We start from the raw sequence: 288358 nt of genomic DNA, 5'->3' as shown, positions 1-288358 counted from the left end.
GTCTCGTTTCTGGCGGGCCAGAACCTCGTCGTAGGAAGTCTCTTTCATGAAGAGCCAGAAAAAGAGGAACATGAGAGCGATGACCAGCGACGGTGCCAGGATGAGCAGGTACTGTGAGTCAGCCATGTCCAGCGCCATTCTTGAAGAACGCAATAAAGAGCATAAGGACAGAAGTGAGCACAAATATTCAGCAGGATGCGTGACAATAGAGCCACTTGACCAATGCAAACTACAAAGAATCAAAATTGTATATATGGACCAATTTCAAGGTCTTTCAGTAATATCACACAAGCAAGAGTGCTGTTTTCCCAAATATCAGCACATTAGCATGATCGCAAATGTGTCGATTTGTGTTGACAACAGTTGTAAATACTGAGAGAGTTATTTTGGACATAATACTGTCTGTTTTTGCTCTATATGAACAATGAGTCCAAGAAAAAGCCAGAGCAAAACTATTGTGCGCTTCAGAGCAACACACATTCACTTTGTTTCTTCGCCAGTTTTAAATGAACACTATGCAGTGTTATTTTACACTTTAATTATGCCATTTCTGTACCTGAATACTACCAACCTTATTTTATTTGTAACTTTTTTTTATTTTATTTATCTATGCTTGTAATTTGTGTATTTGTTCTTATTTTTAACTGGCTATTCACTTGTCATTAATCGTGTTTTATCTTTCCAGTAGTTTTTATACTTAGTTTAAGTAATAAATGGAAAGCAAAATTATGTTGAAATATTTTTCTTGTTGATCCAAAAAACGATCTGATCCGTGACTCAAAAACTGTAATATGATCAGAACCGTGAGGTTTATGACCCGTAGAACCACTAATCAAAATGTTACGTCTTATCGATATCGCACAGCCCTATTTGCAACCGCATTACATCTGGCAGCTACAAAACCAGAAACATAGCTGCTAACAGTATGCCAACAAATTCATGTACAAGGCAACATGGCGTCCTTTTTCATGCAGCTACTAGATAACTCTGTGGATATTATATTTGCTTTTATGGTGTCTAATTCAAAGCAACATACCTACAGTTAAACCACATCAGATTACCGGAATTAATCGGGATCAATCTCATTATAATCTTAAATAACACAAGATAAAGTTTTGCATTGTGTTCTGTTATCAGACTATATTGTTACCACAGCCATTTGTACTTTCACCAGGTGCTGTTTAAAGGCAGTGCACATTGCCTCAGGCAAAACTAAATCATCACACCTTGGCACACTTATTCAGCAAATTGCATAAGATGTTCTAATACGGCCAACCCTGGAACGCTGCCGCCTCTGTGGTTCACTTCTACGTGCTCCATGTCTTTGGCTCGTCCGCTTCACCTCCACCCTCTCACAGTGGTATGATCCAATTAGTATGTGTGCTGAGGGCTGCAATCTGGGTTTACTTATTGACACCAAGCTAAATACCTTTCAGCGGGTGACACTCACTCCCTCACACTCACTTTTTTTTCCAGAGACTGTATACAAGTAATATGATCACTGAGCCAAATAATAAAGCCTAAAATGGCACTATTAAAAAATGCATTTGTTTGTTGAACACATGATACTGAGGAGCTATGCAAACCCAAAGCGGTCATTCAAGACACCCTTCGCTAACTCAATTGACATCCTAAACTCAAGTGGAGAGGAGCTTTGCAAGGAACAAAAATATCCAGCCGGGAACATGTCACACGCTGAGTGGTCGCAGATCTGAAAACAGCACAACTCCCCTGTCAGTGCTAATCTATCCAAAGCATAGCAATTAAAGGCCTTAGTGTGGCCTGAGAAAAAAATATTTTCAGGATCAATGTCAGTCATGCGTTTGGTTGATATAAAAGCCAAAGTATATAAAAATGTTTTTTTATAATATTCAGTGTCATTTTAATATTGATAAACTTTTTGTTAATATTTTGAATTCGATTTTATTTTTATATTTTCAGTTTTTATTTTAATTTTAGATAAAGTTTCAGTAATTTTGTTGTTTTTCTAATTTGGATTCATTTTTTTTTATATGTCCATACAGTTTTATTAAGTTTTTATTTTATTTTAGTACTTCAACAGAAACTACACAAAATGAAAAATTATGCACTGGGAACTAGCTGAATTTTTTAAGATAATGTTTTGTTTTTTTTAAGAAATAAAAATTTTTGGTTTCAGTTTAAGTTTTAGTTCAAGGGATGGTTCACTCGAAAATAAATATTCGGTCATTAATTACTCACCCTCATGTCATTCCAAACCTGTAAGTCCTTTTTTTGTGTGCAAAGAAAACAAAAATAATGACTTTTCAACAATTTCTTCTTTAGATGTCACAGACTATTATACTATAATTTTTTTTTTACTTTCTGGGCCTTGAATGTTTCAGTTACATTTCTATGCAGGGCCAGCCCAGAAAGCTCTCGGATTTAAAAAAAAATATCTTAATTTGTGTTCTGAAGATGAACGAAGGTCTTCTGGTTTTGAACGACATGAGGGTGGGTAATTAATGACAGAATATTTATTTATCCCTTTAACAATTTGATGATAACAAAAAAACCTGAGTCTGACAGAACAAAACCGTTTACTACCAAAGAAAAAGAGAGAGAAAAAATCTATATCTCGTCTGATGTTTAATTAGGACGAGGAAACAAGAAAAGACAGGCTCTTGATGGAAGGCGTAAGTGGACATTTGGTTGAGTGCTTTCGTACAAAATGCGAAGCAAACAGAAACAGGGCCCTGTTGTGCTGGATGACACGCCTGGCTGAGTTCTGCCTTCGGGACAGTGAGGAAAACCAGTGACAAGAAGCACCAGGTCCTGAAAAGACCGTTTTGCTCTGTCTGACTGGAGTCTGTTTGGTTCAATGTGTCTGAGAAATTCACTGTGTTGGGAATATGGATAAGCCAATTACATTAGGAATACATTTAGGAGCAGCATTCTACTGCAATTTCCCAGGAGCCCTTAAAGAGACCATCAGTCTAACATTTTCCATTTTCCGGTCACATCTCACAACGTTACTTAACCAAAAGACACTATTTCCAAGAAAGATGCATATGAACTCTTAATTTATAGTATGTCATGTTCTTAACAAGCGATTAGTCCCTTGACGGCCTGAGATAGAACCAGGGTGGAAATGGAATGCATGTGTGTGCACATTTATGAAATATTTTGTCTAATCTGATGTCAGAAAAAAAAAGTGTACTGCTATCAGCTCATCTTAAAACATTTTGCCATGTTTAAATTCTTTCCACAGCATTTCTCAGGTTTTCCATTAAAAATGAATGCATTTAACTAAATAAATGGTAATAGATAAGTGGTCTGAGCTCATTTTTTTCCTGATATAAATTTATTTATTAAAGGTACAGGTTGTTGGACCTGCCACTAGAGGGCGCACTACCAAAACAATAACAATCACATGGTTTGATGACGCTGAGGAGGAGTGTGGAATGATGGGATTTGTTGTCTTCTACCCAACCACTGATGTAAACAATTACCACTTGTTCAACAAATATATACACTCATGTACATTCAAACACAATAATTGGGCATACATAGCAAACGTGAGTTCAACGATATTTGCGCGAGTAGATTACATATAAAGTCAATGCAAAGACGCGATCAGACGATGGATCAGACGCGTCTTCGCGGGGGTCTATAGACGTAATGCCCCGCGTTTGGTGTGTATGCCCCATAATACTAATCTCGTTGCTCGTTATAATAGCATACGTCTTCTGTAAAGATACGAATCAAAACAATTCACCTGTCGAGTTAAACAAGCGATATCTGCATCTCTTTCTAGTTGAAGTAGGTCAGGAAGCGCTGTCCATCTAGAAAATGCAACACCGATACTGATCCTCGCTCTTTCTCTCCTCTTGTCCCAAATTCTTCTTGGGTCATTTGGTTGGCCCATACGCTTACATTTACGGGAGCTGTCCTTGTCGACAGAACCAGCGGCAGACGGTAAACACTAATTATGTTCCAAAAATAAGTAACACAATCCACCATTAAACATGCAAGAAATAGTAAATAAGGAACTGCTTGGAGTAACAGTGTCCACGACACTGTTACTGCCTTTACAGACGTAGAAACCACATGACAACAAAGTCGAAATAACATTATTGACAGGCGACTGCACTGCCCCGTGTCACTGTTTAGAATGGGAATTTCCTCATGATTTACAAGTAGTTGAAAACAGAGATATTGTTAGTAATCAGCTGGACAAAATATAGAACACTTGCCTAGTGGTTTTTTGATATTTTACTGCAAATATCTTACAAATTGTACCTTTAATAATTGTTATTGATCATAGAGTCCACCAATAAGTGGTACCATGTGGTAAGTACCCAATAGGGTTTTTATTAAAAAGTAAATTATTAATAACAAACCATTCATAACTCATGTTTTATTGCTGTAATCTAATAAACATGTATTAATTGTTTGTCATTAAAAAACAATGTATTCCATAACCGACAGTGTTGAGGGTAATGCATTACAAGTAACGCGAGTTCCGTAATCAGATTACTTTTTTCAAGTAACTAGTAAAGTAATGCATTACTTTTTAATTTACAAGAAAATATGAGTTATTTTTTCAAAAAAGTAACGCTAGTTACCGTGTGTCTCCTGTCCCCATATTGGGAGAAAATCGGAAGTACAGAGGCATTATGTGCGCTGTGTGAACATGAATTAAAATCAATGAATTAAAACCGTGAAATGGAAACTCAGATTATGATGCAAACCTGCAATACTTAAGTCACATAACACAAATGTATCTAATCCCATTTTATTAATTATTGTCTGTGCTGCTGACCTCTGATGATCCAGTTCCATACTAATAAGCAAAAATGACTAGATAAACTAACATTTGTGATTCATAGTTTTGTTTTTTATTGCTGAAGAGTGTTGAACCTTTTTCTCCTGTGTTCTACTCTACAGACGTGAATTTACTTTTCCTTCAGCCTGAGGTTTATTCGTTATTCTTTTTGGTGTGAAAGGGCTTTTATATTTGCTTCTTATGAACTTCTTATATTAAAAACAATCACACCCTGCTCATATTTATAAAGTAGCGCGAAAGTAATGCAAAAGTAACATAACACATTACTTTCCATAGAAAGTAACTAAGTAACGTTACTTTAAAGAGTAACACAATATTATAATATATTAGTAACTAACTTTTTCAGACACTTAAATTAGTTTTGTTCATAAAAAGATAATGCAGATTCTTTTGGGCCCTTGTATTAAAATCTATACTAAGTATTAAAAAGTTATCATTTAATATAAAATCATATCTGCTTACACAAAACAGCTCCAAACAAAAAGATTGAGTAAGAAGCCACTGGCTCCTAGAAGAAAAAAAAAACTTCCAAACTTCCAAATTCTTTAAGTGCCACAGAATAAACGTCTTTTTCTTACATATTAACATTTCAATCATACTGTCATGTGTTTGTCTCTCATCTTTTCTTGATTATCAACTAGTTATCAATGCCTTAGTCAGTAAAAATTTTGATGTAAATGTATAATAATTATATATATATATTCAAATATAATACTTGTGTGAAAACACTTATGTGAAAGCATTCTGGACTATTGCAAATGCAGAAAAGGAATTCTGAAAACATACAAGACGGGACAAGCAGCTGTTGAGGTGTAAACTAAACCTGTGGATTGCCCTTACTTGCATATTCCCTGTTAAATAAGTGGAAACACATTTCTTAAGCTTCACGTGTGTTCGATTCACACAGCCCTGTGCAGAGAGAACAAAGTGTAGATGGGTGTGGTGCGCTCACTTGCTCTAAACTGCGTCTAGTTTTCTTTGCCCTGCTAAGAGGAAATGAAAAAAACAAAGATGTGAATCACTTAAAAGTAGTGTGTCTGTAAACACTGCCACAGGAAGTCTTTAGCTCTGGCAAATCTATTGCTTTATGTAGCTGGTGCCAAGCACAATGGACCGATCTGCTGAACAACACTATGCATGGCTAGTTTCAGAATACCATACTACTATACTCTTTCTATTTCAGTAGGATGCAAAGTATAGGAACTGTTTGCATGCACGAAATACCCATCTGATCTGTATTTTCTGAATATGTGTGTACAAGACAGCTTACTGCAATGTAATCAACCATCTCCAATAGGATAAATAAACCAGATGCAATGTCAACCCTTATTTTTAATATGTTTTTAATATGTTTAGTGCAGTCAAATTATTAATTGCAATTAATAGCACCCAAAATAAGTTTGTTTACATAATGTGTGTGTGTGTACTGTTTATATTACGTATATAAAAAAATCGACATGTTTGACAGCACTAATCTTGTTAATTTCAATTTATTAATCATTTAATTTTGTGAAATAAAATTGAATGAATAAATTCATAAAACATTTAATTTAGAAAATATATTAAAATATTATGTTTAAAATATTAAACAATGCAGAATTTAAATGTATCAAAATCGGATTATTTTCCAAGACGTTAACCGAATTTCACTTGCTAAATTAAAAATGCTGTGACATTTCATACAACAGTGCACACTAAATGTTTATTATTACACTTTGCAAACAGTTTCATATTCATGCATATGCATATTCCACTCCAAACAGCCAATCATTCCCATGATTGACTACTATTCATATGCATCTTGAGCCCCTGAACTAGGAAATGAAAATAACTAGATCCAGTTTTAAACCATAATTTGTACAGAACAGTTCAGAACAATCAAACGTTCCCTCAGAACCATGGAGGATAAAGACAGGAAAGCCTTACTTTGTGTTCAAGTTGTGTTGCAAGTTTCAACCCAAGAGGCACGGGAAGTGAAAATGAAGTCATCTACTTGTCTTAATTACGTAAACTTCTCTGTGTTTATTTAAATAGCTACACACTACTCAGAACAATGGTTCACACAAAGAGAGGAAAATAAGGGCACATATTGGTGCAAAGGCTGCACGGTGTGAAAAGGAAAGCTCCACACCAATACAAACAAAACTTAGAGACTTCACAAAATGCCTCAACACAATTTTCTGCAATAACACTTTCTACTGAATGAAAGTTTTGGGACCGGACATGTCCTTTCCTTTTATTAAAAAGCCAATATGTTTGAATTTACATCAAACATGAAGACCATGATTAGGTATTTTAAAAAACTCTTACACCATGTTTACACCAGACGCAACAGTTGTCTTGTTGCGCAACGCCGTGCCACAACAGTTAAAGTCATAGAAAAATGTATTAAATGTGTTCCTGTAGCTCAAGTGGTAGAGCATTGCCTTAGCAAGTGCAAGGTTGGGGGTTCGAATGCCAGAGAGCACATGTTAGGAGACAATTGTTAGCCTTAATTCAATGTAAGTCACTTTGGAAAAGAGTGTCTGCTAAATGCATAAATTTTATTTAATTTTAAATTTTAATTTAAATGTGTCAGTATGTCATAAATAGAGCGAGGCAATCAGGGATTGTGTCGTGCCACATCCAGTGTACACAGGATCATTGATTATAATGATTTCTATCATATTTTCTTGCGCCGCTCGTGTCCAGTGTAGACACTGTGTTAGTTCATGATAGCTCATTAAATAACACAGTTGCAACTTTAGATTTTAACAACAGGTTTCTAAATACTGCAATTACCACAGATTAATAAATGTTTAGAATAATTTTTTATTGGCAGTTTGTTAACTAATGTTAACTAATGAAGCCCTAATGTAAAGTGTGACCAAACAAAGAATCAAAACACTTTAACAATATCTAGGGCATGTTGTAGCCTAGATTAAAATGTATAAAAGCATCAGTCCAAAAATATGTCATGATGAGGAAAAAAACATATATAAATCGCACTGGACTATAAGTCGCATTCATTTAGAACCAAGAACCAAGAGAAAACATTACCGTCTACAGCCACGAGAGGGCGCTCTATGTCTACAGTGTAGACTACAGGAGCACTGAGCAGCATAGAGCGCCCTCTGGCGGCTGTAGACTGTAATGTTTTCTCTTGGTTCATTTCTCTCGGTTCATGTCAAATTAATTTTGATAAATAAGTCACACCTGACTATAAGTCGCAGGACCAGCCAAGCTATGAAAAAAAGTGTGACTTATAGTCCGGAAAACATTTTCCACATACTGTACATTATTGTTCCACCGCTATGCCCCGCCTTCCTGATTTTTTACAAAGCTCATCAGTCTGAAAAGCGAGGTGTGCTCTAAATGACCAGCTATCCAGTTCTTTGTGATTATTAAAATAGTTGTCAACTAATTTAGTCATCGATTAGTTGCTAAACAACTTTTATTTGCCGATAGCGGCTCATTTTGTGCATATTTTAAATCTGCGATGACCAAAGTCTGGCAGTAATGAGCCACTGCAGGTTTTATTCAGCCAGTACAACAGGAGAAGTAGCGAATAGCCAATAGCTGGCCTCGTTTTTTGTCACGTGCTTCCCAAACTGCGTCTGCAGCATTCAGCGAGATGGAGACAGACGGCAGTGGAGTAAGCTTGAGAAAGAAAAAGAAAGAAAAAGAAAAAAGCGGAAGATAAAACTAATCGAACTAAGTCATCCAAAGTGTGGGAGAACTTTACTTTGAGCCTTCAAAAAAGGAGAGTAACCTGTAAACTCTGCACTACTGAACTGTTTAAGACTTTTATTTTTGCAGATTCTCCAGTACAATGTTGTTGTTTGCAAATGTTTAGTCGTAAAAGCTAAAAACATTGCTTTTTAACAGTTAACATTTAAAGATTTACAAACATGTTCTGTGATCAGTTTGTCGTTTACCAGTTCATAATTCAGTCTTGCAGCCTAATTATGACTGAATGAGAGAGGTAAATGTTTAAATGTATTTGAAAGGCACTTTTTTTCTAAGTATTCCCTGCTCTTTTTCACACAGCAGGTTTTTTGTGTGTCAATTTTTTTTTTCTCTGGACAACCTTCTAATGGATTTTACTTTAAAATGTGAGTTCCATTCAGGTTTCATGCCATTGGCACTTTATTCGAAGGTTTATTTACAATTTCACAGCATAAGCTATAAAGCTGTTTCCCAGGTATAAGTTGTGTGTTTACAGGAAAAAAATAATAAAATGCAATGTACTGCAAATTTATTCTGTTTTATTCTTATTCTTCGTGAATAAGATTCCTTAATAAGCTTTGTTCGGGATGTTAAACTACTTTAGGAGCCCTAAGGACTGCCATGGTGAAAACATTATTTGAAATCTTGTTAAATTTGCTAGAGTATGGGTCAGTGTTTTGATTGCAGAAGAGTTTGACAAATAAACACATAATAAAACAAAACTCCGGGTATATTTTTGATGAGTATATGACAATGCAAAATGGTTAAAATCTCAAAGTCTATGTTGAATGATAAAGACCCTTTGTTAATAATTTAATTGGAAAAAATGGGCAAAACTAAAATATAAGTACATAAAGATTAATCGATTAATCGTAAAAATAATCGACAGATTAATCGATTATCAAAATAATCTTTAGTTGCACCCCTAGTGCTAGAAATATTACTATTGTTTAGTAGAATGTATGCGATACGGCTACTACGGTTGAAAAAATTAAGAAATAAATCACAAAAAAAATTATTTTAATAGTAAATCCCCTTTATTTAACAAAATAAAATGTGTTTAAATTTAATTCATTAAAATAAATTAAATTTGGGTGAAACTTGTTTACCATTTTTCATAATTATTATATTTATAGAAAAAAAAAAAAAAAACAATTGTAGAAAAACAATTGTAAATAAGTATAAAAAATGGCTTTGGTTTTTTATTTTTAGTGATAGTGTTTTTTTTTTAATTATTAGTATATGTGGCGAGTGGGGCGGGGCCGAGAGGCGTGGGAACGAGGAGTGAGGCCAGGTGTAGTGATTGGAGATGAGCTACACCTGAGCCCCACCGCTAGTATCGAGTCCCACGTAGGAGATGGAAGGATATAAAACTGGAGTGACGACCGTGAAGGACGAGAGAGGACCAGGCCTGGGACATTATTTTAATGTGTGTGCTTTTTATTTATGCGCACCAGTCGACCGTGAGGGGCTGGTGCGCCGTTTTGTATTTATTTTGGATATTAAAATGAGTTTTGATTGTGCGCCGGTTCCCGCCTCCTTCTTCCCAATGAGTAAGAAGTTCATATCGTTAGAGTGGTGCCGAAACCCGGGAGAAGGAGGGACGCGCTGCTGAAGATCCCTCGCCGCTGTGGTGAATCCGCGGTGCCCTCGAGCTGGCGAGGTATGTGCCGCCATGGACGCTCGAGGCGGTGGGCTGGAGCGAGTTGCCGGGGACGGGCGAGCTCGCTGCCGACCGCCCACGACAAGGAGGGGCGGCTGCCGTCCGTGAGGGAGCGGAGGAGTCGGCGCCGTTCGCCAGGGGGCCGGAGCCTGCCGCCTCCGTGACGGAATCCGGAGGGGCAGGGAACGGGGGACTCCTGCCGCTGCCCAAAATCGGAGGAGCCGTCGCCGTCCACCGGGCGGCGGAGGAGTGTCGTGCCGTCCGCCGAGGGCCGTCCAGTGCCACCGCCGGGCACCGCGGAGGAGATCACCCAGCCGGTGGAGGGCCGAGCAGCAGTGCGTCTGGAACCTGATTTTTTTTTTTTTTTTCCTCTCTCCCCTCTCTCGTCCCTGTCGCTCCTCCTTCCATCTCCTTTTCTCTCGCCTCGTCTGTCCTACCCCCAGGTTCCCGCAGGTCCCCGTGAGCGGTCTCCCCCGGAGGGAAGGGGGGGGGGGGGGAGTAGAGCGCAGTCTCGAGGGTACCCCCCGGCCTGCGAGGGGCGATGGGGGTATGTGGGGAGTGGGGCGGGGCCGAGAGGCGTGGGAACGAGGAGTGAGGCCAGGTGTAGTGATTGGAGATGAGCTACACCTGAGCCCCACCCCTCGTTCCCACGCCTCTCGGCCCCGCCCCACTCGCCACAGTATATTTTTGTGTTTTGCTTTGGTACCAAAATTGGTACTGAGAACCATGGATTTTCACTTGTATCGGTACCGAATACTGAAACTTTGGTACCATGACAGCACTATTACAGACTGTGAGTCAAAACAGCTGGCATTGTAGTCTACTCTCCCTGATTCAGGAAAAAGTCCTCGTCCTCCGTAAAATGACATACGAATATTTGGCTTGAACTGCTCTGGAACAGTGTTTTAAATACAACTTAACCACTGACTTCTAGTGGTTTCTTCTTTTGGGAAAACCAAACTAAGTAGTTTCGCTTTCACAACAAAACAGTGCTTCCATGACACGGGGGCAGCAACAGCGAGAATAAAAGTTACTTCTTTCTTTGTTTGAACATTTGGGTGGTGTTATGCAAATCTTCCAACACAGTGATGTAGACATGTGGGGCGTGTTTTAACGAGGCATTTTAGGAAAGCATGGACGAGTCTCAACTTTTATAAAGAATATCTCTTTGGGTTTGAGACTTTAGTCTTTACAACTTTAGGGATCTTATTCGGTTCACGAACAGCTTGTAACACTCCAAAGAGAAACAATATGGATTACATTTATTGTAAAATATGAATACATGTCATTCCAAGCGCTTCATGTGAGTGGGTGGATGCTAAAGAGCATGCAATTTAATTGTTTCTCTAATTTGTGGCGATTTCTTTGCAGAATCATGGGTGATGTTATTTTTACCAGGAGTTCCACTTTTAAACTATTATTTACGAAATAATCTTAAATAATGCAGCCTGATGGTTTCAACAAAAGCATATACCATCAATTAACACCCTTGGAGCTCACAGCAGGTCTGTCCTTAAAGGTTTAGGTAAATTAATGCCAAAAACTATTTCTCAGGGAGAAAATGACCACCATTTTTACTTCCAGAAACCTGAATGTTGCACTCTAAATACCAGCCATCGACATTTTAGATTTATTTTCACATTAGAAATTACTGTCTATTTTAAATATACCTGCAAAGAAGAAGTAGTTAACCTTTAGAAGTGTGCTAGACAACAGACATGGATTAAAAGCCACAACACTGATTCCATGAGGTCCTTAAATAAGACCTGGAGACATGTGTCCTGCCATGAAAGCTTTCGCCCATTTCTTTGAATGACACGCCAGTGCGCATGCGCAAACTTAAAGCGACTATTAAAAGACACCCAACTACAACTGACAGATAATCCTTCCGTTTGCTACATCAAGAGAAATGTGGCTAGTTAAGACAGAACTGGCTCTAATGTCAGCGATAAGCGTCTGCATGAAAACTCAAGTCTAAACAACAAAATGCATTTTTATTTTACATTGTGACGTTGATTTTTACACCAACAGGTTTACAATAAAGCGCATACCTTTACGACAGGATAACAATGGGTTAGGACAAGGAACAAAGTCCTTATTGAATGACTGTCGCTCACCGAGATGAGTGCATGACAGTCGGGATTTAAAGTAGGTCGAGATGTTTAATAAGGACCTGACTGTCACTTCAGTGTCACCACATGTGACTGACCGACTAACCAGCAGCAGAACACACCGTGTGCTGGAGAGCCGAGACAAGCATGTTTCTCAACCTGACAGCGAAAGGAGATGAACATATCACAGCAAGAAAACGACAACGCGAGGGGTCAGCTCTATCTGTATCACCAGCTTAGCTTTAGCTTTAAAGAGAGAGGCGTGGACTGATCGGACATCATCATAACCGCGTACAAAGCAGCACATCTCCACTCGTGTGTTCTCGGTCTACCGACGGCCTGGGTCTCGGGTCTGTATCATTGAGGTCCAATTAAAAGGCTGGTTGTGTTCTGGGGGCATGGCATGGAGAGGATCAGCGGAGCAGACAGTGCTAGGCCCCGTGTGATCCGCTCCATCCACTCACGCTTCACTTCACTGACTCGGTCTGGATATACAGCGGGACAGAGCCGCCGCTTCACGTACCTGCGGTGGTGTCCTCGCTATTACTGTTATTGTCGGGGTGTAAAGGGGTTCCTGAAGTGGACGCGCTGTGGACTGCGGCTCCGGCCCGGTTGTAGGCGGCACGTCGACTTGTTTCGCTCTTGCAGGGTCAGCTCAAGTGTGGGCTGAAGAAGCGCTCAGAGAGAGAGAGAGAGGAAGACGGAACTCTGACGGGGAGACCGGGGATGACGAGCCGCGGAACTCTCGCGAGAAGTGGAGCGTGGGATTTCAGAGCTCAGAAGAACAGCACGGCGCTTCATGAGTTGATTTTACACACTAGTTTTGTTACCCTGTAAATGCTGAGATATTAAATATTAGTAAATTCAAAATGTATGAATTAATTGGATCTTTAGACAAAATATAAAAGAGAAGAGAAAATGAAATGAAATTTTTTATAGCTTGTAATGTAAATCAATGAGATTTTATGTATTAACAAACTACTGAAATAAAATGCATGGAAGTATCATTAATGTATACTAAAATGCAAATGAATACTGAATATTTCTTCCCAATACTATGTCTTAGTAAGATTACAACAAAATATTTTTTTTATTATTATTACTACTGTACTAGTAATTTGGGGCATACACTGCTGAGAGATGTACAAATACACGTTCCTCATATATTACATTTTAACCTGATAAATATAATTCATAAGATAAAGTTAAGTTGCTTCAGTCTAGTAAATGTTCATATTGCACTATTGATAACAGTATAAAGGTCAGTATTTTGTTAACTTTATAAAAATCACTACAGATTTCACAGAATAAAGAAGCATGCAACAAGACCGGAATGTGGACATTTTTATAATTATACTAAAAGGCCTTTTACTAGATAAAAAAAAGCATGAACTATCAGCCAGATGAAAGAAGGTATGTAGTAGATTAGATTATGTTGGTAATTTAGAGGCCTCAGAAATCCACCTATCAAAGAAGGCTTAAGTACAGATATGAATCTACTCTAAAAATAAAAGAGTCTCACTGGCCTAGCAAGACTGACAGCTGCTAGTATTACTGATACTGACAGAACACATTCTGACTCAAGCAAAATATAACACATGATTCGAACTTAGTAGTAAAAGTTGGGATGTGTTCTTGACTTCAGACCTTGAGTTTGTATGTCTCAGCTTGTCTGCGAGTCTTCCAGATAGACTGCGTTAGACATGAAGGATTATTGATGACCGTTCTGCAGGCTACATTTACTGCATCAAGCAGCAGTCTGTGTAAGAGACTCATAGAATCATTGACTCAAAAAACCTTGATCCATGAATGAAACAAATTAAGTCCGTGTCAGTTCTAAACAAATGATTTGTGTGATCGATTCACCGCTTCTCTCATAACTTGTGTTGTTCTTAAATTAATCCGTGTTCTTAACCAGTTGGTTGGGTGAAATGATTCAATGAAATATTGTTGTTCCTAATATCAGCACGTCTGTGATTACCTGCAGCCAAGTCATTAATCTGGCAATATTTGGAACATCAGCACTCTTTCTTATTTGTGTGCGGTTTCTTATACAATCCACAAATAAAAAACAACTCAAACTCTTGTAGACTAATACATGTGCAGCAGCCGGCTGATTGTGAGACACTGGTGCAATGAATGAACCACAGTGAAACTTACCATCCCATATGTTTATTTAAATAACAGTTTATAACACCTCAAAAGTGGAAGACATGCACCTCATATGGTTTTGGTCTCACTTGAGACTAAACAAACAATAAATGATGATCTGTGAAAATAAGTTACTTTTATAAATAAATAAGTAAACACTTAGATTTGTATATGGTCTTGTGTATCTCCCTAGCTTTGTTCAACAAGTCTATTTTGTCAGTTTTTCTCAAACAGGTAAAATCCATCCCTTAAATTCCAGCCCCACCGTCCCGTTCCTTATTCCTCATTCTCTACCGACTCTGTAGCACTTTGAAGTTCAGCCTCATACTGTCTCTTCAACCCCTTCAGGTATTGGCGAAGGCTCTCTGGATCCAGCCGTGAGTTACGGGCCGTCTGCAGCAGTCTGGTGGCTAGACGATAGACTGCCCTCTGTCTGACCGTGTCAGGATCACTGTAATGCTTGGCCTTTGGACAACACAATGAAGACACAGGGTCAGAAACCTTGTAGGCTGTCTGTATCTGATTTTTCTCCTGTACCTCTAAAATATATTATTCACTAGTCATTAACATCCAAGAAGAAACATACCCACAACTTTTGGTTGATTTTAGCTGCGACAGTTTTAGCTTCCTCAGTAATGTCTGATGGGAAATTGGTCATCTCCGCTGCTCTTATACCTAACCAAACAGCTTCACTTGTTAAACACATTAAACAAAAGCACTGTAGTTTAGGAAAACTTGAACTCATCTTAACCCCACCATAGTTGCGCTCGTCTGATTGGCCTCGACTGAGCTGGTATGTGTAGACGACCCTGTCCCTGCCATCTTCAGTGCGGACGTGCTGAACCTGCATGTGCTGGTTCTCCACATTGGGGTAAAGGGTTTGCAGCTGGCAGAGCTCGAGGAAGTGTGTGGCAAAGAGTGTGAAGGCCTACAGCACAGAGTTTGGTTAGCTTCTTATAAAAATACTGCTAGTATGGAAATTAGAATGACATATCAATTATGTTTGTTTTTCATATCTCTCGTTATTGTATCATACATATACTCGTAAATACAGCACCTTAAGATTGATGAGGAATTCACAGACACTGTGGCAGATGCCAATGCCTTCCTCGGGACTGGTGCCTCGCCCCAGCTCATCAATAATGATGAGTGACTTGGCGCTTGCATTGTGGATGATGTAAGAAACCTAGGAGTACAGTTGAGCATTTCAATGAGAAAATACTATTTTTTGATCAAGTACTTGATCTTTCTTTATATATCTCTATATGAACGCTGTATGAAAAGTATCCAACTATTTCATATGAAAAATACAGATATTTATCGAAGAATACAAGATACAAGAAACACTGTACTCAGTCCCATTCAAAGGTGATTTTAGTTTTGGGAAAAGCCAAGAGGGCACATAGGGGGATGAGTCACCTGGGTGATTAGATGTTTCCCCAAAAAATTATGCATGAGATGGGACAGATAGGCAGATACATTGTTGTCATGAAGCCACTAATCACCAATACAAATTTTAAGACATGACACTGCATTTTCAAGTTTCGTTAATCAAATATACAAAAAAATTTCTCCCACAGGGTCTCAAACGGACCTCTTTCATCTCAACCATAAATGTGGAGGAGTTGGTCTCAAAGTCATCGTCTACTCCTATTCTGGTGAATATCTGATCTGCAATTCGAACAGAGGCATACTCCGCTGGCAGAAAGGACCCTGGGACAAAGAAGACTTTTAAAAATAAGTTTGTCTTGATCCCACAGGACTAGAAGACACAGCTGGTGCTAAACCATGCACAAAAAGACAAGCATATTAATGCAAGATCCTAGAACCAACCCCAAACATGCTTATTACCCACAACCACTTACTGCATATAAGCAGTGTTTGCAAGTGTGGAAATTACTATGTAGTGACCAAACAGTGAAACAAATTTACATAAAAGCAACTCTGTGTACCTATCTGAGCCATTATCTGGCAGAGGGCCACTTGTTTAAGGTAGGTGGACTTGCCACTCATGTTGGGGCCTGTTATGATCACAAAATTGCTTCCCTCAGAGATGTAGATGTCGTTAGAGATTTGTTGTTGCCCAGAAATGCGTTCCAGGATTGGGTGCCGACCCTGCTTTATTGCCAACGTATCAGTGAATTCAGGACGCACTGTAGGAAACAAATCATTTTATTTGATTATACTTTTAGATTACTACAGGGAACTTGAGGCATTAAAGGGTTAGTTCACCCAAAAATGAAAATTAGCCCATAAATGACTCACCTTGAAGTCATTCTAGGTGTATATGACTTTCTTCTTTCATACAAATTCAGTTGGAGTTATTTTAAAAATTGTTTTTCTTCTTTCATACAAAAAATACCCATATTCAAAACATAATGACTTTAATCTAGCTTTCACTAACTGTTGTAAAACGGAAGCAGTTCTGGGGGAATAACGTATGAGCTCAGTGTCGGTGAGTCTGGTGAAAACCAACATTTGTTAACAGGAGCAAAGGAAGCAAAGGAAAACCAGTCTCCTCTTGGTTTATATCGAAATCCTCCGAAATTCTTCTTTACAAATCCTTGTTTTGTACTAGTTAGAGACCATTGTTTTGTTTTGATCTCTCCGCTGTGTTTCTGCGTGCATCACTTCGGAGCGGCACATGCGCAAACCTGACCTCATACGTCATTCCCCCAGAGCTTTGTTTTACAACAGTGAGCGCAAGCTAGATTGAAGTGATTATAAAGTTTTGAATATGGATATTATTCTTACAAAAATGCATTGATTCGCTACAGAAGGCCTTTGTTCGCCCCCCGGAGCCATGTGAGAGACTTTTTTATTGGAAGTGCTTTTTATTAAACTTCAAGGACCGATGCAGCGCAAAACCCGCTGAGTGGCATTAAACAGCCTGAAAATAAACTCCAACTGAATTCGGATGAAAGAACTTTAATTTATGGCTTAATTTACATTTTTGAGTGAACTAACCCTTTAAGATTTGTATGGCTTAATATAATGCAAATTATTTATTTTAATGAAATATGTAGTAGAAAACACACAAATTTTTTTTATTTAAAAACATGGAACATTTGAAGAATCCACCTCGTCTTATATATTGCACTGTGGGGATGGCATTATTTTGAAGACATTAAATAGTGAGCAAAAAGCCATCCATTTAGCTTTTTGTTGTCGACAAACAAAAAGAAAAGAAAAGTGATGCAAGTCTTTTCTAGTGATAAGAAAAGGAGAAAAGAAGAAGATGCTTGTGGATGCCTGTTCTCTCCACTTCAGCCCTGATGCCATTGAGGCTTTTAGTAGACCACAGCTACAGAAAGAGCTTACAAACGGCAGAGAAAAGAAATGCTAGATACCATCCTACCATGACACAGCAGGATTTTCCCAGCGCAGATTACACTCTATGTCCTTGGGTGTTTATACTCCTTGAGGGGGAAAATTGATGCTATGGCATTTGGTTTAAACCTATGGTTACATCCATCTTATCAGTATTTTATTTTCTGAGTTTTGTATTCCAAGTTGGGTTGTGGTAAATATAGCAACAGGTAGCTCACAGAGTGCAACCATTTTACATCATCGAAATAATGGTTTTTATTTATTTATTATACATCTTTCATGAGTTTTCTGCTATATTATTCAGTAGAATATATATAATAAAATATTATTATTTACGGTATATTAAGCCATACAAGTCTTAATACCCAGGGTTCCCTTTTAATAATAAAAAGAAATCAGTGCTATCAATAGCTAAAAGCAGGAAAAAATGTATTTGCTCACATAAATGTAATAACATACATTATGCTTATCTGGTTCTTAAAGATTACCGTAATCTGAGACCGTGCAAGCGTGAGCCAAAGAAAGCAGCATGTCCAGCATAGACACAGCATCGGACAGTTTGTACAGGCAGTGGATGTGTTCACAGACATCACTCAGTAACCTCGACACCACCCTGCAGTTTACGGAAATACCATCTATGAACAAAATGCTGCATTTTTTTCCTCATCAAGTCAAACTTATTTTGATCTGCTATATACTCACACATAAGACATGTGGAAAATGTCTTTCAAAGCCTCCTCACTGTGGTCATTCATTTTCATGAGGTCTACAGTGGTGAACCCATAGTTGTTCTTATGTCTGGTCACCTTTAGTGTTTAGAATCAAACCACTAGCAAACACTTGATACCAACCATTTAATAATAAATAACACTTTATTAATAATAAACATCTGGCTTACATGAACATATATGATGCATTTAATATACGTTACATTATCACACTTATGAAGACGTTCAGTAAAGTTTTAAAAGGTCATTTCTATCACTCACTTTGATGAACTCCTCTGGTAACTTTCCCCCAGGTAAGACCCCACCCTCCAGCTTCATTTGAATAAAGAAGCCACGTGTGTTGCTGAAACTTGTCCGGAGGGGTAGGCTGTACTTCTCTCCAAGCTGAGCCACCAATCCTGATCAGCAATAGCACAACACATCAATAATGCTGACGTTCATGACAAAACATATAAATAGGATGGAATGTGGAAAGATACGATTATTAACTGATTTAAGTGACTGTGGCATGTCATTTAAACATACAGTGCACACATGTTTGAACACATTTACAATGCCTATTTGAGATTCAGAAACTTTTTGTTAAATTATGAAATTTAAATGAACATTATAAATGAATCTCAAAAACAAAATGTAATAATAAAGCTGTTTTTAACTCCTGTAATGGTAAGGGATCATATATTGTAGTGGTGTGGTTAGGGAATATGAACTGGTGATTCACAATTCACACTCTACTGAAGTTAAAGCTGCAGTTCATAACTTTTTTTTTGTTAAAATCATCCAAAATTAATATTTGAGCAAGTACATAACCAGCCAGTTCAAATAATTTCTTAATATTAAATAAGAGTGGTATGACAATTATAGATTAGAATTTACAGAAATTTAAATCTACTCGCTTATACACACACTATACTCATAGTCAGGCAATGCTGATGTTGTTAACATTAACAATTTGAGAGTAAAGAATAACAATAGGGCTGTCACGATAACAAATTTAGCTGGACAATAAATTGTCCAAGAAATCGCGATAAACGATAATATTGTCGTTCTAAGACCAGTCTCAACTAATATAATGATAATGGAATAATATCGCAGGTACACCTTTTCAAAGATCAATAAACTTTTATTTTATTTTATGGCAGATTCAGAGCAAGAAATACCAACATGTTGACTTCGTGTGGCTTAAAATTAATTAATTTTGTATGTTAAATTATGTTTATATGCCAGTTAGGGATGCTTATTTTGACCGTTTGACCTTTAACCAAAAGTAAACATTTTGACAGATGAAGGGGGCGTTCACATATCACGTCTTTTTTTTGTGCTCAAAGTTGTTATTTCAAATGCGGTATGCGTGCTCATAATGGAAGCGACACGCTAGCAAAACGCTCGTTTTTTCCAGGCACGTCCGCACCATGCATGCGGTGTGTGTGTGAACTCACTGGGGGCGTTGAGACAACGCAACACGCCTATAGACATATTTAGCTGAGCAAGCCAAATTAAGCGAGCGAAAAGTAGGCCCATTTTGAAAGAAAGGGCAATGAAGTTACTTGCAAAATATGCTACACGGTATTAAAATAAAGCAGTATTGCAAGTACAATGCAATATCACTTGCAACGCAAACATCCACAAGCAAATGAAAGGCGCTTCCCAAAGCTGGTCACTCTAGCGACTCTAGTGAGACGTTATCTCTTTATTCCCGGGACATATGTGCCATCGGAGAAGGTGTTTTCTACCGCGGGCTGTCTACAGGCTGCGCTCCAGACTAACCCCACATCATGACAGGTTAAATTTTTTTAAATAAAAATTGAAAAAAGAAATTATTGCGGCTGAAAAAATTGTTTATTTAATTAATTTAATTAATTGATTTATCAACTATTGCGACAGGCTAAATAACTTTAATAATAATGTGCATGATTTGATGTCATATGAGCTAATTTATATTAAATCACCATTGGTAGTGCTATTTATTGTAATGCTTTTTACCCTCAGTTGTTTAGAACAAACGTGACTTGTTACTTATTTGTTCACATGACAATATCCGGTGAAAATGCTTATTTTTGGTCATATATTCCAAGACGTAGTCTAGAATCTGTGACTGCAGAGTACAATATCCACACCAGTGTAGTGACTGACTGCCACACGTAACATACTCCTCAAAACATTAGATCAATCTGCGCCGGGGCTGTGGCGCCGCACAACCCACACAAGGAAGATAATTCCTCAAACAGCTGCAATTGCAGGTTTTCAAACAGAGATGGCGACAAAGAGGCAAAACTTACAGACTGCAGCTTTAAGGAACTCACCTGCTATGTCATCTACCACTTCTGTGTAGGCTCGCCTCGCAATATCCAAAAATTCACTGACATTGGGTCGCACAGCATAGCACTTCTGCGTGCGCATGGTCAAGCTGCCTTTCATGTAGCTGGTGTCATCATTAATCAGTGATTTGATTTGATCCAGAATGCTGTTGAACCTAAACCAACACAAATGAGAAAAACATTAAAAATGAAATAGTAGTTTCTACTGGGCTGCATGCTAGAACTCTACTCTAATTAAACCTTCAAATGCATATATAAAATGCTGATTGATCTCGACACACATGTGGGGCTCACAGAACCTCCTCTATGCTATTGCTTTATACACAACACATTATCTACTCTTATGAAAGGACAGGCTCATATTAAATGTAAAAAAAAAAATGGCCAGTTCAAGATATCAGCACATATGCAAATATAGTTCACTAAAATGTATTACCTGCTGTCATCAAGTGAGGTGTAATATGCTTCCAACAAGGCTGTTTTGGAATGTGACAGCATCGCCTAATCAGGGAAAATATACTTAAACGTGGCATAATTACATATGCAACTGAGCATTTTAATAGGCCTTCTCAACCAAATCAGAAAAAATACACTCAGTATACAATCATGCCATTTACAGATTTACATAATTACAGGTGTTGACTTTACACTGAGTTGAGAGGACTACTGCTCTTATTGATATCTGAAAGCATTAAAATATAGGTCAAAATATGGGCACTGCAATTCTTTGGAAATCTGCTGAGCTTTCCACAGACATGTTCAGTACAGGCCTGAATGACTTTGTGTCTTACAGTACTATTAGAAAGTTTTTTTTTTTTTTTTAAAGCATAGGCACAAGTTACCTTCAATGATGGGACGAGTTCCAGAGTATGCTTCAGCTGAATTACTTGCATTATTTTTGCTTCAGCCACTGGTATCTACAAGATAAAACCATAAAAAAGATAAACTCTGCTAATTACAGTAACTGCTAAACTGAATCTAACAATGGTGGCTACGTCATTTAAAAGATGGAAATCTTGAATTTACAAGACAAAAAGCTCTCTTGCTGAAGGATTTCCTAAAAAAGTACTGACATGCTAATTTAAACTGAATTTTAGTGAAAATGTTGTACAATTAATTACCCACCAAATCGTTCTGAATAAGAAAGCAACATTATTTGGGTCAATACTTAAATATGTACTTGGTAAATATGCTTGTTATGCATACCGTCTCTTGCTTTGGGACCTGAATAAGAGCAGACAGCAGATCATCTATATCCAGGAAGTGTGCAATGGCTGTGAATTAAAGCACAACATCACTAAAGTCCTGCCATGGTGTGGTACCAGCCAAACATTTAGGCATCTGATGAATATTAATATATTATAATTATGTGTGCAGTTCCATGTTGTTTTTATCCAGGAGATTCAAAGCTTTTGAAATCACCAACAAATTACTCATTAACAAGTAAGGCCTGTTTCATACATAAACAGCAATAAGCTGTGCATATTTTTTTAGCATCCATATGGACAAATTACAGTATTCGCTGTAACGTTTGATAACCTGTTTTTTGTGAGTTTTGTTATTTGTTATGGTTTTCAACTAACAAATAATAATAAACAAATAAAAATTTGACAGAATGCAACTCTTTAGGGTTTGGGTTCTGATATGTGTAATTAAACTAATAACTGCAAGTAGATGTGGCATTCCTCCTCATGTAAATTATATTTCACTAAGTTTAAATTAATATCTCCTGGTAACAATGGCTTTTACAAATGCAAACTCTCAATACAATAACCTAGAAAAAAGTTTTTACTACACTATATAGAGAAACCGTTATCCAGTAACACAGTCAGTGTGAAATCACAATTTTAGTTAACTACTTATGCATATGGTGCAGTACAGACCTAAAAAAAAACAACAACACATATAATCACAAACAAAAAGAGCCTCAAACAATAGGGTGAAACAGGGAGAAAAACAACCTGAAACAATATTCCCTAAAACTGATATATATGAAATGTAGTGTGATTACCATTCTTCAGACCAAAGAAGAGCTCCTCATTTTGCAGCAGCTCCTGTAATTGGATCAAAGATAAGATTATTTGATTAATGACAAAACAACAGAATCAAAAAAGCAGACAGATAACAGGTAATCCCCTGTATGGTGTCCAGGCGTGAGTTGATAGTGACCACATCCAGCAGGGGCTCAAGAATATTAGAGCGTAACCGTCGCTCCCCACCAGCAGTCTTAGTGTAGTTCAAGACCCCAAACAGAGTGTTTTTACTTCTGCATACAACAGCATATAGTTACTGACATTCAAATTATGAGTATAGTCAATGTAGTTCATAATTACAACATACTGTATGACAAAGACACAGCTTTCTATGCACATCTAACCACTAACTCTCAATAGAAATCTGTGTGCTTTTGAACTTTCCATGGTAAGTACTTAAATATGATAGTGTGTGAAACTTGGGATAGGACATTTGTAGGATGTGGATGACATGTGTTCGAAATCTTTGTGGAGCTTTCAGTTCACATAAATATGTGCAGGTCAACATAAAACTGCAGAAGAGTAATGTCCTCTAACCTGTGATCTCTGTGGTTCACTACTAGCTCCAGGTTGCTTGCTGATATTGCATCAATCATGGCTGTCTGCTCACTGCCGGTGAAGATCACTTTCAGTGACTTAGGAGCATATATTGAGTTCTGAACAAACTCAAAGTATTTTAGTAGTGCAGATGCAGAAGCCAGGCAGTAGTATCTACAGACAAAGAGGTTTCATTTGATGCGGTTTAATCAAATCTATACATGTATTACACAGACTAATTACACATTATTGCATTCATAAAAACACATTCATATCAGTCATCTGAAACAGGCAAATAATTCACACTGACACAATGAAAGGTCACCCCTGAGATCATGTTTATTTTGAGAATTTTTATGAGGACATGTAGGAGGAGTTCATATACTACTACTACTAATTTGACTTGTACATCCAGAATAAAAACAAACACCTGAAAAAGAGCCCAGGGAATCCACTACTCACTTGGTTTGCACCTCCATCAGGACAGTGCAGAACTCAGGGACACAGAGCTGCTGTATGTACTCCAGGCCCTTCTTCTCATTGAAGTACTTCCTCAGAACTGCAGTGAATGTGACTGACTGCACACACAGCAAAAGCAAATATACAGCACTCAGTGGAAAGAAACTGCAGTAATTCTGAGGTAAATCAGATGAAGGTGTGTGCACAATCTCTAACAACAGTTTTCATTTTAAGTCACCCAGCCCTGATTTATAGACAGGATAGATGCAGTAAACTTGTACGGTACTGGGAAAGTCTCTGTGATGAGGGTGTAGAGTTTGGTTCCTTGTCCTCTCACACTAGCAGTGTCTGGCATCAGAATCTCCAGAGGCATCAGGTTATGAAGCTTGGTAATAACCTGTAATAAAATTAAGCATCATTTTGAATGTGTTAGTTTTACAAAGAGTGTCGTCCTCTACTGCATGATACTGTCTCTGGGTAAAAACATATTTTCTTCACTTTGAGAGCAAATTCAATAGCAATACAATTATAAAAAATTAAGCAATGACTTTACATAAAGACCAATAAAAATCTATGTTCTTGGTTACGATACAGTCATTTTAAAATCTTTTTTTCTGGCATGGTGCACTGTGTGAAAGAGCAAAGCATTTTAATAAACTTTATTTTAAAACAGTCCAAACATACTATTTGTATGTTATGGGGGATCGGTGGCAGGTCACATCACATATTAACTGGCATATTTATGACATCTCATTAGGTTTGTCAGTATGTACCTTTTATAAGAAAAAGAAGCAGCTAAATGGGTCTAAAAGTTGCTTAATATAGTGCCACTGTCACGCTCTTGTGTGTGAGGAGCGGGAGCTGATGGCAGGGGGGCAGTGGGTATTTGTGACGGTCGATATGTCGATAAATCAACATATGGGAAACACTGTAACACTGTTTAATATAGTGAAAAATGTATAAGCACAGTTTTGTTGTTTTAAACTCAATTAAACATTACTGTCAACATTTTTAACAGGTTTCATCTTTTAACAGGTTTCATCTTCATCTCCTACATCATCTACCATACCCTTGATCCTACAAAAGACAAGCGGTTCGAAGAATTGATGGATTTTTACCTTGGCATAAGTTCCAGTGTCTGCAAACTGTGAGAGAACCAGCTCTGGGCATCTCACATTGATACTGGCCATGCCGATCTCCCCCCGAGCTAAACCACGTCCCTCCACCACAGCCACAATCACAGAGGCCGCATGAGACGCAGACGCAGATGAAGACGTTGTCACTATGTTAAAAGTTGTACAAGGAGTTATCAGATTTAAGATTTAATCAGGACTACAGAAAGAGGGTGAGTTAGCTGTATACTGTTGAGGTCTCTCTGAGGGGTTCGTCCATGCAGTGAGAGTGCAGGCGTCGCTCTCAGATGTGGAGTGCTGGAGCTCCAGGAGTGGACAGATGAACCCACAGAAGAGCTGATCCTGTCTGCTCTTCCACTGATGTTTATCAGGCGCTGGGCTAAGGACAAAGCACAGGACTAGTCCATTGATATGGGTTTTTCACCCATATATCTTGTGTTTCCTACTGGATTTTGTGAGGAAATGTCTTCCAAAAGAAAATACTGTACATTTGAACAAAAATTGTAAAAAGTTAAATTAATTAATCTGGTTTTGAAAGCAAAATTAAGACATTATTTTTCAGTCAATACAAATAAGTTTTATTCTGTTCAGTTTGGTTACTGAAAAGGGGTTGGACCTTTTTTGGAAACCAAATAGAAAAATAATAAAAATGATTTGCAAAGTCCCTGGACTCAAACATCTTTTTAAAAAGTTCAATTATTTCAGTAATTCAACTCAAATTGTGAAATTGTGTCTTAAATAAATTCAATGCACACAGACTGAACTAGTTTAAGTCTGGTTCTTTTAATTGTGAAGATTTAGGCCACCAAAAAACCCACCAATTCACTCTCAACAAATTACAATACTTATTGAGACCAATAAAAAAAATAAAAGATAAACATTATTAGTGAATTGTTGGCTTTTATGGCCTAAAATGCACTAGTGGCCTCAGACTTAAAACCCCTGGTCCCAACTGTTTTGCATAAATATTTCTGATATAATACAATTTAATGTTAACAAAAGTGATGTTCACAAATTGCTTAAATTAATTTGTTTGCTGAATAATACTCACTTCTAATTAGAAAAATTAAACAAACAGGAAAATGTTAATTATCTGTTGATAAAGCTGCTGTTAGAAAACTTTTGTTAAAGAACCAAATCAGGTTTAGTTATCATGCTTCATTTCTTTTGATCTAGATTTTACCCATTTATTTCAAGTGTTATAGTTTTCAGTTTCTCTGTCACCTCCGGTCGGTGTGGTGTCTGTGAACACAGCTGTCAGAGCAGCAGTATCAGTCGCAGTGCTTGATCCTGGACACACACTGTTCCTGACATCATCTGATCTGTGTGAAGTCAGCAGGCCAGAAGACGACGGAGGATCCTGTGGTCTACGGGTTACATGGCTGTAGCTGATCAGGTTGTGTGGGGTTAAAGTGCTGCTGCTTGGCCCGGCCTCAGAGCTCGAACCCGGGGTCACCTCTTCAGTGCTGCTATAAAACATCGGTCTGCTTTCACAGAGCTTCAAAAAACAACAAGAGAAACCCTTCAATAAGTACTGTCAAAATAAACCAAATGTGCTAAAGGAATAGTAAATTACTACTGCTTAATATTTCTCCAAATAATAAATTCCTAAGCATAAACTTATAACAACAACAAAAAAAGGTGCAAGACATTATACAGTATACAGTATATATAACTTACAGTATAATACACGTTTTTCACAACATACACATTTTTCACTGAGGTACATAATTTAGGCATTTAACTTCTATCTTACAGGTTAATCTAAAATATCTTAAAATCCTGAAATATCATTATCATACTCCTAAAATAGTAATGTAGTCGAGTTAGAGCTGAAATTATTAGTTTCCGGTCAATATTGGCTTTTGTGCCATCTAGTGATGTAGATAAGTTACTGTAGCACATAAACATTAGGACAGCAAATTCGACTCCTTTACGTCAAAATATACTTTGTTTACTTTATATTTGAAGGGTAAGAACATGTATATTTATTTATAGTATTTTTAGGAGCACGTTAAGTCAAAGCCTCAAAGCCTTTTTTTTTTTTTTACCTGGTAATCATTTACCTCGAATAAACTCATCATTTTTGAACACTTCTATTTGTTCAGTAGTACATTTGATTATTTAACCATTTTTAAAACATTTAAATGTTTTATATACACTGGTAAAAAAGAACATTTACTCACCACAGAAACAATCAAAATCTTGACACAAAATAAACAGTCGACTCTGGCGTTTGATTTTCGCGCCAATATCAGCTTCACTTTTATCCTCGCGTGGTAAAACTGGTAACGTAACTACATATTATGATCGTGGTTCTTTCTTTCCATTTTTTTTTTTTTTTTTACAAAATATTTAAACATGATCAATAAACAATTAAAAAAATATATTGTTAAAGATGTTATGAAGTTATACGATTTATTTACAATAGGAGTAAAATGTCGCTCTAAAATAGTATTTTAAAATATAGTAGGCTATGCTACTCAATACAGTTTAAGGTAATACAAAAAAAAAAAAAAAAAAAATACATTTCATTGTTGTTATTTCACATGTTGTGTCCTCCAAAAAGGCAGAGTTCACACGATCCTGTCCCTGATTACATTAAATTAATGCATTTAGCAGACGATTTTATCCAAAGTGACTTACAGTGCATTCAGGCTATAATTTTTACCTATCAAGATTAGGTTAGATACATGTCAAGAAGGAAGACCAATTATTAACAGTACACTGGCTTGTCTGGAATGCAATTGAGACACTGTGGTTTATTCTTTTCCTATGATTTATTATTTGATTGTAAGAAGAAGCTCAATCACACTATAAATTTATCCTGCTTTATTATAAATTATATCCAGACTGAATCTACAGTTTGGAGTCAGCGTGGATGGCAATAAATGGATCCTTGTCGGTGTTGCTGATGCTGAAGGTGGCGCGTCCATCAGATCCCACAGACACCAGTTTTCCTGTGCAACTGCCCCCACTCTTATCTCCAGAGATCACGTCACAATATGTACCCATGGGCAGACCAGTGTTCAGCATCACATTCAGAGCCCTGGGACATTCATTAAATACAGTTATGAAGTGGTTATCAGCCAATTTGGATAATAACATTCATTATTCAGTGTTGCAAGTTTCTCACCAATCATCATTGTTGATGACAATGAATCCTTTGCTGCCACGGCTGAAGGCGATCTGATTATTACTGTTGTCCCACCAGTTGGAGAGGGGCTGGCCATTGACCACATTACGGAAAATCACCATATTTCTGTGGTGGGGAATAAAGCGAGTGAACAGCTGGGATTTGAATGACTTTAGGAAGATGTGACCCACACACAGTCACACAGACACCCACCTGATCTGGTACCATCTGTGCTCACATACCCAGTTGTTCCCACAGGTAGAGTCTGGGTTGATGGGGACTGGTTTAGTGGATCCACTGGCATTGCTTGGAGGGCCCACCCAGTCATTCTGATCCTGGGTTTTATTTCACCAATTCATTATTTGTTCAGGTTTTCTGAACACTTAGCACACTCATGGCACATATTAAGAGACTTTCTTTAGTCCCATTGTGCATTATTGTAGAAAAATCATTTTACAGAACATTAAATGGAGCGACAAATTTAGTCAGAAAAGAAATCAGAAATAGGGTTTTTTTTAAAAAAATTATATAAATGTGGCAACAGTGAGTAAAAAGCACACAGTAATGATTAACTCACTTATGGTTAATGCTTGTTCAAAATAATAATAAAAAAAAACTGTTGACTTCAATAGATTAAACTTATTTAGTAAATATACTGTCATTAAAATTTTCATAAAAAAAAACAACAACATTAATAAGAGTAAAGAATCTGAACGCTTCCTACAGTGCTTGGAGATCCCATAATAATTTAATATGGATTACATTAACAAATTATGTCTTTAGATCATATTTTCAAGTCTTCATTATAAATGTGGTGATTCTCTCCAAGTGTCATGCCAGGTGAAATGAGGAGCATACAAAAGGAGATTAATTCAAACAGCATTTAACGATCCACATGAGGGTAAAACCACAAAAGGTAGACAAGAGTCACATGAAGCACATCACATACATCAACACCAGACGAGAGACTACTGAACTGCCGCTAGAACTAAAATAGGGGTGCTAATGAAGGACAGACAGGTCAGGAGGATCAACCTAATGAGCACACAGGGGAACTGGCTAACAATCCAAAACTGGGTCACACAGAGCACATAGAAAATGATAACTAAACAGTAGTGGTGGGAGAAAAGCTCGATGCATCGATGCATCGCGATTCGTTATCTAACGATCCAGAATCGATTCTCAAAAATTCAGAATCGATTCTGTGTTCAATTCAAATGCCAGCGCTGTCAAGACTCACGTGACCAAACAAAAAAGACGTTGATGGACGACCGTTCATATGCTGGTGAATTAGCTTCGTTTAAAATAAAATGGACAAACTACGACCTGCACCACCTCATTTAAAATCGGATGTGTGGCAACATTTTGGATTTTCTGAAGACACCGAAGGTGTCGTTGATAAAAGCCATACTGTGTGCAAAGTCTGTAGCGCCAAATTCAAATATTTCGGCAACACGACTAACATGAAGAAACATATTACGCGGTTCCACTCAGAGCTGGAGAAACAGCATTCTCTTCCAATCACGAACACTCCCGGTTACATTCAAAGGACCCTGGATCAAGTAGCAAAGCTTCCACCGAATTCTGAAAAGGCAAAACGAATTACCCGATCAGTGGCGGGTTTTATTGCCAAAGATCTGCGCCCGTACTCCGTTGAGGAAAACCAAGGATTTCGCACGATGTTACAGGTACTTGAGCCACGATACACTTTGCCCTCGCGTCGTTATTTTAGTGAGACGGCTGTCCCCGCACTCTACAGTGAGTGTAAAGATCACATCTTAGAATCCCTAAGTAATACGGACAGAGTGGCAATAACATGCGATGCATGGACATCAATTACAACAGAATCGTATGTCACTATTACGGCACACTACATTACAGATGAGTGGAAGCTTGCAGCTTGTGTTCTGCAAACGCGTGCTATGAGCGAAAGTCACACAGGGGCGAATATTGCTGAACTACTGCACAATGTTTCAGACGAATGGAAAATTCGGAACAAAGACTTGGTTTTGGTGAGTGACAATGCCTCTAACATGGCTGTTGCAGCACAGCTCGGCAAGTTTTCACATGTGAGATGTTATGCGCACACACTGAATTTGGCTTCCCAACGAGCGCTGAAGTTGCCGTCTGTGTCAAGGTTGTTAGGGAGAGTGAGGCGGATCGCGACTTTTTTCCACCGCAGCGCAATTGCAAATCATCAGTTGAAGGAGAAGCAAAAACAACTAAATCTTCCGTCTCACAAACTGAAATCAGACGTCATCACTAGATGGAACAGCGCATATGAGATGCTTGAAAGATTTCTTGAACAACAGCCGGCTGTCTGTGCTGCGTTACTATCACAGGAGGTGAGAAAAGGAGCGGCTGAAATCTTCACTCTCACGGAATCCGATATTTCATGCAGTGAGGATGTGATAACTGCTCTTAAGCCTATGAAAGATGCCACACTTCTGATGTCAGAGGAGAGCAGCCCCACTGCGTGTTTAATTGCCCCATTGCATGCTAAACTGATCCAGGACATGAAAGAAAACACTGAGGAAAAATCAGTGATGATCAGGGAGATAAAGAGGGTCATATGTGAGGACCTCAGCAAAAGGTACAACACTGACCAGGAGACTAGCCTTCTTAACAAATGTGCTTCTCTCGACCCACGCTTTAAGGCACTGCCTTTTCTTTCCAAAGAAAAGAGAGAGGAAACTTACAAAACAGTGATCACTGAAGCTTCATCATTACAAGAGGTAATTATTTTATCATCATTGACTAAATGTTTTAGCATGTGACATTAGAGTGCAATATTACGGTCTCAATATTATTAAGGCTTATTTGTGTGATGATTTCATGTCTTTAATTAAATTAATCTCTAATTTCTTTAAATATTTAAATATTTATCAGTGTGTAAATAATAATGTATACTGTGACTTACATTACCCCATTGAATTACTGGAAGAGTTATTTTTTATCTACACTCTGTTTATTTTAATTTCTTTTAATTGCTTAAAAGCAGGAAGTGCATGTCAATCTAGAAGACAGCACTGTGAAAGAAGCCAACATCTCAGTGAGCCCACAGCCTGAAGTCACAGAGTTGCAGGATGACTGTCCTACTACTTCAAAAGGAAGAGCTTCATCTCTGCTTCACAATCTGCTGGGGAAGACCTTCTCTGATGCTTCAGATACACCATATCATCAGTCACCCTCTGCCTTGGTTGAAGAGGAGATGACCAGGTATTGCAGTACCCCACCACTCCCTCTAACAGAGGACCCCCTCAACTGGTGGCATGTCAACAAGGTGTCATTTCCTGTGCTCTCCAAAATGGCAAAGAGATATTTATGCATTCCAGCAACCAGTGTGTCTGCAGAGAGGGTCTTCTCCACTGCAGGTGATATTGTGACAGCACAGCGAAGCACACTTACTTCTGAACATGTGGACCAACTGCTGTTCCTACACAAAAACTTAGTATTATAGTATTATATAAGATAAACTATGGTAGGCCAGCCTAGATGTTGAATATTTAAGTTTGTATTTAATTTGTTCCCTGACATTTTTCTTCTGCATTAGCCTGTTTTAAAGATTTTTTTTTTGTGTGGCTCTAGACATTTTTTGTTAAAATGTTCAAAATAAACTGAAAAATTGTCACACTTTTGTTTTGTCACACAAATTGAGTGTGTTTGAGTGTGCAAATTGATTACACAGTGTGTGTATTGATCACACAATTTTTTTTTGTCACATAAATTGTCATACAAATTGAGAACTGTTTATTCTTAATGATTGTTCATTGCAATTGTATGGCTTACCATTCATTCAGAGTTTGTTAATCCTGAAAATAACTTTGTTAATAAATTAAAAGTATTGAAAAAGAAATATTCATAATCCTTTTTAATTTGGCAATACTGTCAAACAGATATTCTAACTATATACAAAAAGCATAGTAACTCCAATTTTGGTTAAAATAAAAAGTTTAGAGTATTTTTTGCACAGCAGGATAATTAATTAAGAATCGTTTTGGGAATCGGATCGTTCCTCCCAGAATCGGAATCGGATCGAATCGTTAAGTGCCTTAAGATTCCCACCTCTACAAAACAGCCATGGGTGGGAGATGCCCAACTTTAATTCTATCGACCATTTGAACTCATTTGGAGGGCCCATCCAGTCATGGAAGTCTGCCATCTAGGATCACGTCAATTGTGCCTTTAGCTCCAAAAACAGGGGTGCATTTTACCCAAAGTAGCATACTTTTACACATTCTTCCTCCAAAACAAACAAAGACTATCTTGAACAAAACTGAATATTAACAAGAAAGTTGGCCCAAAATATATTTGGGAATTAACTTAATGTTTCTATAACATTAACAAACAGATTCACGTTTCACATCAAGGATCAGCCAAATTTCCACCTACAACTATTGAAGTGAAAGCATGGATGTATAGGACAGTGCTGCAGTGTGGTTCTGTGCCATCTAGTCGTTTAGGTTAAAATAAAATCAAAATCAAATGCAACTTTCACCCCACTGTGCCTTTAAGCCATCTATTCAATTGAATATGAAGTTTTAACCAGACTTTTAAATGTAATTGCTAATTTATGTGAAAGTTTACCTTTCCATTCACAAAATGACGATCCCAGCGGTAGCTAGACATGACTATGGTCACACCGTATGGATGAGCCAACATAAGTCCTGTAGCGATCTTATAAAACCTGCAAAATTCACAATGTAAAACATACCGCTCACATTAGGAATAGTCGTAGTTCTTCAGCAAAATATATTTTACCTTGAGTCCCAGAATGTCAGAACAGAAGCTCCACCAGCGCCGTGTCCTCTCTGATTATCATGATTGTCCACAAACACCACAGCTCTATCAGAAGGCATGAAACCCCAGCCCTCTCCCCAGTTCCTGAGACAAAAAAATGGTTTACAACTCTTTCAATAGGTCTTACAAGCCAAAACATTGCAGAGCATGATTTTAAGTACAAATGCAGATTAAAACAAACATATGTACAATAACATATGGCTACTCAATGCTACATTTGACCTATCAGAATCAAGATAGTGGTGTCAATAGAAGTTACTTGAGATAGCTTAGCTTTTCTTTGTCCCATTTACGAATGACAGTGCCCAGTTTCGCACTGTGCTTGAATTCTGTCACCCTTCCAAGTTCAAAATATTCACTGACTTTAATGGGCTCCCCACCCAAGTCGATCACCTGAAAAAGGCATCAGTGTTAATGTTTTTAACAACCATTTTAAAGTAACTCTGGTCTTGATGCGATGCCGATACCTCTTGATAAATGAAGGGCTTGGTGCCTGGAGAAAACCAAGTGGTATTGAGGGTCTTGAGTCTGCTGTAGATGTTAGAAAGATCACCGGGCCACATGTGCTTACAGGCATCGACCCTGAATCCAGCCACACCCAGGTCAATCAGTTTGTTCAGATATTCAGCGACTTTTCCTCTAACATAGTCCTTCTCCAGGGCCAAATCCAGGAGACTCACCAAGCGACAATTCCTGACCTGTCAGCACCAAATCACAGAATCACAGATCACATCGTTTACACAGAGGAGTTAAAAACGCTGCTGCGAACAAGAACCTGGAAAATATCATTGTAGTTTTCAATCTCTTCTTTGGCGGTTTTGCATTTGGCATCATTGAAGTCCCACGATGAGTAGGGAACAGAGGGGAAGTCCTCCTTGTTGGCATTGAAGTATGATCCACAGCTGGAGTGAGTGCCCTCTCCACCAGAGGCTGCACACATGTGATTAATCACTGCATCCGCATATATGTTCACCTACATCACGGCACAGTAACACAAAGGGAAATGCTGCATTGTTATCAATAGCATTAAAACATCGTCTTTTGACTGTTTTTGAGGTATGATACTATGAGCCTTAGTTTTGTATTACCCCAACATTGTTACAGCGTGTGATCATGTCCTTCAGCTCTTCCTCTGTTCCTGATCTGGAGCACAAGTTGTAGCCAATCGGCTGATACCTCTGCCACCAAGGATGCCAAGGATTGGACACTACAATATTCTCACCGGGGGGAGAGATCTGTAAAATTAAACACCACAACAAACTGTTATTTTATAGGTTTTTACATTTTTATAATCTTTTATAATTCAAAGCCTTCTGTATACATATCTAATCTGAAAGCTCAGGAAGGTTCCAAACATCACATTTAACATTAGGCTACTTAAAAATAGTGCAGGCGAATTTGTGCTGGATTCGAGAAGCATTGTAAACATACCTGAACTCCTCCGTAGCCATTTGGTGCCAGGTATCGCTCACATTCTTCAGCTATATCTGCCCACCGCCACTCAAACAGATGAACTATGGAGGTCCTGTTATGTTTAGTGTTTGGGTTGTACTGGGCAAAACACAGCCCAACAAGTGCAGCCACAATCAGGAGCTTCATTGTGCCTTTGCCTAGAGAGTGATTTCAGTGTCACAAACACAATGCATGACTTGTGTTGTTCTTCCCATGACCTAGTTTCTCACATATTTCTGATTATGTTCATTAGTTCCAGGTGTCTTGTTAATTCTTTGCTTAGTCCCATCATTTAAGCACTGTGTGTTTCCATATTCAGAGTTCTCTAGATGAGAAAATTAACATGGAAACAACATATTAAGAAAATAAGGGGGAAAGAAACTCCAAGAAAATTAGCAACCTTTTGAGATGTTTAGTAGGAAAATACCTGGGTGCAACTAACAATGTTAAACATATATCAGGCTATCATGAGAGCCTAATTTGATAATGGATGTGTAGATTATATGTCTGCTGCAGACAGTCACCATAAGAAGCTGGATGTGGAACAGGCACAAGCATTAAGAACGTGTAGTGGAGTTTTTAAAACATGCCCAATAGCGGCAATACAAGTAGAAACAGGAGAGATGCCTTTATGCATAAGGAGATTTAAAATTATGTTAACCAATTGGATTCATTTAGAAATACATAGTAGTTTTCATCATACAAAAACATTTTACAGGAGTATTGGGAACACAGTAAACATACAGGTGCATCTCAATAAATTAGAATGTCGAGGAAAAGTTCATTTATTTCAGTAATTAAACTCAAATTGTGAAACTTGTGTATTAAATAAATTCAGTGCACACAGACTGAAGTAGTTTAAGTCTTTGGTTATTTTAATTGTGATGAATTTGGCTCACATTTAACAATGTGAGGCCTTCAGCTCATCTGCATTTCTTGGTCTCTTGTTTCTCATCTTCCTCTTGACAATACTCCATAGATTCTCTCTGGGGTTCAGATCTGGTGAGTTTTCTGGCCAGTCAAGCACACCAACGCCATGGCCATTTAACAAACTTTTGGTGCTTTCCTGCTGGAAAATGAAATCAGCATCTTCAAAAAGCTGGTCAGCAGAAGGAAGCATGAAGTGCTTCAAAATGTCTGTGTAAACGGGTGCAGTGACTTTGGTTTTCAAAAAAACACAACAGACCAACACCAGCAGATGACATTGCACCCCGCATCATCACAGACTGTGGAAACTTAACACTGGACTTCAAACAACTTGGGCTATGAGCTTCTCCTCCCTTCCTCCAGACTCTAGGACCTTGGTTTCCAAATGAAATACAAAACTTGCTCTCATCTTAAAAGAGGACTTTGGACCACTGGGAACAGTCCAGTTCTTCTTCTCCTTAGCCCAGGTAAGACGCCTCTGACGTTTTCTGTGGTTCAGGTGTGGCTTAACAAGAGAAATACGACATCTGTAGCCGAATTCCACACACACACACACATATATATATGTATATATATATATATATATATATATATATATATATATATATATATATATATATACCAGTTGCCCAAATGTTTGTGTAATAAATTTTATGTTGAATCAAATAAAATATTTCTTAAGGTACAATTTGTAATGATACTTTCCCATTTAACACAAAAGTAGCTGTTTAAAAATCTTTTGTGGGTATTTTCAGTCAAACTGATGTTGCAATTAATTGCGATTAATTGGATTAATGAATCGAAACATCATGTAATTAACTAGATTAAAAAATTTAATCGACTAATATATGTAATATATGCATGCATAGATGTAGATATTGATATATAATTAAAGAAACGCGATATCATTTTAGTGTATTAAAAGCAACGATAAATGCATTCATCCTGATAGTTTTTCTTCAATAGTGAAATCGTATTTTCTTTAATAAGCACATTTCAGTGATCGTATGGTAATGCAGTTAATCTGCCACTTACAAATAATTTTACATTCTGCAAAATATATTTCAAAAGTCAGCTAAATTCTTTCATAATTTACGTGGTAACGTTACTCCAATCTATTTAAGAACAAATGTCAATGCTCTGGTTCAATACCAACAAACAGAAATACAACTACGACCATTTTTTCTTGTTTTGTATGGAGATAAACAGAATTGTTTGGCATCTCACGTGTAACAGGTTCGCGCGGAATCTTCCCCAAGCAGTCGGTGTTCAGCACGGAGAGCTTTGCGCGCGACTCACTTCCGTTTCCAGTAATTTCTACGAGCAGCAAAACCGGAGGCAGCGCTCGAGAGGCTTCCAGAAGCGAGAGTTCACGCGTGGCGGACACACTTCTGTCACAACCCACAGCTTCGTCCACTGAGAGCAGGATACCTGTATTAAACCACTATGGCGAAGTGGGGAGAAGGAGACCCTCGCTGGATCGTGGAGGAGAGAGCGGATGCTACAAATGTCAACAACTGGCACTGGTGAGATTCACCGGCTCGAGCCTTGATGCTAGCATGCTAAAGCACACCCGCCTCTGACCCGATCTGGCCTCTTTAAACCTGTTGTTTAATGGAGACCTGACCGAAGAAAATACAATAAGGACAAGGGGACAGCTCGCTGCGACCTAGATGGCTCAAGTTGTTATTGTTGTTTTGGGGATTATTTTATCTATAAAGTGAAATGGTGGAGTCTGGCTAGTGGTCCGTTAGCATCGTCACAAGTTTATCCATGCCATGCGTTCACAGCATCTTCCATGAGACTGCTATCTTGTCGATATGTTTCTATCAGTTGACGAAAATCTCGTTTTTGTTCGTTTATTACTTATGTTGTCAGCTCTTGTTGTCGTCGGCAGACAGTTTTCATCGTGTCCGCTGTTCGTTGTGTGTCAGCTTCAGCAGCGGAAAGACATTGAATATTACTGAGGAAGAGATACTCTCGGTTATCTTGGAGCTAATTACATGATAAAGTGTGGTAAATTTGAATATAATTAGGTTAACGCTGTTTTTTTAAACCTAATTATATCAGGTGAATAATATAATGAGTGAAGGAACACAAAGCTGAAGCATTTCAACCACTATATATGTGTTTGACAGCATCTCCATCCATAAGTGAAAAGGGTTTTTAGTTGTCAACAAGTACTTTAGAATCTAGTTTCAACTATGACCTCATCAAGAAACCTCATTCAGCAAGACAAGCTATGGTTTGCCAAGAACAGTTCTCAGGGTTGACTCATGGGAAACCTAGAAATAAAGACAATAAATAATACTTTTTTGGATACAAGCCTGGAAAAGTATTTTTTCCTTTGCTAAATTTCACGAATAAGGTATTGATCATACAGTTTCCCAATCGAATTGTATTCTAATATCAGGGTATTTATGTAATCGTGTAGACATTTATATATTAATTATTATAGTTTAATAATAACTTTGGCGATCTATATAGAATTTATCATTTATACAGTTGACATTGTTGCATCATCACAAAAGTTCAGCATTTGCATGTTTTTTTAAGTCTTGAAAATTAAAAAATTGTAGTAATTTTAAACCATTTAATCATAAGCTTTATTATTTATTTATTTGACAACTATTCTGTTGTAATTATTTTTCTTATTTTGCTTGTAATTTGTTCTGATTTTATTACTGAATGTCATTGATCTTTATATTTTATAATAGTTAGACTTATATTTTTGCTGCGATGTCAAATATACATCTAAAGCTTTGGTGTCGTAACAATCTTTTAGTAGAATACAGGGTTATATGGGTCTATTTTTTATTTTTTTGCAGAGTAAATGTCAATTTTGTTTGGGCAAGTACAAACCACTTGGGCCAGAAGAAAAATCCTTAGTGTTGAATTTAGCAAATAAAATGGAGTAATATCAATGCATATATATGCCTTGTGTTCTTAGGACTGAGAGGGACGCCACAAACTGGTCATCAGAGAAGCTGAAGGAGCTTCTCATGGGGTTGCAGGTGGAGAGTGAAGAAGGCAAGTGTGAGATCACAGAGGTCAGCAAGCTGGAGGGAGAAGCATCCATCAATAACCGCAAAGGAAAGCTTATATTCTTCTATGAGTGGAATCTGAAGGCCGACTGGAGAGGTGAGGAAAGAGACTGGATCAGTAGATTAATATGGCCAGTTTAATGTTTAACTGTATCGGTTTTTTACTTTTGGTGAATTTATAAACTATTTGCATGATTTGGGCTGTCTGTTTGTATAGGGACATCAAAATCAGGCATCAAATACAAGGGGAATATTGAAGTTCCAAACCTTTCGGATGAAAATGACATGGACGACCTTGACGTAAGTCAAACAAAACATTTTTTGTATTTTTACATACTGTAACATCACCAGACTAAGACTTTAAAAGCCTTAAAAGGATTTAAAATGAGACAAAACAACTAAAAATCAAGATTTTGATTTTTTTTTTTTACATTTATTTTAACTGTTATTTCCAAATTTTTGGAAACTTGGATATATGAGGAAGCCTCATATTAAAAGTTATTTTTTTCTACACCTGGATAATTCTTGTATTATTAACATCTTACAACTTCATGAGTATTTTTATAACAAATATATGTGTCTAATTATGCTAAACTCTAAAATATTTGTCAGGTAGAAATTCTGAATAGTTTTCTTTAAATCCTTGCCCAGTAAATCACACAGAACTTGGAAAGTCATGGGACCTTTAAAAAAAATCTTGGCTTGGAGCCAAAAAAAAAGGTTAAGAAGCACCAATCTAAAATATCTAAAATGGATGTAATTTGTTTGTTGATGTATTCAGTAGTTGTGTTGAGCATGTTTACTACTATGTGAGTGATGTTGAGTATTTTTTCGGGGTCACTCGCAGATCAGCGTGAGTCTGTGTAAAGATGAGCCCGAGACGGAGCTGCTTTCACTCATGAGGAGCGAGGGAGTCAAAAAGATCCGCACGGCGCTGGCCAGTTACGTGGACTTCCTCAAAACAGGTAAGGCTCACTGAGACGCCAAAACCAGCACCATGCATATGAGTTTTATAAACATTGCTCCTACTGCATTGTCATGATCTGTTTATCTGTTATTATCTGTTGTAGAGTTCACACAGGGCATGATCCTGCCAACAGCCAATGGTGTAACGAAACAGCAGACAGCGCAAGCACTAACCAAGTCAAACAAAACTCAGGTGAGCTAGAAATTATACTTCTAAATGCTACCATGAATAAATCGATTTGTTTTTGTATCCTGTGTCCCAAATAATAGGGTATTTGAATATTGACACATGGATGAGTTTGTTTCAAATACATCATATCAAAGCATGAAGCATCTACAAACAAGTGATGTCCGACCTTTTCTCTTAATGTCATAATGTTTAAATTTACTAGGCATGTAGCGATTCACGATTTTGATTTCACAATCAAAACTGAACAACGTCTGAACCAGTGTTGTGTACTCGAGACTCGGACTCGGTCTTGGACTCGGTCTCGAGACCGTATTTTAATGGTCTCGGTCTTGTCATGGACTCGTGTGCATTTTGACTCGGTATTGACTCGGACTCGAACATATTAGGAATCGGACTTATGCCCGAGTCCACTCGAGTCCCAATCAAAATATTTCATGATTATTACTGTATTGTTAATGTTTATTTGAATTTATGTTAAATTGAAATTGATTGACACATCCAATGACTGGTGATTTTCTTTTGACGTGAGACGTTAAGCCAGCGACACACTGGATGTGTGGCGCAAGCGTCTCAGCTGCGTGGCGTGTCTGTTTTTAATTCGGCTCCCATGTTAACAGGTTAGATCTTGCAGACTGCCTGCGTGAGACGCGCGGAAAACCCGTGCATGCTAGAAATAGAACCGACGCATATTTTTAACGTGACACGCGTGCATGTTGGAAGCGTTTCCAGGCAAAATATACTAGGAAGATATGTCATTTTGTACACAAATACATATTAATTCATGACATTTTGATATTTGAAAGTCTATAGGTTGGCATAAATTCAGATATAAATGTAATTTAGAAAATAAATTAATAATGATCGATTTTCAAATATTGCACCTGTCAAACATACTCTATTTTGTCCTATCAGTAGGTGTGTAAAAAAAAAAAAAAAAGTTGATATTGTTGTCATGAAGACAAGAGCCTGGTTTTTCGGATGCCTCCCTCTATGTCACCTACAGCCGCAGCAGCGCGCCAAGCGCCGCATGCAGGCACGCTTCTGGTGTGTAAAGACAGAAAACGCGAAGCAGCCACCACGCTTCTGGCACGCAGCAGAGATGCCACGCAGCCAGTGTGTCACCGGCCTTAAGTTACCCTCCTGCCATCCGCATGTAGTGATCCCGCTTTCCAGAAAGCCACAATGCTACATTATTTCTCTCAACTGTGTTATTTTTTACAAAGTAGGACAAAATGGTCACAGAAAAAAAAAAAAAAATCGTTTAATTAAATTATATAATGAATACAAACACAGACTTACTGTCTCAACACTAAACATCCCCCCCCCAAAAAAAATGTCTGACAGAATGCATTGAACTTATATGGCATTTCATCCAGCTTTCTTCCCCTGGCACATACACACTTTTGGATGAAATTTTCCTGGACAGTCAGTCGGCTCTTGTGTGTATGCCCTCCGTAACTAAAAAAAACTTAGACTAGTGTGTATTTTACCCTTAAAACGCACCATCCAGGGAAATTAGCATTAGATTATCCGATGCTGTTACAGAAAGTGATAAAATGGTAACTGTTGTCAGTCTCCGCTTCCTCTGCACCAGTAGAGAGAGTTTTTAGTCTGGGTGGATTGATCATGAGACCACATCATGCTTGGTTGGGTAGCAGGATGGTCTCCTCACTTATTTTTTTGAAAAGTAGTTGTAATACTACAGTTGCCCATCTGTAATCTTCACAACATCTAAAGTGAACATAATCCAAGCCATTGTAAGGATATTAGCAGTCATTAGTTAAGCTTCAAGGTTAAAAGTTATGTAAAAGCTGTTACAGTTGAACATTTACAGGTATAGTGGTACAGTTATGTTACTTGTACTAGAAGTGTTATGTAGAATTACAATATAGAGTCATACAGTAATGTTACTTGTACTAGAAAGGTTATATGGATGTGTATAGTGGTACAACGATGTTATGTGAAAATGAGCACTTAATATTGACAAGTAACAATTCATAATACTAATAAAATTAACTTTACACCACATACTATGTGGCCCTTTTACCCTTTATTGTTTCCACCTAACATTTTACATACTCTTGAAGATTTCTATAGGTCTTGTCTGAGACCCAATCTCTCTGGTCTCGGTCTTGACTCGGACTCGACCCTTTCTGAACTCGGTCTTGACTCGGACTCGACCCTTTCTGAACTCGGTCTTGACTCGGACTCGACCCTCTCTGGACTCGATCTGGACTCGGACTCGAATGAGCTGGTCTCGACTACAACACTGGTCTGAACAAAATAGCAGATGAACTGAATGAGATGAAAATTCACGCTCTGCCAGCAGGGGGCGATTATGAGCAGCTGGGTTACCGCTGTAAATTCAGAGGCAAGATGAAAAAAAAAATCATGTAAACTTTCCAGCTTCTATATCATGGTTGGCTTGGATCTGCACTAAATAGTGGAATGCAGAATCTTATTTAGTCAACTAGCTAGCGTGTAACATGTTCAGCTCTTCACAGCAACCCTGTTAAATCTGGTCACCATAATATATGCTTTGTCAAATTTTTCAGTGGAGTTTGATGTATCATAACAGATCTGCTCTGATGAGGTGATTAAACCGTTGTGATTCCTCAAAACATCTGAACGAATGATCTACTCTGCAAGTAACATGCAGTTTTATTTTCAACCACAGATGGTGATAGAGAGGCCAAAGTCCTGCAAGCAGCTTCAGTTTAAACTTATTATTTGTTTGTGTTTTCAGATTGGCTCCTGTAGTGCTGCTCCTCCTCCTCCCAACACAGGGGTAAAAATCCCCACCTGCAAGTTCTCATTAAAAGAAACCTTCCTGACCTCACCAGAAGACCTTTACAGGGTCTTTCTCAATCAGGAGGTGAGTTTTGCCGCTGACAGCCACTGACTCCCTGGGCTTTTATTATTTAACAAGCAGATCATTTCTCATTAGCGATTGCATTTGTTTGAGAGGAATGCCAAATTGTGTGTTACAGATGGTGCAGGCTTTCACACGCAGCAGTGCTTTGGTTGAGGCTGAAAAGGGTGGAAAGTTTCGTCTGCTGGATGGAAACGTGAACGGAGAGTTCCAGGAGCTGGTGAGACTTCGGATTCAAATCACATAAAGCATGATGACCGGAGACACTGTCCTTTAAATCAGCTAAAAATACATTCAGTGATGATTTAGAGCGATGACTGAATTATAATTTGATTTTTGAAGCCATGTGCTGTGGGTTTGACAGGTTCCTGAGCAGAAGATAGTCATGAAGTGGAGGTTCAACTCATGGCCTTGTGGTAAGAGAAATTTGCTCACCCTGCAGACAGTTGAGTGACCACACTGGCCTTTGCAAGTTTCCCAATCAGATACATTTGTTCAGTGTGTATTATATCGACATTGTTTGCTCTAAATGTAATCATATTTAAATTGTAATAATATTTCACAATATTACTGTTTTTAGTGTATTTTTGATCAAATAAATGAACCCTGAAGGCTGTTTCACACTGAGCTAGGTGAATCACCGACGAACTGTGCTTTCATACCGAGTGTGAAACCATTGTTTGCTTTCTGCTAATTCACACCTACACAATAGGTGGCACAAACCAATAATGCCTTTTTTTCTCTGATATGTTTCTCATATATGTATTTAACTTCATCTGCTGCTCAATAAACAGCACTAAATTAAGATAAATTGAAATAAATAAACTGAAACTGACCAGAAATACAAAATATCTATAATGCTTACCAAAATATAATTACAGGTAACAACACGGGATGAAAAAAAAATCTCTTGCTGCTTCACGCCGCGTTCAGTGTAAAAACGTTGCCCCTATAATGGGTAATGAAAGGTTCATATTTTGGTTTTGGGAGTCCCCAACAACAGGTTGACATGATGCATGCAAGGGCAAAAAAAACAGTTTCATTTTCTTATAATAAGCATTTATTTTTATCTTATGTGCTCAACGACTCCCAAACGATTCGATCAGCGATATATTTTCCAAACGGCTCCTTTGTGTGACGCTAATATCCAGTGATTGGTCCGATTTGTCTCATTTTCATTTCATCTTGTCTGTAACGACTGATAAAGCAGCGATTGTGAGCTCAGTGCTGCTTTGTGTAAAAAAAATTATTAGCATTTTCATTCGGATCAAAAGACAAACAATTGGGGAGGCAATATGCTAATGTTTCATGTTGACGACAACATTGAAGGATCTTGGGATTCGCTTTAAAAACGACTAGATTCAATGATTCAGAGTCAACTCTTTCTTTTAAGAGACAATAACTTTATACATGGTGCACTTTCAGATGTATAACTTTTCAGGATGTTTTCATTCACTTGAAAGGTAATTTTAAAAAATCCACAATAGGGGCACTTTAAACCTAAATCTCTTAGACCAGAAACCTTTAAATGGTAGTACAGTTCACTATATGGCAGAAGAATAATAAATAATTTTAAATAAAAATATTTTTTGATGCATACGCCATTATAAATATTGTATTTACCAGCTCTCTCTTACTGTCTGACAGCTGACTTTGAGAAACATCTAGCTGATCATCTCTGCTCATTGTTTACCGTCACTGTCTTGTCCTTTTTATTTCAGAGCACTATGCGATGGTGACATTGACTTTCACAGACAAAGGTAATGAGACGGAGTTAAAGATCGAGTGTCGGGCGGTTCCTGAGAGTGAAGAGGAACGAACACGAGACGGCTGGCAGAGGTACTACTGCCACGCCATTAAACAGACTTTTGGCTACGGCGCACGACTCTACTGAGCCCAGGATGTAGCAGCCTCCGGTTTTGGCTTTTAAACATTGTTTTTTTATTTTTGTTCCTTTTGCTCCACCTACAAAAGAGAGGATCAGAATGTGACTCTACTGAACAGCAGGCATCACATTGCTCCATTATCACGTTCCTTTATTAAATGATTTTGTTTACAGTGAATAAAAAGATGGAAAAATCAGAAATGCAAGAGATGAAAAGACGAGTGCTAAATAGGAGACCTTGGTCATATGAAATCTGTGTATGTGTGTAATATAGTGTACTTATTTTAGCATGGTAGCTCTGTCGGCACTCCTGTCCTGTTCTGTGAAAGACTCACGGGGTTGAACGGTGCTTTTTAGGCACTGGGTGGTTTTTCATTCATTAAGAGGCTTTCCTTTGGATCTTCTTGAAGATGATTTGGAGAGAGAACAATAAAGAGATATTTCGGACCATTTAATTCATGTTTCTTTCTGGTGGAAATGGAGTGATTTATATACATTTTTGTCATCACATCTAATAGTATTACAAACATACGTGACTTTTACTCATAGCCATTTATATTCACCAAAACAGTTGCAAGCCGCAGAAAGCCTGTTTCTTTTGTCTCAAACAGACTGTATTACAAAGAAAATCACGTAGATTGGACAACGGGTTATTTTTAGATGACTGCTTTTCTATTTGCTTTATATCACTGTAAGTACTGTGTTTCAGCCTTTACAGGGTTTGCCCAGTTTAAGCTGCTTAAATGTTTGAAAAGGGAACCACAGACCAATTTTAAGTCACTCAGAAGAAAATGTTGGTTGTTTTGCCCCAATTTACGATCCAGAAAAAGTTTTTAGGCCTGTTTGAGTTTTATTTATTTTCTTGTATATTTCCTGCATTACACTTTGTGACCAGACGAAGAGCATAATTTACTTAAAATAAAAGTACCTTTGAAACATCATCCTCATATTTTTATTCAAACATTATTTTGCATTGCTCTATAATAGATATTTGGTTATTTTAAACATTTATTTACTGCATCTTGTAATATATCACAGGACTTAGGTTAGGAATAGAAAATGCATATTTATACAATATTGACACCTTAATAGAATATTTACAATAAAAAACAACTGACCTTGTCATACTATAGAACCCTGTAACCTAATGTGGATAATATTTACCTTTATAAATATTTTATAAATCACATATGTCTCAGCTTAGAAAATCATGTTACATTATAAACATAAGCGTTCAGACTACAGATGTAATTACGAATCCAACTGAAAGAAAAATAGTGGAGCTGCTCATAATCACAAAATCCCGTATATAATAATTTTTTTCCTTATCAGAATGTAAAACTCCCTGGAAAACTTGAAAACAAAAATTATATAATTATTTTCATGGTCAATATAATACCACAACAGAGCAATTTCACTAATTAAAAATTAAATGTTTATGTCAGATGCTAAGAATAACAATTACACCCCCCTCCCAAAATATGCTGGGTCTTCATAATTAACACTGCAGTTTTCAGCAAAAGATTGTTCGCTGTTGTCAAACTTAAATAAGGATAAAAGTGTAAAATTACAATTTGCATAACACTGGATTGATGTATTTATAATAGGTTAGTTTTACGCATGAATAAATCAACACAAATCTCACCTTTTCAAAAGCCAGGTCAAGGTGAATGAGTTTCCAAGCAGATGAACAGCTCAGACTCCTGAAAAAGAAATGTACATAAAGAACATAGACAATTAAAAAAATGCAAATATCCCTAATCAAGTTCCTTCTGTCATTAAAAATCAATCACAGTAACTCACACTGGATGAATCACTGACTAGATCATTGGGGCTTTCTGGGACAGCTCCTCCATCTCCAGTGACCTGGCTTTGATAGACACGCTTTGCCACTGTTTCCTAAAGGAGGATCATTTGATCACAATGATGGTGGCTTACAAAGAAAACACTGTATCTGTTTTCATCTACTGTACCTTAGTTTTGCACTCTGATGCTGATGCTGATCCTGATCTGCCAAATCCTTCAGGAAGTCAAACAACTCTGAATGAATGCACTTTCCTACAAAGATCATGTATAATGAAGTACAATAAAACAACAGAAATAGATGGAAAATCACAAACTCACAAAACGGTAGATGATGCATATGAATAGTTATGTTAAATTTAAGACGAGGATGCCTATTTTGAACCTCACATGTGATTTATGGACATCACTCTGCTGTTCCTGGACTGGGTTATTTTACAGGTCATGCTACGAAGAGATCTGAGGTAAGATACGTTGATATTTGGCTGATATCAGTCTGAACTAAGGTTAAAATAAGCAATGTGATTGCTGCTTTACTGATTTGAGCCAATCACAGCGTTCTAAAAAAAATAAGAACTCATGAGTCGTTAAAATAAAAGAATCGAAGAGTCAGAGTCGACTCTCGAGTCCACTCTTCTATTTAAGTATAATGATATATATATATATATATATATATATATATATATATATATATATATATATATATATATATAGTGCTAAATCTGGTTTCTTTCTTTCATTTGCTAAAACCCGTAACGAGTTTTTATACGCTTGATAAGAATCAACTCGCAAATGACTCTTGACTATGAATGACTCCACCAGAATTCACTGGGTGTTTTGAAGGATACATATGATGACTAGCACCGCTGTAGCGATTCGTCCAACCTCTTCATTTTTTTTCATTATTTTCTAGATGGGTCCCTGGCCATGAGGCAAAGAGGGCATTGTGAACTCTTAAACAAGCGTATTCGGCTTACATTTTGAGTAATTTTACACTTTGGAGTGCGGAGCGCCATTTGTTTACCTTTCACAGGAAGTATTGAATGAGAAGTGAATGAAAGAACAAAGGGGTGGAGCTCCGCAAAGGTGACGCCCCTGTCACGTGCGGCGTGAGATTTGTAAACATTGCGCTAACGTTTGTTTGAAATCCACGTGTTCATTTTATTACTGAATTGCGTGTTCCAGATTCTGCAGGGTAATTTTATTTAGTGTTTCAAATGAAACTAAATATACAAGAAGAAATGTTTGCAATTAGATGGAAAACGCGCTTATGTTAATATTTTATTTCAGTTGTTAAGGTTTTTCGTTGATATACCCCTGTTTGAGACTGTGACCTGCTGGTTAGAAGTATCTGCAAAAAAGGGTTTTGAGTGAATTTTAGCAGATTCCAAATACTAGTTAGTTGTTAGTTGTTTTATGTATTGCAGTTCCATTTTAAATTATATATATATATATATATATATATATATATATATATATATATATATATATATATATATATATATATATATATATATTTTTTTTTTTTTTTTTTTTTTTTTTTTTTTTTTCTTCAGTAAGTCATTTTGTTCTTGACTGGTGCAAACTGAGGACAGGACCCTTGCATCTTGTTTTACTTTCATAACATTTTTAGTATATTCACACAATTATCATTTTGTTGAAGACAGTTCAGTGCAGTCTGCTGTCTTTCCAGTGCACGACACATGAGGGCAGTCAAACAACATCATTCATTCGTGATGTTTTTTTTTTCGCTTTGTCAATGGATTGTTTACATTCCTAAACATTGAAAACCTGAGAAAGTTATATGGCATAAGATCTGAGAGGTTCTCGGAGCGTAGACATTAGAAAAAGTAGTTCCTCATTGTTACCATATAACTTTGATTACGCTTGCAGTTTATTTTTACCATTCACATGACAACACCAGTAATGCCCAATGACATCAGCCTCTCCGAGGTTACACTTAGTCATTTGATACAGAATTAACCACTAACACCACTTTTAGATGCTTTTAGCAGCATTATACAGATGATCATATCCAGCTGATTGAAGGTCAAATTAAATTATAAAATTAAAATGAAATAAAATTACAGAAGAAAATATTGGGCATACTTTGTAATAATTTTTTTTTTTAAATCTACAGGGTGAATGAGATTAGAGTACCGTTTATCAATGAATATTCAGGTACCTATGTTGATAATGTGTGCACTCTCCTCTCCAAGGACAAATGTTGTGTATGAATGCTAAATAATTCTAAATAGGCTAATCTAAATAAAATCTAAATAATTAAATGAATCTGCAACGTGTATTTATCTATTTATTTATTTGCATTTACCAATATGTTTTCCTTAGAGAATAGACACATTATCAATGCAGTTACACCTATAAGGTTGATTAAATAATCAGGTAATTAAAAAAATATTTAGTTGTAGCTGTATTGAGAATGTGTGCTTTCTCCAAGCAAAACTGTTTGGAACACTGTGGCAAACAAACAAACAAACAGACAGGTATTTTATATTAAAATTATCATGTGTCTAAAATAATTCAGCTGTAGTTGTATTTAGAATGGCAACCAAAACAGTTTGGTAAATTGTGGCATGCAAGAAAACAAACAAATAAATAGTACACGTTCTTGGCATCTATAAGGTCGAAAAAATTATATATATATATATATATATAGTTTATTTTGCGGTAAAGTTTTGTCTTATGAAAACCAATCAATAATTTCTCATCTGTAATTTATAAACTGTAATTTTAAAATGTGTTCGTGAAGTGTTTGTGAAGTTCAAGTTCAGAATGTAAGCGCAGACGAAGGACTAGTTTTCTGCAGTCTGTGGCAGTGCACTGAGAAAGCCTCCAAAAGAAGAGTGAACCGAAGTCTGGCGGACGGACAAGTCTGCCCGCTGCGGTCTGGTAGTCCTGTGTGCGGATGAATACCACGAGTGAGTGAGTGAGTGAGAGAATGAGAGCGAGAGAGAGCAAGAGACAGAGAGAGAGAGCCATAATGACTGTTACTATCCCCACAGTGTAATTCACTTCTCGGCGCACACACAGAGATCAGCGTTCGCCAGAGGACTTATGCAGGGAATTTTAACCCCCTGTACTCAAACTCACAATAACCTACTTTTAATCACCATATTTTAATAATGTGTCAACACCACAGCCCGCAGTAGGAGGAAGTTTGCTAGTTGTCCGTGGACATTTCTCGCACTTTTCGCGGGACTATGGCGGTGGAGCTGGTGGGGAAGCGCTGCCTGTGCGTGAGCGCCGGAGAGCGGCTGGAGCTCGCGGGGATCTCGCGCTGGAGCTGGAGAGCCGGGGTCATCCGCGCGCGCGACCCGCACGCGCTAACGGTAACACTGACCTCACGACCATTACTCAGGAAATCTGACGTGTGCTTTTGACCCTTTTCAGGTTGATATAACTTCTAAAAAGTCATTTTCGCTTCTTTGTCAGAAAAAAAGTTTTGCGGAACTAACGTTACTGATATGACAGGGAAAGTTGTTTTGAAAGCTGGTAACACTAGGTTTGTTTCTGTCAGTTGTTTAGTCAACAGACATTCAGGCTGCTTTTACTACGAGTCGAAGGCTGGGCGTGTTACTATGAAGGAGAGAGAAAAAAACAACAACTGTTTGTGTGTGTGTGTGTGGTCATAGCTCAGCGGGACTCACTCAGACTAATCAGCTGTTGTGAGACAGTTTACTGCGCCGCTGCTGTAATGACTCCAGCACAGCTCTGAGACTGCTTCATCACGAGGTGTCTGCTTTTATATACACATCCCTTTTATCTTTGTATATTGATATTTATTTCAATTACAGCGTTACTGCGAAATAACTAATGAATAACTAGTATGTACCTATCCGAGAATGTGTGTGTAATTAACTATTAGTAATACAACACTGAACTGACTTGAACTACATAATGACACTAGAGCTGTTTTACTGCAAAATCTGAATTGTCTCCATGGTTGAGTTTCAGCAATCGATTCTGCTGTTTCCCTGTTTATCAGAATAAACATTTTACCTTTTGGGTTACAATGGATTGTCCCTCGAGCAGTACCCTTAAAAGGTCATATCTTTTCGCCCCTAATAGGGACATATTAGTACCTTAACCATAAGAGTACCCTTAAGGTACTGATAAGACTCTATTAGGGGTAAAAAGGTAAAAAAAATGTCCTTTTAAGGGTACTGCTCAAGGGGCTTTTGTACCCCAAAAGGTACAATTCTGGCCCCTTATTTTTCTGTGTGTTTGAAGCTACTGAGACATGATCTGTATTGTATAAACTGCTATAGAAATGCAGATGACTTGACATATGCAATATGACATCATGTGATATGTGTTACTAGCATTTGTTAGCTTTTCCGATGTGTATCTACATTCAGGATTCCCAAGGTCAGGGAAAATCAAGAAAACAGGATTTTGAAATAATAATTCCCTGGAAAAGTAACATGATTAAGGTTACACTTCAATTTAATGTGTCGTTGTTAAGGTGTAACTATACATTTGAGTACTGACTGAGTAATATTAATTAACAATATCAAATTATAAGGTTCAGATCAGGTTTAGGGTTAGTTGCATGTAATTATGCATAACTTACTGTTATTTCTGGAGTAAGTACACGTAACGTGTAGCAAGGTCAATGTAAAATAGTGCTACCTATATAGATCCATTTTTTATGAAGTGTCTTTAACTGTACTAACATTTATTAATAATTTGACCTAATGCACTTATTGTGTACAATGCGTGTAATTATATAAAAATATCTGCATGCAATTAAACATGCAATTAATTTCTGTAGTGTATCCATTATGTATGAATCCAAGTGTGTGTGTGTGTGTGTGTATATGTATACACACACTCAAGTTGCTTATTAAACTCTATGAAATGCTTTTAAAATACATAAAGCCATCACAAACGACTGGAAAAACCATGGATGTACATTAGCGAAAAGCTGTGGGAACCCTGCATGTTACTAAATGCACTAAATGCATGTTGACTTCAGTAAAGCCATTACAGTTTATTCATTTGAATCTTTGCTGGCACCCTGCGCACCACAGTAGACATATTTGCATTTTTACAACTGTGAAGTTAATTATGAGGGTCAAAGGCACACTTTCCTCCTACACTAGACCTCAGCGAAAGAGCAGATAACCCTCTGAGGATTTTCGTTGACATTTACAGTGTAAATCAAATGTACAGTATGGATTCCACTAGGGTTGCAAAAAATTGAGAATTGTGTTGTTTTTATGTAGAAACTTTGCTCTGTTATCTGGCAAGTGCCCTGTGTTTAATTCATTCTCTCTGACAGTTTGTGTGCATTGATAGTTTAGTCATGCTGTCATATGCTTCCAGCAGTGTATGTGTGTAAAAGACAGCGTGAAAGAAAGCATTCATAGTTGTTGCTCAGATCATATGGGGTTTGATTGTTTGGCAAAGGCTTGCATTCATGTGCGTGCATATCTGTCATTCATTTTCCCAATACAGGTGCAGGATTGCTTGTATATATGTAGGGTGTGTGTGTGTTTGTCTAACAAGCTCTTTTTGGTTGTAAACTTGCACCAACAGGATTTACTCACTGTATGAGAGTTTGTTCACCCTCTGTGAGGTCAATTATTTTAGATAAAACTGTAATCTTATTATATAGTACTGTATTTATTTGGATTGTTTCCTCAGTTTAGATATGCTGTGAAAAAAGTCTCTCTGGTGGTTGTAGTATTATTTTTTGGTTCGTTTTTTTTTTTCAGAACATCTGCTGGTTTTCTCTCCTGGTATATTTAAGTGTTTCATGAGATTTTAAGTGCATGTGTGTTAGTGTGTGTTTGTCTTTGGGGACTCATGTCTTTTATGCCATTGGCTAGATGACGTCCCTGTGGCAACAGCAGCTTAGCCGTGTGACTGACAGCTTTCCCTGGGTTACAACCTCCTGCCGTGTGACACACACACACACACACACACACACACACACACACACACACACACACACTAATGCTTCTCATCTCCTTCACAACCTGTTGTTTTACTGTGCTGTAGTCTCAGGGGCTTACCACAAACACTGATTTGCTTGAATTTCCAAATATCTGTTCGGACCTGACAGCTTGAGATATGCACTGTTTTTAGTTTTAAAGCGACAGGAAATCATGAAATGAAATGATACAAAACTGCTGTTTTCTTATCTTTGTGTGATGATATAGTATGTACTATAAAACAGATGGTTGCGGTCCTGGATGCTGATGGGTGAATATGGCAGACCAGCTGTACTACATTACACACTTACACAAATATTAACAGCTACACTACCAGAAAAAAAGGTATTAAAGCTGTCACTGGGATTGTATCCTTTCAAAAGGTACACGTTTGTCCATATTGGTACCTTAAATGTACATATTTATTACTTCCTAAAGTGTACATATTAATACCTAAAAGGTATACTTTTAATTTTTTTTGAAAAGATACCGCCGCAGAGACACATTTTATACCTTTATTCTGACTGTATGAATTAAATGTGATGGGAAAAGTATCTGTTTCGAAACACAAATTAAGGTATTTTAACGAAACATAAGATATTTCTTTACATCCATTAAAAGTCCAGGCAACCAAAACTTTGATGCTTCAGAAAGTACAAAAAGATATCATTGGAAGTAATCCATGTGGATAGAGCAGTTGAATCCAAATCTTGTAAACAGACACAGTCCCTTAATATGATAAGCAGATTTAATTGAGCTCTTTTGTTCTCAGGTTTTATTGTGTTTCAAAGATAAAGTCTTATCGATTTGGACTAACAGTTTTGTTGGGTGGGGAAATTCCTGATGACACAATTAAAACATTTTTGTGAAATGTACATAAATATCATTGCATTCATTCACACACAACACATATTCAAATTAAAATACTTCTGACCCTTAGAACAATTTCGCATGAACTGACATCTATTTTTAGAAAAAAAGTAAGAGAGCACCTAAACAAAACTGTCTCTTGGGCGTAAGCAGATCTTAGGAAATGATATCATACAAGTTCATACATATTAGCCACCAATTCGCCAAAATGTAGAATAGTTTTGAATTACCATGATTGTTTTAATGTAACCAAATGTATTTAGTTTCAATCAGTCATGTCAAATGATATTGTCCCTTATGAAGTTGAGTAAAGAATCTTAAAATATGATTGTTGTAATATTGCAATGCTGCACACCATATCTTTAGGCATGACCATATTCACAGTGTAGCTTCTTGAACTCTTGTTAACCATCTTTATTACAGTCTAACCCTCTAAAGAAGTGTCAAACACATATTTGATGGAGGGTTTATTTGTGCAGACAGTGTTTCTGTTTGGATCGCACAAGTGTGCATGTTGCAGTGATATCATTCGTCTGATGCAGACATTTATTAATTTCAGCTGCGTGTGTTTTATCGACTCGCTCTGATAGCGCTCTAATTCTGTTCTGCACTGCATTAACTAAAGCCAGATGTCTCTGCTTGGCCTCGTCTCTGTCTTGTCATTTTCTGTGGTTGTGTGTGTTTGCACTGTGCTCTATTTAAGCACTCCTCCCCGTCCGTGCATGTGCTGGCACTGAGGACCGGATTCCAGTTCTCTGCACGTGTGTTTGCCGGTCTACACTCACACACACACAGACACAGAAATATGCTTCTGCAGTGTCAGAGACAAGGGTTGAATTTCATCAGTTCATGTAGAGAGAAGTAAAACATTTTTTTAAAATGTCTCTCTCTCTCTCTTTCTCTCTCTAATACCTTTTTGATGTAAGTTGTAAATTCTTGTTTACATGTTTATGTGACCCTCTCAATCAGTTAGTCTGCAAAATGTGTCTGTTGATGTGCTTTATATTCATCTTTCTTTTCATTTGACCTTTGACCTCTGGCAGATGGTTTGAAGCTTTGCCAGGGAAGCAATGTGTGATTCTGCAGACCAGACAGATTTTGTGTGTGTGTGTGTGTGTGTGTGCTGTAGCTTATCTCCTGAAATAAGTAAGAAGTCCAGCTCAGGCTGTGTGATTGTAGATTTAAGCCCTACTGAGACACACACACACACACACACACATGTTTGTTTTTGTGAAAAGTGGGGACATCCCATAGGTGTAATGGTTTTTATACTGTACAAACTGTATATTCTATCGCCCTTCACCAACCCTACCCCTAACCCTAACCCTCACAGGAAACTTTGTGCATTTTTACTTTCTCAAAAAAAACCTCATTCTGTATGATTTATAAGTGTTTTGAAAAATGTCTGATGATGCATTACTTGCATAGATGTGTCTCTGTGTGTGTGTGTGTGTGTGTGTGTTTGAAAGAGAATCTCATATTAGTCCTGCAGAACTCCTTGAAATCCTCTCTGTCTTTTGATTTAACAGCCCTGGGGAGTTCGGTGGCAGGGTGTGTGGTTGTTTCGGATGTTTGTGTAACCGTGCTCATCTCTTTGACTCTCACACTATCTGTGTGAATGTTTGTGTGTCTTTATATGTGCGGAGGAGAGAGTGTGAAGGTGAGAGAGAGAGTGTGTGTGTGTTGTGTGTGTGTTTGGCAGACAGAGGAGAGCGAGTTTGTTTAAACTGTGGTATATCATGCATGACAGAATCAGAGTCACGGGACTGGAGAGCTGGCCAACAGCTGCACAAGGTGTCCAACTCTCACTCTCGCTGTGAAATAATGAAGGCCTGCTGCTGCTTTGCTAATATGAGGCAGTTAAAGGACATGGTGTCCTCTTTTGTCTTTCTCTCTTGTCATGCACTCTAGCTTATCATATCATTATGATGTTTGCTGGCATTAAATCACAGCAGTGTGTTTGGGTCACTCCTTCATGACACACACACACACACACACACACACACACACACATGTACGATGCAGTCCTCCACCACACCTAACCGCACACACTCTTGTGCCTTTATTGACTTTTTTGAGACTTTATTGAGTCTGTCTCCGTCAGGTTCAAATTGTAATGCATGTCATTTTGCTACTTTGGCACTGCATTATGACAAAAACTGATAAACATAAACATTTTATATATATAATGTTAAAAGACTTCTATATTAAATAAATGCTGTTCTTTTAAACTTCATATTCATCATAGAATACTGCACAAAAAAGTGTCACAGTCTCCATAAAATTAAGCTGCAAAACGTTTTTTCAACATAAAATAAGATAAAATAATAAGAAATGTTTCTTGAGCAGCAAATTATCGTATTAGAATGATTTCTGAATGATCATGTGACACTGCAGTCTGGAGTTATTAAGTGGTAAATTCAGCTTTGCCATCACAGAAATATATTTCATTTTAAAACCTATTAAAAAAGAAAACAGTTACTTCAGATTGTAATAATATTTTATAGGGGTGCAATGGATCGTAGATGATCCGTGATCCGTATGGATCAGACTGCACGGTTCGGCAGATTCATGGATTAACTGTTAAGTTTAATCATCATAGAATTATTAAAGTTTATCATTTTGCTCATGTTTTGTCTTGCCAGTTTGCACAATTAGGCAATTTTAACATGTGCGCTGTTTTGTGTGTGCTCAGCCGCTGAGAGACACTGCGTGAACACCCAATTTATTCCTCTTTCACACACACACAAAGTTATGTTCAAATACCCGTTTTGGCAGCGTTCTAGTAAACACAGTCACTAATGTCTTAAGTGAATGTAAACAGCTGAGAAAAAAACGGATGTGTGTCAGTATTAGGTCTTCCTTCTTATGCACTAAAAATGCATTTTATTTAGAAATATGCTGTATTATAAGATCCATAACCTTGTGTTAATGGTTTGCTCCACATCACTGTTCACTGTTAATTGCTTTTCAGTTCATATAAAAAATTATATGCTTGTACTCCGCATAATGACAATAAATTTGAATCTAATCGAATCTAATATCATTTAAAATTTGTCATATTAAAACAATAACAGATTGTGTTTATCGGTGCTTAATTATTGTAATTAACACAGAAAACTACTTTTAAATGTGTTCATTTTAATGACAGATAGGTGAATGTTGCAGTTATTTGAGAAGAAATGCTTGTCACATGTTGTGTTTCATGTAGCTCTGATGTGAGTCGACTTTATAAACGTACATTTTCACTGTCTTCATTTGTCTCTTTTTTTTTTTCTCTTGCTCTCTCTGTCTTCTCTCTCTTTCTCTCACCCGCCCACCTCTCTCTCTCTCTCTCTCTCTCTCTCTCTCTCCGCTCAGTAAATTATTGATCAGTGAGGCGCCTCTGTGGATCACAGTTTGTGAATGTGTGTGTGTGTGTTTGCACTCGGTGCTAAAGACAGTATGTACAACAGACACGGACACACTCGCACAAAGTCACATGATAGTCTCATGCTACTATGTTGGCAGCATGCTTTTATTCCCCAGACTCTCTTTCTCTCTCGCCTTTCACACACACAGTGTCGGTTTCATCAGGAACACAACCAGACCCTTCTCATTCACTCCTCGCTTGTGTTGCAGAAATGATCAGAACAGATTATTACAGTTAGCAGAATATATTTACACGTACATCTCATGAAAAACCACCAGTAAAAAATAAGAGTGCACGGTTTCTCAGTCAGGAAGGCAGTGTCAGGTTGTGTGTGTGTGTAAATGCTGATGCTATAAGCATATTTCTGCCGGAGTGCTGGATGTGGTCCAGGCTGAAATCTGATGCCGATGAATGTTTCCCTCCCACAAGCCTCAGGGAAGTGTTTACTGAGAGAGAGAGTATGTGTAAATGTTTCTCTCCTGCAGTCTGTCAATAAGAGATACTGCAGGAGTGTGAGTATGCAATGCTTGAGTTGATTTGCAGGTGCGCCTGTGAGTTTGTATGCATTTGTGTGTGTGTGTGTGTGCAGCCATGTGACTGTGTGTGTGAAACGCTTCTGTGACCTGTTACAGCTTGCCGACGACTCAACGCTTCATGGCCGAACAGATCGGCACACACACACACATCCAACACGTGTGTAATAATAGCAGGAAAGAGCTTCTTGTTAGCTCACTCACACTTGTAAACACCGTCTGAGACACACACACACCCTAAGACGGCACACATACATAATCGTAATTACACTCAGGCGGAAGAAAAAACAGCCGCTGTGAAAAATGACAAGCTGACGTGATGGTAGACTCACTTAACATACGCAGGACAGATGATCTCTGTGTGAGTGTATGTGTGTGTGGTTTCAAAAGGCAGTAGGACTGGTTCCTATGACTAATGATCTCCTCTAAATGAATAATTAGTTGTAATAGTTTTCCCTTCACACTCCCCCCTTCTTACACACACTCTTGGTCAGGCACACACATCTCACAGATAATGGCAGGAGTGCACGTATATCACCTCAGTGTCCGACACGCATCCTTACACCAGGAGAGAGAGAGAGACAGAGTTTGTGAAAGAGACACTGAGAAGATTAAGGGGAAAGGTGAGGTTGAAAGACGGGAGGAAGAAAAGATGTGTCGGTAGCATAGCAACTCAGAAAAAAAACCTTTTTCTCTCTCCATCTCATGCTCAAAGGATCTTGACCAATAACAACATGTGTCTCTGCAATGCATTATAATTTGGGTCTTTTTTAAATTCTTCTGTAGGGTGTGAGGTGTCATCTGTCTGACACACATATATACATACACACACACAACCACATGTCTGTATGCTTTAAGTGTGAAGTTTGCTATTATAGAGCAAAGGAGAGGAACTCCGTGACTCTATTTGTCTCTCCATAACCATTTCTGATTATGCCTATAGAGCACAAAATGTTGAATTTAATATTCAAATGAATCTACAATGCACAAATGCTCTCAATCGAACATTCAAGCATTCAAAATGAATTTTCAAACGTACCTAGAATGGCAAAAAAATGCTGAATATTCAAATAAACATGCATGTATTTGGCAGACACTTTTACCCAAAGTAACTTACATTGCTTTCAGGCTATACAGATGTCCGACATTTAATAGATTGAGTCAAGTGTTCAGATGCGCTTGTACTGGCAAAATGTTAGTTGAATAGGCCTATAATTTTTTTAATGTTAAAATAAAACTTAAATGTGGTTATAATGCCAAAAATTGCCTGATCAAACAATTCAGAAATGGAGATGCAATTAAAAAAAAACAAAAAACAGAATAGGACATTTGAATGGACTTTTAAATGCATGTATGATGCATTTTTGTTGTATTTAATTCTCAAATTTAATTCTCAAATTATGGATTAAACATTTGTGTCCTTCCTTCAAATACACGTACAGGGTCCACAATGTGATTAGTTTACATTCAAACATTTGCAACTTTTAAATACAGTTATAATGTCTACAAAATGCTTGATCAAACATTAAAACATCTAAATCAAACTTCTGAATGCACCTAAAATGTCCTAAAATTCATATTAGCGTTTGTTTGGCAGACACTTTTACCCAAAGTAACTTTCAGGCTAAATGCCAAAAGCTGTTACTTGGAAATAGAAACTGACCTTGGATTTCCTTTACCGTTTGAGCAACCAGGTCACTAATGCCCCACAAATTTACAAAATACTAAATCAAACATTTAAACTTTTTTTTTTTTTTATTAATGTTAAAACATTTTTATGCCAGCCAAAAAAAAAGTATCATACACTCTAAATGCGAACATTCAAATTGAGCATTCAAACATTTGAATCAAACTTTTTTTAAATGCCCAGAAATGCACTCTATATTTACATTTCAGATGTTCAAATCAAACGTTTAAATGTAGTTAGTAATAATATTTAGAAATGCTTATTCAAATCAAATCATTTGGACCTTCAGTTCTCAAAAATTCTATTTTGGAACAAACCATGTCTAAAGCCCCGTTCACACCAACCACAATAACAATAAAAGTGTCCACACCAGCTAACAATATCTTAGCTTATTCTTAGCACACGTGCGTCTGCCGCTTTAACGTCTCCATCTCGTTACAGCAGGATGATTGGCTGTCAATGTTTGAATCGGTCATCAGCTGGAGAAAAATGTTCTCAAAGTGATTCCAGTGATATTGTTTCTCTGTGCTTTATTGTTACAGATGTGGTGTGGACTCTGCTATTCTTTAATATTGAGAACCATTTTCAGATTTTCACTGTATCTTTATCATTATCTTTATAGTTATCATTCTTGGTGTGAACGGGGCTTAAGGCTTTATTACCAGCCCTGCCGTATTCATCTTGTTCTCCTGCCACATGGACCAGAAGTCTTCCACCTCTTTATTTAACCTTCCCTGCTGATGTTTTCTCAGTGACCATGAATTCTAAATCACTGCGAGTGAGCTAGATCTCAGTGCTGTATTCATAGTGAGTTTCTGTTGGGTGACTTTGTGATTCAGATCTGTCACAGATTTAGCCACATCGTCATGCTGCAGTAGAGCTGGATGGCTCATTGCAGCCGGTGAGTGGGTTTTAATTTCGTCTGGCTCAGTCATCAGTCAGATGAAGCACTTGTGATGCTGTGATGACACTCTGGGTGACAAATACAAGTGACATCATTGAGTTCAGGCTTACACAGGAAAATATGTATCTCGATATGGACAGGACTGTGTGATCTGGTGTGTGTGTGTGTGTGTGTGTGTGTGGTCTAAGAATGTACTTTCACGGTGTAGACATTTGCAACACATATGTTTGCGTTTAATCCATTTCATTTCCATTTCATGTTGACTGTGAGCTTCTAAGCAGACGTTTTTGTGCAAGTGGTTAAGTATGCCGTTGCTGTGTTGACATTTGTTTCTAATTTATTAGATTTATCACCTTTGAATCATCTAGTAATTAGCTGCATCAATCAAGTTAATCGTGAACACATATGCTGTGTGTGCGTGTGTGCACATGCACCTGTGTCTGTACATACATCCGCAACCTACTAACCCTCTCTCTCTCTCTCTCTCTCTCCATGTGTTAGGTGTGTGTGCACTGGGATGGCGAGCAGAGCACAGAGAGGAAGTGGAGGAGACTCCAAGAGGAATGTGAGGTTGTTTTGTTGGAACAGGAACTCGTCTGGGCCACCAGAAGAACCGGCACAAACGGCAGCAGCAGCGGCCAGGAGAAGAGGAGACTGCAACCCGCCCTGGTGAGTCCACAAACCCTTCAAAGTACTGCTGCTCAAACTGTTCATGGACCATCTGATGTATGCTACACACAAAAACAGCAAGAACCTGAAAGTGATTGGCTGGCTTCATGTAGTCAGATTTGAGGTGCATTGGTTTTTATCGGACTTGTTGGAGTAAAAGTATGTTTAAAGAGTTCATGACATGAGAAATCAAATTTGCCTTGATCTTTTGGCATATAAGAGGTCTTTGCAGCATTAAAACCAGAGCAAGACATCTACGATTAGTCATCTTCTCACCATAGGCCCTGCCCAATGGTGTTCAGCCGCTAACACTTGATTAATGAGAGTGTCATGGCACGTCAAAACCAAAGAGAAATTCCATTCACTGTCGCTATCTTGTCTACCGCGGATATAGTATATATGTGTGTTTGCTTTCAGAACAGAGTCAACACGTGTAAGGAACAAGTGGATAGTTTATTTTGAATGAAATCGCAAATCGTGTCAGAGGATTGTTCCGAGCTTTTTGTTTTGTAATTGAGGCACGCTGTCATTGAGATTGCACAAAACATTTGTTGAAAGATGAAGCAGTACTAGATCTGCAGCTGCATCACAAACTGTAAATCAATGTTTCATAATGCTTCAGCGAAAGATTCATCAGAATGATTCAACAGTGATACTTTTGTGTCTGAATGAATCAATAAAACAACAAACTTTCATTTCTTTTGAAAACTCTTTCTTGTTTTCTTGTTTAACTGTTATCTTGCCGTTTTATTGGCCATGAAAATGGTGCAAGAAGCACTTCTTTCAAATACTGATTTAGCAGCCCTGAAACATCATGCTCAAAAGCGAGTTTGTAGCAATTGTAATGTCAGTCTGACTTCGCTTTAAGCTGCAATGTGAACCAGACTTTCTGATAGTAAGAAACATAAGACTGCCTTTGTCTGAACACTCAACACATGTATTTATGAAGTCACTCAATGCAGAATGAATGAAACTGATGGGCTTTTGTTTTCATATCTGGACTGTTTCCACCATAAGAGACTGGCTGCTATGAGTCATTAGTTGCCTCTGTGTCATAAAGATATATATAAAAAAATAATTTCCACGTTTTCCAGACGGCAGATCAAAGACTCTACAATCCTGCATTATGTAACCTCATTTATGTCTTATATGACAGCATGTCACCGTGGCTAACCCTGTGTTGTTGTGGGCTACCATGCATAACCTGGAGTAACTATGGGTCAAGGCCATTTACATGGGTAGATGGGGTAACAGTGATAACAGAGCTCTGTTTGGCCGACGGGCAGCAGAGATAAGAGTTAACGAGTGTGTGTGGGCTTCTTCCATTCAGAGCACTGTGTGTTTGATAAAACACTGCAAGTGTATGTGTGTGTGTGTGTGTGTGTGCTGGGCAGAGTGTTACTGTGTGTCAGGGTTGTCAGTATAAAAGGCATTTTGTAGCAACATCTGAGAAGGAGAGAGAAAGAGCGATTTTACACAGCTTCTACTGATTCCTCTGTTCTCATTTATCTGACTCTGCCAACACAGAGACACACATCCACCTCTTGCTTTCCCTTTTCATGCACACTGTCTTTTCTCCTTTTTACTCCTCTCAGTTTTTCTTCCTCTTTTGGTTCTTTCTCTGTGACTCACACATCATGCCCCCCCCCCCACACACACACACACTTATAAGACGCTATAGGTTTTCTTGTGATTCTCAATGTGGAAAACCATTGCGATACGTTTAATTTCTGGATTCTTTGATAGAGTTCAAAAGAACCCCATTTGAAATGAAATCTTGTAATGTTATAAATGTCTTTACTTTGGATGAATTTAATACATCATTGCTGAATTAAAGCCTGTTCAAAGCAAGGAAGATAACTGTAATGAAAACTACAGTTTTAATAATTATTCTAATTCTGTGAGAATTGGGAAGTCCACACCACAACTATAACAATACCTCATCGAGTCACCAGGTAACGTTACGCCAGTGAATGATTTTACTTTGTTTTTGAAAGTAAACCTCTTTAAATGTAATATATTATGTCTTTATATTTAGAGTACTGAGAGAACGTTTCTGTCCAGCCATACAGCTAGCTTGGCTTAGCTTTCGATTAGCATCAAACGTAATTCATAATATTTCCATAACCGGAAGATATGGATGATGATAGCAGGTAGCCATGAATTTCAAATTTGAGGTTTTACAAACATTATTGGTGCACCCAACCCCACAACAACTCTTTGGCATGTTGTAAGGTTAGTCCACTTCCTCGATCCAATACTGTACAGCGATTTATTTTCTCCTAAAAGAGGGTGTGACTCTGTTCATAGACGTTCTATGATGCTGCGCAAGTTGTGCAATAAAATTTTGTGTTGCAAAAATGAGTTACACCCTCCTGAAAGTAAAAAAAAAAAAAAAGTGTATAGATTTAAGGCTATTTTTGATCAACAGGTAAGTATTTTGAACCAAATTTTTTAAAAACAAGTAATTTCTTCATAATTAAAAGCGTTATATAGCCCACTGAATCATACACAGATGTAATGCTGGCAGCAGTGGAACCAGTTGGGTCAATACCAGGCGACTTATTTCTTAGCATAGAAGAGGACAGTGGAACAAGAGAAATACCAAATTATTGTTTTAAGTGAGAAAATATAGCAGAAGTAGCACCGATATTCAAAAACAATGGGCTTCTGACAAGGCTCCTGAAATACTCAGGTCTTCACTTTAAGTTTTCATTTAGTTACGAGTGAATTTTTGCTAGAAAAAGAGCAGGAGAAATAACATGTCACGGAGTCGACAGTAGCTATGAAAAGAGTGACACTTTATTATCTCACAGAGTATGAGCAGCCTGCAGAAGTGACATGCATGCTTGTTGTCACCACTAGAAATACCTACTGTAGCCTAAGCAAAATAAACTCATTTAACCTCTTCCAAGGCCCATATTTACAAAATAGAGACTTCTGGGAATCCATACTCTGGTTTCAAGACTAAGTCAGTCATTACAGATCCAAAAACATCCAAAATGTTCTGGTATTGCTAGAATAGGAGCACAGTGAGATGTGGTTGGTACCCACAGTGACGTTCAGTGGTAGTAAAGCTTTAGGGATCAATGAAAGCTGAGGTTTGGAGGAAGTTGTGCTTTATCAACGCTGGCATGAATTCATACACTGCTGTGTGATGTAATACAAAAACCTGAAACAGACGATGCTCCCCTCCCCTCATTCCCTGCATTATTGAGCATTTTTTCAGCATGACAATGAATATATTCATTCTCCCAATGTGAAAATCATTCAGTGGACATGTATTTCACTGGATCTTAACGCTCTTGAGCAGCTGTGGGGGATTCTGTAGAGACGAGCTGAGCAACACTCCCCATTAAAGACCAGAGCATTTAAGGAGGTCATCCAGTAGTTAAACAGGACAGATGTGCAAATTTGTCATGGACTTGTACACTCAGTGCCAAGAAGGGTCAGTCAGAGCAGTAAACTTTAAGTTCTGGAGGACATACTAAGTACTAGAATAGTAATCATTTTCTGAATTCAATCTCGGGTTCACTCATTTCTGCAATCTTTCATTTAAACAAAATTGGCTAATTTACTTATCTTACAGAAAATATTGGCATATATTTTGATGTTTTTATTAAGTATATGTTTAATATGCTTCAATTTTGCCATCTTTCCATGGATTATATTAGTGATCATTAAGAAAATACATATTTTCTATTTATTCAGACGGGGTGTACTCATTTACGTTGTGCACTGTACACATGCTATATAATAGGATAAACTATTCCCCAGTTTTTCCCATAAAGAAAGCACACTCCCTATAGTACAGGCAGTATCTATCTAATTTGATTATATTCTGTTGTGTTTGGAAATAATGATGAATGCAAACCAAAATATAAGATTATTTATAAAGAATTCATAATTAATTCAAATGAATTAGTCTGGCATCAATGCAGAAGCAGCTTTAGTTTTTATTAATTATGATGTTATAAAATAAGCCTTAGCGCACTAGAGACTCTGACTGGAATTGGCAGCATTGCTCAGCAACAAGATCAATATTGTTATTGTCCCCTATACATGTCAAACTTCATATATATTTGAACTATACATTATTTAGCATATTTTGATGTATAATTATGAATTGTTCCAAAATAATGGCAATTATCACAAATTGCTCCAGCTGAATCATTGTCATAACAAAGGTTTACGCCGCTACACACTCGTGTTCAGAGTGATATCAGAGTTTTAAAAAACTGTGTTGTGGATATGGCATAGTGTAATCTTTGTCATTAGATATATGCCATCATTTGAAACCCTATCTAATACCTAATACTCTATATTTTCATTGTATGTCAACAATAATTTCATTTGTTCTCCGTTCTTCTAGTAGAAACTTAAATGAAATATAACTGAGAAAGAACCTCTGAGAAATACGTTTTCATGTGGGTTTAAACAGCCACAGACACACTTTGGTTTCCTATTTTTTTTCCTCCCTCTCTCTCTCTCTCTCTCTCTCTCTCACACACACACACACACACACACACACACCAATCTGCTTGTGACTTTCTCTGCTGGTGAATATCACTGAATCAGCAGCCGTTCTCTATCACAGTGACCTACACACACCATCTCTTCCTCCCTTTATCTTTCTCTTTCTGGTATAATCTCCCTGGCCCTCTTTTCTCTATCACTATCCGACCTTCTTTGTCAAAAATTAACACAGCATGTGTGTCAGTGTACTTGTCAGAGAGAGAGAAAGAGAGATAAGAAGAGATGGGGAAGAGACAGACGCAGTGTGTGTGATGCTGACAGTCAGACAGACCATTAGCACAGCACTTGTGTGTGTGAGGGTGAGAGTGTGAACGTGTCAGGAGGAAGAACAGATTATTTATACTTTCTCGTGTGTGTATTTGTGTGCATGTGTGGAAATTTGTACATATTTGTAAGTGCTTACAGACGTTTTGACCTTTACAGGATTTTTTATTGACACTATGAAAACAGAAAGACCTGCATTTTTACGAATGTGAAATGAGGGGATTCTGGGAAATGAGAGGTGAGAGAGAGTGAAGAATTTAAAGTTGAATTTAGCATTTATTTAAGAGGCTTTAAAGAAGCCACATTTTACCCATTTGTGTACCCAAGTTCAGTTTAAATGTTAGTTTTCTTCTGCCACAAAGTTGTAATTTAGTTTTACTGGACCTTTAGTTTACTTTACTTTACTTACTTTACTTAGTTTTACTGTTAAACAGCTGATGCTAGTGTGCCTTTAAAACTTTTATATGAAAATGACTGCTGTTATGATAAAGACTAACCTTTACTAAACAAACATGGCATTGTTCTTCAAGATGCACTTTTTTTGTACTATTAGGGTATCATAAACTACCTCACATGCAATATGCATTGCAATAAATTAAGATTGTTTCAGTTGCACTTTATTTAGAGGACCTGCTAGCTTCATTAATTGAAATACATAAGAAATACTGTGCATCAACATATACATAAGTAAAAAATACATTTATATAAAAATGTAAAGTATCAGTGCAATATTTAGAATCTCAATTAAAAAGAAAATATGAAGTAGAACAGCTTTTTCCACACTGATAATAAGAAGAAATCTTTATTTAGTAATGATTCAGAAAATTAAGCTTTAACATCACAGGAATGATAAATCTATTAAAATAGTCATTTTTAAATTGTAATATAATTTTGCAGCATTTACAGTTTTAACTTTAATAAAATAAAAATAAAACATTTTTACACCTAAGTAATGTTGTCAGTGACTTGTTTGCATTATTTTATTTGTGCAGTTGCTTTATGTTTGATTTATGTTGAAGTATTTAATGGCTTTTAATGGAGAGACTTTTTTTGACTATCAAAAATGATATAATAATTTGCATTTAGATTTATCGGCCAGATTTTCATGTCGGTGCATCCCTACTTTTTAACTATAACATACTTCTTTTATATTATTATTATATATCACATCATGCCATCATGCGGTGTGTCTGCATACATCGCTGTGATTTCACAGACTGGACATTCAGCATCTGATTTACTAATTCATGATTTGCTATATGATGTACGTGAGTATGTGCTCATTTCACATGAGAGCGTGACATCAGTTGGGCTTTATTACTGAAGGGACATTGCACAGCAGTGCCATCATTTCAACAGAGAGAAGCAGACATGCTTTCTTTTCATTTGTCTTTACATTTTTTGCCTTCTCTACCTCACCAGAGACCAGCAGAGCACAGACCAGAGAGAGCCGTCTCTGGCTACACTTCATCAGTCTGAATGTAGTTCAAACAGAGAGTTAGTGGTGTGTGTGTGTGTGTGTGTGTGTGTGTGTGTGCAGATGTAGAGTTGTTTCGAGTTACCTTGGACTCTGCTCTCAAAGTCATATTTATGTACCAGCTGCAGAGCTTACATTACTCCATGACCCCACAGAATAACAGGTCAACCGCACGCCTGTGTGCGCCGTGGTGTGTGTCCTAGGAAATTTATTTCCTCTGGGGGTTTGGGGTCTCTCTCTCATAGGTCTTGGTTTCCCTCTATATGAATGTTTCCGACTTTATTACGTGCGCACAATTCATAGCACACAGTTGTTCACAAAAAGATCATTTACATTTTCTGGGTTTAGATTTATTGGTTTAAAAAGCGTGTCGAATCAATCGAATTCATAAAATTTTAACAATTTAATAATATATTAACATTTTTACAATAATAGGGACCTATGAAGTGTTTGTTTTTCTCAAATTCCATTTTATTTTCAGCAAATTCTTTAATTTTTATACAGTTTGTGTGTTTATGATTTAATACAATTTCATCATCATCATCATGATCATCACCAGACACTTGGTTGTAAAATTGTAATAAAACATAAATTATTAATAATAAATAAATTAATAAAACTTGTTCAAATTAAAAATGCATTTATTTATTGTTTGTTTGTCAAATAAACTGCTCCACAACAGAGATTTACTCATGTCAACAAGAAAATTCAAACATCATTTTTCTTTTTGCAGTTTAATAATAACAGAAACTAGTCCATGTCACAATTTGAAGTTGATTAATCACACTTACTCTGTCTTTTGATTTATTAATCCACGTTAAGGTCCAGTCACATTAACCACTGCATATTTTGTGGGCAAATTCCAGTCATTTCAATAGGGATCCATATTCCCAATGCTAATCCCCATGCAGATTTCACTCATGTTCACGTTGGCCACACAAAGTCACAATGCTGGCCAACAGAAAGTTTTGAAAAATATTTATAGTAATAAAAAAATACCTATTTTGCCTACATTTCTCAAACGTTGCTTACACAGTAAATTCTGCATTACATGAAGCATAGGGCCGTACACTTTGATATCCTTTTCATCTCATGCTTGTTTGTCTATGTGTTTGTGCTCCTCTCACAATGTGTATGTGTGAGATTGAAGCCTCGGCAGGACTCTATATTTAGTGCGTGTGTGTGTGAGACCCCCGCCCCCTCGCCTGTTCTTGGCACTGTGCCTGTAACGGTCTAACCACATGTCGACATCTACCACCAGATGCACTCGCTCTCGCTTGCTCTCTTCTCTCACTCAACTAATTCTCAGGATCGCACACACACACACACACACACATTCACCCGCCACAGTGTTTACATACGTGTCAGAGCTCTGCTGTGTGTTAGACACACACACACACACACACACACACACACACACATGCTCTGTCTGTCTCTCTCTCTCTGATGATTCAGCTGTCAGTAATGGCAGGCGGTTAAATGGATCCAGGTTAAGAGATTATAAGCCTGGCTGTGTGATGAGCTCCAGTCAGCGCCAATGATGTCATCATTTAGGAAGAGACAGGACCACACACACATGTACACACATACACACACACACACACAGACACACACACACACACACACACACACACACACACATACACACACACAAACACACTGATGTTTGTTTGCGTTGTGATTGTTTAGACTCAGGGGGTGTGTGCAGGAGAAACACACACACACACACACAGAGTGATGCACACTTGCTCATTTTTCCCAAATGTCGTTTTAATGAATCACAGCGGATTCAGGAAAGCCACAGACGACACATTAATCTCAAGTTCCTCACAAACTGAATTCACTTTTCTTTTCCAGAAATGACAGAAATTTGAATTTAATCTGTGAATAAAGGCTGATGTTTCTAGGTTCACCCTTCATGGAACGGAGATCGTGCTGTTCTGTCTTGCATCGGTTTGTGTGTGTGTGTTTTTACAAATGTCAGGTCACATCTTGTCTCTGTCAGTGTAATGTTTAGCCAGACTGTGTTTTTGAGCATCACAGTTTCTTTTGAAAATTAGACTTGTATGTTCATATGTTCAAATTCACATCTTTAGGCATCATATTGTTGGTTGAATGTTGCATTTGTACTTTCTTATGTTTGATTCAGGCATCCAGAGGCACGATCTAACATTTCCTAACCCTATAAGAGCACAAATCTTTTGTTTTTACTGTGAGTGTGCACAATTGAAAGTAAACCGTTTGCGAAAAAGGTTTTGTAATTGATTTTTTTTTAAATGTCTCACGTATACTCGTATACACGTATATTCTAGCGATTCAAACTTACATCGCAGTCTGTTCATTATCAAAATAAAATACAGTCAACTAAACATTTAACAGGTTACACTGGTCAGTTTAAATAGACCATCTAATCTGCTGTTATGCCAAATGACGTTTTTGCTCATATGAAGAGGATCATCTTTTCCATTTATGTGCGAATGTATGTTAAGTAGTTTACATAATAAATAATAGTTTAACATTCAAATACATTGCGATAACTCCCGGAAGCCTGCCCCACCTGCGATACTGATCGGTCTCATGTCCTTACAAATGAACAAAATTAATTTATCCGTTATGGCCTCTTGTCATGTTGCAGACAAAGAGCTTGTGGCGGGCGATGCAAAGTAACGTGCTGGAGTTCCACACATTATGCCATGCTCATTTGGGTGCACATTTTTGAGATGTGACGTCATGTTGCTAGTGGTCGAATGGTATGCTAACTGTATCTTAAATAGCTTGCATACAACTTTATCTCACGGGTCAACAATTTTACCTCATTTTCTCTGCTGCGGTCGAGTTGGGCTCTGCACTTGCTGCCATCTTCCATGAAGACGCGTCAACTTTCAGCAGTGATGCTGTGCCAGACAGTGCGACTCCTGTGACCTGTCCCTGAACTCTCAGGCGCGCTAGCGCCCACTCGCAAAGCAGACAGCCACGCCTCTACTACCGCGGACGTTTTTTGCCACATTTTTTTTTATTCGAATATTAATTTTCACCTTTGAAATTCGTTTTTTAAAACTATTCGAATACATATTCGAATTTAGAATACTTGTTGACAGCCCTACTGTAGACATTGCCCAACCCCTCTCATGTGGTATTAATTTTATCTGTGCAGATCTTAAAAAGGTCTTAAATTTGAGCTTAAAATCCTGCAGAAACCCTGGTTTTTGGGCCTCATGTTCATTTAAATGTTGGATTTGCACTTTATTGATTTTGAATATTGAATTTGTAATTTCATATGTTGAAATCTGTATTTGGAGGTATCATAATGTATTTGAATCTGCAGTTTGAATATTTGAATGTGCTTAACATTTTTGGGTCATTACAGATGCAACTGAATCTTCATTTGATATTTTTTAACTTTTCTTTTCAGCATTTTTGGGAGTTTGAAATGTTTGGTTATGACATTCTTTTGTTAAAATTATTTTTCAGAATCAGTTTTGTTCATATGTTGGGTATTATTTTTGGGTATTATTGGATTGTTTGAACATTTAATTTGAATGTTCATATCTTTGATTCAGCATTTTTGGGTGTTGTTTGTTGGTTTGAAGGTTCATACTGTGTGTTTGATTCACCAGTTTGGGGCATTAGAGTGCATTTGAATCTTTAATGCGAATATTTGAATGCTTTGGTCAGCATTTTTGTGCACTTTAGATGCATTTGATTCCAACATCCTGTCGAATTAACATTTTTGAGAACCATAGCTTAATTCATAACTTTGTATATTTAATGAAGAATTTTTGAGCATCGGGTTGTTCAAACATTGTAGTTGAACATTAATATATATAATTAGGAACTTCATTCATTCTGCATGTAAAGTTCATTTTGAGTGTTTGATTCAGAAATACTGGGGATCATAAGTCCTTTTGAATGTATTATAACGGCCTGAAATGATGTCCATGTTGCTCACTCGTTTTTAGACACAGCCAGTGGTATCCGTCTGTCTATTAGTAAAACAAACCTCTAATGATTTTCATCTCTTACTGTAGCAAATTATTCATATTCAACACACACATACAAATGCAGATGGCTGCCAAATGACTAATCAGTTGTGTGACTCAGTCAGGAAGTGACTCCATTAATGTGTGTGTGTGTGTGTGTGTGTGTGTGGATGAGAGAGAGAGGGAGTTGATGCCTCTGAATTGCTAACTCATTTGATCATTAAATTGAAAGTGTCTTTCTCTGTCCCTCTTTCCTGCTTTGTCCCTGGCACTAATGAAAACAGAAAACAAGAACACACACACACACACACACACACACACACAGCAAGACTGTAGTTGTGGATGTCTGTCCAAGCTGCCATTAGCAACATTAGTTAAGCTAGTCATTTGGTGCTTGTGGAGGAAATAGGCTATGTGTTTGTGTGTGTGAGTGTGTGTGTGTGTGTGTGTGTGTGTTTAACTGGTGTCTAGATATACAAATATGACCTAGATCCACAGCAGAGAGCCTGTGTGTGTGTGTGTGTGTGTGTGTGTGTGTGTGTGTGTGTGTGTAGCAGAAAAGTTTTTACACCAAGTTCTGTTAATGACTGACAAATTTGTTTTGTGAGTATATTACCCCAGGTCTGGTGTGTGTGTTAGTGTTGCGTGTGTGTACAGCAGAGCAAAGGTCATGAATGATGTATGTTTGTATTTTCTATTTATGGCTGGCAGATTTGTTTTTTTATGTGTGCATATTTACCGCCGATCTGTGTGTGTGTGTAGGAGAGAGAGTCATTTATGTGGAAGTGCATTCACTATTACTCACTCAGCTGGACATAAATTTACCCACCACACACACAGACACACACACACACACATTCTCTCTTACTCTGTTTCTCTATAGCTCTCTCTTTCTCTCCCTCAAACACACACATTGAGACTCTGTCTGGCTGTTGGCTGTGTGTCAGCCTCTTGGAGAGCCAAAACAAAGAGGGTTCTTATACACACACACACACACGTTTGTTTTTGTGAAAAGTGGGTTCATCCCTTAGGCGTAATGGTTTTTATACTGTACAAACTGTATATTCTATCGCCCTTCACCAACCCTACACCTAGGAGAACTTCTCCGTCCAACTTTGTGCAATTTGGGAGATCTCTAAGGCCTACAAGCTTTGTTCACTCTTGGTTTTTCTGTGTGTGAGCATTTGTCATGAAGCAAAGTGTGAGGATCAGCACTCCACGACACACCACAATCCCTGGATGTCAGATTTTTGTTTCCATGAACATGCTTTCCATGGGCTTTATTTTCTTTTTGTACGGATTGAAACTTGTATGCTGTGACAATAAGCATCAATAAAGGTAATTCCCACCTCACATACTGTACATATACATTATTTCCACACTGTGCCATGAATTATGGTTAGAGAGATGCAGTTGTACATTTAAGGGGGGGGGGGGGGGGTACAATGGTGCTTCATGAATTCAGAGTTGTTCACAGTGTTAAAGAGATGGATTCTCATGCTACACATGGCCAAAGTAAAAAATAAAATTCTAATTTGAATGAATGACATAATTTTTTTTTATTGTGGATCTAATGACGTAGATGAGAGTGGAACTCCTTATATGAGCATTTCTCTCAGGAAAAGCGCGCCCATGCACACGTTGACTAGAGGAGAGCGAGACCACCCACATCAACACTGCACAGGATTTGTTCGAGAATGTCTCCAAATAAGTGTGTTTTTGGATGTGAGGGGAAGTTTTCCGTGTTCAGCTTCCCAAAGAACCCAGCGTTACACGAACAGTGGATGCAGTTTGTTTTTCCGGGGCAGCAACGGAGTGTAACAAACTCAAGATTAACATGAGATCAGGTGAAGCTGTGTATGTTATGTACCCTTTAACAGCTGAACTCAAAGAGAGGTCAACTAGCTCTCAATCTGAGGTCATTTCATGTGAAATATTGTGGTGTATTTTGCCGGTTCTCCAAAGAATCGAACTCAGTCAGGGATTTTTCTCTCAGAAGAAAAGACTTTATTTTAAGCAAAACAAAGTCGAGAGCTCGTTGCAAGGAGCTCTCTCGAAATGCTAGGTTGCATCTCATTATATACCCTATACAGGGCGGTTCCACATGGTAAAACTTTTCCTTTAGATTACACTTTACCTAAGTCCCTAGGGAGGGGAGGTCCTTAATGTATGTCTAACCATATGTTATTCATTAGCCCTGTACATTCCTGCACGTAAGCATATTCCTTTCTATCCATTTCCTATAGGATTATAATGGAAAAACAACTAGCAACAAAAATGGCTAGATTCACATTGATTATTCTGGATTGATTAAAATCTTACTAATAAAAATCTTCCACATATTCTCCCCTTTGAGACTTAATAAGTCTCACATTTGATTATTTTTATCCAGAGTGCTACTCCATAATCCAGTCATATTATTTACACTACCTAGTGACTAAATAAGTCACATTGTATTATCACCAGTGACTAGATTATGAAATTCCACTCTGAGGGATTACTGGACCAAACATCTCTCTCCTAATTTGACAAGGAATGAGTAAAAGATCCAGTTTCCCTAACCCCTCTTTAATAGTAGACATTGTTAAAAGCATGAATGTGCAATTGGTTCAGCATTTGCCTGGTTATCACAGTTTTGTATAAAAGGCGTAAAAATACATACACATACAAATACAAATCACATCACACATTGAATATCACAAGATTATAAGAGTTGATCTTCAGCTTAGATACCTTATGTATCAATTTCCCATTATCTTGATATCTTTGAATTTAATTTGCTTAACTGTGGCTTTGACTAGTGACCTCAATATAGGAAGTATACAGTAAAATAGTAAATATCCTGTCATCAATGCCATTCCTAAAAACTCTCCCTATTTAATTATAAACTATGCTCCACATGCTCCTAACTGTAAATCAAACCAGTCTTACATGTTATTATCTTTTCCAACATTTTCTTTATCTATCATTCTTAGCCTTTTCAATTTGATCAGTTCTTCATTAAATGCTCCCTTCTATAAATACAGCATTTTCCCCAAACATAACACATACTTTTCCTTCTTCAACTCACAAATCTTTCTATTTTGCTCCTTTCATTCTATTTGTTGCATCAAATTGCTCTATTTTCCCTTCAAATCTTCCTACATCCATATTTCCCTTCTCATAACCTTCAAATTCTTCATCTACCATTACTTAAAATTCTCTTTCCACCTTTTCTTTTCTATTTGTTGGCTCATATCTGCACCCAAGTATTTTGATCTCAGTAGCAGTCCCATCACTCTCTCGTTCCATCTTCACCAGGGAGACTCTTTGCGAGTCGTTGCAATGGTCTTTCCCTCGTTGGCAAGAGTGGGTCGTTACTAGCACGCCCTTCATCCCTCACTTCATGCTGTGTGGAGTTTTTGAAGCTGGTTGGGGTATTTTAAGGTTAGAGATGTGAACTCAGGTGTCACTCTGTAACCGTTTTGCTGATTAATGCAAGGCTCTCTTGAGATCATTACTGCGCCCTCACTGGTTCTCTTTGATGGAGCGAAGCATTCCTTGGCCTTACTGGAACTGCTGTCACCTGTAAATGGAAAACTTCAGAGATTTTTGTTAGTGTTATCATGCATGCTAATTTGTTCATCTTGCCAGTCGTCCTTCTTGGTGTGACCTGTGGAAATGTAATGTGGGTTGAGGGCTGTCTTGGCCCCTTTTTGAGTTTTCACAATTCCTGTGCTGTCTTTACTATTTTTTAATTCCTTTCAATTTTATTCTCAACAATTTGCTTATTCAGTTATCTCTTTGTTTTGTAAACTGAGTTCCACTATATCACTGGATAATTAATCTAGGCCTATGTTGCTCAGTAGCATAGGTCTTTTGCCCGGGCAAACACTCAACCCACTGTATTTATTTTAACAGTCAGAAAGACAATATTTCATCCTTTTGACACAATCAGCTCCATCATGATATGCTGAAAAGAAAGTTAAATGTGGGGTGGACAGAGCAAGCGTGCTTTGCTCTGCCTTCCCATGTTATACGCTGCGCATGTGTGGCACTGTTTTTCTTTCTGCCACAACAAGGACCTAGGTACTGACCAGGAAACTTAACCAAATTCATCCATGGTCATTATTTGTCTGGGCATAAATTTGCCCTGTGGGCCCACATTCAAATTTGTATACAGCTGTTTGGGCAAATTGATTGAATTGCCTCAGTGTCTCGTCAGACACTCTCTTTCATGCCATACAACACCATCATTCATACTTTTTCACACACTTTCACTCCCCCTTTTTTTTTTTTTTTTTTTTTTTTTTTTTTTTTTTTTTTGCCAAAAACTTTTCTTTTCTTTCTTTCCTTCCTTTTTCCAAAATCTCATAGATGAATTTGTTTAGAATATTAGGCCTAGGCATTGGGCATTTGAGAGAGCCAATTATCATTTCTTCAAATGTCATGTGTTTGTCTAATTTAAAGTTTAGTCAAATACTTTTTTGTTATTGCTCATGAGCAACTCTGAGAAGAGGATTGGAGATCTCTGTAAATCTTGGATCCATGACCATCTACATTTCCATCTGGTTATCCCCAGTGATGACAGTATATGTGATTACATGATTTTGGATCTCTGGAATAATTTTTTATTCAATATTATTTTATTCAGTTTTATCTTAGAAAATTACCTTAAAACAAAATGGAGTGACCAATATTTCTATTTTTTCAACCATATATATTTTTCCTATTGTTCATCAGGATACCCTTTTTTATTCATTTATTTATTCTCTTCTTTCCCAAAGCGCTCAGCATTGTTGTCAAGTATTCAGTTATGCACTTTCCCCTAGTTGTTTAATGAAACTGTCTTACTATGCCAAATCCAGCTCCATGTTTATCTGATTGGTGAGTCAAGTACTCACTTCTGTCTGTCAAAATTATTTTTTCTTTTAAGACATGAGGCTGGACTGGTACCTATTGAAAAGCAGATTGAGAAAGTTAGTTAAAACACAGAATTTAAGGAAGTGCTGTGAGACCAGTGAATAATCAAGATTAAAACATAGTAAATAAAATAATGAAATAAAATAATTTAAATGTGAAGCAGTCTCTGTGTGTTCATTGAATATGCAGGACCTGTGCACTGAAGGGATGGAAGTCCTACTGGTTAGATCATCAGCCTGGGCTGTTGTACTGGGTCGTCAGTCTGTGATGGCACTCAAAGACCTGATGTTGTGCTGATGTTGTACGGTCTCCGTTGTTTCTCTGCTTCTTCTCAGTCTGGCTTCTGGTTGCTTTCTGCCAGAGTTTTGCATTTCATAATGTTCTTTTCAACCTCAGGAAAAGTCTCAAGTGAAAGATTCACCTTTTCCTGCTTTGATTCAGTCTTCTCCTTGCTGAAGTGTGTTCTTCTCTTTCAAGAGGGGAGGGGAACATCCGTCAGCCCCTCCCTCTTCTTCTCTCTGTAGCTGTGTTCGCTGCTTTGCCATTCCTCGACAGACTCCATTTCATTGCTTTCCTTTGTCAAGGCACTGTTCCAGAAATCATCTGAAAGTTTAACACTCAGAGACTGCATTAATCAAATGTACCTATGTAACTTCTGACCAAATTGTTTCTGAGCAATCAGCTCTTTTTCTAATTTTCACTTTTCAACCTCTTCTTTCAGTGGTCCCTTATTAAAAACAAAATCATCTGGTTGAAAACAGCAGTTCTCTTATTCTTTGTTAGTTAAGCAAGTTCTTCATTGCAGGAAAATAGCAAGCATTTTTTCTTCTTTGCAAAATGCAGAAATCAGCTACCTTTATTATCTAAATATACTGCAATAAAACAAAATAAACCTTCCTTTTATACCAGCATGACATGCATATTGTGACATAAGGACTTCAATCATCATTTTTCTTCTAAATTTGCATACATGATTCAGAATAATCTAGTATTTGTGAATTAATGTTTCCTAACCAACATAAAAGAATTCCTATTATTGTAAATAAAATAATTAAATCTAATTCTTTAAGCAACTAGTTCCCTTCCTATTATAAAATACCTATAGCTTTTGAATCAAATTGTCTATTAACTTGGTCACCCAATCTTGCTTTCATTCCCCATTGCACAAGTTATTTCTTTTATTTTTGACATTTACACAAGCCCGATCTCTGAAACTCCGTAATGGATTAACTTTCATACTGTGTCCCAGGGATAACAAGATACAAATTTTAGATGTATTCACATATTAGATTTAAAGTTTTAAGCACGTGCATCTTTTAAATTAATCTATTAATATAAGTTATTAAATAATAAATGCATATCTTATTTTAATTAATTTATTATTATATCTATATTCCACCATATCTGCCATCTCTATATTAGTCCATTTCTTGGAACATTTGTATTTATTTTTCTCTAAAACAACCTTCCTTCAGTTAACTTTATTGTTTTAGGGCTCCTGCACTTATCCTTTCTCAACACCAGTCTCTGTAACCTGATCACTCTCAAGTGATGGTCCAGGAGGGGAGAGCACCTCTTGCTCCACCCATGTAATACAACTTTACTGTGGAAACGTCCTCCTTTGTTCTCACTCCCACTGCACTGGGCTCAGAAAATTTTCTCCCCTTTCACACAGACATCCTAAATGCAAAAATCTATTATAGATCTTGGTTCAAACTTTATTGATGCTATTTTCCTAAACCCATTCACACTTGCTACACTCTTTATTGAGCCAGAGTGCTTATTCTTGCATACTTTTTCCCTTTATCTAAGGGATAATCACACATTAATTGTCCTTTTATTATCAAGGCTCATAATACATTCATCCCTCTCAAGTGGATACTAGTTGCGTCCAACTCCACCCAGCCACCCTGAAGTGACGGTCCAAGAATGGTGCGCAACTTTTACCCACCCAACACAGAATTTCTTTGTTCACACATTCATTCAGTCCGGACACAGATACATTCACACAACAAAACACAGCTCTTCCTAGAGCTCGCTCTACCTAGAGCGTCCTTAAGGGCCCACCTATTCAGTCCTTCGAGAATTTCCCTTATACATTCTCAAAGCGGTATCCATGGGACTTTTCCTCGCGATTCCTTAACTAATCTGCTTATCCGTTTATCACTGTCCTTACCCGGCACAGCTATCCGATAAACACAGACACACAGCATGCCATGTCTTTCTGCCTACACCATATTTGTCTTAAATCGAGGTTGCCTTCCAAGGCCTTCCTATTAATAACCCAAATATGTGCATGCAATTATTTCTTCTGGAGTAAAACCCCTTTTTCAATTTAGATATCATATTATTTTTCTAAATTTGGAAGAGCAGATTTTAAGTGTCCTTACCACTCAGAGCTGACCAGTCAACAACACACACTAATTATATAAGCAAAAATGCTTACCTTATTCTATGGTGGCCACCACGGTGTGTGTGTTGCTCATCAGTCAGCTCAAGAGCAGTCGTCCACTCTGCTCCTTTCCAGTCCCATCTGGGGTGCCAAATCTGTGGTGTATTTTGCCGGTTCTCCAAAGAATCGAACTCAGTCAGGGATTTTTCTCTCAGAAGAAAAGACTTTATTTTAAGCAAAACAAAGTCGAGAGCTCGTTGCAAGGAGCTCTCTCGAAATGCTAGGTTGCATCTCATTATATACCCTATACAGGGCGGTTCCACATGGTAAAACTTTTCCTTTAGATTACACTTTACCTAAGTCCCTAGGGAGGGGAGGTCCTTAATGTATGTCTAACCATATGTTATTCATTAGCCCTGTACATTCCTGCACGTAAGCATATTCCTTTCTATCCATTTCCTATAGGATTATAATGGAAAAACAACTAGCAACAAAAATGGCTAGATTCACATTGATTATTCTGGATTGATTAAAATCTTACTAATAAAAATCTTCCACAATATCAGATCACAGTTATTCTTATCACACTGCTGCAGTATCAATTGTGCATTAAAGTGAGTTCAACAACCTTATAGAAGCTCAGTGAACCGCACGAACAAAAAATTGATTTATGATAGCTTCTTAACAGAGCTGTTGCATTTTAATAAAATAATACTGCATTCTGATCAATGTCTCTAAATTCAAGAGGTACAAATATAGAAATATATGAAGAAAACATATAAGAAAAGTCCAGCCTACACGTTGAATTAAAGTAGTGAATAATTGAGATCTGTTTCAGTGGCTATTGTAAAACTAAAACTAAAGTGTTTAAAAGTGCTTTTGTGAATTGAAATAGTCTGAAATAAAATAAATATTATACATTAAAAAAATTAGAAATGTTGCCCTTGCAACTAACTGAAATCAAACAAGCTGGAGTACTGCAATCACTGAACTAGAATTAAAATAAAAACTGAAAAGAGCTATTTCAAAATATGAATGAATACTACAATATCATGTTAAAGATGCTCAATGGAGAATAAACAAATGAAGAATCTTTATTTTTACACTCGGTTGTATATCTCTTAATAAATATTAGGAGAAATATATGTTAATGAGATAATGTTCATGTTCATCTTCAATAATGACAATGTTCAAAGTCTCCTGAACTATGAAAGATTAAAACATCTGACTATATCTCTCTTTCTAATAACTTCATTAATAACTGCATTAGAATACTATCAACAGCTCAAGCCTCCATTACCAGCTTTAAGTTGATGTTCTGGAATCAGCAAAAGAGGCTTTGGGTGAGATGCGGATGAAATAATCCTTATCACAATAGTGATTTATCTAAAAAAAAACAAACAAAAAAAAACAATTCCCTTTAAATATATAATCTGATCGATGTCTTGGGGTGAGGTTACTGTAGTAAAAGCAGAATAATTGACTCCGGGCCATTGAATTATTCCAAAAATAATGCACGCCCGAGGTGGTGATGCAGCCATGAAGTAAAGCCACATAAATTATTCCATACACACACACACACACACACACACACACATATATATATATATACATACACAAAAATAAGTTTCTCTTCAGCAACAACTATTCTTGGAAAAATAAAGGTATAAAACATGAATCCCATTTTTCCATTATGAAAGATTCCTTATGAAAGACAGCTTGAGTTTGGAGGGATTTCAACACTAAATCAGAGCAGTTTGAATGCAGTCAAGCACTGAAAATAAAGTATTAGCTGAATGTCTTCATCAGAAATTCAAAGCAGAGGCAGTTCTTCATCCAGAACAAGCTCTGTGACTGCAGTCTCGCCAAGAGGGGAAAAAACAGACACGAAAGGTCACGTTTACCCAAAGAGAGCGGCGAACAGAGCAGGACACTCAGAAACACTCTCTGCCTTGCTGTGAAACATTTAGGACTAGTTCTACTCCAGAGGACAATATTACTCACAGGTCGCTCTTTCATAGCTCAGTGATTCATTTAAACATCACATTTTGTCACTGATCGTTCTCTTAAAATTGTTTAGGTAAAATAATATAAAGTAAGTGTGAAGCTCGATAAAATGCAGGTGGCTAGTATAGATGATATGGTCTCGGGAGGATTTGGTGATAAATACTGAAAGTTGAAATGTCTAGCTTGTAGACCACAGTATGAGACATTGTGCTTGTGAAACTGTTGAAGAGACGAGAGTTTCCTGGGTCTTTTCTTAGAAGTCCAATCTGACCGGTCTTCTCAAAAGTCTATGTTTGTTCTCCAGTTAATAATGTTTTCATGGTGAGACAGCTGGCATATAAAAGTGAATTTCCGTCCTGTTGAACTCTAGTTCAGTACAGTAGAGTGAAAATAGGCATGTTATTTACAGAAGGGATGAGCTGAATTTGATCCTGCTTGAGCTAAAGGGCAGCCAGTGTGTCGAGACACGTGTCAGTATGTCATAGCCCAAGGGTCAGTGATTAACACTGCTGTCCCTCTCTCTGTCTGTCTCGCTCTCATTGGGTGTGGACTCATCTAACTGTTTCTGTTTTATCTCTGTTTATTCAATCAGCAGAGACTCCTGCTTGTGTTTGATTGTCCCTCTGTGTATTTGTGTGTGTGTGTGTGTGTGCGCACATACTCTGACCTATTTTAATAAGTCTTCCTAAATGTGGCTTTGTGCTGAGCAGACGTTTCTAATTACACACACACATCCTTCTTTACACAAAATATAAACAGTCTCAAATGCGAATATAGCCTAGACGTTCATGCATTCCCTCACACACACACACACACACACACACACACACACAAACACTCTCTGTCCCTCAAAGCATGTGTAGAGACAGACTCAAGCAGCTTTAAAAGCTTAATGAAGTCTTAATGTTCCACACACACACACACACACACACACACACACACACACACACACAAAAACCATGGCAACACTGTGTGCTCTGCCAAGAGTGAGGGTGTATGGCCGTGCTTCAGCAGGTGTGTGACCTAGATTGAGTTTGTGAGAGAGAGAGAGAGAGAGAGAAATGAAAGGACAGAGGGAGAGGGGAAAGTGTGTGTGTGTGTGTGTGATCACTGTTAATGAGGCTTCCAGAGTCTGATCACGTGTTCGTTTGTGATCTAGATTTTGATCTTGTTGAATGTGATGTGTGTGGTTCTTGTTTTGCCTACACTGCTGTGATCAAATGTCACCACAAGGGCCGTAAAACATGAAATCCCCTACAGTGCGGGAACCAGTCGAAGGTTCTCATGAGATAAAATGGCTTTTTAAAGCACTTATGCATCACTGGTTTCTGCCACAGTGACAAAAAGAAAATATTAACCTAATACTCAAAAATTGTTTCTGTTGTTTCGACTTCAAAATATTGATTATATTATTTCAAGTAATTGTGAGTTTATTTCTCACAGCTGTAGCTTTATTTCTCATAACTGATAATACCTGAAGGAGTAGTTCACCCAAAAATGACATTTCTGTCATCATTTGCTTAACCTCGTGTCGTTCCAAAACTGTTCTGTTAGCAACATTCTTGAAAATATCTTCTCACATGTTCTGCAGATAAAAAAGAAGAGGTCTGGAAGATCTTGCATTGTGAGTTTAAATCTCACTTATTTGGTGTATTTGTAATTTTATAGATCAAAACTGCAACTTTATCTCACAATTAGGTGAGATTTATTTCAACTCTCAAATATAATTTCCATTTGGAAATATTCCATTTTGGATATTACATACACTGCGTATGAAAAAGGTTTGGGATCAGTACGATTGTTTTTTTTTTTAAAGGGGTCATATGACGTTGCTAAAAAATAACATACAACTCCTTGTGCTCTGATACTAGTACGATCTGTCTACCGGCTCTCTTAACCTCTTTTCCCCTCATTGTTTTTATTGTTATGGAAATAACACTCGCTTGGCATTGGTCAGCTGTCAAAAAGGCACTTGACGAAGAGTGTTTTTTTACAGAAAAGTTTAGCTTTTTTCAACTTTTCTGACACTCTGAGCTGCTGAAAAAGACGCCAGCGGTGACATTTTATAAAAGGCTCAGGACTTTTTTGAAAACGCGGTTTACTCCATAGGATTATAATGAAAAAAACAGATGTTGGCACTTATTGGCATATTGGCAGATGTTGGCATAGCCTTATACTGTCTTTTTACGCGTTGTGTTACGTATCGTGCGGCATAAACATAAAACTATGTCTGCATTTGTGATCGGAGAAATTACAAACAACTAACACTACTCTACACTGCTCGAAACTCACATTTGAATAGTCAGTGGCAAATCCTTTAAATATGAAAACATGCTTACAGACTGAGAGTCAGCATTATTTGTGAGAACACCAGCATTGTAGTCTTCTCTCCCAGAATCAGGAAACAGTCCTCGACCTCCGTAAAATGTGTTGTCCAAATCTGGAACAATGCTGTAAATACAACTTAACCACTGAGTTTTAGTTATGTCCTCTTTTATTGAAGACCACACAAAGTAATTTCGCTTTCACAATGAAACACAGCTTCTCCATGACATGGCGGTGGCGCCAACAAAACTACAGCGAGAATCAAAGTTACGCCTTTGTTTGTGTGAACATTTGGGCGGTGTTATGCAAATCTTCCCACGCAGTGATGTAGACATGTGGGGCGTGTTTTAACGAGGCATTTTAGGAGAGCATGGATGAGTCTTAACTTTTATAAAGAATATCTCTTTGGATTTGAGACTTTAGTCTTTGCAACTTTAGGGATCTTATATATTCACGAACAGCATGTAACACTCCAAAGAGAAAGGAAAACTTGAAATCGCATCATGTCTCATATGTCCCCTTTAAAAAAAAATCTGATGCTCATCAAGGCTCTATTTGATAAAAAAACAACAACAACAACAATATACAGAGGAAAATTGCAGTAGCCAAAGCGAGCTGACTGATGTTATCAAGTTCGCTGCTGTTTACAGAATTACTGGATTTGCATCATCGCGGACATCACACTCCCGAGTCGAATGCGCTGAGGTCTGAACTACCGAGGGTGCACGTCCAAAATTTGCGTACTTTGTATTGAGAAATGCGTGCATACCTACGTCACCAGACTAATTGCCTAATCTTCCCAGTATTTTAGACTGTGGTGGAAATGCAGAAAGCAACGGTCTGGGAGGAAATAGTTCCTGGGGAAAAACGTTCCTGGTACAGTTGTTCTGGGTAATCTCAGTGGAAACGCGGCACAATATAAGAAATTGCAGTAATATTTCACAATATCACTGATTTTCTGTATTTTTTATCAAATTAAAAAAAGCCTTGATGAGCGTGAGAGACTCCATTAGAAACATAAAAATCTTACTGATCGCAAACCAAAAGTGTTGAACATTATTATCACTTTCTCCACTTGTTGTCTGTTACATAGGGACTATTGAACAGACATCTAGATGTATATTTTAATGGACAAAGTATTCAAATGTATGAATAAAGCTTCATAAAAAACCTTGCTTTTATTTTCACAACTCCACATTGTAAGTGTTACTCATCAGGTCATCAAAAGTTGTGCACATATTTGCGGTCTTCACACAAACTTGTGAGAGGTAATTTTAGGGTTAAGGGTAGAAAATATCAGTAGCTCGCTATAAACTGCAGAAGTCGATGGAAACTTCTCTGCATGAGAGGAAATGGTGTGCAAGTTATTAAACAGACATGCATGAACTGAAGATGGAGTGCATTTCATTTAAGTTTATGATTAGAGTAAGATTGGACTTTGTTTTATGGCTAGCCGCAGACTTTGTGCTGTCTCACTCCAGACACTGGTTTATTCTTGCATGGACACCTTACATAATGCATCAATGATTTTCATCTTGATCGGCTGATTAGGATTCTTAATAGACAACTCTGCACTGGAGGGTGGATGAAGGACAATATGATGGCAATATATGCTACTGCTATATTCTAATATTTCAATTATTAATAGGAAATGAGACCTACTTAAAATAGCTGAGGTGAAATGAACACTCATTTGACAAAATATTTACTTTTATAATTGTATATTCCAGTAATGGTAAAGCTGAATTTTCATCAACGACTGCTTCTTTTATAACAAGCCAATGACAACAGTCTGCTCAATCACTTCACCTTGGATTCTTTATGTAGGCCTATAGTTTTTTAAGTGTTGCAGTGTTGTATTAGTTCATCTTTTAGTGCTTGCATGTATTAAATACGTTTACAGTGCCTAGAGCTATGTCACAGTCTATATGCTGTTTCTGCAAAAGAATATTTGTCCTGACTGTTTGTCCTTTCTCTCTTTCTGACAGAACAGAGTCTCAAACCACAGTGCGGTAAACGTGTGTAACTGTGTGCAGTGTGTGTGACAGAGTGTATGTGAGTGCACTGCACACAGCAGGTGTGGTTTATGAGTCACACACACACACATAGATAGTCAGACTGGCACACAGTACTTGTGAATTGAGGTTTTGGATGACTGATGTTTGGCTCAAGTCATCCCATGCATCAGGCCTCTGCAAAAGCACACACATATTGCTGGGGACTTTCCATTTTTAATATCAAGTTAATGATATTTTCTATTCCATTGGACATAAACCTAACCCCAGCCTTTTTGCATTTTCATAAGGACATCATTTATTATGTTTATTAAGTCGTTTTCCATGCTGGCTGGATTTTTGGTCCTAACAATGTAGACCAAACCTGACCCACACACACATCCCATAACACTTTGGCTGCATGTAGATAAGGTTTCACTTCAGGATACCTTAGAGACATGAATATCGTTGTGTTGCATAATACACATCGACTTACATGAGCACACACACACACACACACACACACACACACACACACACACATGAAACAGGCAGCCAGACATGGAAACTTTGAGTGTGCTGGCCTAGTATGGTATATAAATAGAAACCATACATGAAGAACATGACTAGATCAATGAAAGAATAACTACATTTTAAGTTTGGTTGAGTCACAGTGATGCATCTGATATCATAATGGAAAAAAGCAACATTAAAGAAAAATACCATCTGGATATTATTCAAAAGATTGCCGTTAGTAAGATTTTAGAATGTTTTTGAAAGAAATCTTTCATTTATTTATTAAAAACAGTAAAACCAGTAATTTTGTGAAATATTATTACAGATTAAAATTACAGAATGAGTGTAATTTATTCAGGTGAATTTTCAGCAGCTATTTCAGGGTTACATAAATCAGTCTAAAATATGCATATAAAAATAAAATCTTATTATTTAACATGATAATATGGGAAATTCTCATGCCTGCAGGCCCTCAAGACTGTGTGTCAAGGTCAAAAGCTCTTGAAATATCACTAATCCTATTTCTGTAAAATATCATGTGGTGCAATGACATTAATGAGTAATTTATGATGTTTGTAAAGCATACTTTTTAACTTAAAAACTTGTTAACAGTAATGTTTTAAAGGACCAGTCACATGAGTTCAAGACTGTCTGCTCTTGAAAAGTTTGTGATGAAGTCTTCTGATGAAGTGTTGAGACTGATTGGTTGTGATGTGTGTTTTACAGAGATTCCGGCCTCTGATTGGTCAGTCATGCGTAGGAGGCTGGACGGTGGTGGAGTTCATCTCTGACAGACAGCTGGAGTTCTACACTGAACAGAAGGAGCTCCAGCCATTCGAGGTGTGTGCACAAGTTGTTTTTATTCAGATTCATGTGTGTGTGGGTGTTTTGTTGTTGCGTTTGTGCAACTATGTATGCTTGACATTCATTAAATTACAGTGTGATGAAATTATAGTACACTGCATATAAAACGTTTAGAACAAAGTTTTCTTCATAGGTCAAGTCATTACTGGAAAGCTGTTGATCTTTTTAGACGCTAAGTGTTTTATGACATGAATGAAACACATTCATAAAATATCAGTATAAGAACCTTAAATATAATGAATAAGATATACTGATGTTTGCATTGACTGCTATATTTTAAAGCATTAAATAATTCACTTAGCCTTTTCTCATTTCCCTTTACAGTCTATGCTGGAAAAATAGTTACCGTCAACACCAGCATATTTAATAAACCTCCAACCTCTCTCTGTTGCTCTAGGTATTAAAATTTTTTGCTGAAGATATGATTTGAGTCGTTGCTTTCTCAGACCTCTTCATAACAGTGTGATGTATGATGACATTTCCCATTCATTACTGGTTTAATTAGTCTGTGTTCGTAGCGCCGGGTAGCGTTTGTGAAAGCGCCTCTAGGAGCGTATGTCCCAGACAGTTTGTTTAATTGCAAATTACCATTTCATCATATGGCAATAAAAGAAACGTGATAAAACTTGTTGAATAATGATAATGAGTGTTTACTATCAGTTTTGATTAAATTATTATATCCTTTCTGAATTAACTGAATTTCTTGTTTTATTGACCCCGAACGTTTGACATCACATGAAATCACATGAAAAATCACATGAAATCACATGAAAAAAAGGGATGTTTTGACACTAAAAATACTTTTTGCATGTCAAAGTAAATCTATTGCATGGCATGTAAAATATGTTTTCTGAATTCTAAATATATATTGAGCATGTTGGTTATTTGCCAGTGTAAAAAAAAGTGTGTATATATATATGAAGATTTTGGTTCCACTAAAATAAGGTTTTTAAATTTTTTTCCCAAACTGTGACAAACGCCAGTCTCCCTATTTTGCAGAATGCGATATATCTGCTCAACCAATCACAGCGCACCATTCCACGCACTGTAAACTCTAACAACCAATCATAACGCACCATTCCACGCACTCTAGACAGTAAGTTTAAGTCCAGTGCTTGTATGATTAGCATTGACCAAGTTCAGAGGCTGTCATATGTGGATCAGCTTACTATGTTACTATGAAATGACTTTATCGATTCAATGGATTTATTGCATTTTGGGGAAAAAATTATAAAATGTTATAATAAATCATTGAAAATCAAATATAACCTAAAGATGCTGCGTAAAGTTTGAAACCGAAAATAGTGGTTTTCATCTTGCCACATCCTTGGAAAGAAAACACATTTTTTTACTCAAATTAATCAAAATGGATTTATTGCTTTTTGGGACCTAACTCTACTTCAGTCTGTGTGCATTGAATTTATTAAATCCACGAGTTTCACAATTTGAATTGAATTACTGAAACAAATGAACTTTTTCATGACATTATATTTATTGTTGAATGTCGAACAATAAATGTTGAAGCCACATCAATTTAGTAAAGTTTGGGGAAGAGCAAAGAAAGAGCAACATTTCTTATTTTCAGGTTAGAGCATGGAGTACTACTTTCGTAGTTTGCACAGTCCAGGGTGTGCTGAAGGGGTTAAATATATTTTGTAGTGTGTGATGTATATTAGTTTTAAAGTGTTTTAGAGCTTATTCTAACAGTGAATTCGGCAGTGTGTGAGTGTGTGTTTTTGTAAGGGGTGTGTAATTAGCCGTAGACACATGCTCCTCACTCTTTACATACTCCTGCAGGCTGTGTTTGTTTATCATAATCACATGCCGCAATCACATCATTTAGTGCAGGAGAAGGCACTATGATACACAGGACTGTAGCTCTCTGTGTTAAAACAGTTTACATTCACCGTGAGCTGTGGAGAAACACACACACACATCCCACTGCATCATTTCATCACTCCCGGTCTCTGATGCCTGTGGATGGATGATAAAAGAGAGAGCCCCTCTCTTTCATCTGAGTGTGTGTGTGGAGAGGGAACTGAGGCTGTGAGAAAGAAACACAAGGCAGAGGGAGGGGAAGCATTAGAGAGAGAGAGAGAAAGCACAGGCACGTGACACTGATGTTAGAATACTGCAGTTCTGTCATTTCTGTGAGAAACAGCCTCTAAACCACAACCCTTCTCTACTCTGATCCCACCTTCTGTTTTCTGTTCTATTCTACTGTACTTTACTCTGTTCTATTGAATTCCATTCTAATTCTGTGCAACTGTACTTTACTACATTCTTTTGTGTGGTATGTACCCGTTTGTACCATTTATGCTAGTTTTCTGCCTTATTCTGTTCTGTTCTATTTAATTCTACTCTTAATCAGTTACATTTTATTTTGTGCGTTGTTATTGCCCTCTTGCACTCCACTGTGCTCATTTATTCTGTTATTTTCTACTGTATTCTGTTCAGTTCTTCTCCATTCTATCTATTCTGCTTTACTCCACTCTTTACTCCGCTCTTGTTCTTTTCTTTTTATTTCTACTGTACTCCACTGTTATATTCTACTGTTATTTTCTTGCCCACTTTTTGCTTTTTTATTGTGTTGCACTCTTATTATATTTTAATGTGCTCCACTCAACTCTATTTGATGCTACTCTATATTATAAAAATTGTATTGTTCTCCTATCTACCTTGCTTCTACTACACTGTATTGTACTACATTCTACTACATTCTATTGTACTTTACTCTTTTCTGTTATTCTGCTGTTCTCCACTTTCCCTTTTTATAATTTTTTTACTATTATATTCTAACACACTATATTTTATGAAATACTCTTTTATTCTGTTCTTCTATAATGTACTTCTGTTCTTTTTACTCTACTCCACTCTATTCAACTGTTCTGTTGTAGTTTAATCTATTCTATTTCACTTTATCAGTATATTATTCTATTCTGTTCTATTCTGTTCCACTGTACTTGACAGTACACAGTTTTATTCTGGTCTGTTTGTGCTTTGCTCTTCTGTTCTATTTCCACTTTCAATCTGTTCTTCTTTGTACTATTCAATGCTGATGTATTCTACTCTTTTCTACTTTATTCTATTGTACTACACTCAACTATTCTATTCTGTTTCCTTTATGTTCAACTTTACTCTTTGCTCTACTTACTATACTGTGTTTCTCCCCACTGCTCTGTTACCCACAGCTCTGAATGTTGAGCTCTGAGACGTGAGTGAATTACTGAGCAGCCTGAGAGAGAGAGAGAGAGAGAGAGAGAGAGATAAAGGTGGAGAGAAAGTCTGAGAGAGATCTATCAGGGAAAATGGAGCATGGACAGAGGACCATGTGTATTTATTGCTGTTTCCTTGACAACTCAAAGCTGTGTTTTTACTTAGCACATGTTAAGGGGCCTGTGGAGGGTGTGTGTGTGTGTGTGTGTGTGTGTGTGTGTGTGTGTGTGTGTGTGTGTGTGTGTGTGTGTGTGTGTGTGTGTGTGTGAGAAAGTATGTGAGCAGACGAGTAATGAGAGAGTGTGTGTGTGTGTGTGTGTAGAAGGAAGGGTTAAGCACTGTTGACCTGTTGAGCTGAAATGGGAACAGTGCAGCTGTTTTTAGGAAGCTCCAAACAGTGTGTTTGCCTGCGTGAGTGAGTGTGTGTGTTCTTGTGTATGACAGAGATAGACTGAAGTAAGTGAGAGGAGGAGAGGCTTACTGAAGGGAAAAGCAGGCAGAGTGGTTTCCATTAGACTCTGTGGAACACTTTCCCTTTTGAGGCTGTGGTGAGAAAGACACTCGGCTGTGAGTCAGCCACACACAGTCCACACACACACACACACACACTCACACACACACACACACACGCACATACACACACACACACACACACACACACACACACACACACAAGCTGCTTTCCATCTCTGTTTCACACACATACACAGTTATATTTAATTTAATTTACACTTTCACTCTTATCCACTCTTTTGTTTATATTTTGTTAAATTCAAAGATGAATATGAGACAAAACTACAGAATGTCACATTTTAATACTGGGTGTTTCAACACATAAATGTTTTACCAGCTAAGAAGATCAGCACTTACAGAGTTTCATCTGTGTTCTGATGCATTAATTCTTCAGATATTAAAAGCAGGGAATGTGTCGTATCAGTTTTATCCATTGCTTTTGCATTCTAAGTCTTGCATTCAATGATGACACACACAAACCAGGATGAAGCGGAGGGGGCTGACTTTGAGAAAATAACAAGCAATTTGGATGCTAAAAGAAAAGAGGAAGTCAATTAAAGCTAAGGCAAAAACTAAAAGGGCATGGAGAAATCAGCGACAACATCAGCAACCAAGAATGACCTGATCGGCTGAGAAAAACAACAGTAGTTGATGACAGACAAATCATAAAAAATCATAAAAGCTGTGAAAATGAACCTCAAGATACATGCCTTAAAATCACCAACAACCTCCAGAAAGCTGGGGTGATGCTCTGTCAATTTACAAGTCCGCAGGAGACTTTGACACAGAATTACAGAAACTACACAGCAAGATGCAAACCTCTGACCAGCACCAAAAATATAAAGGCAAGATTAGAGTTTGCAACAGCCAGTAGAGTTTGGGAACAGGGTCAAAGACTCACTGCTCTGATTGCATGCAAGGTATCTGCAACATAATAATAGTTTTTAATCGTTAATCTGTCTCAAGTTCAACTGTTCCAATACTTGTGCTTACATCAGATCTGAACTCTAAAAGTGTGGTCCTTTTTATTTGGTAAAACATTTATGTGAAGAAACAGCTAATAAAATTTGACCTTCTCAAGTTTTGTCTCATATTCATCTTTTAATCCTATCTGCAAATGTCTTGACTCCACGGCAAACATCAATTTTGTCTTTACTGTTCCAGGGCACTGTATATATGTATATTTGGTGGCCAAAATGACAAAATGATTAGAACACCAGTATTTTCATGTGTGTACATATTTTATTCATTTTTGAATAATGTCTTCAAAAATGAATAATGGATAAAGAATAATTCTGCCCGAATATTCGGCTGAGGCTGCAGCACATTCTGTTGTTACTAGATTCACAGGTGAGCCAAGGGATCAGTGTAATATTTTACACAAACCTCTCAATTCAATGAGTGTGAGTGTGTGAAGTAAATGAACGTAAACATTATGAATGAAAAGAGCGCAAATCAAACACCGCATTGCTGTTGCGTCTCTGTGCATCTCTCAGAAATCAGAACTTGGCAAGAGTAGGGCTGATATTACCTAAAATATTACATCTGTCACGTTCTACTATTTGTTCTACTATTTAAATCTTATAGGCTACGGTATGATACATGAATGAATAAGCACAGTGCGATTGCCAATCAAATAGCCACGTTGCCGTCTCTGCACGTCTCTGTCTCTCAAAAACCAAACGAGCTCTCTGTGAAGAGTATAGGCTAATAATCAACTTAAATAGATATATTTTCTACTAGGCCCACATGTTTGCTTCCTTAACTTTTGCTGGTTTGCGTGGCATATACACATTCGTTTAGTGAAGTTAAAAAACGACTTGTTTAAATAGTTCTGCATAATGAAATGTTAGTCTTGGATTAATTCATTCACTAAATGTTTGTCATGAAATCTTCCTACTTGTATGATAAATTTATTTGTAGAAATTATTAATTTTATATTTTAGAACACTGAATAGGGCAAATAGTCGAAATAGTTTTACACACTCTGTTCTCTTTTTTTCCCCCATAGTTTTTCCTGACCTGCAAATTACTTAAGTGAAATACTTAACTCTGCAGGAACCGGTGAGCCAAAGGAATTCAGGTTGTCTTACATAGTCCTCTAAAATTACAATGCAGTAACAAGTGTGCAATGTAGCTAAATGAGTTTAAGAATGAAATAAGCACAAATAAAATAGCAGTGTTGCAGTTTCCTTTTTTCATGCATTTCCTGGAAATTAATTAAATCAATTTCCATATTTCTAAATTGCATAGGAACCCTTACTGTTTTAATTCAGATACTTAAATATCTATCTATTGGATCATGAAAGGTCCCCAAACTGGGACTCGAACTCACTTTGCTCGAATCACAACCACACTACATCTCGAAGCACTGACTATAAAATGAAATTAGTGCCGACTTTTAGAAGATGTTTAAATAGGCTAAATGTTATAATCATAAAAAAAGAAAAAGAAAACTGCATATTTGTTCAGTGATAACTATGAAAAAAATATAAAACCATAAATCAAATACTGTACGACGTTCTGGTTCAAGCTCCGCCTACTTCCGGTTTTATCGGAATACAGATACAAATCCGAATAATTTTGTGATCGATACAGATACAAATACTGGCTTCGCTGCACACCCCTAATATATATGTATATATACCCTTATTTCTCTTACTTTACTGTACACCACTCTTCTCCACTCCACTATTACAGTCTTCTATTGTTTATTCCACTGTGCTGCACTTTTCCACTATTATTCTATTATCTTTGTTTTCTACTGTATTTGACTATATTCTATGCTATACTTTATGCTGTATGTTCTGTTCTACTGTCCTGTTCTGGTATACTCAAATCAGTGTTCAATGCTGTTGTATTCCACTCTTCTCTGTTGATTATTGATCCAACTTTTATCCACCTGTATTGATCCAACTTTCACTTATCAATCAATATTGAATATTGGTATAAGCCCCATTTTCAGCATGGGTGCATCAGTAGTTTGTTCATTGGGATTTGATGAGTTGGATGTTGATTATCATGTTGTTAGCGAAAATTATTTGTAACCAAATGTACAAATGAATTTAGATAACTTTTTTATTTATAAAACATTCATGTCATGTACAGTGTGTTCATATGGTAATATGGAGGACAACATGACCCTCTCATACAGTTTAAGTTAAAGTTTTTAATTTCTGTGCCTCTTGTGTAAACAATTATGACCAAAAATATAATTTTAAAACCAGTTTCTTCTTCTATATATATATATATATATTCCTATATTGGTCAGGGAATCAGGCAGTTTCACCCCAAACTCAGGCCAGTGGCTGAAATGCTGCATCAGTAAAGCATAGGAGAAGGTGTTTTAAAGGGGAAAAAACACTGTCTTCAGCTTTAAATGAGGTTTATTGAAACCTGTGATCTGCTTTGTAGATATTTCTGTTGATCTGTCAGTGATATAGTACAGGTTTTCTCATTTAAGCAGTAAGAGCGCTTCTCTCTCGCTCTCTGTTCCAGCACTTGTAGTTCTTCTCTTACTGAAGGACAGGTCTTCAGACTCCTGCATTGATTTTTATGAGCACTCTTTCTGTGTGTGTGTGTCAGTCTGAGACTCTATCGTCCCTCCCTCCCTCCCTCCCTCACTCGCTCTCCTCTGTTTGTCATTATCTCATCTACTTCATCACTCTCCCTCTACACCTCTCTCTCTCTCTCTCTGTCCCTCTCAATCAAGCCTTTCTGTCTCTCCTCTCTCAAACACACACATCTCCCTCTCTTTCCTGCTCTCTCTACTCTCAAATTTGAATTCAATGAAGCACTTTCCGGCATCATCTATTTCTAACCCTCTGTATCTCTCTCTGGGTGTGTGTGTGTGTGTGTGTGTGTGTGTGTGGCTGTTCTCGCCGGAGGAAGGAGCACAAGCTTGTTTGTTCTCTTCATGCTCTCTCCAGCTATGATTTTTGTCTGTACACACACAAACACAAGCTGCTACAATCATACTAGCTCATTCTTCTCAGTAATCTGTATGCCCCCCCCCCCCATCTCTCTCTTCCTGATGCAATAGTTGGATCAGCCCGATGTCTCTCTTGCACATGTTGCCGTGGTGATGCTTTGGCTGAGCGCTAGTCTGAGGTCATCTCACTCTTCGTGTGACTCTATCAGCCCGTCCCCGTCCTGTCTGTCTCTCTCGTCTCGTCTCACCTCTCCCCTCCTGTAGAACATAGAAACCACTGGAGGAAAAGATCAGACAGAACTAGGAAACTGGAATTAAACCACCACTAAACCTCAAAACCAAACCGTGACTGATGACGAAAAGCAATGGTGTATTTTGGTTTCTAAAAATACAAATACAACCATAGCATCCATCATTTCTGTTCAGTCCAGTTGGGTTTATATCAAATATTACAATGTGTCCACTATTACTGTCATAACACATTTCGTAGCTCCGTAAGTTTGTTACAACTAATCTGTTTACAGGCTATCTTCATATTTACTACATAAATACAGTATAGACTACAATATATCAGTATTTTAAATATGCTTTGAAGTCAAGAATTTATTTTCTGTAGAGCGACATATTTCCAAGTAAAACAGAATAATATTGCTGATTAGATATTAGAAAGTTGGCCATGATGTTAGTTGTCAATATAATATCACTGTTCTTGCTTTTTTTTTGTGGTTTCCAACCTGTGGCTAATGAACTTCTGCTTGTACCATACACTGAAAAAATCACATTTTAGGTTTTTATGCTCATCAAGGCTGCATTGATTTGATCAAAAATACAGTAAACGCAGTTATTATGATTAGTCAGTATAGAAATAAGTGTAATAACATTTTTAATATAGTTTGACATAAGTTGAATCAGTCCAGATTTCACTGTCACATGATTCTTTAGAGATCATTTAATACCAAGCTGATTTCTTATTATTTCTGTTGAAGATGAATGCTTAATATTTTTGTTGAAATCTTGATACTGTTATTTCAGGCTTCTTTGATGAATAGAAAGTACAACATTTATTTGAATTGAAAGTTTTTGTAACAATTTAAAAGTCTTTACTTTTTATACATTTTAATGCCTCCTTGCAGGATTTAATTTAATTCAAAATATATTACTGATCCCAAACTTTTGGAAGTACTGTTGTCAGTTTTTTTCTACTTGTGTTTTATAATAATATTAAACTGTTGTATAATGGCCTAACATTAAATCTGGTTGCTTTGAAGTCATGTACTCTAAAATTATATGCTGCCTACAAAACTTGCTTTTGCCTAATGAAAAGCTTTAGAGTTTTAGAATAACATGGATCAAAAAAACTACAGGAATATTAGAGGGTTAAGCTCAAGATAAGCTTAACTATTGAACCCATATATAGTAAGTGCATAACTGTCAACATATTCCTGTGTTTTTACACTCTGAGGTACGAGTCTGAATGATTGCCTTTGGCAGTCAACAGAATGTCATGCATGTTGTTAATAAGGCTTCAGTTTCCATTTGATTACATATGCAGCTGGTAGATGCTTACATCCAGTGCCACTCTCACTGCATTCAATATCAGTTCATGCATTCCCTAGGAACCAGACTCTTGACCTTGGTATTGTTAGCATCATACTCTACTGTGTGAACTACAGCTTGTACTTTACCTGGGATATTCAAGACCAGGGTTCAGTCTTATTACCGTAAATGGAGATAATGTGATGCTCTTGTGGGTAAAGTAGCTGTCATCATGACAGACATGAATGTTAACACAGCCTTCACAGTGACAGATGATCTGTAGTTAAAATATCCAAATGTGCTGCTGAATTAGATAAAGAATAAACAGAGTAAAATGAAACGCTTTTTTAATAGATCTCATTTTCTCAGCGCTGTGTTCCTTCACGTCCTCTGGTGTTTGTTTCTCTGTCATCTTTTTTTGTTTTGGTCAGCTGAGGTGTGTGTTCACGTGCTCTGTCAAGTTTAAAACTTGTTTGTTTATGTGTGTATGTTTAGGAGTTAATGAGATTGCGACCGTGTGTGTGTGTTCCATATGTATGAGGGAAATGCAGAGATGCTTTTGTTTTCAGAGTAAGTTTGATTATGCTGTGTGTGGGTGTGTGTGTGTGTGTGTGTGTGTGTTTGATTGAGTGAGTGAATTTCAGATTGTTTAGAGAACTTTAAAAGCAGGAAACCAGCCCACCAATCAAAGAAAGCCACGCTGTAGCACGCTAATTAACACTAATTAACCTTACCATCATCGTTAGCCTAATTTGCCCTTCATCCTGCCCACATAACACACTCTCCAATCACACCTCCCTCATCCCCCCGTCTTATTATCTCCTCTTTCATTCCTCCTCCTAAAGGCCAGTGAAGCAGAGCTGTGTGTGTGTGTGTGTGTTTGTCAAAGAGAGAAATAGTGTGAGGTGAGAGAGGCACAGAAACAGCGGGGGAGAGAGAGACAGAGAGAGACTGTGTATGTTTGTGTGAGCGAGACAAGAAAGACAGTCTGAGCAGGAGAGAGAGAGAGAGAGATCAAAACCTGCCTGCGGGTAAATGAATAAATCATGTCTTCCCTTCGTCCTGAGAACTGAAGCACGGATGAGTAATACACACACACAAACACACACTCTTTCTCTCTCCTTCTCTCTCGTTCCCTCTCTGATGCAGTCTGCTCACTTACACACACACACACCGCCTTCTGTTTGCTATGCAAGGGCAGATAGTAATCAGAGATGGCCACTCGCTCTATCTTTTACTCACACACACACACACACACACACACTGATATTATTAGAATTCTTTACACACACACACACACACACACACACACACACACACACACACACGCACCCACACAGCTGGGCAGCAGCAGATCCCGTTGCTCCACTGCGGTGAGCTCTTGTTAATAATGTTTAGGGGTGGGATGACCAAAATCTTACATCACTGTAGAAGTAGTTTTTGCTTCACAATTACAATATGTATCACAATATTGCATCCTGGAACACAAAACCAGTCTTAAGTCGCTGGGGTATATTTGTAGCAGTAAACAACAATACACTGTATGGGTCAAAATTATTGTTGTTGTTTTTTTATGCCAAAGTTCATTAGGATATTAAGCAAAATTCATGCTCTAATATTCATGGCCAAATATTGTCCATTCCTAATAAACCTAATTGTCCTATCCAAATGAAGTTCGTGGCCATGCATATTACTAATCAATTTCAACTCAATCAGTTTTAATATATTTACGGTAGGAAATGTACAAAATATCCTCACGGACCTTGATATTTACTTAATATCCTAATGGGTTTTGGCATAAAATAAATATTGATAATTTTGACCCATACAATGTATTTTTGGCTAATGCTACAAATTAGCCTGTGCTGCTTATGACCGGTTTTGTGCTCTAGGGTCACATTTGTTTCTTTAGTTTGGCTATTTCTGTCAGTTGGAAGTCACAACAGTTCACAGTATTGCTGTCAAAGATTTCTCTTCCCTGTACCTGAGCCTCTGTACACGATTGTGTGTGTATGTGTGTGTGTGTGTGTGTGTGTGTGAGAAAAAGAGAGAGAGAGAGGGAATATGATGATAATGACTCAGGGGTCAGTTGTATATGAGTCACAGAGGTGAAATTGGACCGAGACATTAGACTAGCCAGGTGAAGACTGATGGACAGAGAGAGAGTGATTGAATTTGACTGCTTTTTCCACAATAAAAATATCAGTGGAAGTCTTCTTTAAAAGGTTAGTTCACAGAAAAATCTAAATTATGTCATCAATATCTCACCCTTCATGTCATTCCAAACCCGTGAGACCAACGTTTATCTTCTGAACACAGTTTAAGATATTTTAGATTTAGTCCGAGAGCTCTCAGTCCCTCCATTGAAGCTGTGTGTACGGTCTACTGTCCATGTCCAGAAAGGTAAGAAAAACATCATCAAAGTAGTCCATGTGACATCAGAGGGTCAGTTAGAATTTGCTGAAGCATCGAAAATACATTTTGGTCCAAAAATAGCAAAAACTACGACTTTATTCAACATCACTTCTCTTCCGGTCTGTTGTGAGAGAGAGTTCAAAACAAAGCAGTTTGTCATATCCGGTTCGCGAACGAATCATTCGATGTAACCGGATCTTTTTGAACCAGTTCACCAAATTGAACTCAATCGTTTTAAACGGTGCGCATCTCTAATACGCATTAATCCACAAATGACTTAAGCTGTTAACTTTTTTAATGTTTCTGACACTCCCTCTGAGTTCAAACAAACCAATATCCCGCAGTAATTCATTTACTCAAACAGTACACTGACTGAACTGCTGTGAAGAGAGAACTGAAGATGAACACCGAGCCGAACCAGATAACGAACGAACGATTGACGCATTCACAAGTCGAGTCAAATATTTTTAACTCTTTTCTGAAGGTAAACGGAGGTCTTACTGGTTTGGAACGACATGAGGGTGAGATATTAATGAGATAATTTTCATTTTTGGGTGAACTATCCCTTTAACTCCTCCACTCATTATATCAATTCACATTGCTTTGATTAATTAATTAAGTTTTAATAATATATAGTATTTAAATAAATATATTTTCTAATTATGATAAATTCTACATTTACATGTAGTCATTTAGCAGACGCTTTTATCCAAAGTGACTTACACATGAGGACAGTGGAGGCAATTAAAATCAACAAAAGAGCAATGACATGTAAGTGCTATAACAAGTCTCTGTTAGCTTAACACAGCACACGTAGCAAGGTTTTTTTTAAATTTTAAAAATAATAAAAAGAAAACCGATAGACTAGAAAACGAATAGAGCAAGCTAGAGCTTGCTTTTGTTAATTGTATAACAAATTAAATAATAATAGAATTATAATAGAATTAGAATAGAGTAATATAATATCTAATTTTATATTATGAATTATTTTAATAATTTATTATAAATAATAAATGCAATAAAATAAATATATATTTGATCATAAAAGCTATTACTTGAATGCTATTTTTGAATAATATTATATATAAATACAATATATTTAATAACTGACAGTTATATTGATAATTATAAATAATTATATATATTATATAACACATTGATACTATTGATTAATATATAATGTATTAATTTGTAACAGTAATTTTCTTTTTCTTATACATTCGTATATACATATATCAGCTATTGTCACAAACAAAAAACTGACTTACTCGAGTAAGAGATAAACTTGTAAAGGCGAGGCGAGTAGAGCGTGTGTGTGTGTGTGTGTGTGTGTGTGTGTGTGTGTGTGTGTGGGAGTGTGTTTACAGGTGTGCTGTCAGGCATGGCATGTCAGGACTCGTGATCTCTGTAGCGTACTGAATGGAAATGACAGAAAGAGAGACATGTGTGATGTAATATTTATTGGAAATGATATGTAGCCTCTGTTTCCTGTGTTTATTTGCTGTGTGTGTGTGTGTGTGTGTGTGTGTGTGTGTGTGTGTGTGTAACAGGCAGAGCTTATGGGAGTTCAGCTGCAGTTCGGCTTAAATATCCCTCACACACTACCGTTACGTAATTTCCAGTCTTGAGTGTGTGTACAGTGAGGAGGTGTGTCTTTTGTGTACATGGATGAGTAATGCCATGTGTAATGCTGCGGGTGTGTGTGTGTGTGTGTGTGTGTGTGTGAGCGCTGTCTCTCTCTGACGTCCCTCCCCCGTCTGAAGCTGTCTGGTATGCAACTGTTGCTTTCCTTCATCTTCACATTTTCTTTAGGACTCTTCGGTGTGATCATAACAGCTTTTTAGCCCTCCTCAGAAAAGGAAAGAGAGCCAGAACTTGTCTCAAGCTGTGTTGTTTTGCTGTTAAAGGATGAAGTGGACGGTGGAAATCCAGCTGTGAGAGATGATCCGTCTCTGCAGGAACAGGTCCAGGCCTGGCTCAAACAAAACCAATTCCAGAACATTCTTCAGCAAGGTATTCTAGCCTACCTTCTCACTGCTTTCTCTCTTCAGAGGAAAGGCCTTTGTAATGCTGATCAGTGTGAGGATCCTGTGATTTGGATCTGTTCTGTTAGTCTGCGTTTGATGAGAAACATGATCACCTCTGAGTTGACTGTTTGAAGCCTGACTGTCAAACAACGGAGTACACAGAGGATTTAGCATACTCAATATCTTCATTAGCGCTCATGTTTGACTGGTTTCAAATAAAAGCTAAGAGCCACGAGAGGCCATTACTTGATATCCTCTGTCACAGCACAAGGCAGAGAAATGTGTATTACTGTACTACTTACAAGATGCTACTGTTTAAAAGATCACATTTAATATTAGTAATCAAAGTAGCCTCACAATAAAAAGGTTTTATGTTAATCACAGATTTTGTCCTAACCATCTGCAACAGTTATACACAACAAATAACAGGGGATTCTGCTTTAGAAATGGTTTCAATTTCTGTGATTGTGGTTGGGAACAAGAACACATAAACAGTGTCTAATCACAATGATAATCTCAGGTGCTGATTATGTGCTTTGTATAATCTTAAAGGGCTTTACTTGTAGTCAGATTATCATTGTGTATGACTGAAATAGCCATATTGAATGCGACAATGTATAATTTACCTCGGATCATGAAAATAAAGAAAACAAGAATGATCAAACTGTGATCTCTAAATGAACAGACGGTGTTGGGAAGGTTACTTTGCAAATGTAATACTGTACTGTAGGTTACAAAGTTACTCTATTTAAAATGTAATAAACAGTGTAACTATTTCAGTGGTTTTTTTTAAGTAATGCAACTGACATTTCTAAACCTATAACGAATGTTTTTAACTGTTAATAATTTTCAAACAGGCAGGGTTAACCTTACAGTAGTAATTTTAAAGCACAGATGCCTCAAATTCAGACATTAGCACCTCTTTTAATACAGATTTAAAGTCATAAGAAATATTTTAATAGCTATGACGCTGTTTTTAACATCTAATCTTTGCATAGCTACATGAAACACTGGCATATAACAGTGCCTTGGGGGGGGGGGGGAAGAGTTAATCTTAAAATAAATAAAGCCTATACATTAAACCCAAATAGGAAATAAAACAGTGATCAAATAAGCATTGTGTCCTATTCTGTCCTAAACTTCTGAAACATTGGTGTCTCATATTTAAGAAATATAATAAGTTTTATTTATTGCAAATATAAAAGCCCTTTCCCACCCAAAAGTGTAATGAATAAACCTCAGGCTGAAGGAAAAGTAAATTCACGTCTGTAGAGTAGAAAACAGGAGTAAAAGGTTCAACACTCTTCAGGAACAAAAAAAAAACAAAACAATGAAGCACAAATGTTAGTTTATCTAAAGTCATTTTTGCTTATCAGTATAGCACTGGACCATCAAAGTTTAGCAGGAAATACATTAGTTAATAAAATTAGTGTTATTTAACATTAAATTATTGCAAGTTTGCGTCATATTCTGAGTTTGCATTTCACTGTTTTAATTCATTTTGATGAATACTAAATACAGTATATATATATATATTTTTTTTAAATGGGATGAATTAATGCACATTCACATTTAGTCTAGAATTACATCGTGTTCACACAAACACACAATGCCTCTGTACTTACGATTTCTCCCAATATGGGGACATGAGACTTAACTAGCATTACTTTTTTTTAAAAACTTGTAAATTCAAAAGTAATGCATTACTTGACTAGTTACTTGAAAAAGGAAAGGAAAAAGGAAAGTTCCACTGCTTATTGAACTCGTGTTAATTGTAATGCATTACCCTCAACACTGCGTAACACCATTACATGTAACTAGTTACTCCCCAACACTGTGAACAGAAAAGTGCGTTCAGTGAAAAAAGTACATGGCCAATGAATATGTATTTAAAATCATGTCAATCAAATGGTTAAGGTTTTATTAAAGTATATACTCATTTTGTGGTGAGTGCAAGACGGCACTTTATTTTATTGGCTACGATGTATGATTTTGTCATGGCTGTATTTATATTTTAATTTTGGCATATTCCATTAGTTTACATCTAAAGCATTTTTACAAGATTTAGGGTTAGGGTTAGGGTTAGCCAAAGGATGCCATGCATTACAGGGTTATTTCCAAGACTGAGTGTTTTTACATAGTTTGTTTACCTTACTGGTGCAATAATGTGAAGCACTGGTGCTTTAATATGAATGCTGCCACATCATACTGTATATTGTTCATTTTATGGGTCAAACTTGACTCAAATAAGCATTTGATTTATTTGTTGTTGTGCGACAGGTGCTTGTTCTCTAAAGGGCCTGAGAGTGAAAGTGTTCAGACTGGAGTCTAAAGCTCAGTGGCTGTCTGGAGTCATCACACATCACGACCAGAACGACAGAAGCGTAGCTGTCATGACTGACCAGGTGAGACCTCACAAACACACATAGATATGAGGCTGCGTATAGTAAGATTATGTAGAAATGTCTTTTATATGAAGTAATTTTTTCCTCTTCGAAAGGTTCGAGAGATGAACGTAGATCCGTCGCTGGTTCAGATGATACTGCTGGACGATATCACCCACTCCTCGCTGATGGGAGAAAACTCAAAACGCAAATCACATATCACCAAGATCAATAGGATTTTTCTTGTGAGTGTAGACATTCATTTTTGTACATGTGTGCACATACTAATTGCAGAACAAAATTGACCTCAAAAGTATGGTAAATAAGACAAATTTTACTGCAGTAGGAGTCGATGGTATGTCCTCATTTAGATGTCAAGTTTGTGTCTGTGTCTCCATTACCTCTTTTAAAATCTGCTTCCAGGGCACAGGAAGCATATCAAACAACACTACAACAAATGACCAGGTAGAGACTTTAAAACACTTCCAAATCCATCATACCAGTATACTTTTGCATACTCTAGTAAAAACACGCTCTGTCTCTTTGCCGAAGGTGTGCAGCTCCAGGCCGGTGCAGCAGCAGTCTGAGATGAGTACACAGAACTGCAGCATGGAAGAGGAAGAGAAAGAAGGCATGAGGGTTAAAAATAGGAGTGATGAGGCAAGAGGTGAGCTGTGGCCATGATTCAGTTTTTTTACAAAGTGTTAATGAGAGTCTTTTTATGTACAGTAGCTGTGTAGCTTTTTCTATATCAGTATTATTGATCTATTTTTTTTTTAGATTCTCCCAAATCTAAAAACAGCAATGGTGAGAGAAAAAGGAGGAAAGAAGATGAGGAAAAAGATGACAAGCAGATAAATAGCTGTGGTTTAAAGCGGTTGAAAGCAGGCAGTGTGTCCGACCTGTCAGAGAACCGCGATTCCGAAAATTCCAGCTGCAGAGTGCAGGATTCATCCTCGGATTCAGGATCAAAGAGACAGCTGAAACAGCATTACACTTCAAAGAAGCCATTGGACTGTGAGGTTCACCCCTCCCATAGAGCCGGGGAACCTTCACCTAACCAATTAGGAGAGAGCAAGACTCAAAAATTGGGAAAAACCTCTCCGTCTGATTCCCCTAGTGCATCCTGCAATGGAGCATTCAGGAACACGGATGCACCGGAGTCTGGAGCTCTTGTTAGTGGTGAGAAATCAGAAGAGAAAGGTGATGGAGGGTTGACAGAAATGGAGGACAGGAGCGAGGGGGCATCTCGAGAGGACTCGGAGGCCGTGTCTGCACTTTTGGCATCCCAAGAGAGTGAGCAGCTGGTCTCAATGGAAGCCACATGTGTGCTGCTACACGCATCACCTCTGGAGTGTGAAGGAGCTGAGGCCGAGCACCAGATGTCAACGATTGATCCAGAGGTCAAAGGGTCAGAGTTCACCCACGCAGAGCCTAGGGGGTCAGAGTTTAACCAATCAGAGGTCAGGAGGTCAGAATTTCTCCATTCTGAAGCCAGCAGTGACACTCCAGTCCCAGTAGAAGAGGAGCCTAGAGGACCACCGCCTTGTTCTCCAGTCGTACCTTGCAACAAAGAGGAGGATGTGGAATCTAAACTGAGTTGCTCTCCAGCAACTGTGAATGCAAAATATGAACCTGTAACTTCCTTGGAAGCTACCCACAAGCCTAGTGTGCTCACTAGTCCTTGCTCCTCTCCTGAGATCATATCTAAGCCTCAGACTGTAATGGAGACATCCAGGCAGAAGCAGAGTGCATCTCTAGAGATTGGCCTGTTGAAGAATGCTGCTCCTTTGGCTAAATCTCTGGACAGAACTCTCAGTGGCCTTAAAACGGCACCAAATTCTAAAGTGACCTGCTCCGCAACTCCAGTCCTGATTCAGAGTCCTTCACTAACCCAAAATCGATCCAGAACCCCAACACATTCTCCTTCCCGTACGCCTAATCGCATTCCCACTCCTGACAAGTCCACCAAAAGTCTTCTCATTGTGGACAGAAAGGAGCCCTTCACCATCTACAGAGACCCTGCACTAATCAGGACGGAGCTTGAGGCGCACCCCACCTACATTCAGCCCCCCCACACGCCCCCAAACCCCAAACACCACCTGAAGACGCCTTCTCCATCCTCCAGCTCTCCTAGCCTTACCCCTGCTTCCTCCCATAGCAAGCTGCTGAGTCCCTCCCCTCACCCTTCACACCTCTCACCCATTCCCCTCCACTCCCAGCCTCCCCTCTGTTCCCTGACCACACCCCACTCAACCATCCCTCATCCACACCTCCTCCCGTCCCTCCTGCCTCCTGCACTCTTGTCTGGACATCCTCGTATTGGAGCTCTGGGACTTCCCCATCATCCTTTTGCCCTTTCAGGTAACCCCTCTCTCCTGGGCCAGACCTCTGGTGCAGCTCCTTTGGCACCTCTTGGTCTCTATCCCCTCCTGTGGCCTCCTTTCCCCAACGGAGCCCATAGCTACCCTGGATTGGGCCTGCAAACATCCAAATGGACACACCCAGATGGTGCTGGCATCTCTGACAGCAGCGTGAGGAGTGTAAGTGTCCTCACACAATTCTAGCAAGCACATCCCAGATTCTGGTGTCAGTTAAGATATTAAGCCCATTAAGAGCTGTGGCACAGAGTTTGTTGCTCTGACATATAAAGAGCTTGTGGAGAACAGGGTTCGAGGGCTCCTATGACTCCTGTGGGTGACACGGTGGCTCAGTAGGTAGCCAGAAGGCCTTTCGGTGTGATGTTTGCATGTTTTCTCAGTGCTTCAGTTCCCCCAAATCCTGGGTGTTTGTCTGCCTTCATTGGCATCCCAGCAAACCTACATAGATATGGGCTTTGAGGAATAGGTGGATCATAGACAGTCATAGCAATTGTAAACAAAAGGTAACACTATAGTGGATTTTTAAAAATAATTGTTCACCCAAAAAAGAAAATTTTGTTATTAATTACTCATCCACTGTAAGAACTTTGTTTATCTTCAGGAAACGGATATTGTTGATGAAATCTGAGAGCTTTCTGACCCTGCATAGACAGCAACGCAACTAACACATTCATGCCCAGTAAGGTAAGAAAGACCTTGAATGTGGTAGTTGCGTTTCTGTCTATGCAGGGTCAGAAAGCTCTCGGGTTTCATCAAAAATATCTTATTTTGTTTTCCGAAGATGAACGAAGGTCTTGCATGTTTGGGAGGATATGAGTGTGAGTAATTAACAGAATTTTCATTTTTGAGTGAACTATCCCTTCAAGTTTTTTCAAGTCAGAATAGGTTGTAAGCACTCCAACAGGTTGTATTGGTAATACATGCTTTGTGTTACTCATGGTGTTGTTATGTATACAGATAATGATATTTGTGTAGTTGTTATGGTACTTATGAGATCATAGCTAAACCTCAGATTGTCAGAGAGAAGTCTAGACGAAGCAGAGCATATCCCCTGAGGTGTGCATACTGGAAGAGAGCTCCCTTTTCTGCTAATTCTGCTGTAGACATAGTGGGAATTATACTGGCTCCTCTGGATTTTATAAGGATGTCATGCAAGTCAATGACGATTGTGTAATATTGTCTGGTTTAGTTTTTAAGCCGATATAAAGCATCAAGAGGAAGGTTATGGTATTATGGACGTATATTGCAGTGGGTAGTTTGAATTGTGACAGGCTGAATAGAGATGGAAAGGAGACTAGAAAACAAGAAAATGAAAAAGAAAGCTACGACAAGCAATGAAAAGAATGATGAATTGAAAGAAAGTCATCCAGGCAGCAGACTCTCCCCACCTTTGTTTTATTCATATGGTATCAAGAGGACATCCTTGAGTTGTCTGTAAACCACCTATTCATCTTGTTCTATGGATATAAACAAGATTGTGTTTCTCAATGTGTTAGAGAGTGTACACTCAAATAATTCTCTTGTATTGGAAGGGATTGACTTACATCCTTGCACACTGTGTTTAATTTTATTTCTGATTTTATTTCATATTATCTCCCTAAGCTTTGATGTCCTTTGATAGATATATATTAATCTCTATATCAAACCAAAACGGGTCCTATAAATTGTAAGAAACCCTGTATGTTTGTCTGTGTGGTAACAGAACACCCCAAGCCCTTGGATTTCTCAGCCCACCAATGTTACTAATGCAGACGGTCAAGGGTTGCAACCCCCAGTACCCATGCGACCCTCCAGCGCGGACCCTCAGAGAGTGCCCAGGAACACTCAGCATTGCACACCCACCTCTAAAACCACAGAGTAAGTTCTACACACTTTTCCCACTTCATACAATGTTTGTGCCTGAAATAACACAACATTGTTTCTATATAAAAGACTGACAGATGTTGCTTTGTGTTATTTACTGCTTATTTACGACACTACACTTTCATATTACTTTAACATTTTCTTTACAAACTAGTAATGGTAGTCTAAAATGAATTAATTTCCTTTGGTCAACTGTTAATTATATTTTACTTATCAGACATACTGACAAGGTCTCTTCTACATTCGTTCCTGATGTTTTTGTTTCTAGAGAGCTGGATAGAAGAGCTGTCACTGAGAGCACACTCATCCACACTCACCTCAAGTCTGAACAGGAGCATCTCCGCACAGCAACAAGCAAAATTGGGCAGACTTACTGCCCAGCCGCCCTTGAGTCATCCCCAAGGCGAACCAAACAGCCACTTGTTGTTTATGATCTCACAGGAGAGAGACCTAACCGCTACCAGGAAGAGAACCGCCGCATTCTTCAGGAGAGCAGTGAGGTGGCACCGTTCACTGCTAAACTGGGCTCAGATAGGGATCCACGATACCCTGGAAACCCCACATCTGCCAAGGAGAGGGAGAGAGAGATGGACAAAGACAGAGACGGAGAAAGAGAGAGAGATGTGCATGCATTCAGACACATTTTACCTCCCCGGCCGCAGTCAGCCCATCCCACCCCAACCCTCACTTCGAGCAGCTACTATGCCTCTCTGTCTAACAGCGTGGAGAACAAGCCTCCACAGCGCAGAGTGCCAGCCAGCAAAGAACTCTATGACAGGCTCAGTGCCAGCAACACCCCTGTCTTAACTTCCTCCAGCTCACAGGTCTCAATGAGAGCCAGACCTCCGCCTCTTGTTAAACGCCACCATGAGAAAGAAGAAGGTCTGCTGGGAAAGATCTCAGAGCAACTGGCTCATAAAGCATCTTCTATGAAAGCAGTAGAGGTAGCAGTTGTGGAGAGAAGGGGGCCAGGCTCTTCTCTCATCTCCTCTTCTCCACGCAGTGTGCCTTTACTCCACCGTGCACCTATTTTTCACCCTCCGGCACCAACTATTGTGGTTTCAAAAGACTCTGGACTTGGCAGATCGTCCCCGCCCACTCTCACACCCATCCAGCCAATGAGCTTGCCAGGAATTGCACAGAAGCAACAGAGGCCACCCACCTTGTTGCCTGAACTCAAACATGTCGCCTTAGATGGGAAAAGACTTGTGCCAGAGAAAGCAACAATGCCGTTACAAGCCTACGATACCCAATGGGGTGGAGTCATGTATGGCAGAGAGAAAGTGGTTGGTGGACACGCAACAAATGGAGGTGTATTCAAACCACAGTCAGCCACTGCGTCAGTCATTGTACGTCCAACAAACCACACACATACAACAATAAGTTACACAGTGTCTGACAGCTCGGTTTCCCAGATGCAGTGTGGCCACATAAGACCATTGGAAAGTTTGTCCAACCCACATTCAAAAGACAGCGGTGTTCAGCATAAGAGAGGTGTCCTGTGGACCCCTCTGGATACTGTTCACCCCATCAACATGACAGCCCAAAAGGGAGATCTCAGTGCACCCATAAACACGACAATTAAACCTATTAACACAGTTCAACCTTTAACAAACATGAATGTTGCACGCTCAAGGATAGACCTAATCGCAGAACACTGCAAGAGGAGAGAGATTGGTCCTGTTCAACCGAAGATGGAGTCCTCTTCCACCTCTTGTTGCACTCCTAGAGACTTCCCTCACCTGAAGAAACACAGAGCTGGACTAGCTATTGCTGAATCTAGACATAACACACATACAATTCAGCCCCAACACACTATACATCCTTCAAACGCTATGAAACATACCTCTCACCTCTCAAATAGCAGATGTGGGTCTTGCACTATGCTCACTACACGCCCTGTATGTTCTGCACATGCATCAGAAAGAGAAAAAGAGCCTGTATTCAACACTAGTTCTTCTGAATGTGTCCAACTGGCATCAGGGACTTCCAGCCCTGTGCCGACAACCAGACAAGGTTTACTAACCAATTTGCAGGCGCCTGCTTCGGCCATAACCAACCGATCTCAATCTGGTCAGAACAACTACCATAAACTGAAAAAAGCCTGGTTGACCCGCCATTCTGAGCAAGACCGAGACAGCATGGTCTCCCAATCAGTAGATGGCACTAAGACAGCTGTAACTTTGGCCAACACAAGCAACTCTGTACCAATCAAACAGAAAGTTAATGGACTGTTGGATAATGGGTTCAGTCAGGAGGATAAAGATCCCTCCCTAGACAGAAGAAAGTCCAAAATATTGAACAAGAAGATTCAAGAGAACAGGATGTCTGGTTTAGAGGATAGGAAGTCTGCTAGTAATGCTCTAAGTTTCAATTCAGAGGACAAGAAATTTGTCATGGCCGATGAGAAACCAGTGACAGTGGGCAAGAAGTCTTCCTTAGAAGAGGTCAAACCTGTTTTGGACAGAAATGGAAAGCTGGAGTCTAAGGAGCCCTTTGTAGAAGACAAGAAATCTTTTGAAAAACGATCAACCCTGGTTCATATGAAGCCTGAGAGGGAGAAACGAGGCGAGAAACGGCTATTAGAGTCCAGCGGAGACAGCGAGAGTGGAGGAGACTCCGGCAATGAAAGCGAGAGTGGTGGATCAGGAAAAAGGTTCAAACGACAGCCCAAGTCCTCTTTTAAAGTCAAGCAGAATGACCTCCAGAAGAAGAAAGTAAAGGAGGAGGAGGAGGAGGAAGAAGAGGAAGAGGCCAAACTCAGTGGAACTCTGCAAAGTGCAAAGGATAAGCCTCAACAGAGACTCGCTAACAGCAGTGAGTTCTTCCACCTGTTTAAATGCTGATGTGTGTTTAGACCCATAGAAAATGTTAATAATTAGAACATCAAACATTGTTATTGGTATTAACAATGATTAACTCGATATTTTGTGTCAAATATAGTCCGTATGTTTTTATTGTTTTATACTGGCTTTTTCACTTTTTTATTTTAAATTTTTGAAAGCTTTTTTTTCTATTAAATGTTTTAGTGTCGACTCATCTCAAACCTGATTGGTCTTTATAGTAGATTATTCTCCAATGCCTAAGAAATATGAATAGGAAAATAGTGTACCTTTGCAGTATTCAGTGTTTTATCCGATAGCAGCTGTGTTTAAACAAGATTGAATGGTTGAATAATTATTCATACTGCGTGTTTCTGCCAAAATGTAAGCGAGTATTAGTTTCACCATGGCATTCAGAACCAGGCATGAAAGCCAGGACCGTACAAATCATGCATATTCAAACTATCGCTGAGATACAAATTGGTACTTTGCTCACCTATGTTATTTCTGTCTCAGATGGCATCCCTCGGTCTGTGCTGAAAGACTGGAGGAAGGTGAGGAAGCTCAAGCAAACTGGAGAAGCGTTTTTACAAGACGACTCATGTGCGGAGATCGGGACCAACGTGCAGAAGTGCAGAGAGTGTCGCTTAGATCGCTCGCGTAAATCTCAGGAGCCTGCCATCTCCCCTGTCTTCTGCCGATTTTACTACTTCCGACGGTCAGTCTTTAATACTGTTGGGACTGTTCTTAGACATGTGAACCTGTGTTTTTAGGGTTTATTTGGGTCATCAATGATGCTATATTTACTCAAGCCTCATGAATTACTGCGGAGTCTGACTTTGCACATGTTTAATGCAAGTAAGAACAAATTCTTTCCCCATTCTCTTCAGTCTGTCGTACAGTAAGAACGGCGTTATCCGTGTGAATGGGTTTTCGGTGTCTGAGCAGACAGATGAGGAGGCGGTTACAGTGTGGACGGGAAGCTCAGAGGATGAGGAGGACAAGAGAAGGAGAAAGATGGACCTTGAGACATCAAAATCCATCCTCGCACTCATTGGAGACAAGTTTTGCCAGCTCATAAAGACAGAGGACACTGCTTTCACCTGGGTCAAGAAAGACAGTATGTCTGTGTGGAATTTCAGATACACAAAGTCTATTCCTTGTCATTTTGTCTTTTTCACCTTGTCTTCTTTCTCTGTTGATTTCTCCAGCTCAGATCATGTGGAAGCGAGCAGTGAGAGGTGTGAGGGAGATGTGTGACGCGTGTGAGGCCACTCTCTTCAACATGCACTGGGCTTGTCATAAATGTGGCTTCGTGGTTTGCATGGACTGCTATAAAGCCAGAGAGAAGAAGAAAGCCAAAGGTCAGTTGCAAATGCATCATGGATTTTCCTATTTATTTTAAACCAATTTACCTATTGGATGACCTTTTCTTTTCACCTCTCTGGAAAAAGCCAGCTTAGACTTTCCATTCTGGTCCAAGGTGGTTTAGACTAGTTTGTTTTGGTGTAGCATGTTAAATTAGTTATTTTTTGTCGACCAACAAGGTCTTGCTAAAAGGTTTCCCATGGTTAATGGAAAATATGTAAAAAATCAAGAAATTAAAAAATTGTGATTTTCAGGATTAGAAAGGTGATGGATAGGCTTGCCGTGATAGATGGTGCTGATGGTGATATCAGTGTTAAGCCACAAGTCACATACCCACCAGTCCTGTTAGACTTTATCTAAGGTGATTTTGGAAGTTTTTTTTTAAACATTTGTTTCTTATTGAATTGGTTCCACATTGCTTGCTGATTTTTTAACTTTATTTAAACTTTGTGTCATTTATTTATTTTATTTGACATCAAGGTGTATGCCGTGCCACCAAGCTTTCTTACTCTTTTTGCTAATAAACTTTTCTACGTTTCTTATTTATTTGGTTATACCGTATTTTTTGGACTATAAGTCGCACCTTAGTATTTCTGTAGACGGTAATGCTTTCTCTTGGTTAATTTCTCTTGGTTCAAGTCAAATTAATTTTGATAAATAAGTCGCACCTGACTATAAGTCGCAGGACCAGCCAAGCTATGAAAAAAAAGTGTGACTTATAGTCCGGAAAATACGGTATATGATATATATTTGTATATATTTCCAGTTTTGTATACCTATTTTAACTTTCCGTAAGTTATTTGTTATTTTATATTAGGCATAGCCTGCCCTATAGCATGGTGTATTTTTATTTTTTTTAATAATAAAAGTTCTATGTTTTATAAATTGGCTAAAGTGAGTTTGATGTTGTATTTAGTTGTTGCAATCAAGCAATTGATGCTGAACTGCCGCTAATTCAAAAGTGGAAGTAAAATGCGCACAGCACTTTTAAGCTATTTAAAACCGAAGGAAAGCGAGGAAAAGAGTAAAAATTCAAATGAACTAAAAAAAAGAAAACTATTGCTTTACAACGAATTGCCACTATTTAAAAGTGAAAGCTAAATTTGCATGCTGCATTTACAACCTATTTAAAAGCGAAGGAAAGCGAGGAAAATAGGGAACGCCCCACCCTCGCTGTGATTCTGGTATTACCGGTGTTGTCACACGTCGTTTAACCGCTGGGAAAATTTCCTCACCGCCACGACCTCAGTGATGAAAATAGTTTTATTAAAAAAACATATGCTGAGGGGGGGGGGGGTGTTTTTGCAGTTTTTTATTTTTTTATTTTGGGAGTTTCTCTTTCCGACAATTTGTATGTTTTGTTGTTCAGATAAGGAACTGTATGTCTGGGTCCGATGCGTAAAGAATCAGCCACATGACTTCAAGAACTTAATGCCTACTCAGATTGTCCCTGAAACAGGTAAGCATAGATAAAGGTTTGTGTACTTAAATGTCTCTGAACATCACATAGCTTTTGGGTCATCTTTGACTGTGTACCTGATAGTAAAATGAGTGCAATGCCATCTTTTCCTAAGTATTGGCGGACATGCAGAGGTCTGTGCATTCAGTGAGAGAAAAGTTTGGAATCCTATCCCATTGTTCCTGCTCTGACAGCAAAACCCACAATCCCAGCACAGCCACTACCAACGGACTCTCACCAGTAAGATGCCAACTTCACATTATGTACTGGCTTATTTATATCCTGGCAAGTTTTGAGTTCCACTTTGCATTTACATTTATGCATTTGGCAGACACTTTTATCCAAAATGACTTTGATTACATTCAATGTATACAGTTTATTAGTACATAAATTACCTGGGAATCCAAACCATATCTTTGGCATTGGTAACACAATGCTCTACTGCATCGTGTCCAAAGCTGCTCCTGGAGGGCCAGTGTCCTGCAGAGTTTAGCTCCATACCTTATTAAACACCAGCTAATCAAAGTCTTCAAACACACTAGAAACTTCCAGGCAAGTGTGTTGGTGCTCAAATCTGGCTAAAGGAATGTTTAGAGGCATGTGACGCTGGATAGTTGAATGACATTTTATGAAAGCGTTTTTGGTGTGACATCAGCTTTCAGACACAGATCAGAGTGACTTGAAGAGCTGGCAGATCCCAGATCAGCAGAAGAACTCACATGTCACAGTGAAAGCGCACTCTGAGAAAGGAGGTAAGGAATGTCCTACACAAACACTCTAAACACATCATTCATCCATTCTGCACTTGTTTCTCTTTCATTTAAATACAGGCCACAACAAGCAATGCACAACTAGATGCCTTATACATTGTTTGTATTTTTTACAACTAGTGCTGTCAAAATTAGAGTATTAATGCAGGCGATAATTTTTTTCCAGTTTAACGTTGTGAAAAATTTTGTCAGGCTACATGTCAGTAAAAATTCATTTTTACTATCCTGTCCGCTGTTATACTGTGCTCGTAGCATGTAGTGCATGCTCTTCAATTGCACACATAAATAGGGCAATGCATTCTGTATAGAATGTATTATTTGTACTATTTTGTATTAAAGCGCAAGTGAAACTATGAGCATGCATGTCAGTTCAGCTTCACGTTCAGCAGCGGCAGCTCTTAAAGTAATAGCAGCCAAATAACCTAATATCCCAGCTGCTTTGATGTCTGTTAATTGAAGAACAAGAGAAAAAATAGGAAATAAATAACTAGGATTTATCTTTAAGTTAGAATTTAGTGTTTGACTAACTGTATTCAGGGTCTGTATATACTTACATTTATTATAATGGGTTTATTTGAAGATTGTTCACTTAAGTTAGAAGTTGTTATTCTTTTTTAATTTAATAAATGTTCAAATTGATAGCTCTCATTTATACGGTGACATTAATATAGTCAACGTTACATATAGCCAATGGTTAAATATTAGGGGAAAAAAGAATTTCATAGAGACATCAGTGATACTCGCCTTCTGTCAATAAAAAAAGATGCCATTAAACAAATGCAAAAAATATACTGTCTTTATGTTGTTTCTACATTAATTGGAAGATTGAATGTTAAAACATTGCAATATAAGTGTATTTAAAAACTGTAATGTTAGGTGGGATTAATTTTATAAATATTTTAGAAAGATTTTCGATTAATTTGTTACTTTTTTTTATTGATTGACAGCACTATTCACGACATGCCTACCATGAAATCTCATTGGTTCAAAATATGTCCTCCACACAAAATCTCAAATGTGTTGTGTGAGGCTGTGTTTGTGTCACTTCATTGTTGCCGCTGGTAATTTCTCATTTTGCCTGGTTTTGACCCAACTCTGGCTGTGTACTTTCTGAATAAAATGCTCTTGACATGTTGTTTCCTCTTATTTATAGAGAAGTCAAGGTGTGATGGTATGGAGGCTCACAGGAGGAAGTCCACGAGCTCTGAACAAGGATCAACTTTGCGTGACCTTTTGACCTCCACAGCTGGAAAGTTGCGTCTCGGGGCCACTGGAGGTGCCTTTGCACCAGTTTACAACTTGTCTGAACAGGTTAGAGTTATATAGACTGGTAAATACAAGAATCTAGGTGTATGACTTAACAAATAACACAATCTATTCATGCTTCATTCTTTAGGTAGCCCAAAACACTCGTGTGCCCAACATCCTGGATGACATCATTGCTTCTGTAGTCGAAAATAAGATTCCCGCTATAAAGATGGCCAAGGTGGGGCTAAATCAGGATTTGCTACCAGAAGGGGAAGTGGGGCAGCGGCCAGAGGGTGTGAAGCTTGAAGAAAGCCCATTGGCTGATCACCACGCCATTGTCCCTCACGATTGGTTAGGAAACCACCGGCTGCTTTGGCTCAAAGATCACCTTCACCAAGGCAACCAAAGACTGTTCAAAGAGAACTGGACACAAGAGCAGGTTTGTATTAACTACATCTCTACAGATACTGCGGGAAAAGGAAATGAACTCATAAGAGAAGTTACAGTGAATTACAGTTTTACTTTCTGTACTTAACTAATTAATCGAAAACACAAAGTAAAAAGAATCTTCATATTGTGTGCTTCTGAAGCTGTAGTTGGTTTAATGTCTCTTTAGCCAGTGTTGGTGTCCGGATTGCACAAGAGTTTGAATACTAATCTGTGGAAGCCTGAGCACTTCAGCCGTGAGTTTTCCAGCCTACATAGTGACCTCTACAACTGCAGAGATGGGAGCGTCACAAACTCTAAGGTCAAGGAGTTCTGGGATGGTTTTGAAGATGTGTCAAGTGAGTGATTGAGTACTTATAATTTCATTCTAATTTGCTGAATATGATTTTGCTGTTTGACTCTGTGGACTAAATTTTATTTGCATTCTTGTGTATGTGACCCACAGAGAGACCTAAATCTGATAAAGGGGAGTCGGTGGTGTATAGACTGAAAGACTGGCCATCAGGGGAGGAGTTTTTGGCACTCATGCCTGCCAGGTATTGCCGCGCTTGGAAACATTTGAAGCATATGTTGTCTTTCAGACCTCACTAGAATTTGCATAGAGTACCACTTCGTACTGCTAATGCTTCCTCGATTTGAATATACTTTCACCAGTATTTGAATAAACCTCTTCTCAAGCATGGAACTTAGAAATGCAGTAAAAGAATACAAGAAGTTCCAGAAATAAAGATACATTCATTTTTCCATAGAGAAATAGATTTCTAGTGATAAATTACAGTCAGTCTTCCAATTAATTAAAAGTGCAGAATTACTTTTTATTTTACACATACGTCCATCAGATTCTACATTATTTCTTGATCTGAAAATAAATTGGAATTAAAATCACAAAAACACAAAAGTTCACTATAAAGGAGTGCTTAAATTGTATTAAATCATCAAGTCACCTTAAACCACACAATGATAAGTAAACACCATTGTACTCATTATTATGATAAGTGTAATGCCATTTTATATTTTCATTATTTATTTATTTATTTTAAATCACTATGATTTTATGGTGTGTAATGAGGTTTTACTTATATTTTTTAAGACAAAGGAATTTGAATATGTAATGCTTTCACCCACCTCAGATATCATGATGTGATGAAGTGTTTGCCGGTACCAGAGTACACAGACCCAGAGGCACATCTGAACCTGGCCTCACATCTGCCCTCCTTCTTCATTCGACCTGACCTTGGTCCTCGCCTCTGCTGCGCCCACGGTATTCTTTCTTTCCTGTACTTACTGACAGTGCTGTTGTGCTCTGTTATGCAATGGACCTTATGTTCCAGTGTTTGTTCAGGTGTAACAACATGTCCAGAAAAAGACTTCGGGACCAGCAATCTACATGTTGAAATCTCAGACACCCTGAGTATTCTGGTATATGTAGGGATGGCCAAAGGAAATGGAGCCTCATCCAAAGCAGGTACTTTTACATAAAAACATGATATTGTGGCACTGATGTTTTCCTCTAAAACATTTATTTTGCCTTAGTATGTTTGCATACACATTGTTTAACAGTAAAATTATTTGCTTTGTAAGAGAGGTGGATCTGGATGCAAAGACATTATGTGTATGGATTTTGAAAATGGAATGACTCAACAGTCAATAGTTGTACATTAATACATTCATTGACTGTGTGAGATTATTGTTGCCATAATGCCTCTTTTAAAGCTATTTGAATGTTGATTAAAATAAAACAAAAATTTGTTTACTAAACTCAGGCTTGAGATTTGCCACTCACAGTTTACTTGCATTATTACTGAGTCTTGGAAATTGCTGAAATAAAAAATTTATTGGTGTCCTTTAAAATGCCACAATAAGAAAGTTTATGGAACATTATGAGCAATTATTTGTGTGTAAGATTGCATTAACTTTGCTGTCAAACCATTGTGATAGGTGTACTAAAGCTCTTGGAAGGAGAAGTTCTGGATGAGAGTGTAAAGAAAAGACTGAAAGACCCTAAAGAGACACCAGGGGCTCTGTGGCACATCTACATGAGTAAAGACCTACAAAAGATCCAGGAGTTTCTACAAAAGGTACTGCACTCCATTATCGTGTAAAGTTTATGACCTTATTTAATTGCTGATAAGGGATGAGTTGTACCATATAGTGCTGATTCAGTATGGTGTGCCACAAGGCTCTGTCTTGTGCCCATTGTTGTTCTCCTTGTAGATGCTCTTAAAACCATCCATCCTTTATATTTCATCTAAATTAAATAAGTACACTAAACACGTATTGCTGTTTTGTTAGACACCCCCCCCCCACTCCCCCATCGATGAGAATATGATACTTATGCTTCTATGTGTTTGCAGATCGCTGCTGAGCAGCAGGCTGAAGTGGATCCAGAGGCAGACTCTGACTCAGAGTTGGATGGTGATTCTGACCTCCTGCGTGAAGGCGGCTGGTATCTGAGCCCCAGGTTGAGGCAGAAGCTTAAGGATGAATATGGTGTAGAGAGCCGCACACTCCTCCAGTTCCATGGAGATGCTGTTATCATCCCTGCTGGAGCTCTGCACCAGGTATATTACCACCTTCACATTACCAGCTACATCCTCCTAAAGCAATCTGTCCTTGGGAAGGATGACTGCATTCCTAAAGCTGTCACTCCACCAGGTGTTCAGTATTCTGTATTTATGCATACTGTGTGTTTTTAGGTGATGAATCTGCACAGTTGCATCCAAGTGAATGTGGATTTTGTGTCCCCTGAACATGCACACAACTCCTATTATCTAACCCAAGAGCTCCGTCCTCTCAAAGACCAAATGAACTATGAAGACAAACTCCAGGTACCTCCATCTACCTACTGGGACCTTTTGTTTTGTTGATCATTTAGTTTCCATTTCTTTTGCATCGTGCTGGTAAACCTACCGACAGTGTAATCTCATTGGTCCAAAATCACGCTTCACATAACGTTAATTTCTGATTTGTTGTGTGGCATTGTGTCTCACAGCATTTTTGCTTTACTCTTTGGAATAAAAGCTTGATACACCAGTCTTTTGACCCGATTTACAGTCTGAAGGAGTCCCAGAAAACTGCATAGTGTATGATGGACACAGACTTTAATTTTCTAGCTTCAGACTATGATTTGATCCTGTCGGAGGATTTTTAAATGATATTTTGCACTATTTTAGAGCATATTGTTTTCAGTTCTCCTGCGTCTCCTAACAATGAGGCACATGTGGAGGCTTGCCATTTTGTTGTGTTTGGAACGATTTAAACATCTGGCAGTGTGTGAACCTCAATCGTTTAGTATATAATTCCCTTTTTTTCTGTTCTAACCATTTAAAAAGTCGGCAAGTGTAAGATGCCTAGTGTTTTAAATTCTGTTCAGATTTGAGGTCATATAGTGTATTCCAGTTTTTTTGTGATAAGTGGCATGATGTAGCCAAAATTGCTATTGAAGTTTTATATTCCTTTAAGTTGATACTATGTTTAATTGTGTTCCCAAGTGTAATTTAGCATTAGTCAAATCTGTAAGTAAAATCTAATTCCACAATATCTTTTCATCCCTCTTGATTGTTCAGGTGAAGAACATCTTTTATCACTCGGTGAAAGATGCTGTAGCCACACTGAGGAACCATTTGAAGGAGAGGAACACAGACGATGTGAAACAGGAGGAGTCCTGACAATGCATCCATTCCTCCTCTGTCCAAACCCTTGGAGCATAAAGACAATCCCAGGATTCTCCAACAAGAAATCTCTTAGCTGTGATTCTAACTAAATAGGACACTCTGCGAGCTTCTGTGACTTCCTCTGTGATGTCACTGTCTTCTCTTTGATTTTATTCTCTTTGTTTGAACTTCCCCATCATGTCTTCCTGAACAGACAGGAAGTGTAGTAAGGGGTGTAGGTACAACAAACAGAGGGATAAAAGTAGTACACTGTGCTCTCCAAACAGGTGCAATGAACTTCAAAGCCCATCACTTCCACTTGCTGCACAGGCAGAAGACCATGGAAAACCTTTAGACATACGGGTTTTTCCAAAGGCGATAACGTTCTTTATTACTAATTACTGCACTGCAAGGTGTGCAACATGTTGTCTGTGTTTTGGACAGTTTTACAGAGCAGCGATTCCAACACAATCATAGCAGCATTCCATCACATCAGCAGCTGCCAAATGGACAGGTTTTATTGTTTAAGCAACATTAAATTATTTACAGTTTGGCAAATATTCACTGTGCAGAGGGTGAATATTAAAGAATTTCAGTTTCTGTATGTTTTAAAAAAAAAAAAGATCTGTGAAATTTTCAGCTGAAATGTAATATGTAAATAGCAGAATATACATATATAAATATATATTATGATTTTCTATAACATGGTGTGCTTTATTTGCTGTATGTGTTGTTTGCTACTGTATGTACATTAAAGTTATAGAGATGTTTTACATTTTCCATTAAAAATGGATTAATCAAAATTGATTTGTCTGTCATGTCTGTTAACGTGATCCTTTCATATCCATTAAAGATTTAGCTGGTTTTCTAGGTTAGTTAAAGGGATAGTTCACTCGAAATCAAAACTTCAGTAATTTTTTTTACTTCACCTGGCGTTGATCAAATGCTGAGCGTGCTCTCTTTTTTCAGACCACGAAAGGAGAAATTAATAGAAAATTGCCTGTATATTGCAGTGAATTGCAGCTTCAAGCTTTAACAGAAATAATGCTAAATATCACCATGTTCTGTGGTGTTAATGAGACTGAATTACCCATTGCTCGTGTACAAAAACATCCAAAAGTGCAAGTTCACTTGATTCCCCTCACTTACACAAACACTTTCATGAAGTTAAATGTAGTTTTCAGTCAAACGCTGTTTAACTATCACAGTACCATATTTTACTTCTGTGATGATGTATTTCGGAGTGAATCAGGGGTGTTGAACAAGAAAACGTCTTTCCTGATTTGTTCATTTATTATTATTAATGCATGTTTAGTAAGACTAGGAGCATGTTATTTAAAATGTAAATAAATTATGTACATTGACCCAATATTGACTCTACATTACACACAGTAAAGCAAACAGTTCTAATAATGGAGATTTTTTTTTTTATTGTTTGGTTGTTTTTGAAACAAGTTTATTTTTAGGCTGCATTTATTTGATTAAAAAAATTAAGAAATGTAAAAAAACAGCAGTAATATTGTGAAATACTACATTTTAAAAGAATGTTTTGTATTTAAATATATAACATTTACAGTTGTTCTCATGCAAAGCTGCATTTTCAGCATCAGTACTACAGTATTCAGTGTCACATGATTCTTCAGAAATCAGTCTAATATTTTAGTTTAATACTCAAGAAACATTTCGTCTTATTAATCTTGAAACACGATTTTGCTGCTTAATATTTGTGGAAACCAATACCCCATCCAACAGTTTGGGTTAAACAAGTTGAGCTCTACCATCACAGGAATTAATTACATTTTGAAATACAATAATATAAACTTATTTTTATATTATTTTCCTATTACTATTTATCCAATCTTTTGAGCAGTGCTGTAGGTGGATGCAGGTAAAACAGCCGTACCTTGACAGAAAATGGGATCATGGTTAAAAAGCTGGCTGTGCTTTTCTGAAAGAAAAGGTACATGAGAGTACAAATGTGTACTTTACATAAAAGAACAAGTGTTCCTTTGCATTCAAAATAGCTTATAAAGTATTATAGCTTTCATACTGTATAAATTCAGGAGTGGTACATTACTGTAGGCAACATCCTTTAAAATCACAACACAATGACAGCAGCTGCCTGCAGATTTGGACTGTTCAGATTCATTTAAAAATGAATAAATACAAATGTGATTTTAGAATACTTTTTTCCCCTTTTCTCCATTACAGCAACACTAGTATGTAACTTTTCCTGTGTTTAAAATTTGCAAAATTCATTCATAAATTCATCTACCCAACGGCCGTTTTGTCTTATCCAAAATCACTACGGTACATTTATGATAAGTGATTATTTTTGGACTGTTGTAGCCTATTTGGTTCGTCACCGCTGCGGAGTAACACACCTGCGTAAATCGCCATAGACTTAGAGAAGTAGTTCCGGTTAAAATGATCTTCCGCGGGATGCGTGCAGTTCTGTTCATTAACCGCTAGAGCGACAACATGTAGATCTAGATAGTGTTGCTTTAAGGCTTTTCAGCAGAGTCGGACAGTACATTAGTATTTTTACTCTGCTGTAAAAGTACTTTTCAAGTGTCTGTACTTTATCAGAGGGTTTTTCTTTAGAAAATCTTTAATTCACAACATTCCAAAGCATATTGTACTTTTTACTGAACTGCATTTTATAATAAATATAATTTAATACTTAATTACATTAGAAATCTATTACTCTTTTTTTTACCCAAGTAAAAGTAATTCAAAGATTTACTTGAGTACAAGAAAGTACTACATTTTTAATGTTCTTAAGTATCATCAAAGGTAAAAAAAAAAAAAAAAAAAAAAACTAACTAACATTTATTCATGAAATGCAGTAAAAAGTAAAAAAAAACCTCTGATAAAGTACAGATACTTTTTTTATTTACTTGAGTAAAGTAAAAACTACATCACTACTGTGCACCTATGCTGTTCAGTTTATGATGATATTTACTAATAAACAACAGCCATTTTAACAGCAATTTGAACAGAACAAGAGTTGTACAATTAAAACAAATTCAGAGTACATCTCTACAATCCATGCACAATCTTTGTATTGGAAGGAGAATCTCAAACATATTTATAGCAATCTTCCTTATCTAAATCAATTCTGCTACCTTATATAAATTCCCTTTCTACATTTTCCAGAAAACAATGATGGAAAAAAAAAATTCTCCAGATTCCATTTCAGCCTGTCAGTAAATTACACACACACACACACACACACACACACACACATATATATATATATATATATATATATATATATATATATATATATATATATTACACTATCAGTGTAGTATGTATTATTACATTATAAAAAAAATATCCTTTGATTAGCTGGCATGAGGGATAGAGGATTGTTCTCTAAAATGTGAAAAGCCTTAAGTCAGATATTTTCAAAAGAAGTGCACTACAAGCTTGGCCTATGATTGAGACATGTCAGACTGTCTGTTTTACCCAGAGATGTATAGTAACGAAGTAGAACTACTTCACTACTGTACTTAAGTACTAAAAGGCGGTATCTGTACTTTACTAGAGTATTATTTTTTTCTCCTACTTCCACTTTTACTTCGGTACATATTTTCGCTGAGTTTAATACTTTTACTCCGATATTTTTTTTATGTGCTGCATCGTTACTCGTTACAATTATAATAATGTTACGAATCATTCCATTACAAACCACTGCCAGAACTGTAGATGGCAGGTTTGATGAAGCTGCCACATCATTGAGCGAAACAAGCGATTAAGAAGACTGCGCGTGCTGACTGAACTGCTGTGAAGAGAGAAATGAACACCGAGCCGAGCCAGATAATGACTCGTTCACGAGTCAAGAACCGGTTGCATCGGTTCTCGGATGACCAGTAACGTTAGTTCTTTCTGACAGTTCGATTCAATAAACCAGTTGAAGAAAACAGTTCACCGATTCTTTTGCGCTCGACGCAATGGCGTCATTGGCGTTGACTGCACATGGGCTCATAACATTAACACAGAATCAGTTCAGAATCAATCACCAAAAGAAAACAGTTCGGTTCCAGACGCTCTGTGTGTCGGTTTGCTTCACGCTAAATCACACATGCGCAGTATCATCAGCTCCTCGGTTCACGAATCGGACGCGTCTGACAGAAACGGTTCTTGACTCGTGAACGAGTCATTATCTGGCTCGGCTCGGTGTTCATCTTCAGTTCTCTCTTCACATCAGTTCAGTCAGTACTGTTTGAGTAAATGAATTACTCCGGGATATTGGTTTGTTTTAACTCAGAGGGAGTGTCAGACACATTAAACAAGTTAACATCTTAATTCATCTGTGGATTAATGCGTATTGGAGACGCGAACTGTTTAAAACGATTCAGTTTGATTTGGTGGACTGTTTCAAAAAGATCCGGTTACATCGAATGATTCGTTCGCGAACCAGATATCACAAACTGCTTTGTTTTTAACTGTCTTACAACAGACACGGAAGAGAAGACAATGCTGAATAAAGTCATAGTTTTTGCTATTTTTGGACCAAAATGTATTTTCGATGCTTCAAAAAATTCTAAATGACCCTCTGATGTCTTACTGGTTTGAAACAACATGAGGGTAAGTTATTAATGACATCATTTTGCAAATTGGGCTAACTAACCCTAGTAACCGTTTTTTGTTTACAAGAAGTTACAGTCAAAGGAATTGTTATTGTCCTTTAGGTTAATCATTTGAAATAGTAAAAACAATATGTTCAAACTTTTGACTACTTTCTTTAATAGCTACATAACACAATACTTCTACTTTTACTTTCAGTACTTGAGTAGTACATTTTAAAATAGACTACTTGCAATACTTAAGTACAAAAAATGTTGAATACTTTAGTACTTCTACTTAAGTGTGGTGCTTAAAGAGCACTTCTACTTCTACTCAAGTCACTTTTTTGATAGAGCACTTGTACTTTTACTCAAGTATGGTTCTCTAGTACTTTATACATCTCTGGTTTTACCTGTTCACTCTGTGTCACTGACAAGACCTCTTTCAACAGCTCTGACCAAAGAAACAAATACTGATTCGTTCACTCCTTCATTTATCTTCATGCCATTACTATTCTTTATATGTGCTTGCTCTTAAAGGAACACTTCACTATTTTTGAAAACAGGCTCATTTTCCATCTCCCCTAGAGTTAAACACTTGTGTTTTACTGTTTTTGAATCCTTTCAGCCGATCTCGGGGTCGGGCGGGAGCACTTTTAGCTTAGCTTAGCATAGATCATTACATCTGATTAGACCATTAGCATCTCCCTCAAAAATGACCAAAGAGTTTCTATATTTTTCCTATTTAAGACTAAACACTTCTGTAGTCACATCGTGTACTAAGACCAACGGAAAATAAAAAAGTTGTGAGTTTTTAGGCCGATATGGCAAGGAACTACACTCTCATTCAGGCGTAATCTGCTGTACCATTGTGATATAACGCAGCACCTGAAAATAGTCCCCAGCTAGTTTGTGTAGTTGCAGTAATAGCAGAGTTGCTGGGGACTATTTTAACTCTAGGGGAGTTGGAAAATGAGCCTATTTTCAAAAAGAAGGGAGTGTTCCTTTAAGAGAAAAAAGATGTTTCGTTGATTTACCTGCTGCTTTACTATGACATAAAATCACCTCTTCAAACTTCTCCTTTGCCACTAAATGATCTGTCTTTCGGCCAAAATGATGGGCCTATGAAACAGCAACTGTCATGCTTTCTGGGGAAATAAAGTTACAGGATATAAATCAAGATGATGCCTGAGTCTTACAGTTTTTTACAATCACTTTGTTACTATTTTCAGAACCCTGTCATTTTTCACAACTCTAGACACAAAACTCACAACCAATGATCAAAATGCAAATTTTTTCAAAACTCTAATCCTTTTCTCAATTGCTTGGATACAGTACACATAAAACTTAGATCCTTTGTTCATTCAACAAAAATCACCTGTTCGATATGACACAACTTAACATCAAAGTGCTACTACTTCAAAAGGCAATTCACACATTACATTTCAAATGAGTGTCTATTCATTTCCTTACAATGATCTAACTATCAATTGATACAACTGATACACCAATTAGCGCTGAGCATGAACCAATTAGACTACAATATCCATGGATGTAGCCTAATATTTTATCATAATGCTTCATCAGACACTGTGTCTATGGCCCCAAATACTGTACCACCTTTTCAGACTATTTACAGTATTGACAGTACTGCACTGTATAGATGCAGGCCCTTGTAATTGTTTGTCCAATTCTGCTAACTCATTACTGAGGACTGAGTGCGCATTGTGGAATGAGTATATAGTGAAGAGTTGATTGGGATCCAATTGCTAGAGCATAGTGATACGTAACATGGAGCCAGCAGGTGATCCAGGTCACAATGGAGGTCAAGCAGTGGTGGGAGGAAGACGAGGAAGATGTGATGGTCAAAGGAATGGCCTCCCTTCTGAGAGGTGCTCGTGGGCCTCGTTTGAGAGGTGTGGGGGAACGTGGCAGAGGACAAGGCCACCAGAAGTTGGTTTGGTGGGACGCAGACCTCATATTGGACCATGTAATGCAGCTCTCCTTGTCACCTTTCTTGATGAGGTCGCTCAAGTTTGTAGAGCTGAAGGTGTGACCTATGTCATTGTGTGGGACAATGTCAGGTTCCATCATGCTCATGTGGTGCAAGCATGGTTTCAGGTCCATGCTCAATTTACCACCCTGTATTTACTAGTGCAAGATTTCTTTAAAGATGTGAATGCGCAAGGCAATGTTTTGAACATTAGACAGCCTGTGTTACAAGTGATAACTGTTTTGAGTTTTGTGTCTAGAGTTGTGAAAAATGACATCAAGGTTCTGAAAATAGTAGCAAAGTGATTGTAAAAAACTGTAAACAGTGATTAATACCATGAACAGGAAATCCAAAGAGCGAGTGACAATTATAAGATTTCATAATTCTGGTGATAAAATTCTGCAAGTCAGTTATGATCTTGGTTATGACAAATTTTGTAAATCCTCTTTTTTGGAGGGGAGGAGGGTATATAAATGTAGATAAATGTAGCTTAATTTATATATTTATTTATTTAGTCATAACCAATTAACATTTGGTAATCACAATACATATATGAAGGACATTTAAAAGTTTAAATACGTAGATCCACAACAGAAAGACTTGTATTTAACTGTAAAAGCAAATGTTACCGTAACATTTTATATCATACTGTGATAAAGAAAAAAAAAGATCACTTAAACGATTTAGACTATGACGCCATCTGCTGGACAACACAAGACACGTCACGGATCTCTTATCACAAACACACGCTGATAACCAAACAGCGTCACGTGTTCAGAGTGCGTCACGTGTGTCACAGATAATGTATCTAAAATCACAGATGCTGTACTCAGTCACATTATCTGATATATACATCTTTTTGAAGTGCTATACAAATATACGTTTTCATCAAAATATCAGCCTGTGTGTATTGGTGACGTCCAGAAATTAAATGTCAAGCTCAGTAGTTTCAACTAAACAGATGGTTCGCGATAGAACGTGTGTTTTTACAAACCTGTGCGAGTTTCTTTCAGCTTTTGAACACAAAGGAAGATATTTTGTAGAATGTTGGTAACCAAACACTTGCTGGCAGCCGTTGACTTAAAATCCAATGAAAGTCAATGGCTACCGTCAACTGTTTGGTGAAAAAGATGTTTGGGATTTTCATTTTTGAGTGATCTTATCACATTATCACTTTAACTGGTGGGAAATGTGGTTGTTTACAGCTTTTTCTTTGCACAAAAAAAAAAAAAATTGTCACAACTGATCTAATCAGACTGAATGTCAAACATACTGTGACAAAGTTTAAATAATGTAATGTTCTACAGTTAAAGACAATAAATATCTTTTGGATTAGGAGTAATAGTTTAAGAAAAGTATAAGTTAATGAGAGCTGTTGTTCCAAGGCATGTATTTTCTTTTTAGTCTCTTTTCATCTAACATGTGTGAGATTGATTTAGTCATTTATATTGTGATTGTACTGAATAGCATCTCCAGCATGTGCTCCTTCACTGGGGGTGGATGTTTGGTCTTTAACCGTTAAAGAATCGTTTGAGGAGCCCTGAGTAATATCTGCTGACTGAACCGGACAAGGCTGAACGTCTGAAACCAGACACAACATTAACAACATCTAATTACCTCCGCTTCTGTCATTCATGTTCTCAAATAGAAACACATGCTACTTTCACACAGATGAACAGCGTGAAGGCAGTGTCGAGCGCCGGTGGTGTTTCAGCTGGTGCTCCACGCTCCCGTCCTCTCCGTGCTGCTGCTTTCTGTCTTTGTCTCTTGCTGATGACATGGGCAATACCATGAGACTACAGGGGCTTTCTCATCCATCTTCCTGCTCTCTCCTCCTACGCTCGGGGAAGTCTGCGTGATGGGGGTTCACTGATCCCTGAGAAAAAGCTTCCTATCCAGAAATACTTGGCTTGTGTTATTATTGTATGCCTATATCTGCTTAGAATTTGTTAAAATTATTCAACAATTCATCAGATATCAATACAAAATTGGATTCAGCCTTTTATGTATGTAAGTAAGTATGTATATATATATATATATATATATATATATATATATATATATATATATATATTAGGGCTGCACGATTCTGGATAAATTGAGAATCACGATTTTTTGATCTCATATAGAGATCACGATTCTCCTACGATTCTTTATTATTATTATTACTATTAACATTATCATTATCACAAGTATATAAATTAATTATTTTATTTTGCAAGGATTCTTTAAATTGATCAAGTGTGACCAAGACATTTATAACAAAATATTTCTATTACACACAATTATTGTTCTTCTGAACTTTCTATCAAAGAAATCTGAAAAAAATCTACTCATCTGTTTTCAACATAATAATAATAATAATAATAATAATAATAATAATAATGTTTTTTTTGAATGGCAAATCAGCATATTAGAATGATTTCTGAAGATCATGTGACACTGAAGACTGAAGTAATGATGCTGAAAATACAGCTGCACACCACAGAAATAAATTACATTTTAAAATACATTCAAGTGAAAGCAGTTATTTTAAATGGTAAAAATATTTCAAAACTTTACTGTTTTTGCTGTACTTTGGATCAGATAAATATAGTTTGGTGAGCAGAAGAGACTTTAAAAAAACATTACACATCTTATGGTTCAAAAACTTTTGACTGGTAGTGTATATATAATATATTTAAAACCCCAGTTTTTTTAATATTAGAATGATGAAAAAGTTGTTTAGATCACTGATTCAACGACTCACTCATAAACCTACTACACTTGTTTCATTTCTGGATGAATCAGCGTTTTTGAACGATTCTCTTGAATGAAAAATTAATTCATTGACAAATAAATTAAGACACTTGTCGCCACCTATTGGTGAAACAATGCAATCGACACAAACGTTATTTAAAGCGCAGTACTTTCAAAAGGGGATTTGTTATATTTTGATCGCTGCCATATAGACATCAATGTTTATATTTAAACTATAAACTTTATCCCATTATGTCTGTGATAATATAAATGACTTAAGACAGATATAATACTGTGTAGTTGAAAAGACTGTTTGTGAAGATGTTTCTTAACCAAACATGGTAAGATCTCTCTCTGTGTCAGCGGCAGTGCGCGCACGGATTTGAATGATCCGGTAAGACTTTGTCAAAGGTTTAACAGACTCGGGGAATCGTCGTCTTTTAGAAATGAGATCGAGAGGGTGTCTGAATCGGGATCGCGATCTTTTAACGATTAATCGTGCAGCTCTAATATATATATATATATATATATATATATATATATATATATATATATATATATATATATATATATATATATATATATATATATATATATATATAATTTCTAAATTAGTTATATTATATAGTTAGTAATATTTCTAAGCTGAAGTACTAAAATTATTAAAATTAAAACTAATTTTTAAAAATATATTAATAATATAAATTATATTGGATTTTTTAAAATAATTATATATAAATATAAAAAAACAAATAAAAGCTAAAGAGAAATATATATATATATATATATATATATATAAATATTATATATATATATATATATATATATATATATATATATATATATAGCCTATATATATATAAAAATTGTGAACTAAAACAATTATATATATATATATAATACAATAAAATCTATTTTAGTAAGTATATATATATATATATATATAAATATAAAAAACTAATTTAAGATAAAAATAAAAGAAATCCTACTAAAAATAAAAGCACTAAACTAAAAGTCAAATTAAAATGAAAACTGGAAATATAAAAAATTTAAAGCCTATTAAATATTAACAAATACTATAATACAAAACACTGAAATAATATATTTTATACATTACTATGAACATTTATATAAATATTCATGCATAATGCATAAACTCTTGTCTTATAAATTTAACAAAACTGTTATAAAAATGTACATTACATATGATCATCTGTGCAACAGTCACTCATATATTGACTGACACTAAATAAATTAAAATCTATTGCACACCCAGTATAAACAACTAATGATTCTGGTATAGTAGTGTCACATGAGACAAATAATATGTATTGCTTCACTTCCTAATTGTTAATTACTGTCCCTTGTTCTCTGGCAGTGGATTAAACAGTAATTTAGTCCCCTATCATCTCCAGCTCCAGACATGGAAGCGGTTCTTTGTGGTTCTTTTGGATGGATCAGCCAAAATCTTAATAACCAGCCTGCAGTGAAACCAGTTGTGTAACTTTCAGCCCTGACAATGTTTGCCCAAACAAATAACACTTACTATAAAAACACATGATAATAAAAATGCAGTTAAGTAAATCAAGTAAATAGATTAGGCTGTGGTTACCTAGAATGTTCTCCTAACGTTCTGACAACCTAAAAAGAACGTTCTATTTCCGTATGTGTAACTTTACTGGCTAAACAAAAACAGACACTCCAAAACATGTTCTCAGAATATTCCGGGAATCAAAAACAAACATTCTCAGAACGTTCAAAGAACCAAAAACTCATAGCTGGTTTGCTGTTGCCCTGGACCCCATCACTCGAGGGTCAGCTGTTGGGACGAGAGTAACATGCTTAAACCAAACCCTCACACCTACGCCGCCCCCATCCTGACTCAAAGAGATGCTCTCCGGCCCAATCCGCTGGCCTCGCCAAATCTCTCTCATTACCATACCAGCTCCAACTGTGCATGTGTTTGGAGGTGGGAACAAGTGCATTGTCCAGTTTCTGAATGAATGGGAAAGCTCCTGTGAGAGATGTACAGGACTATATCAGTGTCGGGTGTGTTTGGGCGAACAGCAGAAGAAAGCCGTGAAGAACCTGCACAAGAGAAAAGCTCATCTCTGGTCATGAAAACCAAACACGCGTTCAGCAGAATGCAGCCGTCACGAATGGTAAGCGTTAAACTCTCCTTTCAATTGTGCAGTGTTGAAGGAGTGTATATGTGTGAGAACTCTTCTTTTCTTTTCTGAGAGTTAAGAAAAAGTCAAAAAAATATACAATCACAAGTTCAGCGTCAGTACTTTTTAACTGGATGTGAATAATTATTTTCAGCTAGAACTAACACATTTATAACATTACAAATTATTTATTTTTCTAATAAATGTTCTTTTGAACTTTCTATTCACCAGAGCAATCCTAATATATATATAATATAATATAATATAATATAATATAATATAGATAGATAGATAGATAGATAGATAGATAGATAGATAGATAGATAGATAGACAGATAGATAGATAGATAGACCCTGGACCACAAAACCAGTCTTAAGTCGCTGGGGTATATTTGTAGCAGTGGCCAAAAAAATACACTGTATGGGTCAAAATTATTTTTCTTTTATGCAAAAAATCATTAGGATATTGAGTAAAGATCATGTTCCATGAAGATATTTTGTAAATTTCCTACTGTAGATATATGAAAATGTAATTTTTGATTAGTAATATGCTTTGCTAAGAATTCATCTAGACAACTTCAAAGGCGATTTTCTCAGTATTTTGATTTTTTTGCACCCTCGGATTCCAGATATTTGTATAGTTGTATCTCTGCCAAATATCATCCGATCCTAATAAACCATACATCAATGGAAATATTATTTATTCAGCTTTCAGATGATGTATAAATCTCAAAACAATTACACTTAACACAGGTTTTGTGGTCCAGGGTCACATACATATATCATGGTTCCATCAAAAATATTAAGCAGCACAGCTGATTTTAACAGATATTATTGAGAAATGATTCTTACTTAGCAAATCAGCATATTAGAATAATATCTGAAAGATCATGTGACACTGAAGACTGCTGAAAATCTCACAGGAATAAATTATAAAATACATAAAATAAAAAATAGAATAACAATTTAGATGGAAATAGTATTTCACAATTTTATCTTTTTTTTTTTCCTGTAAAATCTGACCAAATTTTGAAATGCTCATTTTCGAATGTAAGAAACTCGAGCGTCTGTTTCTTTGTGAATAAAACTACTGATGATGTAAATGATCAGGGTCAATTTCTTTGGCTAGATTCAATAAGTGTAAAGATGCAGATGGTTTTGTTGTTATAAAAAAGGAATAATGAGTTTTGGAGAAATCACAGAGTGACGTTTGATTAATCGTCGTGTGCAGGGGTCACCGAACCCCCATGCTACACCAAAGCCAACGCAAACAAAATGGGCTGTGAACCCGTCCCAACGTGGCGCTGCGTGGGCGTGCGAGGCACTGAGGGCATGAGAGGGGGGCACTAAACAACCCGCCAAAATAATAACCATCTGCTATGAAGAATTCATTCACTTTAATTAACAATATAAAATAATGATCAGTTTGATCAGGCTGAAATGGCAATAAACTTTTTTTTCCATTATTCATTATTATCAATCTAATCAGTTATTTTTAATATTGTAATCTGATTTTTGATCATGTTTCTGCTTTAACTGTTTGTCTTGTGAGTTATATAAGTATTGTGTCTTCCACAGCTGCAATTAACTTTTTCTGTTGAATAGCAGCACTGACACAATGGCAAGAAATGTTTGTGTCTGTAGGCGTAAGACAAAGGGAGCAAACATTTGTGCTGCCCCCAACAATTTTGAGAGTGAATAGATGGTTGGCTTTTGTGATAAAAATGTGGTTGATTTAATAAGACACCTGAACTCACGCACTGAGCTGAACAGCACGATGTTATCCTGTTAAAATGTTGCATTAGAGGGCATCAGATTTGGAGCAGGTTCTTGCTGACGGCAAACATCTGATTCTCTGAATGACAGCAGGCTTCTGTTAACCGGCTCTGACTGACTGACTGCTGGAGGATGTAGCAGAGCTGACGTGGCCACGTTATCAGAGCTGCATCAGAGATGACAGGAAGGCAAGTGTGTGTTTAATACCGAGGAACTTCATTCTTATTAATTAGACGTCATTCGAAACAATGGTCCTCACCTACAGTGCTTAAGTAGAACGTCCATGTATAAAAACTCTAAATTAGGCTTCTTTACACAGTACCAAAAAGAAAGAAAAAAAAAAACTAAATAAGTTAATTAATGAATTAATAATAATAAGTCTCTAGGATAAGCAAGTAAGTAAATAAATAATTCTGAGCTTTTGACACAAAATGTATCTGAGACCAGTAATTTAATGAATGAATTTTCTTTTTGGCACAAATGTTAAAAAGTAAGCAAGAGAGCAAGTAAATAAATAAATAAGTCTCTTTTTTTAACAAAATTTAAATTAGTAAAAAATTAACATTTTGCAAAAAAAACAAGCCTGAGCTTAAAAAATAAATATATGAATGAATGAAACATTCCTGAAGTTAAAAATGAAACAAACAAACATAAACATAAATAAATAAATAAATAGACAAACATGCCACAAAACATTTGAGGTTAAAATTAAACATAAATAAATAAATAAACAAATAAATAGATAAAATATTTTGTTAAGTTTCTAAAGTTACAAATGAAACACACACACACACACACAAAATGCCACAAAACATGAGGTTAAAATAAAAAGTAAATAAATAAACATTTCTGAGGTTAAAAAAGAAACAAACAAGCAAAAAAAAAACAATATACGTAGAAGATAGATAAAAAATAGATAGATAGATAGATAGATAGATAGATAGATAGATAGATAGATAGATAGATAGATAGAGCGTTTATAGTTGAATCTTTCATATCGACTCCATCTGTGATCTGTATATAGATCTGAAGAGTTTGCGTGGACTGTAATGTGTGCTGCTGGCGTGCAGGAGCTCAGTCAGATGCAGTGCTGTGTGTGTGTGTGTGTGTGTGTGTGTGTGTGTGGGCGAGTGTGAATGGGAGCAGGGCTGGGGGAGTCAGTACACAAGTAACGCAGATCTATTCAGAGAGGCTCCACTTTCGCTAGGACTCCATGGAGAAGGGGCTGTTCCAGAGTGTGGGTGGCTATGAATTAGGCCTCAGTCGCACATCCAGCACACGCTCTATTGCTCATGCTGCCATGGATGAAAATAGAAGAACAACAAGTGACGAGAGAGATGATGAAGAGCCGAGGACCGCCTTACATGTGTCAGTCATGATGAGCGAGAACAAGGAGAATAAGACCTTACAACAGAGGGCTAAATTATAACCATGCTAAATATATAATATGCATAAATATTTTAAAACAAATGGAAACTAATAGTGCCTAGTTAACATATTTCTTATCCACTGTGACAGTTTCTAAATCTACTTTGAGATCTCCGAAAGCTTCAAAAATATAGGCCTATAGTTAAATATTACAATTAAAATTGTTTGCAACTCCTACAAGATACATGCTGTAATTTTAAGTATATATATATATATATATATATATATATATATATATATATATATATATATATATATATATATATATATATATATATATATATATATATATATATATTTTTTTTTTTTTTTTTTTTTTTTTTCAGTTGATTTACCTGTATTTTGAGTTTTACACTTCATTGTTTTAAAGTGAACAGAAATGTCTGTAAAATGAATGGATACTGTTTCAGTAATGAGCTGTATATAGGCTACTTTTTCTGTTATTTACCTATTTATTTTTTACAGTTAAGAAAATATAGCTTAGCTAAAGTCTTTTTTTAGTAATCAAGATGTTTAATCGCAATGATCTTGTTACCAAGGGAAAAAACCCGTTCTGTAGTCTATATATAATAAATCAGTTTCCTTAACTCTCTAGAAACTAGAATAACTTTCCAACATATTCAGATATCAGTTTCCTGGATTGAGTTTTATTACGGTTCCTCTGTGGGACGTGAACTCGGCGTGGCTCGTTATTTTCCGTGTCGAGTTTCCCGGATGCGTCCCATATAAGTCAAAAAGGGCGTGTTTGAGATTACCGGATGATATCCATTTATGGGGTGCGCCCTAACCGGAATTCCTGATAATAACATACACCAAAAAGTCAATAAATATGAAAAGGCATCTAACTGTTTCACAGACCACAGATCTACGTCGCAATATATGCACAACAAATCAATCACAACAAATTAAAGTTGTAGAAAAAAGTCAGAGATCCGTCTAAACAGAGCGCTCTTGTCGTCACACACACACACACACACACATACACTAAAGCCCAACCCGTTTTTTTTTTTTGTCCTGTCCTGTCCTTGTATGGTCAGTGACGTCATGGGCATTGACAGGCTCTTCTTAAATGCGTTCTACGACACAAAGTTTCACTTATCGCGGCGGCACAAATGAAGGAGCTGGTGAGCCGGTGCGCGCGTTTATGATGACTACACCGAAGTGAATATATTTACAACACACCACCTAGATCATTAAAGCTCTGAGAACAACTATATAAAATCAACTTCTTTAAAAAAAACAATCAAAATCGAAATGACAGCGACAGCTAGCAGGGATAGACTGAGCGCGTCTCTGAGTGATCTGATGCGCTGTCTGCCTTCATCACACGGACTCTGTCTGGATGCGTCCCCCGCGTCACGCTTCTCTCGCGCGGATGCGGGGGTCTGCTCGGACCAGTTCAGTGAGGCGTCGGGAGGTAAGACAATATTAGGATGCTTGCGAAAATAAAAGGCTAATCGTAAGTTTTTGAGTTTAACAAAAATACCCGTTTGTCCTGTGCTGGCTTGCTTATTTTTGGTTGCTTGTTTATCAGACACCAAGTTTAAAACTTTATGGAATTTGAATATTTTCTGAGTTTCCATCATCACATGGAGAATAGTTGTAGAGTAAACAAATGAGAGCCTGAAGCCTTGTCCTCTCAATGCATAGGCTATGCTTTTTGTACATTTGCACAATTTATTAATTTCTACTTTTTACTTTTTCGTTGTTCTTATTAATTGCATGTGTTCATGTTGTATTGTGTAGGCTATGTATTGCGGTAAATGCCTAGCCTATGATAATCTGTCTTATATAGGGGCACGTTGTCACAAACTGAACGTGTGTTCAATGAACAGTTTTTTTTTTTATTCAACAGTACAAAATCCAATAGCAAGGCTACTAATGAGGAAATATTTAGTATTTTTGTAGCCAAAACTTTAAGGCACGTGTCTATACACAAGCTGACTTTAAAATATACTCACATTGGAGCAAAAGGGTTTTCATTAGGCTATAATCTTGATATAAAACTCTGAATATGCTGTTTATATCTCCTCTCCGATTCATTTAGTGGAAGAAAATTCAGTATTAGAGACTAAAAACAGACTATTTTACTGCGATCTATTTGGTCCAACCAGAATATCAAGAGATACCCGCATAGCCTATATTTTGCCAGCTACTTTGAAAACAAATAGCTTACTGCCGAATGCGTAATTTGATGGAAACGCATGCAATAAGAGGCACTTGCTCAATAGAAACGTCTTGTTTTCGCTCCTACAGGTGGCTTGAGCACCGAGGGCTTCGGCGAGGATCAGCGGGGTCTTGAGCTGACGGACCCGAGCAGTATTTCTCCGCACAGCGCGCCTGTCGCCTATACAGGGAGGATCTCCATCGACGCGCAAGGAAGCTGGAATCAGGAGGGAATAATCAACTTTGTCAGCGCAGGAGTGCAAGACAGGCCGCCTTCCCCGGGATCATTCACCACGGGCTCCCCCTCAGACCCAGACTGCTCCAAAATAGCTCAAACCCTTGCCAACATGGAGCACATGTACACAGCCCCGCCCCCTTACACCTGCAGCGCCGATGGCTACCAGGACCCCTCGGCTTACCTATCGACCACCACGTGCCCCATAACTTACGCAACTCCGTCCTACTCCACCCCAAAGCCATCTATAGACGGGACGCTTTTCTCCATCATTCCAGAATATGGGGGGTTTTATCAGACCAGCAGCAGCCAAAGGGACAACATGGCTGTGTTTCAGGACATCAAGCCATTTTCGTGCGCTCTGGAGTCTATCAGAGTCCCTCCGCCTCTGACTCCATTGAACACCATCAGAAACTTTACTCTGGCGTGTCCGGTTGACGGGCCGAGGCCGCCTGTGGATTGCACCAATCCGCAAAGCGTCCCACTCAGGCCGATTCTGCGGCCACGGAAGTACCCGAACCGACCGTGCAAGACGCCGGTCCACGAGCGGCCGTACCCCTGTCCCGCGGAGGGATGCGACCGGAGGTTCTCGCGCACGGACGAGCTGACGCGCCACGTGCGCATCCACACCGGCCACAAGCCGTTCCAGTGCCGCATCTGCATGCGCAGCTTCAGCCGGAGCGACCACCTCACGACGCACATACGCACGCACACCGGAGAGAAGCCCTTCTCCTGTGACTTCTGCGGGAGGAAGTTCGCCAGGAGCGACGAGCGACGGAGGCACACGAAAATCCACCAGAGACAGACAGATAAAAGGGGCTCAGCGCCTCCTCACAGCTCGAGCGCCGGCGGGACACCGACGTGAACCCTGGTGTAACCCGCTCCGACTGCCGCGAGAGCCAGTCGTTGTCCCATTTAAACCTGGAACTCTTTTTGTGTGCACGCACGCACAAATATACGAAGGCAGCTTATGATTTAAGTGTTGAATGTGGTCTGTTGTAGTACCTAGACTACGTCTTTATCAGAGAATATTTCATGTGGTGCAAATTGCAGTGGTTATAAATATAGTGTTTACAGTGAGTCTTTTTTATTGACATTATTACCTTTATGTGTCTGAATACAATTATTATAATAAACAAGGTGTATTCTTTTGAGAATCAGTGGAAGGGATGCTGTCATTACGACGTTATAACACTAGAGGCCGCACTTTAATAAACTAAGGGCAGGTTGCAAGTGTTGTAACACGATTCTTTTTGAAAGAAATTGAGTTTTATTCAGCAAGGACGCATTACATTGGCAGTAATGACATTTGTAATGTTACAAAATATTTACATTTCAAATAAATGCTGTTCTTTTGAGCTGAATATATTCAGTTCAAATATTATAGTCAGACTATATTCAGCAGAAATATTATGAAGCATTGATAATTATAAGACGTGTGCATGAGCACCAGATCAGCATATTAGAATGATTTATGAAGGATCACGTGATTCTGGAGAATGGGTACAATTTAGCTTTGCTATCACTGGACTAAATCACATTTTAAAATATGTTACAACAGAAAACTATTACTGGAAATTCTAGTATTTCACAGTATCACTGTATTTTTTTAAAAGCCTTGGTGAGTATAAGAGACCTTTGAACTGTAGTGAATGTTGGCTGTGAAGAATGTAAAATGCATTTAAATAATTAACAAGACCAGTTTCAATTGCATTATATTTCAGCCAAAGTCTGTCTGAGGAAAAACAAAACTTTTAATTTTTATGCAAAATTCACATCACATTCTTCAGTTCATACTGTCTTATTAATCTCAGTTAACTTGCCATCCTGGCTAAGTGCTTTACTGTCATAACAACCAGGAGTGTTCAAATAAGTATCCAGTGTTGCATATGCCAATTTGTCAAGTGAGTGTTGTCAAGCCTGTTGCTAAAACATTTCAGTGTTCTGATCGCTTAATGCATTATTAACACAATATAACAATGAAAACAAGGTGAGCAGATTCATACTCTGATAGGCTTTAACACCTTTGTTAAACCAAATCTCACATCTGCTGCAAATAATTAAATATTTATAACACACTATACAAAAGTAGATCCCGGCAACAGAGAGAGAACAGAGACTAGTTCTTTTGTCAAACCTGTCACACAAAATCAGAACACAGTTTGCATGCAACAAACTGGAAATGTATGGACAAATATAGCCAAAGGACAATTCAAGTTAGACAGCAGCTCTGATAAGTGCCTTGGTATTTCAATTACAACAACTGTCCACTTGATACGGTAGCCAGTCTGTCATGTAACGAGAAGAACACAGAATCTCTTGATCAAGGCTGAACCCAGTTTAAAAAGTCAGATCCGTCATAGGGACACTTTAGGCCCCGGGAAAGGTTCCCCACCACACCAGAATTCACTCGGCTGTGGGATCTCCATCAGCCACAGGTCACCCGGTTCTTGGGCTTTGCTCTCTCTGTCTGCAGCCTCTGAATGAGCATGCACAACTTTATAATAATGGCAGTCTCTCCCTTCGTCCGGATCATATGGCGGTGATAAGATGTCCAGGAAAGCCGTGGGTCCGTCAACAGCGTCTATCTGGTGGATATTGTCCTTTTGGGGTGAGAGCACACACGGGCCGTTCTCCTCCGTGTATTCCCCGACCGACCTGAGCACCGAGGGCCGAAGAGAGCTGCTCTGGAAGGGCACGAGCGGAGGGCTGAAGTGCGCGCCGCTGGCACCGTCTCGAGGTTTATCCAACACGTCGAAACAGCTGATCCGCACCTTGCCGTAAATCACTTTCAGCATGCCGTACATTCCCGGATGATCGTGCAGCGGTATGGAAGCGCCTGTTTTTAGTAAAAACACCCCCATGCTGAACGTGTCGGTCTCGTAGATGTGCATGTATGTGACGGGAGGCGCCACGCGCGACGACGGCACCGGGGCGCTCTCCATGGTCCGGGGAACAATCTTCAAATCCGAAGCTCTGGCCTCCGCCATGAGGCTTTTAAGCTTGCTCACATTCTCCAAAAACACTTTGTTGTGTTCTCCCACGAGCGAGGGGTGGCGGAATGTCGCGAGGGCCTGTCTGGCGATCTTCTGGACCGTGGAAGTCATGTCGTCTCGTGGCATCATAACGCGCAAGAGTCCGGCGTCAACTTGACTTTCAACTTCACGCGCCTTGCTCCCGCGACAGCAAGTGCAAGTCCCGCTTCAGAGATTACTTTCTTATTTAAGCCATCAAAATGCGTAAAAGCTTAAGTGAAAAGCGTTTAGATCAAGTCATTCGTCGCCATAACTACTCCATATACAGGCAACTGATTCACACGTACGCTATGTCAATATTGTTATACGTCATGCAGAGAATTATGGGAAGCGTAGTTTACGTTACTGTGAGACTTGAGTGAAACTACAAAACGAATGATGCAAGAACTCGCACTTTAATATTTGTAAGCATTGAGCAAACTCGTCTGTCACGAATAAAAAGATCTTATTAAGTTCCAATACGGACGTTGCATGAGATATTACACGTTAGCCGGTGACTACAACTCCCAAAACATTTCTCTTCGGGGGGCAACGACACTTCAGTCTTTCACCGCCACCCAGACAAGCAATACTCTGAAAATGCTGTGCTAAGTGTTACACTGGAAAGAAAAAGCGGTCATGGACGATTGGTGACCACAAAAAAACTGATTTGGATGTATACAACTTTAAAGATATATCACAAACATGTTTGCATGACAATGTTTAACAATATATATATATATATATATATATATATATATATATATATATATATATATATATATATATATATATATATATATATATGTATATATATATATATATATATAGATAGATAAAGAGACATGTGGACAGTTTAGTCATCTGTGGTCATGTTATTCCTGCATACTTCGCCTAATCATTTGTTGGCATACACCTAAAAACAGAGCATCTATAAAAAGCTAAAGCTATGTAACAGGATGCAACACTCCCGCCTACTCCAGTCCTCTGAGCTCGGAAAACCACATACACACACTGTGTGTGAATCACAATATGACTGTGAAGAAACACTTCAGATGACATCACGAGGACGCTCCACCATGTCATCTGAATTCACACCAGACATTAATAAATGCACACACTCTCCAGTCCACATTATGTTATGACACGTATATGACTGCAAAACACTATTAGTTAAAGAAACAAGTGTGCTTTCTAATAATATTGGTCTGCTTATTCACTTTTTCTTTCTCCTTTCTAATAATGGGGCTTGTAAACTTTCTACATAGCCAACTCAAACAAACAGAGGACTCACAGGCAGAAGTTTACTGACTAAGCCGTGAACTTCTGCAAATTTAATTTTATTTTTATTGTATTTTTTTTTTTAGAAATGACCACAAGAGCTGTGATTCCCAACGTGACCCCAGTATGCTCAAGAACCTCAAAATGTTTAGATTTTTCTTTGAAAATATTCAGATGTATTTAGATTAGTTTAAGTCTGGTTTCCTTGAAACTCATGAAACAATAAAAGATTACATTAAGAGGACAGTAAAGACATCTATACATTTACAAAAGATTTCTATTTCAAATAAATGCTGTTCTTTTGCACTTTGCATTCATTAAATGATCCTAAAAAAAAAAAAATCAAGGTTTCCTCAAAAATGTTAAATGGACGAAAAACCTTCTGAATAATGTAAATCAGAGAAGTCATGACCTCAGCTTTCTAAATGTAATGACTGCAGCCATTAGAGACCTTAATACGCTGACAAAGATGACAATCAGAGCCAACCAATCAAACTCCACCAAGTGATTCTACAAGAACACTACGCAGAAAAGAAACGCTAACATGCACCATCTTATTTCAGCTAGCACCACCACAGCTATTTATTACAAGATTGACACTTTTTTCACTCTCTGGCCTGTTCCTAGATGATATCTTTGTTTGTAGCAGAGAGGTCTTCGCCCTTTGACCACAGATCTGTGCCGTCTGGTTAATGTGTGTTTTCATTCTGGAGGTTTATTTTCCCTGAAACGCAGCCAAACTCTCTGAGCATTAACGGCCCCAAAGCTCTTCTCTTCGACAAACCTCTGAACCATTCTCTGAACAAAGTCTTACTCAAAGAAATATTTCACACCAAAATTACATCATTTCAAAGCCAAAGGATTTTCTTTCTTCTGGTGAAAGCGACTCGGGTTTGTTGTGACAAAAATCATTCTGTTCCTCAGAAAGTTGTCACTTAAGAAGACTTGGAAAATAGGACACAATTTCACTATAAAAAAATAATTTTTTAAAAAGGTAAATAAAAAATTATGGGCGCATGTTTTAATAATTCAAATACTCACAATTGCACTCTGAGCTTGCAGGAACAGTCAAATCAAGGATACCCTCTGGTGTTCATCCTTTGCATTGCAGTATTAAATAAAAAATAAAAACTGAAGACATGTGAACATAAATGTAAAATCTCATCTAATTACGGAAAGTCAAAGTCTGAGTAAGAGTTAAAAATTCTATAGAAATCTAAAACATCATATGGAAATAAACACAGTAAAACAAGTTGATCTGATCAAAATGAAAGACTTTCAGATTTTAATAATGCTGCAGAGATGAAAAACAGGCATAGCATTAACAAATCAATCTTTAATGATGAAATCTAATCTCATTTCTATTATCCAGAGTATCACATACAGCAGCAAGGATCGCGTGAGACTTCAGATCTCACAGTATCACAAGTGTAATGCAGATGAAAGGCACAAACATTAAAATAAATAAGTCTAGAGAACACAAATTCAATATTTTTGAACAGAAAACAACATGGCACAACATATCTATACTGTCAACAAAGAGCAAACAAGAGAACAAAAGACCTTTAAGCTGTTTAGCTTTGCTCTGCTTCTGATTGTCACATCTACATTTCCAGGGTCCAACCTAGTTCACAGAACTATTCGTTTTAGAAAAGCATCATCATACCTATTTTTCATGATACAACAGCTGATATTTATTTTAACGTAACAATGAAGTACATAGGAACACTGTCTCAGCTTCAATTATTAATAAATAAACAGATACATAAATAAAATCACGTGTGAAGTAGGTTGAGCCCTTGTTTGAGCCTATTATGTCCTTCAGATTTCTTCTGTACGGTAGCATTTGAAAATCATGAAAATACTGTCACATATTGCACGAGCCACTGGTTTAAAGCATTATAGCATGCTCACTCACAATAAAACACTGATGGATGTGAACTACCTCATGCTCACACAGCACTACAGTACTTTAGATCTCTTTCGGACTGAACACAACATAAACGAGAGACACAGAAACATGAAGAGACCACAAAATCAGATTCCAGTCACAGTGTCAGAACTGAGCACACAATGGAGTGGATGAACAAAACAGCACCTTTTTATACTTTCGTCTTCTGAACTCAAAATCCAAGTGCCGTTTTGTTATTTCTGCTGGGCTTTTTGTATGTGCACATTTGTTCAAAAAAGGTAAAAGTCTCACACGTGAAGCCAAGAGGTCGTATTTAGCTGGTCACATGCAACTTTCAGAGCTTCAATTCAGAGCTTAAACTGAACAAAACAAGTAGCCTTAGCTCAAATGTAAGTTAATGCCCTCATTTGGCTTTTTTTTCCCCCTAAAACTGACTGGGTTCTCGTCAAGACTAAGGTGCGGTGGATGAGATCTCCTCTGCGTCTCGCTAAAAATACATACTAGTATTTACAAAACACTGATTTTGAATACCGTGAAGTCGAAATGCTGTAAAGTTGAAGTCAAATAAAGGTTATACCTATTAACAGTACCAAAAGCACTACCCTGTTCCTCCGCTCTGTTGGTTTTACGAACAACACCCTCTTCGTTCATAAAATTATGCCTAAAATATCCAGGTTTTGGCTTTTTGCACTGTGCAGGTTGATCATTGTGTAACATTCATGAGAGCTATATGAGCAGAGCAGACGGCTCCTTATGCTTTCAAATCGCTTTCACGTGTTTGTTCCTTCGTTTGACTTGAAGCATTGTGGCCCACTTTGTTTTTTTTGGGATTTGTGCAGAGCGACGCTTCGAGTCAATCGAACGAACGGACGAACAAACACGTGCGCATATTTACATCGCTTTGATCATTCCCTCTAGATCTCACCTTCTCTCACGCAGCCCCACGATTGGTCGGTTACGTACAATACCTGCATGTTATTGGTCAAACTGCTCTGGATGTTTTAGGTGATATTAAAATCCTGGCTGGGACGTGTCCCGTATTAACTATATACATGCTACCGAATGCCTCAAAAATGAATCGTGACTTTCCTTTAGCTTGTAAAAACAACAGTACAGTCAGAACAGCCAGAAGCTGTCCAGTTTTATACTAAATATTCATTTTTTTCAGTGCTAGATGCAACTTAAGGACTTTAATACTTGTAATAATTATTATTTTAAGGGATAGCTTACCCAAAAAAATGAAATTTCTCAAAACATCTTCACAGGGCTCTATGGTGAGTAAATGATGACAGAATTGGGTAAACTATCTCTTTAAATGAAAGTGCAAAATAATTTCACAGTTCAGCCAAAGACCATAAGTGCTATTGCTCCAATTGTTCAGAATGGCATAAAGGACCTATAATCAAACTTCTTGGCAATTAATTTAAGAACACTTAACAACATCTATTCGTCTTCCAATAGCTGCATGTTTTAAAGCGACTTCTGTTTCTTCTCTCCTTCTAACGAGGCTGGCTAACATAAACAAGGAAATGTATATTCATCCATTAAAATGTAGCACCACTGTTAAAAATACACAACAGCACCTTCAAAACAAAACCAAAAAAAATAAAAATAATAATAACTTGCTACATACTTTTTCTTCTTGCTGAAACAGTGCATTTTCAATGAGAGAAAGTTTGTGAACAAACTACAAGCTTAAAGTGGCATAAGATCTGGCCTGTACGTCACAGGTTTTGTTTTAACAGCATCCTGCATTTAGATAACTACATCAATTTTCCTGAACAGTAGTGTTTGTTAGAAAACCGCAAGCATGTGACATCACTTCCTGTTAGCGACTTGTAATGACAGCTGTATCTGTTTGAATTAAAGGGCAACTTCACCATGTGTTCATTCTACAGCCAATCTTATCATTAAAATATTTCTGTAGTCGGACATCGCTGCTGTTATCGGGCTTTTGTAAAACTCATATTTACATACAGTGGTGTCCAACAGTCTGCTTCTAGTGAAACTGTAACATGAATATCAACATTTCTTAGCATTTGACAACCTGAAACTATTTTTGCAAGAAAAAACAAAAAGATACAGGTAGACTGGAGCAGTAATGAAAATAATAAAATAAATATGATTTTCAATCTGGTATCAGACTTTTGACTCCACTGTATAATTATTAATAGATGCAACATAATTCAGTAATATCTGAAATAGTGTTATTTGCATGTACAGTCACTGCTGAGCTCCGCCACTGTCCCTAAACCTCGTACCCATCTGACCTCCTCCGCTGGGACCAGCTGTCGTAACCCAGTCTCCCAGAAGCACCTTTGGACAGCCCCCATCCAGAATGACCGGGTAACTGCTGCTCCTCGTCCTGCTCAAGATGATCTCCTGAAGACCTGATGACGAAGAACAGCAAAATAAGACAGTTATTATCACCCAGTGCACATATGAACCAAGTGTTTTAAATATTTAAGACTGATGAAATGGAGAAGAAGGGTAATCATTATTTATGGCAGAGGAACATGATCTTCTACTGTCTTGATAGGACCTCATGAATTACTTCGAGGGGACATCTTTCTACTACAAGCCAAAGGACATGATTTATATAGAAGTGCTCTGAAGATGTTCTGCTGGTTGTGAAGTATAGGATACTAGAGGTTAAAGGGTTACATGTGAATTTGCTTCTCAAAGTAAAACCAGTAATGCAATACCTGCTTTGTGTTATTCTATGTGGACCGAGCTCTGATGGCAGAGGCACCTGAAATAATGACAAATTAGAGAAATGCATGGAGGACTGACATATTTCTGAAATAGAAGGTAATTATTGCAATCCTGGAGAACCATACAAGTGGGTCATATCAGGCGATTCGTTATTGAATTTCCTTTTTTGCATCAGTACATGGCTCAATGACTTGACACTCTTCCTTGTTTAAAAATACACTCAAAATGCAATTCATATAAACATGCATATGAAAATGCTTTTTTTTAATCATTATTATTTCTGAAATATAAGCCGTTCTATCATTTTTGGAGGGCTTGAAGTGAAAAATGGTGGTGGAGATTGTAAAAAAAAAAAAAAAAAAAAAAAAAGGTAAAAATTCTTTAAATATAGTCATGGACTTTGTTTTATTATTAATTACAATTTTAAATATTTATAAATTTTCATTAAAATTGTTTTTTTTTTATTTAAAATGCATTTTGTTTAGGTCAAATGGAGTAGCCTAAAGAAAACTTAATATTCAAAAATCCAAAATTAATTATATTTTAAAAACAAATTAAAGAATTAAATAAATGAGTGGGGGGGGGGGGGGTTGTTAGAAAACCATTAAAAAAAAAAAAAAAAAAAAAAATATATATATATATATATATATATATATATATATATATATATATATATATATATATATATATAAATGTTATATAAGCTGCAGTCTGTAACTTCAGGCGCTCTAGTGGTTAATAAACAGATCTGCGTGCGTCTTGCGGAAGAATATGCTGCTGGATCTACTTCTCTCTGTTAATGTCTATGACGAATCACGCAGGTACTGGGATACTCCACAGCGTCACCTACCCGAACCAGTCTATAAATAGTCCAAATATAAACACTTATTATAGGTTAAGGCCGTAGTGATTCAGGATAAGCCAAATACACTGTTTGGAAAACAGATTAATTATGTTCTCGCTTATTCTAAAAATTTGTCAATTTTGAACACCAAAAAAGTTACGAATTGCAGCTTTAAGGTACACATTTTTATTTTTATGGAAATGTTGGTGACATACAGAGTGAGCCGTGCAATAATGCCTGTGAGGGACGCTCTGATAATATTCCAGGAGTCTCTCGGCCAGAGAAATCCTCCGCAAGAGGCCCTCGATGAACCGACGCAGACGAACCTTCCCGCACATCTCGTGCTGTGCCGCTGCTTCCAGAAACCTCTGGATGGTCACAACTTCCCTGAAATTAAGCAAAAGGTAGTTTTCAAAAAAATCTTTTTTTATTATTATTATTTTCCCCTAAACAGTCATAAATGTTTCCTTGTTTCTTCATTCTTCATCTCCATTTCATCATAATACACTCACCCTCATGTTCCAACCCTATAACTTTCAATTTCTCTCACAACGGGAACACAAAAGGAGACTTTTCAAAGCGTGTACAGAGCAGCTCGGACAGTCTATTAAACATTTCCTGTTGTGAGCCGTCGAGGAAATGAAGTTGAAAAAGTAAATGTGTACTGTTCTTTTAACCCTGTTAATCCTGACATATGTAATAACAATCCAATTATTATTATTTAAAAAAAAATTGTAATGGAACAGTTTAATGAACTGACAAAATACAAAAATATGGCTCATGTAATATGACACTGAAGAATAAGAAAACACTCACAAATATTCAGAAGTCCCAACTGAGCAAAAATATGCAATTTAATAGATTTGCTCATATTTACATGGGCAAAAAGTGAGCTGAAATTCTGACGTGTTGTAATCAATGAACTCTTTATAAAAGTATAACAAACTTACATACAATACATATAAATATCAGTTCATATCTATCAATAATATGTCTTAATGAGACAGTATTTAGTGCTTGGCTTTATGATCAAAGCTCTGTAGTTTTTATTGTGTATATGTGTGGATGAAGACTTATAATTCGATGCAATGCATTAATTAAAGACATAATTAAATAAACATTCCTCAATGGTCTAATGCATCACATCTGTTACATTTAACATTATTTGTTGTATGAATTAATCAAGAAAACCTAACTTGCTTCAGTCCAGTAAATCAATGTAAAACTTAAATATAAATGTTATTTTTACATTTACTTTCCTAAAATCTGTAAAGCTTTCACAGCAAAAAGACATATCTTTATACGTATACTAAATGAAGTATACGTATGATTACTTGCTAAAAACTATCCATCAGATGACAAAAGGCATGGAGGAGACTGTGTACAACAAACTTTTAAACATGCTGATAATTTTAAATTGATAATCATAAATTTAATTCCTGTCGCTCAAGTGCATTGCATTATCAAGCGCAAGGTTGTGGGTTCGATTCCCCGGGAACACATGATAGGTAAAAAATTATAGCCTAAATGCACTGTAAGTTGCGTTGGATAAAAGCATCTGTTAAATGCATACATTTAATTTAATTTAAAGGTCTTTTTTTACATTTCAAATATGATACAGTAGACTTAACAGGGTTTAGAATAGGTCACCCCAAACCCATGGTCAATCAGAAATCTTGTCTTTACAGAGGTAAAATAACATTTAAATCTTCCACTCACTGTTCTCTCCTCTCCAGCTCGTGCTCTGAGACGCTGAGCTGTTGTCTCAGTGTGGCGATTACCAGAACGGCGGTGTCTACCTGTCTGCTGAGCGCCCGCTCTCGCTCCTGCACTTCCTGTTTCTCCTGCGCCAGGTGATGCGAGTGAGCGCGCTCACACAGGATAGCCGTGTCTGTCTGTGCCAGCTCTGAGCTCAGCCGCAGCAGACGTCGCTCCATGCTGCCATTGGCTGTCCTCATCATCCCCTCCAGCCTCTTCTCCACTGACGCCACAGGAGCCGAGAGGGGTCCGGCTCCAACGCTGAGGCTCCTCTCTGGGGGCGGGAGCTTTTGCTCTGTGGGCTGCTGAGATGGAGTTTGGTCAGCGCTGAATAAGTGCTTGTGCTCTCCTCTCGCAGTGGAGTTAGTGTTCGTGCCGACACCACGTACTTTATGCATGTCTGTATTGGAGGGTTTGCAACTTTCCATGTGCTCTGTGTTGGAGAGATCCCTGGCGGACAGCAGGCTGATGTCACGTTTCGTGTGGAGCCGGTGACTGTATTCTAGGTGAGCTCTGAGAGAAGAGAGACTGTGGAAACGTTCATGCTCTCCACATCGAGGGCAGTGGAAAGGATGCTGAGGAGGGGCTCCGGCGCCACACGCCTGCCCGTTCTTCACAAACAGCGCTGTGTTGCGTGTGCACACTTTCTGCTGCATGACACAGATAACCTAACAACAAAAATATTACATATTTAGCATCCCAGTTCTTGGATACAAAAATACCGTATCGCAGAGATACCCAAACCAGGGCACGCAGGCCAAAGCTGACGACCTTTGATTAGACCCACCACAACACAAGAGGGGAAAAGCATATCTTCATCATTTGTCTTTTTGCTTTACCTTTTTTCATTTTTGCTTTGAAATATAGAGAATATAAATGGATTTGACATTCTAAAAAAACAACTATTTTAAAGCTGCAGTAGGGAACTTTTGTAAAAATATATTTTTTACATATTTGTTAAACCTGTCATTATGTCCTGACAGTAGAATATGAGACAGATAATCTGTGAAAAAATCAAGCTCCTCTGGCTCCTCCCAGTGCTCCTATTGCCATTTGCAGAAACTCCATCGCTCCCGGTAAGAAACAACCAATCAGAGCTGCGGTCCGTAACTTTGTTTGTGTTCAAAATGTAGAAAAATGTATATAATAAGCGAGTACACCATGAATCCATTTTCCAAACCGTGTTTTTGGCTTGTCCTGAATCACTAGGGTGCACCTATAATAAGTGTTTATATTCAGACTATTTTAGATTGCTTCGGGGGTACAGCGGCGGAGTAACCCAGTACCTTTGTGATTCTTCATAGACATAAACAGAGAGAAGTAGTTCCGGCTACGATGTTCTTCCGCAAGACGCAAGCAGTTCTGTTTATTAACCGCTAGAGCGTCAAAAGTTACCTACCGCAGCTTTAATGTAATAAAGTTGTAATAATGCAATAATATTTTTTTATATAATGCAGACCTCAATCAAGCTTTGTAGTATTAAAAATGTAAAAAAAAAAAATACATTTCTAATCTACATTAGCAAACAAATATATCATGCAAGCTGTTTAATTAATCTGTTTTTGGTGATAAAGTGTCTGCATAACTGATTCCGAGTCAATGCATATTGTTTATACACAATGCAAATATTTGTAGTTATTTAATATATAAACAATTATCTTATCAATCCACAGTATTTGCATATAATGCAAATATTTGTAATGATTTTGAGTAAGATTAAAAATATTTTTATTTGCACAATAATGTTTTAGTAATATTTTTAATTATCTTGTCAATTCATATTATTTGCATATAATACAAATATTAGTATTTTGAATACAATGTTAAATATTTTTGTCCATGCACATTATTTTCATGTAATGCAAATATTCATTGCAAATTTTGAGTAATATGTTTTTTATTTTTATTTTTTATTTTAATACCAGTATGGGTGAAGCTGTCACCAACTGGTCAAGTTGGTTAGCAAAGAGCTGTTTAGCCTCTGCAGGTAATATATATATATATATATATATATATATATTAGGGATGTCAACGATTAATCGATGATCGATTAATTGTCGATAAGAGATGCAATCGATTAAGGCTATCGATGGTCGGTTAACCGATTCAATGTTGGGCTGCGTGCGGCTCATGCGCACTCAACACGTGCGAGCGGCTGTGAGTGACGGTGACGATATATAAAAGCATCATCATTCATTCACAATGTACAAATTAAGCTTTTAATGTGATTTAAACTTTAAAGTACATTAAAATAGAAACAACATAAAAGTTCTTCAACATTAAATGCAATAGAAATGTAGTTACTAATCATTTCATCAGATAACTGTTTTATATCTTGCGCTTTGCAGGGCTGCGGGACACAGTGACAGGACAGGTAGTCTATTCATTCCTACAACTTGTTAATTCATTCCTACGAATTATTAATGTGGCAATTGTCCATGTTTCATTAATTTTGTTCCCTAAATAACCCATGATTTAAGTGAAATAAGGGAACAAATTAATAAATCGAACGAATTCTTAATTCATGAAATCTTTAATTTCCCTTCCCATTTTTACCACTGTAAGAGATGCGAAAACAGTTATTAAAAGCGAAAGATAATAAAATAAACCTGGGAAATTAGAGGGTTAAACTATGAAGATTTAGGAAAAGAAACAATGCCTAAATATACTGAATTTGTGGAAATTCGTGACCAACCGGCAAACCAGAACAAAGCCGCGTAAATGAAGACTATGGGGTCCAAAAGCATGGTCGCGATGTAACATTTTCCAGTTAACCTATTATTCCTCTAATAAACAAAGCTTTTATACCACACTTGTCATAATCAGATCTTATCATTTCTAAATAAATAATTGCTGGATTCAAAACAGCGATTCATAGGCACTGTGACCGACACATTCCTGGAGCATTCAGTTTAAATAGACCGTAGTATACCGGTCCACTCTGCTGTTATGCCAAGGACGTTTTTGCTCATATGAAGAGGATCATCTTTTCCGTCTATATGCGAATGCGTGTTAACTACAAGCCTAGTTTACATTATAAATAATAGTTTAACATTCAAATACATTGCGAATATGGAAACATTTCGATTTGTGCCGAATGAGACATGAGCAATAACCTCCAAATAAATCTAGCCAAAGCCGCGCTCGCTCATCCTCGTGTGCACGCATGCACTGTCACAATCTAATGCGCTGTATGCCGGATTTTTAAAAATCTGACATTTTCTAGGACAGATTCCAGCAGGATCAAATTAATGTGAGCAACTGTGTTTTGGTGCAGCAGCGCCGATGTAGTTCACTTAATGTGCAGCGCAGTCACACGCGCTCCAAATTTCGGATAATTTTATACAATAATGTCAGTTGAAAACATCGCAATTGTGCTTTAAAATACAACAACGAGCACCACAAAACCATTTAAAGAGGCGCGTTCAGCGTTCTCCGTGCAGGATTGGAAACTGTCAACAAAGTAAAATGACCTCAAAAGTATGGCGCGCTCTCTTCATTTTATCAAATGATCATAATCGCATCTATTCATTTTATAATCCTGCTACTAGCATTTTATTCAGACTAAAACCTCTTTAATTCAAGTGAGAAAGCGTTTTGTGTGTGTGTGTGGCTTTTGCACATCCTGTCATACCGCTGACTGCGTGCCTGCAATAGACGCATTTTGCAGTATTATGGTTAACGATTAATCGATTAATTGATCGTTAATTTAAACGACGATCGATCATGGAAATAATCGAAATTTGACATCCCTAATATATATATATATATATGTAAACGTGTGACGGTTTGCCCCGGACAGTATTAATATTATATCGGCCAACACTAGATATCGGCATGGCCATTGAAAAACCCATATCGGTCGACAAAATCGCTGTCTAACAGGCTATTTTAATCTAGAAAGCTTTTCACATGGGTCTAACAACTGGCACGGTGTATACATGTATATTAAATGACTGAAATACAAAAAAGACTGAATGCTGATGGTGACAGAAAACTAACAACAACTGGCTGTGTGCTATATATTTATATATATATAGAGAGAGAGATAGATAGATAGATAGATAGATAGATAGATAGATAGATAGATAGATAGATAGATAGATAGATAGATATGTGTGTGTGTGTGTGTTATGTGTGTGTGTGTGTATATTCAGAATAAACCAAGATAATTTCCGACCACTGATAACCACCACCAAATCGCTTTCGAGTACCGTTAGCTCTAAAGCTTTAGCAGATCAAATTCATGCACCTCGGTGGTGGTGAAATTAAATGCATTTGTTTCAATAATTTAGTTATATGCTTAAATCAACCGACAGTGTCATCGTGTCATCCCATATTTTAATAACTCCTAATTTTCTATGCCTTCTAAAACTGCCATGGAGAAATGTATGCAAATCTTCTCATGCAAGCAGGCGATCAGACAGGTAACGTTAGTCTGCTGACGCATGCGACCATACCTTAATGAACGAGCTCCAGTGGGACTGTGTATTGTAACCTTTAATCAAACTGTTGATCCTTCGGATTATCTGTTGCTTGATATTTCTGTCCGAATCTAGTGGTAACCCTCTCTGATTGAGATAACGTTACAGTAAAGCGATATCTACGTTAGGTGTATGAAGTCATCTGGTACTAACGACGTTGTCAAGAATGAGCGTGACAGCAGCGACAGAGGTGGCACTGATTTCTTTACATATGATGCTGAATGCAGTTTTCGTGTGCAAAATGCTTGCAAAATGTCATCGCATTAAATTTTGATTAAATTACAGTCGATCTGAAAAGATCCAGAAACCTCGCTCTCGCTGAAAAGATTCGGTCAGAACATCGAAGATTCATTAGAATGCAGTGCGGCAGACCACCAGTTTAAACTATTTACAGACAGACGGGGGAGATGAACACAAGAAATAGTGATAACGCAAACCCACTTCATGGCCATTTTCATAAACATGCTTAAAATGTATTTTACGTACTGATTAATTTGAATGTTACAAAAACGTATTAATTAATCCAACTTATAAATGCAAACCTACTTAGCTGCATCGTTATTCCAACCCTTACGAATTTAAAAATGGTATCGCCCAACTGTTCGGAGCGCTTTGAGAGAAGCTGATTGGTCGGTTGGCCCTTGTGTTATCCGTTCATCCGTTGGTTTGTTGCGCGAGAGGGGCTTGTCTCGAGGAAGAGGCCAGTATGGATCTGTCGCGGGATATTCAACATTTTAAACGAAACATCGCCACTCGGTCCACGGTGTCGTCGTGTTCCTCTCTCGCCATGGAGATCAAGAGAAAGAAAATAAGAGAAAGCGTGTTTCTTCAAAACGAGGTCTGTTTTGCTGAAGTTCTCGTGTAAGGTAGTCTGTGTGTGGGAGCGTGTGATTATGTTTCACTGATATTCTGTGTGCTGTATTGAAATGCCCCAATGGGGTAAACATTTCAATTATTCGGTGCAAATAAAAACAGTCTTGCCGTAATTAATTATGAAACATCACACAGCTCTAACATTAAGAAGATTTGAGTGTTTAGGTTGTTTTTGTCTTTTTTTTTTTTTTTAGTCCAACTCACTTTCGTGAACGAATCGTTTCATGTGAATCGGATTTCCCCCACTAAATAAATCAGTTGAACTGATTCACAGAACCGTTCCGTTCACGATTCTGACTGAATCATTGCGAACAGTTCTCGCGTCAACGAGTCATCTGACTCATTTAAACGAAAATCCGATCGAAGTCTGATTACTGTGGACCCAGATTTGTTTTTATTAAAAATTACCATCTAACACTAGTGTCCTCTATTCATTTTCTCTTCTGTCTACTTGTTTTATTTTTATTTGATAGTGATACTACGTATTTTATTTGATATTGATGATCTACGTTATTGTTTTTCATTTCTATTTGCTTGTTTTGTTTTGCTTGTTTTATAGTTGTCGGTTTTGATTGCTTCTGTTGTCCTCATTTGTAAGTCGCTTTAAGTCTCCGCTAAATGATTCAAATGTAATTCACCAGGCTCAACATGAAAAGAATCACTGAATCGAAGATTTAAAACATGCTGTTCAAAAGAACCGATTCACAGAATAAGTCAGACCTTCCATTACTTTCACTCACTTTCGTCGGTTATCAGAGACCCGCTTTTCCTTTTCTAAGATAAGAGCTAAGAGGAGGGTAAGCTCTTTTTTTTTTCTCTTCCATCTGTTTTGGTGTTACTTTATTTCATCATTTTCATTTCTTCATTGTCCAGCGTTAAACCAGTGGTTCCCAATAACCATATCTCATCTCTTCATGAATCATTATGCACCTGCTTTAGGAAATATTGTAGAATAGATTGTTTGGTAGAGCTGTTCTCTCCCAGTACTTTCTTCCTCTAGTCTTTATACCCAGAATTGTGTTTTGAGAGCACTTGTCCATAAAGCTACTGATTGACTGATGGATTGCATCCTTTCAATAGGACTGTGATATTCAGGAAAAGTTGGAGTTTGAGATGCAGATGAGAGCTGGTGCTTACAAGCTTCTGGTTGCCAGTACTAAAAAAGAGCAGGTGTTGGATGCTTCCAGGAGTCTGTTAACCTGTAACACCCGAATTAAAGCGTACACGAGTGAATCCCAGAGGAGGATGCAGCAGCAGGACATCAAAAGGTAAGGTTTTATTTTTAATGTAAATTATTATCAGACATGCATATAAGAAATAAATGTATATTAAAATCATTGTTTCTTTTATTTAAGGTCTTCAGACTCTCTGGACCAAATCCCTTGTAAGGGAAAGGTAGCCATATCTGGTAAGTTAACAACTTTTTTTCTCTCTTTTTTTTTTTATTTTTATTTTTATAACCATGTCTGTTATATTATTTATATGAATATGTATATATTATATGTAAAATTTTATGTATTTTTCTTTTTCTTTTCCAGGTGTACGGATTCCATTGTTCTGGAAAGATACAGAACATTTTAACAGCAAAGGGAGTAAGCAATTTCATATTATAATTATTATTAAAATGTCATGTCCTTGCTAATGTTATGGACAAATGGTGCCTGTTTTGATTTGATTAATGGTAATGTATGGTTTTGCTTTCCATTCTAAAAGTTTTAAGAAGTTAATAACCGGGCATTTAATTGATCAAAATAACAGTAAAGACATTTTATCATGTAACAAACACTTTCTGTTTTTTTAATTGAATGCTGCTCTATTCATCAAAGAATCTTGAAAAAAAACTGATCACCGTTTCCTCAAAAATACTAAGCGGCTGTTTTAAAAATGAATGAGAAATGTTTCTTGAGCGCCGAATTAGCATATGAAAATATTGTCTGAAGCAATGTTTGACAATGAAGACTGCAAGAATTAAGCGGTAAAATATTAAAATGGAAACAGGAATATGTTCATATAGCCGTTTATGCTGATGTCATGTGTATCTGAACCCAACAGATGTGCAGCGGGTGGCAGTTTTCTGTTTGATGAAGATCGGCTCCGAGATTTTTGACTCTGAAATGGTGATTGCAGATCCCTCAATGACTGATATTTGCTTCGAAGGTGTCCACATTTTGTAAGTTCTCTATTTCTCTCTACAAGACAATAGTGATTTGAGAAATGTATGAGAACTATAGTGATTTAAACGAGCTTGAATGGCCTCTGAGCTCAGTTTCAATATTTTCAACAGCTCTGAAGCTAAGCCGGACTTTGATCTGAGGTTTGAGCTGTATAGCTGTGGACTGGAGGAGGAGACAACCTTCGTCAACACTCCAAAGAAACTGGCCAGGAAGCTGCGCTCCTCTTTTGGCAGATCCTCAAGCAGGAAACTCTGCCCTCTTCTGGATGGAGGAGACCCTGACACTTTCCTCCAGTCCAACCCAATACCAGTGTATGCAAGGATGGATATTATGTTCATTACCTTAAAAGTATTTTTCATGAAATTAGTAAAATATCTGTTTCTATTTTTGCGGCAGAGGTGCTCGATACTCATTGTTGGCATACACCACACTGGGTTTGGAGCAGGCAGAGGGATCTTTCCAGTCTCATTCCCTTATAATCCTGCAAAACGGTAAGAGCAAACAAGTCACATTTTAATAATTGACCTGCATAGCGGTCCTGATTGACTTTCTGCCATCGGTCTGTCAGTGGAGGCTTCGTCATGGCTGCCGTTGTATGGTAACTTGTGCTGTAAGCTGGTGGCACAACCTGACTGCATGACACAAGACACGATGAGTGGATACCTGTGCCAACAGGTCAGACAGGAACCAGGAAGAATACATGCCACAACAATTCAAACTAATATTTCTAAATAAAATGACATTTGTAAAAATCAGCATTTTGATTTTCCACTTAGCAAAGCATTGAGGGTTTGCAGCGCCGCTGTAAGCTTTACTGTGTGCTGAAGGCCAGACAGATTTCATGCTATTATTCACCTGAAGAAATCCAAGCAAAAGTGGAGCCCAGCCTCATTATTCCTATAAATAAGGTAAGAAACATTTTTAAAATGGACTTTTTAAAATTATTATTATTTCACAATGTGTTTTTCTTGTCTAAGAGTGTGCTGTTGTGTTTGAATTTAAAATCAAAGTAAAGCCAAAGTAAACCAACGATATAATTTCTCTATGACTGTATCTTTATAGTGTGAACCTATATTCTATTCTTTAATATTGAGAATGATTTATAGAGCTATATATCTTTATATTTATCATCCTTGGTGTGAACGGGTCTTAAAGGTCATGGAAATAATGGCAATAGAAAAAGCTTTACCTCTTGGGATACATTGCTACATGATTCATTCAACAGTAGAACCATGATAAAATCTGTAGTACAGAGTTTGTGTGTGTGTTCATGCAGGACACCCGTATTCGTGTGGTAGGAAAGGACCACCAGAGTACTGGCACTAGACTCAACCTGATAAACCCGGGAAACGGAGACTCTGCCAGTCACGTGTTCATTACTGAAACCCCTGATGTTTTACAGGAGTGGCTGGACGCCCTCTGGCAGCACATTTATGACCAGAGTAAGTTCACCTGACATCTTTCAGAAATCTTTTTTTGCTACTAAACTGTGTCTAACAATTAATATGAACTTATTCTTTAGGTCAGTGGCAACACGCATGTGACAAGCTTATGGAAATTGAGGTTTTGTCCCCACGCAAACCCCCGCTCTTTCTCACCAAGCAAGCTGACTCGGTTTATAATGATCTGAGTGAGTGATGGAGACAGTTATCCTTGGTTTGATTGAATTGGGAGGAGTTATAGTCTAACTTCCTGTTATTTCTGTTAATTGTTTGTTTTAAAATCTGTTCTTTTCAGGCATCGTGTCTCCTGTGAAATTTGAGAGCTTGACTGACATAATTCACAATAAGATTGAGGAAACTGATGGGCGCTTTCTCATTGGTCAGGAGGAGGTCACCGAGCCTCCTCATTGGGCAGCACTGTTTGAAGGATCCCGGCCAATGGCGGTACAAAAAACTATTCTTTCACCAGGTAAAGAAAGCAATCAGTCTTTTACAAGTCCTGTGACAGCCAGCAAAAAGAAGAGGAGAGCACCTCCACCACCTCCTGATAAATTACAGTTTATTCAACCTACCAGCTTATTTTCCAATCAGGAGAAAGAGAACTGTAAGGGGGCAAGGCCTCGAACGGGGCGACCCTCGCTCGATGCTAAATTCTCTGCCATAATTCATCAGTTGCAGAAGAGCCACACATCCACTCGCAAAACCGCTCCCCTTGGACAGATCGAGTCCTGTCAGCACCCTTGTGTTCCTCAGAAAAGAGAAGATGAGTCAGATATACCTGAAAATCCTGGGAAAGAATATAGTCAGGCCCCTCAGCCACCTGTGCCGGCCCCCAGGAACAAACTGAGGATGTCATTCAGAGAGAAAATCAACCCAAAAGCCTGGTGAATTAATGAGACATCTTTTTAATTAATGATCTGCTATGAAAAGATGAAATGTGCTTGGATTCACAAGGAGATAAACTCCCTCTTGTCCTTTCATTGATCATATCAAGGGGCCAAGAGAATGTATGTATGGCCTTCCTTGTTTGTTCGAGCTTAAAAAAACACCCAGAATCAGACAAAATGTGCTTTTTATAAAGTCTTACTATTTTAATTGTTTTAAAAATAAGTTTTCAATTTTCATGATTTTATGATGAAATTTTATGATTTTATTTAGTTTTAAAATTCACTTGAATATCATGTCTTATAAAGCTAGCTGTCTGTAATATCTACTCATGATATAACCACTACAAACAAGCACTTTTGGCCGGCAGCTCCTGCATCATCATTTCTGTGTGTGAGTTTTTACTTTCACCTTTATATGACAGATAATGTCAAAATATGTGTCTGTAGTATGATGACGGGTGCATGTTTTCTAGTTTTTCTCAAAATATCAGTAGGTGAAGAAAGATGCATCCGGAACTGGTTAATTATTTTCTTTTATTAGATTTTATACAGTTAAAACCGCTAAACGGGTAAATAACATTTGTACTTTTTTATTTTTCATGTTAGACACAAAGAGTTTAATCTTCATACTGGATCAAGTAATTAAAATTAGTAAATTTTTATACAAGATCTGGGCACTATGAAACCCTGTACGTAGGATACAGTGTGTATGAAAATTGTGTTAATTTACGTATGATTTGTTAAGGATCATTGGTTTTTATTTATGTACACTTCTGAATGTTTAAGTGGCACATACACAATGCATTCCTGATGCATGATGTTGTAGACTGTTTACAAGATAATTCATGTTTTTATGGTACTTGTGCAATGCATGGTTTCTGTTTGGAACTGTTCTATTTCAGTTGTTTTAGAGTAATTCACTCTCTGTCAGCAATTTTTCTTTGGGATTTAATCTTGGAAAATATCTTTTTGTAATTTTGCTAAAATGAAATACAACTATATTAAAAGTTGTACTAAACTGGTTTATTCTGATGTCCTTATTCAATATAGAGAAGGCCTTTTGTTTCTGTAGTACTTTGATTAGAAATATTTCAGTATGGGAAAAAACTTGTGCAATCATTCAGTTTAATTTCCACAGCAAAAACACCATTCTCTCAACAGTAAATCTGCTTATCTTCCCAAATGATTTGGGTAACATCAACCAGGCCTGTGTAAGATGACCTAAAAAGCAACTTAAAATATAGATAACATGCTTTTATACCAAGTATCGTTACTTTTTAAATAGTTTCTATATATTTCAAAATATCAATTTCTTATACTTATTCAAGAAAAGTATAATTTTACATGTATCCGTAAACTCGCCTGTGATTCTGACCAGCACCATTTTTTTTAGATGGACTGTTGTAAGGTCCCGTGAATCTGTTGTTCCAAATTGCGCTCCAGCTCCTCCCAATGCTGTTCCTCAAGAAACTGCTGCTTGTATAATTTAATGAAAACATATAACACGATATTAAACATCTGAAGTGTTAAGATTGTTAAAATTGGTGACACATGGAGTGAGGTCTAGTCTATTCTCACCTTTTTGTTGAAAGTGGTCTTCACTGTGAGTGGAAGCACCTGCTCATTTTTCTTCATACTGTATTTTCCGGTCTTTCTCTTTTGTCTTTCCTGTTGTTTTTGCTCCAGGGTCTTCTGTAGGGTCAGCACTCTCTCATCTCTACTGACAGCCTCCCGCAGTTCATTTCTCATCCTTTTCTCTTCTTGACTGCGAAACAAAACCCAAATCAGTCAGACTATTTTTTTTAACACATATTTAACTCTAAAATACCTTTGCATTTTTCAAATTTGATAAAAATAAAAAATCATTGTATAGCAGCATAATAATAGGTGAAAAGTTAGTTTGAAGAATTAACATGAAATTCAGAACCAGATCTTTAAAAGGGCAAAGGACCCAATACAGAGCCTTGTGGCATACCATACTTTACCACTGTAAGATCAGATGTCTGTTCCTTTACCCAAACAAAATCATACTGATCTAAGAGGGGATTTCAGCCAGGCTAGTGCCTGTCCATAAATGTGATCATCAGTCTTGTGTCTTTTTCCCCCAGGTTTAAATAGAAAAAACAAACATCGTAAATCCCCACTTTTTCTTTTGGACAAATTTTTATGGTGATGCAGGGACAGGGGACCGTTCTTCGTACGTCGCTAACTCAGTTAGCTGGATTTGATTGTTGACAGTTTGGCATGATCTTGGATTGTTTGGTTCTTCGATGTTCATCCCAGAGTTGTAATAGCTGTAATAGCAACAGGTTTGTAAACTTAAACCTGCTCTGGAGCAGGCTTATTTCATGTAAAAGGGGTTAGATTGCATTTTCTTTTAAGCAGAACTGATGCTTAAAATCTGTCCGCTACCACTGCCATTTTATTACAAGAGTATCCTACTGATCCAGGGACAATCATTTAAAATAATAATCATGTAAAAAATAATTTCAAGATAATATAATAATGTTGTTTAGTCTTTAATAATATTGACACACTCCGTTTAAATCACTTAAAATATGTATTTGTCATAACATATTTACTTCATAATTGTATTGGAGTCTTACACACATGCTATACAGATAATGCAGAGTTGTGCATTAATTTGAGTGGTGACTGCTTTTATGGGAGTGGCTTGATGGAGCATAGGAGATGCAGATAACATGATTTTGAACCTTAAGAAAACTAATGCTGTAATGTAAACAAAACTGTTTAAATATAAAATTAAATAAACTGCTAATTACTACATTGAAATAAAAATGACAGCCTGTTCAAATATTAGAAATTGTGAATATAAATAATTTGGAATTGTGTAAAAAAACAACAACAATGCACATTTTAATTATCTATTGTAACATTTATGTAGTTTTGTTCATTTGGCTGTTTCCTTAGAAAATTCTAGAACTTTGTCAAGTGTTTCGTCAGGTGTCTTTTTTAATAATATGATGTCATACATCTGGTTTCAAGGTTATGTGGTCCTGAGTATCGATACATAACCCCTTTTAAACCAACTCATGAACGCGCAATTATGCCAGATAACTCAGTCCAGCCACACTCAATCCAGCCATACTAATCGTCAACAAAAGCTGTGTTCAAAGAACCAAATTAGCCAGATCCTCGTTAGCACGATGATATCATATTGGATGTGTCATGTGATCTCGGATGTAATAAGTGACGTATGAAAAAACGGGCCCCAGGTGTGGTAGGGCCAGTATGTTACCTGCGCAAAGCAGTCTGTTCTGCTAGACTTCTTCGAAGAGCAATATTGTCCAGCTGTTCTAGCAGTAGCTGCTCTTTGAGCTGTTTCTCCTGAAAGATGCGCTGTCTTCTGTCCTCCAGCTCACACTGCTCGAAATCTCTCAGACGTGCCAAACGCTCCCGCAGCTCCGCCAGAGACATCTCACACAGCAAATCATGACCCGCGGTCTGAGTTTATAAAGATCATGAAATGTAAATTGTGTCCTTTGCATCAAAATCACTGACTTGTAGTGTATATAAACATTTTTTTTGGTAAATATAAAAATACAATTAACTAACCTCAGTGTCATCCACAAACTTTTGTCTGACCAGAGGTACTGACTCAAAAGCACGAATCTGACGGATAAGCTCCATCTTCCTGCCTAGCTCAGCCTGGGCTTCCTCCAGAGCCTGACTGAGGAGTTCCCTGCTGTGTTCGGAGACCTCCCTAACTGTTGCGAAACAACATAGTATGTATTTATTGTCATTAAATGCGTGGTGAAAATGTTATGCTATACGTATAACACTTTTTATACCAATTCGTTGTTTAATTTCTTGCAGCTTAGCTTTGGCGGCTTTGGAGTTCTTGTGACCATCTGCCACTTGTTGCACCAGCTCTCTCATTTCCTTCTCCTCTTTCAGACGTTTCTCTGCATACTTGCGCATGAGCTCAGCAGTCTGAATCACACATTTACTCATCATAAACATAATAGACTGAGTCATGTATTGCTGTAAACACTGATGTTTGTTATGACATCACCTCCTCTTTAGTCTGCTGAGCTTTATTATGGTTACGCTCCAAGACACGTTCTCGAGCAAGAACTGCCTCCTCATGGCTAATCCGTCCCTCCAGTCTCCGACGCTCCAGCTCAGCTAGTTCTTCCTGCAGATCCTTTTCCTTCATCTCCTTCTGCCACTGTAGGAACGTAGACGGCTCACTTGCACCCTGCGATAATCGCTCTAATCTGAACACCCAAATAAATATACATTAGAACACACAAGGATTTTTCCTACACTGTGGCATGAATATTCTGGAAAACTCTCTATGACTTTTATCTAATCTTATCTAATGATTTTCTAAATAGCCCTAGAATAATCATAAATGTAGTCCAGACAACTCAAGAAACAATGGCCTATTGCAATATTGATGTCAGACTTGGTGTCCTAGTGTGATGTTTCCATGTATCGTATTTAAATATATGTATATATGAGATTTTCTAATCTGATCTGTAAAAGTGCAAAGGTCCTATCTTTGAGCCTTGTGGTATACCTTAGATTACCACTTTAAGATTAGATTTTTGTTCCCTTACCCAAACAAAGTTGTACTGATCTGAGAGGATCTGTATCAGCAAGGAAGCTCCTATTGTACAAATAGGCCAATGCCACATATTTATTTGATAAGTCGCATAGAAATATTAACTATATTCTAGACAGTTTATGGTGCTTCTTGCATTTTTTTAATGTCTTCTTTATGTCTAAAAATATGTTTCGTAAATTTGAGAACTTTTTATTTTTCTGGGGTTATTTCTTTAATATGCTGTTAGTTGCTTCTCATTGCTTTGGAATAATGATGAATAATTGTAGATAATTAGTCAAAAAAAAATTGGAATTCATTTGAGTAATTGCACAGAGAAAAAAAAAAGAAAATCGGATTCCCATTGAAGAGTGTGACTCTACCTCTGTAACTCTTCTTCCAGTTGACGATTATATAAAGCTCCCTCTCGCAGTATGGCTGTTGTGTTCAGTCTGACAGGTAAGCTGTTTATCTGTACCATCATAAACAGAGACATTCACACACTTTTTAACAGCACAAAAATCCTCAGTAGTAGAAAACAGGATCAAAAGCACATGGTGTATGTGTCAAGAAACTTTTATCAATGATTGTTTTATCTATTTCAAATTACCTTTTGGGTGGCAGGGCTTCCAGAAGTATAAAGCTTGTCAAATTGGAGTTCAGCGTCATGGCTTTGAAGAATTTGGGATATCACATTCTGTTTATCAGGAAATATAAACATCAATAGGGTTTGAATTTTGTGATCCTAAGGCATTGAAGAGAAAAACATAAGCTCTATTCAGTTGTGCTGTAAGACACTAACCTGAGTTTTCTCAGACTTCTGTGGATTTGCACATCTGAACTGCTGAGAGTTTGCTTCATTCAGGATTTGCTAATGGTGAAAGTAAAAAACATCATGAGGCAAGGCCTGAATGCAAATTAACGTAATAACTGCAACAAAACTAAAAGCAGTTTGCTTCCCAGTATCTCTCTTATTGGGCTTACTAAAGCTTTCTGCCTGTTCCTCTGCTTCACATCATCCAGAATCTCAGGTTCCTTTGGAGATCTGTGAGTGGTGGTTGGTACCTGAGGAAGGAGGCAAGCAAATGCCACACTCAACATCATTTTACCCTCTAAGTGAACTATTTCATAATGTAGTGGTTCTCAGCCATTTTGACTCAAAGGCTCCCTTTGCCCAAAATAATTTTTGAAAGCCACTCCTCATATTCCTGCTGTAATCATGACAAAGCTGCTAGTTTTAAATCTTGTTTTAAAACTGAGAGTATTAATATATCACATTTATAAACCTTATTATTTTTGGATTCTAGATGTTTCTTAAACAATTTGCTCTTAGATAAAATCATTAGTTGTTTATTTTTAATTTATAGTTTTGATATAGCAGTTTGTGTTGGCCTAATATCTGTGTCACTGATTAAAAGACACTATGTGTCTTAAGCTTGTAAGTAACTTATGAATCTCTTAGCCTTTAACCAAACAACCAATCATGCAGTAATACTATTATGATTGGATGAAATGAGTGAGGTGGGGTTTTTGTTTTTCAATAGATAAAAAAAAAAAATAGACTCATAAATTAAATACTCCATTATTTCATGTATTTATATACTTGCCGGCTTGGGCTTGGGTTTGTCCTGCTGTGGAATGACTTCAGGAGCAGGGAGCGGTCGAGCTTTGGGCTGGGTCAGATCAAATTCCCTTGGTTTAGTGTTTTTCCTGGGAAATTTTTTTGGAAGATTTCCTGTGCCCATTTTTTGGGCAAGCTGATCCAACAGCACCTCAATCTCAGTGCACCATCTGATAATAAGAATAAGCACATCAGCACAATGCTTGCTAACAACTATTCATAAATAACAGTAAGAAGTGCAAATCAGCTAAAGGTGTCATTGAACATATGCACCACACTGTCAAATAATGCGATATACAGCACTAACAAACACTCTTTATTGTTTATTATTATTATTTTACCTCAGCAAAGGGGTGATCCAGTTCTTATCTACAACAACAGCATCATAGATGTGACTCCATTCCCTCTGGATGTGTGTTGTGAGGTTGCTGATATTAAAGAAAAAACTCAGGAACTGAGACACCAGACAGAAAACAAAGAATGAGTAAATGTACAATACAATGCTGAAATATCAGTACTTTATACTCAGTTACTATTCATGTTCACTGTAAATTACATTTTTATTCTCTTTTTCTAGATTAATACTATCTGATGGTCCATAATAATAAAATAGTGCACATAAAGGATTGTTGTGTGTATTATATGTGTTTTGCTTACTTTGTGCATTTTTGAGATGTCTAGAGACTTGATAATTCTACTGAAATGCTCCAGGCCAAGATCATCGAGACAGAACATGGCGAGATAACAGACGACTGAGAAAACCAAACACAAGGCAAAATTAGATTTGTTACCTTTCTAAATCTAATTTAACTTCATAGCAAAAAAAAAACATAGTTGGGTTATAGTATATATATAGTAGATTTAAGGGGGGAGGGGGGATATGTAATACAATTTACAAAATCTATTTACCGATGAACAGGTTTCGATCCACTCTGAATAATTTTTTTCCATGGTGATTGTAAAAGATGCTGACCACAGCATCCAAAAGCTTTTTGTGCATGATACATCCATACAATGTATCAATAATAAACTTCTGGTCAGAAGCAGAGAGATTCTACAAGACAGAAGACATGAGACTATGATTAATATCTGTCTCTAGTGAAGAAGTGATTAATTGCTAGCTACTAATTACATCTTCATATACTAATTACTTCATATTATTGTTCTAATTCCCATATAAACCCCAACCAGTTCATCAATACAAGGATAGGCATTAAACTGCTCTAAAATAAATCATAAAAAATAAAAGTGCATACATTAAACAGACCAAAGTTCTTAAAGGGAGATTGGTACATTAAAAACATAACATTAATTGATGTTAAATACATAAATGGAGGAGAATAGGCCTGTGTTAGATAAGAATACCTTAAGATCCTTGGCAGTGTCCTGTGTGAAACTGTCAATACATTGTTTGTCTTCTTGAAACCCGTCCAGGAGCCTTGTGACCTCGCTGACAAGCTCTTTGTAGTTCATCCTCACTGGATTTCACAGCCGAGTTAAATATACTTTCGAATCAATAGATAGTTGCCCGAAAATGTGGATATTTTTTTAATTAACTTTTCTGATTCTGAGTTTTTAATAAAAATGACCAGTGTGTTTAAAAAAAAAGATTTCTTAAATTATAAGAGACAGTATAAGAGACAGTCCTGTGAAAAACACCCACCCGACAGTAGCGACAGTGTTTTGTTGTTGCCTGGCAACAGCGAGGCGGTCCGACTCTTCCTGAGAGGAAACGTCATTAGCCTGTTCTCTTTTGTTTAAAAATTAATAATTTGGTGAAAAAACAATAGTAATGATAATAAAATCAGTTTAAATAGCATTTAATTAACGTGAAGCGCTTTACACACTAAAAAGGAAAGAATTTAAATAAATGTGTAGTCGTGTAGAAAATAATATAACGAATGATGTGAATGACATGATAGAAGTATTATTTTTTACATTAAGTTACGTGTTTATTATATTGATGAAAAAAATAAAGGCGACTTAATCATTTAGAATTTTTTTTATAAATGTTTGTCAACCCCAGCGTAATCGGGCAGCGCAGCTTCCGTAGTGACACCGAGCGGCGAGCGCGAGCTCAAGAGCTTAGTCATGAGCAGCCCGTGTGTTTGGGGACAAAGACAGCCGCTCGCCTGCTGGATATAAGGGCAGAGTCCGGGCCCGTGGTTAACTAATAGTGGATTAACACCGTCCGCGTTTATTTTCTGGCCTCTATTTAACACTGTCAACGCGGTTTTGTAAAAGAGAGGCGCTAGCTTAGCTCGCTAGCTGTGTGCTTGTGTGTGTGCGGGTTTAAAGGTCCGGTTCGGGTTTGGTACGGAACTGTCGCTAAACTGGCGAGGTGACCAAGGATGAATCGGTTCCGAAAGTGGCTTTATAAGCCAAAGGTAAGCTTGCCATTAGTTCAATTGCAAAAAAATAAATAAAAAATACTCAACAAGCTTTATGATTAAGTGTATGTGTTTCAAAACCTAGCGAGCTGTCTAGTTAGACCGCATTCGGGACGTTATGTGACGTGGGCAGCCTACCTACACAGTATTCTGGGCCGTCGTGTAATAATACAAGCTCTCTAACAGCTATTTTGGCATCACACGATGCGAGCTGCCTACATAGGCAGCATTTTGAGCGTCATACAAAGTGACCAGCGTGCCTTGACAACATTCTGGACATCATATGAAAAAAAATCACTCTAGATAGTATCTTCACTACGTTTTGAGACACAGCTCTTTAGTTTTTATTCAGATTTATTCGTCCCTTTATAATTAATGGGCTTGTTCACAGCTGTGTGGTATGCTTGTAGCTATTTAATTGTATTCTTTGTTAAAACAACACGTATGAAAACGTATATTAATATATTTAGATTGCATCAGATATATCTCCGTACATTGGCTCTTCTCAAACCACACTTCACTATAGTTAACATTGTGTTTAGTGATGAAAGATTATTGCAATCCACACTTTTGGGCAACTGATTGTGTTTGTGTTTAATTCAGCTGATGTTTAATGCCTTAAGGACTTTCTGTGAGAAATTAAGGACACTTTTCAGTCCATTTCTGGTAATGTGTCTCACAGGATGTTAGAGCAGAAAATGTTTCGTTGGAATCGAACCCAAGGTTTCCCTCGAGGTATACACCCGTTGTCAAAGAAGCCTTGGCCCATGGGTGCAGTTCTGCCTCAATGACTGTGAATCACTACATTCTTCACAAACATGTCTGTTGTTGTCATCAGGAATTAACTGCAGTGTCAGGCCCTCACTAAAATGAACAGATTTGTACAAAATTAGTTAAATAGAAAATATTGGTCCTTGATAAAATATTCAAGATGTTTGGTTGAGGCTTAGAAAAGTATGTCACTGTCAGTGCATTACTTGACATCGTTCTTCATTATCAGTGTTACCTTAATTTTACAACTGGACTGTAACCATAAACCTTTCTGCGGACGCCATTTTCATCACTTTGAAGTCTGTTAATGTACACAGCCCAAATAGTCGGCCAAAGCGATACCGTATTGATTGCTTATTTTTTTTTTTGTATAGGCCAAGTAGTTTCCTGTGCAACTGAAATATTTAGTTCCTCATGTGTTTGGTGGTGATTTTGATCTCCAGTGGTTTGATTTCTACTGTGTGGGAATGTGGCTGACCCGTTCAGATCAGTTTATTCTCCGCTCTGGTCCATGTCCCAGCCACGTGCCACTTCCAGGCGAAATCATGTGCAGATTATGAACGGCCACAGTCCAGAAAACAGAGGCTTCCCAAACTGGCAGCACTCCAAAAACTATATCACAGTGTGTGCAGATAACACTTGACTATAGTTAGGCTTCATTTATTAGACAGTGTTATTTGCTAAGGCAGATGTGGTCCTTTATATTTCTTTATGTTTAGGGTTAGGGGATTGAGCAAAAATTTGGATTGCCTAGTGGAAAACAATATAAAAACAAATCCTAGACTTGCATTAAAAAAAGACACCTGCGCTATATTGAAGAATCAAAATATCACAGAGACTTTTAACACAATTAAACACTCAGAACACTTTAGTAACCACATGGCAATTACCCACAGCACCCTACTATCATTTTGGAGATTTCGCACTGACATGTGTTATAAAAATAAATGGAACAAAAATAGAAAAATATTGTCAGTCTGATCCCCAAAGCTGCATTTATTTGATCAAAAACACAGTGAAAACAGTAATATGGTGAATTTTTTTTATATAATTATAATGGGGTGGTGTTGGCGCAGTGGGTAAGACACATGCCTTTGTTGTGAGAGACCCGGGTTCGAAACCACTGTGAGACACTCCTAGTTGCTCCAGAGGCGTGCGACCTCTGACATGTATAGCAATTGTAAGTTGCTTTGGATAAAAGCGTTAGCTAAATGTTAATAATTATAATTTTATCATAATTTATTTCTGCCATGGCAAAGCTGAATTTTCATCAATAAAATGACTGTCTTCAGTGTCGCATGATCAATCTGAAATCATTATAATATGCTGATTGGGTGCTCAAGAATTCAGAAAATGTTATGCTGTTTAATATTTTTCTGGAATCATGGTACAATTATTTTTTCTAGGTTGTATGAATGGGAAGTTCAAAAGAATAGCATTTATTTGAATTTTTTTTTGTGACAATGTAAGTCTAAAAATTTCTGAATAAAAGTAATTTAGATACTGTGACACCACCCCATCAGTAGTGTATGTCAGCTCTTGAAATACAACTTTTAACTTATACAGTGTCCCGTCTATGACTGAATTCACGGAGGATGTTCCCTGTTGAGTGCACAATGGAGCAGAAGGGCCAGTGCTGACAGCTATAGCTACAGTCATTTAGTATCTTGCGTGATCTTCTGATATTTATTCTCGCACACAGCACCAGGGGTCCATCATACTACAGGACTCTGATACTTGCTTACTTTGGAACTAGTTTTGTTTAATCATCCGGTCTTTGATTAGATAATTAAGACCATGTTTAAAAAAATTTTCCCCATACAGAGGTCAGATCCACAGCTGCTGGCCCAGTTCTACTATGCAGATGAAGAGCTGAACCAAGTGGCCACTGAGCTGGACAGTCTGGACGGCAGGAAGGACCCTCAGAGGTGTACATTGCTGGTCAACCAGTTCCGCTCCTGCCAGGTTAACCATTTTAGTCCACTTATCTTACATTACAGAGCTTAGTCTTGCTTGGTCATTTGTTTTTATCAGCAGGTGTATGTTTCCATTCTGGAATGTTGAAGAATGAGTCTGTTAGAATTTACTATTTCAATATATTTTAAAGGTGACCTATTATGCCCCTTTTTACAAGATGTAAAATAAGTCTGATGTCACCAGAGTGTGTATGTGAAGCTTTAGCTAAACCCCCCCCCCCCCCCCCCACAGAAACCTAATTTTTATAGCTTGTTAAAGTTGCCACTTTTAGGGTATGAGCAAAAATGCGCTGTTCTTTAAATGCAAATGAGCTGGTGCTCCCACCCCCCTTTCAGAAGAGGGCGGAGCTTCAAGAGCATACTGGCAACAGCAGAGCCGGACAATCTTACTCACTGAAAATGTCAGAAACTCTCAGGCCCTGTCCCAAATGGAACCATTTATTGTGTACTTTCGGTCTTACGGACTTATAATGGCCGCCACATGTGCATGTCCATTATGTCCACAAGACAGTGGTGTGTAGGGCTTAGGGCTGTCACTTTTTATTCGATATTCGAATATGCATTCGAACATGACTTGAAATATCCGTAATCGAACTATAAATAAAATATCCAGTTTTTGAAATGCCATGTGTAGCGCATTTTTTACAGTCTATGATTAGACAGTTGTTTTTTATTTTATTCTTTGCCATCTTATCCAGTAGAGGGCACTCTAGACCTATTGTAGCATAGGCCCATCACCAAATCAAGCGAATAATAGCTAGTAGCCAGGCACTTCCTGTGCGCTCCGAACGTGTTCTCCACCGTGGGGAACATTGTAAATAAAAAGAGAGCCGCACTTAATCCAGATCAAGTTGATAGACTGGTGTTTCTTACACACAATATTAAGAAATAAATTAGCATTATACATTGCATGATATTCGATATCCGTTCGAATTAGATTTTTCTCAAAAGTGACAGCCCTAGTAGGGCTACACAATTAATCAAATTATGGATGCCACAACTACGTAATCGTTCAAAGTGGCAATTAATCGTTCAAATTCCACTTATGTTATTGATTTCTTTGATTTCATAATCATGCAAATAAATTGTCTCCGAATGTGTTTTTTTTTTTTGTTTTTTTGGTGTAGCTTGTCAGTGACGACTCCGTGTACTGTAGTAAATGCTGCTCCATCTGAAAGTACGTGATGGAGATTACTGACAAGATGCACGAGAGTCACATTCAATTAATCATGCAACCCTACACATTTATGATCATTCTGGTAACACGTGAAGGCAGCATCAGTAAAAACTGGCAGAAACAATGGTAGCTTTATCAACATTATTTTTTTGGAGCTGACATTCATTCATGAAGCTAGGTATTGATCTCTCTTTGAGAATCACATTTTGCCAACGTTGAATTGACCCTCATTTGTAAGGCAGTCTGGTGTAAAATTATTGGCACAAACATGTAGGACTTTGCAGATTTTTCCGGGGCATTTAATGCTGTGTGTCTATGCAAATAGGGCAGAGATCATCACAAACGGGAGGGTTTTCTCCCTGCATTGATGTTAATGTAGGGAGGAATCTGGAATGACATGTTCAGAGAGACTTTATAATTTATTGGGATTCTAAAAAAATGAGTGGGTGGATATTTAATAGGCTGGTTATTTTCGCACACTGTTTGAACTGTTCAAATACCTTATAAAAGTGATTTTCATATAATAGTTCCCCTTTAAAATATAATATAGCCTATTCCTCTAATGGTAATGCCAAGATAGCCATTACTCCAGTCTTTAGTCATGTAATCATTCAGAAATTGTTTTAATATGCAGATTTGATGCTCAAGAAATGTCTTATTTTCACTATAAAAAAAATTGTGCTGCTTAATGTTTTTTGTGGAAACTGTGACACTTTTTTTGATTTATTTAAAAAGAAAGTTCAAAAGAAAAGCATTTGTTTGAAATGGAAATCTTATAGAAAAATAGGAAAATGTTGAAGTCTTCATTGTCACTTTTGATCAGTTCAATCTATTTTGTTTTTCAATTTTTTTTGTAAAACCTTACTTATCCCAAACTTGTAAATCCTGGAATTATCAGAGATCATGAATTCTAGGCCTGGAAAAGTCATGGCAATTTGTTGAAACCATATCATGGGAATTGGTATAGTGAATATAAATATATTTAAACCCTTAAAAGTAAATTTTCTAACCATGCATGTTGTGTTTCTTCACAATATTTGGACAGGACAATGTGTTAAACATCATAAATCAGATCATGGATGAATGCATTCCCGAAGACCGAGCCAACAGAGACTTTTGTGTGAAGTTCCCAGAAGAGATCCGCCATGACAACCTCGCCGGGCAGCTGTGGTTTGGGGCCGAGGTAGAGCACACTAACTGCTTACCTCTAGAACAAGGCACCTTCCCTAGAGATCTTTCTTGTTAACTTTCAGTAGAACAAGACGATATAAAGAACTTGATGATGTGCTTTACTAAAAAACAGTATTGCATTACAATATTTTACCAGCAGTGTATCATAGCCGTCAATTGTGGCACAGGCGTAACCCATTAGAAGCAGTGATGATATTATTTTCACTCCTCTCTCTCCAGTGCCTGGCAGCAGGATCGATCATTATGAATCGTGAAATCGAGAGCATGGCCATGAGACCGCTAGCTAAAGACCTCACCCGTAGCCTGGAGGAAATACGCAACATCACACGAGACCAAGCGCTACGAGATCTCAACAACTACACCGACCGCATGAAGGAGGCGCTACGTCAGTTTGACAGCCTCTTCGCTGAGTTTGAGCTCAGGTGCCTTAAAATGCTGTTTGGATTTCTGCATCCACTTATTTGACCTGTAGATGTTGTTGTTATTATGATGCCTAGAGTGCCTTTATGCTTCTGGACAGTTCATAAATTATTACAAGATACCTTTATTGGTAATAATGATTTAATACATCAGATTAGCTTTGTAAACCTGTCATTTTAGCAGCTTTAATGTCACAAAATGTGTTATTAATGTAATCATATCATGGATCTGTCTGTTGCCTGTTGTAGCTACGTGTCAGCCATGGTGCCTGTGAAGTCTCCTAAAGAGTATTACATCCAGCAGGAGGTGATGGTGCTCTTCTGTGAGACAGTTGAAAGGTGAATATTCAGATCTAGGATTGGCTATCACCTGCTAGCTCCCGAGACAATGCACATAGTGATGCACTGTGTTATCAGTTGGGAAGAAACATGGAAATAATTGTGCTGTATTAATGTTTATTTATTATACACACTATTAATAAGCAAATGTCTTGTTTTCCCATGTCAAGGGCCCTAAAGCTTGATTATCTCACACAAGACATGATTGATGACTACGAACCAGCTCTTATGTTTACAATCCCTAGACTTGCCATTGTTTGGTAAGTGATATGATTTTTTTTTCATGTTTTCCACCTCTAAATCCACCTCTAACTAAAGTGTTAATTTTCATCACAATGTATATCTCATACTCTTTTCTTCTGTCTGCTCACCTGGTAATGCAACCTTTTGTCATGTTTTGTCTCATTAGTGGCCTTGTTATCTACTCTGAAGGGCCTCTTAACCTCGACCGCAAACCAGAGGACATGTCTGAACTCTTCCGGCCTTTTCGTACGTTGCTGAGAAAAATAAGGTATGGTTACTGTTCACAATAGTCATTCACTGACACCTCTAATTTGGTCATATATAATTGTGTGATATTTGGAAGAAATGATGGATTGAAGGCTTACAACATGTCTACATCACACCAAATCACCTCTGAACGGTCCATTTGTGCTGTTGTCGGAAGTAGCGCGGGCACGTGGAGTACGTCTGAATTAGAGTAGGCATCAATTAAGTGTCTCATTGAACCACATCCAATCTAGATTCGTCCAAGTCTAATGTCTTTGAAAGAACAACACCTTTAACACTGGACACAAGCAGCACAACAAAATCTAATTCAAACCTCTTTTTTAGGTTATCAAAAAAGTGTTTTGATGCCTGAATTTATTTGTTCATCACCGGATTATAGTTTTTCTTTGTATTGCTTGTCAGCCATACCTTGAATATCATTTTCTTCGATGCCTTTTTTTTCTGTGAAAATTGAATGTGTCCATGTAGCTTAGCTTTGAAAGCACTTCCGCATGTGGAAAACTGTATAGAACTGACATCCATATTTTAAAGGGATAGTTCACCCAAAAATGAATACTCTACCATTACTCACCTTCATGATGTTCCAAACCCATAAGAACTCCGTTCATCATCTGAACCATTTTTGGATGGAATCTGAGAGCTTTCTGACCCTGCATAGACAACAAGGGAACTACCACAATCAAGGCTCACAAAGCTAGTAAGGACATCACTAAAATAGTCCATGTGACGTCAGGGGTTCAACGTTTATTTTTTTGATGCTACTTTTTGTGCGCAAACAAAACAAGTGGTCTTGTGAATTATGGTGGACTGACCCAGAAAAGAAAAAATTATTTAATGAAGTCGTTATTTTTGTTTTCTTTGTGCACAAAAAGTATTCTCGTAGCTTCATAACATTACGTTTGAACCACTGATGTCACAAGGGCTATTTTAGCAATGTCCTCCTTACTACCTTTCTGTGCCTTGACCATGGTAGTAACCTTGCTGTCTATGCAGGGTCAGAAAACTCTCAGATTTCATCAAAATATCTTAATTTGTGTTCCAAAGATGAACGAAGATCTCGCAGGTTTGAAACAACACGAAGGCCAGCAATTAATTTCAGAATGTATATTTTTGGGTGAACTATCCCTTTAATTGCTAAATTGCATCAGCGCTGAGATTTATAATTTAAACCCTATAAAAGTTTTATGTAGCAACTGAAGAACATGGCAGATTTGTTTCATATACTTGTGTTCTTCTTGTCAGGGACCTGCTGCAGACTTTAACAGGAGAAGAGCTCATGACACTGGAGCGCAGCCTCTGCATCTCCCAGGATGGAGAATTCCCTGCAGGCTCCAGTATCCCGTCGACCAATGACCCGGCCTCTTCCACTGGTCCTGAGAGCCATCTGGAAACACTGGAACAGGACGACAGAGATGAGGAGGTGGTAGATCTCACGCTTTGTGTAGCCCAGAAAGAAGATTCTGTATGGGATGAGGAGAGGAAGGGGCAGCCCGAGACGTCCAGTGAGTGTGAAGAGGAGGACACCACAGATGCAGACCTGGCTTGCTCTGTGCAGTATGATGAAGAAGAGATCGAGCAACTTAATATGATGGTGCATCAAGTGGGGGATGAAATGTCTACGCTGCTTTCCCCTCCAAGTCAGAATCAGTCCCCAGCCCATCGGCCTCGGCCCTATAGGGGAAGTAGTCTTGAAGGCTCCAGTGCTGCCTCCAGCACTCAGGCATCTCCACGGAGAGTCCCGGGATCCTACCAAGATGATGAAAGAGTGTTTCTTATGGATGACCTGGAGTCTGGTGCCGAGCTGTGCCACGGACAGCCTACTCTTCCTACTGTATGCCTCAGATCCCCTGAGCACAGTCGTCCCGCCCCTTTGACTGACTCCTCATGTAACGGTTGGTTGACGGTCTGTCAATCAAGCAATGACACTAATCTGGGTTCCCAGTGCCAATCAGCTGAACCTGTGGGGAACTCCGAAAGGTCACCCATCGTGAACAGCTGGGAAGGATCTCAGGAAGAGGATAGCGTACAGACTGCGGATGAAATCGCCAATCGGACCGGTGGAATGAAGTTGTCCGCCACAGTTATTTTTAACCCTCATTCTCCAAGCTTGACTGACTTGGCCGTCGTCGTACCTCAATTGGTTGACGTTCCAGAACCCGGTGAGGGCGGGGCTTTAGTTGCCACTCAGTGCCTGCTTAACTCCTGCGTGTGCTGCACTGGCGGATGCGTAGACAACCATGAGGATGCCATGGAGCCTGCTGGACGGGGCATGACACTGGGATTTGAAAAGCACAAGCTCACAATAACAAGCTCTGTATTCCAATCAGCAGTAGCCGCTGGCAGCCCAGGGAAGGGAAATGGACATTTACCACTCACTCTGCCCCCGTCTCAGGGCCACCTCACCCCTTGTGTACCACACTGTTCGGTGCAGAACCAAGCGAGAGAAGATGAGGGCACTCAGGACTGTTCCCACTATCCCTGCTGTGAGAAATGCGCCCCAGGGGTTCTTCTGACTCAGGAAAGAGGCTCAGGACAAGGAGAGGGAGGACCTAGTTGCACCCACCAGGAGACAGGATGCCCGACGCAACCTAACACTACGATTAAAGGGAGATCGGAAGGTTTTGGAAAACAGCCAAAGGAGGATAACAGAAAGATCTCTAGGTTTGTTCACTTGAGTGTGAAATTTCATTTTATAGATATGAATCATGTTTTCTTGATTTTGAGTTTTTGAAAATGTTTTTTTTTTTTTTTGCCTTTTTTGTAAATGAGTTGATTGTTCTTCTTTTTGGTTCTTGTATGTCATTTTCATCTGTTGCACTGCATGTTTTTTTTGCAATGGTCCGTAGCAGTTCTCAGGAGTCCCTTCTCAGTTCTGTCCCCAGCAGTGACATAGATGGTGTTTCTGTCACTACATGCAGTTTGTCAAGTTCATACACACCCAGGTAAACATGTATAACTTTGGCTGATGGATTAAAGGGATAGTTCACCCAAAAATGAAAATTAGCCCATGATTTACCCACTCTCAAGGCATCCTAGGTGTCCAATAAAGTGCATCCATCCATAATAAAAAGTGCCTCACATGGCTCTGGGGGTGTATAAAGGCCTCCTGTATCGAAAAATATCCACATTTAAAACATTATGAACAGTTGTGAAGCTTTCACTCACTGTCGTACATGCATTCATGAGAAAGTGCCTTTCTGTTGGAAGATGTAGGATGTACATGTAGCGCATGCAAGAGACGAACATGAAAGCACAGAGGAGGGAGTCAAACAAAACACCAGTTATGAATGAGAAGTACAAAATGAGGAATTGTATAAGGAAACATTTTGGAGGATTTGCTAAAGTAAGAACACTTTGCTTATTTTGCTCCTGAAAACAAATTTTGGTTCTTGCAAGACTAGCATATTCTTACTGGAGTTAACGCTATAATGATGTCCTAAGTCATCTGGCCGGAACAGCGAAGAGATTACTATTTATAACGTTTTAAATATGGATATTTTCTTACAAAAATTCATTGATTCGGTACAGGAGGCCTTTATTCACCCCCCCAGAGCCCTGTGAGAAATTTATTTTTATTATGGATGGATGTGCTTTATTGGACTTCTTTTGGATTATTGAACAATAACACCCACCTACTGCCTTTATAAAGCTTGGAAGAGCTAGGACATGTTTTAATATAACTCCGATTGTATTCAGTTGAAAGAAAGTCAGATGCACCTATAATGCATTGAGTAAATCGTGGTAATTTTCATTTTAGGGGTGAACTAACCCTTTAAAGGTAGAATATCTGAGCACTGTTACTATAGAGTGCTGCAGGGATGGCGTGTTGTTTTATTCCAACCTGGAAGTTAGCGTGACTCTGGTAAAAAAAAAAAAAAAATACAATAATTGTATGTTTTTTTTTACATCCAAGATAAATTTTGCAACTGAAAACAAAGCTCATGAATTCTGAATCCTAAATACAGTTGGCAGTAGTAAAAAGCTTAAAGGCTATAAATGGCAACACAGTCACATGATTCAGTGTCACCATGACTAAGGTTTAAAAGGTTTAAAATTTACAGGTCTGCAAGTTGAATCATTTAAAAGAGCATAAGTATAACACAAGGTTGTAAAAGCGACCTAGTTCGTAGATACATTTGCCTGTTGAAAGTGATGGTTTAATGCCTCCACATTGGTTTTCAAACAAGTTTTTCTAAAAAAAAAAACTCCCCCCATCTGCCACTGGTAGTCCCTCCCTAAAGCCAGTGGTGCTGTTTTGGTCTGATTGAGGTGTTCAAACAAACACAGCAATGTTTTATTAGCTCATATCACTGCCTTTCACCACAGGCAGCAGAGTATGATGTTAGCATTTGACTCTCAAATGCCTGATCTGATTTAATGTGTACTTTAAGCTTTGGTTGAAGTTGGGGACTCTGGGAATGGGTTCTTTCGACTCTTTGACAACCGAAATAACAATGCTATAAACAACATCTCAGAACATCTTGTTGCATAAAAGAATGCCCTTGTTATTACACTCAACTGCATTAAACTCGTACGCATATTGCTTAATTACATTTTAGCACCCATATAGCAACACCTTGAAAAAACACCACTTTTGCTGGGGGAGAAGTGTGTACTTTTTTCAGAAATGTTCTTTTAACATCATTGTGAATATCCTTAAAGTCTTAAAATTTGCTCTGTGAGTCCAGCATGCTGTTGCACAAATCCCATAGTGTTCGTCAGACATAGGGTCACACTTTCTGGATTAACTCAATTATGTGAAATTCTTTCTTGGGGAAGGCTGGCAATTGTGACCCTGTTTTGAATCATGGAATTACTTTCAGTGGGGAAAATATTTATTTGATCCCCTGGTCATTTTTTAAGTTTGCCCACTTACAAAAAAATACAAAGAAAGGGTCTGTATTTTTTTATGGTAGGTTTATTTTAACAGATAGAGACACAATAGCAACCAAAAAAATCCCGAGAAAACACAAAGTTTAGAAATTGATGTGCAATTCAGTGAGTGAAATAAGTATTTTATCCTCAAGCAAAACACGACTTAGTACTTGGTGCAGAAACCCTTGTTGGTAGAGTTAGGTAAGACAGAGGTTAGACTCTTTTTTTTAGTTGGTCACCAGGTTTGCACACATCTCAGGAGGGATTTTGGTCCACTCTTTACAGATTCTCTTACAGACTTTACAGTCGTTTGGCAACTCGAAGTTTCTGCTCCCTCCACAGATTTTCTATAGGACTGAGGTCTGGAGACTGGCCGGACACTCTCGAGGAGGTTCTTGTCCCATCCTCATTTGCCCCTCAATGCTGTGAAGTCGTCCTGTACTCTTAGCAGAAAACCAGCCCCAAAGCACAATGTTTCCACCTCTGTGCTCGACTGTAGGGAGGTGTTCTTGGGGTCATAGTCAGCATTTCTCTGCCTCAAAACACGGCGAGTCGAGTTAATGCCAAAGAGCTCAATTTTGGTCTCATCTGACCACAGCACTTTCTCCCAAGACTTCTCTGAATCATTTAGCTGTTCACTGTCAAACATTAAACGGGTCTGTAACATGTGCCTTCTTGAGCAGGGGGATTTGAGTCCGTAGTGTGTTACCAATGTTTTGTTTAGTGACTGTGTCCCAACTGCCTTAAGATCAGTAACAAGCGTGTAGTTCGGGGCTGATGATCATCCTTTCCCCGAGAGCTGAGATCTTGCACAGAGCTCCAGACCGAGGTCAATTGATGCCTATTTTGTATTTCTACCATTTCTGATTAATCGCACCAACAGTTGTCTCCTTCTCACCAAGCTTCCTGCTGATGCTCTTGTGGCTCACTCCAGCAGATCTTGTGCAGATCTACAATCTCGTCTCTGACATCCTTTCACAGCTCTGTTGTGTCGCTCGTGGTGCTGGGAGAAGCTGGGATGGAAGATACAGACTGTGGACAGGTGTCTTATACACCTAACCAGCTGACATTAGGAGTAACTTCTTAAAGTGACCGGACTAAACTGTGTTCCACAGGGACACATGACCAATCTGTGGGAGCCAGGATTCTTGCTGGTTGGAAGGGGATCAAATACTGATTTCACTCCCTGAAATGCAAATCAATCTCTAACCATTATATAATGTGTTCTTTTTTTGGATTTTTTTTGGCTGGTATTGTCTCTATCCATTAAAATAAACCTACCATTAAAAATTACAGACCCTTCGTTTCTTTGTAAGTGTGCAAACTTACAAAATCGGCAGGGGATCAAATAAATATTTTACCCACTGTAGTTTCACATTATTTTTTTAATCACATTTTATTTTGAATTACTGTTGTTCATTTTATAAAGATCGAGCTCAAGAAAATGGTATCATAAAGTAGATTTGTTATTAGTATTGTTAATATCATTCATTTAACTTTAACCTAATAATCTTCCCCATATTCCTGTCGGTAGCCTGACCACCAGCTCGGACATGTCTGAGGATCTGGATCATCAGGAGATTCAAATGGCGCTGCAAGCTGCCAAACTTGCTGCTCACAACAAAATTCGCTCCCGTTTCCACAGCAGTAGTGACCTCATCCATCGCCTCTTTGTCTGCATATCAGGTGTGTTACCTAATGACGTGTTTTTGTAGTCTGATGCAGGTTTTGCTTGGTAGTCTTTTTCTACTGAATTACACAGTGTAAATGTACATCAGAACGCAATAAACCTAGTTTGCATTTCCTGACTCTTTAATGAGATCCACTCCTATAATTCACATCCATTTATATATTTTTTTAACACTTAACATTTTGTTATTGCCTTCTAAGTGCACTGTAAAGCTAAGTGTAACATGTATCCTACTAAGCACACTGCCAATGCATAAAACATGGTAGGGTTGTCAAACGATTAATCGCATCCAAAAAAAAAAAGTTGGCGTTTACATAATTTATAGTGTGTACTGTGTATATTTTTGTATATATTTGTAAATACACATAGTATCACTGTGAAGTGTTATCTACTAAGTGCAATATAAACTATGTATAACTAGCGCTGTAAAACAGTATTTGCCGTCTTTCATATATCTGAAGGTGTGGCTGATCAGTTGCAAACAAACTATGCGAGTGACCTGCGAAGCATCTTAAAGACTCTGTTTGAGGTGATGGCTACAAAATCCGACCAAGGGGACAATGAAAAGCCCAAGAAAGGTTGGTAGCCACACTTCTAAAATATAGATAGTGTAATCACATGTTTTTATCACTCGATGTCAGACGTCATGGGTTTAATGTGCTGTTTGTAATGCACCTCAGGTCCGTGTCTGGGCAGCGCTGTACTGGAGGACTGTGCTCTCTGTCAAGAGACCATCTCTTCATCAGAGCTTGCTGCCAAAGCCCGAGAGGGTCAGTTTGAAGGTCAGTTCAATACATCACCTAAATGCTCACAATATAAAGAGCCTTTTTATTTTCATATACATGATACGACTCTGTTCTAAAACCTAGGCTAGCACTGAAATTACATAGTCACAAAGAACATTCTTGTTGAAAAAAAGTGCCAAGTCAGAGACTGTTAAAAACTGTGACTGTAGAATGAAAGCGTGTAGGTTACCCATCTTTTATGAATCCTCACCAATGGCCATATGGGATAAAGTATTCTTTGTATGTGCATTTCTCACCAGAAGTAGTAAGTAACTTTTTTCCCAAAAGTTTTAAGATGCACCATAGAGCCAGAGTATGTGAACAGGTTTTTCTGTTCCAGTAATTTCTTTAAAGGGGGCGTGAAATGCTATTTCATGCATACTGAGTTTTTTACACTGTTAAAGAGTTGGATTCCCATTCTAAACATGGACAAAGTTTCAAAAATTAAGTTGTACGTTTGAAGGAGTATTTCTGTTCCAAAAATACTCCTTCCGGTTTGTCACAAGTTTAGGAAAGTTTTTTTCGAGTATGGCTCTGTGTGACGTTAGATGGAGTGGAATTTCCTTATATGGGTCCTAAGGGCACGTCTGCCGGAAGAGCGTGTGCTCCCGTATAGCAGAGCACTGAGAGCACAGGCATTCACTGATCAGAGCGAGAGCGTCGCGAAATGTCACAAAAAAGGAGAGTGTTTTTGGTTGCCAGGGCAAGACAACCCTGCACAGATTACCAAAGAAAAAACAGCATTAAGGGACCAGTGGATGGAGTTTATTTTTACAGAGCATCAACGGAGTTGTGCAAGTGTTTGTGTTTGTTCCCTGCATTTCTAAAATGCTTGTTTTACAAACAAAGCCCAGTTTGACGACGGATTTGCATATCGTTTATTTCTTAAGGATGATGCAATCCCAACGAAAAAGGGTCACGATTGTGTGTTGGAACCACAGGCGGTGAGTAAAACTGCTTAAAATATCTCTGCCTCCTTGTTAGTGCGTCCGCCTCCCATCGGAGACCCGGGTTCGAGCCCCGCTCGGAGCGAGTCGTTGCTGCTGCTGCTCTCGTTCAGTTTCAGCCTTCACAGCTGTCACAGCTTCCACATGCTCTCAACGCAACTGGCGCTAGTGATTGTTTAGCTCCGCCCACACGTCACGCCTCCAGGCGCTCGTGTTTTTCCGGGAAAAATCGGTACAGACTATCTTTCTCTTATGAATATAATAAAACTAAAGACTTTTTGGAGTAATGAAGGGTGCAGTACTACTCTATAGGTACTCAAGATTAACATGATATTGAGTGAAAACGAGCATTTCACCCCCCCTTTAAGGATAATACACTGCCCAATTATTTCCGGTTATGTACAGTATATTTTCAATGTGCTGTAATCATCTAGTTGAGTTAAATGCTTATTAATATGAGAGTTCACTGGATGATTTCCAAATCCAGATATTTCAGAGACTGGAGAAGTGATATTGTGATGATTATTGGGAACAAAAATGTCCAAACTCGACAGAACATTTATTCCAACACAAGCTGAGCTGAGAAAGCGGTGGCTGGTAAACATACGTGATTGTTTCACCACCAGATGTCAGTGCTTTAAACTAGTTTCACAGTATTGCAGTGTGTGCAAGATCTGATGAATAAGATCAGAATGAACCTTTATTTATCTCTATTAAATATAATGTCACTATTCTGTCATTTTTCATTCACAATCATTTCACTGTATGCACTGCAAAAAAATATTAATAGTCTATTCAATGTAGCAGAACATCAACAGTTACTTTTTAAAATTAATTAAATGTTTAACATTATAACATTTCTTTAAGGCAGTTACTGCACATTTTATTCAGCCATTTTAACCACTGGAATAAAGAAAACCAATGCACTCAAGCACTACAGCTATGAAAGTTGGCCGTGGTTTTAATACAAATAAAACAAAAATATAATAACTACCAATTAACCAAGGTTTTGCAACACTTACCATAGTTTAAGTGCTGGACCTCTGCAGGTTAGTGGAGAAATATATATTTAGAACTTATAACTGCCATTTGCCAGTAGACAGCAAAGCAGGGCACTAGGTTTCAGAGCACTGCTAATATAAGATAAACGGACAGTGCCTACAACACCTGACAGACTTTTATTCTCACTTTCTCTGTCCTTCTATTAACATCAGATCCTCCAGAATGGGTACCAGATGAGGCCTGCAATTCCTGCATTGCATGTAAAGCACCATTTACAGTCATCAGAAGGAAACATCACTGCAGGAGCTGTGGAAAGGTACAGCAGTCCATCTTCAAGACCTTGTCAGATTAGAGTCCAGTCATTTCCAGCCATAAAATCCCATTCATTTTCTCCATAGAGAAACCAATTTTTAACTTAGAATTCTTTCAAGACCGAGATATAAGCATATATAAATATATTTTGAAAAGATTTACATGCGTATACATTTATATAGTTTTATTATATATATATATATATATATATATATATATATATATATATATATATATATATATATATATATATATATATATATATATATATATATATATATATATATATATATTAGTTGCAATCTAAATTATTCAACCCCCTTGACCTGCAAGACATTCTGCGGAGAACAACATTTTATGAAAACAATTCAACGAAGGCATCAGTAAAGTATTAGAGAGAGTTTGTTAATACACTTTTGAGTGATTCTGAGAATGGAACATTGATGAATCATGATAAAATTTAAACTGGCTCTAAACATTCATGTTCAAAATTATTCAACCCCCTTTTTGCAGAATCTTTTATTCTTTAAAATCACCAATAAACGCTGTCTGTAAGTGTTTAGAAGCTTCTGTCCCCTCTCTACTACAGTTTTGGCCCATTCCACACCTGAAAAAGCTCTCAGATCACTGATAATCTTTGGTTTTCACATTGCCACTGCTTTCTTCAAATTCAACCAGATATTTGCAATGAGAATTAAGCCTGGAGACTGAACCGGTCACTCAAGTACATTCTGTGACTGATCCCTGAACCAAGCAGAAGTAGATTTGGATGATGTACTGTGGGGTGACTGTCTTGCAGGAAAGTCCATTGATCATCAGCTTCAGTCTTTGCACCAAAGGCATCACAATTCTTGTCAAAATGGCCTGATACTTCAAAGAATCCATGATGTCCTTCATACAGACATGATTTCCACTTCCTGCTACAGTAAAGAAACCCCATAACAGGACTGATCCACCTCCAAGTTTGAGGATGGAGATGGTGTTCTTCTGCTTATGAGCTTTGCCTTTTTTGCAGCAGACATACCGCTGATCCATGGGCCCAAAAATGGTCACATCACTCCATAAAACGTGTATATATATATATATATATAAATACAAACATATTTTTCTTAAATATAGACATGCATGTGTTTGTATTTATATATATACATAATAAATATACACAGTACATCCAGTTAGTGAATAAAAAGGAAACAAGCAAAGCAGAGCAGGGGCTCGTATCATGATTCCAGTCCTAATGAGATGATGTTTTATTGCAGATCTTCTGTTCCCGCTGCTCATCACACACAGCCCCGTTGCCTAGATACGGTCAGATGAAACCTGTGAGAGTCTGCACTCACTGCTACATGTTCCACGTAACGCCTTTCTACAGCGACAGGACGGGTATCTGACCACAGCGCTCTCTCTTACATAAGCACACTACCACGAGTCTTACTGAGGTTTGAGACTGCAACGAGAACACACACACACACACACACACACACACACACACACACACACACACACACACACCATTTTCATCATCATCATCATCATCCAAAAAATGTAAATAATGCAATCACTTCCAAGTGCAAGAAACAGCCTTGACCAGGGAACGGTGAGAAGGACTATAACTGGACGCTTTGGAAAGACTCGAGCACATAAAGGAAGTACCCCTTCTCTGTGGGAGCCAAAGTATTTATGTAGGGCTTTGCTTTCGAATAATGAGCTTACTTACAAATTTGCTTTAATCGAGCACGGAACAAGTGGGCTATTCAGTAAAACAGAACAAAATAGCTTGTTAAAGGATTTTGTGTGGCTTTATTAGCACCGGAGGTTCTATGGGCTCAGATTTCCAGAGTGATTGTAAACTGTGAGCACATTATTAATATAACCATAACAAAACTATGACATCATATATGAAGGTAATAATGCTAACACTAACTGCACCATCAGCGACACTTTTGTGGCACAATATAGCACAGATGGGTTTTCTCTCTCCAAATGTTTATAATGCTGCTTTCTGTAAGACAGAGAAGTGATATTTGGGGATTAGATGAATGGCCGAAAATAGAGATGTGTATAGTTTGAAATGGATTTAATGTATCTTCCAAAAGAGGAGATTCTCTCATTTCCTCATGCAAATGAATGTGCAACATTTAGATCTTCTTTTCTTTATTTTTGTTTGTAACTTATACTGAACTGTAAAGTAATTGCCTTTTACAGCAGTTTGGGAGCCTTCTGATTTCCCTCTGGTACAAAAGAGCCCCTACCTCATCCCCGTTTACCCCCTGACACGGCTCCGTCCCGTTACATTATGCCTACACTACTGTCTCAGTCAGTCCTGACTGTGCTACACTAAGAGGCAGATGCCTTTATTTGTCTTTGCACACTTTTGTTTTATATATATAGTGATCAACCACTACATTCTGTCTGTAAAAGTTTATTGATTATACCTGTCAAGAGTCATATTTTGCTGCAAAATAAGAAATTCAAAAAAATGTATTTTAATATTTCATAAAGAAAATGTATCATTTTTTTAGGATTATTATATAATATAAATTCTGAATTAGTATTAGGATAATTAAGCACCCTCGCAAATAAATTCATATTTTATTTTACATTTTGAAGGATCTTTACTTTACGGTATACTTGTGCTGAATTTAATTGATCCTACTTTGATTTAGAAAGAAAAATAATAATCAGCCTGTAATTAGCTTCATTTTCTTTATGCAAAATATTGAATTTGTGGTAAAATATGACTTGGAAACTAACCTTTGACATTTTCCAATGTAAGAATGAAAGCTGATCTTCTGTTGGTTTCAGATGTCAGTATAATCAGAAAATAAGCTTTAGTTAACTGCAAAACATCTGCTTTTGTAACATCGTCACCTTCCAGTAATCAAACAGGCAAGATTTGAAATTGCTATCGATTTGAGCAAGAGCTGTGTAAATGCACTAGGTTTTGCAGTTGAAATCGTCTGAAATTGAGCACATGATATTGTGCTTCAAAACGGCTTTGCCCAAAACACTTGATATGAAATGTAATATTACAAACACTACTGGCTGGCATAAAATGCACTTTGTATGGTAAATAGAGGAGAATTCAAAAAATGAGCTACAGCTGGCAAGCAATGGCGCATTTGATGATTCATCAAGTGTAATGATCTCAAGTCATTTTACAGTAATATTAAACCTGATTTCAGACGTTAACTACAAACAAAATTGTTTCTGAGATCTTACATAAGTGTTTAAACATTCTCTGTAGATACTGTTTTCCAACTCTAAAAATCGGATCGACACTGAAATAGTAATTTATCATTCATCATTTGTGTTATTAATCAGTTCCGAACACATTCCTTTTTGCCAAAGTTGTAATTGTAAATCATTGGCTTCACTTATAACAGGTTTCTAGTAAGGTAAAGGTCTAATATGTTTGCATGCATCTTGTGAAGCAACATAGATTGATTGATCTGAGTGTGACCGGTTCTAGCAATATTGTAAGACACACACACACACTTGAGGCAGTTTGATTCTGCTGGTTGATGGTTAATACGTTCCCTCTTTCTGTCTCATTACCTAAATCTCCTCATTCCTGTTCTCGCATCTACTGCTGCATTTCCAGGACATTCACAACAGATATAAAGCTTTAAAACATACTGTAACTCTGCAAAGCAAACTGAGATTTTTGTGTTCCAATATATTTGCATTAAACATATTTAAAGGTTTATGTTGATGAATGGCAGGGTACAGTACATTTGGTTTACTTTGGCATAGTTTGCAGTTAATTTGATTCCCTCCAGATTTCCTACTCTGACCACAGTTGGTTGTTATGATAAGATTGCTTTGGCTTTGTTCATCTGTAGTCAGCTGACCTGATTCTAGGACCTTCAGTATTGGGATAGAGGTCTACACCTGACACTGACACACTATGCCACCAAAAATACTGCAGATATAGCATTAGGATCACGACTGGGTAGATATGATATAGTGTTATATACAGATATTCATTGTTATTTAGCGGTATGATCAAGTAGACATTTGCCAAATGGATCAAATCTGTCATGTTTGTGGTTGCTTCCTGTTTTGATATCATGACTGTTCCTCAGGATTGATTGATTGTACATCGACATGATACCGAGGGATTGATTGTATTTTAGTTTGAAGTGAGACCAAATGTCCAGCACTTCCTCAGACGGCAGACTCAACTTCCAGCCGGTTGTGTTGATAAGCTCAGTTTCTGATTTGTGCCCTCTTACAATTCTCATTTTTTCCTTTTTTTGCCTTTTTTTATGTATTAATTGAAAAAAATAAAATTATACAGATGTTTTATTTTACAGAGTACAAAAATAATGAAATTGTATGTGTACAAAATTCCTTCTTCTGTATAAAGAGAATCACAATGAGAGAATTTACTCTATTTATTCAAAGCTTGTTCTTATTTTGTAATGGCCGGTTCAGTCTAATAAGATGTAAAGAAGAACTTTACGAAGTCTACAAAGTATTTATGTCATGCAATGAAAGTAATAAAGTTTTCTTTACAGAAACTGGAGCTCTCTGCAATTTCTTGTTCCGAGTACAAATGGTGTCACAAGATATATTATCTTATTCCCCAATTTTTGTTGGACTAACTGCTGAAATCATTATTGAGTTTTCATTAATGCACAGTGTTAGATTACAAGTTACCCTGTTAAAAATTTAATGAGTAGTGTAACTATTTCAGTTACTTTTTATTTATTTATTTGCTTCAATTTACATATTTATATATTTTTAGTTACATCTGGAAATCCTGACTTTTCCACAAAAATGTTAAGCAGCGCAACTCTTCACAAAATTGATAATAAATATTTCTTGAGCAGCAAATCAGAAATATTAAAATTATTTCTGAAGGAGACTGGAGTAATACTGAAAATGCAGCATTACATCACAAGAATAAATTATTTTAAATTGCAGTCATCAGAATAAGTCTGTTTTACTGTATTTGAGATCAAATAAATGCAGTGTTGATGAGCATAAGAGACAATAAGAGAAGTCTCTCTGACCACACCTGTATAGTACTGTATGAACTTGTTCATATTCCATTTTTGAGCCTCATGAAAATACATTGCACACTTCAGTATGTATTTGGAGTCATTATATGAGGTGCTCTTGTGCATTAGTGCTGATCATGAAGGGGGTTTCCTCTCTTCTATGGACCTTTCTGAGATGTGCAATTAACATCAGATTCCCAGAGTCCAAAATACATTTCCTCCATTTGTAGATGCACTATGTACACCCACACTAGTCCCGGAAGCAGCAGATGATGGAGATGTGATGTGGGAAGGAGATGAGGATGACGAACATGCACATCTAAATCCGTGTGTGCTCATCTGATTGCTCTTTGGGTTCTGCTTTGCTTCAGGGGATGTGTCTGCCCAGTACCAGTCAGTGTGTGTGTGAAGGTCATACAGAGCAAGGCTCTTCTGAGCATCAATCTCTCAGCTGTTGATCATGAATAAACCACTAACGAAAGAGATGCACACTTTTGGGGAGCAGGAGACCAGTAACCAGTCGAGTCCCAGCAAGAAACCTACACCGGTGAGTCTATAGCCAAGTTCCTTGTAATATAGCGACATACAGTAGCTATCGGTTGTGAGTGAAAGCATTGAAGCTTGTGTTGAGCGCAGCAGAGGTGTCAGCATTTGATAAGGGCTCTAAAAATACCCTCGCCTCCTGCAGCGAGACACTGAGCAGACGCGATGGCGCGAGCGTTTAGCTGCAGTGATGCTGCTGAGGAATTAAACTGCATTCAACAGTGCATCAGCAAACAGAATAACAAGACAGCTTACAGAAGACGACAATGGACCGTGATAAAACCGCAGCGCAGACTTTGGTATGAGCGATTGAACGTTTATAGAAAAAACGACATGAAGACGCGCTCCTACTTGCTACTTGCTTTTAGGTTCGGTTAACTTGTCAACAATGTAGATTCCGCAGCGATTTACGAAAAAGAAATTTTATTTTTGGTTTGTTTTTTTAAACACGTTTTTTCATATCTATCTATCTATCTATCTATCTATCTATCTATCTATCTATCTACAGTGGGGGAGTGAAATCAGTATTTGATCCCCTTCCAACCAGCAAGAATCCTGGCTCCCACAGATTGGTCACGTGTCCCTGTGGAACACAGTTTAGTCCGGTCACTTTAAGAAGTTACTCCTAATGTCAGCTGGTTAGGTGTATAAGACACCTGTCCACAGTCTGTATCTTCCATCCCAGCTTCTCCCAGCAGCACGAGCGACACAACAGAGCTGTGAAAGGATGTCAGAGACAAGATTGTAGATCTGCACAAGATCTGCTGGAGTGAGCTACAAGAGCATCAGCAGGAAGCTTGGTGAGAAGGAGACAACTGTTGATTAATCAGAAATGGTAGAAATACAAAATAGGCATCAGTTGAACTCGATCTGGAGCTCTGTGCAAGATCTCAGCTCTCGGGGAAAGGATGATCATGAGAAAGCTGTGGGATCAGCCCCGAACTACACAGGAGGAGCTTGTTACTGATCTTAACGCAGTTAGGACACAGTCATTAAACAAAACATTGGTAACACACTACGGACTGAAATCCCCCTGCTCAAGAAGGCACATGTACAGACCCGTTTAATGTTTGACAGTGAACAGCTAAATGATTCAGAGAAGACTTGGGAGAAAGTGCTGTGGTCAGATGAGACCAAAATTGAACTCTTTGGCATTAACTCGACTCGCCGTGTTTGTTTGGAGGGAGAGAAATGCTGACTATGACCCCAAGAACACAATCCCTACAGTCGAGCACAGAGGTGGAAACATTGTGCTCTGGGGCTGTTTTTCTGCTAAGGGTACAGGACGACTCCACAGCATTGAGGGACACAGACAGGGCCATGTACTGTAAAATCTTGGACAAAAACCTCCTTCAGCCAGAACACTGAAGATGGGTCATGGATATGTCTTCTAGTATTACATTGACCCAAAATCATACTGCCAAGGCATCAAAGAAGTGGCTCAAGAATCAGCACATTAAGGTAAAGAGTGTCCCAGCCAGTCTCCAGACCTCAGTCCTATAGAAAATCTGTGGAGGGAGCTGAAACTTCAGGTTGCGAAATGACAGCCAAGAAACAAAGGATTAGAAGAGAATCTGTAAAGAGGAGTGGATCAAAATCCCTCCTGAGATGTGTGCAAACCTGGTGACCAACTAAAAAAAATGTCTTACCTTTGTGCTTGCCTACAAGGGTTTCTGCACCAAGTACTAAGTCATGTTTTGCCTGGGGATCAAATACATATTTCACTCACTGAAATGCACATCAATTTCTAACCTTTATATAATGTTTTTTTCCTGGATTTTGTTTGGTTGGTTTTCTGTCTCTATCCGTTAAAACAAATCTACCATTAAAAATTACAGACCCATTTCTTTGTAAGTAGGCAAACTAACCAAATCAGCTGGGGATCAAATATTTTCCCCACTGTATCTGTCTGTCTGTCTGTCTTTTTGTTGCAAAATGTGAAATATATTTGATATAACACTCAAATAGTAACCAAAAATATATGGCCTATACCTCCAGTATGTAATATGTTTATTCAGCCAAAGCCTCAGAATGCCATCACCATCGCCGTGTCCTCCCGTGCCCTCTTCAATATGGATCGAGAGCAGGACATTTATGAGCAGCAGGGAATGGAGGATTACCTGAAATATCAGATCCAACATGAGATCGAGCCATTTGCACCCGGACCTGCGTTCCCCTTCATTAAGGTCAAACCTGTTCTATTGTATTCACACACATCAGTAATTAGCAATGATATAATTAATACGAATAATAATTTAAAAAAAGTTTACAGTTATCTCAACTTAAGGGAAGAAAATATGAATTTCTGTCATCCAGTTATCCAAGCTATGGATATAGAGGGAAATGTTATTTTTCTGTGTTGTGTAGGCAGTGGAGACAGTGAACATTCGGCTCAGGGAGCTTTATCCAGACAGTGAAGAGCTCTTTGACGTGGTTCTGATGACCAGCAATCATGCTCATGTGGGACTTCGGCTCATAAATTCAATTAACCATTACCGTAAGTCAAAATATATCAGTATTTATCATCTAATTAGTCTTAATGCAGATTTCTTTCTTTCTGGTAAAAATTTTTATTAAGATACAGAATTTCGGACAAAATCATTAATGGAATGTAGTGTAAGGGTTTATATATATACTGTATAAATACCATTATTGAACCCAGTAGAATTACACTCCATTGTGCCACTCAGATTGATAACATATTTGCTAATGATATTGAAAATAATACAGCTGAGCTGACTATTAATAAATGACAGTAGTGATCATCTACCAATATTTACAGTTTATGACAATAACTTTAAGAGAAAACAGCCCATATCTTACAGATTTGTGAAAGGAATATTACAGTAAAATATTAGTATTAATAAAAACAACATTCAAGGAATATGGGGTAGGCTATATTAAATAGTATTATTAAAAAAGGTACTGGACAACAAAGTTACCCGTAATATTATATTGATAACAACATATAAAGGATAATATGGATGATGTGGTTAATAGCTTTAATAACTTTTTTAGTGAGTGTTGGGCCAAATTGGCAAAAGAAATTCAAGACCCAATGTCATTGGAAGATTGGAATTGCAATTTAATTGAAAGGAATTCCAGCTAAATTTTCCTTACATTGTAAATATAAATATAAAACAGTGACTGATTGTAATGACGTTGTGATAAAGGTCATTGAGGGGATATCAATGCCAATAATTTTTATAGAATTGTAATCTATCATTTCAAACTGGTAAATTTCCATTAAAATTATAAAATAGTGGTTCCACTGTACAAAACTGGGGATAGATCTCATTTTTCAAACTGTTTCTCTACTTCCATAATTTTCCAAAATTCTAGAATTTTCTTTTACTATGAATTTTTAGACAGATATAAATTACTCTCTGCCAGTCAATATGGATTCAGATCAAACAGTTTAACATAACTGGCATCAATTGAGTTTGTAAAGTTGGGGGGAATATTAATTTTTGTGCTTGAGCATTGCTTGTGGTATCCCCCAGGGGTCAGTACTGGGTCCAAAGTTATTTCTGCTTTATATAAATAACACCAATGTATACAAATTTAGTAAAATTGAATTTGAAGGATATATAGCAGACCATCCCTTCAGAAATTACTAAATGAAAAATGTGGTTTTGATATAAATAAATTATCATTATACGCTAATAAAACTAAATTTATATTGTAAAAACAAATTTGTATTGTAAAACAAATACACAAGTCCAGATACAGATAGATGGTATGGATGTAGAAATAATTCACTAATTGAGTTCATTGTAGTTATTAAAATATATTATAAGATACTAACTTGTGTTGTTGTTTTTTTTTTTCAGAGCTATTTATAGAGCGCTTTTGTATGACTGGAGGCAACAGTCTTATTGGGTATTTGAAAGCCTACCACGCCAACCTTTATCTGTCAGCTGATTCAATGAAAGTTAGAGAAGCCATTGAAGAAGGTGAGTGAAGTGGTTTGGGGAATTAATTAACTTTTAATGTTAGAATCATAAATATACAAATTTTGATTCTATATGAAATTCTTTTCTTATTAGGAATTGCAGCAGCAACAGTATTCTCACCTGGAAAAATCACTTGTTGTGAGTTGTCGGAGACTCAGCTGCGAGTGGCCTTCGATGGAGATGCCGTTCTCTTTTCAGATGAGTCAGAGATAATCTACAAAGCCCACGGACTGGACAAGTTCTATGAGCATGAGAAAGCCCATGAAAATAAACCTCTTGATCATGTATGTTCAACAATATACTGTGTTTAAACTCCACTGATGATGTGAATGATTGTTGTAAAACATATACTGACACTTTTTCACAAGAAAACAGATATTATACATCTGACAACAGTGAATTGTTACCTTACTATTTTTCATAGGGACCACTTAAGGGGTTCTTGGAAGCTCTAGGGAAGCTGCAACAGAAATTCTATGCCAAAGGTCAGCGCCTGGACTGTCCCATCCGCACCTATTTGGTTACAGCTCGCAGTGCAGCCAGTTCAGGCACCCGGGCCCTCAAGACGTTACGCTCCTGGGGTCTGGAGACAGATGAGGCCCTCTTCCTAGCAGGAGCCCCTAAAGGCCCCATGCTGGAAAAGATCAGACCTCACATCTTCTTTGACGATCAAATGTTCCACGTGAAGGGAGCGGCAGAACTTGGGACTGTGGCGGCTCATGTTCCCTATGGGATTGCCCAGAAGAGTCAATCAAAGACAGCGAGGGATGTAAAAAAAGACATGCCAGAGTGAATGCTGCTCTCTTCATCCGGGCTGTGACGAGTTTATATAAAGGGATGTTTCAACCCCAAATTTTAAATCTCTCATCATTTACTCCTAGATTTACACATCCAACCTGTGTGAGTTTATTTCTTCTGTTCAGCCCAGAAGAAGATATTTAGAAGAAATGTTAGTAACCAATCAGCTGATGGTAGCTATTGACTTTCATAGTATGGAAAAAATAAAAGTACTATGGAAGTCAGTGGCTACCAGCCATTTTTAAGTTTTTTTTTTTTTTGTGTTAAAATAGCCAGTGTTGCTTTTCCAGCTCCCAAACATAGGCCAGTTTGTTAGTGGCAGACCCTTTGCACTGAACATCATAGTTTTGAAGTTGTTTACTACATTATATCAAGCCATAAAAAAAGAAAGGCAAAAGTTGGTATTATACTGTTGAGTTAAATTGTTACACTTTCTGTTCGAATGTAATAGCAAATGTTATTTATTTTATTATGCCAGAGTCTAGCTAAAGCTAAAATACACCAAGTGCGTGTTGGATATCATAAATATAGGCTTTAGCCATGCACATTTTCAGCTTTTATATTGTAATGGTCTGGTTTTGAATCACCATCTCTGTTCTTGTTTACTGTAAAGGGCTGTTTTACACTCTGTATTGAAACCTTTATGTGTGTACATCAGTTCTTCAGTGTTTAAATCCATCAGTGTTACACATTTGGTTCACGTGTTTGTGAAATCCTGTGTGTTACTCAGGGCATGCTTAAGTCAGTGTTTTGCACTAAACACCATATTAAACAGTGAATAAACAGTTTTCTCTCTCTTTCTCATTTGAGTGCAAAATATTGAAGTAGTAGTCCAGGTAAAAGACTTTCCCAGCTATCTGAAATGGAGATTGGACAGTGAGAGAAAGTAATCCAGCTTTGATAGTTTTGCTTGGTTGCTTGTGTAAACTAAGCAAAAGAAATGACCCTGTGGTGAAATGACAGAAATATCACTATTTCTTAACTTCTTCAAATAACCCCTAACGTAAAATTACCATTGTGTGTGTGTGTGTGTGAACTACATTTACCATAGTGACGCTCAGGTCCTGTCGACCGTTTAAAGGGCGGGACTTCAGAAATGTCGTCATTTCAGAAACTGTTGGACCTTTAACTCGCGTCGAGCTCATTAATGTGTCACTCAAGTTAAATAGTTCGCTTAACTTCTGCATCGTGCTCAGTTTAGTTCATGTTTACAGAATGTTTGTAGATGATACAAACAGTACGGTAACAGTGAATCGTTTCAGTCTTTGTTTAGGAATGTGACTAATCACATGATTAGTGTCATATGACATTGACTAGCCCACGAAAGAGGGAATGAGAGCAGAAATCTTCAACAGTTCCCAATAATACAGTAATGATGTGGTCTGTCGTGATGAGTTCAGATGGATAGACAGATGTGGTGAACCGCTGGATCATGGAGCGATTGGGAGTTTGGTCTGTTCTCGCCACCGCTTGTGTTTTGGGTGAGTTACCGATTCACAGCAGATTAACAGATAAATGTGACTTGACGCAATGTCAAAACGCATTTTAATATTTAACTTTTATCTTTGAACTGATATTTTAAAATGCATAGAAGTGTCATGATCGTGAAGAAAAAAATTTAAGGTTTCACCTTTTGAACGGCAGCAACATTTCGCTTCGTGAATGAACCCTGTACATTTGTGTTTGTTTGTTGTTTTTCAATACAGAGACACATTTATTACATCGTTGAGATTTTTTACCAACAACATTCCTCCTGATTACGAAGACAGGCCAAAACCTGCAAATCTTTAGATCAAAATCAACAGCACAATATAGCTCTGCTGTTTAGTAAACACAGAGTACTTGAGTTATTGTCATGTCGTACAGTGACAGCAGTGTTCTGTAGTCGTGTTTATGTTTATGACCTCTGATTCATTCATTTGTCAAACTACCCTTTCAAAGGACATTCAAATGGTCTGAAAAGTTTATTAACAAGTCAGTAAGAGTAGCTAAACTATTATTTTCTTAAGTAAGTCATAAAAGCTTGAGGAGAACACACAGACGCATGGTTTCTAGGTCCCTGACTTGTTCTCAGTATTTCTGGAGTGAAATCGAGTCATATGACCGTCTCCTCTGAACACTTGTATTTCTTCAGCGGGAGCTTGTGTCGATGTGGGTGACCAGCCTCATGGCTAATGTGATTACATTCACAATAAGGACTCTGTTTGCCTTTCTGCTGATGGTTAACATCCATGCGGTGCCATTTACAGTATACACCAACAGACAATCGAAGGAATGGGAGGATGATTCATGTGATGCTATTACAATAGGCCTTTTAACAAAACACTCCAAGACTTTTAGCAGTATGTAGGCTAAATAGAGAAATCTTGTCATATTTACTAATTAAAAAAAAACAATAACTCCTTTTTGCTTTATAAGACGACGTTTACAGTTCACATAAGACTACTGTACGGTCTGGTTCAGTAAAGATGACCATCAACACAACAGTTAAAAGATGGGTTTGAAACGGTTGTATATGCTACTGAGGCTGCATTTATTTGATCAAAAATACAGTAAAAACAGTGATATTGTGAAATGGTTTAATTATAATTTAAAATAAAATTCTGTCTTTATAAATGTTAAAATGTCCTTTATTTTGGTGATGGCAAAGCTGAATTTTCAGCTTGTTCAGTGTGTTCAATGATCCTTCAGAAATCATTTTAAGAGGCTGGTTTGGTGCTTAAGAAATCATTTATTATTGTTATCAGTGATGAAAATGTTTGTGCTACTTATTAGTTTTGTGGAAGCTGAGAGGAAAGAATTAAAAAATTGTTCAAATAAAAGATTTTTTGGTTGCATTCTTAGCACTTAATGGCGCACAGGATTTGTTTGTTTTTTTGCGCTTTGTTATTTTTTTTGGTGCTTTAAACTTAAGTCACTGTCTGTATTCATTTTATGGACAATAGAAGCATGAATAGAGGGTTTTTTTTTTTTGCTTTACATAATTACATAAGGATTTTGTTAATCACATGTGGATAATTACACAATGATGGACTGTTTTGGGTGACCAATGCTTTTAAAAGCATAATTATGCTTTAAAGATGATTGTCATATGATTTATTTGACTCTAGTTTGTCCTCTATGGTTGTGTAGGAGTGGTGATGAGTCAGACAACACTCAGTCCTGCTGTGACCATCACCACAGTCAGTGTAAACATGACCACTGCTGCTCCCAGCTGCTCCGGCCTCAACACCTCCACCTGCACGGCCTGCACTCCTGGCTCTTATTATGATAACGGTGGGGGCTTTTTGTGTGTTAAGAATGTGAATTTGGGTTCATTTTGATTTCATGTTGCCTTAGAAGTTGAGGTTGACACATGCACTTTCTCTTTCGGTGGTCTCAGAGACTCTGTTGTGTTCCTGCTGTCCCGAGGCAGGCCTGTGTGTGTTACCCGGAGCCTGTCTTCTGTGCGTCCAGGGTTTCTATCAGCCTCTAGCAGGACAGCAGGGCTGTGTGCCCTGTTCATCTGGGTTTTACAGCAAGTGAGAGGAGAAAGTATTACACTGTTTTTTATTCAAAGCATACGCAGTCTTTCCATGCCAACCATGCTTTAATCATTTTTTCATTAGTGTCACTGGAAGCCCTGTCTGCCAGCCGTGCCCTACTGGGTCCTACAGCAATAACACAGGCTCTGCTTCCTGTACAGCATGTGCACCAGGTAACAAGTGATATCTCATTCATTTATCAGTTATTTATTTTGATATATTGAGGGTGAAGAAAAAATATGCAAATACATATTAAAATATATTGTGGGGTAATTAGAATTGTTATTTTTTTATTTTAATATATATATATATATATATGTATGTATGTATGTGTGTGTGTGTGTGTGTGTGTGTGTGTATATATGTATGTATTTGTGTGTGTGTGTTTGTGTATTATGATATAACACTGGAATCATTAAAATGATTATATTTCATATAAAAGTATACCTATCCATAAAAAGATAAAACTATGTAAGTATTATATACCTTACTTCTATGAGATGTAAAATGTAATCTGAAATTAAACATTTTAATAAGCATTTGAAAAAAAAAAATATATATATATACATATATATAAAAATTTTTTTTTTTTTTTTTTTCTTATTGCTTCAGGTTTCTACACATCTTTGCAAAATTCAACATCCTGTAACCCATGTCCACAAGGCACTTCCTGCAAGTAAGTTCCTTTTCTGAACATTGCAACATAAAAACTACATCTCAGGCTTTGAGTAATATACACTTTCATTTTTATTTGTGTACACTTGTTACATTTTTTTTAATGAAGAAATGAAACATTGGATGTTTCATAACATTTAGTTATTGTATGTGTGCGCACATATATATATATATATATATATATATATATATATATATATATATATATATATATATATATATATATATATATATATATATATATACATACATACATTCACCAGCCACTTTATTAGGGACACCTGTTCAATTGCTTGGTAACACAAACTGCTAATCAGCCAGTCACATGGCAGCAACTCAGTGCATTTAGGCAATCATGAAGATGATTTTATGAAGTTCAAACCGAGCATCAAAATGGGGAAGAAAAGGGATTTAAGTGGCTTTGATTGTGGAATGGATGTTTGTGGCAGACAGAGCTGGTCTGAATATTTCAAAAACTGCTGATCTACTAGGATGTTCACGCACAACCATCTCTAGGGTTTACAGAGAATGGTCCGAAGAAGAGAAAATATCCAGTAAGTGGCAGTTGTATGGGCGAAAATACCTTGTTGATGTCAGAGGTCAGAGGTGAATGGGCAGACTGGTCAGAGATGATGGAAAGGCAACAGTAACTCAAATAACCACAACACATCAAGCCCTGAAGCAGATGAGCTACAGCAGCAGAAGACCACACCAGGAGCTGCTCCTGTCAGCTAAGAACAGGAAACAGAGACTACAATTCACACAGACTCACCGAAATTGGACAATAGAAGAAAAACGTTGCCAGGTCTGATGAGACTTGATTTCTGCTGCGACATTCAGATGGCAGGGTCAGATTTTGGTGTAAAGATCATGAAAGCATGGATCCATCCTGCCTTGTCTCAACGGTTCAGGCTCGTGGTCGTGGTTTAATGGTGTGGGGGTTATTTTCTTGGCACACTTTGGGCATCTTTAGTACCTATTGAGCATCGTTTAAACACCACAGCCTTCCTGAGTGTTGTTTCTGACCATGTCCATCCCTTTATGACTACAGTTTACACATCTTCTGATGACTACTTCCAGCAGGATAATGCACCATGTCCCAAAGTTCAAATAATCTCAGACTGGTTTCTTGACAATGAGTTCACTTTACTCAAATGGCCTCCACAGTCACCAGATCTCAATCCAATAGAGCAGTTTTGGGATGTGGTGAAACGGGAGATTCACATCATGGATGTACAGCAGACAAATCTGCAGCAACTGCGTGATCATGTCAACATCCAACACTTTGTTGAATCTATGACATGAAGACTTAAATTTACAGTTGCATTTAGTCATTTAGCAGATGCTTTTATCCAAAGCGACTTCAAAAATGAGGACAGTGGAAGCAATCAAAAACAACAAAAGAGCAATGATATACAAGTGCTATAACAAGTCTTAGTCAGCTTAACACAGCACCCGTAGCGAGGGCTTTTAAATAATATAATAAAAAGAAAAAGAATAGAGGAAGCTAGTGTTAGTTTTTTTTATAATTGTATAATAAATAAAAAGAAACTAGAATACAAAAAGATTAGAAATGTAGATTTTATTTTTATTTTTTAAGAATAGAATTGAATAGTGAATGTTAAAGTTAGAGGGTCAAATAAAGATGGAAGAGATGTGTTTTAAGCCGATTCTTGAAGATGGCTAAGGACTCAGCTGCTCGGATTGAGTTGGGGAGTTCATTCCACCAGGAGGGAACATTTAATTTAAAAGTCCTCAAAACAGACTTTGTGCTTCTTTGGGATGGCACAATCAAGCTACGTTCACTTGCAGAATGCAAGCTTCTAGAGCGCACATAAGTCTGAAGTAATGAATTTAGGTAAATGGGTGCAGAGCCAGTGGTAGTTTTGTATGCAAACATCAATGCCTTGAATGTTATGCGAGCAGCTATTGGAAGCCAGTGCAAATTGATAAACAGAGGTGTGACGTGTATTCTTTTTGGCTCATTAAAAATTAAAATTTGCTGCCGCGTTCTGGATTAATTGTAAAGGTGTGATAGAGTTGGCTGGAAGACCTGCCAAAAGAGCATTGCAATAGTCCAGCCTGGACAGAACAAGAGCTTGAACAAGGAGTTGTGCAGCATGTTCCCAAAGAAAGGACCTGATCTTCTTGATGTGGAATAAAGCAAATCTGCAGGATCGGACAGTTTTAGCAATGTGGTCTGAGAAAGTCAGCTGATCATCAATCATAACTCCAAGGCTTCTAGCTGTTTTTGAAGGAGTTATGGTTAATGTGCCTAACTTGATAGTGAAGACTTAAGGCAATTCTGAAGCCAAAAGGGGGTCCAACCGGTGCTAGCGAAGTGTTCCTAATAAAGGGGCCATTGAGTGTGTGTGTGTGTGTGTATATATATGTATGTATATATGTATTTATGTGTATGAAGATTTAGTTTTGATGCATTTTTGCTTAAAAAAGGTTAAATTATATGGCTATTAATAAGTCACCTATTTTTATACACTTGATGAAGTTGTCTCTGTTGACTTGTTAAATTTTACTGCTGTGCTTTTGTATTCCTAGTATGTCAGTGGTCAGAATTTTTTGTAAAAGCGTTTTCTTTGTTGCCTCCTCTCTGTTCTTTTGCTAGTTCCTCCAGCTGTACTCAGTGCCGGGTCTGTCCCGCAGGCTCAGAGGCTCTACAGACCGCTTCCAAAGAATGTACGCCTTGTCGCCCAGGTATCTTCTTCTTTCAGCCACATTGCTTACTCAAATTATATGAAAATCTAAGCTAATCAAATGTAGTTTTGTGATATAATCTCTGGAGACGGATAAATCCCTGTTACTCAGAAATATGATAGACATGATAAAATTGATCATATCAGCGTCATACAAGTTCAGTTCAGTGATACAAGTTTGGTTTTTTTTGGACAGGAATGCACAAGCCTTCCAAACAAACCAAGTGTCAGATCTGCAGCAGTGGTTCTTATCAGATCCACTGGGGCCAAGAGAACTGTGACCTGTGTCCTGAAAACCACTACTGCCCAGTGAGTGATTAGTTCCTCTAAGCGCACACACGCACACACACACACACACACACACACACACACACACACACACACACACACACACACACACACACTCAGACAGTCTTTACTGTTAACACTGGACTTTGTGGTCTCCTCTTTCTACATGCAATTTTATGCTGTAGTTTTTTTTATATTTCCTTGTTTATACAAGAAAATAAACGTTCCTCTGTCTGTCTGTAGAGTCCTGATGTAAATCCGATCCAGTGTCCCACTGATGCGTTCTGTCCTGAGGGCAGCACGGCTCCTGGTTACTGCATGGAGACCTTCTTCAGAAAGGCAGGGGAGACGTGTGAACTTGCTCCTGTTACCATTGCACTGCTTGTTATTGGAGGAGGAGGTATAAACCTTTACATCACACACCAAAATTAGAAAAACTTCCAAGTTTACAGATAAAAGTCTTTTTGCTTATTTACGGTGGGGCTTAGCAAAAGATCAGTTGTCACTCTCTTAAATTCTCCTCCGCAGTGTGTCTTCTCTTCATCATCGTTTTGGTTCTGCGGAAGAGAAGAGATAATGACAGCGAGCTTTCCCTTGCTCGGACGCCTCTCATGCGAAAAGACCATCCACCTGGCCGCTTCTATGGGATCCCGTGTGATGCAGAGCCTGTTTATGCAGGCTGGTGACATTACCAAGTACACTGACCCGTTTTCAGCTGCACAGACTTTGTCTGAAAGTTTCTATTTAGAACTTTATATTGGTAAGATACTATTAAATATTTAAGGAATGAAGAGACCCTTTTCTGCATTCCATTTTTAAAACCCGTTTACTACTGACCATGTTGTGGAGTCACGTCTCTTCTGATTCTGACTGCTTTTGGAGTCTGGAAATTATGATAAACCATTTGTTTTTGGGAGGGTGGGGATTTTGCACCGGATATGTTAAGCCATGGTACTGAAAGGATTTTGGACTAAATTGCTGGATTATGCTTATTTTGTTCACAGATGTTTACTTTTTATTTTTATTTTTTTGGTACCACTGTTTGTTTACCTAGGGTCTTCAAGGTACACTGTATTATATTAATTAGCAGTATATCTTGTATATAACATGTGATGTCACATTAGGCTACTTTTAAAACAAAATATTTTGGAAATTTTTCTAAAGTTGTATTGGAATAAACATCTTTTCACAACTTTGATATAAAAGTGTGATGTCTTGTTTATGCAAGTTTGATGGACCATTCCTGAAACTTCCCTTCGGGAATTCCCAACATGTACTTTAAATATCTGAACTGCCATATGACATCATGTTACTGGTTATAGAGAAAATATCAAAGACACTTTTATAAAAACAGGAACATCATAAGGCACCATAGGTATATACAGTATACGTAAACCGAATATACCTATATAAAATGTGTAAAAACAGATGTTTTGTAAGTAGACAATCTGCCGTTGTCAGCAGTGTGGACATGTTTAAGTATCCATCTACTCTAGGACAGTCAATCCAGACCTCTTCCACTGGAGGTCGCTCTGTTAATTCCTGCAAACCAAGGCCCCAGGGTTCCTAAAATCATCCAGTTTCTGGACTGGCATGTGGAGCCTGATCACTGTTTTGGTGTCCTGAATTAGTTTGCCCTATGGCAAATTGTGACAGTTGAAGACAATAATAATGTGCTCACTATAGGACCACCAACATATATTAAACTTGCCTGATCATTAATAGAATAATATTGATAACTATATTATTGAAACAGTATTTTAACAATAATGGATTGGGCATATTCACTTTCATTGTAAATGCCTGGCTGTAACCTATATTTTTGCTTAAAGGTGAAATAATTGAAAGTCTGGTATCATTATTATTATTGAAACATGAGTAGGTCATGTCACTTTATGGACTTTAATTGGAAGTGGAGGAGTGGAGTGAAGTGGAATTGCTCTGTATTATGTGTAAATAATATAAAATATAATTATTTAGTGTGTGTGTGTGTGTGTTTTACATACCACTCATTAGCTGAACATCCTAAATCACTGTGCTTTTATAAAAGAAAACCTAGGCCTATTATAGCCCACCTTCAGTTCGTTGCAGCATCATTCAACATTACCAAATAAAACAAGCATCTCAAGATCACCTCAAGCTGAATTGAATATTGATAAAGCTTCAGGAGTCTGAATCAACTGAACCAATTACTTCACAAATTCATTCACTCTTTTTCAAAACAGAGTAGATGTAAACAGAGTTAAAGTGTGGGATCTGTAGCAGATTATGGATCAGTGGTTATAACAAATTATATAAAACAAAAGTTTTCTGAAAAAGTGTAGCCTTTTGAATGAAGTATACAAATAATTGACTGCTATTAAATATGAAGAGTCCTTCTGTTTATATTATATAGGTAGGCTAGAGCTCGTTTTGTGTCATCTCACCTAGGGTTTGGTAAATAGGTCAATAAAACAATTAGGATCTAGCTGTTAACTTAAAATTGAAACTAAATTATAAAAGCTAAGTCGTGATCAGTTACAACCCTTTTAGACCAGTTCGGTGTTTACAAACAGTGGCAGAAAGTGACGGTTTCCTATAAAAGTCATGGAATATAACGTTATATATATATATATATATATATATATAACTTTAACTAGGACATATACATTTGTATTTGCAAGAAAAAAAACATACATTTTATGTAAAATGTTAATAAGTAAGTTTAAAAATAATTTACACAATGCTGTCTTCAAAAATGACAGCATTGTGTAAAAAACGATTTGCATTCCGATTTTGACATTCAAAAGCACATCAGTATTTTTTTCCCGTTTCCGTCCACTTAATTGTTACCAGTGTTTTTCTGCCGCCATTATGCGTGCGGTAGCTGTAAGTGACGTAACCGTGACGTCTAAATTGGTTTACTGCTTGACTATATTTGGATATGACATGACATGGCATGGACCAATCATTTTATCACATTGTCCCCCCATTGGTCACGCCCACTTTAATTTAGTCGCTTTACACCTCTTATTAGTAGTACATTCGGGTTTCAGAGTCAGACTTCGGAAGGATCGGGAGGGCCTGTATGGATGGATTATTTTAATTGCCCCTAGGCCATATATTTGTTCGGAGGCATTTGAGTGCGGATTGTTTTGTAAACGTGGTACAGTTATTGGAGAGTTCACAAAGAAACATTGGTTGAAAGATGAAGCAGCCAACTGTATTGAATCTGACTGCAGCTGCATGCAAACGGTAAGTAAACTATTTCGTAATGCTTTGTCTGTAAATGACCTTTTTGTATGGACTGTTTTTTTAAACAATTATACATGTATACAACTGGTCTATAACAGAGCTCATATTTACAATTAAGTTGCTGATGATACTATCAGATGACGTCAGAAATTCATAATGTCCTTTAAAAACGGATAATTTCGGAAAGATGGTCAGAATGACGGTTTAAAATAATAATGAGGGCTTCATTTGTTAACATTAAAGTGAATCTCAAGAACTATGTAAGTTATTACAATAATCACAGTTTAAAAGATGCGATTCTCGTCAACCAATCAACATTGCGAGAGAGAGGTAGACAATTTGAATATTAAATAAGAAGCTTATGCATTCTAAATTGTCTGTATGACGTAACGTGTCGGGCACATTCACAGTAAGAACTGTAACAACGTTAATTTAATCAGTCCCTCCTGAAAAACGCGATTATGCGATCGCGTGATTTAATGCATAATCAGCCAAGGGCCGCATATTTATGCAGAGGTCTCATTTTTTTTAAATACGCCGCACTTTCGCCGCATAAAATCCCGATTTCAGGAAGCAAAATATGCGGAGGTCGCATGATTTCATAATCATAATAATTTTCGTTGCAAAAAAGTCACATTTATCTTAGCAGAAAGTTGAAAAATGTTGCGTTTACTTCACAGAAGTAAATCGCCATTATTTTCCAATGGGAACCTTATGAAGTGACGTAATTGCGCGACGTGAACATCATCTGTGAAGCCCTTGGTGAAACCAAGGGTGAAGGACGCAAATCATTCTCATCTGCCAACAAAAATAAGCGCAAAAGACCGCGCGAAGCAGTTACCCGGTGTGTTACATTACAGTGGGGGCAAATTATTTTGAGAGATGGATGAGGATGAGGATGGCGAATGATAGGCCAGTGTTAAAGGCTACGCAGATAGTTTTCATTTTCACAGTGGACTGTTGTAGTTTCATTCAGAAGTTGATGCACCTCTACAGTTGTAAGATTGTACTTTTTTGTTACAGAATAGTACCAAAACCTTACAGTTGTAAGTTTTAGTAGTATGTAAAATAATTTACGTTGCAATAAGAGATTGCACTTTGCAATTCCTGTAAAACAGCATTTGTATATTTGTGTGTATATTTTATTTGTATTCATTTTTACAAAAGTAGTTGAATATTCCTTTTGTTAAGCTAGAGAACTTGTTTGACTCAATGTTTTGTAAGTTTGAGCCATGTGTTAATTAAGGTCTGAAATAAAACAGAATGATTTAGTATGCTTGCTTATCATAGGAAGTCATAAGAAATGACTCTTTACAGTAAGGTAGTAGCCTAGGTGATAACAGGGTGTTGTGGGGGGGGGGGGGGTTCACCTTTTTTTTCTCTTTTTCATCAAACCGCAGTTTTTGCAAGTTCCCGCAATTTCATCGCATAAGATTGCAAAAATATCCCGCATATTCCATCGCATTTTTTAAGAAAACCTGCCGCATAATCAAGGATTTTTGCCCGCAAAAATCACAAAAAAAATCCGCGTTTTTCTGGAGGGACTGAACAGTTATGGATTTTTTATTACATAAAATAAAATAATTATATTAATAAATAACTAATAAAAGGGATTGTTTTCTCAAAAATTTAAGAAAGAAAAAAATTATTAAAAGTTTTTGTAATATCGATTTCAAGATTTTCGCATGTAATACAATAATGGCTTTAAATGATCTATTGTGGGTAATTATTAATTGTGTGATTAATATGTGATTAATTAGATTATTTAATTGACAAACTATGTAATTAATTAGATTAAAAAAGAAAATAATTGACAGCCCTAGTAAAAATAATTTGAACTCAATAGTCTTCAGTGACTTATTGATAAAAAGATGTATATTATACAGGACGTCCTATCAGAAGCCAGTGTCTGAGAGAATTGGTAGTTTTTGCATTACAGCTTCAATCATCACAGAGCTTGATGAAGCACCTCAGTGGGTGATGGATGGGCGTCTGTGTTCAGTTTCCCACGGGATCACTGTCTTGGATGGTGATGTTGAGTGGTGTCCCTCCACACCATATCTATGGGAAGGAACCAAGGTGTCCGGTGGGGTGATGCTCTCACTCGCCCTTGCTCAGCTGAGTCACTCTTACCATAGCGAATACCTGCTTTATATCTCTCACTGACAGTGAAGATCAATAGTGAATGCCTCGCTCGGTGGGTGACGGTTGGGGTCCAGTTCAGCTTCTCGTGGGAGACTAACACGTTTGGGAGGTGTTTTGCTAAACTTGGTGGAGCTAGAAGGAGGCCAACACCTCCTGTGCGGTGGTGCATGAGAAATAACAACAATAATAATTTATTTGCAAATAAGCTGTAATGCAGTGACTACCAATGGGAGAAAAGAAAGTGCTCGACCCCCTGATAGAGCTGGATATGGAAGAAGACAAATAATAAGAACCAATAAAGAATAAGAATAATAGTTAAATAAGAATAATTTTAAATTATTAATATTAATCTGTTCAAAATTTAGTGTTTATATATATATATATATATATATATATATATATATATGAGTGTGACAATTTAATGTCTCATATACTAAATGTTCACAAACAACAACAACCTCTTTTGCTAAAAGCATCACAACAAGAAGGTTTAGCTGAACCCAAAGTATATTTATTGACAGCTGGATCTATGCAGATATTGGAAATAGTACAATGGAAGGCACAATAAATAAATCGGGTACAAAAACACAACAGCAGGTGTGGGCAATGGTGGGATGAACAAGAAAGTAATTAAGCTGATAAACTGATGCAGGTAAACTCAATTGAGAGTGAAGTGTGTAAATAAACAGGCCAGCTAAGATGTGAGCACAGAGGAGATTGCTGGAGACTTGAGGTGAGTACAGGAGATTATTTGAGACTTAAACGTGAGTACAGGAGATCGCTGGCGACTTGAGGTGAGTACAGGAGATCGCTGGCGACTTGAGGTGAGTACAGGAGATCATTGGAGACTTGAGGTGAGTACAGGAGATCATTAGAGACTTGAGGTGAGTACAGGAGATCATTAGAGACTTGAGGTGAGTACAGAAGATCACTGGAGACTTGAGGTGAGTACAGGAGATCATTGGAGACTTGAGGTGAGTACAGGAGATCATTAGAGACTTGAGGTGAGTACAGAAGATCACTGGAGACTTGAGGTGAGTACAGGAGATCGCTGGCGACTTGAGGTGAGTACAGGAGATCGCTGGCGACTTGAGGTGAGTACAGGAGATCGCTGGCGACTTGAGGTGAGTACAGGAGATCACTGGAGACTTGAGGTGAGTACAGGAGATCATTAGAGACTTGAGGTGAGTACAGGAGATCGCTGGCGACTTGAGGTGAGTACAGGAGATCGCTGGAGACTTGAGGTGAGTACAGGAGATCATTAGAGACTTGAGGTGAGTACAGGAGATCATTAGAGACTTGAAGGTGAGTACAGAAGATCGCTGGCGACTTGAGGTGAGTACAGGAGATCACTGGAGACTTGAGGTGAGTACAGGAGATCATTAGAGACTTGAGGTGAGTACAGGAGATCGCTGGCGACTTGAGGTGAGTACAGGAGATCGCTGGAGACTTGAGGTGAGTACAGGAGATCATTAGAGACTTGAGGTGAGTACAGGAGATCATTAGAGACTTGAAGGTGAGTACAGAAGATCGCTGGCGATTTGAGGTGAGTACAGGAGATCATTAGAGACTTGAGGTGAGTACAGGAGATCGCTGGCGACTTGAGGTGAGTACAGGAGATCATTGGAGACTTGAGGTGAGTACAGGAGATCATTAGAGACTTGAGGTGAGTACAGGAGATCATTAGAGACTTGAAGGTGAGTACAGAAGATCGCTGGCGACTTGAGGTGAGTACAGGAGATCATTGGAGACTTGAGGTGAGTACAGAAGATCATTAGAGACTTGAAGGTGAGTACAGAAGATCGCTGGCGATTTGAGGTGAGTACAGGAGATCGAAGATTTTCGCATGTAACACAATAATGGCTTTAAAAGATCTATTGTGGGTACTTAAATGTGCAATTAATATTTGATTAATTAGATTGTTTAATTGCCAAACTATGTAATCAATTAGATTAAAGCCCTAGTAGAAATACTTTGAACTCAATAGTCTCCAGTGACTTATTAATAATAAGATGTATAATAATACAAGAGCAGGACGTCCTATCAGAAGCCAGTGTCTCAGAGAATTGGTAGTTTTTGCATTACAGCTTCAAACATCACAGAGCTTGATGAAGCACCTCAGTGGGTGATGGATGGGCGTCTGTGTTCAGTTTCCCACGGGATCACTGTCTTGGATGGTGATGTTGAGTGGTGTCCCTCCACACCATATCTATGGGAAGGAACCAAGGTGTCCGGTGGGGTGATGCTCTCACTCACCCTTGCTCAGCTGAGTCACTCTTACCATAGCGAATACCTGCTTTATATCTCTCACTGACAGTGAAGATCAATAGTGAATGCCTCGCTCGGTGGGTGACGGTTGGGGTCCAGTTCAGCTTCTCGTGGGAGACTAACACGTGTTTGGGTGGTGTTTTGCTAAACTTGGTAGAGCTAGAAGGAGGTTGTGAGCACAGAGGAGATTTCTGGCGACTTGAGGTGAGTACAGGAGATTGCTGGAGACTTGAGGTGAGTACAGGAGATTATTCGAGACTTAAAGGTGAGTACAGGAGATCGCTGGTGACCTGAGGTGAGTACAGGAGATCGCTGGTGACCTGAGGTGAGTACAGGAGATCGCTGGTGACTTGAGGTGAGTACAGGAGATCATTGGATTCGAGACTTGAGGTGAGTACAGGAGATCGTTGGCGACTTGAGGTGAGTACAGAAGATCGCTGGCAACTTGAGGTGAGCACAGGAGATCATTGGAGACTTGAGGTGAGTACAGGAGATCATTGGAGACTTGAGGTGAGTACAGGAGATTGCTGGAGACTTGAGGTGAGTACAGGAGATTATTCGAGACTTAAAGGTGAGTACAGGAGATCGCTGGTGACCTGAGGTGAGTACAGGAGATCGCTGGTGACCTGAGGTGAGTACAGGAGATCGCTGGTGACTTGAGGTGAGTACAGGAGATCATTGGAGACTTTTTGGTGAGTACAGGAGATCTTTGGCGACTTGAGGTGAGTACAGAAGATCGCTGGCAACTTGAGGTGAGCACAGGAGATCATTGGAGACTTGAGGTGAGTACAGGAGATTATTCGAGACTTAAAGGTGAGTACAGGAGATCGCTGGTGACCTGAGGTGAGTACAGGAGATCGCTGGTGACTTGAGGTGAGTACAGGAGATCATTGGAGACTTGAGGTGAGTACAGGAGATCGTTGGCGACTTGAGGTGAGTACAGAAGATCGCTGGCAACTTGAGGTGAGCACAGGAGATCATTGGAGACTTGAGGTGAGCACAGGAGATCATTGGAGACTTAAGGTGAGTACAGGAGATCATTGGAGACTTGAGGTGAATACAGGAGATCGAAGATTTTCACATGTAACACAATAATGGCTTTAAAAGATCTATTGTGGGTAACTAAATGTGCGATTAATATTTGATTAATTACATTGTTTAATTGCCAAACTATGTAATTAATTAGATTAAAAAAATAATAATTGACAGCCCTAGTAGAAATACTTTGAACTCAATAGTCTCCAGTGACTTATTAATAATAAGATGTATAATAATACAAAAGCAGGACTTCCTATCAGAAGCCAGTGTCTCAGAGAATTGGTAGTTTTTGCATTACAGCTTGATGAAGCACCTCAGTGGGTGATGGATGGGCGTCTGTGTTCAGTTTCCCACGGGATCACTGTCTTGGATGGTGATGTTGAGTGGTGTCCCTCCACACCATATCTATGGGAAGGAACCAAGGTGTCCGGTGGGGTGATGCTCTCACTCACCCTTACTCAGCTGAGTCACTCTTACCATAGCGAATACCTGCTTTATATCTCTCACTGACAGTGAAGATCAATAGTGAATGCCTCGCTCGGTGGGTGACGGTTGGGGTCCAGTTCAGCTTCTCGTGGGAGACTAACACGTGTTTGTGTTAGGAGGTGTTTTGCTAAATAATAAATAAATAAATCAGGTAAAAAAACACAACAGCAGGTGTGGGCAATGGTGGGATGAACAAGAAAGTAATTAAGCTGATAAACTGATGCAGGTAAACTCAATTGAGAGTGAAGTGTGCGAATAAACAGTCCAGCTCAGTTGTGAGCACAGAGGAGATTTCTGGCGACTTGAGGTGAGTACAGGAGATTGCTGGAGACTTGAGGTGAGTACAGGAGATTATTCGAGACTTAAAGGTGAGTACAGGAGATCGCTGGTGACCTGAGGTGAGTACAGGAGATCGCTGGTGACTTGAGGTGAGTACAGGAGATCATTGGAGACTTGAGGTGAGTACAGGAGATTGCTGGAGACTTGAGGTGAGTACAGGAGATTATTTGAGACTTAAAGGTGAGTACAGGAGATCGCTGGTGACTTGAGGTGAGTACAGGAGATTGCTGGAGACTTGAGGTGAGTACAGGGGATTATTCGAGACTTAAAGGTGAGTACAGGAGATCGCTGGTGACCTGAGGTGAGTACAGGAGATCGCTGGTGACCTGAGGTGAGTACAGGAGATCGCTGGTGACCTGAGGTGAGTACAGGAGATCGCTGGTGACCTGAGGTGAGTACAGGAGATCGCTGGTGACTTGAGGTGAGTACAGGAGATTGCTGGAGACTTGAGGTGAGTACAGGAGATTATTCGAGACTTAAAGGTGAGTACAGGAGATCGCTGGTGACCTGAGGTGAGTACAGGAGATCGCTGGTGACCTGAGGTGAGTACAGGAGATCGCTGGTGACTTGAGGTGAGTACAGGAGATCGTTGGCGACTTGAGGTAAGTACAGTTGAGGTGAGTACAGGAGATCATTGGAGACTTGAAGGTGAGTACAGGAGATCATTGGAGACTTGAAGGGGAGTACAGTTGAGGTGAGTACAGGAGATCATTGGAGACTTGAGCTGAGTACAGGAGATCATTGGAGACTTGAAGGTGAGTACAGGAGATCGAAGATTTTCGCATGTAACACAATAATGGCTGTAAAAGATCTATTGTGGGTAATTAAATGTGCGATTAATATGTGATTAATTTGATTATTTAATTGCCAAACTATGTAATCAATTAAATAAATAATAATTGACAGCCCTAGTAGAAATACTTTGAACTCAATAGTCTCCAGTGACTTATTAATAATAAGATGTATAAAAATACAAGAGCAGGATGTCCTATCAGAAGCCAGTGTCTGAGAGAATTGGTAGTTTTTGCATTACAGCTTCATCACAGAGCTTGATGAAGCACCTCAGTGGTTGATGGATGGGCGTCTGTGTTCAGTTTCCCACGGGATCACTGTCTTGGATGGTGATGTTGAGTGGTGTCCCTCCACACCATATCTATGGGAAGGAACCAAGGTGTCCGGTGGGGTGATGCTCTCACTCGCCCTTGCTCAGCTGAGTCACTCTTACCATAGCGAATACCTGCTTTATATCTCTCACTGACAGTGAAGATCAATAGTGAATGCCTCGCTCGGTGGGTGACGGTTGGGGTCCAGTTCAGCTTCTCGTGGGAGACTAACACGTGTTTGGGTGGTGTTTTGCTAAACTTGGTGGAGCTAGAAGGAGGCCAACACCTCCTGTGTGGTGGTGCATGAGAAATAACAACAACATCAATAATAATATATTTGCTGGAGACTTGAGGTGAGTACAGGAGATTGCTGGAGACTTGAGGTGAGTACAGGAGATTGCTGGAGACTTGAGGTGAGTACAGGAGATTGCTGGAGACTTGAGGTGAGTACAGGAGATTATTTGAGACTTAAAGGTGAGTACAGGAGTTCACTGGTGACTTGAGGTGAGTACAGGAGATCATTAGAGACTTGAAGGTGAGTACCGGAGATTGCTTGCGACTTAAGGTGAGTACAGGAGATTGTTGGAGACTTGAGGAGAGTACAAGAGATCGCTGGAGACTTGAAGGTGAGTACAGTTGAGGTGAGTAAAGGAGGTTGTTGGAGACTTGAGGTGAGAACAGGAGATTGCTGGAGATTTGAAGGTGAGTACAAGAGATCGCCTGAGAGTTGAGGTGAGTAAAGGAATTCGTTAGAGACTTGAGGTGAGTACAGGAGATTGCTGGAGACTTGAGGTGAGTACAGTTGAGGTGAGTAAAGGAGGTTGTTGGAGACTTGAGGTGAGAACAGGAGATTGCTGGAGATTTGAAGGTGAGTACAGGAGATCGCCAGAGGCTTGAGGTGAGTACAAGAGATCGCCTGAGAGTTGAGTTGAGTAAAGGAATTCGTTAGAGACTTGAGGTGAGTACAGGAGATTGCTGGAGACTTGAGGTGAGTACAGGAGATCGCTGGAGACTTGGGGTTGAGCACAGGAGATTTCTGGAGATTTGAAGGCGAGTACAGGAAATTGCTGGCGACTTTAGGTGAGTACAGGAGATCACCGGAGACTTGAGGTGATTACAGGAGATAGTTAGAGACTTGAGGTGAGTACAGTTGAGGTGAGTACAGGAGATAGCTGGAGACTTGAGGTGAATGGTAAATGGTAGTGTGTGTATATATAAGTACAGTAATTAATTTTGGAATGTCTTTGAAGGACATTGGTGAAGAGTTCTGGAGCGCAATCTCAGTGGGTTGAAGAGGACAAGGATCTCTTTGAGAAGGGACTGGTATGATTTCTGAACACAAAGGAAAAAGTGCTCTCTCCTTCATGAAGAGAATTAAACTGAATTTAGTTTTTTATGTTTTGTAGGCGCAGTTTGGCCGCAGGTGAAAAAAGATTGCCAAACTATTCGGCACTAGGACAGTTCTACAGGCAACGAGCTATGCTAGGGAGTGCTTAAAAAATAAGGTATTTCCCATTTCCACATTACTATATGAATATCCATATGCTTTTGGTTTGGATATGTGGTCCTTTAAAATAAATTAATATAATAAAATAAATATATAGAAATATAGAAATCCAAGGGGGTATTTTTTTAAGAAGTAATTGTAATTGTGAAGTCTGTATCTACAGTGACCCAGATTCAGTCCAGATGCTGGATCAGCACCTAGAGATGACTGCATGTCAGAGGAGACCATGTCAACTGGATGAGCCCCGAAAACAGATCTCTAGTAAAGACCTCATCATATATAGGACCATTGGCACAAAACCTCTGCAAAGACCACGATAAAAAACATGTTGGTTCGTCTGGCCAGAGGAGACCTGGCCCCCTGACTGAGTCTGGTTCCTCCCAAAGTGTTTTTTTCCATTTCTGTTGCCTTTGGCTTGCATAGTTGGGGTCACTGCTCGGACACTGTTTGAAGAGAACTGAACTGAGCTGGATGATGATGACATCACTGAGTCAACAATCTACTGACTTTTACTGAAATATTGACTGTTAACTTTTGACCCCTTTCTAGAGCTGTTTTACAGCATAACTGAATTTTGCTTGCATTATCGGCACACTGTTTTCCTGTTTAAAAAATGCTTTGACACAATCTGTATTGTATAAAGAACTTTATATATAAATAAGGTTGAGTTGAGTAGATTTGATGATTCTTCATAGAAATGTTTTTGTGCTGTCTGTTTTTAATAATTTTGTATTTTTGGGAATTTTATTAGTAGCCTTCAATTTTCATTTTTTTTAAGAAGTTTATAAAATAAGGTTACATCAAATCAGTCAAGTTAATTGTGATTTACACGTACAATACGTTTTTTCAAGGCATTGGGTTTCCTCAATTTAAGTATAATTTGACAGTAATCAAATTGACTTCAGTAGATTCACACTTTTAAGTAATCGCAATTTAATAAGTTTAAGTTCGATCAACTTAAAATAAAAAGTGACTTGTATGAGTTTCAGTAACTTATTTGTCAATGTAACTCAGAATTTTCAAGTTCATTTAACTGATTTCTTTAATTAAGACTACAGTATAAAGCACATTGTACATCCCTGTGTATCTTAATATTTAACACTACAGTTTACTTTCATGCACATTATTTTGTTTTCTATATTTAATTATACAATACACATCTTTTTTATATTTTATTCTTATATTTTTATTGTTAACTTTTCATAGCTTTATTTATGTATATTTTCATCTGTGTTGTATTCTTTAATAATTGCACTGTCCATGGAGCGGACCTGACTCATATTTCACTGCTGATTATATATGCTCTGTATATAATTGTGTCTGTGACGAATAAAAATTCTTGAATCTTGACGTTTATTTGACTTGGGTTACAACTATGGACTGTACAAAACAGGTTACACTATGCATTTCTGAAGAATCATGTGACACTGGAGTAATGATAAAAATATCAAATTTGACACCACAGGAATAAATTATATTTTGAAGTAGAATAAAATAGAAAACTAAACGATAAATGTTCTCAACAATGACATTATTATTTTGTTTTTACAAAGCCAGCATCCGTTTACACGATGTATTATTCTTCACGGTTTATCCAGAGCTAGTGTTTGGTGTAAGAAAAAGAGCAGACGATTTCAGTTATATCTTTCTTTTTATATTTGATTTCCGTAAATTAATTTAAGTTTTGATGATTTTTTCCACTCACGCGTATTCTCGCAGCGCGTTTTGTTTGTCCTAACCCGGCCACTGTAGTTGATGCGTCAGCGGCGTTTAAGATGGCGGCCACCTTGACGAGAGGTTTGCCCGGTATGAAATGTGCATATTTACGATCTATGGTTAGAATACGCAGCTACTTATGAATTCAAGATTATATAGACGCCTAGAATTTGGTCTGCGTTGGAATACGCAATCAAAGTTTCCTATGTCCGCTAAAGGACGTCTGTGTACTGGAAGCGATGCTCCTCGAGTAGATGCAGTAACTGACCTTTCAGTTCATCGATCTTATATTATTCTTCATCTCATACATGTGTCTTTATGTTGCATTGTTATTATATCATTGTGGTAAAATGTAAAAAATTAGACAACACAATATATCCACACTATACTGTGTTTTATCAATACGTGTTGTTTACATATAACGTTAGCTTCTCGTTTGTTGCTCAGGTTTGCTGAGAGCCCTGTCGGTTTCATGCAGACACAGTCTCTCTCCTGCGGTCAGACTCACCCAGACAGCTCGTTTCTCCGCTGTAGTGCAGAGACATGTGTCCAGACCCCTGGCTGACCCCCCACATCAGACCGGCCTGCTGAAAAGGTGAGACCTGCTCTAGACACATCCACCTGTTTCTCTCTCTCTCTCTGTCTGTGTACTACTCTGTCTGTCTGCAACAGTGGTGGACAAAATTATTAGAAGTACGCTAGTATTTTCAGCAGCTAAAAATGGTTGAGTCAGTCATCTTTAGCCGTAGTGTGTCAGTAGGAAATAATCATCTTAGATTTCCAAACATTATTTATGCCATGAATAGTAATAAGTGAGATTGTTGTCTGACAGCAGCAAGTGCTCCAAACAGAGATCTGATCTCTTCATCATCATCAGTCTGTGTGCAATAACATAAAGTAACAGAACAGAGACAGACTCGATCCAGAAGAACTGTGACAACGTCTCTGAGACGCTTCAAGAAACCCACCTCAGACTAGATTAGACCTGCTCTGACCTACATCAGCCCCTAGTATCAAAGCATATAGCTTATGTGTATCTGCTCTAAAAGTCCTGTCTGCTCTGCTGGCAAACACTGTATTGCATGTTATGACTGAAGATTGTTTTGTTTTCTAATGGTGATCTTTGCTGTTCTGCAGAGTAACGCCCCTCGTCCCTTCACTGAAGCTCCAGCCGGTCAGGAACTTAACATACTACAGTCTGAGGAAAGGCAAGAGGAAGTCTGTGAAGTCGGTTGTTCAGCGGTTTCTCAGGCTGCACTGTGGCCTGTGGGTGAGGAGAAAGGTAATCTCCTGCTTGCATGTTATTCAGAAATATCCTTCAGTTATTTGGCATCGTGTTCGAAATCCAGTCTGGTATTTAAATCCAGCCTACACACCTGAACTGAAACTTGGTCTACATGTGTTAAAGAAAACTGTTGTTGTTGTTTTAGGCAGGATATAAGAAAAAGTTGTGGAAGAAGTCAGCAGCCCGCAAGAAGCGCCTCAGAGAACATGTATTCTGTAATAAAACTCAAAGTAAATTGCTGGACAAAATGACAACATCCTATTGGAAAAGAAGAAACTGGTTCCTCAACGACCCGTTCCAGAAATACCATGATAGAGTGAATCTGAAAGTGTAAAACCCTCCTAACTTTAATCCGTTCATGAGACATAAAGTGTGTAATAAATTGACAATTTAAAAACATGTTGAGTGTTCATGTGTAAATCAAAGCACCCAAATCAATTCTTTCAGTTATCATTTCAAAGTCCACCCACTGTTGGAGACACCGTTTTGCATAAATATGGAAGGAACATTTCTGCATTTTAATGAAGTGGTTTGCAACTGTGGTGTTTAGATTGATATAAGAAATTAATTCAAATAGAATTATTGATGAAACACTGATTATATGAACATTCTTTTTTCTTTTGTGGTTCTGTTGTCTTTATGAGTCCAACTTTTAGCTAAAACAAATTTATTTTACAGCAAAATAAAAAATACATAATATAGATTACACAACTCATTGTTTTGTAGTTTGTAATTATTATTTGGACTAGATCATGGACGGAAATAAAGGTTCATGTTGTAATTTGGAGATTAAATAACTCACAAGACTTGTTTCACATTCACCTTTTAATTGCTGAATGCCAAAACACTGTTAAACAGCGATCATTTCACTCTTTAACATCAACTTCTGTCTTTGTCACTCAAGATTTATTCAGTAAAGGACTTTGAACAATGAGATACAGTATATTCTGGCCTGCCAGACAAGACAGCTGTGAAATATGGAATTTTTCTTTTTTTTATGGAGATATTGCAAGCCGTTATGTTTTTAGAGGATAGTGAAAAGACATTTTGACTCTTCTAATCTGAACAAACTGGCACACACAACTCAAAAACACATGACAGCTCAGTTTCAGAAGGATTTAACAGCTAGCCAGGACTTTTCTAGTCTTTAAAGGCGCAGCCTCTACTTAAGTCCCTGAATTTAAAAACACCCGATATGATTAAGCATGCATATGTATGTCTCACTTTCATATTCAAAAATGGACAATCCAGATGGTAGTCCACGAGATTCATAATTCACACCATTTTGTTGATATTAAAATGGGTTAAATTCATAAATAGCTGAATGACAGAACACCTAAATGCACAGCTAAACTGCTTTTCACATGGTATGAGATCTCAAAGCTTGTGCCTTTAATGACCTGAATATTAAAAGAAGCATCAGTCAGATGTTTTTATATGCTGTAGAAAGCCAAAGATGGTTCCATACCGAGAACTACGACGTCATACCAATTCACATAGAGATAATGCTGTGTTTTATCTCACTGTAAATACTGGAAACACAAAGCCAAACAGATTATCACTATTCCAATGACTTGTAGATAATATAAACACAAGTCTAAATGAAATTGTGCTAAAATGACGAAAACAGTTCCTGAGCCAGATATTTTTGTCAGTGAAGTTTGATGTAACCTTTCGAACAGCTACAAGATCTCAAACACATAAAATCTGTCATTTGACAAAGCGTGTTTATGAGATTAGGATTGTCATCATTTTCACAGTATAAAACACACTGTGAAAAGCTTTTTAAATGTAGGATGTTCTAAGATTCAGCTACAGTGTGTGTTTGGATAGTTACTGCAACACAGGAATGATACAACCGCAAACTTGAGTTTTACACTTGTTTCTCCTCGTATGACTACTATAGTTGTTTAACTGCTACGAAAGTAAAACGACTACACTGATTAAAAGACCCGCTTTGTGTTGTACCAAATTACAACTAATGAGTGCTCATCTCTCATAAGGTACTTTAATACTGAACACGTTCAGAAAGTGGAGGCCAAAAATGTGAGACACATTCAGACTGTCAATGTGAATACATGCAACATCAAGCAACTGAAGACGTTTAAGAAGCCAGCTAGAAAATACCAGAAAATAGTCTTGTTGATCAATCAGTGCAGAGTTTTGAAATGATACAAATACTTTACATGCCTAATAATTCATCAAGTAAAGTAAGAATGTCCATAAGCAAATATCTAGGAAAGTTTCTAGTGCATTTTTAACACGATGGATATTGATGAACGTTATATATATTTGAAGTTACAGCACAATATTTTAAGTTTATAGCTGAACTATTGAACGTTTCAAAGAAGTGTAAAATCCATTGCACTTTGTCCATCTATTTTAAATCACGTCAGGTATTGTGGGTAATACCTTTCATTAAAAACTCCCTCTGTACAGATGATCCTTTGCATTTGTTGATACATAAATGATGAAATAAATGCAGTCAAACACACCTACCACATTAGTGCAGTACTTTTTTACTAAGAACTACTGTTCTAAGAAAGGCTGATTCGGAAACACCTTGCTACTCAGTAGTAGTTAAGGGTGCTTTGGGTGACCCAAAATTAGTGTAGTCCCCCTAAAAATAAAGTATGCTCATAGACAGTAAGTATTATGTGCAATGATTATGGTTGAGTGACCAGAGGGACATGCATGTGTTTGTTTCTCCCAAAATCATACAAAGAAATCAAACAGTTTACACTCAAACATGACACAAATATATACAAAACAAGTTTAATAACCCCAAAAGAATCTCAGAGCAGCAGTAAGCACATGAACGTGTTACCTAAATGAATTCCCGCCCCTTTGAGTGTCAAAGATCAGAAGCGAAAGGTTGCGCATCGCTTTGGTTACCTCATTACAGAGCAAGGCTGCTTTTGAATATTTCAACATTTTAGCTGCACTCTCTCTCTCTGCCTTCTCTTGTTGCGTCTCCTTGTGTTGCAGGTAAGACAGCTAAAGTGCTCTCGGAGCATATGCACAGTCACATGGCTTCAGTGTCCGAAGAGAGGGCGGTCTTTGATCTGGATCTGGTGACGGGTCTTAGGATTCTAGGAGGAGGCTGAGAGAGAAAGAAGATGCATGTGAGAACAAATATAAATGAATGAGTCAATCAGTGAACCAGGAGGTCAAGTCAGAGAGCGATGCACCCTTCATGTTTACTGTTCACAAATAAACATGATCACATGATCAGGTCAATGTGAGCAAGGACATGTGTATTTCTGTGATGTGTCAGTCTAAGGAAAGACTAACATGATTTTTGAGAATACATGACTTAACATGCTCGGTGTACAAAGCCCAGCTTTTAGTCTGTTAGGTTGGTTGTGTGTGAGGTATGCTCAAGGGTTAATTAAACTGGTCTATTAGCTTTGGTTCATGTGAGAATAAAATTATGTACACACAAAACAAAGCAAAAAAGAAAAACACATCAATACAAAGTTAAACATCTGTGGAAGCCTATTTCTCGCATATTATCTACATAACACACAAGCGATGCGGCGAAATCAAAGTAAACCCATTATAATCAATGACAGTCTCCACATTGGATGCGACACAGAGAGTAAATTAATGCCCTGTTTTATTTCTGACGTACTCCACACACCCGAGCTACTAAAGCCGACAGGACAAAATGCATTTGGGAATTTTGCTTTGACGTGTTTAGTGTAGACAGCCTCAAACTGTTTTGATGCAACAACAGTCCAGGCCAGTGTAGACATGGTATCTATCTAAGTAAAACGAGTTATGTAATTGAGAAGTTTATTTATAGATTATTAAAATCTAAATAAAGTGATTGTGATATATACAGCCAAAATTGACTGATTATGAAATTAAGAACTGCGAGACAAAAGTTGCAATTACAAGAAATAAGATCAAAATTGTGGGATATGGGCACAATTACAAAAATGTAAAGTTGAAATTACAAGAAAGATGTTGTAGTTATATAAAAAAGTCGCAATTACAAGAAATAAGATCAAAATTGTGGGTTACAGTCACAATTACAAGAATTAAAGTTGACATTACAAGAAAGATGAAATTATATAACAAATGTCACAAGTACAAGAAATAAAGTAGAAATTGTAGGATGTAATCAAAATTACAAGAATTAAAGTTGAAATGTCCAAGAAAGATTGTGAAACAAATTCACAGTTGTGAGATATAAAACTGCAATTACAAAATATATTCACAATTACAAGTACTTACAGAATATAGTCATTGTAAGAAATTATATGAAAAACGTTTGTGAAAGCATTGTGAAAAATAAACACTATAATGAGACATAAAATCACAAATACAAGTAGTCGTCTAAATTTACAGATATAAAATCACAATTACAAGAAAGAAAGTTAGAACTGTGTATCCTGTAAGAGTTCCTACACACACAAGAGAAGTATTTTTTTATCGTAGTGAGTATTTTTAGATGCTACTCTTGTCCTTCCACACATCTGTAAAAGGCAGCAGCATGATCTTAACTACAGGAATGTTGAAATGAATTAAAGTGTGACATTATGGCATTCTTGCAGTCATTGTTACAGGACATTCACTCTTAAGAGTCACAACAGTGCTGAGCTGTCTCCATTTATAGACAATTACAGTGAAGTGATGAACATCATGACCTTGAGAGATGCCTGTGTAGCTCTCCCAACATTCTGCAAGTCAACAAATCTTAATCTTAGGTGCACTGAGTTTTTGTTTTGTTCAGGACATGGTTCACATCAGACAAATCTTGTAAACAGCAAACTCAGTTCTTTACAGGGCAGGGCTACTCTGACAAACATTAACAAATGAAATCCATTCCCATTTAATTCCTGGTCAGCTGACAGCTTCTGGAGAAGTCACAGAACCACCACCACAACAAAATATGGTCCACTGCAAGGGGGTGGTCAAGTCAAGTCGCTATTTCTACAGCACTTTATACAACAATGTTTGTGACATTTATAGAGATAATGAATTTAATCCTGATTTAATCTTGCCTCTCTCTGTTTATAAGGCATAATCATATGCATTATGAAGAATACTGTATATTAATTTTTCCTGAAACAAGTTTTTCTTTAAAATCAATAAATCTTCCACCCAGTGGTTTATTTAAACCTCCCAACCTGGCAACCATATGCACATGCACTAGATAGTCTGCTAAAATTATAGTATAATACAGTCTGTTTTCTTTAACACAGTTTGTTGTGACTAAATCTGCAAGTTGAGATTCTCTTGATTTGTACTTGTGTGAAAGTGCAATAATTTAAAAAGTTTTAAACAGTAAGATCTTATAAAAAATTTAAGGTTTATATATCAAACATTACTCTCTTAAACACTCTTAAAAACCAAAAGGGTTTTTTCACAGTGATGCTGTAACATTTCAGTTCCTCTCAGTGAATGTATTTTATTTTATTCTTAGAGTGATATTTTAGTAATCCAAATAACCTTTTCCACTATAAAGAACCTTTTATCAGCAGTATAAGAGACAATAACAAAAGGTTATTCAATAGCAAAAATCTGTCAGCTAAGTAGCTAGCATTTTCAAACCTGACCTTTTGAGAGAATAAGACTTATATTTATCTTATAAACACATACACTGTGTAACAATGTCTCTCATCCATCAAAGAGTCTTGAATCATCTTTCGCTGCCATTTTAGACAGCCACGTCTCTCCTATGACTCACCGTAACCGAATCCTAGTCGTGACCCGAGGTGAGAGTGTCTGTCTCACTCAGCTGACTTTTACTGGTAAACAGCAGCACTGGTTAGTTGTTTAAGCGTGTTAGTCACAACAAGCTAACAGTTAGCTCACCGCAGCCAGGCAAGTCAACAGCGAACCATCAGAAAACAGGGGTACCTCAGGGGCACGCCTCTTAAATCTGAATTGGACTGAAGCAGATGAGGCAAAGTCCTCCTTCTCCTCAGGCTCTTCTGAGGCTACGGTTTGGGATGTGGGTTTATCCTGGAAGGCCTCAGGAGTCGTGGGCTCAGGCTGGGGCAGAGTGGGCTGGGATGGGGCCGGGGTAGGTGTGGGTGTCAGCGGACCAGGAGGCTCAATGGGGGCATATTGCTCCAAGTTCAACATCTCATATTCGGTCATGTCAAAATCATGCCCTGTTCCGTTACAACAGCACATCAAAACAAATTGTGACTCCAACTGCACTTAGACTCTCTACTCTGAATATATTTTAATGATGAGCCAAGTGTTTTTATGTGTTATCCATTACAGGCTAGACGTCATTATGGAAGACTCCAAAATCATGTAAAGCTGAACGACAGTAAATGTTTAGTTTTTGACATTGTGTGAAGGACGATGCTGCTAAAAATGATTGGTGCAGGGGAAACAATGAGAATCTGATACACTTTTTCATTCCTAAAGTGTGTTTTCACATGTGTAACTGGAATAGCAAAGGCCGGTTCAGACAAACACACACATAGACACAGAATAAAAACAGGTTTAACATCTATGATGGTGCAATTTGCCCTGATTTACCATATATGTAAATGTGTGCAGACGTAAATGAGATTTGCAAGCTAGAGTGGGTGTGACAATTTCATTCTGTTCCTTAAACCACTGCATGGCTACAGAGCGCTTGGAATGTTACAGACACACTACTTTTTGGATCTTTTTCTACAACATTTTGAAGCATTTTTGAGCAACCAGTTGTCATGCACTTGAATTGTATGGAAAGGAGCAGCAGGAACATTCTGCCAAAACATTTTTGTGTGTGTGCTCCACGGAAGAAAGAAACTCATATAGGTTTAAAACAACATTAATTGTCTTTTTTCGGGTGAACTATATGTTAAGCGAAATACACGAAATACACAAAATACACAATTCTCTATGATCCTTTCATTGAATAACAGTAATACGCAATATGTAAAGACTAGAGAATAATAAACTATTTCTTAATCAAAGATTTACCCGGGAAATTGGCAGGGCTGCAACACTCAAGTTAAGAATTAATTACATGTAAAGGATGATTGAGAGAAGCCGCTAAACCAAACAGGATTAGCAGAAATCTGATAGTAGCTGATGGTAGGATCTTCTTCTAAGGGTTTGGAGAAATCCAGCACTGATCATTCGGCTTGGCTTTGCTTACCCTTGCTGTAACCCGTCTCTGATTTGCTGCGCATCATGGTGCGTGTTCTGTGCTGCGCGGCTGCAGATTGAGTAGTTACAGAACTTGTATTCTTTGCCTGGCCCTCTGCCTGGAAAGATGACAGGTCCTGCATGCTGAAGCTACGGAGACGCTCGGAGAGGACACCTTGGCCCTGGATCAAGAACATGGAGAGTCAGCTGGAACTCCTTCAGATGGTCTAAATACTGTCATGCTGTGTTTTAGGCTATCATCAACAATCTGTTTTGTTTATAAAAAAATTGCCGGAAGATGTGGAAGCATGTTTTGTTTATGCCATTTGCTTAAATTATAATAAGGCATAAATATAGTATATATTCACTTCAAAAGAAACAAATATTATCTAAAACAAACTAACAAACATTCAATATGGGATATGTAAACTACACCCAAAAGTCATATTTCAAACTGATACCTTTAAGCAATAAATCCCATGTTCCCCAGATTTTGGTAATAAATTCTGGCAATTTTTGTAACAGACTCTGATAATCTTGGTAACAGACTCTCATAATCTTGGTAACAGACTCTGGTAATCTTGGTAACAGATTCTGGTAATTTTTGTAACAGATTCTGGTCATTTTGGTAACAGATTTTATTTATTTTGTTAACAGATTCTGGTAATATTGGTAACATATTTAGGTAACTTTGGTAAAAGATTCTGATAATCTTGGTAGCAGATTTAGTTAATTTTCATAAAAGATTTAGTTAATTTTGGTAAGAGATTCTGGTCATTTTGGTAACAGATTCTGATAATCTTGGTAGCAGATTTAGGTAATTTTGGTAAAAGATTTAGTTAATTTTGGTAAGAGATTCTGGTAATTTTGGTAACACATTTAGGTTATTTTGGAAACAGATTTAAGGTAATTTTGGTAACAGATTCTGGAAATCTTGGTAACAGATTCTGGTCATGTTGGTAACAGATTCTGGTAATCTTGGTAGCAGATTTAGGTAATTTTGGTAAAAGATTTAGTTAATTTTGGTAAGAGATTCTGGTAATTTTGGTAACACATTTTGGTTATTTTGGTAACAGATTCTGGTCATTTTGGTAACAGATTCTGATAATCTTGGTAGCAGATTTAGGTTATTTTGGAAACAGATTTAGGTAATTTTGGTAACAGATTCTGGAAATCTTGGTAACAGATTCTGGTCATGTTGGTAACAGATTCTGGTAATCTTGGTAGCAGATTTAGGTAATTTTGGTAAAAGATTTAGTTAATTTTGGTAAGAGATTCTGGTAATTTTGGTAACACATTTTGGTTATTTTGGTAACAGATTCTGGTCATTTTGGTAACAGATTCTGGTAATTTTGATAATAGATTCTGGTCATTTTGGTAACAGATTCTGGCAATCTTGGTAACAGATTCTGGTCAATTTGGTAACAGATTCTGATAATCTTGGTAGCAGATTTAGGTAATTTTGGTAAAAGATTTAGTTAATTTTGGTAAGAGATTCTGGTAATTTTGGTAACACATTTTGGTAATTTTGGTAATAGATTCTGGTAATTTTGCTATCAGATTTTGGTAATTTTGGTAACAGATTTTGGTAACAGAGTGACAGCCTTTGTACCATTTACGTGGAAAGTGCCATTTCTTCTAACAGTATTAATTACTACCTTAGTGGCAGCCATTACTGCAGCTGTTGCCGCCACATTCAGACCTTTCCTTCCAAAATGCATCAGGGTGTCGTAGCTTTTATCTTTTGCTTGGCAGAGGTATTCATCGATGTCCTAAGAAAGAGTCATAAAGAACATTTCACAGCAGCTGTATGAAGAATTTTACAGTTTCAACCTGTTGTACACTTTCAGATCAGCGTCATTTTTTTAAAAACCTTTTTATTAATCATTGCTCTTAAGTTGGTTTTGATTGCTTCCATTGTCCTCATTTGTAAGTGGCTTCAGATAAAAGCGTCTGATAAATGACTTAATGTAAATGTTATGAGTTTTCTTTTTCACTGTTATCAGTGTTTTGTGTTTGTCATATCCATTTGCCCTTAGAGTGTACTCCTGACGAATTTCCTGCCCTAAGAATAAAAAGCAGAGGAAAGACTGTGGAAAATAACAGTACCATTTCCTTAACACCGCTCATCCTCGGTCAACCAGGAAAATCAACTCAAACAGGTTACAGGAAAAGGAGTCAAAAGTTCTTCCTCCTCAACTCCAACTATTCAGTTTCTTAGCATTATAAAAGACTGGTAAACTGAGAAATATTCACAGCTGTTAAGAATGATATTTTACATTTCAAATATTAGAATATGTGCTTTGCATTAGTGAAAGCTCTCTTTTAATATTTATTCAGCCTAGACTGGATAAAAATAAATAGATCCTCACATCAAAAGGAAAAAATCACATCAAATACCCTACCTTCTCCTTGGAGGATAGTGTAGGGTGGACAAATTTTCTATATAGCACACTGGATCCCTTTGTGTATGGGGAAAGTAACCACACCACAAAGGCGATTTTGAGTTCATAGTAGAATGGGAGCCTTCAAGAACAATAAAAGACAATCATACACTCATATGTCATGCTGGTTACAGCCCACATGCATCAGCAGAATAAAAATATGAGTAATTCCTGACAAAAGGATATGATGAAAGCAATGGCACATTGTACTCACCAGCACAAAAATATATCCGTAATCACTTCAACTGTAGTAAAAAGTGCAAATATTATCCAGTACATCATCCATTTCACCTGTTTGAAACAGAATCAGTAGGCAAATGAACAATAAGATTAATGAGCTCAACTGATGGAAATATATCAGAGCTGTACTTACATATTCTCTCACATCTTTTGATTTAACAGCTTTATAAGAGGAGTATGCCGGGTAAAGGGTACCAAATATGAGCCTGTAAGAAATGCAACAATCATACTTAAGATAAACAAACAGAAACAATTGAAATAGGTCAAGTGTATTTTTTTTTTTCAGTTTTATATGTTGTATTTAAAATATATAATTTTATTTCATTAATTATTAATTAATTTCTGTTGGCCACATAACAGTATGTTGCCTATTTGTTTTTAAATTAATTATTACATTTCACAGTTATTTAATAATAAATAGAATAGACAACAAAGTAGAATTGCTTATAAAGTCGTTTTGTCAAATTTTATTTATTGATTACTTAATATTTTATTGTCATTTGAAATATCAAATGTATTTTGTTAAGATTAGTGTAAATAAACAGCAAGTTCCTTCTGTGACAATTTACCCCAAATAGCGTATACCCCATATGCCCGGCTATATAATTAATTTCATTTCATTTTCGCCATTTAACTGATTAGATTTTTTTCCTGGCCAATATCATGGGTTACAGACTTTCAGTAATACACTTAATTAAAAAAATAATAATTATACAAAAAATACAGAAAATGCTTTTTGTCACCCCATCTGTGCATACACAAATCTCTTCAGAAAACAATTAAGGTTAGGGTTTGTTTGTCACAGAAATTACAGACAGATTATACATTATTTCAGTATTACAATATGGCATAACAATGTCCACTAATAATTCCCATCGAGGCCCTCCACTTCCCTGAAAGGAAACCGCTCCACTCCCTTTCCATTATTGAAATTTGAGATAAGGGTCCTTTAGTAGGCCTGGAGTCTGATTTAATCAGCCCAGAATATCATTTTTCTCACTTCTTGCCTGTTGTAACGCCAGTGTCGCACGTAAACAGGCGACATATCTGCACGACCCCGTTTATGCTCCAGGTTTACATTCTGCATACTTGATAAAAATAGACCTGACAAGTGAAAGCTGGTCAAGGGCGCAAAGAAAACATCAGAAGCAAATGGGACGGAACGAATATACCGTTAGCACGGCTCTACGGGTTAAATGGGTGATTGGAAAGTGCTGGATAACCAAAAGAAGTGCCCTGCACCTGTGTTAAGGCATTTCAGTTCAAGTGTCCCCTCTTTCTTCTTCCAGCCCAGCAACAGCTCCCTCCGACCCGATCAAATGACCGACCCACAAACCCAATCCAGAGCCACCACAGCACAAAACAAAACATTTCCTACTAAACAGAGCCCACTGCACACTAGGGATGGGCATTCGATTAAATTTTCTTAGTCGATCGTCGGGAGAATTAACGATCGACTATCGATTAATCATTAATTTTTTTATAATATAATTAATTATTTAATTTTTATAATTAAAAAATGCAATGAATACAAAAATACAACGTGTTTTTCCTCGGTGAGACCTTTATTACAAGATCAACTTGTGGCAGACAGTTAAACTACGTTCAGGCAAACCGAACATATATGCGCGTGCAGTGCTCTAAAGCAGAGGAACCTGCAGCTGCTAGCAGGCGTTCTTAAACAGAGACCTCATTTGTTCCAAAACAATAATAATGATAAAAGAATCATGTTAAACAATAACATAAAAAAAAAACATTATAATACTTAGATCTGACAGATTTTGTTTAACTCAAAACCATCCAAGCCAGAAGAAAATGCCAGATATTAGCCTTCCTAACAATTACGCTAACGTAACAAATTATGCTACTTAAAGCCTCATGAAAAATAACTAACTTTAGTAACTAGCATACAACGTCTGCACGAGTCTACGGATTTTTGTTGAGAAATACCGTATAAGCATGTTGATATGATCTGGTGTCAGACGCGACCGCAACCATGGTGACCGTCAGTCCAGCCGCCGAAAACACCCACTCTGAGGGAACTGACGTTGCCGGGATGCACAGGTACATCATTTGAGTCGTGGCCGAGTTGTACTTAAACACCCCATCGCAATGTTTGCAGTTAACTAGTTCGCTTTTAAAATCAAAATGGTCCCACGCCACACTTAGCCGTGACATCTTCATGATTACTCTTTGAAATCAAAACGGAAGATCACAGATAACCGAGTAGGGTGTCAAATATTGCACCCTGGTGGTAAAATATTTAATTGCTGCCACACAGTGAAATTCATGTAATTGCTTCAAGACTCGCACTACGCAACGCAACCTGCATTAGATAAAAAAAAAATGCTTTAGATTAATCGATAACAAATTAACATGATCGAGGAAAATCTTAACGATCAATTATCGATCGTCGATTAATCATGCCCATCCCTACTGCACACTATCTAGGGCACGCCAAGAAAAAACACCGGTTTGTTGTGTATTTTTAGACTCTTCACACAGCTGGTTTACAGCACAAGTGTTGGCAAATGTGCAATGTCATCGGATATTGTGATCAAAAAAAGAATTGAACGGCTATTTAGAGATTTTGCACGCACAGCAAAGAGGACTGACAGAAGCCATAACAAAATTAAAATACATTTAGGCTACATCAAAAAGCGCTTGTCAATTAAATAAAATTGCGACTATGAAAAATAAACCTAATACTGGAAAACTCATTGGAGACCATCAGATCCTCTTTGTTTTTAAGACACATCAAAGACCTGCTCTACTGTATGTACGACTCCGAACAATGACTCCATATTAACACCCTACATTGTGCATTTCCATTATATTCAGAATTCTGCAAATAAAAGTGTTACATAAAATGAAATGCTTCAAAAGCTAAGCCATCTCCTGCATAATTGACCGTGCCACTTGGTGTCAGATTCTTATTTTGGAGATCCATCAATATCCATTAGCGCGCAAGGCTAAAGTAACCTAAGGTAACCTTTGTAATAGCCATTCAACATGTAACCATAATAATCAAAACACTAACCAGGACAATTCAGACCTGATATATAAACATATGTGATTTCATTCTGACTAGAATTAAGAGGTGCCCTAGAAACCCTTGAGGTTTTGCATTAAACAAGCGGGAAAATAACATATAAACATTACACACTGAATTTTCATGCAACCCTATGAAAATGCTTTAAAAGAACAGAATAAAGACTTACACCACAAGCCTAGAAATGATCCAGGAGACCATTGCGCTGCTGAGAGCGTGTTGTCGACAGGGAGGAGTTTCCTCGAGACTGACGGACGCGTCGGCGCATGCGCTCTGCTCGCAACATGTGGGTTATAGATGACGGACAAAAATAATAAACACAACGGACAAAAATAACACACGACCCACAAGTTACTGGAATGGTTTAGTAACCAAGTGAGCTGCCTAACCAGACAGTATTTGCATGTGCCTCAAACGCGGTTAACGTAGACCGATAATGTCACATGACGCTTAAAAATGCTGCCTGGGAAGGAAGCTCGTGAGGTCTGAGTAACAAAACTGTACCTGTACAAAACTGTTAATAATCTACTGACAACAAGCTGGAAAAGCATACTGTTTGAGTCGTACTCGTAAGATTATAATACTCTAAACTGGCTAATTCAAGCTCAGTCATCTGTCTTTGAGACAAACACAGAGCTTCTATAGAGAAGTAACCTAGATTCAGTCAAAAGACTTTAAAAAGATCAGGTTTCCTTCACAAAGCAAAGTCAAAAGGAGAGAGACTGAGGAAAGTAAAATAACCCTCAGAGAGTCCCAAAAGACCTTGCTGAAGCAGCAGATCATTACACAGTTACTGAAAAAAAAACATAAGCTATACTAAATTATGACTTGTAGAGATCCTAACTATTTAAACCATTGGTTTCAGCAGTGTTGTGAAATGTACTGTACTCCTTTTGCCTGTAAAATTTTATTAGTGTCATCCACATATTTTTCCACTATACAAAACACAGTTTTGTGCAGATGTGAATGTTTTTCTACAACAGCAAATATCTGAAATGAAGCAGAATATTCAGTTTGGTTCATTCAGCGACATACGGAGCCTGGATCTGTACAAAATCTATGTACTTGTCACTCCAGACTGCCCAATTTATGCCAAATAAGCAGATATTAATTGGTCATGCCATACCAAATTGGTCATGCCAAAACTAAAGTCAGAATACATAAGAATAGCTGTTTCATATGTAGACATAATAGAATTATTATAGCAATTATATTCCACTGATATTCAACTTAAAATATAACAGAAGGAACTATAATATAAATTGTCAGCCATTTCCATCATCAGGGGAACATCTGTTATGTAAGCATTTCAGTCATCTAAGCAACATACAAATATATACATATGTGCATTTAAACCATAACAAATGTCCAAAAGTAGCAGAAACAAAGACAGAAATGCGATAGAAGTCTGAAACACCTTGTGTGTAAATCCAGTCAGTTATCGAGCACAACCGTTCCTTTATTCCCAAAGCCTGTTTTATACCTTGCTGACAACTTTACTTACAAAACAACAATGCAAACGGATATATTTTTATGTATTTGTACAAGATTTACAAGAAATGGCTTTCATGAGTTTGTTTACCTACTCAGTAAAAACCATTGTACCAGATATAGGACAGAACTATTCACTCAGCTTAAATAAGGCTTGAGATAAAACTGCAAATTCGACAACACAGACAAAACGATAACGATCAACACTGATGTGACACAACTGCACTGCAATAGATTCATGGACAAGCTGCTTAACTATAGGCACAGATTCAAATGAGTGGAGTCAGAACATCTAGAAATAAAATGGGCTTAAGTAAAAAGTCATCATCCACCTGCTACCACATAACAACTAAATATCTGACTTCACTGTTCTTTATTATATGTCATATAGAGTTCATCTTATTTTTAATATCCACTATCCATATAGTTTTGTTCATTTTATGTGAAGGCCCGAATTTAGTGCTGAATTTAATGTGCCAAAGTGTCTTCATGGGTAAGAAAAGCTACAGAGGAAGAAAGATATGTTGTCTATGCCTATAGAGCTGAAGGGTTAAAAACACAGGTGTTTAGCTCCTCAGCGCTGCTAGCCTGGACTGCATCTCCTCGATGTTTTCTTCTTCTTCTTCTTCTTCCTCTTCTGAGGCTGCCGTGGCTCCAATTGGCACTGGATCAGGCAGGGCATCTGTGACTTTGCTGGGAGCTTTCCCAAGTGCACCTGTTATTAAAAAAAAGCAATAGTTTCATCTTTGGTTCGTGTCATGAGTGCATAATGATGAAATGCTTTGAGCCGTAGGAAGTGAGATGAAATAGCCTTTGTTAAAAAAAAACAGACTTTTTAAGTTGAAATGAAATGAACTTTATATACTGTACATATTTCATTAAACTGATATAATATTAATATACCAACTTACTGAAGTACTAAAAGTAAATTAAATTATTATTAGATTATGTTTTATTAGACTTTCACGTCTAATAAATGTGCTACCTGCCTTTTCAATGTAATATTTTGTGTAATTTACAAGCAATTTCTGGGTGAAAATAGGCTAGTTTTTTTATTTTGTTATTAGTGCAGGTGGTAATAATAAAGCCACGAGAAGAATCAAAATAAGTATCTTTTCCAGAAGCTGACGTAAATACATAACACTGACACCTCACACTAAAATAATTCATTAAATATTTAACTATACAAGAAGTTACATAAAACCCTGAATGTACATAATCAGAAAAACAGTAGTTTTAGTGAAAACCACCAAAAATGAACCATCACACAGTGAATTCAGGGAATTTCAAATACTTTTTCACTTCCAAAAGTGTAAATGTAACAGTGTTTTACTGTAAAATTTTCCTGAAATTTTCCATTGGATTTATTAGTTTCCCACTGTATGTAATGAGGTTACTTCCTTTAACCCAACTGTATTTACATCTCTTATAATCATTTTTGATAGTGTGGGTTAATAGTTAAGTGGTTTCTTACCGGCTGTAATCTCAAAGAGGATCTTGTCCACCTCAGCCTCTGCTGCTTCCTCCATTTCCTCCTCGTCATCCATCCCTTCCAGTGTATCCTCCAGCATCTCCTCTATGATTCCAGCCTGTGGAGTGTGAGGGCTCCACGTTAGAGAGGTCACATGTGCTCATCATGACTTTTCAGTGCAGAATATTAGAAGAAGTGTTCATGTATGTACCTTCATCATCTCTTTTGAGAGTTCTCTCATGGTGGCTTGAATCTCTGGGATTTTAACCAGGCTGTGCATGGCCTTCATGACCTCTGTGCTCTTCTGCAAGGCGCCAGCCACTCTTAATACAGCTGGGATGGGAAACCAATGAACGAATGAATGAGTGGCTATACATACCCCAAGCATAACACGTCCAAAAGAGACTTAAAATTATGTTCTTTTCATTACGTTGATTCCTTTTTTTCCTTAAACGTACTTCTGATTGCAGCCAATTCAATTCAAGAATCAAAACGGTTCTTGGGCAGTGAAGAGTGTTCAAACTTCACATGCATTTTTTTGTCTATTTAATGAATCCTTGTCATCTGTTGGGTCTCCAAATACAAAGTAAACTCACACAGCTGATTTTTCATACTGAGCAGCACAGAGTTCATCTGAGCTTTGGAGGCGTACAGCTTGTTGATGGCTTTCTTTGAGTGAATCATCTCTTTGGCAAGGATGATGCAGACATCTTTCTGTCCCTTCTTTGCAGCATCTTTGATCGACCTCTTCACTTTCTCCTCCTCTCGTTGGATATCTTTGGAAAAATTTAATATATATACACAATCAGAACTTCTGTTAAATACAGTTACCGAACTGAGCAATGCAATTACAAGAGACTGCATGTCAAACTGGTGTATTAGGACCTCACCTCGAATCTGTCTGTCAATAACCCTCATTTCTTTCCTGATTTTGAGAGACCACTCGTTGATCTGGGGGAAAGAGATGAAGAAAGTTAGGGACAGCTGCCTGTTCTGACTGGATTTGACCAACAGGCGTGTAAAATCATTATGGATTTCCAAAACCACCCACGTGCACACCACGGGATTAGAACAAAACTTTTTAAAGCGTTTCGTTTAAAGTGACATTACGTCATATAACGCTAGCATGTTACCAACAAGTATGGCAAACGAGTTATTTATAGGCCTGCTATTATTTACAATGGGACATTTAATATAAACCGCTAACTCCCGTTTCACTTAACGTACAAGGTCCTTCGGTGGTTTCTCTTGTGTTTTCCCAAAAAGGCCCATTTTGAGCTTGTAATTAGATAGTTGAACAGCGAGGAGCGCAATCAAAATAGTACATTACAAGTATACTTCCTGATTCCAGCCTCTCGACGTGACAAAATATGTGATTTCCGGTTTACTTTTCATAATAAAAGTACGGCTTTTCATTTACTGTCTATGTTTCTATGTATTGTGATATCGTTTTAATGTATGTTATGTCGAAATAGACAAACAGCATACAAAATAGACAATTTAAATGGTTTACAAATAAATCAAATATTAAGTGTATAAATAAATAATATATTTTTTTTAAATGATAGAATTAAAAAAAAAAAATAATAATAAAAAATTCATACATAAAACATTAATTTAGAAATACCATAGGCTAATAGGATGTGAACAGTAAACATCAATTTGCAAGCTGAATACTTTTAAAGATCATTTATTCTTTCTATTCATTCACTGTGTGTTCTGTCTCATTGTGTGTGGCTCATTGGAAAATGCTTTGGACACAAGAATGCAGAGCGCCCTTAGATAGATAGACTTGTGAACACTCACCATGCTTTGAACATTTGAAATGATCATCTGATTCTTACACACATGAATTGTGATGAGGCACAACTAAACTGAAAAATAAAAAATTAACTCCTGATAATAATAAGAATATTTAATAACACATATTAATGAATGAATTTCACCCCAAAAATAATTAAATAAAAATTTATTAATAAACCAACTGAGCAACAAATGTTTTTATTATGAAAATAATAATCTCCTCTGAGTTATAGTTGGGTATTTGCGATTATAAATTTGACAGTGTAAAATATACCCTTTTATGTGCGTAGACTATATGTATGTATGCATTTATTTTAATAACCAAAAAAGAAACCCATTTGGCAACGCCCTCCTTTAAAGGGACTCATGATGCGATTAAAAATTTTTCTTTCCCTTCACAGTGTTACAAGCTCTTGGTGTATAAAGGCCATCTGTAAAGTTGCAAAGACTAAATTCTCAAATCCAAAGAGATATTCTTTATAAAAATTAAGTCTTATCCACACCCCCCTAAATTGCCTCGTTTAACACGCCCCCACATCTCTACGTCACCATGTGGGAAATTTGCATAACGTCGCCCAAATGTTCACGGAAAAAAAGAAGGCACCTTTTGTTCTCACTCTTGCTGCCGCTGCCATGTCATGGTGTTGCTGTGTGTCGTTGTAAAAGCGAAACTACTTTGTTTGGCCTTTCAAAAGAGGACAGGACTAGAAATTGAGTTGAATTTCAACATTGTTCTAGAACAGTCCAACCCAAATATTCAGATGTGTGCAACGCTTTTTATGGAGGATGAGGACTGTTTCCTGAACCAGTAGCCTTCAGTTCGTCTGTGGCACAATGGCTATTTCTATGAAGTTGGGCAATTCAAACGTTGTAAGGACAGTCTGGCGCTTCTCACTCACAACCTGTATGTTTATTATATTTAAATAATTTGCCAATGATGATTCAGATGTGTGTTTTGATCAGTTTGCAGTAGTGCCAGTTGTTTGTTGTTTCTCAGATCACAAATGCAAACATGGTTTTATGTTTAAGCAGCGCTGGGAGACAGCGTAGTATGTAAAGGAGTGTAACATTACCATTACATGCTTGAGACATTCGGCCATTCAAAACACACTGGATAGCTGGCCAATCAGAGCACACCTCGCTTTTTTAGACCGATGAGTTTTGTAAAAATCTATGTTTCAGGAGGTAGGGCATAGAGGAAAAACAATAATGTACATTATATGGAAAATAATATGTTTCTTTAACCTTAAACCGCATAAACTACACCAAATACACAAAATAATGTTCTTTTTAGATGTCATATGACCCCTTTAATATTAAAAATAATAATTTCCCCTCAGTTTATAGTAAGGTATTTTCAATTATAAAGTTGACAGTGTTAAAGCATTACTTTATATATTTATTTGCCACCAAATAATAAACCCATTTGGCTGTACCATCAGCTGCAGTCTGATAACGACGGCGGTGCTACTTAAATAATTTTTATTATTAATATAATTCCTGTGTATTTATGTATTTATTTTCATCAGTACATCGAGTGACCCCTGATTTCTCATTTGTCGTTGAACTGCACGGTCATTCCCAGTGACGTAAAAATGCGAGCTTCTTTCGCCAGGTTCTAGATTCTTCGTCGTTATCCGAGATGCTGCGCCAATCGAACTGCTGGTTAGCTTCCAGTAGCCAATCAGAAGCGTCCGTGGGCGGGGCTTGCCTGATTCCTAGTCGTTTGACGAATGCGCAGGTTTACCCATATCACCGGTTGACAATATCAGCAGAGGCTGCAAGGATGCAGTAGAAGCGTTCTCTGCAAGGATTAGAAAGGAAGAATTATCTATAAAAAGCCCGACTCTTCTAGCGCACTCAGGCACAACTGTAGAATAGGGGTGTTGTGTTCTCACCCAGCTGCACTGTTAAAACTGGACCGGAGGTGTTAAGAATAAAGAAATAAGGACTGAACATGTCTGTAGTGGGGATTGATGTGGGTTTCCAGAACTGTTACATCGCTGTTGCCAGGAGCGGCGGCATTGAAACCATTGCAAACGAATACAGTGACAGATGCACTCCGTGAGTATAGCATTACCATCCCTGTAAAATGATGCTGTGTGTTGTTACGCAACGTTTGCTGTTGCCTAGCTGGCCATGTTCCCGATCCAGTGCATTTTGCTCCTGCGACTTTGTCCGACAGATGCATCTCAATGCATCTCCATTTTGCATGAAATCCCGAGCGTTAACCAAGTGCTATCAGTTCAACCGCTGTAACTTACGAGTCTTATCAGTGTCTGCTACGCCCTAAAACGTGTCTGAGAGGATTGCTAAAGTAGGCTGTTTTGTGCATTTATTTAATCTAATTATCTGATTATCACCAAAACGCCAATGTCCTTATTTGATAATAAAGTGAGCATGAGACGCACGGCGTAATTCCCAGCTGTCCTTCACACATCCAGTCGCTTGTGGAGTGGATTAGAATGAATGACTGTGTGTGTTCACTGCACGTGAACGATATGATCTGACACCATTCATAGGGTGAATCCACGAGACTGTGGATGCATTAGAAGCAGGTTGCTCGGTCGACAAATCCACACTCTCGCGTTTGGGCGCGGCAGCACATAAAAAAATAAAAAAATGATGTAAAACTAGATATTTTGTTGGACATGTTGCACGGACAGTTGGTCTGAGAGGAAATCAGAACTGAGCTGTTGTAGGGGGTCACTGCGGTGCTCACTCAAATCGAATTATGTTGCTAGCGCATCCTCAGTTTCTCCTGCAGCACTAGTTACAGACCACACTATCATTGAAATACAATGGACACAACACGTCCTACAACTTCACCTGCCATCGGTTTTAATATAGCAACATTTACACTGAAATTAATCAGAGGTGATGACTTTTTTTTTTTTTTAAACAAATGTAGTTTTCATGTAATTTTCTTAGAATTGTATCAAACTTAAGACATTATACGACGACTAAAACCATTAGTCTTATTAGTCTTAACTCAATACTTCATATCAGTGTGTATATATATATATATATATATATATATATAGGCTGTATCCTGAGATAAAGTTTTATGGTTGTGTTACTAATTTTTTGTCAACAACATGAAACCAGTCAGGCAATCACAATGATGTTTTCTTTCTTAGCATTTACATTTTACATTTATGCATTTGGCAGATGCTTTTATCCAAGTACAGGTTTTCAAAACTGCATGTCTTTCTTCCGAGGAACACAAAAGAAGATATTTTGAAGAATATTTATAACCAACTGGTTTTGGCCACCATTGACTTCACTTTTAAAAAAATTCTCAAATGATCCTTTATGTTCCACATAAGAAAGAAATTTGTAAGTTTTAAAAAGACGAGGGTGATTAAATGGTGGCTGAATTATATTTTAAGATCTTTTTTTAAAATGTATTTTACCTGTTAGAAGTTAAACGAGTCCACAATTGTAAAGGAAATGTTTGGGACAGCTGAATCCAAATGAATCCAAACGAGTTTAATATTTTAATTTTCATAATTCTAGTGGTTATAAAATGCAGCAGTTGCTTTGCTGCCTCTTATATGAAATTATATTGAAGGCCTCTAGTTGCTAGCTGTCTTGATATGCATTTTCAAACCTCAAAAGCTCATTTCACACCACTACATGTTATGCGAGTCAGAAAAGACTTGTGATAAGGACTAGTGAAGACGCTGTCCAAGGTGCTGATCCACACCCTGCACATCTATGTTCTATAATGCATCATTTTGGAAATAAAATGTGGAGCATGTCGTCACAATGTGTCGTACATTTATGAACATGTCATCTTTTCCAACAGAGCATGCATTTCTCTGGCCTCAAAAAATCGGACCATTGGCAATGCTGCTAAAAGTCAGGTACGAAATGCAGCTCATTTCATGCTCTCTAATTTATCAACATTTTAATTGTTTGCTAATCATAGAACTAGGTGGGATATTAACCAATAAACATGCTCCCTACAGATCATAACTAACTTTAAAAACACAGTTCACGGCTTTAAGAAGTTTCATGGTCGGGCGTTCGATGACCAATTTGTTCAAGGGGAAAAGTCCAAGTTGCCTTACAACCTTCACAAACTGGACAATGGCAGCACTGGAATAAAGGTGATATACTGTGTTTTGCCATCACTTTGAAAATTGCTTTGCTATTGTAGATCACAGTGCCAAAATGTACATTGTTCTGGACAGAAAACATGCAAAACATGCATAGACAGAACGTGAATAGTTGTGTGCATATTAAATGATTCAGGAATACAGTGTTCTCAAGAACAATGCAAAAAGCAATGTTGTTAAACTACTTGAATGTTGGAGATTGTGTTACATTTTCATGGTCACAGGTTCGTTATCTGGACGAGGATAAGGTGTTTACCATCGAGCAGATGACTGCCATGTTGCTCACCAAGCTGAAAGAAACTTCTGAGCACGCCTTGAAGAAGCCCGTGGTGGACTGTGTGATATCTGTGAGTGCTTCTAAATCAATGAACCTAGTGTATTTCCAGTAGTGCTCTTGACATGGCTGTCATCTCTTTGACATCTTTGGCTTTTCTCCAGGTCCCCAGCTTCTTTACGGATGTAGAAAGGAGATCTCTGATGGATGCAACTCAGATTGCTGGGCTGAACTGCTTGAGGCTGATTAATGACACAACAGCAGGTCAGCAAAATTAAGCTGTTGATTTTGTATTTTTATGTTGTCATTTTCTAACCTAACAGAAAAAAGATAACCTAAAAATGGTGGCATCCAAACAATCTGGTTTTATAAAAAATATTATTTAACATCCATGAGTCAACCTAAATTGATTTATACCAACACAACTGATGTTTATGCATTAATCAGGAAAAAATAACTATTTAGAGGGATGTTATTTCTTTAGTAGAAAGAAGATTTTAGCTCAAACTGTGGTCCTTGGTGATTCTTAAATGTCAAATGGCTACCATCACGTGAGAGTCAAAAAACAACAACAACATAATAGGGCTGGGATAAACTATTATTTTTTAAACGATTAATCTAGCGATTATTTTTTCGATGCATCGATTAATCTAACGATTAATTTTTCAGACCGATTCGATTTCGATTATCTCCCCATTAATTGACTACTAACAATTTATACATGTTGATTTACCTATCTGAATGAAAAAAAACATGAATTCCTTAACATTGCAATATATGTTTATTGCTCTTAAAATTACAAAATAAAAGACTGACTAAGAATGCATTACTTTGCAATTGTATAGAGATAGCATTCAATAAAACCTTGAAGCCTTGAAAACACATAGCTTACTGAAACAAGCTTACTGAACACATAGGGCCTAGCTTACTGAAAAAAAGTTCTTCTTTCAGATGAAAATAACAACAACTTGATGTCTAGCATTCAATAAAAAAGGTCACCCAAAATACTTGTTTAGAGCAATTGAAAGAATACAGTAACCAATGTAAACTTGAGGGCTTTAAGCTAATACAGAGAGTGCTTTTCCAAAAAAAAAAAAAAAACATAAAAATAAATTAACAGTGGGAGCCAGCAGCCTGTCATGGAGAAAAAAAAAATCCATATATATATATATATATATATATATATATATTGCATATTCAGCACACATAAACTAAACTTTTTGTTACGTTTAAATAAAAACAGGTCGACGAATCGATGCGCATATCATCGATGACCTCGACGCATTGTCCCAGCCCTACAACATATACATCAAACATAAAATGAATACCTTTAGCTTGTGATGATATATTATGGTCTAATGAAGCAAAATGATCAGTGTGTTCAAGAAACACAACATTACTTATGTTACAAAAATATGGTTTGTAAAAAAATCTTTTGAACTGGTTCTAGCAGAATAAGTTTGTCACATCAGACTTTTTGAATGCAGCATAGAGCTAAAAGTTACTCAATCAATACTCACTTTCCAATATTTTCCATAATGAGCCAAAATACCAAAATAATATGGTCCTATGATGCTGGTTTTTGCCAACACGTTCAGTGCTTCAGTTCCTCCAACAGTACTGGCACTGAGGAAACTGAGGAGAGTTGGGCCCAAGACCAGCTGCTTACGAGCAAGTGTGAACCGAGAGCTTAAATGAAGGGGTGAAATTAAAGTTTTCATGGTTTCTCTTGGGTTATGTAAATAGGTGAGCAGAGGGTGAGTTAATAACAACAAACATTCATTTTCAGGTGAACTATCCCTTTAGGGTAACAAAAGTGAGGTACCAGTTTTTACAGTTTGCATGTTGTTGAAAAACTAACTACACAAATCAAATTTTTAACTACATAAAATGTAAAATAAAAGCTGCATGACTATTATGGAGATTTACTGTAAAAGTTGATTATTGTACATGTGTTAGGGGTTTTAACATGATATTAACTCTTAATGACTAAATAAAATAGATACACATTATATATAATAGTTATACATACTCTCTCTCTCTCTCTCTCTCTCTCTCTCTTGTTATTGCTGTCATGACAATAATTAGCCCTTCTTAGGTTGCCAATCCCCTGATCTAGCTGAATGTGTGAGGGTGTTGCAGAAGCAGAATTAATGTGTGATGACTGACAAAAACATGATTCATGAATCAAGTGATAACAGTTTCTTTCCCTTGTGTAATGATGTTTTCTTAGTCATTTTGAGCATCTTCGACAGAGTAACTGTTTGCAGTAATAATGCTGTTGGCCAGTGCAACTAAACAGTTGTTTGTATTATGCACAAGTCCTTTTAATAACTGTATAGAGTGTTTTTTACTTCTAACTTCAGCCATCCTTTCATAAAATAATTTCAAGCAGGATATAAGCGACTACAGAAAATAAGTAATCATAAATAGGCTATTTAATGTTCATAATAACTCAGTAATTTGAAACCAGCCAAAGTTGGTAAGGAATAATGTATCAGCTGGTGATTATCATAAAAAAAGTAAAATATTATCATAAAAAGGAATAAATAAAAATTGTGGCCACAAATTCTTAATCAAAGTATCATGTCGTGCCCAAATGGACTGTGTTCCAGTAGCGAAGTCAGAAAACCAAGATGGATATGTCCATTGTTAGCAATACCAGTCCATTAAGAATAGAGAAATGAACCAATAAAAAACATTACCGTCTACAGCCGCGAGAGGGCGCTCTATGCTGCTCAGTGCTCCTGCAGTCCACCACTGAAAAACATAGAGCGCCCTCTCGTGGCTGGAGACGGTAATGTTCTCTTGGATCTTGGTTGTAAATAAATGCGACTTATAGTCCAGTGCGACTTATATATGCTTTTTTCCTCATCCTGACGTATTTTTGGACTGATGCGACTTATACTCAGGTGCGACTTATAGTCTGAAAAATACGTTACATAAAAAGTGGTATTTTGTACATATAGTACAATAGAACTGTGTGCACCACTGAGTTTATTGATAAACCGTCTAACTTAAGTGTTAATAAACAGACACTTTGATTCTGAATTTGGAGTTGATGAAGATGAGTCGGAACTCTTGGCTTGGGAGGGTGTTCCATTTAAAAAAGTTCCTACGAGGTTTTATTAATTGACTTGTTGAAATTTAACCAAAAGCCACTTAACCACAGCAATTTAACCAAAAAGTTAATGAATTATAACAAAGTTACCAGTAGTTCTATTTTGTTCCCTTGTTTTGGTTAAATCATGTCCCCTCATTGTAATTGTTAAATCGTGGCGACGTTGTGCTAATTAGTTCCCTGTTTTTTTTGTTTTACTGTGACCACGTGAAGACCTTTATTTGGCTTCTATTGATGCTAATAGTACAATAGATGTATAGAATGGTAGTTTAAAATGTTAATTGGATATTTTGACGAATTAATTTTTGAAGTACTCTCACCTCTGTCTATTATTCCACAAGTCCACAAGGCCTTTTCACACGCTGTTATTTTTTGTTATTCTTGTTGCAGTGGCCTTGGCCTACGGCATCTATAAACAGGACTTGCCAAACCCCGAGGAGAAACCCCGTAATGTTGTGTTTGTTGACATTGGGCACTCATCTTATCAAGTCTCTGTTGCTTCCTTTAACAAGGGAAAATTGAAGGTCTGTGTTGTTCATATCTTTTCATGGGAGATGTTTACTTCAAAGAATTATGTTTAATCCTTCACAGAGCTGTTATCAAAGGTATTATTAAACCCTTCTTTCTTTCAGGTGTTGGCCACAGCATTTGACCCATATTTGGGCGGACGCAACTTTGATGAAATGCTTGTGGAATATTTCTGCGAAGACTTCAAAAACCGTTTCAAACTCAATGTTAAAGACAACCCAAGGGCTCTTCTAAGACTCTATCAGGAGTGTGAGAAACTGAAGAAGCTCATGAGTGCAAACTCTTCTGATCTCCCTCTCAACATCGAGTGCTTCATGAATGACATTGATGTCCATGGGAAAATGAACAGGTAGTTCAATTATTTTGTTTTAGTTTTTAGTTTTTATGGTTTCCCCCAAAATTAGCATAGGGTTTAGACTACTGAAGTACTTTTACCTCAACGTTCACATAACCTCTTTCGTAAATACTAGAATTGTTACTGGCTGTTATAAGTAGGTGCAAAGTGTTGGGAAATGAAATATGTGCAAATGAAGCATTTCAGGCTTAATAGAAAATAGTTGGATTGATGGTTTGAGCAGAAACATGTCATTGTGATTGGACACAGGGCTCAGTTTGAAGAGATGTGTGCTCATCTCTTGATGAGAGTGGAGGCGCCTCTCAAATCGGCCATGGAACAATCAAGTAAGCAGCAGCCGATGGCCCAGTTCACCAATGATTCAGTCACCACAGATGTACGATCTAAATCCATTGCTAATTTGCATTCGTCCTGGTACAGAGCTTAGCAGAGACGAGATCTATGCCATTGAGGTGGTGGGCGGAGCCACCAGAATCCCGGTCATAAAGGAGAGAATCTCAAAGTTCTTCGGGAAAGACATCAGCACCACACTGAACGCAGACGAGGCTGTAGCACGCGGATGTGCCTTACAGGTAAAACAGACTCTTAAAGGTGACATATCGTGAAAATCTGACCTTTGCAGTGCTATAATCGGGTCCACAGTCCATCCACCAACCCAGAAAACTTGAAAAAGAACAACCCAGTAATTTGTTTTTGGTAAACCTTTCTCTGCAAACTCAGATTTCGCTCCCCCCGTGATGTAGAAAGGAGGTGGGGAGCACCAGTTCATTTTAGGGCTGGGCGATATGATGTCATAATCGTATATCAACGGTGTCTCATAAGTATCACAATGTGGATGTCAGCAGTCAGGTAACAGATGATTATCAACATTATCAGGTGACAAAACAAAAATTAAAAAAACGAAATTCATTTCAAACACAAATTTGTAAAGAACAAAGGAGGTGGAGGTGGGGCTTAGGAAGACATACTATCGATATTATCGGTTATCGCGATATTTTTAAAGGCGATTATCGATAAGATATTTTTGACATATCGCCCAGCCCTAGTTCATTTGCATTTAAAGAGACATGCATGAAAACTGTGTTCTGCTTCCATTCAAAATAGGAATTTTTCGAAATAACATATAGCAATAACAATATAACAAATGATCTGTGGGGTATTTTGAGCTGAAATTAGGACACCTGAGACCCATTTTATGTTACATATTGTTAAAAGGGGCATAATAGGTCTCTTTTGAAGACATACGATTCATAAATCCCTATCAAAAAAGACCATAATCTGAACAAATCAATCAAAAACACTTAAAATGGCCTTGATAACAGGCATTATAGATGTCAGCACAGAAACAGCAGAGGTGTGAGAGTGTGATACAGAACAGTTGAACAATACTTGTGCCAGTTCCCCGGGGAGTCTGAGGAGTCTGTGGGAGAGGTGTAGAAACAAGATGAAATCTGTGTGATGCATGCTTGGATTGCCATGCAATGCTGTCTCTGATTCCATACACTAATACCCTATTTAGACAGCTAAAACTGCATTTGTTTGTATGTCATAAATTTAATTTTTTTTCTGTGTGTGGTTAGTGTGCAATCCTGTCTCCAGCCTTCAAAGTCCGAGAGTTCTCCATTACAGACGCTGTTCCCTTCCCGATTACGCTTCGCTGGAAGTCTCTGACAGATGAAAGTGTCGGGTAAGAGCCTTCATATTCAAACCCTTATACTGTTTGAATCCAGCATATTGCGTTCCACTTTTTCTTTTTACAAAGTGATTATTTGTTGTGGTCACAATGCAAAGCATAACTTAAAAATACAGGATTTTAACAAACCACCAGCCTCAAGAATCAGCGAATAACTCAATGAATGATGCATCCAATCATGCGGGTTATTACATTTCTTTGCAATCACAATTTGATTTGCGTCTGGTGGGCCATAAAAAGACTTACATGGCAGAAGGGACCCAAGCTATCTAGGCATGAGAAAATAATACAGGCCAACAGACAAACACCTAGAAACCAACCATATCATCGTAGCAGATGCATATTAAAATATGCTGAAAACCACTGGAAAGCAGCCACGCACTATAGCAATGAAACAATTCAGTAGTGTGGCAGCATTACTTACATTTTAGTCAGGAAATTCAAAATATATAGTTTATTTATTTGCATATCTGGGGTAATGGGATCTTATATTATCTTAATAAAAACCTTAACTATAAATGTATCTATCTATTATTATTATTATTCTTTTTTGCAGTGATATGTATTATTTACACTGAAAGAAAATTGTATAATAAAAAAATAAAACATCATTACTTTTGCATCAGTGAATTAATACATTATTTTATACCATCAACATTTGTATGGGTTAAATCAGGCAGAAAAAATGTATTGACAGTTGCAGGTTGCCACTTTGTACAGTGTAGTATTATAATGCTGTAATGCTTAATATTTGAAACACAATACATTCAATATTAAATTAAATGTTAAATTAAGGATTAATAATTTAATAAAAAAGATCATAAAAATGAATGAAATAAAAATAAATAAATGAATGAATAAATGTATTTAGAATGTTTTATCAAGAATTTGAATGCCTTTAAAAGTTTTTTTTTTTTTCTGAGCTAGAAAATGTTGAAACAAATGAAACAAATAAGGAAAAAGGTAAATAATTGGTACATAATTTTTGATTGGTAATTGCTGCAACTTGCACTTGGGTGACAGGTTGCTTGGGGGAGATATTTAAACTTGTCTGATTTAAGATTATAAATTATAAATTATAAAATTATAAAATTATAAAATTATAAAATTATAAAATTATAAAATTATAATTATAAAAAACAACAACAACAACAAAAAAAACATTGTTCATAAATATTCCACAAAAAGAAATACGAACTCTTATTTTTGATTCTATTGTGACTCTTAAAAATGAAAATCTTACTCGTCTTCAGGGAATGTGAGGTGTACAGTAAGAACCATGCAGCACCTTTCTCCAAAGCCATCACCTTCCACAAGAAGGAACCTTTTGACCTGGAAGCATTCTATAGTTCTCCACATGAGCTGCCCTATCCGGATAGCAGAATAGGTGGGTATTATTGTGTGACATCTTCAGTACCATGTTGATTACATTCTGTAATTGCATTCTTAAACCAGACTTTATTTAAACTTCTTTAGGAATCAGTGTGGAATGATTCATTAGCTCTAGCCTAATTTATGACCAAAATGAGAACTAATCACTCTGGTGCGAAGCATAGGGGACCCTTAAATAGTCGTTCATGGCCTCATTTGATTAACAATGCCCTCAGCATTGTGATTCATTGTGTCCGAGCACCTGTTATATCTTTAACACACTAACTGAAGTGGGTTAGTGTCAGGCCTAATCTCAGGGGAGTGTCACACAGGTGTCAAAATACACCTGCCAGCCAGGTAATTAGGATTGAGACATGATGTCCCCAAAGCTCTCATTCTCTTCACATCATACACCCTCTTCATTCTGAGTGTGTGAGGGCCTAATACACTCCCCATATGGCAGGGTCAGAAATGAACTTTTCCTTTATGGGGCAATATTTTCCCCAAACCTATTTCCATTTTTTAATTTTTTAAGTGAAGGTGTTTGTTTATTTAGGAAATACATGTACAATAAATTGAGATTTAAGATTGGGAGGTTATTCCACCAGCTGGGCACAGTCCAGGAAAAGGTCCGTGAGAGTGATTTTAAACTTCTTTGGGATGGCATCACAAGGCGTCGTTCACTTGCAGAACGCAAGCTTCTGGAGGGCACATAAGTTTGAGCTAGTTAGTTTAGGTATATCGGTGCAGTGCCAGTGGTTGTCTTGTAGACAAGCATCAGTACCTTGAATTTGATGCGAGCAGCTACTGGTAGCCAGTGTAACCTGATGAGGAGAGGAGTAACGTGAGCTTTTCTTGGCTCATTGAAGACAACTCTCACTGCTGCATTCTGGATCAGTTGCAGAGGCTTGATAGTACACACTGGAAGACCCGCCAGGAGAGCATTACAATGGGGTGGCTTGCTCTGACAGGAAGGGTCTAATCGGCCTAATGTTGTATAAGGCAAATCTGCAGGTTGTTGTAGCAATATGGTCTGTGAAGCTTAACTCATGATCAATCACAACTCGTAGGTTTCTGGCTGTCCTGGAACGAGTTATGGTTGATGAGCCCAGCTGTATAGAGTTGTTGTGATGAAGCGATGGGTTAGCTGGAATCACCAGGAGTTCTGTCTTCATAAGGTTAAGCTGAAGGTGATGGTCATTCATCCAACTAGAAATGTCACTCAGACAGGCTGAAATGCGAGCAGCTACTATCGGATCATCTGATTGGAATGAGAAGTAGAGTTGAGTGTCATCAGCATAGCAGTGATAAGAAAATCAGATGACAGATCCTAATGACGTCATGTAGATGGAGAAGAGAAGTGGTCCAAGTACTGAGCCTTGAGGAATCCCAGTAGCAAGAATTTGTGACTTAGAAACCTCCCCCCTCCAGGACACCCTGAAGGATCTATCTGAAAGGTAGGACTTCAACCACAGGGGTGCGTTTCTAGAGATGCCCATCTTTCTGAGGGTGGACAAGAATCTGGTGGTTAACTGTGTCAAAAGCAACAGGCAGATCATTTTGCTGCCATTTTTGCATGTGGCTCAATCTAAAGAAAGTTCTTAAAGTATTACTGTCTGATTCAGATTCTGATTAGCATGCTTTTCCTCTTTCGTTCAGGCCATTTCACCATACAGAATGTCATGCCACAGCCTGATGGGGACAGTTCAAAGGTCAAGGTGAAAGTGCGTGTGAACATGCACGGCATCTTTAGCGTATCCAGTGCCTCTCTGATAGAGAAACAGAAAGGAGAGGCAGAGGAGGTGCAGATGGACACAGAACCTACTGTACAGAATGAGGGCAGGCCTGAGGAACAGGTAGGAGACACTGATTGTCAAAATGTATTCATTCTTTAGATAAATAAGTTTAATTTAAAATGAATCTAATTCTGGGTTTGTGGAATTTTGCCGTTCCATTGATGATGAGACTGCCAAGACAAATATTTAAATGATTAGTTAATTTTGTCATCTTCTTGCTGTTCCAAACCTGAATGACTTTCTTTGTTCTTGAAACATGAGTAGATACACAGGTACAGCATTAGGGTTCTAACCAGGAGAGTGTTTTTGCTCTTTGTCACTAATTTAAGCTCACTGCGTTTGGCACTGAAAATGACACCTCTGTCCTAGAAGAGGAGGACTGTCATTCTTACTTTAGGGGTTACTTTATTTAGCTTACCAGGGTTCTGACATGCCATCAACAGCTGTAATTTGGCACAGCAGTTTTTAAACAATACAGATTATTGCACAAGGCTACACAAACTAATGACACATAATACGTGAAGCTTAGGCTTTATTTGTTTGTTTTGTGAATGCGACAGAAGGATGCCTGTATTGCAGTGATTTCTATGGCTCTTAGCCTTAGCTGTTCAATGGTCCTTGTTTATGAAGAATATTTAAAACAAGCAAATACATTCAACACTTGTGAGCTTTTAAAAATGATTTTTTTGTGGACAGTGAAGCTGCAGGATCAGATCACTCATGTTGTCTTTACACTTTTGTTAATAGAATAAAATGCAGGTGGACCAGGAAGGCCAAGGAGAACAGCCCGCTGAAGAGGAACAGATGAATAACTCTGGTAGTAAGGTACAATTTTCCTTGACATATGTAAATTAGTTCTGTCTGTCTGTCTGTCTGTGTTTCTTGATAATTGTGTATATTATCTTTTCAATTTTCTTATTTTATTAAAGGATGGTGATAAACAAGATCAAGGTGCCAGCAGTAGCAAAGCGAAGTCAAAAGTGAAGAGTGTTGATCTGCCAATTCTGGCCAAAACCACCAGACAGCTGGATAGAGATGTGCTCAACAAATTTGTTGAATATGAAGTAAGTCATAATTCACTTTCAGCCTGTCTCAGTTCCCTGGAGAACATGTAGAGTGTTAGTGTTAGTGGTTGCGATTAATTTTACTCAGCTCAGTTCAAGCAGCACTCTTTTCCCAACCAGTGCATTTTTAATTCTCATCTCAAATTGGTGCCCCATTTTTTACACTTTAAGCTGAATTAATTTTGTTTATATGTACTCACTATATCCGTCTCTTGGTAGCTACTGTTTATAACACTTGCCAGCTGAACCAACTGTATCTTGTACTGTGCATGTTGCTAAACTCATATGAGGGATTTTGCGTTTGCTCTATATATACATGAGAGAGCTTAATTCAGACCTCAGGGAAAAGATATTAGTAGATCATTTCGTCAGTGATGCGACAGCACTGCTCTAGGCATTAGAATCAAGTCCTACACTTACTAGTTCAGCTTTTAGCTTTTAAAAAACAAACGGTGTGTAATCTCACTCATTAAAAATCTTTAAACAAGGCTGAATTTTGTTGTTACAGCTTTATGCTATTGTATTTTTGTTAGTCAACAAAGAATCATGAATTGACAAAAATTTTTAATACTGTATGCTCTTTGTCTTTTTGTACACACTTCATCTGTGAAATATTATTACAACAAAGCCCACTTTCTAAAAATGTTCTCAAGACAGTGATGAAAGTGTAATCTCATAAATTACAGTTTTTTTTAAATATATACTTTTAAGATGTGCACATTCAATACAGTTCAGCACAGTTATTTTTCACAAGGGTATGTTTGATGTCTCATTTATAATCTGAAAATTGGATTATAGTTTATTTGAATTACTATTATACTATTATTTGAATACTGTGTAATATTAGTTCAAATGTACTTACTGTAGAGTTTGGATTAAGGTTTGATTTAGGGTTAGTTGCATGTAATTATGCATAATTTACTGTTATTACTATAGTAAGTACATGTAATATGCAACAAAGACACTGTAAAATAAAGTGTGACCCTGCATAATTTTAGCGTTTGAGAAATTTTGTGACTTAATAGTGTAAAAAGCTACAATGATCCAGTTTGTAAATATATATTCACTGCATTCTCTCTTACAGAAAAAAATGATCATACAGGACAAACTGGAGAAGGAGAGAAACGATGCAAAAAATGCTGTGGAGGAGTATGTTTACGACCTGCGAGACAAACTGTGTGGCATCTATGAGAAATATGTCACTGAAGATGTGAGCAGAAAATCTCTTATGTTATGTGGAGCTGTTGTTCCCAGTCAAGACACTTGGGAACTTATGCTTTGTTTTGTGTATAATCTACCCCAGTTCTGCAATTCACAAAATCTCAAATCATTTTATACTTGGAACAGTACTTAGCTAACAAATTGAAGCTCAGGTGAGACTTACTATGCATGTGTTGATGTTCTTCCTTTGCAGGAAAGTAACCGACTCACTATAATGCTTGAGGACACGGAGAACTGGCTGTATGAAGAAGGAGAAGACCAGGAGAAAGAAATCTATCAGGACAAACTGTCTGAACTCAAAGTGAGTGATTTAGTGTTCGGGTCATGCATGTTTAAAACCTTTGAATGAATATGCACTTGTATCTTGAAAGTGCATCTTTAAAAACAGTACGTATACTCCATATAAGTGTATGTAAAGAGAGTACGCTTCATGCTTAATCATCTTATACTACAATATATTTTCATTTATTTGCAATTAACATCCAGTGTATGAATATCTTACATTGGTTTTGCACTTAAGTATATTCCCTTAAAGGAACAGTTCACCCAAAAATGAAAATTCTGTAATAATTACTCACCCTCACGTTTTTCCAAACCCATAAGACCATTGTTCATCTAAGGAACACAAATGAAGATATTTTTGATAAAATCCGAGAGCTTTCTGACCCTGCATAGACAGAAATGGTCCATCCGCAGTCAAGGCAAGTAAGGTAATAAAAAATAGTCCATGTGACATCAGTGGTTGACTTTCATGAAGCTATGAGAATACTTTTTGTGTGCGAAGAAAACAAAAACAACGACTTCTCTTCCATGTTTGTCTTTTGCACACAAATACGTGGGACTGTCGTGAGCATGCATCAAAGATTGACACGGAAGAGAAGAAATTGTTGAATAAAGTCATTGTTTTTGTTTTCTTTGAGTACAAAAAGTATTCTTGTAGCTTCATAAAAATTAAGGTTGAACCAGACGTCACGTGGATTATTTTAACAGTGTCCTCCTTACTACCTTTCTGTGCCTTGCATGTGCTAGCTACATTACCTTCAAGTCAAGTCAAGTCACTTTATTTATATAGCGCTTTAAACAAAATATATTGCCTCAAAGCAACTGAACAACATTCATTAGGAAAACAGTGGGTCAATAATGCAAAATGATAGTTAAAGGCAGTTCATCCTTGAATTCAGTGGTCATCTCAGCTCAGTTTAAATAGTCTCTGTGCATTTATTTGCAATCAAGTCAATGATATCGCTGTAGATGAAGTGACCTCAACTAAGCAAGCCAGAGGCGATAGCTGCAAGGGAACGAAACTCCATCGGTGACAGAATGGAGAAAAAAACCTTGGGAGAAACCAGGCTCAGTTTGGGGGCAAGTTCTCCTATGACCAGACGAAACCAGTAGTTCAATTCCAGGCTGCAGCAAAGTCAGATTGTGCAGAAGAATCATTTGTACTGGATCCGGGTGACTGCAGTGACCCTCTGATCTGGAAACAGACTGGATCTGGTGGCCACGGTGACCTCGGAATAAGAGAGAAACAGACTAATATTAGCGTAGATGCCATTCTTCTAATGATGTAGCAAGTACATAGGGTGTTATGGGAAGGGTTCCCGGTTCCGGTTTACCTAATTAATGCAGCCTAAAAATCCTTTAACAGATTTGGATATTAAAAGCATATTAGTATGTTATTTGTAAGCCAGGTTAAAGAAATGGGTCTTTAATCTAGATTTAAACTGCAAGAGTGTGTCTGCCTCCCGAACAATGTTAGGTAGGTTATTCCAGAGTTTAGGCGCCAAATAGGAAAAGGATCTGCTGCCCGCAGTTGATTTTGATATTCTAGGTATTATCAAATTGCCTGAGTTTTGAGAACGTAGCAGACGTAGAGGATAATAATGTAAAAGGAGCTCATTCAAATACTCAGGTGCTAACACATTCAGGGCTTTATAAGTAATAAGCAATATTTTAAAATCTATACGATGTTTGATAGGGAGCCAGTGCAGTGTTGACGGGACCGAGCTAATATGGTCATACTTCCTGGTTCTAGTAAGAACTCTTGCTGCTGCATTTTGGACTAGCTGTAGTTTGTTTACCAAGCGTGCAGAACAACCACCCAATAAAGCATTACAATAGTCTAACCTTGAAGTCATAAATGCATGGATTAACATTTCTGCATTTGACATTGAGAGCATAGGCCGTAATTTAGATATATTTTTGAGATGGAAAAATGCAGTTTTACAAATGCTAGAAAGTGGCTTTCGAAGGAAAGATTGCGATCAAATAATACACCCAGGTTCCTAACTGACATGGAGAATTGACAGAGCAACCATCAATTCTTAGACAGTGTTCTAGGTTATTACATGCAGAGTTTTTAGGTCCTATAATTAACACCTCTGTTTTTTCAGAATTTAGCAGTAAGTAATTACTCGTCATACAGTTTTTTATATATCGACTATGCATTCCATTAGTTTTTCAAATTGGTGTGTTTCACCCGGCCTCAAAGAAATATAGAGCTGAGTATCATCAGCATAACAGTGAAGGCTAACACCATGTTTCCTGATGATATCTCCCAAGGGTAGCATATAAAGCGTGAAGAGTAGTGGCCCTAGTACTGAGCTTTGAGGTACTCCATACCGCACTTGTGATCAATATGATACATCTTCATTCACTGCTACGAACTGATGGCGGTCATATAAATATGATTTAAACCATGCTAATGCACTTCCATTAATGCAAAAAAAAGTGTTCAAGTCTATGCAAAAGAATGTTGTGCTCAATTGTGTCAAACGCAGCACTAAGATCCAATAAAACTAAAAGAGAGATACAACCATGATCAGATGATAAGAGCAGGTCATTTATAACTCTAATAAGGAGAGCAGTCTCAGTACTATGATACCGTCTAATATGCATGGTCAGAATGCTCTTGAAATTCTTCAAAAATATCTTAATTTGTTTTCCAAAGATGAATGAAGGACTTGCGGATATCGAACGACATGAGGGCGAGTGATTATTAATGACAGAATTTTTGGTTGAACTATCCTTTTAAATTACACTAGTCTTGAAAAAAGTACCGCATTTTCCGGACTATAAGTCGCACTTTTTTCAGAGTTTGGCTGGCCCTGTGACTTATAGTCAGGTGTGACTTATTTATCAAAATTAATTTGACATGAACCAAGAGAAATTAACCAAGAGAAAAATATTACCGTCTTCAGCCGCGAGAGGGCGCTCTATGCTGCTCAGTGCTCCTGTAGTCTACACTGAAAACATAGAGTGCCCTCTCGTGGCTGGAGACGGTAATGTTTTCTCTTGATTCTTGGGTCTAAATAAATGTGACTTATAGTCCAGTGCGACTTATATATATGATTATATTTTGGACTGACGCGACTTATATTCAGGTGCGACTTATAGTCCGAAAAATACGGTAGACTGTAATAAGGCTGATTATTCCCTTGAAATTGTAATTAAATTGTGATTAAATATGATTATCACTATTTATATTAAAATAATGAATTATGTTTTGAATGTTTTTTATGCCATTGATTGATGTCAACTATGCAGTTTAAAATCTTTGCTTTGGGGTTCTTTATTAACATAAGAATTTAAAAATATGCATGGTATTATAATGTTATACTAAAACTAAAATTAAACCAATGGTAAAAAGTCCCTTAAACTGTATAAAGAAAAAAATCTTAAGCTTGCAAAATAATGCCACTAGACTTTTTCTTGAAATTACTTCTAATTGTGTCACCTATAATTGTAATTACTATAGAAATACAAATTAAAAGTTATTTAAAAGTATGCTAAAATGTGTGAAAAACTAATTTGCATGAAATATGTTTAACAGCAGGGTGTTGTCTTTGTCTTTTGTAGAAGTTTGGTGAGCCTATTGAAGAGCGGTACAGAGAGCATGAGGGTCGACCCAGAGCATTTGATGAGCTAGGCAAGAAAATTCAGCTGTTTATGAAGGCGGTGGATGTCTATAAACAGAAGGTAAGCTGCAGTGCTTGATGGCACAGTTGATATTAATGTAGCGTTTTGATATTGAATAGTTCTCTTAATAGAAAATATTTTTGCGACCTAAAAGCACAGCTCTTGCCTTTTGTGGTTTTATTTGGGATTACTTCTTTGCACAGATTTTCTGGCCTACTCACTTTGATAGCGTACACTTTTACACACCATCTACAAGTTATTTAATGTCTCCCACTATTTTCGGGGTAAAACATTCACTTAAAAAAAAAAATGTTTCGAGTGTTTACATTTGTATCAGTTTCTTTGGTCATTTATGTTGTTATTACAAGGTGACATCTTTGTCAGATTAATTGTGTTTGTAAAAGCAATATTTAGCATTGTTCAGACTGGCTTATTTCTTCTTAAGGACATTTTACATTTATTAGAATTGATCATATCTTAATGAACGTCATTGATATTGATGCACTTAAAGATAATATCATGTTTAGCACTGAGAATGATTTTCCTGAAATGAATGGGAGCTGAGATGCTTTAAATGGTTTGACCAGCAGGACGAGCGCTACCAGCACTTGAGCGCTGAGGAGATGGGTGTTGTTGAGAAGAGTGTGAGGGAAGCTTTAGGGTGGATGAATGCAAAGATGAACGCCCAGAGCAAACTCCGAGTCGCTCAAGACCCAGCAGTCCAAGTAGCAGAGATCATTCAGAAGATTCAGGTTTGTGCACTTTTACAGTAAAACTACAGTCAAGCTGCATGTCACAATTACATCCGTCATTAGAATGATCACACCAGGTGTTTTTAAAAAAATAATGAGTAAGAGTGGATCTCACGAAATCTAGTCCAAGCGACATTTTTTAAAAAGGGCATTTTATTTTGCATGAAGAAAAAGCTAGCATTTTAAACATTTTCAACATTCCTTTATTGTTATTATCACTGATGATTATGTGTTTTTGCCATTGTTCTGAATCATGACAGAAAGTTTAATATGATTTTATTACAAAATTGCAATAATTAAATTAATTAAAAAATTTACAGTATATATTTTGTCATGAGATATTTAACATTATGACAATGAAAATGTGTGGGGAAACTGTTTTATTTTTACTTTTACTTTATTTTTCCTAATATGTGTTAATAATTTTGCATTAAAGCAATGAGAATGAGATTTTTTCATTTTAATAAAAACATTTTGGGGAATTTTTTTTGTTTGTTTGGTTAAATTTGCATGAATAAAGGGCAGCAAAACAAAAACAACCTTGATGTATAAATTCTCAAAACGGACTAAAGTTAATTACATTTTATAGCATCCTTAAGATATCAGTACGTTATTGACAGACAGTTATATGTTTTAATATAATTAAATAAAATATTTGTTGTATATTTATTTTGCATTAAAGTATTTTGCATTAAAGTAATGAGAATAATTGAAAAATAATATTTTGCATTAAAGTAATGAGAAAAATATGATTTTTTTTTACATTATTGTAATGACAATATGCTATGACAATATGTTACTGGCTGACAGCACACTTCTGCATCATTTAATAAAAAGTGATTTACCGTATACTGTATAAACATGAATGCATCTGTTTTGTGTTGAAATGCAGGAATTAGAGGATGTTTGCAATCCTGTCCTCAATCGACCCAAACCCAGAACTGAGGAGCCCATAGAAGAGGGAGACCAAAACAACGGGGCACACAATGGCCCCGCAGCACAGCAAGGTGCCGACAGCAAAGGCAACCAGCAGACCAAGCCTCCGTCTGGAGAGATGGAAGTGGACTGAGCTATTCTACACTCAACCAACCATCCGTTCTGCTGCCATTCTCACTTAAGCCACAATTAAACCTTGTCGACTCACACTGAACCAGTAGCTGGAACCATTCTCTCTGTGTCCACCACTCAGTTGGCTGTATTTGTGCATCTGTTTGTTGAAGTCTGCTCCTCTGTTGGTTTTCTCTTGTACCTAGTAAAGGCCTGGATCAGGCTGTCCTTCGAATGTTACTGCTGTATTGGAAATGCAGTCCGCGATTGGACAACCACGATAGGATCATATAGAATAGACGTAGTTCATGACAATAGATTCTTAACAAAAAGCTGTCCCTAGAACAATGTGATGCATTCTGGGAGACCCGAACTTATGGGAACAACAAGCAAATATGTATGCAATACATATAAATATATGGTTTATATTTGTATTTAATATATACATTTCCAAAGGATGTGTTGTCTAGAGCCTGTAAATATTATTTTAGTAATTTGAATTGATGGGTGCTTAGATATAGGGACACGGTCCTGTTGTTGACATCGCAATGCTTTCAGCTCCGAAGTGTCATATGAAAGTAGAATGTACTGAGCCGGTCATTACATTTTTTTCCCCAGTTTTCATGCAGTCTCATATCAAGTCTTGAGGTTTGATGATCACAAATAATAAAACATGCCTTTATGACTGAATGTGTTTGTTGTTTACACATTTAAATTATTATGCCAGTGCCAGAAATTTGATTTGATGTAAGTCTATAGTCACAAAATCTATACAAGAACATGAGGCTTGTAGAAGTTTTTATATGACTTTTTTTTTATTATTTAAATTGGATTTATTTTGTAAATATGGTGCAATTTTTCATAAAAATACATTAATTTAAGTAATCAATAAGTCACAAGACATTTTTTTATTGATGCGCCACAACAATTAAACACAAGACTGGGATAAGTGCAGTGGAACTGGAGGGGGTTCTGAGTTCATGTAAAGCTAATATTAATATATTAAAATGTAAAATAGATTCTTATACATAAATAAATAATTTTACATATCCGGAAAAAAAAGAAAAAGAAAAAAGGACTTAATAAAAAGGCCAACAATACATTATATGGGTCAAAATGATTGATTTTTTCTTTTATGCTGAAAATCATTAGGATAATAAACAAAGATCATGTTCCATTAAGATATTTTGTATATTTCTCACAGTAAATATATTAAAACTTAATTTTTGACAAGTAACATGCTTTGCTAAGAACTTCATATTTAGATTTTTTGGCACCCTCAGATTCCAGATTTTCAAATAGTTGCATCTCTGCCAAATATTGTCAGATCCTAATAAAGCTTATTTATTCAGCTTTCAGATGATGTGAATTATTCTTGAAATATAAAGTATAGGTTTTCAACATTGATAATAATGCTACTACTAATAATAAAAGAATCGGCTTAAAACACATCTCTTCCATCTTTATTTGATCCTCTAACTCTAGCACTCTATTCTAATTCTATTCTTAAAAAACTTGTCCCTTTTAGACTTGCACATTTACTGCTTGTTTTCTTAAAAAAACATTTCTAATCTTTTCCTAACTTGTATTCTGTCTGTTTTTGTTCTTTTAAATTATTATACAATTAACAAAAGCTAAAAAAAATAACACTAGCTTGCAACAAAACAAAAAAATAACAAAAGCTATTCTGTTTCTATTTTATGTTTTCTTTTTATAGCACTTGCATATCATCGCTCTTTTGATAATTTTGATTGCTTCCATTGTCCTCATTTGTAAGTCGCTTTGGCTAAAAGCGTCTGCTGAGATAAATGACAAAAATGTAAATGCACTAAAAACTTTATATAATCGTAGTAAACATCGACTTTTACTTTGACAGACTCTGCCTGGTTCTGTAATCTGATCACCGATTGGTCAGTTTGGGCAGCGACGTCGCTCACGTCATCATGCGTTCTACGGGCGGACTTTTTCAAAATGGAGGAAAGGCAAACATTTTGGAGGGGAATACAAATATACCGATTAAATGCATTTTTATACATCATGTTCAAGTCAAACCATCTCAAATTTACGGAAAAATAAGGATATTTTGAAAAGAACTACCGAATCTTCGTTCTGAAGAGGTTATGAATTGAAAATGAGTGTTTCAATCGGTGACAAGATTGAGGTAAGAAGCGCGGCCGCTTGCAGCCCTAAAATCTATTTAACTCAATTCTGAGGTTCTGTGTATATTTTAAGTACCCCCAAAAAGCTAAAAGATTCGCTTGTACGTCTTTACGTAGGTTCGTTTTATGTTACGTTTCGTTCTTTCAAGTTTGGGACACATTGAAACATAATGTTAAACAAAGACGAAACGTCAATTGATAATGTTAAAGCAGCCAGTCGTTCTGGAGCTCGCCTCTGTTCTTCGCTCCGCGGTGTAACGTTATTGAGAGCATCAGAAGTGTTTTGGGAGTTGAGCGTGGAGACGGTTGCTAGGCGACTCGCGTCAGCGTCGGTTGTCAGGTCGAGTCGCGGGAGGAGAGCGGGAGAGTGACGAGCAGATGTCAGGTAACGAGCGACGCGTCAACAGAGACTGCACACTGTCGCCTTCATCAGTGATCGAAACACCATGTTGACAGCGATTCATCCATTCCTGCTAGATTTTACTACAAAAGCCAATGATCCACATGAGGACCGAGTTTTGTCTTCATCTGTGGATCTCAGAATCGAGGTAGGAGACTTCACTCTGAGATTCAGTGGCGAAGAGACTCCCAGGGGACAAAATCGAGCTCTAGTGTGTTGTTCTTCCATCTAATGCACGCTCTTATTTTGTGTTTCAGGACTTCAAGGTTCTCACCTTGTTGGGTAAAGGCTCTTTTGCATGCGTGTACAGAGCAAAATCTGTAAACACAGGCTTGGAGGTGGCAATCAAAATGGTAAGAGTACACTGTGCGGTTTAATTAACCGTAGTGGCAGGGTTGTGGTTGTGCAGCATCTGTTCAGAACCGTTCACTGTGCCCCATGTGTATTTGCAGATTGACAAGAAGGCCATGCACAAAGCTGCCATGGTGCAGAGAGTCATTAATGAGGTGGAGATCCAGTGTCGGTTAAAGCATCCGGCCGTTCTTGAGGTGAGTCCTAGAGCCTCATCACAGACTCACTGCGGTTCCGCTGATGCTTGTGTAATGTCATGTGTACAGTGAATTGGAATCAGTTATATTGACAGTTTGTTTTACTTTTAAATGTAAAAGAAGAATTGTATAGTTCTATACAGGTCATTAAACTCCTAAAATGTCACATAAAATGCTGGAAATTTGTATATAGTGGTTTTAACTACAGTCATGGTTTTCAGCCTTTTTGACTGTAAGGCCCCATTATCCACATAGATTGTTCCATAAATTACTTTTTAGGATGAACTTTTTAGAGCTGATTGTTTTTTAAGTTTCCCAGTCTTTTTAACCAATGAATTTGCATGACTTTTTCATCTGTTGCTGTAGTAGTTTCCATGTTTTACTGATTGAGGTTAAAGGGGTCCTATTAGGCTCTTTTACAAAGTCTTGATGTAGTTTTGTGGGTGTACTAGAACAGACTCTCATACTAGGTTGTTCGAAAAACACATTATTTTTCACATATTTTACATTATTATAACACCTCTCTCGTCAGACTGGCATAAGCAGCTCGAATAGTTCCTTTATCAAAAGAAGGCACATCTTCTGGAATACAATTGCATTGTGCCCCCCATTTCCACCACAGGAACTTTACCCAGGAACTAGGGACTTTGGCCTGGTACTCGGTGCGTTTCCACCGCAGGAACCAGGAACTAAATAAAGTTCAGGGTAAAAAAATGCCCCTCAGAAAGTCCCTGCTGGCGAGGTAGTACTTTTTAAAAGTTCCGGAACTTTCAGGGGCGGGACTTGGGCGCTAAACATCCTGATTGGTTGAGTTCACGCAGCATTGGTTGAGTTGAACCACCATTTATTCGGATCATTTTCAAATATTACTGTTATTGTGTCATGAAATGTAATTTTAAAATTATTTCAGGCGAGAATGTAGTTGTTTAAAACTCAAATCTGTGGTTTATTCATAATGACAGAGCCTATTTAAAATTGTGTTTCGCCGATCTCGGAGACGGTGAGCTCCACGCAATCAGCGAGAGCTCAGTCCTCATGTATCCGCCGAGAGCAGCCTCTCCTCAGCTAGACCTTCTGATATGTGCCGCTGGCTCTGATGTCTCTTTAGTGGTTAAACATGAAATATAATTTGTTTTGGGTAAATCTAACAGGTTATCTTTGGTCTGTATTCAGTTGATCTATATGTTAAAATGAAAATAAAAAAAGGCAAATTTATATAATATTTCGTTTCATTGTAATGGCTGTATATATACACATATCCCTGAACTAAGTACATTTCTGCAGCTGTTATTATGTTTAAATGAAAACGAAAGGAGGCAGTGGTATTTGATATCCTATTTTGTTTTATTGTAAATATACAGAGAGGAAAATTGCAGTAGCCAAGACGAGCTGACTGAAGTTATGAAGTACGCTGCTGTTTGCAGATTTATCGGATTTGCGTTGCCGTGGACATCACACTCCCGAGTCGAATAAGCAAAATCTGAACTACCGAGGATGCACGTCCAAAATCAGCGTACTTTGTAATGAGAAACGCGTCCTAAGTCACCAGTCTATTTGCCTAATCTTCCCGGTACTTTACACCGCGGTGGAAACACAGAAAGCAACAGGTCTGGGGGGAAGGCCAGAAATAATCACTAAACAAAGCAGAAATATTTATAAGCGATGTAAAAGACTACGCACGCTAAACATTAACGTTACCATAGTAAACATGTTAAATATGACCGCTTGGATAAATCAGACGTCAGCTTCTTATTCTCCATCACAATTGTGTATTTATTAAGTAACATTTTATCTGTTGTCTCGTTTCGTGAGTTTAGCTCCACGTTGCATATCATCAAAATATAATAATGATTTTTATTTGGGAGCTTTTATAAAAATAGCGAGTCAGCACTGCGAATCATTTCAGAAAGATAACAGCTTTAACACCAGCATTAAACAGTTTTTTTTTTTTTTTATAAGTCGAGCTCAAAACTCTCTTTCAGTCAGCAGCGAGTGTTTGACATAACTTGGTCCAATGTGGATTATAAACACTAAACAATGCAGAAATATTTATAAGCGATGAAAAAGATATGCACGCTAAACATGTTACCATAGTAAACATGGTAAAATATGACCGCTTGAAGAAATCAGACGTCAGCTTCTTATTCTCTATCACAGTTGGTATTTATTAAGTAACTTAATATTATCTGTCCCAAGTCTCGTCTCGAGAGTTTATCTGACGTTGCTTATCATAAAAGAATATAGCCTACAAATGTTTTTGTTCGGGAGCTTTTATAAAAATAGAGATATTATCATTCATTCTGAATATGACGGCTACTGTGGCTAATAAACAGAAACAGACTCGACTGAATAAGCAGGCTATTTTCATGAGCGTTAAAAATAAATAAATAAAATAGAAATAAGTGTATTTATGTGTGATTAATTTTGAGTCCTGATAAATTAAATCAATATGATCAATGTATCATGTATTCTATAGTTAAAACATCGATGCTTTTGAATTTGAATATATAACAAAGCTTGCAAACAAACGGCCGCTTTTATCATGTTCGTTTTGTGATCGCGCATGTTCCAGTGACTTATTTCTTAGTTGTCTGATAACTTCTCTTTATTGGTGAAATTTTGAGGTTGCATGACGTTGTTCTGAGAGGCGTGTAAAGGGCGTGTTTTAGTGACGTGCAGCGGTGCTTCAAGCTCCACTGTGGAAACCCTGCGCTATTCTGGCCTCGGTGCTACTGGCCCCGGGCTATGGGCCCCACCCGGCCCGCTTTGAGCCCTGGCTCGCACTGGCCCGACAGTGGAAATGCGGCTATTGGTTAGCTGGGCCAGCGTGTGCTGTGATTGGTTAGCTGGGCCAGCGTGTGTTCTGTGATTGGTTAGCTGGGCCAGTGTGTGCTGTGATTGGTTAGCTGGGCCAGCGTGTGCTGTGATTGGTTAGCTGGGCCAGCGTGTGCTGTGATTGGTTAGCTGGGCCAGCGTGTGTTCTGTGATTGGTTAGCTGGGCCAGTGTGTGCTGTGATTGGTTAGCTGGGCCAGCGTGTGCTGTGATTGGTTAGCTGGGCCAGCGTGTGCTGTGATTGGTTAGCTGGGCCAGCGTGTGTTCTGTGATTGGTTAGCTGGGCCAGTGTGTGCTGTGATTGGGTAGCTGGGCCAGCCTGTGCTGTGATTGGTTAGCTGGGCCAGCGTGTGCTGTGATTGGTTAGCTGGGCCAGCGTGTGTTGTGATTGGTTAGTTGGGCCAGTTTGTGTTGTGATTGGTTAGCTGGGCCAGCGTGTTCTGTGATTGGTTAGCTGGGCCAGCGTGTTCTGTGATTGGTTAGCTGGGCCAGCGTGTGTTGTGATTGGTTAGCTGGGCCAGTGTGTGTTGTGATTGGTTCCACTTGGCACCTGGTCGGGAATATCTGCAAGCTTCAGTGTAAATATTGCATCAATATCAAATCAATTTGAGCATGTTTTAAACCCGGATGATTGTAATCATTATAAATTCGTCTGTCTTGGGAACACTAGTGTGTCTCCGACATAGTGATAACACTTGTTGCCTTCTCTAGTGCAGCTCAACCAGGTCTCATCCCATTTGTCGGTGTTTGTGATATCACAAATCCTGTAAAATATGCGTTGTAGTCCCAACGAGTCAGTTGTTGTAGTTTTTGAAAAGTCATTTCTGTTAAATAAAATAACTCCTTTCGAACTGGACATTGAGCTTTGTAACTTTGCAGATCTTTTATGATCAAACAGTAACATTACAGACTAACTTAAGTGGAAAAAGTGAAAAAGCATAATAGGACACTTTTGATGATGAGAATTATTTAAAATTATAAATGATCACACTTCAATTATTTTTAAGATTCTTCAAGACAGTGGGAACCCATGGGGTGAATAATAAGAAAATGTGTGTGTGTGTGTGTATATATATATATATAAATGGAAGAAATATTTAAATGTTTTAGCCGTTTTAATATTTTGAGAATTAGTGGTTTAGAAATAGAACAATATCAGTCTTTGTGAGGATCTTATTGAAGACAGTAGAACACTTATTATTATTTTCCATTGTATAATAAAATTATTCAGTTGTCCTCATTTGTAAGTCCCTTTGAATTGTGGAATATGATATTATTGTGCATATTATGCATTTTGCAGTATTTAAAGGAATCCGCCATCCTGAAGGATTTACATTCTAAAAGTAGATATTGGCTAATCCTCTTATTTTCTCTTTCCTGACTCCCTGAAGTTATACAATTACTTTGAGGACAGTAATTATGTGTACCTGGTTCTGGAGATGTGTCACAACGGGGAGATGAGCCGCTACCTGAAGGAGAGGAAGAAACCTTTCACCGAGGAAGAGGGTGAGTTACTCACTTTTGAACTATCGATTATTAATATATTAAAATAATCAAAACTGCAAAAAATCAGTACATTTTGTTTTAAATTGAAGGACGGTTAAAAAAAAGATTTTTGTGTATCAACAGCGAGGCACTTCATGGATCAGATCGTGAAGGGAATGCTGTACCTCCACACTCATGGGATCATGCACAGGGACCTGACCTTGTCCAACCTCCTGCTCACCACCAGCATGAACATTAAAATCGCAGACTTTGGTTTGGCGACGCAGCTCAAGCTTCCCAGTGAGAAGCACTTCACCATGTGTGGAACACCAAACTACATTTCACCCGAGGTGGCTACACGCAGCGCTCACGGCCTGGAGTCGGATGTTTGGTCCCTGGGCTGCATGTTCTACGCCTTCCTCACGGGCAGACCTCCCTTTGACACGGACACTGTGAAACACACTCTCAATAAGGTGGTTCTGGGAGAATATCAGATGCCCACTCACATATCAGCTGAAGCTCAGGACCTGATTCAGCAGCTCTTACAAAAGAACCCAGCCCTCAGGCCAAGTCTCTCCACAGTGCTGGACCACCCCTTTATGACTCATTCGGGGCCCACCGCAAGCAAAGACTCTGGGAGCAGTGACGGGGGGTCCATAGACAGCGGCATAGCCACCATATCCACAGCCTCCAACGCCACCAATAGCAGCAGCAGCAGCAGCCGGCTACAGAGAAAAACAAGGCAGGTGATTGGACAGCCCTTGCCCAATCGCTTGGCGCCGATCCCCAGCCACTCCCACCATTCCACCAGCTCCAGTTTCAAGAGCGGCCAAGATTGGCAGCCACATTTGCAAGATGATTCATCAAGGATGGGTATTGGTAGAGTTCCCATGGGTGCTGACAGCGGAAGGCCTCATTCTCGCTACTTGAGACGGGCTCATTCATCAGATCGATCTGGTGCTGGGTTCAGCAACACGCCACAGGAGGCGGAGCTGGAGAGATGCCACTCGGAAGAGATGCTTCCAGGGTCCAGACGATTATTTCCATCAACCTCCAGCTACAGAAACATGCCCCATGGCTACTCTGCACAGGGGCGCCTGCCTTCTCCTCCTGTAAAACAGCCTGCAAAGTAAGATGCGGTGCGATTCCATCAAGATGAATACAGTTTACTAATGAATTGAGTGCAGTTGGCATATTTGCATTTCAGCATTATTACATTATCAATAAGTATTTTTTGTGATTAGAGTTTTTGTGTTTATTCTTCCTCAGTCTGGGATCATCTTCCTCTACATCCAGCCATTCCCTGAGACCACAGATGTCCGATTCTCAATCGCAGGCCTGGTTTAGCAGTGATGGTAATATTCCCATCGGAATTCTGAGCTGTTCTATAGAATATTTCAGCAAAAAAGAACATTCTCTTGTGTCATTCTAAACCTGTGGAGCCCCGCACATGACCAGGATTATTATAGTTAACAAAAAATGTAAAACACAATGACTTCAAACTAAATATATTATAGTTATTTTATTTCAGCCAGTTGCCCAGAAAACATTTCTAATTTTCATTTAGTTTAACTTGCACTAAAATGTGTACTAAAACCTCTAAAACTAAATAAATCACTTTTTGAAATAAATCACTTTTTAATAATACCACAAAACTAATAAAATAAAATAAAAAAGATTGTAAAAAGTTACAAAACAGCAACTAAATTTAACTAAAATTAACAGGAAATATACAAATAAAAACTTCAGTAGATATTGTGGCCATAAATTAAGAATGCATGACTTTGTTATTAGTGGTATTAAAGTGGTATTTTAATTGTTTGATTATTAGTTTCCTTATTTAAAGGGTTCGTTTACCCGAGAATGAAAATGTCCATCTTCTACTCACCCTCGAAGCATCCTAGGTGTCATGTTTAAATATATGCAAACAAAAATGAGATTTTAAGAGTAAAAAGATAGTAACTCACATATTGATTTTACTCAAAGCTTTTATTTAGCTTCATAAGGCTTGAAATATAATTCTTAAAACATATATATTGCATTTATGGTTGTATGGAAAACATCACTTTTTTGCTGAATGGAAGAAAGAAATTCATACAGGTTCAGAAGGACATCAGTAAATGATGCTAGAATGTTTTTGTTTTTGGCTGAAGTATCTCTTTTTTTACAACTTATTTGGAAAGTTTTCCATATTGAGACTCCATATTTAAACCTCAAACCATCTGTAATTTTAGGAGCGTTCAGGAGGCCGGCGGACCTGAGCAGTCACAGCAGCAGTGGCAGTGTTCACTCTGGACGAGGGCCGGTCGGGACACAAACCTCCTGCAGTGACAAGCCCAGCGGCCTTCACTATCAGCAGCAGCCAAACCTTTTCCCTCACAGCAATCCAGGGCCCTGCAGGGAAGATGGGTTTGGATCAGGACACGTGTTAGAATCTCAGGCCTACTCGGACACACAGTTTCTGGGTCCACCCCTCTCCAAAGGCAAAGCAAACACAGAGAAGGAGAAAGTGTGCCCTAAGAAGAGCTTCCCTCCACTCTGTGCTGCCAGGCTCAAGCCTATTAGACAAAAGACCAAAAGCGCTGTGGTGAGTGAAACAATTTAAGTCTGTCCTAGTGAAACCGTATGCCCTGCTTGCGCTGGGCCCTGTAAGTTATACACTAGAGTTGTTGGTTTAGTACATGATGTAACAGGGTGTGTATTTCCTCTCTAGGTCAGTATCCTGGATTCTGGAGAGGTGTGTATGGAGCTGCTGAAGGGACAAGGAGCTCAGGAGAGAGTCAAAGAAGTACTTAGGATATCCTGTGATGGATCTATGGTGAGGGACTAAAAACTCAATAATTATTTCAATGCAATTCATGTTCTGATTTTCGGGGTCAGTAAGAATATTATTCAGCAAAGATGCATTAAATTGATCAAATGTGCATGTAAGGACAAGTATATATAATGTAAGATTTCTATGTCAAATAAATTGTTCTTTTAAACTTTCTATCTATCATCAAAGAATCCTGGAAAATTGTAAACAGTCTCCAACAAAAGAATATGGTGCACAATTGTTTTAACATTAATAATAAGACATGTTTTAGTATTATAATGATATCTGAATATATAGGAAATCTTTTATACTCACCAAGGGTGCATTCATTTGATCGAAAATAAATGTTATTTTAAAAATGACCTTTTCAGCAGCCGTTACTCCAGACTACGGTGTCACATGATCCTTCAGAAATCATTCTTATATGCTGATTTTCTGCCCAAGAAACATTTCTATGAATGGTTATTATAAATGTTGTTTATCAAATAATTGTATTTTCAGAAAATCTTTGTAATTCATCTGTTTGGATCGCAAAGCAGATTTGCATATTTCATTTATTATTGTTGCTACAAAAAAAAAAAAAAGAATGCATATTTTGTTTTACTATTGTAGCCTAATGATTACAAATTCTATAGAGATTTGACAGTCTCTAATTCATATGCTCTATTTGTTATCAACTGTGGTGTTAGGTTACAGTGTATCAGCCCAATGAAGGGAAAGGCTTCCCTGTGCTGGACCACCCCCCTTCACCACCTGAAGACATTCTCATCTGCAGCTATGAGGACTTACCAGGTACAGCAGCACACAAGACTGTTTGGAAGCGTGATGTGTTTCAAATGCACATTACTATTCAACACTGTTTCTCAGTAAACTATTAACGATGGAAAAGCATTGCATTAAACTAGGTTGCATTTACTGCAGAAAAATACTGGAAGAAATATCAGTATGCCACCAAGTTTGTCCAGCTGGTGAAATCAAAGACCCCTAAAGTCACACTGTACACAAAATTTGCCAAGTGCATGCTGATGGAGAACAGTCCTAATGCGGACCTGGAGGTGTGCTTCTATGATGGTGAGCGGCACAGATGATTCAGTGTGTAGAGCAGCGTGTAGCCAATTTAGGCCTCAAGAACCTTTTGTTTTCATCCTTTAGGCGCAAAAACCCATAAGACGAGCGAGCAGGTGCGTGTGGTGGAGAAGAACGGGAAGTCGTATACGGTGAAGGGTGACGTTGGGCTGAGCGGACTGAGTCCTGAGTGCAGACTCTACATGGAGCTCTCTGAGGAGGTACTGCATCCCTGCATCATGTTTCATCTTTTTGATCGGTGCACATGCTTGCATGTTTATTTTAGGACTCTCAAAGATCAGGTGGTACATTGCTCTTCCTGCTGTTATAATGCTAACCAAGATTCAAGCTTGTTTGGTGTTTTTCTCAGGGGCATCGGATGTGTCTGTCTCTGGAAGCGGCAATCACTACCGAGGAGCAGAGAAGTGCTAAAAACACTCCATTCTTTCCCATCACCATCGGCAGGTGAGGCTTCAAATCTGTCACCACCAGAGCTGAAAACCCTCTTGTTTGAGATCAAACGTCATGCATGAAGTCCGTTTCTCATTCACCATCTTATTCCTCACCAGGAGACTCACTAATCCAGCCTTTTCAGCTTCTCAGCCTCCGAGTTCGTCTGAGTCTTGCTCAGCAGCCCCTGCAGAGGTGGCTCAGGTGTGCCTCAGTCCGCCCCGGCCACCCCACATCACGCCATCAGTACGTCATGCATGCACATTATCCCAAAGCACATCAGTTCTGGGATTTCAGAGTGCATCCCACTTTCATTGAGTATCCTTTCTCTTTCCCTCCAGATGATTTCCTATGCGGGATCGGACTTCACCACAGCTAGTGTGGCTAAAGCCAGCTCACCCCAATCAGGCAAAGATGAACGCGGCGTTAACACAGGAAAGGTGCTCAAGTCCATTTTTGTGCCTAACATTGGCTGGGCCTCTCAGGTAAAGTGTTTGACTGGATAAGTTTAGAATTTTATTTTTTTTAATTCTAATTAATAATTTGTTTGTGTAATATATATATATGTGACCCTGGACCACAAAACCTATATAAGGGTCAATTTTCAGAAATTGAGATTTAAACCTCATCTGAAAGCTGAATAAAATCTATCGATGTACTTATATCTTTAATATCTTTACTTAATATCCTAATATATATGTGTGTGTGTATATATGTATATGTATATATGTAATAGTAGTAGGATTTAAGTGTGTTCATCTATTTCTATTTTTAGTTAACTACTGGGGAGGTATGGGTTCAGTTTAATGATGGATCTCAGCTGATGGTTCAAGCTGGTGTCTCTTGCATCACTTTTACTTCCCATGAAGGACACATCACCAGGTAAAGCTTGTTATTAGGAAACAAATATTAAACTGCATTTGTTATGTATGGAACTTATGTACTGCATAATCCAATGGCATATATATTTTGTTTAATTGCAAAACAAAGCCAAAGACATTTATAAAGGCTGTAATTGAGGTCTGTTTGTAATTTTATGTTATGTTTAAGAATGAATGCTGGCAGAGATACTGTTGTGAATTCTTGTGTTTTTTGTTTCCTCTCAGGTATAAAGAGAATGAGAAGTTACCAGAGCTGGTCAAAGAGAAGCTCCACTGTCTCTCCAGCATCCTGGGCCTCCTCGCCAGCCCTGCGCTCAGACGCTGATGAGCACTAAACACACAAATTAACCTGTGCATATGACCTGTGCATCGCTGTCCGGAGCACTTCTGCTTTTTTACGTCATATTCTCTTGAGTGTTTGTAAATACATTTTTTAAACATTTGTACATATAGTCCCAAAGATTATGAAAATTATATATTTTTATGTACATAATGGGCTTCCTTGTCTTCGTGTATTAAGTTTGTGCGTAGTGCCTTTATTTGTGTGTACCAGTTCGACTCAGCACTTCAATGAAATGTTAGCTATACAAGCATTAAACATCTGCTTCCTGGTGTATTATTGATTTTTTGTGTCTTGTGTGTTTATATAAAGCACATGTAGGCAGGATTTATCATATCAGCATATCAGCTGGTTACTGACAATGACAATGCAAACTGACAAGATATTGTAGTCTTTCACGCTACAATCTAGAGGTGTATATATGATGTATATATAAATATGTTTCAGTTTCCTGTTGCAATGCAAACAAATATCAACCTTTTTTATTGTTGTTTTTTGAAAAGTACATTTGCGACACACTTGTAGTTATATCATGCTAGTGCATTTATAAAAACAAAACAAACATTGTAGCACATTTGAGTTAATGTATAAAATAAATGTTTACAATTTTTTTAGGAATTCTTCCCAAAGGGTGCATTTGTTTCATCGAAAATACAGTAAAACATTGTAACAATAAACATGAGAATGTAAATATTTTGTATACAATAAATACAACACCTGTTTGTCAACTTCTATACAAGACACTTTGAACAAATGTTTTCCACTGGCGCCCCCTTGCGGCATAATTCACAGTGGCACAGACCTCCTCCTGTCATGCATGCTTTAGGAGGAACATACACAGACACGCGCGCGATCCGGACTGAACTGAGCCCAGCCCCACCTCAGGAGGAGGCTGTGCTCGCTCTCTAGGGGTCTGGATTGAGAGCAGATCGCATTCGATCCATCTGATCATCACCAGAGCGTCTTTAATTCTCAGTCTCAGCGACAGACACAGCAACACGAGTCATGGAGACCAGACTGCCCTCCAGCTAGCTAACTGCTATCCGCTCGGATCCCGAAAACATGCTCTAGACAGGTATTTATCCTGCTGCATCTGCTCTTTCTGTGTGTCCACAGGGGAGAAAACACGACTTGAAGATTCCTGACATCCATCAGTGAGACTTGAGATGATCTGAATCTGGATGTAGGTGGAGTGTTAGCTTGTTTGCGCTGCTGTTGAATGGGTTGTTTAATGGAGTCCATTCCGGGGTCTCTAATGTTGCTTTCTGTTTTCAGAAATTAACAGAATATGTATGAAGGGCAGATTCAACTGTATTTCTTTTCTAATACAATGATACAGTGAGAATACGACTTAAACTAGAAGGGAATCATGGGATGTGTCTTCTATACTAGCGAGCTGCCTTCCTGGACAGCACTGGTGGGCATCAGGGCGCTTTCTAACGATCGGAAGGTTTGAACTCCCTCTTGAGAATCGAATCTTCGAATCACAGTCGACCTGGTGTGTGATTCATCAAATGTTCGAATCTTCCGTTTTTTTTCCGATTATTCGACTAGAACCTTTAAACTTGCATTTGATGCATTGAAGCTCCGTTTTAATGTTTAAACTCCCATAATTATATGCTCGAATTAATTTTTAAAGGTTCGTTGTGAATGGAATGTTTGCTAATGCTTGTTATGACTCTCTTTTATTTTTAACGTGCAAATGCTACATTAAATGTTTAAATAGAAAGTTCGAACTTGCATATACTTTGATTCATGGATGTTGGACTGGAATGTCTGGACTTGCAATGGCAAATTATGAATGGAATTCTTAAAAATCTAAATTTTAAACTCTCAGATGATCGAATTTATTTAATAAAAAGCTTAAATCAAATATTTCAAATTCACATAAAGAGGCATTGTGTTTGAATTAAATCTTAAAACTGAAATATGTTGCATCTAATGTTCAAACTGAACTTAAACCATTATAATCAGCTTGAAATTTATTTTACAGTTTGAAAATGGGTAATAATGCATTGTGTTGTATGATCAAAAATTTTTTTTTTTACTTGCATGTGTTGCGTAAATTTTTTTAAATTAAACGTGTATGTTCCATCTAATATTTAAATCAAACTCGCATGTTATGATTCTAATTTTTAAATCTAAAGTTTAAACTTGCAAATGTTGCAGCAGCTTTTTGAATCATGCTCTGAATTCACCTATGATTATTTGAAGAAAGCATTGATTTTTTTAAACAGAAACTTTACACTTGAATATGATGCTTTTTTAAATGTTCGAATCAAACATTTTGAATTTGCACATTATGTGCACTGGATGTTTGAATGACGGTTCATCCAAACATGAAATTCTGTCGTCATTTTACTCCCCCTCACTTCGCTCCAAGTTTCTCTCCTCTGTTGACCACAAAATACATTTTGAAGAATGTTGGTAACCAAGTGGTTGATGGTACCCATTGATTTCCATAGTATGAAAAAAGCACTATGGAAGTCAATAGCAACCAGCAACTGTGAGGTTACCCGTATTCTTCTTTTATGTGTCTGTGTGTTTAATAACACTGAAAAATTATGCATCCAAATTCAGTCTGAACTTTCGCATTTTTGCGAATTTGCATTAGCTTTTTTAATGATTCAGATGTCTGAAACAGAATATATAGTGCGTTGTCTTGCATGATCAAAAGGAGTTTTTGAACTTGACTTTGATGCATTACGCTTTTGAATGAAACCTTTGATTCCCACGAGTTGAATGTTTTAATAGCACATTAACTTTTATATGACTCATCTGATGTTTAAAAATCAGTTCAGCTAGGAAGTTGACTAGGTCAAAGCCATGGAGATTCACAGCCCAACTTGAGCACTTGTTTGGACGGAGCCTGTTTCTTACATTTACAGACACATTTAAGCTGGTTTATTGTTCAGTGCCAGTTTTTTTGTTTTTTTTTGAAGGTTTGTAATTCTAGGTTCTGATAATAATCTCTGTTGGCTTTGGTTCGACAGGGTTTTATACGAAGACTGTTTTTTCTGTTTTCACTGGAGTGACACTGCTGTCACATCTGGCATCAGTAGCTGAAGATGCAGACTTTCCTGAGAGGCAGACGAGTGGGCTACTGGCTCAGCGAGAAGAAGATGAAGAAACTCAATTTCCTGGCTTTTGCAGAGATGTGCAGGTGAGAGTCGACCATAGATCCATCGTCCTGCATCTCATCCTGCATGAGTTTTTATGTAAGAGCACAGCAGGTGCCTGTTGCTGTTGGGCATTGGCCGCACTTGTGGTCAGTGGTTCATCCAAAGCAGCTGTTTGCTCTGCCTGCTTTTGTTCCTGAAGGATCGGTGGATCGAGTTGTTTGAATTAAAAGGTGTAACGGGCTTGCTCATACAGAGTCATGTTTTCTTCATTGTGCGTGTTAAAATGTGCTTTGAACTGTGAGAAAACTGTTGAGAAAGACCCAGGAAGGGTGCTTGAGGTTGTGTAATACAGTGCTGCAGAGAGATATATATTAAGAGACTGGTTTTTGTAGAAGTGTCTCATAAGCAGAAATGGTTGTTTAGGTTGACAGGCCGTGCATCTGATTTAAAGAAGTTAGCAAATTCTATAACTCAGATGACACTAATAATATAGCAAGAATAATACATTTTGCATGTTTTGAATTGGTTGCTCCGATCTGTACCCTTGTCTGCTATTGGTTGGGTGAACTGATATGTTATTGGTTGGGCTGGTTGATTTACTAAAGCAATCCCAAAAAATTTTTGGATGAAAGATTTGTTGATATTTTCTAAGCAATCAATTGCATGTGATAAAAAAAAAATCTAAAAGACTTGCAATGAATTAAAAACTTAGAGCTGCACTTAAAAAAAAAACTTAGTTCCAACTGTTCTCTTCTTACTTGGAAAATGTTGCTTTATATTCATCCATTTATAATTTTTATTCATCATAAATAACACCTGAAAGCTACTTTGTTAAATCCTAAAAGGTAAGAGGTTTAATATTTATAAAACTTAATTATTATAATATTTGTTACAAGTAATACATATTACTACTACAGTATTGTCTTCCATGTCAGATTACTGGGTTGCCAGATAGTTACCAGCAGACCACCAATGATGGTTAATATTGATAGATTCTAATTATTAAACTAAACTAGCTACAAATGTTGTTAAACCAAATGCATTTGACCCATAAATAACCTTTTCTATTTAAAAATTAATAAATATATTCATTTATCATTTTAAACGATATTTAAAAAAGTAAATGTATTGAATTTATTGAATTAGAAGGCAACACCCCAAGCATTCTTAAGAAAATATTTAACTCCTTAAGTGTTTTTTTTTTTTTTTTTTTTTTTAGGACAAAGATATATGTAGGTTCCAGAATATCATCTGCCACTGAGAACAACTAAGCAACCGAACAGCAATTCTCGGGCAACCACATTCAACACCCTAACATTGTCAGCACGTATTTTCTCCCCCAGAACATAAAAATAAAAAATGTGTTCTAAAGTGGTTTTATTTCTTTTCTGTCTTGTTCGTATTGCAAAACGTCAAGGGTAGTTTTCCTGTTTAAAAACAGAGCATGCTATCAAATATTTGCAGTATTTCCTTAAAACCTGTGTTTTGTTCTGCTCTGGATGTGTTTTGGCTAAAGCATCTCTGCTATCCAAACTTTGATCCCCTTGAATGATTATCCATGGTGCGTATAGGTGACCAGTCTTGGCCTGGCTGTGTGTTAACACTGTGCCAGCACTTTTATTCACTATGACTTTGCAGTCAGGCAGATTGGCTTACTCATCATTGAAGGGCCCTGGATTATTAGCCAGCAGAGAGAAAGAGCGAGACAGAGAGAGTGAGAGTGAGAGAGTGAGAGCTGGCAGAGCAAAGCACTCTTGGAGGCCATGCACTTGAGTGTTGTGTTTGTATGGGCCACGTAACCTGAGAAAACCGAACTGCTGGTCCCTCAAAGGGTTAAGGTTACACACGGAGCTTTGTGGTGTAGTGAAAGATTGTGTGTGTGTGTGGATGGTCTTTCGTGTTGTTATGCATTGCTCATTGTGCCCCACTGTCACTGTCTCCAGCTGAATGAACAATTGTGTAGTGTGTGAAGCCAGCATTGCATTGGATTTCCTTAGTGGCTGTGACTGTGTGAGGAATTGTGTGACTGAGCTGGAGAAAGTGAAGAAAAGCGGGAATACAACAATGCGATCACTGTAAGCGGTCAGCTCTGTCAGCCAGGCAACAGAGTGATATGTTTTTGCATGTTACACTCATTAGTACTGTTTTAAACTCCAAACTTGTTTGACTTTGAACACTGGGGTAATTTTCAAGACTTTTCTCTCCCATTACAGTGACTCATGCTGTCGAAGTCTTCTGAAGCCATAAATTAGCATTGTGTGAGAAACGGACTACATTTATCTCATTTATTGTAAACTCATATTTCCTAAACAGGAAGTTGAGGCTGGTCATTTCAAAGAGCTTGTGCTATTTTCTTTTATATCCACCTTTCCCCCTGAATGCGGAGGTGTTGTTCGACTCGTTCTGCAATGGTGCTTTATATTTTCTCTGATGTTTCTCATCAAATTAACACATTTTCTGAGCTGACAATATGACGTTAAACCTATGAAAATGGTTTTAAATGTAAATGGCACCATACTTTCAATTCATCATGTTTTTACCTTATTTTAACATGGATTTCTATGGTGACCGGAACACAACAGCATCCAGGCAGGAAAAAGGTGGATAGGCTTTGGTGACACCTTAGCTACTGACCATGAGCTTGGTGGAGGGACATTCTAGGGGTGCACGATAAATATCGGCCGATAATTAATGCGCATCTCGTCAGTAAAGCCGGTTCTCTAATCAGCTGTAAATTCCATCGAGTGCGTGATTTCACACAGAGCAGCTGTTACTACACAGAGCCGTTGTTAACTGACAAGCTGCGCAAATCCACGCTGAACGTGATTAGAGAACCGCCTTTACTGACGAGATGCGCATTAATTATCGGCCGATATATATCGTGCACCCCTAATTCTCAGAATGAGAACATTTGATTGGACTGAAATCTGTTCAGTGCAAAATGAGTCATCTGCATTTTAGATTGATTTTTTAAAAGAGGATTTCAAATAATGCTAAATGCAGAGATGGGCAAAATAACATCAAGTAACGGCAGTATCGGCAGAGTAATATCATAACTCCTGAAAACTCTCCCTGATGATATTACTGTGCCGAGGTCGAAGTGCTGCGAAGTGCTCTTCCGCTATACATAATAGTTATATTTTTTATCCACTTCGAAAATCGCAACGTTTTATTTATTTGTCTGCTATTATGGGCTCAAGTGCTAAAAACGTTTTCTACAGATAACCAAATTACAAGCAATAGCAGAAAATAAATACAATATAACAGACACAAATTAAATAAACTGCTTTAATAAAATAAATTTTCAGGTACAGAAATGTAATTATCAAATGTAAAATAACACTGCATAGTATTTACTGTATAGATTAATCCTTATAAAAGTTATTCAGTCAATTTTATTTCTTTGACAGAAGTTTTCTTTTAGACTGCTTTCACTTTAAGAAGGAAAGCACAGAAACGCTGATACACATGCCTTTTCTTTCTTAACTGTTTACGTTAAGACATAGGCCTAACCGACTGTGTTTACTAAGATTTTCGCCAAGTTGCACATGTTGATGTAATTTGGTCTATTTGTTCATCCATGCACAAAAAAAGCAGAAGAGAGCTCAATTAACTATTAGCGCTCTGTCGATGCAGCTGTTGCTATGCATGCACTTTGTATGTGTGTGCATTTCACTGCGCACTGAAAATTGTTAGACATTTAAACGATGGACTATTACTCCCCTAATTGTCATATCACCTAGACCTACTCAAGAGAATGGCTCAAGCTATTTCACTGCCAACAGTAAAGATTAACTCCTGAAAAGGCTGATATTTAGCTGTTAAAGGGTTCCAAGTATATAAATGCACAGACACTATTTAAACTGAACGGAGATGACATCACTGAATTCAATGATGAACTGCCTTTAACTGTCATTTTGCATTATTGACACACTGTTTTCCTAATGAATGTTGTTCAGTTGCTTTGACGCAATGTATTTTTTTTTTTAGTGCTAAAGGTGACTTGACTCTATGTAGAATACAGAAACCCTGGCGATTTAGCAAAACTGGTGGTCGTTAAAGGTGCCATCTGTAATGTTTGGCAAAAAAAATCAAGTCATACTCCACATTCCATAACAGATGGGGGCAGTATGCCTCAATAAAGTGAATTGGTCTACTCTAGAGTAACAAATGAGAAACAGCATAGTCTCTATGCTCCGCCCCTACCTTCACAACAACACTACAGCCATAGCCGAAGCCTAACTGTGCGTTCACACCGCCGGCGTCTAGAGCATCAAAAATCGCTCTTGCCACTCTTGCCACGACGCTGCAGAATGATTCGTGAGCACTCAGACGCTCTAACGTAGATCGAATGCTTATTTTGTATTTAAAGCGGCCGCAAAGCAAACAAGCTTGTTGATCTTGTGCAGATTAACCACAAGGAGTTATAAGTTAACCTCATTAAATACTGTTGTGGACGAAATATTAGGATCCTTTACTTAAAATGAACAATCTCAGACACCTTGGTCCACATATCACTTTTACTAATTTTTTATGTCCCTGTATGCAAACAGGGACACATCATAGATTAATACAAATGCTAAACAGCAATAATCAACCTGTCCTTTATTCTGCTTGGGAATTAATGTGCCAACTCTCAAGCATTCACCGTGAGACACACACAATTGACTCTTTTCACACGCTTTCACGCCACACATCAATTTTTTCACGCACAGAAAAACCACGAAGCGGACATGGAGACCAACAGACTAGACAGAGCAGGTTAGTTATGATATAATAAAATGGGTAACGTTAAGTTATATAGCTAGCTAATTATCAAATGCAGCTACGGTTAGCCGTCGCTAACATTAGCACATTTATCGAACAGCCTTCGATACATTTCTTAGTTATAACTTCCCGAAAACAAATACACAAACATATAAAACAAACTTCTAGCGAAATACTAACAGCATCTAACTTACTGTTAGAAATGTTGCAAGTTCGGAGCCTCATTTCTTTCAGGTCCATCAATCCAGTGATTGAAAGCAGTGCCGATGTTACCTCTGGTTCGGCTCCTTTTCTTATTGGATTTGATTTGTGATTCCGAGCGTGGTTGTTTCCCTGTAGCGGGTGGTGGTCTCTTGCCAAGGGCTTTAGACATCCTTTCTCTCTCTTCCCTGAACTGAAATGAAGTTCTGCGCTGTACTTTCCACATGATTGACATCAGGCCCACAAGCCGTGCGAGTTATTCGTGTATTGCAGGTTGGCTGGTGGTTATGTTGCCCGCATACCGCCTCCCATGGCCGAAATTGGTATTACGACACCTGTCGGGCCGGGGCTAGTAATGCTAATTAAGGTTGATATCTCTGCAGCACTAAAACTTGACATTTTTTTATGACATCATTGCCCTTATCTCTTCTCATTCTTTTATGCGTGTAGGTCGTTATGGATATTTTTACCTAAATTTTTGCATATGGCACCTTTAAGTGAGCTGTGGTCAGTAACTTATTGCTTATGCTCTTACACACCCTCCATAGTAGGCTTAATGCGAGCAAGCCATGGCTAGTGGGATTCACCGACATCATATTGACAGATGAGTTTCTTTAAAGTTAGACTGTAATGACCGTTTCCCTTGGATTTTCCCTCGGAGTTCTTCACATAATGTTGTGGCCTAATGGTTAGAGGGTTGGACTCGTAATCCAAAGGTTGCGAGTTCGAGTGTCAGGCTGGCAGGAATTGTAGGTGGGGGGGGGTGAATGTACAGCACTCTCTCCACATTCAATACCACTACGTGGTGTCCTTGAGCAAGGCACTGAACCCCAAACTGCTCCCTGGGCTCCGCAGCATAAATGGCTGCCCACTGCTCCGTGTGTGTGTGTGTGTGTGTGTGTGTGTTTGTGTGTCTGTACTTTGAATGGGTTAAATGTAGAGCATGAAATTTCTATGCATTTAGCAGACACTTTTATCCACTTAAAGTGCATTCAGGCTAACATTTTTTTTTTTACCTAACATTATGATTAATTAGTCTCCAGGCTTACATTTTTTAAGTATAGTTACAGGCTGCTCAGACACTGGCAATAATATTTAATTTTAATTTAATACTTGAAGACTTGAAGAACTTTTGTCAAGCAAGCTAACTTCATTAGACATGCAGCGCCATTGCACTTTGGGCACCCCGTGTTCGCATCCCGATTCAAGGACCTTTCCCTAAGCCCCCCCCCCCCCCTCCCACTTTGCTTCCTGTCTCGTCTGATTAGTCTGTTCCTTTTGTTAAGATTTATTAGGAATTCGAACTCGGGACACCAGTAGCGAAACAGCCACCTCCAGCATTTCTTATAATTGCCCCCAGTATTTTTTGTTGCATCACTATCTGACATGCAATATGTCAAAAGAGAGAACAAAACACATTTTATTCCAGCTTAATGCATTCTGTTTTTAATATCAACTGAATGTGGGTAATTTTAATAAAGACGCATTTTGAACCGAAAGCTGAGAAAATTGTGTTTCTGTGAAAGACTACACCTGGATCAGATTCATATCAATGATCAAAACACAGATGCAATAGATCACTTCTTCAACACCCCAAAGCTTCACACTACTTTACCACTTCCTGCGTCGGTAACATTAGGCAGTTTTGATTTATATGCTGTTTGAAACTAGGCTGATCATGGAGATCTTTCATAGTCCAATTTTTATTTTTTTAATATCTTTTAAAGAATTGTTATTCTTTATTGTTTTCAGCTACTAATGCAATATGAAGAAACTTATGAACATCATTTGAGATAATGTCATCTATGCAATGTTGTAATTAGGATTTTGCAAAGACGAAGATGTGCTGCAAGTGGAGAGGGCATGCTCTTATGTTCGACTACCAGGGCATGCTGACACTGGCACTGTGCAAAAGATGGATTATGTATAACGTTTTTATTCATAGAGAGGTGTAGGGGTGAGCGATATACTGTTTATGTTTAAAGGTGGGGTAAGTGATTTCTGGTAGCTAATGTTGATATTTCAAATTACCTAAACAACCACACCCCTACCCAAAAGAGTCTCGCCCCTATTTTGATAGCTCCTCCCCACACATACGCACACATCCCAGGCAACAATTATTACCAAGCCCCACGGTTCGGCACACGTGATCCACCGATTAATTGCAAAATTTAACCATAATAGAGTGAAAGTTAATCAGTTGTACGTCTTTACACATGCAAGCAATTTTAAACCATTCTAGCAAAAGAAAAGTTGAAATGGAACTCGCTTAGTTTCTTGCATGCTGCTTTCTATCACAGCTGCACAAACATGAAGCTCGCACACAGAGAGGCGCATTTGACTACTTGTGAACATCGAACCGAACCACCTTTCCTATCTCATTCACTCCTTGCCTTACACAGACAATATACTCATAAAATTGACAAAATACCGATCACGACAATCATTGCGGCAAATGCAGTCTGTTGTGTTTTGAACGAGAACAGCTGAGAAATTAATTGTATGTGTATCATTAGGCTATATTGGATCTGTGCATCAGGTCTTAAAGGGGCAGCAGCCTAATACCTGTTGCTCTCATTATGCTCATCAAACCACAAAACATGTTTTTGACAAAGATGAATCTATTTTTTAATTTATACAGTAAACTATGCAGTTTCATTTTATACATATTACATTTCTTTATCTAAATACTACCAACCTTATTCGTAAAATTGTTCTGTTGTATTTATCCATGCTTATAATTTGTGTAGCATATTTGTCTCTTTAATAATGTTTGAACTTTCTTAGGCTAAGAGTTTTTGCTTTGGTAACATACTTATGGAAAGCAAAGTTACATAGATTAGAGCTGCAACTAACGACTATTTTTTCGGTCGACTAATCTAACGATAATTTTTTCGATTAGTCGACTAATCTAACGTAAAATAAATTTACAGTTGTCTGAGACGTCATGAAATGTTCTTTAGCATCACAAACCATAAAATGTAGTCAGGGTTCTGCTATGGTTTAGCATGGTTTCCAGAGATCTGGAGGTGATTCGGGGTAGCTCGGTGGTTTGTGACTGTTGTCTCGCGGCGCACTGTCTTTTAAGGGGGCATTCACATATCACATCTATTGCGCGCTCAAGTCCATTATTTCCAATGTAGGCGCTCGATAATCGCTCGGTAATCGATGACGTCGACGCGTTGTTGCAGCACTAACATAGATTATTAGTATTTTTTTTTTTTTGCTTATCCGAAAAACGATCCGATCCGTGGCTTAAAAACCAAACCACTAGCATAAAAACCATTAGCATTGCTAGCTGGATACTTACAGGCCCAAGTTAAAGAGCACGCCATCAATTCTTTGATAATCTGGTCCCTAGATATCTCTCATCTGATCATGAAGAAAAGTAATAACATAATTCTCCCGAAGCACTCTACTTGATTTAAAGTTTTATGATTGTTCGCAACAGAAACATCTTAAAATTAAAATTCTGCCTTCATCTTAAAATTAATTGCTACACACTAACCAAGCAACTTTTCAGTTTGTTTGTAACCAGGGCGACAAGAGGAGCATAGCAGCAATGGATGAGTCAGGCCGAAGCAGTTTGTGTTTTTGGTAATCTCGAGTATTTTGCCCGCCAGCATGTGTGTGTGTGTGTGTGTGTGTGTCCTGTCCCAGACGGTGATTGGTTGTGATTATTCCCTGCTGACGTAATAAGCAGTCCTCGCTCACAGCTGCAGGGATAAACAGTGGTCTAGAGAAGTCATGATTGTGCTTCCTAAGAAATGGGGTCACGATTTCACGATTTCCTTCCTGCCCTTTACCGAATGTTTATTAATAGATTTGGTTTAATATTCAATAAGCCTGATACAGGATGGACGGATGTGTGCTATGTGCTGTTGACATGGCTAGATATGCAGCCACTTAAAAACTGCTGTTTGTCAGAATTCGACAGGAAGTTCAGGTGCAGTATTGCCTTGCGTATGTAATCAGTTTTGAGGAAGTTGGTGGAGCCATCAAGGTTGGTTGGTGTAGTTTCATGTGCGGTGTAGGTCTTTAACCACATGTGCTAATCTCAACAGTTCCAGGCCTGTGATATGAATGTTCTGACTCTGAATCACATGCAAGGCTCTGCTTGGACTTAACCCTCATCAGATTTGTTCATTTATTTATATATTTTTAACATTTAATCACATCTAATCAAATATTTCCAAATTGTACCTATGGATGTACTTCTTTCAAGGACTGATAACAACTTTTACATTGTGGCTAATGACTGTTAAAAGTTGTAAAAAAGTTTGTAAAAAAAAAAAAACTGAAAATAGATCTAAATTGCTAAAGTAAATTTAGGCAACATCACATTATAATGTACAGCTTAAAAAGATCTTAAAATCTTAATTCTGCCTTTTAATAATTTTATTTTAATTTAAAGTCTAAATCAGAGCAGAATGCCTTAAATTTATTCAAATATAGTTTTTTCCAATAAAAATATTTAAACTTTCTTAAATATATTTACTTCAGATGCAAAATGAAGACAGTTATGTTTGACTGAGAAATTAAATATGAAGGCAGCTTATGTTCAGCCCACCGGCAGACATTTGTTATTTGTTATATATATATATTTTAATTTTGCTTCTCAGTGTGTCTTGATTTAAAAGTCTTTAAACATCACTTTTTGCAGTTTGATCAGAAGGTTCAGTAAAAGTTATTTCCACATACTAGTTGTTTTTTTGTTTTAGTAAAATTAATTAAAAAGCAAGAGATTTTTTTTTAAAGTTGCATTCTCAGACTCATTTACAGTAGTGCTCCCTTGGCATTTTTATATTTAAAAACTACGTGACCTATTTTGTTCCCTTCAATTTGATGCTTCAATTTTCTTTATTGGCTCTTAAAAAGCTCTTAAAGTCTTAAATTTACCTATATAAAATTGTTAGAATCGCTGCATATTGCTATTTGATTGCCAAGTCTTATCAAATAATTTTGTTTTTCAGGGAGATACTGGGGCTCTGTCAAAACCACCCCTCATTTTTTTTTTTTCAGTTTCCATATTCATATTTTATTATCCATCACCCATCAAATAATCTTTCCTCCCATATTAAATTACCCAACACAGAAAAGTTGATTTGCACTGAGACTTAAATAACTCCTGATGTTTCATTACAGAATAATAAATAAGGTCTGAGTTATGCACTTCATGATTATCTTATTATTGGTGTGGAATAATCTGACGTTAGGAGAGAAAATGGTTGCCTGTCCTCCTAAAGACCCAATAAAGTCATCCAAAGGGTTTCCTCACCAGAATACTTAATCTGTCTGGATACAGTTTCAGGATCTCTCTACAATACATTAAAGGGATAGTTTACCCCAAAATTTTAAATTCTGTCATTAATTACTCTTATGTTGTTCCAATCCAGTAAGACATTTGTTCATCTTCAGAACACAAATTGATATATTTTTGATGAAATCCGAGAGCTTTCTGACCCTTCATAGACAGCAAGGGACAGAAAGAAACTACCATGCTGACGTTTTTTTTTCATATACAAATACATATACAAATTCATGAAATCAGTCCTTGAGCAATCCAGTAATAGGTTGTAAGTCACATGTCTTATGAGTTTATATTTCAAATCTGAAGAAGATACCATGAAAAATGAACAAAGTAGCCAATCGATGCGTTTTTGTAAGAAAAATATCCATAGTGAATGAATGGGAAACACTGAGGTCATATTCAAGGGTCAAGGGTCATATTCCGAACTGTCACCTTTTTAACCTCTTGTGAGTTTTCAGGTACGGTCTTTTTCTAGAAACAATAGGGTCGATTGTAACATTTGAGTAGCGTTTGTTTTGTGACAGTTGCTCCTAGCTGTGCGTTGTCTAGCTGTAGAGGTTTTCTATCAGCACGGGCAGGTTGATGGCTCTGATGTAGGATGGTTTATAGCTCAAACCTGCCTCGGGTGTCGTTTCGCTTCCTACGGCCAGTCAGGGCTCTCTGGATCTCAACTCGCTGTTGCTAGGCAACAGATATTTTTATCCAGGCTTCATTTTTATGTCAGAATGTAATCTGCTATGATAGATATCCTAAATCAAAAAAATAAGTTTAATGTTCTTTTCTTGTTAAATCCTTTTTTTTTTTTTGTTAAAACCTGTAAATAATGCTTTTCTTTCTTTTTTTTCTCTTCTTTCAGGAAAAGAGGAATAGAAGTTGTTCAGGTAAGTGTATCTTCAACTAAATTTGTTTCAGATGTTTATCAAATGTGTGAAATCACAGACCGAAATATATTTTCCCATTCATTATCTCCATAGCCATTTCAGAATAATCTTTAGTGAAGATTTCCTGTGCTGTGTTTCATTCAACTTGGACTTTCCAGCCTTTCTTCAAACTTACTATGAAGTTGGAAAAGTTAATGATCAATATTCAGTTCTACACAAAAGAAAATCCATCATTGACTTGAAGTTCCTCCTTTACACAATAATAAAAACTGTTCCAGAGACAGGAGTGTAATGATAAATGATCCTCTCAGGGTGTACTCAGACTAGCCAGTTTGAACCGTGCCCGAGTGCGTTTGACCACCAAAGCGCGGTTCGTTTGACTAGTGTGAGTGCTCCTAATCGTGCCCGGGCGCGGCTCGATTGGCCGGCCCTGGCCCGCTTGGAAGAGGTGGGCCAGGGCACGGTTCAGTTGGACTCGGGCGCGGTTCGCATGCAGTGTGAGCGCTAACCGTGCCGGAGCACGGAAAAGGACGCGTTGCGTCACGGTTTTGCGACGCTCCAAAACCAACATGGCAGGGAAAGGGTCGCTTTGGTCTACGGCAGAGGTGCAAAACGCATAAAAACTAAAAAACTGCAAAGTCCTTGCTGCACTTCAGCTGGTACCTTGCAAACATCCTCATACGAGCAGCACGATTACGTTAAAATTCGCGCCACCAAGGGGACAGATCTGTTTAACAACAGGCTGTGAGAGGGCTGTGGACCAAACAACACAAAATTATCCACAAAGAAAACAGAGCGATGGACTCTATTGTGTTCAGAGAGCGCCGCTCTTCCTGTTTATCCCGAAACCATCGCACCATAATGACGTAAGCGTGCTCCGGCACGAATGCTGAAACCCTATATAGCCGCGTTTCCACCGCAGGAACTTTACCCAGGAACTAGGGACTTTGGCCTGGTACTTGGTGTGTTTCCACCGCAGGAACCAGGAACTAAATAAAGTTCCGGGTAAAAAAATGCCCCTCAGAAAGTCCCTGCTGGCGAGGTAGTACTTTATAAAAGTTCCGGAACTTTCGGGGGCGGGACTTTGGCGCTAAACATTCTGATTGGTTGAGTTCACGCAGCATTGGTTGAGTTCAACCACCATTTATTCGAATCAACATTTTCAAAATATTACTCTTATTGTGTCATGAAATGTAATTTTAAAAGTATTTCAGGCGAGAATGTAGTTGTTTAAAACTCAAATCTGTGGTTTATTTATAAAGACAGTGCCTATTTAAAAATGTGTTTCGCCGATCTCAGAGATGGTAAGCTCCACTCGATCAGCGGGAGCTCAGTCCTCATGTATCCGCAGAGAGCAGCCTCTCCTGGGATAGACCTTCTGATATGTGCCGCTGGCTCTGATGTCTCTTCAGTGGTTAAACATAAAATATAATTCAGCTGCGGGGTAAATCTAACAGGTTTTCTTTGGTCTGTATTCAATTTATCTATATGTTAAAATGAAAATAAAAAAGGCAAGTCTATATAATATTTCGTTTTCATTCATATGGCTGTACATAACATTACACATATCCCTGAACTAAGTAAATTTCTGCAGCTGTTATTATGTTTAAATGAAAACGAAAGGAGGCAGTGGTATTTTATATCCTATTTAGTTTTATTGTAAATATACTGAGGGGGAAATAACAGTAGCCAAAGCGATCTGAGTTCACGCAGCATTGGTTGAGTTCAAACACCATTTATTTGGATCATTTTCAAATATTACTGTTATTGTGTCATGAAATGTAATTTTAAAAGTATTTCAGGCGAGAATGTAGTTGTTTAAAACTCAAATCTATGGTTTATTTATAAAGACAGTGCCTATTTAAAAATGTATTTCGCCGATCTCGTAGACGGTGAGCTCCACGCAATCAGCGAGAGCTCAGTCCTCATGTATCCGCAGAGAGCAGCCTCCTCTCGGACAGATCTTCTGATATGTGCCGCTGGCTCTGATGTCTCTTTAGTGGTTAAACATAACATAATTCAGCTGCGGGGTAAATCTAACAGGTTTTCTTTGGTCTGTATTCAATTTATCTATATGTTAAAATGAAAATAAAATATTATAATATAATATTATAAATATAATATTTCGTTTCAATGTAATGGCTGCATATACACATATCCCTGAACTAAGTACATTTCCGCAGCTGTTATTATGCTTAAATGAAAACCAAAGGAGGCAGTGGTATTTTATATCCTATTTCGTTTTATTGTAAATATACAGAGAGGAAAACATCACACTCCCCAGTCGAATGCACGAAGTCAGAACTAACTACCGATGATGCACGTCCAAAATCAGCGTACCTTTTTTTTTTTTTTTAAATCAGCGGTACTTTGTATTGAGGAACGCGCAGACCTACGTCACCAGTCTATTTGCCTAATCTACCCGGTACTTTACACCGTGGTGGAAACGCAGAAAGCAACAGGTCTGGGGGGAAAAAAGTTCCTGGGAAAAAAAGTTCCTGGTACAAATGTTCCGGGTAATTTCGGTGGAAACGCGGCATAAGTGAGTGCAGGCCAGAGGGGGAGTGGGGAGGGGGGCAATCGTACTCGGGCCCGGTTCATGGCAACCGTGCCTAGTGTGAGTACACCCTCAGTTGATAATCAGACCAGCAAAACAAATGCTAGCTCTACGTAACATAATTTAGTTCAAATTAAGTTTTTGTTAAAATTGTCATTCACGTGCTTCATGGGATTGTTGTGGTTTCATTAAACCCATACAGTCTTTTAGCTTCTTCTTTGTCTGATTAAAAATCTTAGTATATAATGCTTTAACAAAGACTTTAAAAAAAAAAATCCTATGGGAAAAATACTTCCTGAGCAAAGACCACTGAAAAAGTGAGCAAGTGAATAAAGTTGACTTGTGGCTTCTGGCTTATAGTGAGCCTTAACAACCACTTTGTTCATTAAAGGTCTGTCTTAAAAGGTTTATTGGGAGAATGTTTAGTAGTAGTTTACAGTAGAAGTAGAAATATGTGTTGGGTATGCAGCTGTTTGCGTATTACAGTGGACAGATGAACTGAAAATGTGAATGAAAAGCTCAGGGCCTGTTGATAATCTTACTGGCTGTAGCTCTGTTACTAATTCTTAGGGAATTGAGCAGGTGTTTTGTACTGAAAAGTGCTAAACAAAACATTTCTGTCTCTTTTTCTGTTCAGTTTGTTTTTGAAAGTGGAAAATGTGGTTCGCTTGTTTTCATTAGAGGAACTGTTTTGATAGTAAAGCCCAAATTGTCCTCGTTGGTTTCGGCTAAGCATGCTAATGTTAACATTTGAACAATCAACAAACCCAAGGTCTGGTAAGTGTTCGTTTCACTATGAGACCACAGCGAAATCCTTCAAAACGAACACTGTGTTTCGGCAAATGACGACAATAATTACGAACTTTTAAAGATCCTCACAGATTTAGATGTTAAAGTTCATGGAGTCTCACTTCACTTTACAATTGAGCATCATGCTTTTGTTAAGTCTCTGAGAACAGTTGTTTGACTTCCTTAACCTAGAGTGCAAAGAGAAATAAATTACAGTGGCATGTTATGTAGATAGTTCATCCAGTAATACAAGTTCTGGGTAATACCTGTTGGAAAGAACCCATTAAGCTGTTGCTGGAAACAAAATATTTTAGAGGCTTAAGTAACCACCCAGCAGCCAAATAGCAAACCCAAGCATTATAAAAATGTAGTTGTCCCATTCACAGTTCTGTCGTTTGACCTTGTTTTCTCTGAGTGACATCATCTCTTTCTTTGTGCGTGTTTGACATTCACCGTAATCGGAGGATACATCAATGCATGCGAATATCTAAAAAGCTAGCCGTCCCTTGAGGCTGTCCTCGCGTGCTTTTATTTAAGTGTGGGGAAAAACAAAGGCAGGGTTTCTAGTGAATAAATAGCCCAGTATAGGCTCCTTGGAATTGCCTTCAACACACATGTACCTTCAAATTGCCTTCAAAACACATGTACATTTGACTTTTTTTTATTGACCTTTTATTTGAAGTTCAAACAAAAATGAAAACTGGATCAGTGAATCCCATAAATTTCATTGCATTAAAGACATAAAACAAATATTCTAGGAAATGTCTTATTTTATTTTGTGTTTCACACTCATACACCAAAAGCATGTTTTTTCTTTTGGGGTGTGTGTGTGCAAACTTTTAAACATTATAACCATTAAAAATTGGTTTTCTGTAGTGTGTTTTGGGATGCATTCCATATGGATTTAGTGGTTTTAACAAGGCACCAATTAAAGGTGACCAAATCCAATTAGAAACCCAGAGGGTCCAGGGTCCACAGTCCCATTATAACAAGTAAAACCATTAAGAATTTTGTGATGGTCTCTATTGTTACAAAAGATTTCTATTTAATGTTTATTATTATTATTATTATTATTTTTTTTATATACAGTATTTTTATCAAATAAATGCAGTCATGGTGAGTGTAAGAAGAAAAAAAACTATTTTCATCAACCTCAAATATTTGAACAGTACAGCAATAAAATAGTAGTAAATGATGACAAACTTCAAACTAAATGTTGTAATACATTTAACCACATTAACCTGCACAATGACTTCATCAGGCTCATTTCCTTGCTAAACGCTACATGATTCATGTTTAATTCTCCAGCTTTGAGGCTGTGAGACTCCATTAGTATGAAGAACGTTTCTTGTTCCTCTTAGATGCATTTGTCCATGAAGAATCCTCTAGGTCCTTTTTTTTTCTTTTGACTGATGCATTTGTTTGGGCATGAAGTGACGAATAATTAGTCAAGGGCCTCTATAATGGTTTTCAGCCATTTACTCTGGTCATTTTCATGAGCTCCACATTATTCCCAGAGATACAGACTCTAGGGTACTTATCTTCCTTCAGTGTGCTTTTTTTTTTTTTTTTTTCTAATTCCCCACTTATTTTCTAAAATGGATCCATCAAACATGAACACTGGCTGGGAAGAGTGTCAATATTTCATGAATGAGGGAAGATTAAAGAGCGATGACATCAGCAGGGATAGATTTGCCTCATGAATCTGCTTCTTTCTTCTTTTCAAGACGGTCTTAAGTTATAAAAATGAAAGGTTTTACTATAGATAGAGCAATAAATTATTTTACTGTAGATGTTTATTTGAAAGTCAACCTGATGTTAAAATTAATGCTATTTAAGTCATAATACCCATTTCCGGTTATATTGTGCGGTATTGATCAGTGCACATTATTCCAAAAAGATGTTTATCTTCTTAATTTTGCATCAGAATTTAACAACTAATCCACTTCCAAAATATTTATATTTTTAGTTAACATCAGCGAGGTTATTAGAGGCTCAGTTCACCCCCAAAATTCAGAAGTTGTGTTCATCTTCGAAACGCAAATGAACGTAATTTTAACGAAAAAGAGCTTTGAATGTTTATTTGATAAAAATTTGATGCTTCATAAATAGTGTTTGGCTGATATATCGCCAAGGCTGATCAATTGGCCAATATTTAGCATTTTTGCATTCCGTTTGGCTGATGTGTTCGAGGCCTGAGTTTCATTTTGACGGCGCTTTCATTTTAACCAGTGCTTTCGTTCTCCCTCTTGTTCGTTGTAATCATTTAACAGTTCTGACTAATACAGACTGAAGTCTGTCTAATAATCAGATAATAATCAGAACTTTTCAATATAAGTTTATTTGTATATTGCTTTTCTAGATACAAATCGTTGCAAAGCAGCTTTACAGAAAATTACATTTTTACAATATATTTAGTATAGTAGTAAGGAATTATTATTTATACAAAAAAGTATTATAATAATTACTTTTATAATATTAGAATAATATCAAATTTAGGCGAAGTTGAAAGTGTGCATTTGAACAATTTTTTTCCAAAGATTTTCCACTTTTACACCCAGCATCACTCATCGATATCAGATTACAAAACAGTGAATCAATCAGAAGACCCCGAAGGTGGGGTAAGTGTTGCGAGTAGGACTGGGTGATATAGGCAAAAAAATGTAAAATCTTTATTTCTTTCAAGTTCAAAGCCAGATTTTTGATCAAAACTGGGAGCAAATATAATTGGGCTCATTATAATGATAAAAATAAAATCTAAATATAAAAAAATTATTTCTTAGTTTCTGCATGTTCAAATGAGTGATTGTTTCAAATCAAGAAACAGGATTGGGTTGCCTGATAATATTAATAATAATTTTATAAAGCTTGAGTTAGAATGCAGAGGTAAATTTTTGTTCATTATCAAAATGAGTAACATCTGTAAAAAATTATAGCATCTCGGTTATATATGTTTAAATTTATTCTGACCAAGTTTTATTTTATTTATTTATTTATTTATTTTAATTAAGCATTGGTCTCCCATAGAAAAACCACACATATAGAACCTCAATACTATGGTAAAAATATAAATTTATGGTTTAAGAAAAACGATAATGTTAGTCTATAAACACTGTATAAATGCACACATGCTAATAGCTTAATCACAAATGCTTACTATAATCATATACCATTACTGCTGTAATAAAATTAAATATCCCACATTTCTGCCACAATACCATGGTGCAGTCAGTGTTACTACAGTAAATTCATGGTAAATGATAGCGACGTGTAGACTGAAAAGCCTTCTGACTGTCTTTTGCGCACAATTTTTCTCCCGTTTGGCTTTAAACTAGTTTAAATCACAGATTCATTGGCAGTTTGACCTTTGATCCGAGCGGATAAACGGTCTGTGTGGCGCAGTTCAAACGAGTCGTGCTGTTTCGTTCTGCTTTTGGTGCATAAACGTTATATCTTCATATCATTTTATCGAGGACAATTATATTGCAATAATTATCATTATCAAATTCTCGCCCAGCCGTAGTTGCGAGTTTTTGTTTGCAGTATCAAGTTGGCATGGCATCTGTTTTATCGGACAGCAACATGACGGAGGCAGCATTCTGCGCTGCACTTAAAAACAAAATAAAAACATTTATGAGAGCTGCATCTCACGTTTTTAGACACAGTATGAGTAGCCCCTTAGGTTTCATTCAAAATATCTTAATTTGTATTTGAAATAATGATACATTTAAAAAAGAAACACTATAATTATGCTCCAAATATTTAACCGCTATCGAATCGGCCTCACCCAGGCAGATATGCATTTTCTTCTTTTTTCCCTTTGTGGTTCATTAATGGCTTACTTTCAAAGCTGCTGCTGCTGCTTCTAATCATCTCTTGTCCTGATGATTATTACTCTGAATGACAGCTTTAGGACGTTACCGGGCAAACAGCTCTCCTAAATTCATTTTTGGGTTTTATTCTGCACGTCTCCCTCTGGCAGCCATCTGCGGGCATGAGTCATCGGTGCAGCGCCGGGTCAGTCTCTGACCTCTGCTTGCTCATTTCTGCCATCAGCTCTCAGAATGTTTTAGTAACGACAGGAGGAATCTGACATGCTGTGAATAGGTATAGATTTAAATGTGTTTGGTTGTGTGTTGTTTCTGGGTGTATACCATTAAAAATAAGCTATGAAAGGCATTTTAAAGCAGAGACAGACATCACAAGTCGGACAGATGTTAGTGTTTTGTCACTTGTGTCTCGGATGGCATAAACTAAAGTATCATGAATAACTGGTTGGTCCTGTGTCTCTACACAGACATGAATGGAAAAAAGGAAGTGGCTCTTGGCATCATGAATAACATAACACATGATATTACCATTTGGAGAAGTTTTGAAAAACCCAAAAACAATACCCATTGCACATTATTCGCCAGTGAATCGTTTCTGTGAAGAAAATTACTAGAAAAAGAAAACTAAAAAAACTTGTTTAAAGATAAAAATAAGAAAAAACTGCCAACCCTAGCAATTGATAATTTATTTAAAGGTCCTGTTCTTCGTGATCCCATGTTTTAAACTTTAGTTAGTGTGTAATGTTGAGTATAAATAATATCTGTAAAATGCTAAAGCTCAAAGTTCAATGCCAAGCGAAATATTTATTTAACAGAATTTGCCTACAAAAAATGACCCGTTTGGACTACATCCCTTTAGTTCCTGCAGTAATGACGTCACTAAAACAGTTTTTTGACTAATCTCCGCCCACATAAATACACAAAAAAGGGGCGTGGCCTTTGTGTTCGACATGTCTTCGAAACGCTGTTATTTTCATCTCGGAGTCCAATCATCTTTGTTTGGGCTTCCCTGGGATGCTGTACGCTGAGATCAATGGTTACAATTTATGTTTACCCTTTATCCTAATATTATCCTACCTACTACCTAATATTATCCTACCTTGCTTCTCAAAACTTGTCCAAAACTAGCCCAATCGCGTTTCCAGGAGGGCAGCCTGCGCTAAGCTGGTGTCGAATCACAACACAGGGACCGCTGGCACCATCAGAACTCGTTACGTATTTCTGAAGGAGGGACTTCATAGAACAAGGAAGTCATCAGACCGTTTTTATGACAGTGAAAACAGCGGTTTACAGATAAGTGAATTGTGTGAAAAATACTGTTTTTTTTTTACACGCGAAACATGAACACATGTTATATTGCACACTGTAAACTTAATCAAAGCTACAAAAAAGCACGAAAAACGGGACCTTTAATGCAACTCTGTTTGGGTGTAATGGACAGTTATTAATAAGATTTATCAATAAAAAACATAGTTGTACATAACTGTAAGTACATGTAATTGTAAAAAAAATATAGATTTTTTAATTTAAATTAAAATGGTTAAATTTCATGTTTCTTCCCATTATGCCTCAGTTGTACAATGGAGAGCAAAAAAATACTGTATCAAATCAAAATAATTAATAAATTCATATATAATATTTTAGACATTTCTAGAATTTTTCAAACTATAATCGGTATGTATACATTATACACCTGCTATGTTTTTAGTAAGCTATAAATGCAATGAATGCATTAATTATATAGAAATATTTTAACATATTTTCTACATATTTTACCTATTAATTAACGTATTATTGTTATTATTATTATTATTAATGATGATGATGATGATAATAGTCATTTTTCTATTTTTTTGTTATAGAATTTTTAAAGCACTTTAAGGTTATATGAGTGTAAAATTGATATTAAAATATCTTTTTTATAACCGCTCTGCTCTCAAATGTAAAATTCACTGTACAACACTGTACAGTGCAACAGTTGAAATGAGATTTAATCATAAATGTATGATGA

General features: G+C 37.6%; 18 protein-coding genes and 2 long non-coding RNA genes across 74 annotated transcripts in view; 11 read left to right on the top strand and 9 right to left on the bottom strand.

Moving 5' to 3' along the window:
- The window catches only part of ktn1 (kinectin 1), a 31052-nt gene extending 18012 nt beyond the window's left edge, over positions 1-13040 (bottom strand). Inside the window, exons 1-2 of one of the 3 annotated variants that reach the window (XM_052581281.1) lie at positions 12813-13040; positions 1-139 (exon numbers count right to left, since the gene is read on the bottom strand). The exon at positions 1-139 is cut by the window's left edge and continues 493 nt beyond it. In XM_052581281.1, the coding sequence (XP_052437241.1) occupies positions 1-138 (138 nt within the window). In that variant the 5' untranslated portion in view covers position 139; positions 12813-13040. The remainder of the gene's footprint in view (positions 140-12812) is intronic. The other 2 variants (XM_052581280.1, XM_052581279.1) reach the window with 2 other exon arrangements.
- A 1405-nt stretch (positions 13041-14445) lies between these two features.
- msh4 (mutS homolog 4) lies at positions 14446-27780 on the bottom strand. The gene is made up of 21 exons (XM_052581283.1): positions 26203-27780; positions 25208-25357; positions 24964-25127; positions 24132-24242; positions 23849-23964; positions 23387-23560; positions 22958-23082; positions 22828-22875; positions 22023-22090; positions 21659-21733; positions 21253-21317; positions 20802-20971; positions 18760-18896; positions 18473-18576; positions 18259-18383; positions 16393-16593; positions 16035-16153; positions 15498-15626; positions 15197-15368; positions 15027-15115; positions 14446-14905 (listed from the first exon to the last, which is right to left on the bottom strand). Exons 1-21 carry the CDS (start codon positions 26456-26458, stop codon positions 14717-14719), a joined length of 2787 nt encoding a protein of 928 aa, XP_052437243.1. The 5' UTR covers positions 26459-27780; the 3' UTR covers positions 14446-14716.
- A 15-nt stretch (positions 27781-27795) lies between these two features.
- amy2al1 (amylase alpha 2A-like 1) lies at positions 27796-34629 on the bottom strand. The gene is made up of 10 exons (XM_052581282.1): positions 34346-34629; positions 34003-34149; positions 33690-33887; positions 33382-33612; positions 33174-33307; positions 32876-32998; positions 32702-32801; positions 28328-28449; positions 28115-28240; positions 27796-28027 (listed from the first exon to the last, which is right to left on the bottom strand). Exons 1-10 carry the CDS (start codon positions 34511-34513, stop codon positions 27838-27840), a joined length of 1539 nt encoding a protein of 512 aa, XP_052437242.1. The 5' UTR covers positions 34514-34629; the 3' UTR covers positions 27796-27837.
- Positions 34630-36545: 1916 nt separating this feature from the next.
- On the top strand, positions 36546-45191 carry LOC127976543 (activator of 90 kDa heat shock protein ATPase homolog 1-like). The gene is made up of 9 exons (XM_052581016.1): positions 36546-36819; positions 38244-38434; positions 38555-38637; positions 39185-39302; positions 39408-39496; positions 42240-42368; positions 42484-42585; positions 42730-42781; positions 44087-45191. The coding sequence occupies exons 1-9, from the start codon at positions 36740-36742 to the stop codon at positions 44257-44259; spliced, it is 1017 nt and encodes a 338-aa protein (XP_052436976.1). The 5' UTR covers positions 36546-36739; the 3' UTR covers positions 44260-45191.
- Positions 45192-45305: 114 nt separating this feature from the next.
- LOC127975999 (uncharacterized) lies at positions 45306-46151 on the bottom strand. Its single transcript, XR_008157710.1, has 3 exons — positions 46054-46151; positions 45896-45953; positions 45306-45792 (listed from the first exon to the last, which is right to left on the bottom strand). It is a non-coding gene; the product is annotated as an uncharacterized LOC127975999 (long non-coding RNA).
- Positions 46152-49067: 2916 nt separating this feature from the next.
- On the top strand, positions 49068-118181 carry jmjd1ca (jumonji domain containing 1Ca). Its single transcript, XM_052580347.1, has 27 exons — positions 49068-49403; positions 59921-60088; positions 85208-85321; positions 98864-98969; positions 101264-101388; positions 101484-101612; positions 101791-101832; positions 101920-102034; positions 102148-103910; positions 105451-105605; positions 105880-108428; positions 108950-109151; positions 109324-109553; positions 109645-109797; positions 111171-111260; positions 111376-111500; positions 111916-112012; positions 113184-113341; positions 113427-113717; positions 113895-114063; positions 114171-114261; positions 114856-114986; positions 115068-115190; positions 115664-115803; positions 116080-116286; positions 116422-116553; positions 117292-118181. The coding sequence occupies exons 1-27, from the start codon at positions 49275-49277 to the stop codon at positions 117391-117393; spliced, it is 7836 nt and encodes a 2611-aa protein (XP_052436307.1). The 5' UTR covers positions 49068-49274; the 3' UTR covers positions 117394-118181.
- A 14981-nt stretch (positions 118182-133162) lies between these two features.
- egr2a (early growth response 2a) lies at positions 133163-135614 on the top strand. Its single transcript, XM_052581014.1, has 2 exons — positions 133163-133473; positions 134313-135614. Exons 1-2 carry the CDS (start codon positions 133311-133313, stop codon positions 135320-135322), a joined length of 1173 nt encoding a protein of 390 aa, XP_052436974.1. The 5' UTR covers positions 133163-133310; the 3' UTR covers positions 135323-135614.
- Positions 135615-136156: 542 nt separating this feature from the next.
- LOC127976542 (2-aminoethanethiol dioxygenase-like) lies at positions 136157-137800 on the bottom strand. The gene has a single exon (XM_052581015.1). The coding sequence runs from the start codon at positions 137580-137582 to the stop codon at positions 136815-136817; it is 768 nt and encodes a 255-aa protein (XP_052436975.1). The 5' UTR covers positions 137583-137800; the 3' UTR covers positions 136157-136814.
- A 2209-nt stretch (positions 137801-140009) lies between these two features.
- LOC127975946 (protein ZNF365-like) lies at positions 140010-150812 on the bottom strand. Of its 2 annotated transcripts, XM_052580008.1 has the most exons (5): positions 150442-150812; positions 145943-146649; positions 144439-144610; positions 143370-143416; positions 140010-143054 (listed from the first exon to the last, which is right to left on the bottom strand). In XM_052580008.1, exons 2-5 carry the CDS (start codon positions 146635-146637, stop codon positions 142913-142915), a joined length of 1056 nt encoding a protein of 351 aa, XP_052435968.1. In that variant the 5' UTR covers positions 146638-146649; positions 150442-150812; the 3' UTR covers positions 140010-142912. The 2 variants fall into 2 exon arrangements, with proteins under 2 accessions (XP_052435968.1, XP_052435967.1); XM_052580007.1 differs by having other exon boundaries at positions 142916-143416.
- A 260-nt stretch (positions 150813-151072) lies between these two features.
- rtkn2 (rhotekin 2) lies at positions 151073-156865 on the top strand. The gene is made up of 12 exons (XM_052580470.1): positions 151073-151303; positions 152419-152606; positions 152694-152746; positions 152877-152930; positions 153391-153508; positions 153623-153823; positions 153909-154003; positions 154081-154187; positions 154289-154420; positions 154789-154954; positions 155035-155142; positions 155250-156865. Exons 1-12 carry the CDS (start codon positions 151172-151174, stop codon positions 155840-155842), a joined length of 1947 nt encoding a protein of 648 aa, XP_052436430.1. The 5' UTR covers positions 151073-151171; the 3' UTR covers positions 155843-156865.
- Positions 156866-156949: 84 nt separating this feature from the next.
- On the bottom strand, positions 156950-163880 carry cfap99 (cilia and flagella associated protein 99). 2 transcript variants are annotated; one of them, XM_052580468.1, is made up of 15 exons: positions 163398-163880; positions 162942-163086; positions 162690-162784; positions 162374-162486; positions 162019-162202; positions 161396-161476; positions 161214-161282; positions 161022-161108; positions 160795-160883; positions 159878-160082; positions 159654-159795; positions 159418-159569; positions 159101-159306; positions 157420-157606; positions 156950-157317 (listed from the first exon to the last, which is right to left on the bottom strand). In XM_052580468.1, exons 1-15 carry the CDS (start codon positions 163503-163505, stop codon positions 157231-157233), a joined length of 1950 nt encoding a protein of 649 aa, XP_052436428.1. In that variant the 5' UTR covers positions 163506-163880; the 3' UTR covers positions 156950-157230. The 2 variants fall into 2 exon arrangements, with proteins under 2 accessions (XP_052436428.1, XP_052436429.1); XM_052580469.1 differs by having other exon boundaries at positions 156950-157314; positions 163398-163879.
- A 185-nt stretch (positions 163881-164065) lies between these two features.
- On the top strand, positions 164066-184942 carry LOC127976201 (lateral signaling target protein 2 homolog). Of its 3 annotated transcripts, none has more exons than XM_052580464.1 (14): positions 164066-164419; positions 167018-167158; positions 169392-169529; positions 169757-169959; positions 170206-170295; positions 170466-170555; positions 170705-170806; positions 172048-173466; positions 173652-173747; positions 177215-177366; positions 177832-177948; positions 178051-178152; positions 180317-180420; positions 181676-184942. In XM_052580464.1, exons 1-14 carry the CDS (start codon positions 164384-164386, stop codon positions 181805-181807), a joined length of 2922 nt encoding a protein of 973 aa, XP_052436424.1. In that variant the 5' UTR covers positions 164066-164383; the 3' UTR covers positions 181808-184942. The 3 variants fall into 3 exon arrangements, with proteins under 3 accessions (XP_052436424.1, XP_052436426.1, XP_052436427.1); XM_052580466.1 differs by having other exon boundaries at positions 164072-164419; positions 173655-173747; XM_052580467.1 differs by lacking the exon at positions 173652-173747 and having other exon boundaries at positions 164072-164419.
- Positions 184943-185667: 725 nt separating this feature from the next.
- On the top strand, positions 185668-191510 carry LOC127975995 (cytosolic 5'-nucleotidase 1A-like). Of its 3 annotated transcripts, none has more exons than XM_052580092.1 (6): positions 185668-185972; positions 187987-188154; positions 188336-188465; positions 189802-189924; positions 190018-190208; positions 190349-191510. In XM_052580092.1, exons 1-6 carry the CDS (start codon positions 185886-185888, stop codon positions 190715-190717), a joined length of 1068 nt encoding a protein of 355 aa, XP_052436052.1. In that variant the 5' UTR covers positions 185668-185885; the 3' UTR covers positions 190718-191510. The 3 variants fall into 3 exon arrangements, with proteins under 3 accessions (XP_052436052.1, XP_052436053.1, XP_052436054.1); XM_052580093.1 differs by lacking the exon at positions 185668-185972 and adding an exon at positions 185982-186267; XM_052580094.1 differs by lacking the exon at positions 185668-185972 and adding an exon at positions 185982-186267 and having other exon boundaries at positions 186477-188154.
- Positions 191511-191814: 304 nt separating this feature from the next.
- LOC127976744 (signal peptide, CUB and EGF-like domain-containing protein 2) lies at positions 191815-199125 on the top strand. The gene is made up of 9 exons (XM_052581367.1): positions 191815-192203; positions 193855-193998; positions 194105-194243; positions 194331-194419; positions 194859-194922; positions 197545-197633; positions 197829-197941; positions 198164-198320; positions 198449-199125. The coding sequence occupies exons 1-9, from the start codon at positions 192155-192157 to the stop codon at positions 198604-198606; spliced, it is 1002 nt and encodes a 333-aa protein (XP_052437327.1). The 5' UTR covers positions 191815-192154; the 3' UTR covers positions 198607-199125.
- A 4587-nt stretch (positions 199126-203712) lies between these two features.
- LOC127975933 (uncharacterized) lies at positions 203713-211401 on the top strand. 43 transcript variants are annotated; one of them, XR_008157698.1, is made up of 8 exons: positions 205082-205922; positions 206048-206228; positions 206350-207610; positions 207792-209174; positions 209522-209643; positions 209719-209856; positions 209940-210038; positions 210204-211401. It is a non-coding gene; the product is annotated as an uncharacterized LOC127975933 (long non-coding RNA). The 43 variants fall into 43 exon arrangements; XR_008157682.1 differs by adding an exon at positions 209296-209325 and having other exon boundaries at positions 209371-209856; XR_008157675.1 differs by having other exon boundaries at positions 205082-205771; positions 205802-205832; positions 206078-206228; positions 207792-209856.
- A 320-nt stretch (positions 211402-211721) lies between these two features.
- mrpl35 (mitochondrial ribosomal protein L35) lies at positions 211722-213440 on the top strand. 2 transcript variants are annotated; one of them, XM_052580625.1, is made up of 4 exons: positions 211722-211846; positions 212204-212351; positions 212894-213038; positions 213187-213440. In XM_052580625.1, exons 1-4 carry the CDS (start codon positions 211816-211818, stop codon positions 213373-213375), a joined length of 513 nt encoding a protein of 170 aa, XP_052436585.1. In that variant the 5' UTR covers positions 211722-211815; the 3' UTR covers positions 213376-213440. The 2 variants fall into 2 exon arrangements, with proteins under 2 accessions (XP_052436585.1, XP_052436586.1); XM_052580626.1 differs by having other exon boundaries at positions 211802-211875.
- Positions 213441-214024: 584 nt separating this feature from the next.
- On the bottom strand, positions 214025-226388 carry LOC127976292 (receptor expression-enhancing protein 1-like). 2 transcript variants are annotated; one of them, XM_052580622.1, is made up of 8 exons: positions 226054-226388; positions 222966-223038; positions 222807-222883; positions 222554-222674; positions 221807-221920; positions 220159-220330; positions 218913-219169; positions 214025-216144 (listed from the first exon to the last, which is right to left on the bottom strand). In XM_052580622.1, the coding sequence occupies exons 1-8, from the start codon at positions 226083-226085 to the stop codon at positions 216067-216069; spliced, it is 924 nt and encodes a 307-aa protein (XP_052436582.1). In that variant the 5' UTR covers positions 226086-226388; the 3' UTR covers positions 214025-216066. The 2 variants fall into 2 exon arrangements, with proteins under 2 accessions (XP_052436582.1, XP_052436583.1); XM_052580623.1 differs by lacking the exon at positions 226054-226388 and adding an exon at positions 224075-224204.
- Positions 226389-226775: 387 nt separating this feature from the next.
- Positions 226776-230223, bottom strand: chmp3 (charged multivesicular body protein 3). The gene is made up of 6 exons (XM_052580624.1): positions 230074-230223; positions 229737-229797; positions 229443-229622; positions 229058-229179; positions 228850-228964; positions 226776-228090 (listed from the first exon to the last, which is right to left on the bottom strand). Exons 1-6 carry the CDS (start codon positions 230116-230118, stop codon positions 227942-227944), a joined length of 672 nt encoding a protein of 223 aa, XP_052436584.1. The 5' UTR covers positions 230119-230223; the 3' UTR covers positions 226776-227941.
- A 2172-nt stretch (positions 230224-232395) lies between these two features.
- LOC127975783 (heat shock 70 kDa protein 4L) lies at positions 232396-252603 on the top strand. 2 transcript variants are annotated; one of them, XM_052579751.1, is made up of 19 exons: positions 232396-232713; positions 234461-234518; positions 234624-234764; positions 234998-235120; positions 235212-235311; positions 238559-238692; positions 238801-239045; positions 239301-239377; positions 239472-239623; positions 240632-240738; positions 241998-242131; positions 243775-243971; positions 244659-244736; positions 244841-244975; positions 246060-246185; positions 246390-246497; positions 250055-250174; positions 250705-250866; positions 251759-252603. In XM_052579751.1, exons 1-19 carry the CDS (start codon positions 232607-232609, stop codon positions 251933-251935), a joined length of 2481 nt encoding a protein of 826 aa, XP_052435711.1. In that variant the 5' UTR covers positions 232396-232606; the 3' UTR covers positions 251936-252603. The 2 variants fall into 2 exon arrangements, with proteins under 2 accessions (XP_052435711.1, XP_052435710.1); XM_052579750.1 differs by having other exon boundaries at positions 250702-250866.
- A 1235-nt stretch (positions 252604-253838) lies between these two features.
- Positions 253839-265172, top strand: LOC127976655 (serine/threonine-protein kinase PLK4). Of its 2 annotated transcripts, none has more exons than XM_052581244.1 (16): positions 253839-254074; positions 254730-254825; positions 254925-255020; positions 259245-259359; positions 259483-260467; positions 260608-260693; positions 261573-261925; positions 262052-262156; positions 262843-262945; positions 263075-263224; positions 263306-263439; positions 263589-263683; positions 263788-263914; positions 264010-264153; positions 264444-264550; positions 264775-265172. In XM_052581244.1, exons 1-16 carry the CDS (start codon positions 254045-254047, stop codon positions 264872-264874), a joined length of 2826 nt encoding a protein of 941 aa, XP_052437204.1. In that variant the 5' UTR covers positions 253839-254044; the 3' UTR covers positions 264875-265172. The 2 variants fall into 2 exon arrangements, with proteins under 2 accessions (XP_052437204.1, XP_052437202.1); XM_052581242.1 differs by lacking the exon at positions 253839-254074 and adding an exon at positions 254102-254620.
- The last annotated feature ends 23186 nt before the right edge of the window (positions 265173-288358 follow it).

This window comes from Carassius gibelio, chromosome B17, assembly GCF_023724105.1.
Source record: "Carassius gibelio isolate Cgi1373 ecotype wild population from Czech Republic chromosome B17, carGib1.2-hapl.c, whole genome shotgun sequence".
Lineage (NCBI taxonomy): Eukaryota > Metazoa > Chordata > Actinopteri > Cypriniformes > Cyprinidae > Carassius > Carassius gibelio.
This window is presented reverse-complemented; position numbering and strand designations above follow the sequence as displayed.

Coding starts and splice junctions, on each gene's coding strand:
- msh4 (XM_052581283.1), bottom strand. CDS start 26,458: ATGTTTTATAGCAGCACTGAAGAGGTGACCCCGGGTTCGAGCTCTGAG. Junction 23,965..24,131: donor TCATCACAGAGACTTTCCCA/GTACCGTACAAG, acceptor CTGTGTGTGCAG/TCAGTCACATTCACTGCAGT. Junction 15,116..15,196: donor ATCAGACGAGCGCAACTATG/GTGGGGTTAAGA, acceptor CTGTTTGGTTAG/GTATAAGAGCAGCGGAGATG.
- amy2al1 (XM_052581282.1), bottom strand. CDS start 34,513: ATGAAGCTCCTGATTGTGGCTGCACTTGTTGGGCTGTGTTTTGCCCAG. Junction 33,613..33,689: donor ACTACAATGATATTTTCCAG/GTTCTTGTTCGC, acceptor TGGTGCTGACAG/GTCAGGAATTGTCGCTTGGT. Junction 32,999..33,173: donor GAAAAGCTAAGCTATCTCAA/GTAACTTCTATT, acceptor TTTTTGTCTCAG/GAACTGGGGAGAGGGCTGGG.
- LOC127976543 (XM_052581016.1), top strand. CDS start 36,740: ATGGCGAAGTGGGGAGAAGGAGACCCTCGCTGGATCGTGGAGGAGAGA. Junction 36,820..38,243: donor AATGTCAACAACTGGCACTG/GTGAGATTCACC, acceptor TTGTGTTCTTAG/GACTGAGAGGGACGCCACAA. Junction 42,369..42,483: donor GGGTCTTTCTCAATCAGGAG/GTGAGTTTTGCC, acceptor TGTGTGTTACAG/ATGGTGCAGGCTTTCACACG.
- jmjd1ca (XM_052580347.1), top strand. CDS start 49,275: ATGGCGGTGGAGCTGGTGGGGAAGCGCTGCCTGTGCGTGAGCGCCGGA. Junction 114,987..115,067: donor TCGCCTCTGCTGCGCCCACG/GTATTCTTTCTT, acceptor GTGTTTGTTCAG/GTGTAACAACATGTCCAGAA. Junction 116,554..117,291: donor ACTATGAAGACAAACTCCAG/GTACCTCCATCT, acceptor TTGATTGTTCAG/GTGAAGAACATCTTTTATCA.
- egr2a (XM_052581014.1), top strand. CDS start 133,311: ATGACAGCGACAGCTAGCAGGGATAGACTGAGCGCGTCTCTGAGTGAT. Junction 133,474..134,312: donor GTTCAGTGAGGCGTCGGGAG/GTAAGACAATAT, acceptor TCGCTCCTACAG/GTGGCTTGAGCACCGAGGGC.
- LOC127976542 (XM_052581015.1), bottom strand. CDS start 137,582: ATGATGCCACGAGACGACATGACTTCCACGGTCCAGAAGATCGCCAGA.
- LOC127975946 (XM_052580007.1), bottom strand. CDS start 146,637: ATGCAGCAGAAAGTGTGCACACGCAACACAGCGCTGTTTGTGAAGAAC. Junction 144,611..145,942: donor GAGCTGGAGAGGAGAGAACA/GTGAGTGGAAGA, acceptor GCTTAATTTCAG/GGAAGTTGTGACCATCCAGA. Junction 143,417..144,438: donor ATTATTGCACGGCTCACTCT/GTATGTCACCAA, acceptor TCATTATTTCAG/GTGCCTCTGCCATCAGAGCT.
- rtkn2 (XM_052580470.1), top strand. CDS start 151,172: ATGGATCTGTCGCGGGATATTCAACATTTTAAACGAAACATCGCCACT. Junction 154,004..154,080: donor CCTTATAATCCTGCAAAACG/GTAAGAGCAAAC, acceptor TCGGTCTGTCAG/TGGAGGCTTCGTCATGGCTG. Junction 154,421..154,788: donor TCATTATTCCTATAAATAAG/GTAAGAAACATT, acceptor GTGTTCATGCAG/GACACCCGTATTCGTGTGGT.
- cfap99 (XM_052580468.1), bottom strand. CDS start 163,505: ATGAACTACAAAGAGCTTGTCAGCGAGGTCACAAGGCTCCTGGACGGG. Junction 161,109..161,213: donor AGAAGTCTGAGAAAACTCAG/GTTAGTGTCTTA, acceptor CCTGATAAACAG/AATGTGATATCCCAAATTCT. Junction 157,318..157,419: donor AGACCACTTTCAACAAAAAG/GTGAGAATAGAC, acceptor AAATTATACAAG/CAGCAGTTTCTTGAGGAACA.
- LOC127976201 (XM_052580464.1), top strand. CDS start 164,384: ATGAATCGGTTCCGAAAGTGGCTTTATAAGCCAAAG. Junction 169,960..170,205: donor TTCGCTGAGTTTGAGCTCAG/GTGCCTTAAAAT, acceptor TGCCTGTTGTAG/CTACGTGTCAGCCATGGTGC. Junction 170,296..170,465: donor TTCTGTGAGACAGTTGAAAG/GTGAATATTCAG, acceptor TCCCATGTCAAG/GGCCCTAAAGCTTGATTATC.
- LOC127975995 (XM_052580092.1), top strand. CDS start 185,886: ATGAATAAACCACTAACGAAAGAGATGCACACTTTTGGGGAGCAGGAG. Junction 189,925..190,017: donor TAGAGAAGCCATTGAAGAAG/GTGAGTGAAGTG, acceptor TTTTCTTATTAG/GAATTGCAGCAGCAACAGTA. Junction 190,209..190,348: donor AAAATAAACCTCTTGATCAT/GTATGTTCAACA, acceptor TATTTTTCATAG/GGACCACTTAAGGGGTTCTT.
- LOC127976744 (XM_052581367.1), top strand. CDS start 192,155: ATGGAGCGATTGGGAGTTTGGTCTGTTCTCGCCACCGCTTGTGTTTTG. Junction 194,420..194,858: donor CTGTACAGCATGTGCACCAG/GTAACAAGTGAT, acceptor TTATTGCTTCAG/GTTTCTACACATCTTTGCAA. Junction 198,321..198,448: donor GCTTGTTATTGGAGGAGGAG/GTATAAACCTTT, acceptor TCTCCTCCGCAG/TGTGTCTTCTCTTCATCATC.
- mrpl35 (XM_052580625.1), top strand. CDS start 211,816: ATGGCGGCCACCTTGACGAGAGGTTTGCCCG. Junction 212,352..212,893: donor CAGACCGGCCTGCTGAAAAG/GTGAGACCTGCT, acceptor GCTGTTCTGCAG/AGTAACGCCCCTCGTCCCTT. Junction 213,039..213,186: donor GCCTGTGGGTGAGGAGAAAG/GTAATCTCCTGC, acceptor TTGTTGTTTTAG/GCAGGATATAAGAAAAAGTT.
- LOC127976292 (XM_052580622.1), bottom strand. CDS start 226,085: ATGGTCTCCTGGATCATTTCTAGGCTTGTGGT. Junction 223,039..226,053: donor ATCATTTCTAGGCTTGTGGT/GTAAGTCTTTAT, acceptor CATTTCTTACAG/GCTCATATTTGGTACCCTTT. Junction 221,921..222,553: donor CACTATCCTCCAAGGAGAAG/GTAGGGTATTTG, acceptor ACTCTTTCTTAG/GACATCGATGAATACCTCTG.
- chmp3 (XM_052580624.1), bottom strand. CDS start 230,118: ATGGGCCTTTTTGGGAAAACACAAGAGAAACCACCGAAGGACCTT. Junction 229,180..229,442: donor CAGTATGAAAAATCAGCTGT/GTGAGTTTACTT, acceptor TTCCCATCCCAG/CTGTATTAAGAGTGGCTGGC. Junction 228,091..228,849: donor CCTCTTTGAGATTACAGCCG/GTAAGAAACCAC, acceptor TTTTAATAACAG/GTGCACTTGGGAAAGCTCCC.
- LOC127975783 (XM_052579750.1), top strand. CDS start 232,607: ATGTCTGTAGTGGGGATTGATGTGGGTTTCCAGAACTGTTACATCGCT. Junction 238,693..238,800: donor TTAACAAGGGAAAATTGAAG/GTCTGTGTTGTT, acceptor TCTTTCTTTCAG/GTGTTGGCCACAGCATTTGA. Junction 240,739..241,997: donor CTGACAGATGAAAGTGTCGG/GTAAGAGCCTTC, acceptor ACTCGTCTTCAG/GGAATGTGAGGTGTACAGTA.
- LOC127976655 (XM_052581242.1), top strand. CDS start 254,519: ATGTTGACAGCGATTCATCCATTCCTGCTAGATTTTACTACAAAAGCC. Junction 260,694..261,572: donor GGCCTGGTTTAGCAGTGATG/GTAATATTCCCA, acceptor CTGTAATTTTAG/GAGCGTTCAGGAGGCCGGCG. Junction 262,157..262,842: donor TATCCTGTGATGGATCTATG/GTGAGGGACTAA, acceptor CTGTGGTGTTAG/GTTACAGTGTATCAGCCCAA.